Source organism: Leucoraja erinacea, chromosome 9 (assembly GCF_028641065.1).
Source record: "Leucoraja erinacea ecotype New England chromosome 9, Leri_hhj_1, whole genome shotgun sequence".
Classification (NCBI taxonomy): Eukaryota; Metazoa; Chordata; class Chondrichthyes; order Rajiformes; family Rajidae; genus Leucoraja; species Leucoraja erinaceus.
This window is the reverse complement of record NC_073385.1, coordinates 63,779,464-63,981,423: the sequence shown is the minus strand read 5'-3', so window position 1 is coordinate 63,981,423 and position 201,960 is coordinate 63,779,464. Positions and strand designations below refer to the sequence as shown.

General features: G+C 45.8%; 2 protein-coding genes across 2 annotated transcripts; both read right to left on the bottom strand.

Annotated features, from left to right (window-relative positions):
• Positions 1 to 5,839: 5,839 nt before the first annotated feature.
• On the bottom strand, positions 5,840 to 85,903 carry plekhd1 (pleckstrin homology domain containing, family D (with coiled-coil domains) member 1). The gene is made up of 13 exons (XM_055641016.1): positions 85,543 to 85,903; positions 81,015 to 81,108; positions 60,574 to 60,663; positions 57,309 to 57,385; positions 56,066 to 56,157; positions 52,234 to 52,286; positions 51,661 to 51,755; positions 49,551 to 49,644; positions 45,844 to 46,025; positions 44,734 to 44,866; positions 41,762 to 41,906; positions 39,871 to 40,023; positions 5,840 to 10,408 (listed from the first exon to the last, which is right to left on the bottom strand). Exons 1-13 carry the CDS (start codon positions 85,725 to 85,727, stop codon positions 10,257 to 10,259), a joined length of 1,545 nt encoding a protein of 514 aa, XP_055496991.1. The 5' UTR covers positions 85,728 to 85,903; the 3' UTR covers positions 5,840 to 10,256.
• Positions 85,904 to 104,042: 18,139 nt separating this feature from the next.
• Positions 104,043 to 143,813, bottom strand: slc39a9 (solute carrier family 39 member 9). The gene is made up of 7 exons (XM_055641015.1): positions 143,489 to 143,813; positions 129,663 to 129,771; positions 126,495 to 126,683; positions 119,401 to 119,469; positions 116,448 to 116,533; positions 113,153 to 113,287; positions 104,043 to 109,546 (listed from the first exon to the last, which is right to left on the bottom strand). Exons 1-7 carry the CDS (start codon positions 143,582 to 143,584, stop codon positions 109,319 to 109,321), a joined length of 912 nt encoding a protein of 303 aa, XP_055496990.1. The 5' UTR covers positions 143,585 to 143,813; the 3' UTR covers positions 104,043 to 109,318.
• Positions 143,814 to 201,960: the final 58,147 nt, after the last annotated feature.

Genomic DNA, 201,960 nt, shown 5'->3' with positions numbered 1-201,960 from the left:
GTATATTGAAGATGCATTTTGCCACTAATATGTCAATTTACCTTCAATGTAGAAGAGCTTATTTAAAACTTCTAATGTAGACTGAGAGAGAGGGGGGGAAGAGAGTGAAAGGCAGATGGGGCAGAGAACGAGATAGCGAGAGACAGGGAGAGAGGAGAGAGAGGGACAGGGAGAGAGAGACAGGGAGAGAGAGATAGAAGGGGCAGAGAGAGATGGGGAGAGAGAAGGGGGGAGAGGAACGATGGCACGTTAAAACGTACAGCCACCCCATTATGACAGCCGCCGAACCCCGCATCGCACCATTGCACCCTTCTTCACAGCGGCCCAGCGATGTCTCGGCTCTGACAGTTCGAGGGATCTAATCGGTAACTACACTAAGAGCAGCCCCGGGTCGCTGCGCTACCCGACTCGAATCTGAGGTTAAAATCTCGTGATGGGTCTGATGTGTCTCTCTCCCCATCTCTCTCTCTGCCCCTTCTCTCTCCCCCTACGTATACACATACATATGCACACATACATATGCACACATACATATGCACACATACATATGCACACATACATATGCATACATTTATATGCATATATGGAGAGGGAGAAAGGGGGGAGAGGGAGAAGGGGGGAGAGGGAGAAGGGGGGAGAGGGAGAAGGGGAGAGGGAGAAGGGGAGGGGAGAGGGAGAAGGGGAGAGGGAGAGGGGGAGAGGGAGAGGGGGGGGAAGGGGGGAAGAGGGAGAGGGAGAGTGGAACGATAGCACATTATAACGTGCAGCCGTCCCATTACGACCAAAGATTATGGAGCAGAGCCCCACTAGTATCTTTGATTGTGACTGCCGCCGCCGCCGCCGAACCCCCTGGCCCACCATTGCACCCAAAGATGATAGAGCAGAGTTATATAATCTTTGATTGCACCCTTCTTCACGGCGGGCTTGTGATCTTTGCTTATGATGTCTCGACAATTCGAGGGACATAACGGGTAACAGCCATCGCCTTCCTTCCCGGACACGAATCTGAGCTCGAAAAATCTCGTGGTCACTGGGCCTAATGTGTCCCGCCGGCCATATTTTGGAGACCAATCCCTTACAAGATCAAAACCAAAAACGTACAGAAGTGTTAAAATTATTGTCTTTATTATTGTGGTGAGTAAAGATCTATTAAAAATAAGTCTAATAACTTTCTAATGTACCGACAAGCCTAGTTTCCCAATGGCCGTTGAGGGGAGAACAGAAAATAACATTTTCACGACAGAATAGCGACTGAAAATAATAATAATATTTTCTCACCTTTGGTTTTTATTGGGGAACCTAAAGAATGACAGGTCGGGTTGTCTACATTTACGATTAGAACAATTGATAGCAGAGCAGTGAGATGAAGATTTAGATAAGGACGCCATGACAGTGTGGGGGAAACCCAATAAAATGCCCAATAAAATGGCGTCGACGATCACACACGTTATACTACGCATTTTTCGAGGAGTGGTCTATCTTGCTCCTCTATAATCTTTGATTCAAGGTATACCAGGAGTAGCAAACATATCAGATGACATCATCGTCTATGCATCAGATTCAAGATTCAGGTTCAAAACTTTATTGTCATTGTGCAGTATACAAGTACAGAGACAACGAAATGCAGTTAGCATCTCACCTAGAAGTGCGAACACAGAATAATGGTACAGTAAATATATCTATGTATATACAGTAGCAGTAGTGCAATTTCCGGGGACAGAGATCAGTCACTGGGGGAAGGAATGTCCGAGGGGAGTCCGAGATGACTGGCAATCATCAAGGTGCAGAGTTAAGTAGGGTAACAACCGCAGGGAAGAAGCTGTTCCTGAACCTGCTGGCCTGGGAATGGAGAGACCTGTAGTGCCTCCCAGATGGGAGGAGGGTAAACAATCTGTGGTTGGGGTGAGAGCAGTCCTTGGCGATGCTGAGTGCCCTTTGCAGACATCGCCTGCTCTGGACGGACTCAATGGAGGGGAGCGAGGAACCGGTGATGCGTTGGGCAGTTTTCACTACCCTCTGCAGTGCTTTCCGGTCGGAGACAGAGCAGTTGCCATACCATACTGTGATACAATTAATAAGGATGCTCTCGATGATGCAGCGGTAGAAGTTCACCAGAATCTGAGGAGACAGATGGACCTTCTTTAGTCTCCTCAGGAAGAAGAGACGCTGGTGAGCCTTCTTAATCAGTGTTGAGGTATTGTGGGTCCAAGAGAGGTCATCAGAGATGTTGACCCCCAGAAACTTGAAGCTGGAAACACGCTCCACCTCCGTCCCGTTAATATGGATGGGAAGAGCATGACAGGAGGTTGAAGCTAGTGTTGAGTAAACTTCAAGAAGCAGGACTCACCATGAATAAAGACAAGTGCAAGTTTGGCATCTCTGAGATGGATTTCATGGGACTCAGACTCGCAAGTGAAGGGCTGAACCCAGCCAAGGCTAATGTGAAAGCTGTTGTGGATGCACGTAAACCTCAGAATGCAACCGAGATGAGGAGTTTTCTGGGACTGGTCAATTACTGTGTAAAATGTATTCCAAATTTTGCTACACAGGCAGATCAGCAGAGAAACTTGACCAGGAAAGATGTACCGTTCCAGTTTGGTAATGAACAGAGACAGGCATTCAAAGCACTGAAACAGAGTCTAATGAGTGTAGAAATTGGATGTTATGATCCAGCTGCACAAACAAAAGTCATAGCAGATGCTAGTCCGGTCGGCTTGGGAGCAGTGCTAGTACAGACACATGCAGATGGACCCAGAATCATAGCATATGCCAGTCGATCTTTAACCAGCATGGAGAGAAGGTATTCTCAAACAGAGAAAGAGGCACTGGTACTAGTGTGGGCCTGTGAAAGGTTTCATGCATACTTGTACGGTATTGAATTCGAACTCGTTACAGATCACAAGCTGCTGGAAGTGATCTATTCGACAAGGTCTAAGCCATGTGCCAGAATAGAACGTTGGGTGCTTTGACTCCAACAGTACAGGTACAAAGTAGTCCATTTTGCTGGGAAAGCAAACATCGCGGACCCGCTGTCGAGACTGTTGAAGGATGAACAGCTGGAAACAACATCCACGCTAGAGATGGAAGCAGAGAACTTTGTGCGCTTCGTAGCAATTCAGTCAACGCCAGGAGCCGTGACAACGAAGGAAGTTGAAAGGGAATCAGAACATGATCCTGAACTCAAAGATATCAGAGAGCCTATTCACAGTGGGGCAATGGGATCAATGCCCTTACAAAGCATGTGTTCCCATAAAAGACGAATTTTGTGTAATTGATCAGTGTGTGCTGAGAGGTAGCAGATTGGTTATCCCGCAGGCACTACGACCAAGGATCGTGTCAGTGGCTCATGAAGGACATTTAGGCATCGTCGGTACTAAACAGAATTTGTGGAACAATTTGTGGTGGCCAGGTTGTGAGAAAGATGCCGAAAAATTTGTCGAGACCTGTCACGGATGTCAAATCACAACTAGAAACAACTCACCAGAACCAATTAGAAGTACAAAGTTGCCAACAGGACCATGGGTTGATATAACTGTGGACTTTCTTGGACCACTTCCAACAGGTGAATCAATTATGGTAGTGATAGACTACTATAGAAGGTATTCGAGTATGCAGTGATGAAGTAAACTACAGCAGAAAAGACTGTAAAGGCATTAGCAGAGATCTTCGCCAGACACGGGTTGCCTGTTACATTGTACTCTGACAATAGGCCACAGTTTGTTTCCGAGACTACATTTCTGAGGTGTTTCCAGAGGCAGCACGCTGCAATGCAGGTGGTGAGCAGATAAGGCACCTGGGTGACAACACCTTGGCTGATTTAACAGGCTCTGATGCTTTTGCGCCAGCAGGTAGACCAAAACGTGAGAGTCCCCAAGCAATACGATGATTTTGTATTATAGGTTATACTTTTGCTTAGTAATTATACAGATGAGTATGACATTTGGTTAGAGGCAAAGGAAACCTATAGGTTATTATTTGTATTAAGGGAAAAAATAATTTGTTTGTATTTGTACAAGTTTAGTTAGTACTAGACTACGTGGGACCCGTTGGGTCCCAACTTCACATGGGGTTTGTCGCCCAACGCAATATTCCACCACTCCACCAATTCCAATATGGCTGGCCAGGGGGGGGTGGGGCTTTCTGGAGCGCTAGCATGGTGTTGTGGGTGAAGGGACTGGTTTCCAGAGGGCTAGTATGGACTGTGGGCCGAATGGATTCTTGGGCTGGCAGCTCAGTCTCTGAGACCACTCACACACACACTCACACTCATTCACTCACTCACACACACACACACACAAACAAACACATATACACACACACACACTCTCACACACTCACACTCACACAGACACTCACACACACACACACACTCACAAACATATACACACTCACGTTCACTGACTCACACACCATCTATATGGCAGTAAACTTTCTTGAATACTCACACGGCTGAACACGGCCTCTCCACTTTGGGGCTTCCGCAGTCAGCGGCACTTCCGCAATCAGTGTGACCCCTGCACTTACCGGAAATTACGCAATCAGCGCGACCTCTGCACTCACAGGAAATTACGCAATCAGCGCAACTTGTATACTAAGCGGAAGTCAAGAACCAAACACAGTCAGACCTAATAAAGCATTTATTCCTTCCAAACAAAGTCGGACCTAATAAAGCATTGCAGTCTCAAGCACAGGCAGAGCAGCAGGCCAAACAACTCCTGGCATTGTCATTAAGGGCTAACAAGTCAATTATTGCAAGTACATTGCAGACTCACAGTTCAGTTGATTCACAGCTTAGAATGACAGTCGTGGCCTCTCCCACGCGATCTTGCAGAGTGACTGAGTCACGTCCAGGCATCCGGGGTTTTATAGTCCTGCACCCTCCTCACCCACGCCCCCCCCCCCCCCCCCACCCCCCCCCCCCCCCCCCCCCCCCCAACTAGGGTAGAATTTTGCCACAATCACCTGGTTTCCAAAGCTATCTGACTGTAGCTGCATCAGTTGTGTCAGCTGGAATAGGGCTGGGGAGAAACAGAATGCATTAACTGAGGGCTGGAGATGCCATTGTCAACGCCACACTCTTGAGGTGGGAAAAGTCAAAATCGGGTTAAAGGAATAGACAGATTATGTTATTGGCCCTTTCAACAAAGAGTGAGAATATTTATACTCATGCCCTATTGTTGTGTTTAATGATCATTGAAATTACTAATGGCACCATAATGATCTCATTGAACTAATCTGTATGGCCAATCCCACCCCTTCTTCCTTCTCCTTGGGCATTTCCTGGAGCAGTGCGGCTTACATGATTGAATCTTTCTCATTCACGCATCGTTGGTAAGGTCAGCATTTATTGCGTATTCCATCAGAAAGCCAAGGTGAGCAGCTTTCTTCAACGCTGCAGCCCTTCTGGTGATGCTACCCTCGACAGCGATGTCGGGGAGGATGTTCAGTGATGGCGAAGGGATATATTTCCAAGACAGGATGTTGTGCGTGTGGTATGGAGATGAGCCTGCTGCTAGTGGTGTTCCCAGGCACCTACCAGAGCCTGCTAATTCCATCTTCTCATTATCATTTAGTATGTAGAAGCTGAGCATCAGGTCTGCTGCTTTGATTGTCTCTCTCATACTAAATGGTAATTTATTGCAGATAACGATCTCATTGAACTAATCTGTATGGCCAATCCCACCCCTTCTTCCTTCTCCTTGGGCATTTCCTGGAGCAGTGCGGCTTTACATGATTGAATCTTTTCTCATTCACTGATCGTTGGTAAGGTCAGCATTTATTGCGTATCCCATCAGAAAAGCCAAGGTGAGCAGCTTTCCTTCAACGCTGCAGCCCTTCTGGTGATGCTACCCTCGACAGCGATGTCGGGGAGGATGTTCAGTGATGGTGAAGGGATATATTTCCAAGACAGGATGTTGTGCGTGTGGTATGGAGATGAGCCTGCTGCTAGTGGTGTTCCCAGGAACCTACCAGAGCCTGCTAATTCCATCTTCTCATTATCATTTAGTATGTGGAAGCTGAGCATCAGGTCTGCTGCTTTGATTGTCTCTCTCATACTAAATGGTAATTTATTGCAGATAACGGTACTGCAATGAAAAGATTTTGCATCTCTTAGTAATCTCATGGCATCTGGTTATGATGAGTAAGATTGAACTGTTTGGATCGGGAACAATGTGCACACACGGACTGGCTCATACAGAGCTTCAACGTGCTACCCTGAAACATGAGCAATGGGGAAAAAAAGACTACAATGCACTTGAGTTACTCAGTGTGTCAGGCAGGATCCCTGGAGAACATGGTTAGGTGGATTTTTGAGTTGGAGCCCTTTTTCGGACTCCACTGCTCTTATTGTTCCGTAGATGGTTCCTGACCCAAAACATCACTGATCCTTGTTCTCCAACGATGATGCCTGACCCAGTGAGTTTCTCCTGCACTTTGTGACTTTTTTTTGTAAAACAGCATCTGCAATTCCTTGTCTACATGAGCTATTGGGATGGCTTGAATCTATGACTTCTTCATTCCATTCTATGCTGTTCGTCTCCCATGAAAATGCTCATTGGTATGTGTTATCTCATTCCTCCTCCTCTTCTCTCCTTATCTGATACTCTTTTGTCTCCTTTTCACCTTTAGCCTTTGTCATTTACTTTACCCATCTGCCAATCAAAACCCCCTCTCTTGTATCCACCCTTCGCCTGCCAGATCTTGTCCCGCCCCACCTCTCTTTTCAGGCTTTCTCATTCTTACTCCTATCAGTCTGAAGAAGGACCCTGACCCGAAATGCCATCTTTCCATTCCATCCAATGCTGTCTGACCTGCTGAGTTTCTCCAGCACTTCATGTTTCCTTCTACCTTCATGATAAAATACAGCTTGCTTAGAAGAATAGAGGCATCTTGGAGTGCATGTCCAAAATGTGGACAAAATATGAAGAAAGTGTGGCAGGTGGATAAGGTGGAAGTGAAACCATACTTTTTTACATATTTATTCATTCATTTGTTCTATTTCTCCCTACATCACCATCTATATCTCTTGTTTCCCTTTCACCTGACTCTCAGTCTGAAGAAGGGTCTCAACCCAAAATGTCACCTATTCCTTTTCTCCAGAGATGCTGGCTGACCTGCTGAGTTACTCCAGCTTTTTGCGTCTATCTTCGGTTTAAACCGGCATCTATAGTTCCTACCTACACATACTTGCCTATACCAGTGGAGCCAGTGACAATGAGGGTAAAGATGTCTTGCATGAAACAGTTGAGTAAATGTACCGGTTGCAATACAAACAAAGGATATAATAGCGACAAAGTATAAGGGAGACAGAAGAGAATGTTGCCAGGACAGAGGGATTACAATTAAAGGAAGAGATTGGAGGTGTTTTCTTTGAAATAAAGGGAATGGAGGAATGATTTAATTGTGGTGTGTTATAATTGAGGCGTGTAAAATGATGAGAGGTCTATGCAGGATAAACAGAAGAGTTATTTCTTTTTGCAAAGGCCAGGGGCATGGTTTAAGTAAAATGGTTGGATTAGAAGGGAGTGGGTGTCTGGAATGCTCTGCCTGAAAGGGCAACTGAGGCAGAAAGCCCAGTGACTTTAAACCATGCCTGAATGTGGACTGGAGGAGCTGTGACCTACACGGCTATGGACCAGATTCAGGAAGTGGGATTAATTGGTCTATTTTAAGCCATGGACATGATAGGCCATGGCTTGTGTCAAAATAAGTTTCAATGTCTCTGTAATTAGATAGACTGTTATTTGGCTGAAGGGACGTAGAATGGTTGTGGTCGGATTTCGATTCGTTTGAAGCTTAGTGCAGTTTCACAGGATTGCATATCAGGATCGTTCATCGTTGTTTGTGTTAAGGAACTGGATGTAAGGAGGGCAAATGTTCGCCTACGCCTGCACTTATTGTCTATTATGGAGATGTGTAGGGCAAGTTTTTTTTACACAGAGAGTGGTGGGTGCTTGGAACTCACTGCAGGTGGTGGAAGTGGATACAATAGTTGGATTTAAGTGACGAAGTATTGTGGAGTATAGTGAGTATTGAAGATGTTGCTAGATTACGGACTGTTCTTGTCTCATCTCAGAGAATTGGGCTTACATGTGGTAAATTGCATTTACCTTAGAATTAAGTCTTTCTTTGCATGTGAACAGAGGGTATCCCGGGGAGCCGCAAGCGGGGTGGGGAGTATCCCGGAGAGCCGCAGCCCATAGCCTGGGGAACCGCCCGGAAGACCCGGCTCGCCCGCCTCGGGTCGAGGACCTATGGGAACCCACCTGGAGGGCCGGTTAGCAGATCGGCTGCGGAAGGGAGTGCATGGCCTCGGCGGTTGGAGGTCCTGCAGCTGCCTGGGGCTCAGCTGGTCCAGGCGTCGCTCAAAGAGGCCGAGCATGTGGCCTGGACACAGCCTGCAGTGGCGGAGAATACCACTTGGCCAGGCCGACCCTGCAACGCGACCAGGACAACAGATCCTTCATGGTCAGATCAAGCATCCTGCACTTACAACTGGGACTTGAAAATGATGCCAAACTGGCGATGCCCTATACTGTAATAGTGTACTACATTTGAACTGTATCTGAAATGCTTATCTAATAAGTATCTAAGTGCTTATGTGTAGTGATACATGTACTGAACTGTATACAAAAATGGATTTCACTGTACCTCGGTACATGTGACAAATAAAGTACCATATCATAATGAACCGTCAGCATTGGGCCACAAAAATATCCTAATCAGGCTTTGAAAGATCTGAGTGTTCTAGTGCACATATTAGTGTAGTGTAGTGGAAGCTGACTGTCTGCACTATATTCAGCAAGAGGTGGACGTGGCTAGGTCAGACAGTGAGTCCCTGGTGACATTTATCAGAGCCACAATGGACTCCTAGACTTCCTTCAACCTCTTGAATTGATCAGAGACAGCCCTTCCTGAATTTTGCTTCCCCAGAGTGGTCTGGTTTTCACCTTACCTAGAAATCTCTGGAGTGGGGTTTATGTTGCACTGTTCATGGATTGTAGAGAATTTATTTCTCTGTTCATTCTGATCCCATCAGCCACCACAGAGAGAGGTCTTCATCCCACAGGCAGGGGTTTTTCTATTGTTTCCTCCTCAGAAAAAACACTTGCCTCACATGTACTTCCCCAATAGATACAGAAAACCCAATGCAGATGTCTGCTATTTGTTGAGTTAGCCACTTCCTTTTCCTTTGCACTGTGCTGCTGCAGAGGTTTTAGTGCATAGAACCGTGCCAACAGGGAATGCATTCCCTGTCGCTGACAAGCTTTCAGCTGTCCCAAGCAAGACCCTGTCTCTGTAGCTGGACCGGAATTAAATTGATTCTCTGCTGCCCTCAAGCTCACAAGCCTTGATTCTGGTTCACCCAGCACCATACACATTCCAACTGGAATTCGCAAAGGTTCAGTCAATGACCCTGACACATCAATTAGGGTCATGGTAGGATTGTGCAGTGATCCAGAGAGATCAGGGAACTACAAGGAAGACTGTGAATGCAAAATAGGTGCCATGGATATTGTCCAATCTTTGTGGTTTCTTGTGCCCTTCCTACACCAGCAGTGCAGCAAATAACCGCCCCAGAAACGTTTCCAATTGTGCCACATGAATGTTTTAATTAGATGTGTGACAAAACCATGGCTGGTGACACTTCTGAGAATGTACTAGCAAATGCACGAGACACATCTCTGGAGATCCCTTCAACAGTTTTAATTATAATACCACAGTGGCTTTTAATAAGATTTGCTCCCTCACGAACAGTTTGCTCCTTTAAATTGATCACATTAATTGTTTCACTTATTAAACTGAGGGATGTTGCAAATGAAACTGGTTCTCGAGTTTGGTGGCTGGAGTTAATGGAACTCAAGATAAAAGTGCAGAGTAAATACAGACCCTCACATCCACCTAACTCTAGCCAGCCGTTGGCACTGTGATTTCAAGAGCTGTTCCTCCTTGAACTGCAATCCCACGCTCGGCATCCTGGGAGTTCTGATCAAGCGGGCTAAACCAGGGAATAGTTTACAACGTATGAAGAAATGAGTCAAGGTCCCAAAACTCCATTGGAACCCAGCTCACTAATAGACAGCAGAGATGTTGATTAAAGTAGCCTGCTGCTGGCTGCTAGTGCAGAGGTGAAACTAAAAGTCTATTGCATTGACCTACTCATGCCCACCCAGCTTTACATAGGTTGGCATTGAAAACAGCTCCTAAAATATAAGCATCACATTACAGCAAAGCAGAACTTCCTCTCACGAGCATCAGGACTTTGAGGAATCTTTGAAGGTCATGTACTTGTAGACGGTCTCGCGGAAACGGCGGTCTCTGCTCAGTTTCCTGGCTGTTTCCTTCAGCTCCTCCATTTCCTCTTCACCTTCACCTTGGGGGACAGCCAGAGAGTGGGAATTGTTCGCTGAAACAAAGCGGAAGGGTTAAGAACGTGGACATCGTTGACAAATGATGCCCCAACTTTTATACTCAATATCTTTCACAATGAAGGCAAGTGTGCCAAATGCTCTTTTCCCCATAATGTCTGAAAGTCCCCTGATCTTTCATATCCTGTAGGAGGAATATACCACTGGCATCTTGATTGCAATTAGACCAAAGATGAAAGTTACAAAAAAAAAGGTGTTACCTCATCCAGCTATCGCACTCTGCTCAGCATCCTCGCCGAAGCCTCTTGAGCCAAAGCCTCACATTTACACTCAAAACACAGCCCCTCACAAAAGGGCTTCTCCCAACGGACTTCTCCACTGTGCCTCTCAGTGACCCAAATGACCAGAAGTCAGAGTCAGAGTCAGAGTCAATTTAATTGTCATTTGGACCCCTGGAGGTCCAAACGAAATGCCGTTTCTGCAGCCAGACATAACACACAAATAGACCCTAGACACAACATAATTACATTTAACATAAACATCCATCACATAGCTGTGATGGAAGGCCAAATAAACTTATCGTCATCTATTCTCCAGAGATGCTGTGTGACCTACTGAGTTACTCCAGCTCTTTGTGCCTATCTTCGGTTGAAACCAGCGTCTGCAGTTCCTTCCTACACTACTCAGCATTACATCCCTGTTTTTATATTCTAGCCCTCTCGAAATGAATGCTAACATTGCATTTGCTTTCCTTACTACCAATTCAACTTTCAAATTAAACTTTTGGGAATCCTGCACAAGCACTCCTAAGTCATAGAAACATAGAAACAGAAAATAGGTGCAGGAGGCCATTCGGCCCTTCAAAACCAGGCACCGCTCATCACCTGGCCAATACCATACCTACGGTGAAGCATGTTGGTGGCAGAATCATTCTGGGGGGATGTTTTTCAGCGGCAGGAACTGGGAGATAACCCTAGGACAACCCTCTCTTTCTCTCTTACTTTGAGCTCACCAGCTCTCTTCTATCTAGGGGTGAGTGGCCTTCCACCTCAGCAGGGACTCAGCTCGAGCCCACGAGGCAACAGCCTCGCAGCAGCAACAATAACTTTAAGTTAGAGGACCAACGTGCATGTCTAATGAACCTTTTGTGCCTGAATAAAGTAACTGATTTGTTCACCACGTTTGGTGCCTCTACGCTCTCCCCATTTAGAAAATAGTCTAGGCCTTTATTCCTACTACCAAAATGCATTACTGCCCACTTTGCTATACTGCGTTCTATTTGCCACTTCTCTGCCCAATCTCCCAACCTGTCCAAGTCCTTCTGCAGATTCCTTGCTTGTGCACTACCTGCCCTTCCACCTATCTGCGTATCATCTTCAAATTTGGCCACAAAGCCTTCAATTCCCTCATCCAAATCATTGATGGACATCGTGACGAGTTGCAGCCCCAACACCGACCCCTGCGGACCACAATTAGTCACTGGCAGCCAACCATTGCCACTGCCAGTCAATCTTCTATCCATCTAGTAGAACATACTTCCACATCTACAGTGGATTCAGAAAGTATTCAGACCCCTTCACGTTTTCCACATTTTGTTACGTTACAGCCTTATTTTAAAATGGATTAAATTCTTCTTTTTTTTATCGCCAATTTACACACAATACCCCAGAATGAAGAAGCGAAAACAGGTGTTTAGACATTTTTGCAAAGTAATTAAAAAGAAATAACTGAAATATCACATTTACATAAGTATTCAGACCCTTTGCTATGACACTCAAAATTGAGCTTAGGTTCATCCTGTTTCCATTGATTATCCTTGAGATGTTTCTACAACTTGATTTGAGTCCACAAGTGGTAAATTAAATTGATTAGACATGATTTGGAAAGGCACACATCTATCTATATAAGGTCCCACAGATGACAGTGCATGTCGGGGCAAAAACCAAGCCATGAAGACGAAGGAATTGTCCGTAGACGTCCAAGACAGGATTGTGTCGAGACACAGATCTGGGGAAGGGTATTCAACAATTTCTGCAGCATTTCAGGTCCCAAAGAGCACAGTGGCCTCCGTGATACTTAAATGGATGAACTTTGGAACCACCAGGACTCTTCATAGAGTTGGCCGCTCGGCCAAACTGAGCAATTGGGGAGAAGGGTCTTGGTCAGGGAGGTGACCAAGAACCCGATGGTTACTCTGACAGAGCTCCAGAGTTCCTCTGTGGAGATGGGAGAAACATCCAGAAGGACAACTATATCTGCAGCACTCCACCAATTTGGCCTTTATAATAGAGTGGCACATGACAGCCCGCTTGGAGTTTACCAAAAGGCATGAGAAACAAGATTCTCTGGTTTGATGAAACCAAGATTGAACTCTTTGGCCTGAATGCCAAGTGTCACGTCTGGAGGAAACCAGGCATTGCTCCTCACCTGGCCAATACCATACCTACGGTGAAGCATGGTGGTGGCAGCATCATTTTGGGGGGATGTTTTTCAGTGGCAGGAACTGGGAGACTAGTCAAGATCGAGGGAAAGATGAACGGAGCAAAGTACAGAGAGTTCCTTGATGAAAACCTGCTCCAGAGCGTTCTGGACACAGACTGGGGTGGAGATCTGAGTCAGTCACTCTGCAAGATGGCGAGGGAAAGGCCACGACTCTCATTCTAAGCTATGAAGCAACTGAACTGTGAGTCTGCAATGTACTTGCAATAAATGATTTGTTAGCCCTTAATAACAATGTCATGAATTGTTTGGCCTGCTGCCCTGCCTGTGCTTGAAACTACAAAGATTTTATTAGGTCCGACTGTGTTTGGATGGAATAAATGCTTTATTAGGTCCAACTGTGTTTGATTCAAAAGGCCCGCCCATTTCGTGACTTTCGCTAAATGGACAGGTCGCGCTGATTGCGTAATTTCCGGTCAGTGTAGAGGTCGCGCTGATTGCATAATTTACGGTAAGTGCAGAGGTCATGCTGATTGCGGAAGTCCTGCTGACTGCGGGAAGCCCCGAAATGGAGAGGCTGCGCTCAGCCTTGTGAGTATTCAAGAAAGTTTACTCCCATATATATGGTGTGTGAGTCAGTGTGTGTGAGTGTATGTGTGTGTATCTGTTTGTGTGTGTGTGTGTGTGTGTGCGTGTGTGTGAGTGTGAGTGGCCTCAGTGACTGAGCTGCCAGCCCAAGAATCCATTCAGCCCACAATGTCCATACTAGCCAACACTTCCCATCAACCACACTGAACAATCCTAACCGTACCGTCAGCAATCATCTACTGTAGACCTTTATGCCCCTGTCCCACTTAGGAAACCTGAATGGAAACCTCTGGAGAGTTTGCGCCTCACCCAAGGTTTCCCGTGCGGTTCCCGGAGGTTGCAGGTGGTTGCCGGAGGTTGCAGGTAGTGGAAGTAGGTAGGAAGACTGACCAAAACCTCCGGCAACCTCCGGGTACCGCACGGAAAACCTTGGGTGGGGCGCAAAGTCTCCAGAGGTTTCCGTTCAGGTTTCCTAAGTGGGTCAGGGGCATTACATTACTCAAGTTGCACTAAATACGTTGACTTGCACTATTATGGTCTGGTTTACCAAGTAAAACTGATTATTTATTGTATATTTCTTGTATTGTAGCATTTATTGTGTTTTTAAAACTGCAGCTAGTAAGACTTTTACTGTTCCATTTCGGGTGCATGTGACAATTAAACACTCTTGATTCGTGTCAGTTTCAAAAACTACACTTCGAATTTCTGGAAAACTGGATTAACCATACCTCGTATCCTGACATTAACCATCTACAGTCTCACCTGCACGGTGGCACAGCGGAAGAGTTGCTGCCTTACAGCTCCAGAAACCTGGGTTCAATCCTGACTACAGGTGCTGGCTGTACAGAGTTTGTACCTTCTCCCTGTGACCTGCGTGGTTTTTCTCCGGGATCTCCAGTTTCCTCCCACACTCCAAAGACATGCAGGTTTGTAGGATGATTGGCTTCTGTAAATTGTCCCTAGTGTGTGTAGGATAGTGTTATGCCCCTGTCCCACTTAGGCGATTTTTTAAGGCGATTACAGGTGATTAGGCTGTCACCAAATGGTCGCCGGGGTGTCGCCTGTATGGTCATGAGTCGTCTCCTCAGTCGCACAAAGAATCGTAGCGTTTTTCTGGTCGCCGCTGGATTTTGAAATATTCAAAACTTTTCAGCGAGTCGGTGACAGTTAGCTTGATGCCAATGAGCGTGGCTTGACTTCTCCTGACGTAGGTGCTGTCGTAGGTTGTCGCCAGGTGACGTAGGTTGTCGCCGGTGCTGACTTTGGTGAATTCCATTGATGACTACCTACGTTGACCTACATCAACCGGCGACAGGTACCGGCGACTGAATTGTCTTACCTTGTTGTAGCTTGTCGCGGGTGGACGTAGGTTGTCGTAGGTGTGGTCCTAATAGGTGGTAGGTAGATGACCTAATGGGTCGCCGGTTGTCGGTAGCTTGCCGTCGACTAGGAAGTGTGTTGTTGTGGACACTGTCGTAGACATTGTCATAGGGGAATCCAGTCGCCGGGTTTTCGGTGACCTGCTACGCCTATGACAGTCGCCGAAAAAATCACCTAAATGGGACAGGCCCATTAGTGTGCGGAGATCGCTGGTCGGCACGGACTTGGGGAGCAGAGTTTAGTTTAGAGATACATAGGTACAGTGTGGAACTAGGCCCTTAGGCCCAAAGGGCCTAGTTCCACACTGTACCTATGTATCTCTAAACTAAACTCTGCTCCTCAAGTCCCCAACCCATGACAAAAAATGGCTTTTGCTATTGTACAACATGCTACAGGGGCCTTGTAGTCAGTCAGTCTCTCTCCCTCTCTCACTCTTACTCACACGCACACACACACACACACACATGCTACAGGGGCCTTGTAGTCAGTCAGTCTCTCTCCCTCTCTCACTCTTACTCACACGCACACACACACACAGACACACACACACACATGCTACAGGGGCCTTCCAGTCCCTTTCTCTCTCTCTCTCACACACATCCCCGCAAATGCTCCACATCACGCCTGCCCGACAACCTTTCACCTCCTTGCTAATCAATTATCTGTCCACTTTTGTTGAAATATTCAACACAAATTTGCTTCCATGCCATCCGAGTAAGTTCTAAAAACTAACCCGCAAAGTGAAAAAAATTGCCCTATTATTTTCTTGAATAGGCGAGCCTTCATTTTTTTTTATACAATGACCCCCTACTTCCAGATTCTTTCACCAGAGGAAACATCTCCTCCACACCCATTCTGTTAAAACTCCTCGGAACCAATCAAGTAATCTCTGACATGTTTAATTCCCTTGCCTGTTCCTCCCCTCTTCTCATAATCTGTTCATCTATTCTAGTTGAGTAAAATTTCTCCAAGTTTCCAAGGCATTATCCTCATGTGAAACATTAACAGTCAATAATAATGTTCCTTCGGCTTTCCTAGTTACTCTCTGTACCTGTGCACCAGCCTTTGGTAAATCATGTACTCGGACACCAGATTCATGTGTGTCTCACAGTTGTGAAACCTCTGAACACAAGGTGAGGAGAAAACTAGGATCACTGGCTATTCTCACCAACTGCTTCACATCCCTAAAGTTTCAGGTAAACCCCAGAGTTACCTAGAACAGTACAGCACAGGAAAAGGTCCTTCGGCCCATGTCAAGTCTGATGCCGTTAACGGTTTCCTCTGCCTGCATGTGATCCATTTCCCTCAATCCCTGCATATCTATGTGCCTATTGAAGAGGTTCACGTATTGTATAAACACTCAATTTAATATTTAAACGCTCAGTTTAATATTAGTACAAAAGGGCAAGGTGTGTTCATTGCCAAGTGAAGACTGGCTCCGTTGTCTGCTGCACCCCATTAGCTAACCACCCAGATCGGCGTTGATTTGTCGACCCAGATCAAAGTAGTTCACATGAGAGCTTGAGCTCGACGATCGATGGTTCGAGACCAAAGTGGCTCAGCCACAAGATGGCCCACACTATCTAGATACCTTTTAACCGCCTTATTGTATCTACCTCCATCATCACTTCTTCCAGTCACCCACCACTCTCCATTGAGGCTTTCTCCATTCATGTCCTTCAAACTTTGCCTCGCTCACCTTAAAGCTATACTTCTAGTCTTTGACATTTCCACTCTGTGAAAAAAATGACGACCGTCCACCGTGGAGTTATCGACAAGGCCAATTCCAGAGGAATCAGCATAATGTCTCAGCTGAAACTCCCAGACAGTACTTAGGATGTCCCACAGTCAAAGGTGCGGTGGTTGGGCTGGAACAACATCTATCCTGAAGAGTATAGATGTTCTCCCCTCTGGACTGCTTGGAATCTAGCCCTCAATCTCATTCCCTTCAGTTGTATTTTAGAGACTTTTGGATCAGCACATAGATATGCAGGGAATGGGGGGATATGTAATATGTGCAGGCAGATAAAAGTTGGTCTTGACATGTTCGACACAGATATTGTGGGTTGAAAGGCCTGTTCCTGTGCAGTACTGTTCTATGTTCTAATTTCCTGTCACCACGCTTGGTGTTCCTGCGTGAGTGTGGATATTACCGATCTGCTTTCCCAACCGCACTCCGATGTTGTACTGGTGTGGAGGCACACATTCCCCAGCATCCCACAATGGCCTCTCTACTGGTTGTCAGGGCAAAACCATAACTCTGACTGCCACCAACTAGACATTACACAACTTACATTTTCCTGAATGTATTGGCTTTGCTTTTCATTAAAACTACTAAGTACTTTAAAATGTTAGAGTTTTTACAATAGTTTTAGTCTTTAAATATCTTTCACAGATTTGATCATGACACATGGCGCAGCTAGTAGATTGGTTGTCTCACAGCGCCGCAGACCAGGGTTCAATCCTGACCCTGGATACTGTCTGTGTGGAGTTTGCATGTTCTCCCTGTGTCCGCGTGTGTTTCCTCTGGGTGCTCTGGTTTCCTCCCACATTCCAAAGACACATCAATTTGTAGGTTAATTGACTTCTGTAAATTGCTCCTAGAGTGTAGCCAGTGGATGTGAAAGTGGAATAACATGGAACTGGTGTGAATGAATTTAGTTTAGTTTAGCTTAGTTTGGTTTAGTTTAGAGATACAGTACGGAAGCAGGCTCTGCGGCCTACTGAGTTTGCACCGACCAGCGATCCCCGCACAATAACCCTATCCTACACACATTAGGGACAATTTTACATTTATACCAAGCCAATTAACCCTCAAACCTGAACTTCTTTGGAGTGTGGGAGGAAAACGAAGATCTCGGAGAAAACCCACGCGGTCATAGGAGAACGTATACTCCATGAAGACAAGCACCCGTAGTCAGGATCGAACCCGGGTCTCTGGCGCTGTAAGGCAATAGCCCTACAACTACGCCATCGCCGTGCCCAATGATCAATGGTTGGCGAGAACTGGGTGGGCTGAAGGGCCGGTTTCTATGCTGCATCCTTTAAACAAATTGTCAGCCAGCAAGTTGCAGGCCTAGCTTTGCAAACTATTCCCAGGTATTTTTGAGGGTGACATTATTTCGAGCCACTCGCCCCTCCCAATGGTAGCAGTGAACAGCAGAGAGCCTCCCCACTGAAAGTCTCCCTGTTAGGAGGCTGAGACTGACAAACACATTCTGCAATAAATAGATCAGCAGGTACCCTAGAGGGTAGTGGCGAGCGCTAGGGCAATGCTGGTCACAATCATATCTCAGCATTTGCTACTTTGCAACATAAAACAAACTGTACAGCACAAGAACAGGCCCTTCGGCCCACAATGTCTGTGCCAAACATGTTGCCAAGACCAACTCTTATCTGCCTGTACAAGAATGAATGATACTTTATTGTCACTTGGGTACCTATATCCATATCCCTTTATTCCCTGCATATCCATATGCCAATCCAAAAGTCTCTTAAAAGGCCCCATTGCATCTGCCTCATCCACCACTCTGGCGATGCATTCCAGGTACACACCACCCTCTATGGACAAAAATTCCACACATTGCTTTTAAACTTTGCCACTCTCAAATTAAAACTATGCCCTCTGCCATTTGATTTTTTTATCCTAAGAAACATGTTTTGACTGTTTACCCTATATATGCCTCTAATATCGTTATATACTTCTACTAGGTCCTCTCATGACGACCAGAATCCATGAGAAAACAATCTAAGAATGTCTAACCTCTCCCAGTAGCTAATACTTGCTAATCCAGTCATTATTCTTGTAAACTACCTCTGCACACTTTCCAATACTTTCTATAATGGGATGACCAAAACTGCACGCAATACTCCAAATGCGGCCCTAATGAAAGTCCTATAAAGCTGCATCATGACTTCCTGACTCTTATACTCACTGTCAACTCTACCACTCTGTCTACTTTGTTGGCACTCTCAGGGAGTTATGGCCTTGGACCCCAAAGATCAATGCTGTTAAAGGTCAAGCCATTAATTGTATATTTTCCCCTTACGTTTGACCTCACAAAATGCATCACCACACATTAAAGTCCACCTGCAATTTCTCTGCCTATTTCTGAAGCTGATCTACATCTCATTGTATACTTTGACAGCCTTCCTCACAGTTTGCGACCCCAGCAATCTTGATGTCATCTGCAAACCTCCTACCCAACCCATTGAAATCATTTAAATCTATCAAAAAAAGCAGAGGTCCCAGCACCGATTCCTGCGGGACTCCACTGATCTCAGATCTCCAGCTTGAAAATTGTCCTTCCACCAAAATCTCTGCCTTCTTTCAGTAAGCCAGTTCTCAATACATATGACCAAGTCACTGTTAATCCCTTGCATCTTAATTTTCTGGATCAGCCTACATAGGGAAACGTTATCAAATGCGTTACTAAAATCCATGTAGATAACATCTACTACCCTACCCTCATCGATCACCTTCTCACCTCCTCAAAAAACACAATTAAGTTAGTAAGATATGACCTGTCGTGTGAAAACCCCTGCTGATTGTCCCTAATAAATCTATTATTTTCCAAATGGGAGTAAATCCTATCCCAACGAATCCTCTCCAATAGCTTCCCTACCCCTGATTAGAGGTACAGGGGCCTATAATTTCCTGGATTCTCTCCACTCCCTTCTTAACTAAAGGTACAACATTGGCTACCCTTTAGTCCTCTGGGACCTTGCCTGTGGCAAGAGAAGATGCAAAAATCTCCATCAAGGCTTCCACAATTTCCTCTCTTGCCTCTCTCGATAACATGGGATAGATCCCATCAGGTATGGGGATTTATCCACCTTAATATCTTTAAAAGCCCCATAACCTTTCATAATCTCAAATTGCCCTTGCATATTAGCATTCCCCCAGTTTTATGGCCCTCCATGTGCTTCTCCATGGTGAAAACAGTATCTGTTTACTACCTTGCATAGAACCCTAGACTCCAAGTACAAATTCCCTCCTTTATCCTTGAGCAGTCTTACCTTCTCCCTGGTTACCTTCTTGTTCTTAATGTAGGTATAAAAAGCTTTAATCAGACTCACCAAAGCCATTTTGTGGCCCCTTTTAGCCCTTATGTTTCCTGTCATTATATTCCTCAAAGTCCCTGTTAGATTCCATCCTCTTAAACCTTTCAAGAGCTTCCTTTTTCTTTTCGACGCAATTTACAGTTCGCGATCATCCAAGGTTGCCTCTCTTTGCCATCCTCATCCCTCCTCCTTATTGGAACATGCGGTTTCTGAACCAACTGGCCTTTAAACAACTCCCACGTGTGAGATGTGAACTCATCCAATTAGCAACTGCTCCTAGTGAACCCTCCCAAGCTCCTGACCAATAATGTTATAGTTTGTCCTACTTCACCTTAGTACCTTCTGATAAGGTCCAGTCTTCATCCTACTAAAAACAATCCTAAAATCTTAGGAGTTGTAGTCGTTGTTCCCAAATTGTTCTTCCATTGAAATACTGGTCACCTGGCCAGGTTCATTTCCCAACAAAGGTCCAATATATTCCCTTCTTGGGTTGGACATCCATATCTGCACCTCACAAATTCTGCCCCATCTAACCCTTTGACACTGAGCATGTCCCAGTCATTATTGACTCCCATCAGTCACTCCCATCTGAGTGCTTGCACCTTTCTTATATTTGAGCTCTACCCATATTGCCTCAGCGGCCAAACCTACCACTATCTCCGAGAAGTGTGAAAACGCACACCTCCAGATTCAGGGACAGTTTCTTCCCAGTTGTTATCAGGCAACTGAACAATTCTACCACAACCAAAGAGCAGTGCTGCACTATTATTTACTTCATCGGTGACCCTCGGAGTTTCTTTGATGGGACTTCATTGGCTTTACCTTGCACTAAACGTTATTCCCTTATCCTTGCACTTAATATTATTTCCTTATCATGCACTGTAAATGGCTCGATTGTAATCATAGAAACATAGAAAATAGGTGCAGGAGTAGGCCATTCGGCCCTTCAATAAGATCATGGCTGATCATCCAACTCAGTATCCTGTACCTGCCTTCTATCCAGACCACCTGATCCCTTTAGCCACAAGGGCCACATCTAACTCCCTCTTAAATATAGCCAATGAACCGTCCTCAACTACCTTCTGTGGCAGAGAATTCCAGAGATTCACCACTCTGTGTGAAAAATGTTTTTCTCATCTCGGTCCTAAAAGATTTCCCCCTTATCCTTAAACTGTGACCCCTTGTTCTGGACTTCCCCAACATCGGGAAACATCTTCCTGCATCTAGCCTGTCCAACCCCTTAAGAATTTTGTACATTTCTATAAGATCCCCCCTCAGTCTTCTAAATTCTAGCGAGTACAAGCCGAGTCCTTCCAGTCTTTCTTTATATGATAGTCCTGACATCCCAGGAATCAGTCTGGTGAACCTTGTCTGTACTCCCTCTATGGCAAGAATGTCTTTTCTCAGATTAGGAGACCAAAACTGTACGAAATACTCCAGGTGTGGTCTCACCAAGACCCTGTACAAATGCAATAGAACCTCCCTGCTCCTATACTCAAATCCTTTTGCTATGAATGCTAACATACCATTCGCTTTCTTCACTGCCTGCTGCACCTGCATGCCTACTTCCAATGACTGGTGTACCATGACACCCAGGTCTCATTGCATCTCCCCTTTTCCTAATCGGCCACCATTCAGATAATAGTCTACTTTCCTGTTTTTGCCACCAAAGTGGATAACCTCACATTTATCCACATTATACTGCATCTGCCATGCATTTGCCCACTCACCCAGCCTATCCAAGTCACCTTGCAGCCTCCTAGCATCCTCCTCACAGCTAACACCACCCCCCAGCTTCGTGTCATCCGCAAACTTGGAGATGTTGCATTCAATTCCCTCGTCCAAATCATTAATATATATTGTAAATAGCTGGGGTCCCAGAACTGAGCCTTGCGGTACCCCACTAGTCACTGCCTGCCATTGTGAAAAGGATCCGTTTACTCCTACTCTTTGCTTCCTGTCTGCCAGCCAGTTCTCTATCCACATCAATACTGAACCCCCAATACCGTTTGCTTTAAGTTTGTATACTAATCTCTTATGTGGGACCTTGTCGCCTTCTGAAAGTCCAGATATAACACATCCACTGGTTCTCCCTTATCCACTCTAGTTACATCCTCGAAAAATTCAATAAGATTCGTCAGACATAATTTTCCTTTCATAAATCCATGCTGACTTTGCGCAATGATTTCACCACTTTCCAAATGTGCTGCTTTAATAACTGACTCTAGCAGTTTCCCCACTACCGATGTTAGACTAACTGGTCTGCAATTCCCCGTTTTCTCTCTCCCTCCCTTTTCAAAAAGTGGGGTTACATTAGCTACCCTCCAATCCTCAGGAACTACTCCAGAATATAAAGAGTTTTGAAAAATGACCACTAATGCATCCACTATTTCTGGGGCTACTTCCTTAAGTACTCTGGGATGCAGCCTATCTGGCCCTGGGGATTTATCGGCCTTTAATCCATTCAATTTACCTAACACCACTTCCCGGCTAACCTGAATTTCACTCAGTTCCTCCATCTCTTTTGACCCCCGGTCCGCTGCTATTTCCGGCAGATTATTTATGTCTTCCTTAGTGAAGACAGAACCAAAGTAGTTATTCAATTGGTCTGCCATGTCCTTGTTCCCCATGATCAATTCACCTGTTTGTGACTGCAAGGGACCTACATTTGTTTTAACTAATCTTTTTCTCTTCACATATCTATAAAAACCTTTGCAGTCAGTTTTTATGTTCCCTGCAGTTTTCTTTCATAATCTATTTTCCCTTTCCTAATTAAGCCCTTTGTCCTCCTCTGCTGGACTCTGAATTTCTCCCAGTCCTCTGGTAGGCTGCATTTTCTGGCTAGTTTTTATGCTTCATCTTTTGTTTTGATACTATCCCTGATTTCCCTTGTAATCCATGGATGCACTACCTTCCATGATTTATTTTTTTGCCAAACTGGGATGAACAATTGTTGTAGTTCATCCATGCAGTCTTTAAATGCCTTCCATTGCATATCCACCATCAACCCTTTAAGAATCAATTGCCAGTCTATCTTGGCCAATTCACGTCTCATACCCTCAAAGTTACCTTTCTTTAAGTTCAGGACCCTTGTTTCTGAATTAACAATGTCACTCTCCATCCTAATGAAGAACTCAACCATATTATGGTCACTCTTGCCCAAGGGGCCACGCACAACAAGTCTGCTAACTAACTAACTCACGTATTGTCTTTCCACTGACTGGTTAGCTCACAACAAAAGCTTTTCACTGTACCCGTGATAATTTGTGACAACACGTGACAATAAACTAAATAAAATAAAATAAAATAAAATAAATTGAAACTCGGAATGCCACCATGACCGCCCCCCCGGATTAGGAGCGCAACTCCTCCACCTCTTTTGCCTCCCTCTCCATCATCAGAGTCTGAAACATCAAAACCATGTAATGTTGAGCTGCCAGTTGTGTCCGTCTCGCAACCATATTCCCACAGCGGCCACAACATCCCCATTTGGAACTCGTCGTATTATCCCATGATCTGTGAAGTGGTCTGGAACACTTGAAGTCATGAAAGAATAGAAACTTGCATCGTCAATTAAAATCACAGTTAATATCTACATTTAACACTGAGGGAATTTGATGCATTCATGTTTTCGACAAAGAACTCATGCTCCCCAACCTGCTGTTCCTGGACTTGTGCTGGGAGGTGGAGAGTAAAACTGCTTCTGCCCACAAAACCTGGTGAACCGCATAGTAAATGCATTTGACGGGGTCTGGAGAGTTGTCGGCAAGAAAGCGTTTACACTAGGGAGTTAGTGCGAGGATGGAGATGGGGGAAAGAGAACAATGAAGGCAGCAAGTGAAATTGTCATTCTTTGTCTTGTAGTGTCTGGTTGGGACGCACATCTCAGGAGGATAGTGGGCAGGCTCCATATCTGCCACAATGAATGATGGATAGCTCCAGGTGGGAGTGGGATTGTACAGTGCTGAGAAAGAGGAAAACGTCAAACTGAATTTAAAACATTCCCATTTTATACCTCTGTTCAATAGAAACCTCCTTTATATCCACAGTCTTGCTCAACACAATTAATGAAATCATTTAAAAAATGTAAACAACACAATTAAAAAATATATTATTAGTGGTACTCTACTATTGTTTGACAATTTTAATAATTGACAAATTGTTCATAAACCCTAATACCAATATACTTTTAACATGGATGTAATGGTTGAAAGGCCTCCCATGCAGTGAATGTGTTTAATTCCACGCTTTAGGCATTAACTGCATATCAATGATGTGCATGTCTGCTGCGTGCAGGGATGTGAAGTGACAGGTTGCAAGGCAACACTGCCATCTGCTGACTGAAGGCTGGAATACAGAGAGATTGACAAATTCCCTCCGTACACCAGGCACAAGGCAGAACGAGCAACAGGAAAAAATGCCAGTGGAAATCCATTGCTGTTAAATTAAAATAAAGCCTCTCAGATTGCTGGGACAGTGAGGCCACAATGACATGCTCTCCATTGTGGGCAGTAAAATGCATTCCCGCTCGCTGGAGTCTGTCTCTCTAAATGTTTCTTGGCTAACACATCCCTATCTAAGTCAGGAATGTTTCCAATCCTTTCTCGCCGTGTGAAACCTCCAATTTCCTGGGCGCAAGGCTTGACCCTCCATCTCTCATTGGGATGGCCTGTGGATCCTCCCATGGCCACAGCAGCCGAAACAACTTCATTTCTACCCTCTTTTACTTCTTCAAAATGGATATTGGTGTGGGACCCTTCCTGGACCGCAAGGAGCTGCTACTTTGTGGAGCTTGCATTACTCTCCACTCAAGTCTACATCTCACTGTGTAAAAACACATGCAGCGGGTAACATGGTAAACATCACCTTTCAACTTTGCTTCTCCCTCCTAAAAGCCATGCCCTCTAGTCATCGATCATTTCCACCCTGGGGAAAAGATCATGACTGTGTTTAAGAATCTCCCGGTGGCTCAGCACTGCAACTCCCTCTCCCGTTCCGAATCCGACCTTTCTGTCCTGGGCCTCCTCCATGGCCAGAGTGAGCACCACCGTAAATTGGAGGAGCGGCACCTCATATTCCGCTTGGGCAGTTTGCACCCTAGTGGCATAAACATTGACTTCTCCAATTTCCAGTAGCCCTTGCTGTCTCCTCCCCTCTCAGCTCTCCCTCAGCCCTCGGGCTCCTCCTCTTCCTTTCTCCTTCCCGCCCCCCCTCCACCTTCACATCAGTCTGAAGAAGGGTTTCGTCCCAAAACGTTGCCTATTTCCTTCGCTCCATAGATGCTGCTGCACCCGCTGAGTTTTCCAGCACTTTTGTCTACAAAAGATCAAGACTGTCTATCGTATTTATGCCTCTCATATATACTTCTAGCAAGTCTCCCTTCAACCAAAATTCAACTTCGTAGACAACAACGCCTGGACCACCCATATTGAAGCAATGACCAAGAAAGCACACCAACGCCTCTGCACCAATGTTCGGCATGTCCCCTACAACCATCACCAACTTCTACAGATGCACCATAGAAAGCATTTTATCAAGCTGCATCACAGCTTGGTTTGGGAACAGCTCCATCCAAGACCGCAAGAAATTACAGCGAATTGTGGACGCAGCCCAGACCATCACACAAACCAACCCACCCTTCCATTGACTCCATTTATATCTCACGCTGCCTTGACAAGGCCAGCAGCATAATCAAGGGCAAGTCACACCCTGGCCACTCCCTCTTCTCCCCTTGAGCAAAAAGTATAGAAGTGTGAAAACGCACACCTCCAGATTCAGGGACTCTGTCCCAGCTGTTGACAGGCAACTGAATCATCCTACCGCACCCAGAGAGCAGTCCTGAACTACTATCTGCCTCATTGGTGACCCTCGGACTATCATTGATCGGACTTTGCTGGTTTTACCTTGCACTGGCGTCAAGGAAAGAGCGTTCACGTCACGGCCCTGTTTCCACCAATCTTTCCACCACCACACACAAGAAGCACAAGAAGCGACAAGCCAGACACCATTGTATGCAGATGCCGAGAAATGTGTTCAGCTCTGGCTGAACAACTTCTAATTTTGTGTGTGGACTCTATAAGAAGAAGAAGGCCTTGCACTAAACATTATTCCCTTATCATGTATCTATACATTGTAAATGGCTCGATTGTAATCATATATTGTCTTTCCGCTGACTGGATAGCACGCGATAAAAGCTTTTCACTGCACCTCGGTACACATGACAATAAACTAAACTGAAACTGAATTGTCACTTCAAAGAAACAATCCAAGTTTGTCCAACCTCCCTTATGCCTAATGGATATTGGACTTTCTAACCAACAGACCCCAGTCTGTTAGGTTAGACAAGCACACCTCTTCAACCCTCACCCTGAACACCTGCGTTCCACAGGACTGTGTGCTGAGCCCCCTCCTCTACTCCCTCTTCATCTACGACTGCACACCTGTACATGGTACTAACACCATCATCAAGTATGCAGATGATACAACGGTGATTGGCCTCATCAGCAACAATGATGAGTTGGCCTATAGGGAGGAGGTCCAGCTCCTAGCAGCATGGTGCGCTGACAACAACCTGGCCCTTAACTCCAAGAAGACCAAGGAGCTCATTGTAGACTTCAGAAAGTCTAGGGGCGGCACGCACATCCCCATCCACATTAACGGGACGGAGGTGGAACGTGTTTCCAGCTTCAGGTTTCTGGGGGTCAACATCTCCGATGACCTCTCTTGGACCCACAATACCTCAACTCTGGTCAAGAAGGCTCACCAGCGTCTCTTCTTCCTGAGGAGATTAAAGAAGGTCCATCTGTCTCCTCAGATTCTGGTGAACTTCTACCGCTGCACCATCGAGAGCATCCTTACCAACTGTATCACAGTATGGTATGGCAACTGCTCTGTCTCCGACCGGAAAGCACTGCAGAGGGTGGTGAAAATTGCCCAACGCATCACCGGTTCCTCACTCCCCTCCATTGAGTCTGTCCAAAGCAAGCGATGTCTGCGAAGGGCGCTCAGCATCGTCAAGGACTGCTCTCACCCCAACCACAGACTGTTTACCCTCCTACCATCCGGGAGGCGCTACAGGTCTCTCCGTTGCCGGACCAGCAGGTCCAGGAACAGCTTCTTCCCTGCGGCTGTTACATTACTCAACACTGTACCTCGGTGATTGCCAATCACCCCTACCACCCCCCCCCTGGACACTCCTTCCACCAGGAAAAAAAATAATTGCACTACTATGACTGTATGCACGTAAATATATTTATTTATTGCTCATATTCTATGTCGCTCTTCTAGGGAGATGCTAACTGCATTTCGTTGTCTCTGTACTGTACACTGCACAATGACAATAAAGTTTGAATCTGAATCTGAATCTGAATCTGAATCTGAATCTGAATCTAATACAGGCAGCATTCTGGTAAAACTCTTCTCCATCCTCTCCAAAGTCTCCACATCTTTCCTGGAGTGGTGTGACCAGAACCGCACACAATATCCAAATGCAGTCTAACCAAAGTCCTATAAAGCTGCAGCTTTGACTCTTACACTTAATGCCCCGACCGATGAAAGCAAGCATACCATACGCCTTCTTTATCGCTACATCTATTGTGTTGGCACTTTCAGGGAGCTTTGGACCTCTCTCACCTTTGATGCCCTGACCGTTATCTTACCAGCTGCTCGCTCTGAGGCACCTCCTCATGTCTTCCTTTCGATCATGACCCCACCATCGAATAGCTATCCTTCACCTCCATCCTGGCCATCTCTAATGGCCATGTTCATGTGATCAAGAGCGGAGCTCGCTATCAAAACATGGAGGGGACGGGGCCACAATTTTTTGGCGGCCACGCGCGCATGAGCGCACTCACACACACACACACACGCGCGAGGCTTCGGAGGCTCAATCCAGCGCTAAAAGTGGAGATTTTAAAATCGGGATCACAAAAACTTGGGGGGGGATGTCCCCCACCTCTCAAAACATGGGGGGGACGTGTCCTCTCTGCCCCCCGGGTTTTCCGCCCCTGCATGTGATAGGAGCAGAATTAGGCCATTCGGCCCATCAAGTCTACTCCGTCATTCAATCATGGCTGATCTATCTCTCCCTCGTAACACCATTCTCTTGCTTTCTCCCCACAACCACTGACGCCCATATTAATCAAGAATCTATCATTCTCTGCCTTAAAACTATCTAATAGCCTCCACAGCCTTCTGTGGCAATGAATTCCACAGATTCACCACTCTCTGACTAAATAAATTCCTCCTGATCTCCTTTCTAAAGGCTTTAATTCTGAGGGTATGCCCTCTAGTCCTAGATCCTCCCACTAGTGGAAACATCCTCTCCACATCTCTCCAAGCCTTTCACTATTTGGTAAGTTATGACCCTCCCTTGACTGGTATACCTCCAATCTCATGTTGGATCAGAGTTCACATGCCCACAAGCCCCTGCAACCACCTGGACAATGCTTTCTCTCGCCTTGTTTCCTATAAGGACCTCATTCCTTTCTTCCAATTTCTTCGCTGCCGTCACATCCTTTCTGGTGATGGTCATGTCCCCAACACTGGCTGCAATACGTCATCCATTTTCATCCTCAAACATAGACCTTCACTGGCTCTTACCATATCCTTCTTTCTAACCTCTGATGGGAGTCTTCCTGGTCATTGCTTTCCAGCCACCCATCTCCACTCTCCTGGGAACATCCACCACAGTGTCACCACCAGGCAACGTAAGCATCCCATGCCGAGGGGAATAAGCAAAAGTGTAGCTCGTTTAATTTAATACTGTACCTCCCTCCAAAGTATCCATGCTGTGAACTCGTCCACACTGTTTTCATGGTCCAATCTTTCCTGCACTGTATTAAGGGTGTGATACATCCTATGCTACATACATGGCATGGTCCTTCCCCCAATTAACGGTCATCTCCTTTATAGTGATCAATGATGTGATTTCACCTGAACTGTATTCATATTTTGTGATGGGACCCCTCTACACTGTATATCGGGAGTGATCTCCTCTACATTGTATTCATATTTTGATCTCCGTAAAATGTATTGATGGCATGGTCACTCCACAATGTATTCATGGTAGTCACAGTGTGACCTACCTGACCCTGTAGTCCCAGTGTGATCTCCCTGGCTTAGGAAGTTCAGCATGTCCCCAACAACCCTCACCAGCTTCTACAGATGCACCATAGAAAGCATTTTCTCAGGATGATGCATCACAGCTTGGTTTGGGAACAGCTCCATCCAAGCCTGCCAGATATTGCATTGTAGATGTAGCCTAGACCATCACAAAAACCAACCTCCCTTCTATTGACTCCATTTATACCTCACGGTGCTTTGGCAAGGCCAGTAGCATAATCAAGGACAAAACACAATAGGTGCAGGAGTAGGCCATTCACCCCCTCGAGCCAGCACCGACATTCAATGTGATCATGGCTGATCAAGTCAAGTCAAGTCAAGTTTATTTGTCACATACACATACGAGATGTGCATCATCCACAATCACTACCTTGTTCCTGCCCTCCCCCCATATCCCCTGACTCCGCTATCTTGAAGCGCTTTGTCTAGCTCTCTCTTGAAAGTATCCAGAAAACTGGCCTCCACAGCCCTCTGAGGCAGAGAGTTCCACAGACTCACAACTCTCTGTGTGAAAAAGTGATTCCTCATCTTCATTCTAAATAGCTTATCCCTTATTCTTAAACTGTGGCCCCTGGTTCTGGACTCCGCCAACATCGGGAACATGTTTCCAGCCTCTAGCGCATCCAAACCCTTATTAATCTTATATGTTTCTCATCCTTCTAAATTCCAGAGTATTAAAGCCCAGCCGCTCCATTCTCCCAGCATATGACAGTCCCGCCATCCTGGGAGTTAACCGTGTAACCTTGAGGACGTGTCGCACCCTGGCCACTCCATCTTCTCCCCTCTCCAATCAGGCAAAAGATACAGAATTGTGAAAAAGCACACCTCTTTGTTGTCTTTCCTCTACAACCTATTGCCTTTCATCCTCATCCCACTTTATGTCCCGAATTGCACACTTTCATGCACTGCCCACTTTTGTTCCCCGCTCCTCCACCTCCTGACTTACACTTGTTTCTCTCCGATCTTCAATCAGATCTGATACAAGATGGAACCATTAACCCTGCATCTCTCTCCACAGATGCTACTCGACCTGCTGAGTGTTCCCAGCAGCTTCCATTTCTATTTCAGATTACCAGCATCTGCCTGCAGATTTTCAGCTTTTCTTTTAGACTGGATACACCTGAAGATTTTTCTTTACAATTTGTCGACCCAATCAACCGTAGTCCCTCCGGGAATGTTTGCTAATTGAAAGCAACCACATGTGCCTCTTAATATACAAGCTTTCCACACAGATTGTTTTCTGTCACATGTCAGTGCAAACAACAATATGTATTTATATAGTGTTATCAATACGGCGTCACCTCTCTGCACTCCTTTGAGGGTTATTAAACACATAGACACAGAAGCACCAATGACCATGAAACCGGTTGAAGAAAGAGGCCTTATAGCACAGATTAAGGGCAGAAGTGTGAGCCAAGTCTTGGGCACTGGTTAAAAATCCAGCAACATCATGTGGACAATACTGGAGGATTGGAGAGACATAAAGATCTCAGCGAGTTACTTGGAGGAAGAGCGGGGAGTGGAGCCATCATTTGAACTGAAGGAGGCAGAAAGGGTTAAGGATCAGGAGAGAGGGAAAACCGACATAAAGACTTGGGGATGAGTCAGGGCGATTTGAGACACATGCCGAACAGAACAATAGAAGCAATGCAGAGACAGAGGAGATGAGAGATCAAGGTGGAGCTTATGGAACAGGACATGGAATGTCTTGCAAGCAAGTACCTGACTGCAGGGTACGGAGTGTGGAATTTGTAGCTCAGAGACCAGCCACTCCATGGGCCCGTGCAATCATCTAGTGGATTGTCCACTACTTTTTCCCTCAAGGACGAACCTAGCTTCTCCTTCAATGCCTCAACGTCCCCATACGCCGCACTCTACCCGCTTCCCGGGAGAGAAGAAGTTTGCCTGCTAGATTTACAATTGATGGACCAACCAAGCAAAACTGATGACATCTACATCAGGTCATGGAGAAAACCATCAGGTCCATGAAACATCTAATGGAAAGAGGCATTAGGGTGGAAGCCTGGACAGTTTGTGCCTGGGTTACAGTTCCAGGGAGTTAGATATTCTCTGCAAACCAAGATGCGGGACAGAGTCATGTTGAAAATGTTGTGCAAAATTTTTATTCTTCAACTGTTTCTACAATGGATCTACAGATCCCACATAGTTTGACATTAACAGCGTCCATTCTTCTTTTTACAAATAGATCAAGCCTGCTTTCTCTAATCAACGGTATAGAGCAAAGACCACAAGGATAACTCAGCGGATCAGGCAGCATCTTACAAGAACATAGATAGGTGACGTTTTGGGTCGGGATCCTTTTTCAGACTGATGGGAGGATGAAAGGGGTGGGGGGGGAAACAAAGCTGGCAAAAGGGAGGTGCAGGACAATGCCTGGCAAGTAATAGGTGGATACAAGTAAGGGGGAGTTTTAAGGCAACCGGTTGGACAAAGTCCTGAAATGTAGACAGAGGGTGTGAGACATAAGGATAGAAGAGTTGCGAATTGTGAAGCTAGAGGAATTAATGTAGGTGTAAGGGGAGGGGAGAAATAGGTGCAAGTCCAACTGGGGCACAGGGGAGAGGAGGAGGGGGGGGGGGAATAAAAAAGGTGACGGGGCAGGATGGGGGAAGAATGTATCTAAACTGTAAATGGCTGGATTGTAATCATGTCTTTCTGCTGACTGGATAGTACGCAACAAAAGCTTTTCACTGTACCACGGTACACGTGACAATAAACTAAACTGAGACTGAAGATACTTAAAATTGGAGAAAGTTCATGCCATAGGGTTTTCAGCTACCCAAGTGGACTATGAGATGCTGTTCCATCAGTTTGCTTGTGACATCCCTGTTGCAATGGAGGAGTCCCAGGACAATAAGGTCGGTATGGAAGTGGATTAAAGTGGTTAGCATTCAGATCCAATCACTGGATCTACGCTTGGATTGAGGCGGGCGAGAGAGGAGGTGTAGGGACAGATGTTACAGGGGAGAGTACTTGGGGAAGGGGTGGTTTGGGTGGGAAGCAATGAGTGAACCAAGGAATTGCAAAGGGAGAGGTCTTTACAGAAAGTGGCAAGGGATGGGAAAGATTTGACTGTTTCCCTTTCCCCTTGCACTGACATTCCTTCCTCTAGCTTCAATTCTTTTGTCTTACACCTTCAGTCTTTTCATCTCTGGCCTTCGTCCAACCATCTGCTTAGCAGAAAACCCTCCTTCGCCTGTATCCACCTATCACTTACCAGGCTTTATCCTGCACCTCTTCTCTCTCAGCTTTCTCTCCCCCGCCCCACTCCTCCCCACACGCACACAATCAGTCTGAAGAAGGGTCCCGACCCAAAACGTTACCTACCATGTTCTCCAGCGATGTTGCCTGATCTGCTGCGTTACTCGAGCATTTTATGTTAATTTTTGTAAGCCAGCATTTACAATTCTATGTTTCTGGAGCAAAGACTAACTCTTGTATTAGATACATAACATTCCTCTCTGAGAGCAGGGTAGGGGTCTCAGGTGTTGGGTCAGAGGGAATCTGTCACCTCAGACTGATGCCTGTGTGTTGGGCCAGCCACCTCAGATTGAGAAAACAATTAGGAGGGCAAACGAGAACATGGAGTGGAAGCAGCAGTCAAGGTAAAGGAAAATCCCAGCAGTTCCTACAGGTATATTATGAGAAAAAGGATAGCTAGTGAAAGAATCCCTTTAGGATCAATGTCTTTGTGTAGAGCGTCTGTTTTTACTGAGGACAATATCATGGACGTTGAGGCAGTTAGGGGTGGGCCTGCTGCTCTTTGTTATATACATTAATAGTAATTAAGGAAATGTAGTTAATATTGTTTTTTTTATTACAATGGACACCAAAATTGGTGTTTGTGGACAATGAGAAAGGATATCCAAGTTTAAAAGATTTAGATCAATTGGGAAGGTCAGCCAAGGAATGGCACATGGATTGTGTAGGAAAGAACTGCAGATGTTGGTTTGAGGAAGGCTGACACGGAAGAAGGATCTCGACCCGGAACGTCACCCATTCCTTCTCTCCAGAGATGCTGCCTGGCCCGCTGAGTTACTCCAGCATTTTGTGTCTATCTTCGAATGGCACATGAAATTTGACTCTGACTAGTGTGAGGTGTTGCACTTCAGTATGTTGTACTGTCACAGTAAATGGTAGAGCCCTGGAGAGTGTTGCAAACCAAAAAGATCTGTGAGTACAGGTGCATGGTCCCTGAAAATGGTGAGTCTGATGGACAGTGTGCTGCAGAGACATTTGGCACACTTGCCTTAATAGGGAAAGATACTGAGTACAAGTGTTGTGGAATCATGGTTCAGCTGTATGTCATTGATGAGACCACACTTGGAGTACTGTGTGCATTGCTGATCACTTAGCTATAGGGAAGGATGGCATTAAGTTGAAAAGGGTGTAGAAGGCATTCACCAGGATATTTGACACAAAATGCTGGAGTAACTCAGCGGGCCAGGCATCATCTCTGAGGAGAAGGAATGGGAGACATTTTGGGTCGAGACCCTTCTTCAGACTGAGATTCAGGGCAGAGGGAAACAAGAGATATCGACGATGATGTCGAGAAACATAGAACAAATGAATGAAAGATATCCAAAAATGTAACGATGATAAAGGAAACAGGCCTCGACGCCGAAACGTCACCTATTCTTTTTCTCCAGAGCTGCTGCGTGACCCGCTGAGTTACTCCAGCTTTTTGTGTCTATCTTCAGTTTAAACCAGCATCTGCAGTTCCTTCCTACTCATTTCACCAGGACGTTACTTGGCCTAGTGGGCTTGGGTTATAGGTTTGATAGGCTGGGAATATTTTCTTTAGAGCAAAGGAGGCTGGGTGACTATATTGAGGTGAACAAGATCACGAGGGCCATGGATAAAGTGAACGCTCACTGGCTTTTTCCCCCCCAAGGTAGAGGGTTCTAAAACTAGAGGGCATAGCCTTAAGGAAAGAAGGGACTACATGGGGCAACTTTTCCACATAGAAGGTAGTCTGTATCTGGAAGGAGCTGCAGGGGAAGTTACAGAAGAGGGTCCAATTACAACTATTAAAATACATTTGGACAATTAAAAGGATAGGAAATGTTTAGAGAACCAAATGCAGGCAAATAGGTCTAGCCCAATATACAAGCCTGTTTCCATGCTGTAAAGCTCTGACTCTATGGCTCAGACTGATGCCTGTGTTGGGGCAGGGGGAGTTAATCACCGCAGAGAGAAGCTGCCTTCACCAGTCTGGACCTTGGGGAGGTGGGTTTGCTAGCTCCGTGATGATGGGTTGGGATGCACTGAAGCCCCCAGGAGAGTCAGCAGTCAGTGGGTTTGACCAGGGGTCCGTCCCACCACAGTCACTGTCGCCGGGATGAGGGGGCAGAGGGTGGGAGAGGGTGAGGAGTGGCGATGTTGTGCTGAGGGTAGTGACGAACCTCCTCCCCCCAGCGGGTGAGCAAGCCCCAGACTGCCCCGTCCCCACCCCGTCCCCGGGCCCGCACCCCGCTAGGCCGGGCTTCAGCAGCTTCACTCCCGCCGCGTGAGGCGTGTCCGTCTTCCGCTGCCGTCTCCTGACCCCCGTCTCAGGTCTCTGCCGACTCTCCCTGTGAGTGATGCCCAACGCCGGCTGCAGGAGAGAAACAGGGCGGCTGGCAGTGACCCTCCGGCAGCTCCCAAACACCAGGGGGTGGGGATGGGGAGGGAGGGGGAGTGGGAGGGGTTGGGGAGAAGGGGTGAGGAGAGTTGGTTGTGGAGAGGGGTGGGGGAGTGGTGGTGGGGTAGGGGGAGAGTTGGGATCTGTGCCTTTCGCACTGAGGTTTTGGGAATCATTGCCATGTGGGCAAAATGCCGCAGACTGTGTGTGACTTGCCTGCTGCACTCAGCGTCAGCGGACACATCCTGGGTGTGCGCTCCCCGTCTCCCCACACCCGTCCCACCTCTCCACCAGTACTGCCCTACAGTGGGCTGGGGGCAGCTATCACCAGTGTGCTGAGCAAGAGCAGGGCTGCCCAACGTGCCACTAGTGGAGGTCGCAGCCTCCAGGTCGGGTTGGAGCCTCGAACAGAGTGGGGCCGAGGACAGAGCCGCGGGGTCTAGATGGGCTGAGGATGGGGTCGGGCTGAGGTGGACCGGCCGCCTTGCCGAGAACAAAGGGGGGCCTGGAATGGAGGGTGGGGGGACAAGAACAAAGGGGGGTCTGGTGTTGGGGAACGCCGAGAACAAATGTGGGAACGAAGAAGGGATGAGTACGTTTGTAACTTTGTCTGCAACTTTGTGCCGACTCTTTTGCGTGCTTACAAAAACAAATAATTTCACTGCAGCTAGCTGGGTACAAGTGACAATAATGTCTCATCATCTTGGAGGGACCCGCTCTTCAGCTCCAGTTCCAAGGGTTCAGAGCAGGGATCTTAAAACAGCCGGGCTACAGGAAAAAGGAAGCAGCACCAGGAGCTCGACTGCAATCTTGGGACACACAGCGGATGCAAGCTTAACACTGACACAACAGGAGACACAACACAAGGAATGAGCAGATGGAGTAGAAGGCAGAGAGACTCGAGCCTTGGCTTCAGTAGTGAAGTGGCCAGCGGGCATCTGAGGCTGGAGGAGCTGAGGGGAGGGGGTTGCAGACAAGAGCCCTGGAGATGTGAGGACAATGAGATTTAGCGCGTCTGTGTGACATTTAAAATGGAGGAGTGGAAATAAGCAGAGAGATGTTGGAGCATCAATGTAATGGAAAACATTGGACTGAACAAGACAGTCCCAAGGAGAGAGACACATGGGGTTATAACAACTCCTCTGGTTTTGCTCTGGGACATCCACAACCCATTGACAAATTTGACAAACAAGTCAATGCCGTGGTAAAAGCTAGCTTCTTCCAGCTTTGGACGATAGTTAAAATAAAATTATTCCTCCAATTTGACGACCTCGACACATTTATCTCCTCCCGCCTCGATTACAGCAACTCCCTTTACACTGGCATCAGCCAATCTTCCCTGTCCCACCTGCAACCGGTCCAAAACGCCGCAGCAAGACTCCTGAAGGGCACTCGAAAAAGGAACCACATCACCCCGAACCTGGCCTCTCTCCACTGGCTCCCTGTGCGGTTCCGAATAAATTTCAAGATCCTTCTTTATGTCTACAAAGCCCTTAACGGGCTTGCCCCCACCTACATCAAAAGTCTGCTTACCCACCACACCACCTCCAGGTCCCTCAGATCGGCCGACTTGGGGCTGCTGAATATCCCGCGGTCTAGGCATAAGCTCAGGGGCGACCGCGCCTTTGCGGTTGCAGCTCCTAGACTATGGAACAGTATCCCTCTTCCCATCAGAACTGCCCCCTCCATCGACTCCTTTAAGTTGAGACTTGAAACTCATCTTTAATCTCAAGCCTTTCTTGACGTCCTCTGAGGGAGGGCTATATGTATGTATTTATGTATGTAGTAAATCTATGAACCACTGTTGTATAATGTTAGTACCTCCACCAATGTAAAGCACTTTGGTCAACGAGAGTTGTTTTTTAAATGTGCTATAGAAATAAAAGTGACTTGACTTTGCTCAGGCCCAGAGGATGATGGAGGGGAGGAAAGTGGGTGCAAGAAGGCAGTAGATGGGTGAAGAACCGACCATGGTGTGGGTGGGATCAGAGGTGATTGTAAATGGAACATGCTTCCTGGATAAACTCAGTCACAGGGGCAACGCTAAGCGGGAAGCGGGGCAAACTTTCCCCATTGCCCCAACCCAGACGACTATTTGTGTGCTGGCCACAGAAGCAGATCTACAAGCACATATTACAATCACTCCACACTCTTAACTCTCTACTCCTACAGCAACACTTCCTACTTTAGCTAGGATCTGTACGCTGTCAATGGCTTGATTGTAATCAGTGTAGGTATGTTGCAAAACCTACCTGAATCGTCGCTGAGAATCTGCCCCAGCCCGTGTGTGTGATTTTGGCGCTGTTTAGAGGGGGCGGGTTTAAAACGCGATTTTTACTAGGCTGTTCCAATCGAAGATGTTCAGCCTAGTAAATCATTAATGAAAAATCGCTGAAAGACCCCGTCGCAAAAGGTATTATTAGTTTTATAGGCCTCGAATAATAATTATAATAGTTTTAAAATCACTCTCTCAACCCGCGACCTCTCGCAGCCCCAGGGTTTTATAAAGCAAACAATTAAAGGTATGAACCTTATTTTTACATTAAAAGGGGCTTCTTAAGACCCCTTTATACAAAGTTTACTTTAGCGGGTAGTTCATTTTGGGCTCTTTATACCCCGCAGTATTTTTCTGTGCATTTGAGTACACAAATCCAGCGCAATGTGAACCTTCTAAACCAGCGCGTTCACAGGAACCCACTAGAAAGCTGATTTAAAATGGACTTTAATTTACAGCAATTGAACACTAAATTCCTTCCATTTGACCTATAAATTGATGTAAATGAGATTTAAAAATCATGTTTTATTGTGAATTATTTGTGAATATTATTCGGACACTTAGGCTATTTAAAAATGTTAATCATTTATTAAGAAATGGATAGATGTTTAGATCTAGTAATTGAAGTTTTAAATTAGCTACAATTGGGTAACTAACTAATTATATGCTTTAATTTCAGGTCCTCCAAGTAAGATTATTTTATATTTGTTTCAGAATGGTTCAATCTATGATAACTGAAAATTTCATTCAGTTCTCTTAATTTTTAAGAAGGTTATGGCCTTTTGACTGTCCATGATCACAGCTTTTTTGTTATGTCCATAGAAAATCAATAGGGAACAAGATGCTAATTTCTGAGTATGAAAATGGCCATAACTTTTTTATTACTTGAGATATGAAAGTGAATTAGGTGTCAAATTAAACTTCTTGTTATGCTTTATCTGATGGGATAAATTGCAGACTTGATTTTTTTAAATCTCAAAATTTTGTAACATTGTTAATCAGTGTTCACGTATTGTCTTTCTGCTGACTGGTTAGCACGCAACAAAAGCTTTTCACTGTACCTCGGTACACGTGTCAATAAACTAAAGTGATACTGTGCCGGTATGGAGAGAAGGCAGGTACGGGATACTGAGTTGGATGATCAGCCATGATCATATTGAATGGCGGTGCAGGCTCGAAGGGCCGAATGGCCTACTTCTGCACCTATTTTCTATGTTTCTATGTGATAGCCTAATCGATTAAACCGGCTCTTGATATTTCTGGTGCAGCTCGTCTCACTGCAGCCTGAGCCAGGGGGTAGGAAGGTCACAGCTGCAGGAGCACCAGGGGGCCACATGCTGTCGGGTAAGCAGACATATAATTGAGGAGCACAGGGATCTAGTATCACAAATCTCTAACGCTACCAACAAAGCATGCAAGCAAAGGACCGCAGTTGACTTCTGTAATAGACACAAAATGCGTGAGTAAATGCTGGATTTAGTACATTATCTCAGAGATATTCCCACACTCCAGGCGTACAGGTTTGTAGGTCAATTGGCTTGGTGTAAATGTAAAATTGTCACTAGTGTAGGATAGAATAGTGTAAAAGTGCGGGATCACTGGTCGGCGTGGACACGGTGGGCCGAAGGGCCTGTTTCTGCGCTGTATCTCTGAACTAAACTAAATTAAACTCAGCTGGACAGGTATCATCTCTGTAGAGAAGGAATGAGTGACGTCTCTACTCAAAATATCACCCATTCCTTCTCTCCAGAGATGCTGCCTGTCCCGCTGAATTGCTCCAGCATTTTGTGTCTATCTCCGGTGTAAACCAGCATCTTCAGTTCCTTCCTACACCCGAGGCTGACTTCTAGACGGTCAGAAAGAAAAACGTACGTTAAACTTACACTGAGCCTTGGTTAGCATGCGTTTGGAGAGCCGTTCACAGCTCTGCCCTGCGCAACATGCAAGGATTACAGCAGAACTGAGGGGCAGAATCGTTAGTAGCTGAACACATGGGCTCTCCTTTCTCATAGAGAAAGGCTGAGATGGGGGGGGGGGGGGGGGGGGGGGGGGGGGGGGGCATACTGTGATGGGTTTACACAGTGATGCATCAGTCCAGGCACAGGAAATGAAATCTCTGTCAAAACATGGGGGGGGGGGAAAACAGTTTCTTGGCCGTGCGTGCGCATGCGCAAACAAACACATGCGCGCACATGCGAGGCTTCGGCTGTGGGCCCTGTGGACGGTAACATCGGGAGCTGACCTGGGTATTGACAGACTCCTAACTCCAGTAACAGCAGCTTCGTCCGCCCTGAATCATGGGGCTTGAATTGGCCTGTTCACGGGGCCTTTCATCGCCCGGCGTGGCTTCAACATCAGGAGCCTTGATGCAGCAGTTTGATTTTAAGTTGCGCCGGGCGCTGAAAGGCCCCGTAAACGGGCCGATTCAGCCCCTAGAAAGCGTCTGATAAAGTCCGGATTACAAAACATGGGGGGGGGGGGAAATCGTTTCAAAGCAGGGGGTAGGGGGGAACGTGCCCCCCCCCCCCCCAGGATTTCCGCCCCTGCAACAGTCAGATGTTATTCAGCTGGTAAACTCCTCTACTGATCCACACCGGTTCCCAGGGGAAAAGTGTGGGAACAAAAAGAATGGTCACCCCAGCAGGTAAAGGGAATAGTCGGCCTGTGAGTGCTTCCACTGTTCTCTGAGGGAACGGGGCGCGGAGATGCAAAAACAGCCACCAGGGTGCCTGCTGTTGACGTGAACAGCCAGCTAGCCGATGGGGACCATCAGCCAAAGGGGGCAGTGTATGTGTACGTGGGGAGGAGCTGGAGAGCTTCTCCTCATCTTCCCCTTCACCCAGGTGGACCACAGGAAGACGAGGGACTCAGCATCTGGTCTCCACCCATCTCTTCCCCAATCAAACACAACTGCGCATCTTTCCCTCGATATAGACTCCTCTTCCCATCGCCCTCCCGGTCCCCTCACCGTGGTGGCGGGCACTCACCGAAAGAGTTCCAGACGGCGGTGGACTTCCTCCGGCGGAACCGGCAGCTCTTTATCCGGCGAGCGGCGGCCCGCTGCACGTAGACAGAGTTCTTCATGATGATCGGCAGGTTGGCCTCGATCTCAGCCTTCCGGATGCACTCCTCAAAGAACTCTGTGGAGGACAAGCACTGAGTAACACATGGGCAGCGCATGGGGCAAGGAGTGGCTCCAGAGTTAACTCCATCACGACATCCCGTGGTACTGGAGCATCATGTATATGGGTCACGCATGGGGCAGGGAGTAGCTCCAGAGTTAACTCCCACGTCATCCGAGCTGCTGACAGTTGGCAAGTTTAGTGAATGAAGATCGTGTGGTCCCAACCCCTATGCTCATAGATCAAAGATCGTGTGGTCCCAACCCCCAACCCCTATGCTCATACATTTCTCCCACCATTTTGGTCAGCTTGTTCCTTTTCCCTCCCCCTCATCTCCCTCCTCCCCCCCCACCCCAACCCTATTAGTCGAGTCCCATATTTTGCTTTTATCCCACTTCCCCCTCCCCTGTCTCTTTCCACCCATACCCCTCCCTCTGGCCTCACGTTTCACTCACGCAAATTGGTTTGACGAACAAAGGGGTTGTACTGGTCAGGGACAACCACACTCCAAGAGAACAATGGCTTCAAGGAGCTTCTCAGTGGAGATTGAGGCTCCAAAAGGCGCTGGTCAGGCCGCATTTAGAGTATTGTGTGCAATTTTGGGCACCATGTCTGAGGAAGGATGTGCTGGCTCTGGAGCGGGTCCAGAGGAGATTTACAAGAATGTTCCCAGGAATGAGTGGATTAACATATGATGAGCGTTTGTCGGCACTGGGCCTGTACCCGCTGGAATTTAGAAGAATGAGGGGGGACCTCATTGAAACATACAGAATAGTGAAAGGATTGGATAGAGTGGAGAGGATGTTTCCACTAGTGGGAGAGTCTAGGACCAGAGATCGAAGCCTCAGAATTAAAGGACGTTCCTTTAAGAAGGAGATGAGGACGAATTTATTTAGCCAGAGGGTGGTGAATCGGTGGAATTCTTTGCCATAGAAGACTGTGGAGGCCAAGTCAATTAATATTTTTAAAGCAGGGATAGATTCTTCATTAGTACAGGTATCAGGGGTTATGGATCAACCATGATTGAATGGCGGTGTAGACTTGATGAGCCGAATGGCCTAATTCTGCTCCTATCACTTATGATCTCATGACCTTATGGAGAGATGGGAGAACAGAGGTCGGGTACGAGATGGACAAGAAGCACTATCCTTCTGAATACCACACACTTCGTACACTCACCATCTGAAGCTAGACTCACACCCAGCTTTGTGCCTCCTGACCCAGTGCCCCCTGAGTCAGTGCCCCCTGAGCCAGTTGCCCCCCGAGCCAGTTGCCCCTGAGCCAGTGCCCCCCGAGCCAGTTCCCCCAGACCTAGTGCCCCCTGACTCAGCCTGCCTAGCAGAATTGCCTCTATTTTAATTCTCTCCACGAGAATTCCCCCCTTCAGTCTGAAAAAGGGTCTTGACCCGAAACGTCACCCACTCCTTCTCTCCAGAGATGCTGCCTGTCCCACTGAGTTACTCCAGCATTTTGTGCCTGTCTCTCCCTTTGATACTTGCGCAAATTCATCCATCACACCACCCTCAAGGAACTCTGCACCCTTGGAGCCAAACCAAAAACTCTCTCCTCCGCCCGCTCCTCACTCACTGCCTGAATCTCTCCCCTTTGAAGAAGGGCCATCGGTTTGGCTGGGAGGGAGTGGGGGGGGGGTGGGGGGGGGGGGGGGGGGGGGGGGGGGTAGGGGGGGGGGGCAGCAGGGGGTTAGACCATGCCACAAACCATTTGCGTTCCCGCGGCCATCTTCCTGCTCACTTACTCCTCAGCTCGCCCACGTCTCCCTTCATCCGCTCGGTCCTCTCGACAGTGCGCTCGTTGGAGGACAGCCCTTGCTCCAGCCGCACCAAGGCCTCCTCCGCATCCTTCAGCCGGCGCTCCAGCTGCACGCGAGACTTCATCTCCTCCTGGCCCAAGAAACAAGGCCCCATTTGAGTTAGAGGGAGATGTCCCTCTTGTCTCCGGCCCCTGTGCCACTGGGTTAGTCTACAGTGTGAGGCAGGATTCATACGGTCGGGGGCATGGATAGAAAAGGTTTGGAGGATAGACACATGCTAGAGTAACTCAGCGGGACAGGCAACATCTCTGGAGACCAGGAATGGGTGACATTTCGGGTTGGGACCTTTCGTCAGACTGAGAGTCGGGGGGGAGGGTGATTAGATATATGGAAGGGTACAACGAAATTGTACTGCGTAAAAAGGACAGCGCAAGGTGTGAAAACAACAGATCAAAGCAGACGTTGTTCAAGGGAATATTAAATGGTTCATTGTTAGCTGAGCAGAAGGTGACAACGGGGCACTCAAACAGCAAGATTCATCTGGACAGTGAAGCTCCTTGGAGAACTAGGATGGGGGAGGGACAGAGAGAGAGGGAAAGCAAGGATTACTTGAAGTTAGAGAAGTCAATATTCATACCGCTGGGTTGGAAGCTGCACAAGCAAAATACAAGGTGCTTTGATAGAGATTATGGGTCAAACACAGGCAAGGGGAAAGGCTTAGATGGGCACTTGGAAAGGATGCAGAGAAGATTTACTAAGATGTTGCCAGGATTTGTGGGCTCGAGCTATAGCGAGAGGTTGGGCAGGTTAGGACTTTATTCCTAACAGCCCACCAGCCTTTGGCTGAGTCATAGTCATAGAGTGATAGAGGGTGGAAACAAGCCCGCCTGCACAACTTGCACACACCAGCCAACATGTCCCGGCTACACTGGTCCCACCTGCTTGCATTTGGCCCATATCCCAATAAACCTATCCTGTCCATGCATCTGTCCAACTGTCTCTTAAATGTTGCGATAGTCCCTGCCTTAACTACCTCCTCCAGCAGCTCATTCCATACACCTACCCTTTGCGTGAAAAAGTTACCCCCCAGGTTTCTATTAAATCTTTTCCCAACCACCTTGAAAAAATCTGCCATACTTTTCTATTTAATGTTATTTAGTTAAGTTTAGAAATACAGCGAGGAAACAGGTCCTTCGGCCCACCGAGTCTGCACTGACCAGCGATCTCTGCACACTAACACTATCCTATACACACTAGGGACAATTTACAAAGTTAACCTACAAACCTGTACGCCTTTGGAGGAATCTGGTGATCCTGGAAAAAACCCCACACAGGTCACGGGGAGAACGTCCAAATTGCACACAGACAAGCACCCGTAGTCGGGATCAAACTTAGGTCTCTGGTGCTCTAAGGCAGCAATGCTACAGCTGCGCCACCCTTAAAGCCCTGTCCCTCTGTACGAGTTCATTCAAGAGCTCTCCCTAGTTTAAAAAAAAATCAAACTCGTGATAAGCACGTAGAATGAACGTAGCGGGTACGTCGGAACTCGGAGACGTCTCTTAGTGGCTCATAACGCTAACGGCAGGTACTCGGGAAACGCGGTAAGCTCGGCAAGACTAATGAAGATTTTTCAACATGTTGAAAAATGTCCACGAGAGCCCGGAGTACCTACGAGCGGCCATTACCGTAAATCTCCGAGTTCGAATCAGGGCAAACTCTTGAATGAACTCGTACAGTGGGACAGGGCTATTAACATTCTTGACCTCCTTTGTTCACCACAGATTGTGGTTCTTTCTTTCTCCTCTATCCCTCTTTATCTTTGGGATACATTTCCACCAAGCATTGCATCAATAGCTTGATTGCCTTCCACTCTTCATCTGTTCACCTCTGCCTGTTTACCTAGACCTCTCCAGGTAACTGGGGAAGGTGAAACAAACCTTAAACCAATGACACCAAGCATCAAAGTCAATCAATGCACAAATTGATTCAATTACATCCATAAACACCTCGTCGGAATCTGCCTCTGAGCTAACCCACGGCTTTTATACCCAGTCCACTCCACCCAACACTTCCTTCCCACGGTGGGGACATAAAAAAAAGACGACGTCTAAGACAAAAACGTGGACACAAAATGCTGGGGTAACTCAGCGGGACAGACCGCATTACTGGAGAGAAGGAATGGGTGACGTTTCGGGTCGAGACCCTTCTACAGAAGAAGAACAAGAAGAAGGTTTATCAAGAAGCTTTTGTTTACATACAGACAGTGGTTGCTGTCAGGAAGGTTCTATCAGAAGAGGTGATTGGGTCAGGTACAGTCACTACATTTAAGAGACAATGTAGACAGACACTTCAATGGGCAAGGCGCAGAGGGATATGGTCCTAATGCAAGCAAATGAGATGGTATTATCTGGGCGGAGAGGATAGCAGGGTTAGTTTCCGTGTTGTATAACTGGGACTCTTCACACTGCTACATTTGCCCCTATTAAGCAGAGGTCACTGGTTTTGGATCTGAAGTGTTTTCCTGGCAAGTGCATCTGGGTGATCAGGTTTTAAAGTACCCAACCAAAGCACAGGCAGGTCCAGAGGTTGCGGGAGTCCCAGGAACAACCCCTCCTGTGATTTATCCGAAGAGTTAATTACCCATGTGATCTCAGCGCTCCACAGGTTCTGCTCAACATTAAGGAGCAGCACACTTCAGCAGCGACGTGGTCAGAAGCAGGCAACAGCCACTCACCCTACACCCCGTCCCCTCACCTCCCATGCATCACTCACCCCTCAATCCTCACCCCTCAACCCCACCTCAACCCCCGCTCCCAACCCTCACCCCCTCACACAACACTAACCCCTCATACCTCACCCACAAACACCTCAGACCATCCTCTGACTCTCACCCCCCCCCCCCCCCCCCCCATGCCCCAGGGTATGTGTCTGTTGCTGGATGTTCCCCGGCGCCTCACCCTCAGCTCGCTCTCAGTCTGCTGTTTCGCGGCGGTGAGCTCGGACAGTGAGAGCTGCAGCTCCCGGGACTGGCTGGAGTAAAATTCCCGCTCCTCCTGCAGCGCCAACGATCGCTGCTCCCTCTCCCGCAACCTGCGGACACCACGGGGGGCTTGGGGTCAGTGCCCCGTCACTCCCCCCCGGCCAACCCCACAGACCACTTACCCCCCTCTGCTGACCTCTCCCCTCTGCTGACTCTCTCCCCCTGACCTCTCCCCCCGCTGACTTCTTCCTGCTGACCTGCTGACCCCTCCCCCACTGAACTCTCTCCCCCAATTAACCCCTCCCCCCACTGACCCCTGATCATCCCCACCCACGGACAGCTACCCAGACCCATCCTCACTGACCGTCCACCTCCAACCCCCCCCTCCCCACCCACTGACTACCCATCCCCCACTGACTGTCCAGCCTGCCCATCCTCCACTGACCCTTCACCTCTGTCCATCCCCCTATCTCCACCCTCCCCATCTCCCTCCCTGTATTCCTCCCTACAATATACCCACTGGCGTTACTCCCTCCTCTACATGCACTATATAATCCCTCCCTGCAGTAAACCCTCTCGACTGTACACCCAGCCTGTGGTACACCCTTCAGTCTGCCTATGCTCCATAACTACCTTGCTCGGTGCCTTTCCTGCTGTCCACCTTGCCTATAGTATCACCTCCCAGAAATGCACCCTCCTTTCTTGCACTTTCTCCCTCCCTCCATCTCCATCTCCCTCTCTTCCACTCTCCCTCCTTTCTAACCCTCCCTCCCCCTCTCCCTCCCTCTTCCCTCTCCTTTCCTCTCTCTCCTCCCTCCCTCTTTTCCCCCCTTCCTCTCTCCCTCACCCTTGCTCTCTTCTCCCTCCTCCCTCCCCCCTCTGTCCCTCCCTCTCTCTCTCTCTCTCCCCCCTCCCCTCCTCCTCTCCCCCCTCCCTTCCTCCCTCCCTCCCTCTGTTCCTCCCTCCCTCTGTTCCTCCCTTCCCCCCTCCTCCCTTCCCCCCCTCTTCCCCCCCCCCCCCCCCCCCTCTCCCCCCTTCCCCCCCTCTCTCCTCCCCCCTCCGCTCTCTCCCTCCCTCCCTCTCTCACCTTTCTTCCGCCAGCACTTTCTCTCCCTGCAGCTTCTTCATGTCGTCCTCGATGCGCTGCAGGATGGTGCGGAAGGAGCCACTGGACTCGGACAGCTGCACGTTCTGGCTGGTCAGCTGCTGTGTCTGCTGCTCGCTGTCCTGCAGCTTCTCCAGGGTCCTCTGCTTTTCCTGCGACAGAGTCTGTAACAGCGGAGAGAAAGGCAGGTCAGTGCAGGCCGGTTTGAGACAGCTCCCGGCGACCCAGTGCCAGTGAGCAGCAGAACAAACCCTTCCCGAAGAAGGATCACGTCGCAAAACATCACCCATCCATTCTCTCCACAGATGCTGCCTGCCCCGTGCGTGACTCCAGCACTTTGTGCATGTCTTCGGAGTGAACCAGCATCTGCAGTTCCTTCCCACACTAACTCCACTTAATGTCTGTTTTGGAATGGGCATGAACCTCTAAAGAGGTTCACCTCTCTTATCAAAGTGCTGGACATACACAGTGAGTGGCTCAGGCGTGCCTTGCTGAATAGACTATCCTAAGGGGTGCAGGTACATAGTTCCCCAAAAGTGGCCACACGGGGAGACAGAGTGGCAATGAAGGCATTTGGAACATTTGCCTTCATCAGTCAGTGCATTGAATATCAGGGTTCGGACATCATATTACCACTGTACTTGAATTTGGTGAAACCGCACTTAGAGTATTGAATGCAGTTCTGGTCACCAAGATATATGATGAGGCGTAGATAGCTAGTGTTTAAGAAGGAACTGCAGCAGCAGCACCCGCCGAGTTTCTCCAGCATTTTTGTGTACCATAGGTAGCTAGAGTTTATTTCCCATGGGAAGTGTATTAAAAAAAGAGGACGTATGTTTAAGGTGAAAGGGAGAAGGTTCAAAGGGAATCTCAGGGGTAGATTTTTCACGTAAAGAGTAGCTAGTATCTGGAATGAGCTGCCAGAGGAGATGGTGGTGAAGACAGTCATAACATTTAAGAGGCATCTGAGAGGTGCTTGAATGAGCAAGGCACAGAGGAATATGGAATTATTGCAGGCAAATGGGATTAGTATAAATAGACATCGTGGTCAGCAAAGACAGAGTGGGCTGAAGGGTCTGGATCTACGGTGTAGAACTCATCGCATCCACACGTGGCAATGTTGGCATGCATCAGTGATGGTCAATGCACAGATCAGAAGGGACCACAAGGAGTTTGGGCTCCCAGGCAAAATATGGGTTGTGATCCTTGAATTTGAGAGCAGAGGCAAAAGTCACTGAAGATTTTAAATCGAATTATTTGGATACTATTTTAGTGCAGGGAAAATGGGGATTAGTATAAATAGACATCGTGGGCTGAAGGGTCTGGATCTACGGATCTACGATGTAGAACTCATCGCATCCACACGTGGCAATGTTGGTGTGCATCAGTGATCTGGTCACATGCACAGATCCCAGAAGGGTCACAGGTGGACAAAGAGTTTTTGGGCTGGGCTCCAGTCAGGGAATTGAGAATAAAATGCACACCAGCATCTGGGTTCCTTTACAGTTAAGGTAATGGCATTGTGAGGATGCACTGGTATTGCGTTCAATCGAAAGGTTGGAAAGGTGCAGATAAATTTAAGGATGTTGCCAGGACTTAAGGGTCTGAGCTATGGAGAGACATTGAGCAGGCTAGGAGTTTATTCCTTGTAGCACAGGATGCTGAAGGGTGATCTTACAGAGGTGTATAAAATCATGAGGGGAATAGATAGGGAGAATCCACAATCTTTTCCCCAGGTTAGGGGTTAGTAAAAGCTAGAGGACATAGGTTTAAAGTGGGAGTGGAAAAATATCTTCAAAACCTGAGGGAAAACCATGGAACATGCTGCCAGAGAAAGTAGTTGAGGCAGGTACAATAACAATATTTATAAGGCAGGGATATGAGGCCAACTAACTTGGATGGTCACCTTGGTCAGTGTAGGCGGGTTGTATTAAAGGGCCTGTTTTCGTGCTGTACGACTATGACTCTCTTCAGGGTTGGTACTGGGTGGTCCGATTTTGCAGAGTCATTATGGATAGATAAAGGTCTATTTTCCTGAAGAAGAGGAGGCTGACGGATGACCTGATAGTATATAATTCCGCATCTGCTCCACTGGATGAGGCAAATCCACACCAAAGGACATCTGAAATGTCCTCATTATTCAGAGTGAGTAGATTGGCTGCAATCCAGTGAATGGTGGAGCATCACCAAGGAGTGTGGACCCTTCACTGTCCACAAACTCTCAATGAGAACTTCTCACAGTCCAGAAGCAATATAATAGACTATAGACAACAGACAAGGTGCAGGAGTAGGCCTTGCGGCCCTTCGAGCTAGCACCGTCATTCAATGTGACCATGGCTGATCATCCCCAATCAGTATCCCGTTCCTGCCTTCTCCCCATATCCCCTGACTCCGCCATCTTTAAGAGCCCTATCTAGCTCTCTCTTGAAAGCATCCCGAGAACCTGCCTCCACCGCCCTCTGAGGCAGAGAATTCCACAGACTCACCACTCTCTGTGAGAAAAAGTGTTTCCTCATCTCCGTTCTAAATGGCTCACTCCTTATTCTTAAACTGTGGCCCCTGGTTCTGGACTCCCCCAACTTTGCGGGAGTCCAGAACAATGAGTGCTCTTCACAGTCTCCCCAGAACACATCATCGTCCACAAACTCTCAAGGAGAACATTAAAGCAATGCGTACAATGCACTCTTCTGCATGGATTCATATCCTAAACTCTGTTCTTAGATATCACACACTGGTAACTCTGGAACTGTGATTCTCCAAACTCTGCGCAACCAGGCCCCCTCATTGCCAGAAGATAGACACAAGATGCTGGAGTAACTCAGTGGGACAGGCAGCATCTCTGGACGAAATTGATTAGGTATGCAAGCAAAGAATTTCACTGTGCCTTCTCACATGTGACAATAAACTATAAGTAAAGGAAAGACTTTCAGGTCAATGATCTCCGAGATGATCAGTTCCATTGCGACATTAACTCTTTTTCACTCTCCACGGCCGCTGTCTGATCTGCTGGAGCCTCTCCCTGTTTTTACTTCAGATTCCGGGCATCTTCCACGATTCTCGTTTCCCATAATGACATATAATTGACCTAAGTTTGCTGCCAATGAGGGGGGACCTCATTGAAATGAACAGAATAGGGAAAGGCTTGGATAAAGTGGATGTTGTGCGGATATTTCCGCCAGTGGGAGAGTCTAGGGCGAGGTCATAGCCTCAGAATTAAAGGATATTCTTTTAGGAAGATGAGGAGGAATTTTTTTAGTCAGAGGGTGGTGAATCTGTGGAATTCGCTGTCACAGAAGACTGTGGAGGCCGACAGTGGATATATTGAAGGCAGAGACAGATAGCTTCTTGATTAGTACGGGTGTCAGGGGTTAGGAGAAGGCAGATGAATGGGGTTAAGAGGGAGAGATAGATCAGCCATGATTGAAGAGACTTGATGGGCTGAATGGCCTAATTTTGCTCCTATCACATGATGATCTTATGGTCTTTAATGCTGAATTACTCAAGCATCAAGCTGGGCATTGTGTCAGTCCTTCAAAACAGGGTTTGACGGAGTTGAGAGGCATTGAGCAGTAGGCGACACAGCACAGCCAAGGAGCCAAGAGTCAGCGCTCCTGATGTAGTCAGCATCAGCCTGGAGCCTGCTCTCAACCATCACTCATCCTTCATCTATGCCTCTTTCAAACACTCACCTCTAAATTGTTTTGCAGGGATTCTGATAGTTGGTGCAAATCTTTCTTTTCTTCCTCAATTGCCGTTAATGACTTCACCGTCACCTCCAGCTCACTGCAAACAAATAACACCCGACTCATTACCACTTCTGCATGTCCGCCAACCTTAGTAAAAGAAGTTTGCAGTGATAATAGTAATAGCAACTCAGAAAAATATTAACGGATGTACCAGAGGAATTTGAGTATTAACTAGAAAATGTGGAGTGTGGATGTCGTATAACGTGACTTTTTTGGATGAGTTACCATAGAGGTATGTATTCAATGTAGGCTTCAAGGAGCCATGCAGTCGTTTCAGTTTCAGTTTCAGTTTAGTTTATTGTCACGAGTACCAAGGTACAGTGAAAAGCTTTTGTTGCGTGTTATCCAGTCAGCAGAAAGACAATACATGATTACAATCAATCCATTTACAGTGTACAGATACATGATAAAGGGCCTGTCCCACTGTACGAGGTAATTCAAGAGTTTCCGCTGTTTCGAACTCGGAGAATTACAGTAATAGCCGCTCGTAGGTACTCGGGGCTCTCGTTGACATTTTTCAACATGTTGAAAAAACTTCACGAGTTTACCGCGTTTCCCGAGTACCTGCTGTTAGCGTTACGAGCCGTTAAGAGATGTCCTGAGCTCCGATGTACCTGCTACTTACATTCTACGTACTTACCACAAGTTTGATTTTTTTTTTAACTCGGGAGAGCTCTTGGGTAAACTCGTATAGGGGACAGAACCTTTAGGGAATAACGTTTAGTGCAAGGTAAAGCCAGCAAAGTCCAATCAAGGATAGTCCGAGGTAGACAAAAATGCTGGAGAAACTCAGTGGGTGAGGCAGCATCTATGGAACGAAGAAATAGGTGACATTTCGGGTCGAGACCTTTCTTCACAAAGTTAATCTGAGGGTCACCAATGAGGTAGATAGTAGCTCAGGACTGTTCTCTGGTTGTGGTACAATGATTCAGTTGCCTGATAACAGCTGGGAAGAAATTGCCCCTGAATCGGGAGGTGTGCTGTTTTCACATTTCTATACCTTTTGCCTGATGGGAGAGGGGCGAAGAGGGAATGTCCAGGGTGCGACCTGCCCTTGATTATGCTGCTGGCCTTACCGAGGCAGCGAGAGGTATAAATGGAACCAATAGAAGGGAGATTGTTTTGTGTGATGGTCTGGGCTGTGTCCACAATTCTCTGCAATTTCTTGTGGACCTGGATGAAGCTGTTCCCTAAACAAGCTGTGATGCATCCTGATAAAATGTCAAGACCCTCATTTGATACCATCAGCAGAAATCAAAGCTCATGTAATTAGGGACAAATTCTTGTTCTCTTTGTATTGTTACATAGTGAAAGGAGCAATAACCTGTGCACTCAGATTGGAAGGGTGTTAAATGGTGCTCCACTCATCCACTCCATGGCCTAATCTGTTCACAATGCTCTTGATCCAGACAGCATAACTGATTAATGTATGGAACATTGCACACTGAAGAGCACAACAAAGGAACAGGCCCTTCAGCCCATTCGCCTCATGATCTACACTCCCATTACATTGGTCAGTGTCAACTAGGCAGCCAATCGCACCATACACTACACTCTTTCTCAGCTTTCTCCCCACTATTCCAACCAGTCCGAGAAGGGTCCCAACCCAAAATATCCATCCATTCTCTCCGCAGATGCTTCCTGATCTGCTGGGTCCCTCCAGCACTTTGTGTATTGCCCAAGATCCCAGCATCTGCAGTTCCCTGTATCTTCAGATGGGATTAATGTCAGATTAGTGTAAATGGTCATGGAGCCAGAGGTGTATCTGGCACGTAAACAGGCCCTTTGGTCCTACATGTACATACCAAATGCCTATCTGAGCTCTTTCCATTTGCCTGTGGCATCATAGACTCCAGTCACTGATGTTTAGTCAAGGGTTAGTCTAGTCTATGAGTCTAGCCTACAGCCAGTGGTGTATGGCGGTGGGCACAGACTCTTTTGTTTAGCTGGGTGTGGAACTACCTGTCCCTGATCTAATGTGATGTGAAGGTGAGTATCAGTATCACAATCAGGTGGGCATGAGCCCCAAACAACCGGCCCGCCGCAGTTTTACCTCTTTATCTGTTCTTGCTCCAACCTCAAATCCTGCACCATTTCCTCAATCTTGTTTTTCTCCGCCTCAAGGATATGGTTTAGTCGCTGCAGCTCCTGCAATTGAATCAACATCCATGTAAACATGTACAGCCACAATGGAGATGGCCTTCAAAGCAACGCTCTCTCACTCTCACAGGCACTTCTGAACTCAATGTGGATCTTTACAAACCGGTTGAACACAGTGCTAAGTGCAAAAAACTTAAATCTTCAAGACATTGAAGCAACAGAGAATGCGTGTGTCCAAAAGTAAAACTGATGGTTAGTGGGAAAGACAGAGAAGGGAAGGAGGGAGAGAGGACAGAAGGAGGGAGAGGGATGATGGAGAGAGGGAAAGCAAGAGGAAGGGAGGGAAGGAGGAGGGAGGGGAAAAGGGAAGGAGAGGAGGGGAGAGTGAACGGAAGAAAGGAGAGAGCGGAGAGGAAGGAGGGAGGGATGAGGGAGACACACAGAAGAAGAGAAAGAGGGGAGAAGGGAATGGATAGGCAGAGTATAAAAGTGAGGGGATTAATTTTGTGATTCTTTGTTCTCTAACCTCTTTCTGCTCCCGTTGCAGACACAGTTCCTCGGTCTCCTCCATCAGCTTGTCTGTAAAGCACATCCACACAGCAGCTGTTAGTTAAATGCTGCCAGTAAGCAGTGCAAGACCAGTCTACGTCCCAGCAGTGGCCAGAGTAGGTATCAGTGGGGACGAGACTGAAGAGTGGCAAGTGTTAACGTTGGACTGTGTGAACCGTTTCATTACTGAAATTACTGTAATGGATCGGACAGGTTTGGAGGGATATGGACCAAACGCAGGCAGGTGGGACTAGTGTAGATGGGACATGTTGGCTTGTGTGGGAAAGTTGGCCCGAGGGACCTGTTTCCACATTGTATCACTCTATGACTCTACTGCACCAGAAATCCCACTTCAATCTCACCAGGGCATTTTGAACTTTTCAATTCAGTTCAGAAAAATCTGTAAATGGAATATTGGGTGTAGCTGCGGGGTTGTGGGGTTGTTGGATTGTCACTAAATGCCCAGTTCAGTTTTGTTTATTACTTTCATGTGTACCGAGGTACAGTGAAAAGCTTTTGTTGCGTGCTATCCAGTCAGCGGAAAGACAATACATGATTACAATCGAGCCATTTACAGTGTATCGGTACATGGAAAGGGAATAACGTTTAGTTCAAGGTAAAGGTTCATGAATACCTTTTTTGAGAGACCAACCCCTGTCCTTGCCCCATCTGAGAGTAACTGTTATCTCATTGACACATTCTGTAGGGAGCAAATAGAAGATCCCACCAAACCAGGAGGGTCCTGATGACTAAAGGGCCTGTCCCACGAGCATGCGACTCCATGCGGCAAACGTGACCTAAAGGGCCTGTCCCACCGGCATGCGCCTGCATGTGGCAAGTGCGACCTAACGTGGTCGCTTGAGCCGTGCGGCCTCGCGGGGCCGGTCCCACTTCGATCGCCGGAGCCGTATGGAGTTGTGCGGAGCTGGTCCCAACATCGCGCGGGGCTCCGAAAAACTGACCGTGTTCAAAAATTCTGCACGTCAACTGCCTGCCGGCCCGCAGCCACCTCGACGCTGTACGTTACATGCGAACTTCCCGCGGACTTCGCTCGAACTTCATGTCACTCACTCAACCTCCACACGGCCCCCGCTTCTGGTTTGGTTGTGCTTGCCGCATGCAGGCGCGTGCTGGTGGGACCGGCCCTTTAGGTCGCGCTTGCCGCATGGAGTCGCATGCTCGTGGGATAGGCCCTTAACTTACTGATAATTAATTAAAAGTAACAATCTGGTATTGATCCAGTCAGGCATTGAGGTGTCTGGTCACCTTGGTACGGATATAGATCAAAAGGGAAAGTGGGCTACGGAATGGCAGGTGGAATTTAACTGCTAGGGTCCTAGGGAGCGTGTTAGAGCAGAGACAACAAGAGCGCAAGTACATGGTTCCCAGAAAGTGGCAACGCAGACAGACAGGATGGTGGAGAAGGCATGTGGTATGTTTGTCTTCATTGGTCAGGGCATTGAGTACAGGAGTTGGGACATCATGGCATAACTGTACACAACGTTGGTGAGACTGCACCTGGAGTATCATGTGCAGTTCTGATCACCACTCTACAGGAAGGATGTGATTAAGTTCGAGAGGGTGCAGGCCTGGAGAGGAAATTTCCACTAGTGGGAGATTGTAGGACCAGAGGAATTAAAGGACGTTCCTTTAGGAAAGAGAATGGCGGGGACTTGAGGGCTTAAGTTACGAGGAGAGACTGGATAAGTTGGGGCTTTTTTCTGTGGGATGTTGTGGGCTGAGGGATAGTCTGATAGAGGTTTACAAAATCTCTCCCTCCTAACCCCATTCTCCTGCCTTCTTCCCATAACCCCTAACACCCGTGCTAATCAACACAGTTGAGGCAGGTACAATTACATTTATAATGGGACCAGCATAGATGGGGTATCTTGGTCAGCATGGGCTTTGGGCCAAAGGGCCTGTTTCCATGCTATATATCTCTATGACCCAGGCTCGGGGGATGACCCTCTTGTGGTAGGCAGCTCTGCACACTGCAGCACCATCAGTTCCCAATGCACATCACTTATTCCTGGATTAAATTCAGCAATAGAAATGGACCTGGAGGAGGAGTGACTGACCATAGCTGATTCTGCTGTTGGTCACCGTATCAATTCAGGAGGCCTCTGCTGCTTGTTCTAACCCACAGAGGTAATGGTGAGCAGGGGTGCAGGCGTCACAGAGGTTTTTGGCGTTGTGGGTCAGGAGGAGGATGGTTTAAGGCTGCGGCGGGTGTCGACCAGCTGGGAAGTGGAACGAGGCAATGAGATTCCAAGAGTCAAGTCAAGTCAAGAGAGTTTATTGTCATGTGTCCCAGATAGGACAATGAAATCTCAATGAAGTGTGGCATTTGCTTGGAAGATCACACACAAGGTGTGACGTACACAGGAGGTGTTTGGGCCCCAGTGACTGCTGATGAACCGAGGGTGATAAGATCATACGTGATAGGAGCAGAATTAGGCCATTCGTCCCATCAAGTCCACTCCACCATTCAATCATGGCTGATCTATCTCTCCCTTCTAACCCCATTCTCCTCCCTTCTCCCCATAGCCTCTGACACCCGTACTATTCAAGAATTTCTCCATTGATCTCCACAGCCTTTTGTGACAAAAAAATCCACAGATTCACCACCCTCTAATTAAAGAAATTTCTCCTCATCTCCTTCCTAAAAGAACGTCTCTTAATTCTGAGGCTATAACCTCTAGTCCTAGACTCTCCCACTAGTGGAAACATCCTCTCCCCATCCACTCTATCCAAGCCTTTCACTATTCTGTACGTTTCAATGAGGTCCCCCTCATTTTTCTGAACTCCAGCGAGTGCAGGCCCAGTGCCAACAAACGCTCATCATAGGTTAATCTTGGGGTACAGGTCCATATATTGCTGAAAGTGGCAGCACATTGGGACAGGGTAGTGAAGAGGCCAAGTGGGATAGTTTATTTCATCCACCGTGGTAGAAGATACACGAGCAGCGATGTCACATTACAACTTTATATAACACTTGGTTTTGGCTACAGCTGGAGTTCACTACAGAAAGAATGTAGCCAACTGGAGAGAGTGCAGGGATATTCACCAGGATGTTGCCTGGATACAAGGTATTTGGTTATGGGGAGAGATTTGATAGGCTTGTGCTTATTTCCCTAGAACTGAGGGGTGACCAGATAGAGGTATACAAGTTATGAGGGTAGGCAGTCAATCCTTTTTCCATAATGAGAATCTCGAATTAGAGGCACGGTGGTGCAGCGGTAGAGTTGCTGTCTTACAGCGCTTGCAGCGCCAGAGACCCGGGTTCGATCCCGACTACGGGTGCTGTCTGTGCGGAGTTTGTGCGTTCTCCCCGTAACCTGCGTGGGTTTTCTCCGAGACCTTCGCTTTCCTCCCACACTCCCAAGATATCCAGGTTTGTACGTTAATTGGCTTGGTGTATGTGTAAATTGTCCCTAGTGTGTGTCGGAGAGTATTAATGCGCGGGGACCTTTAGTCTGTGCGGACTCGTTGGGCCGAAGGGCCTGCTTGTGCTCGGTATCTCTGAACTAAACTAAACTAGAGGGTATACTGTAGGTGCACGGTGAAGGATCGGTTTAGAGGGGATGTGTAGAGATATTATTTCCCGCAGAGGGTGGTTGGAATCTGGAAAGAACTGAACTGATTGAGAGGGTGGTGAAGGCAGGGACCCTCACGATATTTAATGATCTAAATGAATACGCAAAGACAGTGGACCAAATGTTGGTGAACATGATGGGTGTAAATAAGTACGGTGGTCGGCATGGACACGATGGGCTGAAGGGCCTGTTTCTGTGCTGAATGACTCTGACCCAAGTACTCTTGCTTCTCCTTGGCCAGCTGCAAGCCCTGGGCTTCCAGGCTTCCGATCATCGCCTCCCCGAGTTGTGCATTCTGCCACGTTCTGTGGAGAGAAGGGGGAGTCAGTGTGAACCTTCTGCCCACTCATTCTATCCCACATCTGGCCTGCTCACCATCACACACTGCACTGGCATCTCGGTCTACCCACGGTGGACGCATCCATAAATGTATTAAATTATATAATTCGCCAAAGATAACAAGATCCTCTTACAGACAGAGACAGGTGAATGTGCAGGAAGGAAGTGCAGATGCTGGTTTAAATCGAAGTTAGACGCAAAATACTGGAGTAACTCAGCGGGACAGGCAGCATCTTTGGAGAGAAGGAATGGGCAACATTCCGGGTCTGAAGAAGGGTCTCGACCCGAAACATCACCCATTCCTTCTCTCCAGAGAAGCTGCCTGTCCCGCTGAGTTACTCCAGCATTTTGTGTCTATCTGAGACAGGAGAAATTATACAAGGGATGTGAGTGCTTGGAGGTGAAATTAAATTCATCTTTTATGTTCAGACACAGAAAACCTCTTGGACAACAGATGCAATGAAAGGCTCAGATGATTCAGCAACATTAAAATATTAGCACTGGAGAGATTAGTTAGGTGGAAAGCAATAAAATTCCCTGGGCCCGATGACCTGCATCCTGGGGCATTGACGGAAATGTCTACGGAGGTCCTGGATACAGTTGTAGCATCCAAACTTCCATGGATGCCAGAATGACTCGCACGGCAAATGTAACTCTTCTGCTTGAGTCTTTCCAAGCCTTTCCACTCGTCACTTTAATTCCATGTTTCATGTATCTTGTGTTTTTATGACTGTTGGCAGATCAATTTCCCTCCTTGGATAAATAAAGTTTGTGTCATATCGTATTGAGGGAGGAGGGAGAGGGGAAAAACAGGGAACAAGAAAGCAATAGTAATAATGAACAAGCTGGAATCAAATAGTAATGGATCGGGCTGAGTCGGCTTCTGTAAAATTGCCGTTTAAATGTAATGAATGGATACGAAAGTGGGACAACAGAGAACTAGTGTGAACGGGTGATCAATGGTCAGTGTGGACTTGGTGGGCTGAAGGGCCTGTTTCCATGCTGTATCTCTAAACTAAACTAAATCCGGCTGCAAAGATTCACTTGTTTAAATATATTTAGCTGGCCCATTTCACCAGCCTGTCCAATACATCATCGGATCTTTCAGTGCACTTACACCTTCCCGGATTCCTGCAGCATATGCAGCCAGTGCTGCTGATCAAATTCAGTCTCCGCTGCGAGTAAAATGTTCCCCTGGGAAGGAAGGACAGAGTTTGCATTAATGATACATTCATATTACCAGGTCATGCTGAAAGCAACGAGCTCCACGTGTGAGAATCAGAGCGCTGGTGAAATGTATAAATTGGACAGGGAAATAGTATGATTCATTCAAATAAAGAGGTTCGGAAGCACCAAGTGACAAATGTAGGCTGTCTGAGGTGAGAGGTAGTTCTCCAGAGAACAGGCCATCCCACCTACTTGCCCACGAGAGGGAACCTGTCTTGCAGGGGCAAGGACCACCTCAGCAAATAGGACCACCTACTGCTGTTGTCAGGGTATGGAATTACAATATCTACTGTACTAGATTTGAGTTAATGCACGGAGATGACAAAGCAGTCCCCAGATTTTCTTCCATCTTGGCCTGGGTCCCTCTGCAACATCTCATCGAAACTTACCGAATAGTGAAAGGCCTGGATAGAGTGGATGTGCAGAGGATGTTTCCACTAGTGGGAGAGTCCACGACCAGAGGTTATAAGGACGTTCCTTTAGGATGGAGATGAGGAGGAATTTATTTCGTCAGAGGGTGGTGAATCTGTGGAATTCATTGCCACAGGAGGCTGTGGAGGCCAAGTCAATGGATATTTGTAAGGCAGAGATAGATAGATTGTTGATAATACAGGCGTCCGGGTTATGGGGAGAAGGCAGGAGAATGGGGTTGAGAGGGAGAGATAGATCAGCCATGATTGAAGGACAAGAGGACATAGGTTTAAGGTGAAGGGGAAAAGATTTAATAGGAATCTGAGTACAACATTTTCACGTAAAGGATGGTGGGTGTACGGAGCAAGCTGCCAGAGGAGGTACTTGAGGCAGGGACTATCCCAACGTTTAAGAACCAATTAGACAGGTACATGGATAGGACAGGTTTAGAGGGATATTGGCCAAACGCAGGCAGGTGGGACTAGGGTAGCTGGGACATGTTGGTCGGAGTGGGCAAGCTGGGCTGAAGGGGCGGTTTCCACACTGTATCACTATGACACTAACTCCCAGTTGCAGTATTTCCTCAACACTTCCTCAACTAATCTCAGTTAAATACATTTTCAGACTTCCAAAATCTGCAGTTTGATTTTTGATTTTTATCAACCATTACTTCCAGTTTCGACATTGACAATTGGTGAGCAGCTTCCATGGATTTGTGGGATGAAGTTCCCCTCTCTCTGAATGAGGGAGCATCTCCCGACATCAGCCCTGTGTGGCTAGACTGGAACATTAAGGTCCTAGTGCCCCATTGCACAAAATAGCTTCTCAGTTCAGTTTAGTTTATTGTCACGTGTACCGAGGTACAGTGGAAAGCTTTTTGTTGCGTGCTATCCAGTCAGCTGAAAACCAAGACATGGTTATAATCGGGCCATTTACAGTGTACAGATAAGGGAATAATGTTTAGTGCAAGGTAAAGACTGCAAAGTCTGATCTAAGATAGTCCGAGGGTCACCAATGAGATAGTAGTTCAGCGCTGTTCTCTGACTGTGGTAGGATGATTCAGTTTCCTGATAACAGCTGGGAAGAAACTGTCCCTGAATCTGGAGCTGTGCGTTTTCACACTTCTATACCTTTTGCCTGATGGGAGAGGGGAGAAAAGGGAGTGGCAAGGGTGCGACCCGTCCTTGATTATGCTGCTGGCCTTGCCGAGGCAGCGCGAGGCAATGGAAGGGAGGTTGGTTTGTGTGATGGTCTGGGCTGTGTCCACAATGAACATCAACCTCATCAAATCTGTTCTTTGCAATCTTTAAGGGAGCTCAAGCAACCTGCCCACGTCAATTAATCCCCTTTAACTCCAATGTCACTCTGCAGAATTTCCGTTGCACATCTTCTAAGAAAAATAATTCTTCCTGATAGGATTGTCATTTGGGAGTGTGGTGTTGCTGGCAGGGTAGGGTGCACAATTAAGGGATGCGAGGGTGTGACAAGTAGCAGAAAGACAGTGGAGCCTTCAAAAACCCCCGCAAGCTGGGCAGTGCCAAGACCCTATTGAAAGAATTCACTCAAGTTAAGCAATTGGCTGGTATCCATTTATTGATTGCTCGTGTAATTAAATTAATATTTAGCCCAAGTTAATTTGCTCTGTGTTTCTGTCCATGCTGCAACAGAGCCCACGCAGTGCAATTTAATAAATGGATTGGGTTCACCGCATTACGTGTGCTGGGGTGAATTAGTTACATTAAACGGGGTAATCACATTCTGAAGAAGGATCTTGACCCGAAATGTTACACATTCCTTCTTTCCAGAGATGCTGCCTGTCCTGCTGAGTTACTCCAGCTTTTTGTATCTACAATCCCATTCTATAGTGGAAGCGGACCACGTTCTGGCTGTCTTGTTTAAACAGCGATGCAGCAGGCATTGTGGACACTGCAGTATCAGTCGTCAGTCAAGGGCTGGGTCCAACACCGCTCTGAACTGACATCTCCAACACCCTCCACCCACTCCCAGAGTCTCCAACCTCCACCCACTCCCAGAGTCTCCAACCCCCACCCACTTCCAGAGTCTCCAACCTCAACCACCCACTCCCAGAGTCTCCAACCTCCACCCACTCCCAGAGTCTCCAACCTCCACCCACTCCCAGAGTCTCCAACCCCCACCCACTCCCAGAGTCTCCAACCTCCACCCACTCCCAGAGTCTCCAACATCCACCCACTCCCAGAGTCTCCAACCTCCACCCACTCCCAGAGTCTCCAACCCCCACCCACTCCCAGGGTCTCCAACCTCCACCCACTCCCAGAGTCTCCAACCTCCACCCACTCCCAGAGTCTCCAATGTCCTCCACCCACTCCCAGGGTCTCCTGGTGTCTCGGATCCCGCTCCCTCCCACTCCAGAGCTCTTGGACACCTCCCTCAATCCTGGCGCCTCTACTCTCTCCCTCCCACTCCCAGTGTCTGTGACCACCATCACCCATTACTGGGGGCTCCCATTCCCACCCTCCTCGGGATCTCTCAATGCCCATCCTGACCATTCCGGGGATCTTCTCCCTGTCCCACTGAGTTACTCTAGCTTTTTGTGTCTATCTTCACTATAGAAGGAGAAGACATCAGGTAGAAGTAGACCGATGTCTGCCCGATCTTGCCCTCTTCAACGTTAAAACCACCATCTCCTGCCCTCGCCAATTCCAGTTTCATGCCTATTTCTCCAGTTAGACTCTCCCCACCCCAGTACAGACCCAAGGGCTTACGTGGAAATCATCGTGCGAAATCTTCATCACAAAGGGCATGTTGGACTCCTCCTTTGCCTCCACGATGCATCCGCCCAGCGGAATCACCCCCTGCAAAACAACGACACACAATGAGTCTGGAGAAACCTCACCCATTCCTTCTCTCCAGAGATGCCGCCCGTCTCGCTGAGTTACCCCAGCATTTTGTGTCACAGAACGAGACCTTGGTCAGGTTTCACGGACACTGGTCAGCTGCAGCTGATTCACGGATGTCCGAGTTCAACGTTAGTCACACGCTGGGCCAGGACCACCAGATGGCCAGGAGTCTGTCTGTCATGTAAACCAGAGGTCATGGCTCTATCCTCTGCACTGCCCGTGTGTGGTTGAAATTTGCACTGACCTACTGTTTATGAGCAAAGTTACAGGCAGAGACTCAGCAAAAGACTAACAAGCTCGTAATAATGGGGAAGATTAATTTTGAGAGAAGACGTGTGCGATATCAAAAGAAATAGCAGGAGCTTACACAGATATATAAATAAATCAGCTGTAGAAGGTGTGTGACCTCCGGAAAATGAGCTGGGAAATTAATTGAAAAATGGCAGATAGGCTAAATCAATTTTTATTGCATCAGACACTACGCTGTATCACTAAAACCAAAAACTGAAAACTAAAACCAGAACTAAAAGTAAAACTATAACTACATATCCATTAGGTAAAGGATGGGCTAACTTCAAATAATAATAAAATAAATCCAATCACATGGGGTAAGGTATTGGAGAGACTCACAGGGTGGATAAAATCACCTAGATCCGATAACTTGTACCCCAGGGGGGTTCAAGGAAGTGGTGGCATTGAGAGCAGACCTGTGGGGTGGAATTTTTCTTACCTCACTAAATTCCAGGAGGGTACAAGGCAGTTGGAAAACAGTCATTGAGACTTCCTTGTTTAAGAAACGAGGAAGGCTCACAAATAAGTAGGCTGGTTAGTTTTACATCTTTTGTTGGAAAGATGCAAGAGGACATCTATTTATTCCCTCATCAAAACATTCTCAAATTTGTTAAACAGGGTTTAGCAGCAAAATAGGCCCAACTCATCCATGCCAACACACTTGTCAAACTGAGGTAGTCCCACTCACCTGCACCTAGCCCTGACCCCTACAAACCTTTCCTATCGATGTACCTGTCCATGTGTCTTTAAAATGCTGTAATCATACCACTACCTCCGGCAGCTCGTTCTGTGTATGCACCACCCTCTGTGTGAAAAAGCTACCCTTCGGATCCATCTAAAATCTTTCCTTTCTCTCATTTTAAATCTAAGCTTTCTATTTCTGCCCTTGACAAATTCCTGCTGGTTTGCCTTAATGAATCAATTTTCCCCCAGCTGATGATTAATCCTGTCCTGGATCAATGTTTCGGAAAAATTTCCCAACATGGAGTTGCTGGATTATCCTTGCTCCCTTTTTTTAAACAAGTGTCACTTTGCAGTCCTTCCGCATCACCCCCCTATCAACAGGGCACTGAAATATTATCGCCAGTCCATAATGACCTCCTTCATCTCTCTAATACCATCATACTATCAATTTTTAATATATCAGATCTCAACAATCTCCTCCTTCACTGGTCCTTGTAGCACCCTCTTTCCTGGTGAAGATAGGTCAAGGTCATAAGTGATAGGGGCAGAATTAGGCCATTCAGCCCATCAAGCCTACGCCATTCAATCGTGCCTGATCCATCTCTCCCTCCTAACCCCATTGTCCTGCCTTCTCCCCATAACCCTTGACACCCGTACTAATCAAGAATCTCTCCATCTCTGTTTTAAAAATATCCATTGACATGGCCTACACAGCTTCTGCAGAATTCTACATTCAGCCTCTGACTAAAGAAACTCCTCCTAATCTTCCTAAAGGAACATCCTTAAATTCTGAGGCGATGACCTCTTGTTCTAGACTCTCCCACTAGTGGAAACATCCTCTTCACAACCACTCTATCCAAGCTTTTCACTATTCAGTAAGTTTCAATGAGATCCCCCTCGTCCTTCTAAACTCCAGTGAGTACAGGCCCAGTGCTGTCAAACACTCATCATATGTTAACACACTCATTCCTAAGATCATTCTTGTAAACCTCCTCTGGACACTCTCCAGAGCCAGCAGATCCTTTCTCAGATATGGTGCCCAAAATTGCTCACAGTACTCCAAATGCAAGCTACTCAGCTAATAGTTTAGCAGTGTGCTGAACCTTTTGGTGCAAGTTCTCTTTGTGACCTTAATGGATCTCATTCCTCCTTTTCCATCAGTGAATGATCAGCAAACTAGGTAGCACAACGGCAGGCCCCAGACACTACTAAGGTGTGGGGTAATGTGTTGCACCCTGGCCACTCCCCCTTCTGCCCTCTCCCATCAGGCAAACGATAGAGAAGTGTGAAAACGCACACCTCCAGTTTCAGGGACAGTTTCTTCCCAGCTGTTATCAGGCAACTGAATCATCCCACCTCAACCAGAGAGCAGTGCTGACCTACTATCTACCTCATTGGTGACCCTCGGACTATCTTTGATCAGACTTTATCTTGCACTGAACGTCATTCCTTTCATCATTTGTATAAAATCATGAGAGGTATAGATCGGGTAGATGTACAGTCTCTGGTGTAGGTGAATTGAGGACCAGAGGACACAGGTTCAAGATGAAGGGGAGAAGATTTAATAAGAATCTGAGGGGTATGCTTTTCACACAAAGGGTGCTGGGTGTATGGAACAAGCTGCCAGAGGAGGTCGTTGAGGCAGGGACTATCCCAATGTTTAAGAAACAGTTAGACAGGCACATGGATAGGCCAGGTTTTGAGGGATATGGACCAAACCTGGGTAGGTAGGACTAGTGTAGTTGGGAAGTTGTGGGCAAGTTGGGCCAAAGAGCCTGTTTCCACACTGTATCACATTTTGACTCCATGACTCTATGTATTTAAGAGAGAGTTAGATAGAGCTCTAGGGGCTAGTGTAGCCAAGGGATATGGGGAGAAGGCAGGCACGGATTATTGATGGGGGGCGATCAGCAATGATCACAATGAATGGCTGTGCTGGCTCAAAGGGCCAAATGGCCTCCTCCTGCACCTATTGTCTATTGTATATTTTAGTTTAGTTTAGTTCAGAGATATAGCGTGGAAACAGGCCTTCTGACCCACTGAGTCTGTGCCGACCAGCAATCCCTGCTCATTATCACTATCCTACACACTCTAGGGACAATTTATAACTTTACCAACCCAATTAGCCTCCAAACCCGTATGTCTGCCGTGTGGGAGGAAACCGGAGCTCTCGGGAAAAACCCACACAGTCACGGAAAGAGCAGACAAACTCTGTACAGACAGCCGCTAAACTCAGGATTGAATCGGGGTCTCTGGCGCTGTAAGGCAGTAACTCTACCACTGCACCACCGTGCCACCCAGTTTACACCCGGGCCATGCAGACAGCGCCTCCTAAACCCTTCACCTCTACCAGAGAGAAAGGCAAGGGCAGCACCACCATTTACAGATTCCCCTTCCAAGTTAGACACCAGCCCAAGTTGGAGATATGAGGCCACTCTTTCATCGGCACTGGGTGTAAAACCTGGAACTCCCTCCCAACAGCACTGCAGTGCACCCTCAGCAGCAGCACAAGGTGGCAGCTCACCCCCACCTCCATGCAGGCAATCCGGTATGGGCAATAACTGCTAGCCCACTGGCAATGTCTGGGCAGTGAGTGGCGGTAAAAAGCAGAGTGGCGGAGTAGACTTGATGGGCTGAATGGACTAATTCTGCACCTATCACTTACAAATTTACGATCGGGAAACTTGAGGGGCTGAACAGCCTGATCTTGTGTGTGTAGCCAGTTGTCTATCACCCACCAAGCCCACTACTGTGATTTATCACCAGCCCAGCCTGGGGCTGGAGAGATCAGCCGCATGCATCTACACTCCGCTCCTGAGCATGGTCCGCTCACCAGGTGCTGATGTCAGTCCAACAAGTGGCACCTGGTGGCCCAGCGGTAGAGTTGCTGCCTGACTGCGCTAACAGCGCCAGAGACCCATGTTCGATCCTGACTGCGGGTGCTGCCTGTACGGAATTTATACATTCTCCCTGTGACCTGCATGGGTTTTCTCTGAGATGTTTCCTTTCCTCCAAAGACGTGCAGGTTTGTAGGTTAATTGGCTTGGTAAATGTAAAAAATTCCATTAGTGTGTGTAGGATAATGTTAATGTGCGGGGTTCGCTGGACGAGGCAGTTGTTGGGCCGAAGGGCCTGTTTCCGTTCTGTATCTCTAAACTAAATAATGCTCTGCAGCACAGTGGGGGTGGGGGAAGAGGTCCTGACTGGATCTTGGAGGGGGCAGTTTCACTCCGACCAGGTAATGCACAGCTGACATCATGGGTGCTCAAGAGAACCTGGAATCTGGAGCAATCAAGCAATCTGCAGGAAGAACTCAGCAGGTTGAGCAGCATCTTTAGTTTAGTTTAGAGATTCAACGCAGAAACAGGTCCTTTGGCCCACCGAGTCCGCGCCGACCAGCAATCCCCACACATTAATACTATCCCACACACACTATGGACAATTTACAATTTTACAGAAGCCAATTAGCCGACAAACATAGACACATAGAAACATAGAAAATAGGTGCAGGTGTAGGCCATTCAGCCCTTCGAGCCAGCACCGCCATTTAATATGAACATGAATCAGTACCCCGTTCCTGCTTTCCACCCATATCTCTTGATTCCATTAGCCACAAGAGCTATATCTAACTCTCTCTTGAATACATCCAGTGAATTGGCCTCCACTGCCTTTGGAGGCAGAGAATTCCCCAGATTGAAAACTCTCTGGGTGAACAGGTTTTTCCCTCATCTCAGTCCTAATTGGTCAACCCCTTATCCTTAAACTGTGACCCCTGGTTCTGGACTCCCCCAACATCGGGAACATTTTTCCTGCATCTACCCTGTCCAATCCTCTAAAAATTTTATGTTTCTATAAGGTTCTCTCTCATCCTAAATTCCCATGAATATAAGCCCAGTCGATCCATTCTTTCATCAAAACCTGTACATCTTTGCAGTGTGGGAGGAAACCGGAGCTCCCAGAGAAAACCAACGTGGGTTACGGGGAGAACGTACAAACTCCGTACGGACGGTACCCATCATCAGAATCGAATCCGGGTCTGTGGCGCTGCACCACCCATGGGGGAGTGTGGGAGAGGGGGGAGTGGGGATATTTGGGCACCTAATGCAGAAATGTTATTCCTCTCCCCGCCACAGATTCTACTCAACACGCTGAGTTTCTCCAGCAGACTGTTTGTTGCTCCTGCTATTTTGGGACATTTGCTTTGGGTACTTTGCCTTGAATTTTCAGCATTTTAGTTTCATTTTATGTGTGCGTGGCACACAGTTACTCCCCCTGCAGTACAGCAGTTACTCCCCCTGCAGTATAGCAGTTACTCACCCTGCAGTACAGCAGTTACTCCCCCTGCAGTACAGCAGTTACTCACCCTGCAGTACAGCAGTTACTCACCCTGCAGTACAGCAGTTACTCCCCCTGCAGTACAGCAGTTACTCACCCGGCAGTACAGCAGTTACTCACCCTGCAGTACAGCAGTTACTCACCCTGCAGTACAGCAGTTACTCAGTTACCCTGCAGTACAGCAGTTACTCCCCCTGCAGTACAGCAGTTACTCACCCTGCAGTACAGCAGTTACTCCCCCTGCAGTACAGCAGTTACTCACCCTGCAGTAGAGCAGTTACTCACCCTGCAGTACAGCAGTTACTCACCCTGCAGTACAGCAGTTACTCACCCGGCAGTACAGCAGTTACGTCTCAAGGGCTGTGCTTAATGTGGGGCAGCCCTTTAGAGCTGGTGCTACTCGGGATTTTGCTCGGCATTCTCCACCACGTTGCCTACATTAATGGTGAGATCAAGAGATGACCACTAGTCTCTCCCGTCTGCTCTCCGGTCACCAATCGGCACCTCCTGCACCTTTGCTCCACACCCTCCTGGTATAGGGACTTCAGGAGAGTGGCAGCACAAAGCTGGACACCACAGTTCTGCTCCTCTGACAAGACAGAGTGCAGGAGGAGGTAGGGAACTTAGTTACACGGTGTCAGGACAATAACATCATGCTCAATGTCAACAAGACCAAGGAGCTAGTTATTGACTTCAGGAAGCAAGGTGGAGTGATGAATAGTGCTGAAGTGGAAAGGGTTGAGACCTTCAAGTTAGAGTCATAGTCCTGCAGTCATACAGCATGGAAACAGGCCCTTCAGCTATCTTGCCTACACTTGCCAACATGTCCCAGCTACACTAATCCTACCTGTTTGCGATTGGCCCATATCCTTCCAAACCCGTCCTATCCATGTGCCTATCTTAATTGTTTCTTAAAAGTTACAATAGTTCCTGCATCAACTACCTCCTCTGGAAGCTTGTTCCATACACCCACCACCCTTTGTGTGAAAAAATTACTAAAAATTCTTTCCGCCTTCACCATAAACCTATGTTTAGGTCTAGTCCTCGATTCCCCTAGTCTGGGCAAGAGACTCTGTGCATCTACCCGGTCTATTCCTCTCATGATTTTATACACCTCAATAAGATCACCCCTCATCCTCCTGCACTCCAAGGAATAGAGTCTGTGGAATTCCCAGACTCAGAGGGCGGTGGAGGCAAGTTCTCTGGATGCTTTCAAGAGAGAGCTCGATAGGGCTCTTAAAAACAGCACAGTCAGGGGATATGGGGAGAAGGCAGGAACGGGTTACTGATTAGGGATGATCAGCCATGATCATATTGAATGGCGGTGCTGGCTCGAAGGGTCAAATGGCCTACTCCTGCACCTATTGTCTATCATCTATTGAGACCCAGCCTACTCAACTTCGCCAGCTAGCTCAGATCCTCTAGTCCTGGCTACATCCTTGCAAATCTTTTCTATACCTTTTTCAGTTCCTTGACATTAATATTACCAACAGTCTGCCGTGTACCAAATACGTTCATGTGACAGTCAAGAAGACACACCAACATACTCAGCATATGGAGGAAATTCAGCATGTCTCCAATGACTCTTACAAACTTTTACAGATGCTTTGTTTTGCATGCTGTCCAAACAGATCACAAATAATGTATCTAAATACAATAAAGTCAAACCCAAGTACAATAGATAAAGCAAAGGGGAAGTTACAGGCTGCAGAATATAGTGTGTAAGAAGGAACTGCAGATGCTGGTTTAAACTGAAGGTAGACACAAAAGCTGGAGTAACTCAGCGGGGCAGGCAGCATCTCTGGAGAGAAGGAATGGGTGACGTTTCGGGTCCAGTAAAGTCACTCATTCCTTCTCTCCAGAGATGCTGCCTGTCCCGCTGAGTTACTCCAGCTTTTTGTGTCTATCTGCAGAATATAGTTCTCAGCACTGTAATGCATCAGTTCCATAGAAAGCACACTGTTGGGCGGCATCACTTCTTGGTTTGGGAACAGCTCTGCCCAAGGCCACGAGAAATTGTACACTAGTAGTAGATGTAGCCCAGTCCATCACACAGACCAGACTTCTCATCATTGACTCAGAAGGCAGTGGAGGCCAATTTTCTGGATGCTTTCAAGAGAGAGTTAGATCAAGCTCTTAAAAATAGCGGAGTCAAGAGATATGGGGAGAAGGCAGGAACGGGGTACTGATTATGGATGATCAGCCATGATCACAGTGAATGGCAGTGCAGGCACGAAGGGCTGAATGGCCTACTCCTGCACCTATTGTCTATTGACTCCATTTACACTACACCTTCCCACGAAAAAGCAGCCTACATAATCAAGGACTTGTCCCCCCCTCCCGTGGATTCCTTCTTCCCCCTGCTCCCATCGGGCAGAAGGTACAGAAGCTTGAAAGCTTCTTCCCCTCTGATATCAGGCATCTGCACAATCCTTCCATAAACTGGGGGACTGTCCGATTCACCCCGGTCCCATTGTGGACTAGATTTTGGAACTGCTGCTCTACAATGCTGAGAACTACTGTAGGTTTTACATCCTGTACCTTGCCTTTTCTCTATCTGTTGTACTGGTTACCTGCACTCCGAGATCCCTCTGCTGTACAACACTGAAATAAAATCCATCAGTCATTCCTCAGCCCACTTGCCCAGCTGATCAAGATCATGCTGCACTGCTTGAAAACTGTCTGCGATATCACCTATGTTAATATCACCTGCAAACTTGCCAATCATGCCATCTAAATCATTGATACAGGTGACAACAGCAATGGGTCCAGCACTAATCCCCAGAGGCAGGCCACTCGTCTCAGGACTCCAGTCTGAAAAACATCCACCACATCTGCTTCTTTCTTAGGCAGAAAGGAATCCCAAATCCTGCATCCCTGAATCCCATGCAATCTCACCTTGCAGAGCAGCCTACCATGTGGAACAGATGATACTGCCAATCCCCAGTTCCCCTTTCCCTGTTGCTGTTCTGTATTCCAATCACCCACATCCCTGTCCTGGCACCAGAGGTGGGGCAGGCAGGCTCTGCAGATGGAGCGGGCCATGCAGGCCATAAGGTCATAAGTGATAGGAGCAGAATTAGGCCATTCGGCCCATCATGTCTACTCCGCCGTTCAGTCATGGCTGATCTATCTCTCCTTCCTAACCCCATTCTCCTGCCTGCTCCCCATAACCCCTGACACCCATACTAATCAAGAATCTATGTAGCTCTAATACAGACAAAATACTGAAGTAACTCAGCGGGATAAGCCGCATCTCTGGCGAGAAGGGATGGGTGACATTTCGGGTTGATATTTTTCTTCTAGCTCTGCCTTAAAAATATTCATTTACTTGGCCTCCACAACATTCTGTGGCAAAGAATTTCACGGATTAAGCAGCCTGCGATTAATGAAATTTACCTCATCTTCTTCCTAAAGGAACATCCTTTAATTCGGAGGCTATAACTTCTGGTCCTAAGCTCTCCCACCAGTGGAAACATCCTCTCCACACCCACTCTATCCAAGCCTTCTCTTACTATTCGGTAAGTTTCAATGAGGTCCCCCTCATCCTTCTAAACTCCAATGTTAACCCATTCATTCCTGGGATCATTTCTTGTAAATCTGCTCCATTGGATGGACCCTCTACAGAACCAGCACATCCGTCCTCAGATATGGGGCCCAAAATTGCTCCCAATACTCCAAATGCAGCCTGACCAGCGCCTCATAAAGCCCCAGCATAACATCCATGTTTTTGTATTCTAATCCTCTTAAAATAAATGCTAGCATTGCATTGGCCTTCCTTATTACTGATTCAACTTACAAATTAACATTTTGGGAATCGTGCACCAGCACTCCCAAGTCCCCTTGCACCTCCAATTTCTGGATTCTCTCTCCATTTAGAAAATAGACTATGCCTTTATTCCAAATACCAAAATGCACGACTCCACACTTTGCTACACTATATTCCATCTACCACTTCTCTGCCCACTCTCCCAACCTGTCCAGCACTGGCTCCCTTCAGTGTCCTCGGTCCACTTACACGGTCCACTCACTCAACTATTCTTCACGGCACCAAGTTCAACCCTGCCCCACTCCACTCCGACCCCCAGTTCGACACTGGGTGGACCAACCACGTCAAGGTGGTGCCAGCCAGAGCTGGTGGCTAGGATGTGGGCTCTGCAGTCAGGTGTAAACTTTCCACGCATCAGCAATCTCATGTCCCCATGTACCAAGTCCACATCAAACCCTGTCCTGTAGGTGATCACTAGGTCCTCATTGGTGACCCTCAGACTACCCTTGATCGGACTTTGCCGGCTTTATCTTGCACAAAATGTTATTCCCTTATCATGTATCTATACACTGTAAATGGATCGACTGTAACCATGTGTTGTCTTTCCGCTGACTGGATAGCACGCAACAAAAGTTTTTCACTGTACCTCGGTACACATGACAATAAACTAAATAAACTCATCAAAGACCCACACCATCCTGGCCACACACTCATCTCCCTGCTACCTTCAGGTAGAAGGCACAGGAGCCTGAAGACTGCAACGAACAGGTTCAGGAATAGCTACTTCCACACAGCCATCAGGCTATTAAACCTGGCTCGGACAAAACTCTGAACATTATAACCCATTATCTATTATTTGCACTTTATCAGTTGTTTATTTATTCATGTGTTTTGTAGTCAATGCCTACTATGTTCTGTGTGCTGAAGCAAAGCAAGAATTTCATTGTCCTATCAGGGACACATGACAATAAACTCACTTGAACTTGAACTAAACTGTAACTGCAGCGAACAGGGAGAGGCCATCACACAGACATCTCATGCCCAGAGTATGTGAATCGAGGACCAGAGGACACAGGTTTAAGGTGAAGGGGAGAAGATTGAATAGGAATCTGAGGGGTAACTTTTTCACACAAAGGGTGGTGGTTATATGGAACAAGCTGCCAGAGGAGGTAGTTGAGGCAGGGACTATCCCAACATTTAAGAAACAATGAGACTGTTACATGGATAGGACAGGTTTGGAGGGATATGGGCCAAACGTGGGCAGGTGGGACTAGTGTAGCTGGGACATGTGGGCCCGTGTGGGCAAGTTGGGCCGTAGGGCCAGTTTCCACGGTGTATCACTCTATGATTATGACAAGGTCAAAGGGAGAATCGCTGAACCACATTTACAGCAGGGGTTTATTTATAGAAAATCAGGTTAAACAAAAAAATAATTAATAGCTTTTTATCTTTGCTGAATCAAGCAGCAGGGAAGCAGGCGAATGTTGTCTGATCATCAGTCTCCATTGCGGGGAAAGAGCACTGTGCTTTGGGTGAGGCAACCCACTGATTAATGCCATGACTCACTCATCTCACAGCAGGGCCAGCAGTGGGCCGGCCCTTGGACAGAGATAGATTATTCTGTTTGTTTGAAGAGCTGACGGCTTTTTTTTCTTCTTTGCCAGTGATGTTGAAAAGATTGAACAGTTCAAACCTCACTGAGCAGAGATAATCTGTGCATCATCAATGGATGCCCTGCAGTCAAAATCAAAACCCAGAACACTGCAGCTGCTCGAAACATGAAATCACCTTGAACCACTCCTGAGAACACTCAGCAGGTCAGGCAGCATCTTCGGAGGGAGCAGCAGAGCTCATGTGAAAAACAAAGTGCGCGAATAACTCGGTGGGTCAGGACCCTCCTTCGACCCAACACATCCTGATCCAAAATGTTGCCTTTCCACGTTCTCCACTGATGATGTCTGACCTATTGAGTTACTCCAGCACTTTGTGTTTTGCTCAAGATTCTAGCACCTGCAGTTCCTCGTGTCGCCAGAGCGAATACCTCAGGACATCCCTGAAGAGAGGGGGTGGACATGAGGGGCCGAATGGCCCTCCCCGCTTCTGTAGCCTTTCATGAGCACGGTCATTGACCTGAACCACAAACTCTGCTCCTTCACAGATGCTGCCTGACTGGCTGATCAGTTTCCGTTTTATTCACGTCCCATTGACATCCCCAGCTGGCCAGGAAGGTTTAACCTGGATGTAAAGCTGGTAATGTCCGATTAAAAATAGCAATCTGTTTTTGTTCTGTTGAACGGTCTCAGACGTGAAATGCACGCTCTGTCTCTCTCCCCATGGACGCTGCCTGACCTGCTGAGTATTTACAGCACTTCCTGTTTTTACTAATGGTGACCAGCACCTGCATTTTTTAGATTTTCAGTCTGATTTTGTATCCCCATCACGTCTCGCGCCTGAATAATGTCATTGACATATGCTCATTATACTGGACATGTGCCCTGAGCTGCAGTAGTGTAGGGTGGAAATCACCACAGGGAATGGCTGACAATTTCAGCCAATATCCAACATCACTACCACCCGTCTGCAACAAAAGCTTTACACTGTACCTCTGCACACGTGACAACAAACTAAACTAAACTAAACATGCTGGTCAACGGGAGCCAGCTCCTCACTCTTTGCCCAGGGCGAAGATAGACACAAAATACTAGAGTAACTCAGTGGGACAGGCAGCATCTCTGGAGAGAAGGAATGGGCAACATTTCAGGTCGAGACCCTTCTTCAGACAGTCAGACTTCAGACACCATTCCTTCTCTCCAGGGATGCTGCCTGTCCCACTGAGTTACTCCAGCATCTGCAGTTCCTTCCTACTCACTCCAGGGAGACTTGGTTTGTCATCTTCTCCAGCGTCTCCATGGCCTTACAATACAGACACAATATTCAGTGCGGTCCAACCAACTTTAAACTTGCTACAAAATGGAAACATCATCATTAAACCATTTCTCACCAAACTGTGTTGAGCCTCTCTCTATCTGCTGCTCACTGACTTCCTCCCAATGTTTCAGAAAGAACTGACACACAAGCCTTAAGGGATGTTTTCTTATCATGATTCCCTTATCATGTATCTATACACTGTAAAGGGTTCAATTATAATCATGTATTATCTTTCTGCTGCCTGGATAGCACACAACAAAAGCTTTTCACTGTACCTCAGTACACGTGACAATAGACTAAACTGAACTCTGCAGTACTTTTGTGCAGTTACCTAAATGGTGCAGCAGCTTCCTGCTCTGAGATGGATTTACATTTAGAATATAGAACAGTACAGCACAGGAACATAGTCGGACACTTATGTACCATCATCAATTTGAACCATCATTAGTTCAGTCTATTTTCACGTGTACCGAGGAATAACGTTTAGTGCAAGGTAAAGCCAATAAAATCCGATCACAGATAGTCCGAGGGTCACCTATGAGGTAGATAGTCGTGCAGCATTGCTCTCTGTTTGTGGTGGGATGATTCAGTTGCCTGCTAACAGTTGGGAAGAACTGATCCTGAATCTGGTTGATAAAAATGCTGGAGAAACTCAACAGGTGAAGCAGCATCAATGGGGCGAAGGAATAGGTGACGTTCGAAGAAGTGGCTCGACCTGAAACGTCACCTATTCCTTCGCTCCATAGATGCTGCCTCACCCGCTGAGTTTCTCCAGCATTTTTGTCTACCCTCAATTTATCCAGCATCTGCAGATCTTTCTTAAACACTGAATCTGGTGGTGTACGATGTCATACTTCTGTACCTTTTGGCCAATGGAAGAGGGGAGAAGAGGGAGTGGCCAGGGTGCGATGCATCTTTGATTATGCTGCCGGTCTTGCCGAGGCAGCGCGAGATATAAATGGAGTCAATAGAAGGGAAGGTTAGTTTGAGTGATGGTCTGGGCTGCGTCCACGATTTGCTGCAATTTCTTGCGGTCTTGGATGGAGCTGTTCCCAAACCAGGGTGTGATGCAATAAACAGGCCCTTCAGCCCACAATATTTGTGCTCAATAAGATGCCAGATAAAATAATCTCATCTCCCTGCACATGATCCAGACCCCTCTTTTCCCTGCATATCCATGTACCAATGTAAAAGCCTCTTAAATAACACTAATGTATCTCCCCCCACCACCAGTGGAGTGCATTCCGGGCACCCATCATCCTCTGGGTAAACTCACCTCGCCTTTAAACTCTCCCCCTCCTACCTTCATTATTGGCCCATGTCTTTGACATTTCCACCCTGGGAAAAGGGTCTGGCTGTCTACCCCATCTATGCCTCTCATAACTTTATACACTTCTATCAGGTCTGCCCTTAGCCTCCAGCACTCAGGAGAAAACAATCCCAGTCTGTCCAACCTCTCCCGATAGCTAATGGCCCCTAATTCAGGCAGCATTCACGTAAACCTCCTCAGTAATCCCCCCCAAAGCCTCCACTCCTTTCTTGTAATGCTCGATCAGAAATGCAGACAAAACTCCAAATTCCAAAGTACTTACCAAACATAGACGCAAAATGCTGGAGTAACTCAGTGGTTCAGGCAGCATCTCTGGAGGAAATAGATCAGTGACATTTTGGGTCGGGACCCTTCTTTAGACTGAAGAAGTTCTACAGCCTAACCGCAGTTTTATAAAGCTGCATCATGACTTCCTGACTCTTATACTCAATGCCTCGATCAGTGAAAGCAAGCAGACCATATGGCTTCTTTACCACTTGCGTTACCTGCTGGTGTTGCCACTTTCAGAGAGCTATATACTTGGACCCCATGATCCCTCTGTACATCAATGCAGAGCCTTGCCCTTAACTGTATACGTTCCCCTTACATGCGGCCTACCAAAGTGTCCCGTCTCAGACTTGCTTGGATTAAACTCCATCTGCCGTTTCATCTCCCATTTCTGTAGCTGATCGATAGCCCACTGTACGTTCTGACAGCCTTCCTCACAGTCCCTGACCCCAGTAGTCTTGATGTCGTCTGCAAACATAGAACGCCTTTGGAGACCTGCTGACCTCCGAAATGAAGCACTCATTAACTGCGATGAGATCAGTTCTAAAAAAACTGGGTTTTCTCTTTGGCTGTTGTGCAGGAATGGGCCGTTTCAGCATGGATAGCGAAAGATCCCCACAATGAGATAATGTCCAGGTGAAGAGTTGATTCCTGAAGCTGGTTGTAGGGTGAGTGTTAACCAGAACAGTCCCTCCTCTACTTCAATACCTCCCGCCTCCACTCCAGAGTGGAAGAGCCAGTGGGTCATGAAGCAATGGGCCAATGGTCTATATTTAAGAGGGAGTTAGATGTGGCCCTTGTGGCTAAGGGGATCAGGGTGTATGGAGAGAAGGCAGGTACGGGATACTGAGTTGGATGATCAGCCATGATCATATTGAATGGCGGTGCAGGCTCGAAGGGCCGAATGGCCTACTCCTGCACCTAATTTCTATGTTTCTATGTTTAATGGTGCTTTATCGTCACATGTGCAACACACTGTGAAATTATTTTTTTGAGTGCTCGATATAACATCCCTTCCCACCAACAGTGCCTCGGCAGGGCAGGAGAGCAGCAAGCATTCAGTCCAGGGCAGCTCGTGGTGTGGAACCCACTCCACCTCATTTGCAATGTTAACCATTTACAAAATGGGGCGGCACAGTGGTGCAGTGGTAGAGTTCCTGCCTTACAGTGCTTGCAGCGCCGGTGACCCGGGTTTGATCCCGACTACGGGTGCTGCCTGTACGGAGTTTGTACATTCTACCCGTGACCGGGTGGGTTTTCTCCGAGATCTTCCGTTTCATCCCACACAACAATGGTGGACAGGTATGTAGGTCAATTGGCTTGGTGTAACTGTAAATTGGCCCTACTGTGTATAAGATGGTGTAAATATGCGGGGATCGTTGGTCAGCGTGGACTCGGTGAGCGGAAGGGCCTGTTTTTGCACTGGATCCCTAAACTAAACTGAACTGAAATAGAAATGAACGTCTGACTTAGAGTTGGTTCCTGTGAACGTTAAACTTCATACTTGGGACTGGGTAGTTGATGTGTCGTTCTTTAAATGCACCTCTCTTGCAACCACCAGACCTGGATTTAATCAACCCAGACTGGCAGGACAACAACCAGTCTGTGTCTTTCAACAACTGAATTCTATTTGCTCAGTTGGACAAGGCTGTCAAGTAAAATGTACCCTATCACAAGAGGAAAACACTTGTAATATCCCACCACAGAGAGTGACTGATGCTCTGGGCAGCGCTTCGAGATGGCAGCATCACAACAGGAGGCTTCCCGTGGTACTGAGGTCCTCTCCTGCAGGCCATCTCCGCAGTAGAACAGTCCTCATCTCCAGAGCAGTCATTGGTGTTCATCCTACAAGCAGCACCCATCTGACACAATTGCCCAGTCATGATCCAACGTCAATAGGAAAGAGACACATTGAAAATCTGAAACTTCTGCCAAGTTGCACCAAGTCTGATGGTCATCAGGGTCTCCCGAAGGTCTGATGTGTGGAGGGCAAAGAGGAGCCTTAATACCTGCACCACGCTATTCCAGTGGCATTTGTTCAGCAGTTGCTGTTCACAGCCACTAGGGGCCAAAGCAGATGCTCTGAACTCACTGGATAATGGCCCCAGCGATGTACATCCTTCCCCCATTCACTTGCAAGTCCATAGCTCCCTGAAAGTGGCAACACAAGTTGGGGACGCCACAGTGTCACAGAGATAGAGTTGCTGCCTTACAGCGCCAGAGACCCAGGGTTTGCTCCTGACCACGGGTGCTGTCTGTACGGAGTTTGCACGTTCTCCCCAAGACTTCCGGGTGCTCCAGTTTCCTCCCACATCCCAAAGACGTGCAGGTTTGTAGGTTAATTGGCTTCTGTAAATTGTCCCCAGTGTGCTGGATAGAACTTGTGTAGGGGGTGATCGCTGGTCGGTGCGGAGTCGATGGGCAGAAGGGCCAGTTTCCACACTGTATCTCTAAATTAAACTAATGAGGTGCAAAGAAGGTGTATAGTACATTGGTCAAGGTGTTGAGTACAAGAGATCAGTTCAGATCAAAGGTACACAAAAATGCTGGAGAAAATCAGCGGGTGCAGCAGCATCTATGGAGCGAAGGAAATAGGCAACATTTCGGGCCGAAACCCTTCTTCAGACCCTATCATGGGAAGGATGGGAAGGTTTTGGAACGGGTGCAGAAGAGATTTACCGGAATTCTGCCTGGATTAGAGGATATTAGCTATAAGGTTGGATAAACTTGGATTGATTACATCTGCAACTTCAGAAGCTGGGGAGTCGTGATAGAAGTATATAAAATTATGACAGGCATAAGATAGGGTAGACAGTCAGAAAATTGTCAAAAAGGGACAATGTTTGATGGAGATGTGTGTGGCAAGATTTCTTTTCACACAGAGAGTGGCAGGCACCTGTAGCACGTTGCCAGGGGTGATGATCACAGCTTAAGGATAAGGGGGAAATCCTTTAAAACCGAGATGAAAAAAACTTTTTTCACACAGAGAGTGGTGAATCTCTGGAACTCTCTGCTACAGAGGGTAGTTGAGGCCAGTTCATTGGCTAGATTTAAGAGGGAGTTAGATGTGGCCCTTGTGGCTAAGGGGATCAGAGAGTATGGAGAGAAGGCAGGTACGGGATACTGAGTTGGATGATCAGCCATGATCATATTGAATGGCGGTGCAGGCTCGAAGGGCCGAATGGCCTACTCCTGCACCTAATTTCTATGTTTCTATGATGGAGGCAGAAATCAGAGCAACATTTAAGAGACATTTAGACAGACACATAAACTGAACTGAACCGAACTGAAATAAATTAAACACAACCAAATTAAACTGAACAGGCAGGGAATGGAGGGGTACTGATGTTATACATGCAGATGGGATGAGTTAGATCAGCAACATGGTCGGCACAGATATTAGAAACATAGAAAATAGATGCAGGAGTAGGCCATTCGGCCCTATGAGCCTGCACCACCATTCAATATGATCATGGCTGATCATCCAAATCAGTATCCCACATCTAACTCCCTCTTAAATATAGCCAATGAACTGGCCTCAACTACCTTCTGTGGCAGAGAATTCCACAGATTCACCACTCTGTGTGTGAAAAAAAAAATTCTCATCTCGGTCCTACAAGACTTCCCCCTTATCCTTAAACTGTGACCCCTTGTTCTGGACTTCCCCAAGATCGGGAACAATCTTCCTGCATCTAGCCTGTCCAACCCCTTAAGAATTTTGTAAGTTTCTATAAGATCCCCCCTCAATCTTCTAAATTCTAGCGAGTACAAGCCGAGTCTATCCAGTATTGTACTGTGTTGTTCCATGTTCTATGTTCTGTCCACCTTTGAGTCAAAATCCTCATCCACGCAGCCCACCTTGTTTTAGAACTGCCATTCAAAGCTAGTCCAGGAGCTACTGACATGCTCACACTCTCAAGATCACCAGGCAACTTGTGCAGTGCTCAATGCTACACTTTTTGCCGGGAGAAAGATTTTGGGTCAGCGCAGTATTTTTAGTCACAGCTAATAACAGAAGAAATGGTACATTTTGTAGGGCACGTCACAGGAGGCCGGCTGGCAGACATTCCAAGGTTGTTCAAATTAACAGCTTCCAACCATCGATGGTGGGACGACTGTGAGCCTCGAATGTGACGCAGACTGGAAGACTGATCTCATCTCCACTTGGAAAACCTTGCACCTTTGGTTGACCATGCTGAAGTACTGGTCCCATCGCAAATGGAATTCCAGCATCAAACACAACAGCCTCCTCCACTCCACAACAGATGCTGAGAAACACAATGACAATCACAACCGGAGAGCAAACGGAGACCTTTCAGGGTCATCCGTGCCATCCACACCGAGTGAATGCATCTTCTTATTTACTGGGATGGCAAAAAACAGCAGGGGCTTGATGTTTCAGGCAGGGTCGATCTGATTGTGAGCAACAAGCAAAGTATAGGGTGGGATTGTGAACTAGCGCCCTGTAAATGGCAGAGGGAGATCCAGCAGCCACAGACACCTACAGTCAGATATTCGGAAGTGGCGTCAGTCACGAGGACTGTTTAGGTTCCGGAATAGAATTTTAAGATAGAGGCAAAATGCTGGTGTAACTCAGCGGGACAGGCAGCATCTCTGGAGAGAAGGAATGGGTGACGCTTCGGGTTGAGACCCCTCTTCAGGCTGAGAGTCAGTGGAGAGGGAGACACAGAGATAAGGAAGGGTAAGGTGTGAAAACGAGACATCAAAGGGGATGGATATAGCAAGGAAATTGTAGAATGGATCAATGTTAGCTAGGAAAAGCTGGTAACAAAGCAAACAGAGATAAAATGTAATGTCTCAGGGGGATAGTCAGACTGGTCGGAGAACTGGTAAGGGAGCCAGGCCGGAGAGAGAGGGAAAGCAAGGGTTATTTGAAGTTAGAGAAGTCAGTGTTCATACCGCTGGGGTGTAAGCTGCCCAAGTGAAATATGTGATGCTGTTCCTCCAATTTGCGCTGGCCCCCACTCTGACAATGGAGGAGGCCCAGGACAGAAAAGTCAATGTAGGAATGGGATGGGGAGCTAAAGTGTTTAGCAAACAGGAGATCAGGTAGGTTTAGGCGGACTGATTGCAGGTGTCCAGCAAAGCTTTCAACTACTTTTAACTGGATCCCCAATTTTAAACATGTTTTGCCCAGAATAGAGCACCTTTATCTAACAGGGAAGGATGACGTTTCGGGTTGAGACCCATCTTCGACCGGAAACGTCACCCATTCCTTCTCTCCAGAGATGCTGCCTGTCCCACTGAGTTATTCCAGCATTTTGTGTCTATCTTCGATTTAAACTGGCATCTGCAGTTCTTTCCTACACCCTTATTTATCAAGTACATGACCAATTAATGATTCAGCATTACGTACATGGGTTTGCACTTGGTTCCAATATTAACTGGGATGAAATGCAGACAGTTGTCCTTTTGACAGTTGAATAGTGGAGCAGGCTTGATGCAGGTACTGAGTTGGATGATCAGCCATGATCATATTGAATGGCGGTGCAGGCTCGAAGGGCCGAATGGCCTACTCCTGCACCTATTTTCTATGTTTCTAAATGTCCTTCTCCGAGAAATGTTCCTTCTTATAGAAACTTATAAAATTCTTAAGGGGTTGGACAGGCTAGATGCAGGAAGATTGTTCCCGATGTTGGGGAAGTCCAGAACAAGGGCTTCTCCCAGTTTTGCTAGCCCTTGCTGTCTCCTCCCCTTCCTTAACCCTCGAGCTGTCTCCTCCCATCCCCCCGCCCTCGGGCTCCTCCTCCTCCTCCCTTTTTCCTTCCTTCTCCCCCCCACTCCCCATCAGTCTGAAGAAGGGTTTCGGCCAGGAACGCCGCCTATTTCCTTCGCTCCATAGATGCTACTGCACCCGCTGAGTTTCTCCAGCATTTTTGTGTACCCCAGAACAAGGGGTCACAGTTTAAGAATAAGGGGGAAATCTTTTAAGACCGAGATGAGGAAAACATTTTTCCGACAGAGAGTGGTGAATCTCTGGAATTCTCTGCCACAGAAGGTAGTTGAGGCCAGTTCATTGGCTATATTTAAGAGGGAGTTAGATGTGGCCCTTGTGGCTAAAGGGATCAGGGGGTATGGAGAGAAGGCAGGTTACAGGATACTGAGTTGGATGATCAGCCGTGATCATATTGAATGGCAGTGCAGGCTCGAAGGGCCGAATGGCCTACTCCTGCACCTATTTTCTATGTTTCTATGTTTCTATGAGGTGAGGAAAACTTTTTTACCCAGAGAGTTGTGCATCTGTGGAATTCTCTGCCACAGAAGGCAGTGGAGGCCAATTCACTGGATGTTTTCAAGAGTTAGATTTAGCTCATAGGGCCAAGGGAATCAAGGGATATGGGAAAAAAAAGCCGGAACGGGGGTACTGAGGGGGAGGAGGGGGGGGTACGGGGGGGGGGGGGAGGGGGGGGGGGGGGGGGGGGGGGGGGGGGGGGGGGGGGGGGGGGGGAGGGGGGGGGGGTAGGATCTTCCAGAGTTCAGAGTAAATAGACAATAGGTGCAGGCATAGGCCATTCTGCCCTTGGAGCCAGCACCAAAGTAGATAAGCCAAGAGTCCAGGTAAAAGTTCACCCCTCTGTACCATTTGACCCCGAGTCAAAACTACACCCACTGAGCTCTGATTGGAGCACAAGTCTTTGATATTTTCCATTACCCAGCAGATAACTGAGAATTATGACTGACCTTGGGGTGAATGTTGAAGTATTTGTTACTCTCAAAGTTTTTCCTTTCATTCTCAGCATAATAAAGCAAGAAGCTGTCCTTGACAAGGAAGAACCTGGAAAAGAGGAAGAGGTTGAGAATCAGACAAGCCTGAGGCAACACCACATTGTGTGAAGTTTAATGAAGCTGCTTCCTGCTGGGACTGAGAACAGTACCCTGTGTGCTTAATTAGATGCCATCTCGTGATGCTCGATAGATACCTCATCACATATAATGTATACAGTTAAACCTTCCCCACCACTGGAAAATCGTTAACATAATTGCAATACAGGAGCACTTCCAAAGGCTAATGTACTTGGAGGTTTTGTTGGACAACAGCAAGGCTCAAACAGTTAAAGTACGAGGACTTGTTACATAAACTGTGTTTGTATTCCCTTGAATATAGAGGATTAAGGACTGAACTGACTTAAGTTGAATGCACAGAGTCTTTCACCCAGTAGGGGAATCAAAAACTAGGAAGACATAGGTTTAAGGTGAGAGGGGTAAAATTTAATACAAAGCTGAGGAGTATCTTTTTCACTGAGGGGGGTGGGGAGTACATGGAATGGGCTGCCAGAGTGGGCAGTTGAGGCAGGTACTATAATAGCTGGGTGGCAGGGTGGTGCAGCGGTAGAGTTGCTGCCTTACAGCGCCAGAGACCCGGGATCAATCCTAACTACAGCTGCTGTCTGTACAGAGTTTGTACGTTCTCCCTGTGATCTACGTGGGTTTTCTCAAAAATCTTCAGTTTCCTCCCACACTCCAAAGACGAACAGGATTGTAGGTTAATTGGCTTGCTATAAAATGTAAAATTGTCCCTGGTAGTTGTAGGATGGTGTTACTGTGCGGGGATTGCTGGTTGGTGCAGGCTCGATGGGCCGAAGGGCCTGTTTCTGCGTTGTATCACTAAACCAAACCAAAACTAAATTGGATTTAAAAGATACTTGGACAGGTACATAGATAGGAAAGGTTTGAACGGATATGGGCCAAAGACAGGCAAACAGCAATAGTTTATATTGGGGATCTTGATTGGACTAGTTGGACCCAAAGGGCACTTTTCCATTCTGTACTCTGCGACTTTAAATGATCTACAGAGTGAAGCAATTTTCTCTTAAACAGGGAGTGGTTGATATCTGGGATGTGCTGCAAGGAGCAGAAAAGTAGACGCGTCCCATCCCCATCGCACCCCTTCCAAACAGCTTTTGGATTGGGGTTGATAGATTCCTGTTCAGCAAGGGTATTAAAAGTTACAGAACAAGCCTTGTTCTTGTAAAATAGTAGAAAGGATTCAATGGAATTAACACCCTGTTCCTGTTCCCACTAAACTGCACCAAATACCATGTTGTTACCTATTTGAGAGTCAGTGAAACCAGCAGCCATGCCCATTCCAGTTAACAAAACATAATCGGTTCCTTTAATGAAATGTTTGGCTACTTCAGTTATCTAATACTGTGTACTGCAGCATTGAACAGTGTTGCTAAGTGCTGCCTAGCATTTTAACCAGCTGATCACCTGGGCCCCACCTCCTGCTACCTATGTATTTGTTCAGAAGCTGGTGAGTTTTGTGCCCGACAGTGTGACATCATTGATGCCTAGCAGTCCCACAGAAACCTGCATTTACGTAGCACCCCGAATGTGGTGAAAGCCACAGCCGTGTCTTTAGACAGAATGTGGCACAAGCTACCGAAGGGGATACTGGAGCAGAGGAGGAAAGCAAAGTAATTGTTCAACAGCAAACAATCTGCTGGTTGAGCAGCATCTGCTGGGGGAAGGAATTGTCGACATTTCGGGTCAAGACCCTGCATCATGACTGGAGACAGGCACAAAAAGCTGGAGTAACTCAGTGGGTCAGGCAGCATCACTGGAGAAAAGGAATAGGTGACGTTTTAGGTCGAGACCTTTCTTCAGACTATGAGTTAGGGGAAAGAGAAATGAGAGATATAGACAGTGATATAGAGAGATATAGAGAAAATGAATGAAAGATATGCAAAATAGTAATGATGATAAAGCAAACAGGCCATTGTTAGTTGTGAGCTAGGTGAAAACTAGTTGCAGACAATGAGACTGTCTGTGGCTGCAGACTGTCTGTGGACTTAACACTGGAGCTCACGACCTTTTCCCTCACAGATGCTGCTCGACCCACAGAGTTTCTCCAGCATTTTGTTGGTTGCGCCAGATTCCAGCACCAGTAGTCTTTCTTGTGCCTCCGAAGTAAATGTTAAAATGTGCTTCTTATAGGAATAAGAGAGAGGTGACAGCATCTGGCAAGTGAGAGGGTGAGGGGATGGAGGGGGAAGATATGAGATGCCAGTGACAGAGCGGGTAAAATCATGGGTGGTCAAGATACAGACAGTGGCTCTGGGAGAACCATGAGCCGGAGAGACAGCAATGGCAAAGATGGCGGGCAGTGGAGGGAATACAGTGGAGTGGACAGCAGTGAGGAAGGGAGGGGAGGGTGACGGCTCTCATCAAACTGGTACACTTCTGGTCACCAGAGGAAATGGAGAGATCACCGGAGAGGTGGGGAACGGATAGGAGGGAAGGGCCATTTGTTAGGAGAAAGGGATAGATCAGCCATGATTGAACGGAGGAGCAGATTTGATGGGCCGAATGGCCTAATTCTACTCCTATCCCTAATGACCTTATTCGTCCAGTGACAGAAGGAATAACTGGAACTCCAATGGAAGCACTTTGGTTCTGCGGACACCTGCTGGAGGGGTGATGGCCGGAGCTGTGGGAAAGAGGGGCTATGATATGAGAGGGTGCTGTCCGGATGATGGCAGGTGGGGTGATAAATAGTGTGACAAGATCCAGAGTTTGTTTGGCCACAGATGGAAAGTGCCAGTGGTGGTGGCAGGGGCAGAGGGGGGTGGAGAATGACTAGGGGGACCAGGAAGAGAAGTCAGCAGTTAAGTGCCGAGGGATAAGTCAAAGCTCGGTGTTAAGGCCAGGTCACGGTGATCGCTGCAAACATCCACCACTCAATCCCCAAAATAGCCTGCAAAATACACTACATCAAGTCCCCAGGGCTTATTCCACCTCCAACAGTGAAGAGGGAGGGCAAGGGCAGCAGGTGCAGGGAACGTTGCCACCTGCAAGTCACACACCATTCTGACTGGGAAATATATCACCCGTCCTTCATAGCCACTGGCTCTGAACTGGATTGGCCCCTACAGCAGTGCTGAGAAGGTCCAAGGCAGCATCCCACCACCACCATCTCCACCAAGGGCCACCAGGGTCAACTAATACAGTGCTTCTTAAACCGGTGAATGGTTCACCCAATGGTGAATTAAATTATTTTGGGGTGAATTAGTTCATTTATGTTTTTTGCTCATGTGACAAAATAAATTATACACAAGGGAGAATAAGATAGAAACATATAAAATTATAAAAGGACTGGAAAGCTAGATGCAGGAAAAATGTTCCCAATGCTGGGCAAGTCCAGAACCAGGGGCCACAGTCTTAGAATAAAGGGGAGGCCATTTAAGACTGAGGTGAGAAAAAAACGTTTTCACCCAGAGAGTTGTGAATTTGTGGAATTCTCTGCCACAGTGGAGGCCAAATCACTTGATGGATTTAAGAGGGAGTTAGGTAGAGCTCTAGGGGCTAGTGGAATCAGGGGATGTGGGAAGAAGGCAGGCACAGGTTATTGATTTGGGAAGATCAGCCATGATCACAATGAATGGCGGTGCTGGCTCGAAGGGCTGAATGGCCTCCTCATGCACCTATTGTCTATGTTTCTAAGATGAAAATTACCAAAAAACATAAGAACATTTAGTGGAGGGTGAATTAAATTTTGTGACAAAGACTCAAGGGTGAATGACACTGAAATAGTTTAAGAATAGTGTATTAATTACTAATATACCCGGAAGGAACTGCAGACGATGGTTTACACCCAAGATAGATACAAAATGCTGGAGTAACTCAGCAGGTCCTGCTAGTGACATGCAGATCACCCCAGGGAGATTTGAAAGAATACTACACTTTGGCCATCTCTAACAAGAGCATCTAGGTCCTGCCATCACGCCACTGGTGCCAAACGCCCCCAACTCGCTCCCCCTCTGTGAGCCGGGGTCACGGTGTGCCAGCGAGGACGCTGCCGGCGCTATCTAACGGCAGATTTTGCAACTGAATGGTCTAACTGGCTAATCTGCGCCGACATGCAGAACGATAGACACAGACAGCTGGAGTAACTCAGCGGGACAGGCAGCATCTCTGGAGAGAAGGAACGGGGAGGCGTTTCGGGTCGAGACCCTTCGTCAGACTGGATTCCGGTTCTAGGGAGAGATTGAGGTGGGTGAGACCACACAGGAGCGGTATCTTGGAGACTGCCCTCCACAATCCTGGCATCAGCCGGGGTTAGATGCCCAGAGCCTCCGGCTACTCACCCTGACCCACGTCCAGCCGCCTCCAGAGCTAGATACAAGGGACTCTCGCCCTCCAGACTTGAGAGCGTGTAACTGAACGGGGAGAGGAGAGAACCAGGGCTACGAGCAGCAGCGGCATTTACCTCTTGGACCATTTGGCTGACTGCCTGCCGAACGGCCGCTTCCACAGGACGCCGTGCAGCTGGACCTTGGTGCTGATATCCAGCTTGTCCGTCTCCGAGCCCTCGCTGAAGTAGGACGGCAGGGTGGGAGCCGACTTGGAGCTGAACATCGCCCGGCGATGCTGGCGAGGGAAGGAGGGACACATCGGCAGGGGGTGGAGCAGGGCGGTCAGAGGGAGGTGTAAAGGGAAGCATAGGCGGGAGGGAGGGAGAGTGGGAGGGAACGAGGGAGGAGTGAGGGAGAGAAGGGACGGAGGGAAAGAGAAAAGGAGAAGGGATGGAGAGATAGAGGGGAGGAGAGAGAAGGAGGGAGAGACACAAAAGGGGGAGAGAGGGAGTGAGGGAGAGAGGGAGGTAGAGAGGAGAGAGAGGGGGGAGAGAGAGAGTGAGGGAGAGATAGAGAGGGGGGCGAGAGAGAGGAGAGGGAGAGGGGGAGAGAGAGGGACAGAGAGAGAGGGAGAGAGAGAGAGAGAGAGCGAGAGAGAGGGGAGAGAGAGAGATGAAGGGAGAGAGAGAGAGAGAGAGAGATGGAGAGAGGGACAGAGGGAGAGAGAGACAAAACGAGGGAGAGAAAGAGCGAAGAGAGAGAGAGGGAGATGGGGAGAGGGAGCGAGAAGGAGATGCGGGAGGGAGGGAGAGGGGGGGGGGGAGAGATGTGGGAGGGGGGAGAGGAGTGGGGGAGAGTGAGAGAGATAGAGAGGGGGAGAAGGGGGGGGGGAAGTGGGCAGATGAGCAGAGATCGGTTGGGGGCAGGAGAGTAGGGTCTGAAGAAGGGTCTCGACACAAAATGTGACCTATTCCCTTTCCCCAGCTTTGCTGTCTGTCCCGCTGAGTTACTCCAGCATCCTGTGACTACGTCCTGAAATATGATGCCCTAAATCCTCTGTTTCTTGATTCCCCATCCCCGGGTAAAAGACTTAATGTGCATTCATTAATTATTCCCCTTATGATTTTATACACCTCCAGCCTCCTGCACTCCAAACAATGAAATCCTAGCCTGCCTGACCTCTCCATTAGTGCAATCCCCCGAGTCAAGGCAACATCATTGTAAATCTTTCCAGCTTACTGGCATCACTAACATGGGATGGGGATGAAATGAAGGGAATGGGGACAGAGGGGAGGGGATGGGAATGAGGACAGATAGGTGGGAATGGAGATGGGGGAATGGGATAGTGGGAATGGGGAAGAAATGGGGAGGGAAAGGGTGAGAATGTAATAGAGATGGAGGGGAAGGGGATAGGGGAAGGGGATAGGGCTGCAGAGGGGATATGACGGAGGGTTCTGGAAATATGGGCGGAGTTGGAAAGGAACATCGGGGTTGATGGGGAGGTCAGGAAAGATGGGGAGGAGAAAGGGTTGGAAAAGGTGTAGAGCGGGAGAAAGAGGATATTGGAAAAGACTGGGGGAGGGGGGGGGGGGGGTCAGGGAAAGGGTGAGGATGAGGGAAAGGGGGGAGGGGAGATAGGGAGGATGGGGTAATTGGGAAAAGAGGAAGAAAGGGAGAGAATCTAAATGAGGTACATCGTTGAACTATTGAGTTCTCCTGCCTGTTTCTGGTGAGGGTTAAAGCAGCCACTGACTAAATAAAATGCTGGAGTAACTCTGGAGAGAAATTATGGGAGACCCTTCTTCAGAGTCTCAACCCAAAACATCACCCATTCCTTCTCTCCAGAGATGCTGCCTTTCCTGCTGAGTTACTCCAGCATTTTGTGTCTTTCTTCGGTGTAAACCAGCATCTGCAGTTCCTTCCTCCACAAGTCAAGTCATGTCAAGTCAAGTGAGTTTATTGTCATGTGTCCCTGTATAGGACAATGAAATTCTTGCTTTGCTTAGGCACACAGAACATAGTAGGCATTTACTACAAAACAGATAAATGTGTCCATATACCCTGATCTAAATATATACACACATGAATAAATAAACTGATAAAGAGCAAATAACAGAAAGTGGTTATTAATAATCAGAGTTTTGTCCGAGCCAGGTTTAATAGCCTGATGGCTGAGGGGAAGTAGCTATTCCTGAACCTGGTTGTTGCAGTCTTCAGGCTCCTGTATCTTCTACCTGAAGGTAGCAGGGAGATGAGTGTGTGGCCAGGATGGTGTGGGTCTTTGATGATACTGCCAGCTTTTTTGAGGCAGCGACTGCAATAAATCCCCTCGATGGAAGGAAGGTCAGAGCCGATGATGGACTGGGCAGTGTTTACTACTTTTTGTAGTCTTTTCCTCTCCTGGCGCTTAAATTGCCGAACCAAGCCACGATGCAACCGGTCAGCACGTTCTCTACTGTGCACCTGTAGAAGTTAGAGAGAGTCTTCCTTGACAAACTGACTCTCCGTAATCTTCTCAGGAAGTAGAGGCGCTAATGAGCTTTCTTGATAATTGCATTAGTGTTCTTGGACCAGGAAAGATCTCCAGAGATGTGCATGCCCAGAAATTTGAAGCTCTTGACCCTTTCAACCATTGACCCGTTGATATAAATGGGGCTGTGGGTCCCCCTCCTACTCCTTCCAAAGCCCACAATCAGTTCCTTGGTTTTGCTGGTGTTGAGGGCCAGGTTATTGCGCTGGCACCATATAGACAGTTGCTCGATCTCTCTTCTTTACTCTGACTCATCCCCATCAGTGATACGCCCCACAACAGTGGTGTTGTCAGCGAACTTGATGATGGAGTTCGCACTGTGATTGGCTATGCAGTCATGGGCATAGAGTGAGTACAGCAGGGGGCTGAGCACGCAGCCTTGAGGTGCTCCCGTGCTGATTGTCATCGAGGCTGACATATTTCCACCAATACGAACAGACTGTGGTCTGTGAATGAGGAAGTCGAGGATCCAATTGCAGAGGGATGCGCAGAGACCCAGTTCTGCGAGTTTGGTAACCAGTGTGGAGGGGATGATTGTGTTGAATGCCGAGCTGTAATCAATGAATAACAGCCTGACATATGAGTTTTTGTTATCCAAGTGGTCCAGAGCGGAGTGGAGGACCAGCGAGATCGCATCCACCGTTGATCTGTTGTGGCGGTAAGCGAACTGCAGTGGGTCCAGGTTTTTGTCGAGGTAGGAGTTGATTTGCTCCATGATCAGCCTCTCAAAGCACTTCATCACCACCGGCGTTAGTGCCACTGGTCGATAGTCATTGAGGCACGTCACCTTACTCTTCTTGGGCACTGGTATTATTGAAGCCATTTTAAAGCAGGTGGGAACCTCAGACCTCAGAAGTGAGAGGTTGAAAATGTCCGTAAAAACTCCAGCCAGTTGGGCTGCACAGGTTTTTAAAACACGACCGGGTATACCATCAGGTCCAGGTGCTTTTCTGGGGTTCACCCCTCTGAAGGATTTCCTGACGTCGGCCTCTGTGACTGAGACTGAAATGCCATCACAGCGAATGGGGGATCGGGAAGGCACTTCAGTATTCTCCCTATCAAAGCGTGCGTAAAACGCATTGAGCTCGTCAGGGAGTGATGATTCGCCTGACATTCGAGCTGCCTCCTGGTTTCGCCTTGTAGGAGGTGATTGCATTCAGGCCCCACTGACTAAATAAACCTGCAAACCTCCACACTGGGGCAGTGGGATGATGAGAAGCAGCTACATCCCATGAAAGGCTGGCCCCAGATTGCGTTGTCTTGTTCTGCTGCCTGCCTGCAGCTTACTGCATGGGCATCGGGCCAGAAGGGGAGGTATTGAGCCATTGCCCTTTGCACTACAGCAGCTCCAGCTGCCTGTGACTGATGCAGACCATCTGAAGCGAATGGGCTGGGGGGAGAGGCTTCCAGCAGTGCCAGTGGAGTCCATGGAGTGAAGCTGGCAGTGGAATTCATTGCCCAGAGAAGGCTGCAGTACTGGTGGGCCCAATCTACATGTTGTGGAGGACCACGCTTGGCAGGCAAGAGTCAGTTTCAATTTAGTTTAGTTTATTGTCACGTGTACGGAGTTTGTACATTCTTCCTGTGACTGCATGGGTTTTCTCCGGGTGCTCCGGTTTTCTCCAACACTCCAAAGATACGAGGGTTGTAGGTTAATTGGCCTCTGTAAATTATCCCTAGTGTGTTGGATGCAAAACTGGGATAGCTGAACTTGTGTGCAGCTGATTGTTGGTCGCCAAGGGTTCGATGGGCCGAAGGGCCTGTTTCCATGCTGTACCTCAAGATTCAAGAGAGTTTATTGTCATGTGTCCCAGATAGGACAATGAAATTCTTGCTTTGCTTCAGCACAACAGAATATAGTAGGTATATAGTGGGCACCTCTATAGTAAACAAAGTTGGGACATTCTATTACAATTACTGATGTACTGAACCGAGGTACAGTGAAAAACTTTTGTTGCTAACCAGCAGAAAGCCACACTGACAAAGGACTGGAGTCACTTACTGACTAGGGTTGAACCTGTGGGCTGCAAGCACATCAGTTAAACCAAACTAACCACCTCTGCTTTCATCCATCCCTGCATATTCATGTCCCTAAGTTTAGTTTAGTTTAGAGATACAGCGTGGAAACAGACCACTTCGGCCCACAGTCTGCATCGACCAGCGATCCCCGCACATTAACGCTATCCCACACACACAAGGGATAATTTACATTTACACAAGCCAATTAACCTACCAACCTATACGTCTTTGGAGTGTGGGAGGAAACCAAAGATCTTGGAGAAAACCCACGCAGGTCATGGGGAGAATGTACTGTACAAACTCCGTACAGACAGCACTTGTCATCAGGATCGAATCTGGGTCTCGGGCACTGTGAGGCAGCAACTCTTCCGCTACACAAGTTATTTATCAATAGTCCAACGCCATCCTGACATCAGCAGCAGGGTCGACACCAGAATCTCTTTGTAACAAAGTGGTCATAGGTCACAGAGAAGATAATATCATAGGCCAAAGGACTGCATGGATTTATGAAAGGGAACTCATATTTGACACATCAGTTAATGGGTTTTTAAGGCTGTGTGAGGGGTATCCACTGGATGTGGTGTTTGAATTTTCAAATTCTCAGTAAGGCGTTATTAAACACTTAGGATGTAGAGACAGGCCCTGCAGCCCAAATTAACCATGACGACACCCCAGTTGACAAACCAATCCAGTCTTGTTTACCTGACATTTACTTGCTTTCCAACTCTGCCTTAATATCTGGAGTAGACATCAAAAGTGTTTATTCATCAGGTGCACAGGATAGGAATTGGAACAGTTCAGCGCTGCAGATTTTCCAGACACACTACATGGAACAGAAACAATAAATACACAATACATTCAGTTAATCTAAATAAACTAGGCCATGAAAGTGCAAAAAACAAAATACACGGAGCAACCATAGTAGTTAAAAGTGGTTTGCTGCGGAGGTAGGGTGTGGTTAGGGTTGTGTAGGGTGGTTCAAGAGCCTGATGGTTGATGGAATGAAGCTGTTCTTGAACCTGGTTCTCACGGTCCAGCACCTTCTTTAAAACTGCACGGTGGCGCAGTGGTAGAGTTGCTGAGAGATCCAGGTTCGATCCCGACTACGGGTGCTGTCTGCACGAAGTTTCTACGTTCTCCCCGTGACCGCGTGGGTTTTCTCCGAGATCTTCAGTTTCCTCCTACACTCCAAAGACGTGCAGGTTTTGTAGGTTGATTGGCTTGGTATCAATGTAAAATTTGTCCCTAGTGCGTGTAGTGTTAATGTGCAGGGATCACTGGTCGGCGCCGACTCGGTGGGCTAGATGGACTGTTTCCGCGTTGTATCTCTAAACTAAACGGTAGCAGTGAGAAGAGGGCATGGCCAGTCACCAACCTGAGACCCAATAGTGTCCGAAACGCCGTTGACACCCTGCCCTTGAGTGGCCTTGTGCACTTGCTCAGTGTTTGGCTGCAGCTCTCCATCAACGACTGTGCCACCACCCAGCCTGGCTTTTATACCTAACATGATACAGGAAGAGCTTGGTCAGTGCTGATACCAGCTTGCTGCAGCCTGTTTGCAGACAGTGCCAGGGGCGAGGGGGTGGAGCTCAGTTGCATTTTCACCACAGAAGCCGTTTCAACCTGCTCCTAGTTCAAGTAGCATCACCGCAGATAGACACAAAATGCTGGAGTAACTCAGCGGGACAAGCCACATATTTGGATAGAGGGAATGGTTGACGTTTCAGGTCGTGACCCTTCTTCCGAAATGTCACCCATTCCTTCTCTCCAGAGATGCAGCCTGCCCCGCTGAGTTGCTCCAGTATTTTGTGTCTATCTTCAGTTTAAAACCAGCATCTGCAGTTCCTTCCTGCACATTGAGTTGCATCATGGTCCACTCTATTACTCTGTGGCATCCCCTCACTTTAAAATTGCTCCCTGGCGCTGGGATGACAGAAAGAGAAAAGGAGGCGCGTGTAACAGTATCCCCCTGCCTTGTTTCACTGCAAACGTGATGAACGTGGTTAGAGAGAAACCAGGGCAAAGCACGATTGGCAGAGCAAAGACTTTCAGCACTGATTATTCTCACTGTATTCATATGCAAGGTATGTGCGTATCTTGACCTTACTGCAACATGAAATATGTAACGTGCAATTTTACATATTGTTATGGCTGCTTAGTTCTTTCACAGACAGATCACATTCTCTCATCCCCCCCTAATGATCTGCATTCTATTGAAATGGGGGCGCGTGGTTAAACAGAGACCAGAGCTGGTGAGACAGTGCTTCAGACCTCTCCTCATCCTTACACCCCGCACACTGCAGGGAGTCCCCAGCTTATGATAGGGTTCTGTTCCTGAGTACAGTCCATAATCCAACTCTCTGTAAGTCAGAGATGTGCAACAGCGGAGTGGGAGAGTGAGCAGGCATGGGAAGAGCAGGCGCCAGCAGGCCTCACTGCATTACTTCAGGTACTTACCCCTGCAACCAGAGGAGATGGAACACCCATCCCTTCACCTCCATCCAGGGACCCCAGCAGCCCTTCCAGATGAGACAGAGGTTCACAAGCACCACCCCTGACCTAATCTACTGCATTCATTGCTCCCGATGAGCCCTCCTTTACATTAGCGAGGCCAAGCGTAGACTAGGAGACCGTTTCGTCAAACACTTGTGCTTAGTCCGTCAAGGGCTACTGGGTCTCCCGGATGCTAACCATTTAAACTCCTCTCCCCATTCCCATATTGACTGTCCTGGGTCTCATCCATTACCAGAGTGTGGCCACATGCAAGCAGATGGAACAGCACCTCATATTCCTCTTGGCTAGCTTGCAACCCAACAGTATGAACATTGAATTTTCCAATTTTAGGTTAAACTCTCACTCTGATGCACGCATATATTCCACTATCTCGCTCCCGTTCACGTATGAAATTGCAGCGAATTGTGGACGCAGCCCAGACCATCACATAAACCAACCTCCCTTCCATCGACTCCATTTATACCTCACGCTGCCTTAGCACCCGGGCCATTCCTTCTTCTCCCATTGGGCAAAATGTATAAGAATGTGATGACCCACACCTCCAGATTCAGGGACAGTTTCTTCCCAGCTGTTATCAGGCAACTGAACCATCTTATCACAACCAGAGATCAGTGCTGAACTACTATCTATCTCATTGGTTATCTTCGGACTATCCTTGATCGGACTTTACTGTCTTTATCTTGCACTAAACGTTATTCCCTTATCACATATCTATACACTGTAAATGGCTCGATTGTAATCATGTATTGTCTTTCCACTGACTGGTTATCACACAACAAAAGCTTTTCACTGTACCTCGGTACACGTGACAGTAATAGACTATAAATTAAATTCCTTCCCACCTTCAACCTACATCTCTCCCTCTGGCTTTGCATTTTACTCTTCTTTCACTCTTTTCTCTTCAAACTTTCTTTTGCCTCCTTATCATATCTAGCCTGGGTCATAAGGAATAGGAGTAGAATTAAGTCCATTAAGCCCGTCAAGTCTACTCCACCATTCAATCATGGCTGATCTATCTCTCCCTCCTAACCCCATTCTCCTGGGTGTGTCCGCCCTTCTGCCGATTAGAATCCCCTTCACCTGCATCCACCTTTCATGCCTTTGGCTTTATCTCTCCGCACCTCTTTTCCAGCTTACTGCAATCAGTGTGAAGAAGGGCCCAAGCTGAAATATCACCTATCCATGTCCTCCAGAGATGCTGCCTGACCCACTGAGTTACATCAGTACGACGTGTCCATAAATTGGGTGTTTATAACCCAGGGAGGAGCTGTAACTTGGCTCAGGGCTTCAATGCCTCCACTCACACTGGGCATGACACATTGAGTTTATGCAATCAATAAGCTCTCACATTCAAAAGACACAGTACCTACCGTTCACAAGTTCAGAGTGCCCATAGAGATTATACTACCAGTAAAGTGTGTTTGAGCATTAACAGTGGTACAGGGATGGTTGTTGGAATCCAGAGTGCTCAAGTGACTCGATAATGTTGTTTCTCATCGAATGCACTGTGGCATCCTGGTAGATCCCATCAGTCACATCTCCCCACTCTTTTCCCTCGCCCCTGCTACTCCCTCCCCAGTGCCTTTACAATTTTGTTCAAATCCTCGGGTTAATGCAGCTTCCACCACTCCTGTGGTCAATGAGTTCCTCATCAACACGACTCCCTGCCTGACTTGGTTTCCTCAGGTATTCCCCTTGAGCCTTCAAAACAGTCTCTCCTGCTCTTCTAATAGGAAGTCCCTCAGTTCAGCTACCACATGTAATCTAGTCATCATCTTATGTCCCTTAATCAAAATCTTCATTCAAAACCCTCCCAACTTTCCCTGGTCCAAGGGGAATGGCTCCTACTGCAACAAACAAGCTTTACTGGTGACATGGTTCATCCCTGGAACCACTTGAATAAATAATTTCTACTTTATATAATTCTTGATTTATATTATACAATATTAGATGTTAAAAAATAATTTAAAATATAACATTCCAGTGAATACCTCCCACGGCCCCTCACCTTCCTAAACTTTTGCTGTAGGATTGAGGAATCAAATTCTCTGAATTCTGTTTTGGCACTGCTGCATAATTCCCTCTGTACACTTTGCAGTCCATCGTGGCACAGCGGGAAAGCCAAAATACAAACATAAAACTCCAGGTGTTGGAAATCTGAAATAAAAGCAGTAGATATGGGAAACACTCATTAGGCCAGGCAGCATCTGTGGAGAGAGAAACATAGAGAATGTTTGAGATCCGAGACCCTTTATTAGAACTGATGAAAGAAAGGTTTTTGACTGGAAACATTGTGTCTGCTTCTCTCTCCACAGATAGAGTATCTTCTGCTTTTATTTCCAGGGAGAATATCTATTTTCCTGCTTTATAAGTGTTAATCCAGGTTGAGGTAGGATTTCACGTCTCCATTTATACCTCTCCAAAGATCACGAGAGCTTATGGAACCACTGCGTACCTTTCTGGTCTCCTGCCCATTACTTTCTGTAAATTTCTGATCCCAATGTCCATAACCTATGCCTTCCCGTCATTGTATTAACGGGTCATCGATGGTGATTCACGTTGAATGTTACAATTGGTGCTATCCTGGTTAAATTCACTTTTTGTTTTGCAATATCCTTTCACTTTCATCTAGACTTACATCCCACCTGCCTTTACTTGTCTTCACCATTCATTGCACCACTGACAGCAGGCAAACAGTAAGGGTGGCACCGTGGCGCAGCAGTAGAGCTGCTGCCTTACAGTGTTTGCAGTGCCAGAGACCTGGGTTCGATCCTGACTACGGGTGCTGTCTGTACGGATGTTGTACGTTCTCTCAAGAGTCACGAGTCAAGAGTGTTTTATTGTCATGTGTCCCAGATAGAACAATGAAATTCTTACTTGCTGCAGTGCAACAGAATATGCAAACATAGTCTGATTTGACAAACGAGAGAGAGAAAAGAACACAAACCCACTGACTCCCATGGCTATCTGGACTGCACTTCTTCCCACCCTGCTTCCTGTAAGAACTCTATCCCCTACTCCCAATTCTTCCGTCTACGTCGCATCTGCACCCAGGATGAGGTGTTCCAAACCAGGACATCGGAAATGGCATAATTCTTTAGGGAACAGGGGTTCCCCTCTTCGACTATAGATGAGGCTCTCACCAGGGTCTCCTCTAGATCCCGTAGCTTCGCTCTCACTCCCCATCCCTCCACTCGTAACAAGGGCAGAGTCCCCCTTGTTCTCACTTTCCACCCGACCAGCTGTCACATGCAACAGATAATCCTCCAACATTTTCGCCACCTCCAACGGGATCCCACCACTGGCCACATCTTCCCATCTCCTCCCCTTTTGGCTTTCCGCAGAGACCGCTACCTCCAAAACTCTCTGGTCCATTCGTCCCTTCCCACCCAAACCACCTCCTGGCACTTAACCTTGCAACCGCAGGCAATGCTACACTTGTCGCTTTACATAGAAACATAGAAACATAGAAATTAGGTGCAGGAGTAGGCCATTCGGCCCTTCGAGCCTGCACCGCCATTCAATATGATCATGGCTGATCATCCAACTCAGTATCCCGTACCTGCCTTCTCTCCATACCCCCTGATCCCCTTAGCCACAAGGGCCACATCTAATTCCCTCTTAAATATAGCCGATGAACTGGCCTCAACTACCCTCTGTGGCAGAGAGTTCCAGAGATTCACCACTCTCTGTGTGAAAAAAAGTTCTTCGCATCTCGGTTTTAAAGGATTTCCCCCTTATCCTTAAGCTGTGACCCCTTGTCCTGGACTTCCCTAACATCGGGAACAATCTTCCTGCATCTAGCCTGTCCAACCCCTTAAGAATTTTGTAAGTTTCTATAAGATCCCCTCTCAATCTCCTAAATTCTAGAGAGTATAAACCAAGTCTATCCAGTCTTTCTTCATAAGACAGTCCTGACATCCCAGGAATCAGTCAGGTGAACCGTCTCTGCACTCCCTCTATGGCAATAATGTCCTTCCTCAGATTTGGAGACCAAAACTGTACGCAATACTCCAGGTGTGATCTCACCAAGACCCTGTACAACTGCAGTAGAACCTCCCTGCTCCTATACTCAAATCCTTTTGCAATGAAAACTAACATACCATTCGCTTTCTTTACTGCCTGCTGCACCTGCATGCCTACCTTCAATGATTGGTGTACCATGACACCCAGGTCTCGCTGCATCTCCCCCTTTCCCAATCGGCCACCATTTAGATAATAGTCTGCTTTCCCGTTTTTGCCACCAAAATGGATAACCTCACATTTATCCACATTATACTGCATCTGCCAAACATTTGCCCACTCACCCAGCCTATCCAAGCCACCTTGCAGTCTCCTAGCATTCTCCTCACAGCTAACACTGCCCCCCAGCTTAGTGTCATCCGCAAACTTGGAGATATTGCCTTCAATTCCCTCATCCAGATCATTAATATATATTGTAAATAGCTGGGGTCCCAGCACTGAGCCTTGCGGTACCCCACTAGTCACTGCCTGCCATTGTGAAAAGGACCCGTTTACTCCTACTCTTTGCTTCCTGTTTGCCAGCCAGTTCTCTATCCACATCAATACTGAACCCCCAATGCCGTGTACTTTAAGTTGGTATACTAATCTCTTATGTGGGACCTTGTCGAAAGCCTTCTGGAAGTCCAGATACACCACATCCACTGGTTCTCCCCTATCCACGCTACTAGTTACATCCTCGAAAAAGTCTATAAGATTCGTCAGACATGATTTACCTTTCGTAAATCCATGCTGACTTTGTCCAATGATTTCACCACTTTCCAAATGTGCTGCTATCCCATCTTTAATAACTGACTAGCAGTTTCCCCACTACCGATGTTAGACTAACTGATCTGTAATTCCCCATTTTCTCTCTCCCCCCCTTCTTAAAAAGAGGGGGTTACGTTTGCTACCCGCCAATCTTCAGGAACTACTCCAGAATCTAAAGAGTTTTGAAAGATTATTACTAATGCATCCACTATTTCTGGAGCTACTTCCTTAAGTACTCTGGGTTGCAGCCTATCTGGCCCTGGCGATTTATCGGCCTTTAATCCATTCAATTTACCCAACGCCACTTCCCGGCTAACCTGGATTTCACTCAATTCCTCCAACTCCTTTGACCCGTGGTCCCCTGCTATTTCCGGCAAATTATTTATGTCTTCCTTAGTGAAGACGGAACCAAAGCAGTTATTCAATTGGTCCGCCATATCCTTGTTCCCCATGATCAACTCACCTGTTTCTGACTGCAAGGGACCTACATTTGTTTTAACTAATCTCTTTCTTTTCACATATCTATAAAAACATTTGCAGTCAGTTTTTATGTTCCCTGCCAGTTTTCTTTCATAATCTATTTTCCCTTTCCTAATTAAGCCCTTTGTCCTCCTCTGCTGGTCTTTGAATTTCTCCCAGTCCTCCGGTATGCTGCTTTTTCTGGCTAATTTGTACGCATCATCCTTCGGTTTGATACTATCCCTGATTTCCCTTGTTATCCATGGATGTACTACCTTCCCTGATTTATTCTTTTGCCAAACTGGGATGAACAATTTTTGTAGTTCATCCATGCAGTCTTTAAATGTCTACCATTGCATATCCACCGTCAACCCTTTTAGAATTAATTGCCAGTCAATCTTGGCCAATTCACGTCTCATACCCTCAAAGTTACCTTTCTTTAAGTTCAGAACCATTGTTTCTGAATTAACAATGTCACTCTCCATCCTAATGAAGAACTCAACCATATTATGGTCACTCTTGCCCAAGGGGGCACGTACAACAAGATTGCTAACTAACCCTTCCTCATTACTGAATACCCAGTCTAAAATAGCCTGCTCTCTCGTTGGTTCCTCTACATGTTGATTTAGATAACTATCCCGCATACATTCCAAGAAATCCTCTTCCTCAGCACCCCTGCCAATTTGATTCACCCAATCTATATGTAGATTGAAGTCACGCATTATAACTGTTTTGCCTTTGTCGCACGCATTTCTAATTTCCTGTTTGATACCATCTCCAACTTCACTACTACTGTTAGGTGGCCTGTACACAACACCCACCAGCGTTTTCTGCCCCTTAGTGTTTCTCAGCTCTACCCATACCGATTCCACATCCTCCAAACTAATGTCCTTCCTTTCCATTGCATTAATCCCCTCTCTAATCAGTAACGCTACCCCACCTCCTTTTCCTTTCTCTCTATCCCTCCTGAATATTGAATATCCCTGGATGTTCAGCTCCCAGCTTTGGTCACCCTGGAGCCATGTCTCCGTGATCCCAACTATATCATAGTCATTAATAGCTATCTGAACATTCAACTCATCCACCTTATTACGAATGCTCCTTGCATTGAGACACAAAGCCTTCAGGCTTGTTTTTACAACACTCTTACCCCTTATACAATTATGTTGAAAAGTGGCCCTTTTTGATGTTTGCCCTGGTTTTGTCTGCCTGCCAGTTTTACTTTTCACCTTGCTACCTATTTCTTCTACCCTCATTTTACACCTCTCGGTCTCTACGCTCACACATTTAAGAAACCCTTTCCCTTTAACTCCATCCTCCACTATCCCATTCAACACCCCACCCCCCTTATTCAGTTTAAAGCCACCCGTGTAGCAGTGGCAAACCTGCCTGCCAGAATGCTGGTCCCACACCTGTTAAGATGCAATCCGTCCCTTTTGTACAGTTCCCCCTTACCCCAAAACAGATCCCAGTGATCTAAGAATCTAAATCCCTGCCCCGTGCACCAGTTCCTCAGCCACACGTTCAGGTCCCGTATCTCCCTGTTCCTGCTCTCGCTAGCACGGGGAACTGGAAGCAAACCGGAGATAACAACCCTGGAGGTCCTGCTTTTCAACATTTTTCCGAGCTCTCTAAAGTCACGCTGCAGAATATTCATCCCCTTTTTTCCGACATCGTTTGTGCCGACATGCACTACCACTTCCGGATGTTCACCTTCGCCCTTGAGGATTTTCTGCACTCTGTCCGTGACATCCTGGATCCTGGCACCGGGAAGGCAGCACACCATCCTCGCATCCCGTCTGTTGCCGCAGAAACCCCTGTCCGTACCTCTCACGATGGAGTCTCCCACTACAATGGCCTTGCCTGCCTTAGGCCTTTTTGGTCCGCCGCTCACGTCTTCTGTCCCAACAGCTTCAAAGCGGGTGAACCTGTTTGCAAGAGGTACACCACCCGGGGACGTCGGCATTCCATGCTTCCCTCCCTTTCTCACTGTCTCCCACCTTCTCTCTTCCAGTACCTTAGGTGTAACAATCGTACTGTAAGACTTGTCAAGGAACGACTCCGTTTCTCGTACAAACCGGAGGTCATCCACTTGCTTCTCCAGTTCCCCAACACGGCCCTTCAGGAGCTCTACCTGGATGCACTTTTCGCATTTGTAGCAGCCAGAGGCACCAGCGGTGTCCTTGACCTCCCACATACTGCAAGCATCGCACTGAATCAGCTTGCCTGACATCTCCTTCTTTTGTCTCTACCTCTCAAGCGTATTGCGTGGTCTCCTCTCCTCAGCCTCCTCGCCGAAGACTCTCGAGCCAAAGACTCACACTTTACTCACAGGGCACTTCCCTCACAAGCCCACTCACTCACTGTCGCTCGCTAAGAGCTGTCCTGCTTAAATTGACTGATAAATTGCCTGATATACCAATTTACAAAGCAAATTCCTCATTTTTCAACTGTTTTCACCCCTCGGACTCACTTCTCTCCTCCCACTTGGGCTAGAGCCAATCAGTCGTATCTCTTGCTAATCTGCTGCTGCTGTTGTTCCTCCCAAATCTACAGCAGTTCTGAACAAAGACTGTGCGTCCTTGGCCTTTAACTGTTTTCACCCCTCTCCTCCCACTTGGGCTAGAGCCAATCAGTCGTATCTCTTGCTAATCTGCTGCTGCTGTTGTTCCTCCCAAATCTACAGCAGTTTACCTCCCCCCTTGATTCCATTCAAGGACCCAAGCAGTCTTTCCTGGTGCGGCAGAGGTTCACCTGCACCTCCTCCAACCTCATCTATTGCACCCGCTGCTCTAGGTGTCAGATGCTCTACATTGGTGAGACCAAGCGTAGGCTTGGCAATCGCTTCGCCCAACACCTCCGCACAGTTCGCATTAACCAACCTGATCTCCCGGTGGCTCAGCACTTCAACTCCCCCTCCCTTTCTGAATCCAACCTTTCTGTCCTGGGCCTCCTCCATAGCCACAGTGAGTCCCACCACAAATTGGAGCACCTCATATTTTACTTGGGTAGTTTACACCCCAGCGGTATGAACATTGACTTCTCCAATTTGAGGTAGTACTTGCTTTCTCCCTCCTTCCCCTCCCAGCTGTCACAGCCCACTGTCTCTGCCTCTGCCTTTCTTCTTCCCGACCCCACATCAGTCTGAAGAAGGGTCTTGACCCAAAACGTCACCTATACCTTTGCTCCATTGATGCTGCCTCACCCACTGAGTTTCTCCAGCATTTTTGTCTATCTTATGAGAAAAGTAAAGCTCAGTACTCACAACATACCCATATATTTATATATATTCACATACACACATACTTAAAAAACAAACAGTTCAACAATAATAATGTCTTTGTAGTTCAGAGCCTATATGAGGTTGTTGTGTTTAATAGCCTGATGGCTGTACAGAAGGTGCTGTTCCTGAACATTACGGTTTTCAGGCTCCTGTACCTTCTTCCCCATGGCAGTGGTGAAATGAGTGTGAGGTCAGATGATGCGGGTCTCTGATGATCCTGGCTGCCTTTTTGAGGCAGTGACACCGATAAATCCCTTCGATGGTGGGGAGGTCAGAGCCGGTGATGGATTGGGCAGTGTTCTCCGTGACATTGTCGGTTTTCTCCGAGAACTTCGGTTTCCACACTTCCTGACGTACAGGTCTGTAGGTTAATTGGCTTGGAAAAATTGCAAATTGGTCCGAGTGTGTGTAGGATAGTGTTTGTGTGCGGGGACTGCTGGTCGGTGCGGGCTCGGTGGGCCTGTTTCCACGTTGTATCTCTAAACTAAAATATTTAACTTCCCTTCCACCAGAGGTCAGTAGAGAGCAGCCAGAAGTGTCGGCCTGATGTAAATTACTACAGTAGTGTAGCTTCAAATCGATTTATAATCAGATTAACTGTCATTAATACAAATAAGCATTGGGAATATCCAGCAGGATGTGGGCAGGGGAGGAGTGGAGGCCATAGAGTTATAGGGATACAGTGGAAACAGGCCATTCGGCCCAACTTGCCCACACTGGCCAACATGTCCCAGCTCCACTAGTCCCACCTGCCTGCAGTTGGTCCATATCCCTCCAAACCTGTCCTATCCATGTACCTGCCTAACTGTTCCTTAAATGTTGGGATAGTCCCAGCCTCAACTACCTCCTCTGGCAGCTTGTTCCATACACCCACCATACAACTGTGTGAAAAAGTTATACCTCGGAATCCTACTAAATGTTTTTCCCTACACCTTGAACCTATGTCCTCTGGTCCTTGATTCCCCTACTCTGGGTAATAGATCTTTCCGATCTATTCCTCTCATGATTTTGTATACCTCAATAAGATCCTCCTGCACTCCATGGAATAGAGACCCAACCTACTCAACCTCTCCCTATAGCTCACACCCTGTAGTCCTGGCAACATCCTCATAAATCTTTTCTGCACCCTTTCAAGCTTGACAATATCTTTCCTATAACATGGTGCCCAGAACTGAACACAATATTCGAAATGCGGTCTCACCAACGTCTTATACAACTGCAACATGACCTCCCAACTTCTATACACATCTGAAACACCATGAAATGAAAAGCAATAGGACAAGAGCTAGAATATCGTGTCTGTATGGATAGGTACCTGATGGCCAAGTTAGAAGTAATAGCTGAAGGGCATTTAGCACTATCTCAAACCACGTAAACTGCAGTTTTGAGTGGGGTGGAATGGTTTTAAAACAATGCCACATCCCTCTCGACTTGTGCATTTAACTTGCTGGAAATACATCAAACAAGGTATAAAGCTAGAGGGTGACAGGTAAGCTACGCTGGACCTCTGGGCTCAGCGAGACAGAGCATCCATACAGAACAATATTTGTTGTGTGGTTTGTGTGCCGAGCCGTGTTGTCTTGCTATGGATGCTGTAGATGCAGTTTGTTTTATTATGTGGCAAAGCGGTAGAGTTGCTGCCTTACAGCAGCCAGAGACCTGGGTTCTATCCCAATTACGGGTGCTGTCTGTACGGAGTATGTATGTTCTCCCTGTAACCAAGTGGGCTTCTCCAGGTGCTGCGGTTTTCTCCCACATTCCAAAGACATGCGGGTTTGTAGGTTAACTGGCTTCTGTAAATTGCCTCTAGTGTGGAGTATGTGAAACTGAGATAACATAGGACTTGTGTACAGTGCTTGTAGCTGCTCAGTGCAGACTTAGTGGGCCAAAGGGCCTGTTTCCACGCTGTATCTCGAAACTAAACTAAGATGCACATTTCAAAGTTTACCTTCTATACAGGTTCAATATCCTGTTACTGATCATTAATCTTACCTCTGGTTCAAGACCTGTAACCTGCCATGACCACAGGTGCTACATCTCATTTCTTAGCAATTATCAGTAACCACGTGTACAGGTAACAAGATCCTCCCATGGTTAAGCAGCTCAGAGCTATAACACCATGATGTGCAGTTAGAGACCAAAGTGCAAAGATTGGAAGCAGCTTTGAAACAACCATGTGCGCTTTTGTTGCACTGGTCAAGCCTCATTTGGAATATTATGAGCAATGTCGGGCACCATATCTGAGGAAGGACGTGCTGGCTCGCAGGACTGGGTCCAGGGGAGGTTTACAAAAATTATCCCAGGAATGAGTAGGTTAACATATGATGAGTGTTTGACAGCACTGGGCGTATATTCGCTGGAGTTTAGAAGAATGGGGGGGGGCCTCATTGAAACGTGCAGAATAGTGAAAGGCTTGGATAGAGTGGATGTGGAGAGGATGTTTCCACTAGTGGGAGAGTCTAGGACTAGAGGTCATAGCCTCAGAATTAAAGGACGTTCTTTTTGGAAGCAGATGAGGAAGAATTTCTTTAGTCAGAGGGTGGTGAATCTGTGGAATGTTTTGCCACAGAAGGATGTGGAGCCAAAGTCGGTATATTTAAGGCAGAGATAGATACAGTAGATTCTAGATTAGTACGGATGTCAGAGGTTATAGGGCGAAGGCAGGAGAATGGGGTTAGAAGGGAGTGGTCGATAAGCCATGATTAAATGGCGGAGTAGACTTGATCAGACCGAATGGCCTAATTCTACTCTTATCCCTTCTGATCTTAAGATTGCTGTTACAGTTCATTTTCAATGTACCACCAACTGTCGCAGATTCAATAGATTATGATTCATTCACAATTTCACTGAGCAAGGTCATTTTGGTTTAACGCCCCAACTGCTTGCACTTGCAGTAACAATTATTGATTGTGTTTGCTTTGGAATTAGCCTGATCCATTAATTCCCCACTATGGGTCAATGTATTAAAACCTAGCAACAACAATTTCATCATATGAATTTACAGAAATTTGTATTTTGTACATCAGCATTCAACAATGAAATACTTGTAACAGTCACAGTGGCAATGTAGGAAACAGTTTAATCAGTGAATATTTCTGCAAACAATAAAGGGAAGTAATGGTGCGGACATAAAGATATCACCTCCTGGTTTTTCCAACTAAAATATTTCATCACTTTACATCCTCGGAACCAGGCGCAAAATGTAGCTTAAAAACACTCAAAATCACACCCATTTTCATGCGTCATATCAAGATTGATGACATTTTGTGACTACCAATAAAGCAGGACTTCCAGGGTAGTTATCTCTGGATTGCTTTAAATCTCATGTGCTAGTGAGGGTAGGAACATAAAGATAGGGCAGATGAATGTGTGGCTGAGGAGGTGCAGGGGACAGGGGTTCAGATTTCTGCACCATTGCAAACTCTTTTGGGGCAGAAGCGACCTGTACAAGAGGGATGGGTTGCACCGTAACAGGAGGGGAACCAATATCCTGGCAATCAATGGAAGTGTCTTGAGAGCAGTCAGTGTTAGTCGAGGAGGTTCTGAAGGTCCTGACACATATGAAGGTAGACAAATCTCCCAGGCCTGACCAGATGTATCCGTGGGCACAGTAGGCAGCTAGAGAAGAAATTGCATGTGCCCTGGCTGCGATTTACAAGTCGTCATTAAATATGAGCGAGTGGCCGGAAGACTGGAGGGAGGCAAATGTTGTGCCTCCATTCAAAAATGGCAACAGGGAAAATGCTGGGAACTAAAGGCCAGTGAGCTTAACATCTGTGGTCAGGAAGTCACCAGAGAGTATTCTGAGGGATAAGATATACATGCATATAGATGTTCAAGGGCGGTTTAGGGATAGTCAGCATGGTTTTGTACGAGAGATCGTGTCTCATAAATCTGATTGTTTTTTGAAGATGTGACCAAAAAGTATGATAAGGGCAGAGCTGTACATGTTGTATATACAGGTTTCAGCAAGGCATTTGACAAGGTTCGCATGGTAGACTGCTCTGGAAGTTTAGATCGCAAGTGATCCAAGAGATGGCTGAATGGATAGAACATTGGCTTCATGGAATGGTTGGTTGATGGTGGATGGTTGCTTTTCAGACTGGAGACCTGTGACTAGTGGTGCCTCAGGGTATGGTGCTGGGCCCTTTGCTATTACTCATCTATATCAATGATTTGGATGAGAACGTACTTGGCATGATTAGCAAGTTTGCAGATGACACTAAAGTGGGCGGTATTGTAGATCGCAAAGATAGTTATCAAAATTGTAGCAGGATCTTGATCGGTTGGGCAGATGGTCTGAGGAATGGTTGATGGAATTTCATACAGAGAAATGAAGTGTTGTATTTTGGGAAGTCCAACATGGGCAGGACCTACAGTGAATGACAAGGCTCTGGGGAGCGTTGTAGAGCAGAGGGATTTAGGAGAGCAGGTACATAGTTCCTTGAAAGTGGTGCCACAGGTAGATACCGTGATCAAAATGGCTTTGGGCACGGTATCTACCGTTGGCTTTCATCAGTCAGAGTATTGAGTATAAAAGTTGGGAGGTCATATTATAGCTATACAAGACTTTGGTGAGGCCATATTTAGAGTATTGTGTTCAGTTTTGGTCACCATGTCATAGGAAAGATATCAAGCTGAAAAGGGTGTAGAGATTTGAGATAACTTTGCCAGGACAAGATGGTCTAAGCTATAGGGTGAGCTTGAACAGGCTAGGGTTTTATTCCATGGAGTGCAGGAAGATGAGGGGTGACCTTATAGAGGTACAAAATCATGAGGGGAATCGATTGGGTAAATACAGTCTTTTGCCCAGAGAAGGGGAATGCGTTGCCTGCCTGGTGCCCAGGTTCAGGACATCTCATCTAACCTGCAGAGGAACTTGGAGTGGGAGGCTAAATATCCAACCGTGGTGGTCCATGTGGGTACTAATGACGCAGGTAGAACAAGGAAAGAGGTTCTGCTAAGAGAATTAGAGCAGCTAGGCACCAAATTCAAAAGCAGAATCAAAAAGGTAATAATCTCTGGATTGCTACCTGAGCTACGTGCAAATTGGCATGAGGTTGAGAAGATCAGAGAGTTGAACGTGTGGCTCAAAGACTGGCATGAAAGTGGGTTTGAATTTGTGGGACATTGGCACCAGCATTGGCGAAGGAGGGCACTGTTCAGACGGGACAGACTCAATTTGAACTCAGTTGGGTCCAGGGTCTTGGCAAACCGTATAACCAGGGCCGTACAGAGCATTAAACTAAATATTGGACGGGGTGAACAAATTGGAAATGAATGGATGAAGCTAAATGGAAGGAGAATGCAGGAGAGGTTGGGACGGAAAGCAGACGTAATAGGACAGAAGGTTTGAGAAGGGATGAAAGAGTAAGGTCAGGTAAAATCAGGACCAATATAAGATGGGCAGTGAATACCGAACTAAAGGTGTGATATTTGAATGCACGTTGCAGTTAAAAATTTGTAGGTGAGATCCCTATGGAGGTGGTAGAAGTGATGAAGGATGGTCTGCTGGATGTGGAAGCTACTGGGGTGAAAGGTGTGGAGAAAGGGATGCCTATCTCTGCATGGTTTGGGAAGGAGAGAGGACATGTGAGAAATGGGGGAATTACAATAGAGGGCTCCATCAGCTACAACAGAAATTAAGCATTGTTTCGTAAAGGACATTTCAGAAGTCCTAGAGCAGAAAGACTCATCCTGAAAACAGATGGTGCAGAGACAGAAAAACTTAAAGAGAATGGTGCCCTTACTAGAGACAGGGGTGGATGGTGTTTTTGTGCAGATAGCCATGGGAGTCTGTGGGTTTATAGTAAATATCAGTGGCTAGTTGTAATGATTGATGACTACTGGCCATTGTCGAGTTCCACTTGCTCATTTACTACAACTTTATTAACCATCCCCCAATGAAGTATATTTTACTGTACATTCAAGAAACTAGGACGGTGTTCCCATCCCATTAATCAGCCTGGTGATGCTGCCTCACTCCCTCTGTTGCAAGTTGGGTGGGAAATCCAGACTCAATCAATATCCCATATGTGTTTTCATGGGGTTCCCCCATAAATGCAGGAAGATATCTTTACTCTTGTACTCAAACTCTCTTGTGTTCCTGAATGCTTGCTGGATCTCCACGCTAAATTTTAGGGATTTGTACACAAGGGCACCCAGATGTTTCTGAACACGAACACCAGTCCATCTTCCACCATTTAAAAAAAATCTTGCTTTATGTTAAAGTGGAAGATCATGTATTTTTCCACATTACATTCCGTTCTCTGTATTTATAAGTAAATCCCTCACTGCTCTAATTTTTTTTCAACAATCTAATTTACGGTAAGTTATCGAAAGCTTCCCAAACGTACTACATTCTCTGCAAAAAAAACAAACTGGCGGGAGAACTCTTGAGTCAAGCAGCACCTGAGGAGGCATCCTGAAATGTTGATTATGTTTTGCCTGTCCAAAGTTGCTCAACCCGCTGAGTTCCGCCAAGTTTGTTTTTGCATGTCAAGCATGTCCTTCCTATAGAGTGGTGACCAGAACTGCACAAGGTCTCAATGTTTTATAAAGGTGTACCATTACCTCCATGCACATATACCTTCTTCAATTTATTGTCCCCGCCTTCTGGGATCCTTGAACTTGTGCACAGTGGGCTCTGATGAAGCCAGCTGAAACATGCTTACCAAGACACATGCTTAGAGATAGATTGTGGGACAATAAATGAAACAAAGGCCTACCAACTAAACATACTCAAAGCACAAGCTAGTGATGTCCCAATATTTAAAAAAAAACACATATGTAGGGGCATTGTTCCTAAAAGTCTTCATTAATATCTCAGTTAGACAGGCCAATAAGAGAGCTTTATTGAGATGGAACTAGATAATGGGAAACATCTAATTAAACCAGAAAGTGTTGGAAGAATAACAAAGGAAATAACATTTTTTACAGGAAGTCGTTAATCAGAACAGAGACACTTAAGGTGTTTAATTGAGTGCAAATTATAGAGTTTTTTTTAATGCTCCAAATGCTTTAATCTGGAATGCTCATTAAAAAATGGACAGCGAAGCAAATTGTATTACAGTATTTAAAACGGAACTGGACAAATATTTTGGGGAAGACTTTTGCAGAGCTAGAGGGTAACAGAGAATAGGACTGAATTCAGAACAAAGCACATAGATAAGCACTTACATGGCCAAGGCTCTGGACCAAATCCGGGTAAACTTTACTATAGATAAGTTGGCATGGACATGGTGGGCCAAAAGTCCTGATTCTGCCCTTTATGATTCTATGATTTATGAGTGAATAGCTGTTCGAACGAGCTGGAACACGAATAGACTCTTTTTCTGTGAAGCAAGATACCAACAGTGATGATTGTTGAAGACATATTTCCATTTTTATCTGAAGAGATCAGTTTAGAATGTTTTTCAGTGTAAAGAAAGGTGGGGTAAAAGTTGTACAAAACAAAGTGTGGGCACATTAAAAAAATATTTATAAATTTATCTTAAAAACAAAAAAAATTCTGCAAGATCTGTTAATGCGTACAAAGAATTGGAAAAATAAGGCCATTGTCTGTGGAATGATTTGAGCTTACGGAATAATGAATATTCAGAAGTCAGCAAAGTCATAGCAATGGCATTTCACTCCTCGTACTCCATGTATATAGGAGACCCTTTGTTATCCTATACCCATACCTATCTACCAACTAAACTATATGTTTGACCATTCAAATTAAAGATTCAGACTTTTTTTAATTTCCTTACCCCATTCACATTAACAAAGCACTTTGAACAAAAAAAATTTCCAAGATACATTAGCCTGTCAAAATCCTATCATTTAAACACTACAGACATGGAACTAGCAGGCACCAAGCACACAGGCTAACAAACTATTTAAGACTGTACATTTATGAATAAAATTCAGTAAAAATTATATTTCACATATTCATGAACCTGGTGTTAATTCCTGCGGCTTGATTAATGCCCTGGATTATCTCTAATGCAGACCAAGTTCTTTGTTAATTTAGTAAGTGCCTGTGCATCGCCCTTTACAAATAGACACTTTGATTAATTTTCTTTCTCTCATTTAAATGAAACAAGTTCAGAGATTTCAAGCTCTGTTGATAATTGAACAAGACTCACTTTTCAAAGTGGCTACATTTCCAGAATTACTTTGAACTTATTTACAACACAGCTAAATTTCACTTCATTTTTATTTCCAAACCATCACTTGGATTATCATGGGAAAAATGAAGGGACCATCTCCCAGCGCGAATAATGATGTTGCCAACCATCATGGGCGTGCTGGCCGACCCTTATTATCTGGCTTGCTGCTGGACTGCAGCTGGTTAATGCTGGTGACCCACTGACAATACCAATGGGATCAAGCACCCTAGGACAAGGGTGCAAACCTCCAGTCGACTGAGTCCCTTCCCTCCTGATTCAGTCTTGTGACTGTGGCCAGTGCCACCCACCTCCGGAAGAACGTGCACGGTGGCTACGTAGAGGAAAGTTCCTGCTGAAAACAGCATGGCGATTCCAGTGGCATTCACTTCTGAAAGAGCTTCTTTACTGCTCTGTAAGAACAAACATGGCAAAGGAATAAGCATTAGTATTATTTTGTTGGGAGTGCAGCAAACAGCGCTGTTTAATTCTGAAAACGACAACAAAAATGTCTAGCAATTTTTTTAAATTAGTTTGTTAGTTTGAGACATATCAGTACAAGAAAATAAATGACATATCATGCCATTCAGATGAGAACCATCGGATTTTGAACCAAATGTTGCATCAAACTTTCAAATTAACCAGCAAGTGAAGTTGAAGTGGGAAAGAAGCATAGCCCTGGTAACATTGGCTTTACTTGCTTTATCTTGCTCTATAAGTTATTCCCTTATCATTTATCCGTACACTGTGAATGACTCGATTGTAAGATTGCATTGTCTTTCCACTGACAATAAACTGGGGGGGGGGGGGGGGGGGGGGGGGGGGGGGGGGGGAAGTATCCTTGCATTTCTATGTGAGCTACACACCATAGGACATCCATAGGCATTTGCCATTTTGCATTTGAAACTGATCACTAATTAAAATGCTTGAATGTTTAATTGTATTCTATAACATTAGCATTTTCTATCAAATCCAAGATACCAATAACGCTCAGGGTATTCAAATATGATTTGGAAAAATTTGATGCTCCATAGGTTATAGACAATAGGTGCAGAAGTAGGCCATTCAGCCCTTCGAGCCAGCACCGCCATTCAATGTGATCATGGCTGATCATCCACAATCAGTACCCCGTTCCTGCCTTCTCCCCATATCCCCCGACTCCGCTATCTCTAAGAGCCCTATCTAGCTCTCTCCTAAAAGTATCCAGAGAACCGGCTTCCAATGCCCTCTGAGGCAGAGATGAAAGTAATTCATTTCTGCCTTATTAGAAATGAAAGTAATTTCTTCCAAACAAACTCAAAATGCTGGAGTAACTCAGCAGGACAGGCAGCATCTCTGGAGAGAAGGAATGAGGTATCGAAGAGGTAGATAGTAGTTCAGCACTGCTCTCTGGTTGTGAGGGAATCATCCTATCACAACCAGAGAGCAGTACTACTGAACTACTATCTACCTCTTTGATATCCCTCGGACTATCCTCAACCGGACTTTGCTGGCTCTACCTTGCACTAAACGTTATTCCTTTAACATGTATCTCTATACATTGTAAATGGCTCGGTAGACAAAAGTGCTGGAGAAACTCAGCAGGTGCAGCAGCATCTATGGAGCGAAGGAAATAGGCAACGTTTCGGGACAAAACCCTTCTTCAGACTGATGTGGGGGGGGGGGGGGGGGGGGGGGAAGAAGAAAGTAGAAAGGAAGAGGAGGAGCCCGAGGGCTGAGGGAGAGCTGAAAAGGGGAGGAGACAGCAAGTGCTATCGGAAATTGGAGAAGTCAATGTCTAGGGTGCAAACTGCCCAAGCGGAACATAAGGTGCTGCTCCTCTAATTTCCGGTGGTGCTCACTCTGGCCATGGAGGAGGCCCAGGACAGAAAGGTCGGATTCGGAATGGGAGGGGGAGTTGACGTGCTGAGCCACTGGGAGATCAGGTTGGTTAATGCGGACCGAGCGGAGGTGTTCGGCGAAACGATCGCCAAGCCTACGCTTGGTCTCACCGATGTAGATCAGCTGACATCTCGAGCAACGGATGCAATAGATGAGGTTGGAGGAGATACAGGTGAACCTCTGTCGCACCTGGAACGACCGCTTGGGTCCTTGAATGGAGTCGAGGGGGGAGGTAAAGCGACAAGTGTAGCATCTCTTGCGGTTGCAAGGGAAAGTGCCCAGTGAGGGAGTGGTGCGGGAGGGAAGGGAGTTAAGGAGGGAGCGGTCTTTGCGGAAAGCAGACAGGGGGGGAGATGGGAAGATGTGGCGAGTGGTGGGGTCACGTTGTAGGTGGCGAAAATGACGGAGGACTATTTGTTGTATGTGACGACTAGTGGGGTGAAACGTGAGGACTAGGGGGACTCTGCCCATGTTACGAGTGGGGGAATGGGGAGAGAGCGCAGTGTTACGGGTTATGGAAGAGACCCTGGTGAGAGCCTCATTTATGGTAGGGATGGGGAACCCCCGTTCCCCGAAGAATTAGGACATTTCCGATGCCCTGGTGTGGAACACCTTATCCTGGAAGCAGATGCGGCGTAGACGGAGGAATTGGGAATAGGGGATGGAGTCCTTACAGGAAGCAGGGTGGGAAGAAGTGTAGTCTAGATAGCCATGGGAGTCAGTGGGTTTATAGTGGATGTCGGTCAGAAGTCTATCACCTGCGATGGAGATAGTGAGGTCAAAAAATGGTAGGGAAGTGTCGGAAATGGTCCAGGTGTATTTGAGTGTCGGATAGAAGTTAGTGTTGAAGCAGATGAAGTCAGTCAGTTGTGTGTGGATGCAGAAGGTAGCACCAAAGCAATCATCGATGTAGCCGAGGTAGAGGTCGGGGATGGGGCCGTGGTACGCCTCGAACAAGGATTGTTCGATGTACCCTACAAAGAGGCAGGCATAGCTTGGGGCCCATGCGCGTGCCCATAGCTATGTTATCTTCCAAATACAAGGCGTAGCTACGGGCACGTGCATGGTCCAAAGTTTTGAGTGTTTTCACCCCATTTCAAAACATTAAATGTACGAAAACAAGATGGAGAAACGGCCTTTTAACATTGCATTGATGACCTGCCTGAAAGTCTTGAGAATTATCAACCTCAGCGTGATTGCACTTTGTTAAGTCTCAATTCACAGTAGGATTGTGAAAAGGCTTTTTGAATGCTTACCTTTATTTAAAGCCTCAAGAATCAAAATATCCCAAATTTATATGTGTGAAATACCAGCAGCCTCCCAGGCTACTCAGAATATGAAATGTTTCCCAGCAAGAGTAGTAGGGCAGAATCAGATTAAAGATATTGTCAAGCTTCATGTTACTTGGGGACTGCACTGACGTAGGCAAAAGCTTCCAGTGCTAATGCAAATATTGCATCAATTCAGCTTTCCTTGCACCACGGTGGGCGGCACAGTGGTGCAACTGGTAGAGCTGATGCCGCACAGCATCAAAGACCCGGGTAGATCCTGAGCTCGGGTGCTGTTTGTGCAGAATTTGCATGTTCTCCCTGTGGCTGCATGACTTTCCTTTCTGTGCTCCGGTTTCCTCCCACATCCCAAAGGTGTGCGGATTTGGAGGTTTGCAATGATCTGTTGTGAATGAGAGAAACCCTTCCATGAATCATATCCTGCTTCTTAATTGTTTAATAGATGATGCACCAGTAATAGTTTTGATTAAAACACCAGCCAAATGTCTGCTTGGGTTGGCTTGTTAGGCAGCATTTCCACCTCTCAGTCAGAAACAGTGTTCAGCATTACTGCATAATCTAGATCAACAACTCTGTGGAGTACAGGTGGCAGATATGACCCATCCTCGGGCAGACTTTCAGACCAAGGATCTCTATTTCTTCGAGCTGATCGTATTAAAGAAGCAAGATGTGTTCCTTGTGCTTTGACCAATAACTTCACAAACATATTTAAAGATAAATTCCACACGGAATTGATCATTCAGCTATTGATTGTGTGCAGTGTTTTGCTCACCTAACAGTCACCCCCGTGAGATTTCTTGGCGCAGTGTTTATTGTTACAAAGTGCAGTGTGAAACACATTATACCTACCTTACTCAGGCCCAGGTAAGTGATCATGGAGAGCAGTGGTGCTGCCAAAGCAAATACCAGTAGGTGTTTCCTGATTCGATTCCTTTCGAGCCCCGCATGCATAAGGAAAGAAACCAGCCCAAAAGCAGCAGGAGCCTAAAAGAGAGGAGAGGAACACAAGGATTGTAGTGCACCATTAATCAGTTTGTATATGCAGCTTCCGGTTGCATGAGATGTCCTCTGTCCAGTCCCATATCGTCAACAGCTTCTAAAGTGTTGCACTGCAGGACACTGTGGTAAAACAAACTAGGCATGTAACTGGAATGTAACATTCACTGAGAACACAGGGCCTTTGCAAAAATTGAGCAATTTATAATATTCCTAAATCCAAGTCTTGGAAAAAATTTTAAATGTGGTCCCGTTTCAGGTACTTTTTCAAAAATGAAGCTGTTGCTGCCAAGAGAAAGAATCTCTTGAGAACACCTCCACAGTATTACCCTAATAAACTAGCTTGGATAGTTTCCTCCTTGAGCATGGAAACAGGCCCCTTAGACCACTGACTTCACGCCAATCTGCGATCAATCGTTCACAGCAGGTCCACTCCTTACACACTACGGGAAATTTACAGAGACCAATTAACCTACAAACCCGCACATCTTTGGGATATGGGAGTAAGCCGGAGTACCCGGAAGAAACCCATGCGGTCACTGGGGGAACGCACAAACCCCACACAGACCAGCGAGGTCAGGATTTTACCAGAGTCTCAGGCACAGCGAGGCAGCTGATCTGTCAGCTATGCCACTGTGCTGACCCGTTTTCTTAAAAAAATCTAGGACTTCAAGACTATGACTAAGAGAGCAGACACCTCTCCACCCCCCCCCCCCCCCCCCCCTCCCTCCCCCCCCCCTCCCCTCTCATAAAGTGTAGCTCAGAACAAATTCATAGAACAGTAAAGATTCTGTACTCAAATCTCTTAAGTGAGCATTGGGCACAAAACTCCAACTGAGTTGTGACAGTGGTACTAGATTAAAAAAAAGTTTAGTAAAAAGCTGCTGCAACTTAACTTCTACAACATAATCTAATTGTTTTAAACAAACTGAAAGATAGGTGGTCAGTGTACCAGTTACTACCCATCGCCAATTGCCAAGTAGGTTGTGGTTAGATGCCTTCAAATGTGGTGGCAATTTGCAACTTTTCAGAGATCAGTTAAAAGTCAACAACTGAGGCATATATGGAGGTGAAGAGCATCACTAAACCATTTGGGATATTACAAACTGATAGATGCATAATTATGATTACTGATTCTCACCTTCATGGATTTAAAAAAAAAAAGAGACCCAAATTTCATTTCACAAAAGTAGTGACGAAGTTTTGTGCTTTGATCAAGTTTTCATACATGACCCACCCAGACCAAATGGAACCATTTACCCTGGAATGTCATACATTTTTTAACTGATGCAGATTGCAGGATATTGGAATCGGCGATGGTGAAGAACCAACAATAAACTTCCAGATCAGGGTACATGAAGTGGAACTTGTTTCCGTGCCCCCGTGTCCCTGGCCTTCTACAGGTACATGGTAGGAATTGTGAAGTATATTGAAATAATGCCAAACGAGTCTCAGGAAACTATCAGAGGGGATGAATGTTTAAAGTGTTAGCTGAGCTGTTGATGCAGCTGCTTCATTTTGGATGGCATTGAGGTCTTTAATGTATGATTGGTGGAATATTCCATCACATCCTTGACTCAAGCCTTATAGCTGACAGTATTTATACAGTTCCAATTAAATTTTTCTCTCTCACTTTAAACGCATGTCCTCTGGTTCTTGATTCCCCTACTCTGCACTTCAAGCAAATAAAGTCTTAGCCTGCCCAATCTCTTCCTGTAGCTCAGGCCCTCAAGTCCTGGTAACATCTTTGTAAATTTCCCCCGACACTCTTTCCTGCTTAATAACATCTTTCTGAAAGCAAGGTGACCAAAACTGACCAACACTTCAAATGTGGCCTCATCAACGTCTTGTACAACTGTAACGTAACATCCCAATAGATTGTTTATTCAGGCATTGTAAGTTAGAAATATATGGACGTTTAACACTCTAACATAGTTGTAGTTGTTGTTGCTGAGAGGCAGTTGCCTTGTGGGCTTGGTTGTGCTCTTGCTGCGGTGGCAGGACACTCTCATGAAGTCAGAGGAAGTAGGAGAGCAAGAGAGTGAGAGAGGGAATAATATTCTAGGAGTTATATTCTAGGCCACACCCACATATATCTCGTGACTCCTTCCCAGGGATGCCGAGGATTCGTATACCAGGAGAGGCTGAACCGCTAGGTGCCGATACAATGATAGAATCATTCTGGTTTTCACAAAATTAGAAGGTTGCAATTCTCGTAAAAAAAACGCATCTTTTTTGTTTTTAGTTTAGTTTAGTTTAGAGATGCAGCGCAGAAACAGGCCCCTCGGCCCACCGGGTCCGCGCTGCCCTGCGATCCCCACACATTAACGCTATTCTACACACACTAGGGACAATTTTTTTTTAACATTTACCAAGCCAATTAACCTACATACCTGTACGTCTTTGGAGTGTGGCAGGAAACCGGGGTACCCGGAGAAAAACCCACGCAGGTCACGGGGAGAACGTACAAACTCCGGCACTGCATTCACTATATGGCAGGAACTCTACCGCTGCACCACCGTGCCGCCAGTTCTATCCTCTCAACCTTTCACTCTTTCCCTTGCAGGAATTAACTGTATGAATATGCGTTCTACACACAACCTCTTCCACACAACAAGCTGTTTGCTCCTTTAGAAAGGAAGCCAAAATGGCGCCTGTATTTCGATTATGGTGCCATTGCAACAGGAATTCCTTACTGATATAATTTGCAATAAAGATTGCATATGATTTGCCTTCATATATCTGCCTCCTAATTTGTGATGTGTAAAAGGACACCTAACATGAACTGTTTAACCTTTTAAGAAAATATTCTGCTTTTCCATTCTACCAGAGTAGACACCGTCAAACTGCACTCTGTGATAATCCAAGTACCCTTCACTTAATTAGTTCATGTCGCTATGCTTGCTCCTTTCAGTTTAGTTCACTGGTGGAATTCTTACTACCATCTCTGGGTTAATAGTCCAGGCCATGGGCAAATACAGTAACACTGTCATTACATCCTCATCTAAACCAAGCCACTGAGATCCCAGTCCACTGAACTCAAGTATCCAGACCCCACAAGGGAAAATGAGTTCCGATCACTGAACATTTCTCAAACCTTGACATGTGGAAGGCAGTAGTAAAGGAAATCCAAGTTTTAGATACTTACTTTATGCAACATGATAGCTACAAATACAATCAACTGTACACTTGTCTGTGATGTGGAAGCTGCTGCACCCAATGCAATGCCATCCGCTGTAAGGGAAAGGAATAGATAAGGCCAAGTAGTATCAGGAAATGTGGGCAGTACAACTACTTCATACCCAATTCCTCCCTGCAATGGGCTCAACAGACAAATTAAAAGTGACCATTGTTAGTTACAACTCAAAGAAAATAAATCAACATTATTATTTTACAGATCACATTACTGGGTGGTCAACTGAATTACTGTACAAAACCATTCATAGAATATTTTGAATATCATAATCATAATAATCATACTTTATTAGCCAAGTATGTTTTGCAACATACAAAGAATTTGTTGACAGGCAAAAAGAGAAAGCTATGTGTTACAATAGCACAACAGAAATAATCTTGCATTATATAAAACTAAACTAAATATCCTAATATTCATTGCCCTTTTCATGATACACATTTGCATTCTAAGACCAAAAGGTTCTGAATTGCTGCAGCATGGATATATTTTAAAGCTTGCAGGAATAAACTGCAGATGTTGGTTTAAACCGAAGATAGACACAAAAAGCTAGAGTAACTCAGCGGGTCAGACACCATCTCTGGTGAAAAGGAATAGGTGACGTTTTGGGCCAAGACCCTTCTTCAGAGATGCTGTTTGCCCCGCTGAGTTATTCCAGCATTTTGGGTCTATCTTTTAACGCTGTGTAAGGTGTCTAAAAAAGTCTCAGTTAGCAGGGTTTGATCGATAGGAACTGAATCTGCAAATGCACGCTTCAATGCTCCCACTTAGGAAACCAATTGAAAATAAACTGGCCGTTCAGGAACAGAGCAGACAGGATGGCTTCAAAAGACAGAGTGTGCAGTACAAACATATAAAAATGATAGTTACACTAGTTATTAGGGAACTATTCTGAAATCTTGTCTATGGTGCTTAATTTCAGTTAATCCAAGGCACCACCTTAATCTAAATTTGTTTACTTTTGACAAGCTAAAACTAAAATTCAATTTGTTTGGTTTTGATTTGGAGTATTTACGGCGTGCCTTGCAAAAATCCAACTGATTTGCAGAGCCATGCACAAAAAGGCAAGCATTAATGCTCATTTTCATCTAAAGGGCCTGTCCCACTTTCACAACCTAATTCACGACCTCTGCCGGGTTTGCCCTTGACTCATACTCGCAGCATGGTCGACACGAGGTCGTAGGTAGGTTGTGATGCTAGTCGTAGGTACTCGATGCATCAAGTAGGTCGGGGCGTTTTTCTAGCATGACATAATGCTCAGCTTTCCCTTTTCACTTTCTCTAACCTCCACATCATTAGTTTCTTCCAGGTTCATAGAAACATAGAAAATAGGTGCAGGAGTAGGCCATCCGGCCCTTCGAGCCTGCACCGCCATTCAATATGATCATGGCTGATCATCCAACTCAGTATCCTGTACCTGCCTTCTCTCCATACCCCCTGATCCCTTTAGCCACAAAGGCCACATCTAACTTCCTCTTAAATATAGCAAATGAACTGGCCTCAACTACCTTCTGTGGCAGAGAATTCCACAGATTCACCACTCTCTGTGGTAAAATGTTTTTCTCATCTCGGTCCTAAAAGACTTCCCCCTTATCCGTTCAAAGTCCATTCATCTCCGTGTTCAACATACTGGGGATTCTCTGCCTTCTGGGCCAGAGAATTCAAAAGGTTGAGACACAAGAAATGGCAGATGCTAGAATTTTGAGCAAAATACAAAGTGATGGAGGAAATGGACACAAGATGTTTTGGGTTGGGACCCTTCTTCAGACTGATGGAGTGATGGGGAGAAATCTAGAAAAGTGAGGTGGTGTCTGGGCAAAGCCGGGCAACTGAGAAGTGGAGATGAGGTGGATAATTGGCAGATTAATGAAGATAACGACAAAATAATTCAAAAGGTTTACAGCCTTGAGCAAAGAGTAGCTTCCTTATTTCTCGTTTTCCATTTCTGAGGATGGACTCTACCTTTCCAGAGGTCATCTGTTGCTAGCCCTGTTTTGTCTGGCCTTCTTCATCCTTCAGTCTAAAGACGGGTTCCGAACCGAAATGTCACCTATTCCTTTTTTCCAGAGATGCTGCCTGACCCGCTGAGTTTCTCCAGAATTTTGTGTCTATTTTCAGTATAAACCATCACCAGCAGTTCCTTCCGACACACTACTCCATACTCCATAATTGACAAGCATCCTCGCACTCACCGAGGATAGTTACCACTCCGATAAAAATATTCTCTTCCTCTTAACAGATTGCTGATGATCCAATTTCTCTATTTACTCTGGATTGATCGAATGAAAGATTCAGCGTAAACAGGCCCTTTGATCCACTGAGTTCAAGCTGACTATCAATCTCCCGTACACACTAGTTTTATGTTACCTCACTTTCGCATCCACTCCAGAAACGCAAGGGGCAATTTACACATCAATTAACATATAAACCCGCATGTTTTTGGGATATGGGAGGAAAGCAAACACCTGGAGGAAACCCATACAGTCACAGGGAGAATATGCAAACTCCAGAGACAACTTGAGATGAGGATCTAACCCAGGTTTCTTGTACTGCAGCATTAGCTGCATGATAATGCCACCACCTAGAATGGTTTGGATACAAGAGGGCAGCATAGTGGCGCAGCAATAGAGTTGCTGCTTACAACGCTGGAGACCCGGCTTCCATCTCGTCTATGGGTGCTGTCTGGATGGAGTTTATACGTTCCCTTGTAACTGCCTGGGTTTCCTCCTATCTTTTGTAAATTATCCCTAGTCGGGTAGTACTAGTTTATAGGTGATGATTGGGCTGCGCGGTGAGCTGAAGGGCTCGTTTCCACGCTGTATCTCTAAACTAAAACTAAACTAAAATAGAGGCAGCTTTGAAGTGGTATTTTTTAAAGCCATTATGACGCATGATGAATGAACATTACCTGCTGCATGAACCACAAGGCCAAGTGTAGTGGTAATCTTGGTATTTGCTGTTCTTGCTGCTTCCGGATCTTAAAGGAAAACAAAAACACGAATCAACCACAGAAAACTCCTGGAAATGTAAATATACCAGTTAAATAATTCTACGTTAATTTTTAGATAAATAACTTTACATACAAGTGCATACAGCGCCCTTTATAATGATTGGGACAAAGACCCGTCATCTATTTATTTGCCTCTGTACTCCACAATTTGAGATTTGTTATAGAAAAAAAATCACATGTGGTTAAAGTGCACATTGTCAGATTTTATTAAAGCCCAAATTTATACATTTTAGTTTCACCATGTAGAAATTACAGCTGTGTTTACACATAGTCCCCCCATTTCAGTGCACCATAATGTTTGGGACACGTGGCTTCACAGGTGTTTATAATTGCTCAGGTGTGTTTAGTTGCCTCCTTAATGCAGGTAATAAGAGAGCTCTCAGCACATATTCTTTCCTCCAGTCTTTCCATCACCCTTGGAAACTTTAGTCCTCATGTTGATAAACAGCACTAAAAGTTGTGCCAATGAAAGTCAAAGAAGCAATTATGAGAATGGGAAACAAGAATAAAACTGTTAGAGACATCAGCCAAACCTTAGGCTGACCAAAATCAACTGTTTGGAATGTCTTCACAGACATTTTTAACATCTCACTCAGCCAGGCAGTAGTGCCGAATTGTCTTAAGAGTGCCACCATCGTCCCTGTACCGAAGAAACCAAACCCAGCCTGCCATAACGACTTTCGACCAGTGGCCCTAACACCCATTGTAATGAAGTGTTTTGTGCGACTAGTTATGCAGCACATCAAAAACAGTCTACCTGCCGACCTAGACCCACTGCAGTTCGCCTATAGAGCCAACCGATCCACAGAGGACGCAGTCTCAACAACACTGAACCTCGTATTGTCACATCACGATCGGAAAAACACCTATGCCAGGATCCTCTTCATAGACTTCAGCTCCGCTTTCAACACAATCATCCCGCAGCAGCTGGTGGAGAAGTTGGAGCTGTTGGGGGTTGATGCCGGCACATGTAGCTGGGTCCTGAACTTCCTGTCGCAGCGGCAGCAGACAGTCAGGGTGGGCAGTAGGACATCAAAAACCATAGCCGTGAGCACTGGCTCACCCCAAGGCTGTGTCCTAAGCCCCCTTCTGTTTAGTCTGCTGACACACGACTGTACTGCCAGACTCAATAACAACTTCATCAGCAAGTTCGCTGATGACACAACAGTAGTGGGTCTCATCAGTGACAACGATGAATCGGCGTACAGGATGGAGGTGGAGCTGCTCACAGGTTGGTGCAAATCCCACAACCTCATTCTTAACGTGGGAAAAACTAAGGAGATGGTGGTTGACTTCAGGAGGGCGGGGAAACATCACCATGCATCTCTGCACATCGACGGAGCTGATGTGGAAAGGGTCAGCAGCATGAAGTTCTTGGGACTACACCTGTCTGATGACCTGACGTCCACGGCCAACACCACAGCTCTGGTCAAGAGAGCCCAGCAGCGACTTCACCCCCTCCGAAGACTACGGAAAGCAGGCCTCCCCACCACACATCTACGGACTTTTTACAGGGGGACTGTCGAGAGCACACTGACATACGGCATCACTTCCTGGTTCGGGAGCTGCAAGGCGTACGAACGGCACCAACTGGACAGGATAGTGAAGACCGCAAGCAGGATTATTGGTGCTCCACTCCCCTTCCTGCTGGACATATACAAGAAGAGATGCATCAACAGAGCCATCTCCATCATCAAAGACCCTTACCACCCATCACATGACTTTTTCACCATCCTCCCATCTGGGAAGAGGTACAGGAGCATCAGCTGCAAAACCAGCAGGATGCTCCTCAGCTTCTTCCCACAGGCTATAAGACTGTTAAATGAACTTTCCCCCCTGCCAAGTATCGCGCACAAACCCCCCACACTGCAGCAGAGCCACTGTTGTGCCGCTGCCGGTCGGAACGGCTGTTGAATGTTATTGAATGTTATTAGAGGGTTAAATTGTTCATGACTGTATTTTAATTTTAATTGCTATTTATTTTGTAACGAAAACTGAACGGACACTGGTTGAGAAACGTTTTTTTGTTTCCTCTGAGTATGCGAATACTCAGGAAATGACAATAAAGATTTACAATTACAATTACAATTACATCATTAAGAAGGAAGGGAGCACTGGTGAACTTACTAATCGGAAAGGGACTGGCAGGCCAAGGAAGACGATGCTGATGATAGAAGAACTCTCTCTATAATAAAGAAAAATCTCCAAACACCTGTCCGACAGATCAGAAACACTCTTCAGGAGTCAGGTGTGGATTTGTCAATGACCACTGTCCGCAGAAGACTTCATAAACAGAAATACAGAGGCTACACTGCAAGATGCAAACCATTGGTAATCTGCATAAATAGGACGGCCAGGTTACAGTTTGCCAAGAAGTACTTAACAGAGCAACCACAGTTCTAGAAAAAGGTCTTGTGGACAGATGAGACGAAGATTAACTATGGCAAGAGCAAAATATGGAGGAGAGAAGGAACTGCCCAAGATCCAAAGGATACCACCACATATGTAAAATACGGTGGTGGGGGTGTTATGGCCTGGGCATGTATGGCTGCTGAAGGTATTGGCTCACCTATCTTCATTGATGATACAACTGCTGATGGTAGCATAATGAATTCTGATGTGTATGGACACATCCTATCAGCTCAAGTTCAAACAAATGCCTCAAAACACATTGGCCGGCGGTTCATTCTACAGCAAGACAATGACCCCAAACATACTGCGAAAGCAACAAAGGAGTTTTTCAAAGCTAAAAAATGGTCACTTCTTGAGTGGACAAGTCAATCACCCGATCTGAACCCAATTGAGCATGCCTTTTATATGCTGAAGAGAAAACTGAAGGGGACGAGCCCCCAAAACAAGCATAAGCTAAAGATGGCTACAATACAGGCCTGGCAGAGGGTCATGAGAAAAGACACCCAACAACTGGTGATGTCCATGAATTGCAGACTTAAAGCAGCCATTACAAGCAAAGAATATGCAACAAAATACTAAACATGACTACTTTCATTTACATGACATTGTTGTGTCCCAAACATTATGGTGCCCTGAAATGCGGGGGACTATGTGTAAACACTGCTGTAATTTCTACATGGTGAAACCAATATGTATAAAAATGGCCTTTATTAAAATGTGCACTTTAATCACATGATTTTTTTCTATTACAAATCTCAAATTGTGGAGTACAGAGGCAAAAAATTATATGATGGGTCTTTGTCCCAAACATTATGGAAGGCACTGTACATGATGGTCCTTAATACTACCATAGTCAGAGCCTCCATCAGACTTGCAGGAACAGTCCCTTCAGCCCATGATGCCAAATTAAACAAATCCCTTTAGCCACATAATCCCAATCCTCCCATTCCGTGCATATCCATGTGCCCATTTAAGAGCCTTAAATTGTCAATCATATCTGCTTCCACCACCACCTCTGGCAACGCATTCTAGCATCTACCACTCTCCGTAAACACGTTCTAGCATCTACCACTTTCCCCCACTTTAAACTTTCACTTTTCACCCTGGGAATAAGATTATGACTGTCTACGCCATCTATACCTCTCATAATTGTATATATATCTACGAGGTCCCCCCTCAGCCTCGACAGTCTAGAGCAAATCAATCCAAGTATGTCTGACCATATCTGCAACCTCACTTACCAACCCATCTACACTTTTGTTCAAGATTAATATACAAATAATTTACTCCCATATCCATTCACTCGCTGGCAGCCATAACCCTTCTTGCAATTATCCAGCAAAATGTATCCCTCCTCAACATTATGCTGTAACCCTGTTGAGGCACATGAGGGAAACTGCTTACTAACTCCCAAAGTCACTGCTAACTTTGAATAACCCTTAAACACAGTATTACTTGGGCAAGTCTTTCACCAGATTTTAACATCCCAGATTCATCTGGATTAAAAAAACAAAACAATCCAATAACTTGCATGAAAAAAAAGATGCCCTCTATTCAGGTAGCATCATGGTAACCCTCTTCTGTACCTTCTTAGCATCCTGTAATGGAGCGATCAGAACTATTCACAATATTCCAAATAAGGCCTAACCAAAGTTTTATAAAGCTGCAATATAACTTCCTGACTTATAAACACAATGCCCAACCGATCACCTTCTTTACCACCATTTACTTTTGTTGTAACTTTCAGGAAGCTATAGACTTGGCCCCAAGATCCATCTGCATATATATGGTGTTCAGGGTCCTGCCATTAACTGTATACATCGCCTTACATTCAAGCTCTCAAAGTGCAACACCTCACACAACCGGATTAAACGCCGTTTTGTCTATATATGTAACTGTAATCTAAGGGTTAAAACAGCTTAAATGGAGTTGTCTGCTATTTAAACTAGAAATACAAGTTATTCATTGCTTAGAAATACAATTAAGTTTATCCGAAAATATTTGGGCTTATTTAGAAGAACTAACAAATCATAGATCTGTCGTCAGTCTCAAGGACATCTTCTAGTAAGCAAGACAAACTTTACTTCAGAGACACCCGAGATTACTTCCACGTCCTGATATGATAACCCTGTTCCCACTACCAAGGACAATACCTAGTTTTAAAAACAAGACTTGTTGCTTGTATCAGTGAGCCACAATGAGTAGAAGGGTGTGAGACTTGATTTATTTAATCTTTTACTAGTCATTTTACTGTATTTCACTACACTTTAACAAACTTTGTAACCTTGATGTGCTCACCCACTCACGGCTGGTGGGTTGGCAGTTGACTCACGGCTATTCCTTGAAATTCCATTTCAAGCAGGGCGCAAGGCCACCAAATTAAAGTATAGTTTCCTATCACTTCAAGCAGGGTGCAAGGCCACCAAATTCAAGTGCAGTTTCATGCCACTTCAAACAGGGTGCAAAACCACCAAATTCAAATGCAGTTTCACACCACTTCAAGCAGGTTGCAAGGCCACCAAATTCAAGTGCAGTTTCAGTCAACTTCAAGCAGGTTGCAAGGCCACCAAACTCAAGTGTAGTTTCATACAATTTCAAGTAGGGTGCAAGGCCACCAAATTCACATGCAGTTTCCTACCATTTCAAGCAGGGTGCAAGGCCACCAAATTCAAGTACAGTTTCCTACCATTTCAAGCAGGGTGCTAGTCCACCAAATTCAAATGCAGTTTCATATCAATTCAGGCAGGTTGCAAGGCCACCAAAGACAGAGAGTCGTGACCTCTCCCTCCCCATCTTGCAGAGACTGAGCCATGCCCACACTTCCGGGTTTTATAGTCTCCCCTCCCCCCCTCAATAGGGCAGCAACCACTTTTCCATTTCCAAAGCAAGCGGCAAGCACTTTTTCCATTTCCAAAGCAAGCACCAATTTTCCATTTCCAAAGCAACCAACACTTTTCCATTTCCAAAGCAACTAACACTTTTGCATTTTCAAACCAAAAACAACTTTTGTATTTTCAAACTACATTTTCAAACCACATTACGGACATTCATAGTTTAGTAGACATGTATTCCTCTTCCCATTCCAAATCGGACCTTTCTGTCCTGGACCTCCTCAATTGCAAGAGTGAGTCCCATTGCAAATTGGAGGAGCTGCACCTCATATTTTGCTTGGGTAGTTTACACCCCAGCAGTATGAACATTGACCTCCAATTTCAGGTAGTCCTTACTTTCTCCCTCCTTCCCCTCCCCTTCCCAGCTCTCCCACAGCCTACTGTCTCCGCCTCTTCCTTTCTTCTTCCAGCCCCCTCACCCCCACATCAGTCTGAAGAATGGTCTCTTAGTTTATTTAAATCTTTTGTAATTTATGCATTTGATTGATGACAATATTTAGGTTTATAATTAATTTAATTTACATTGTTGCAGATGGCTTGGATTACATTCTGTATATTACTTATCCAACTTCCTACAAGTCTCAACGATGTCAGTGATGTTTCTCCTCCAGTGCTGCTGTTGACTTTCAGTCTCTCTGGTCTCATGTCTCAACCCCCAAGCTCTGGATTCCCAGTCTATTCAATGGGTGGGGTGACAAGTTTGTAGGTGACATGAAACTCAAATGCAGTTAAAAAGTCAAGACGCCAAACCAGTAAAATGGGAAGATTAGTGAGATGAGATGCCTTCCACACATAGAAACATAGAAATTAGGTGCAGGAGTAGGCCATTCGGCCCTTCGAGCCTGCACCGCCATTCAATATGATCATGGCTGATCATCCAACTCAGTATCCCGTACCTGCCTTCTCTCCATACCCTCTGATCCCCTTAGCCACACCTAACTCCCTCTTAAATATAGCCAATGAACTGGCCTCGACTACCCTCTGTGGCAGAGAGTTCCAGAGATTCACCACTCTCTGTGTGAAAAAAGTTCTTCTCATCTCGGTTTTAAAGGATTTCCCCCTTATCCTTAAGCTGTGACCCCTTGTCCTGGACTTCCCCAACATCGGGAGCAATCTTCCTGCATCTAGCCTGTCCAACCCCTTAAGAATGTTGTAAGTTTCTATAAGATCCCCTCTCAATCTCCTAAATTCTAGAGAGTATAAACCAAGTCTATCCAGTCTTTCTTCATAAGACAGTCCTGACATCCCAGGAATCAGTCAGGTGAACCGTCTCTGCACTCCCTCTATGGCAATAATGTCCTTCCTCAGATTTGGAGACCAAAACTGTATGCAATACTCCAGGTGTGGTCTCACCAAGACCCTGTACATTCCAAAACGTCTCATTCTCAACCTTTATCTGGCAGTGCACATGGACCATAACAAAACTTTAAATGCTACACTGGACTGGCTAAGATTTAAAGCCTTAGCCCAGTGCTTCTTTTTCACGACAACATTTTCTTTAAACTTTTGGGTGATCTCAACAGTCAAACTTTGAAAACCACAAGGAGCAACTCAGAAGGAGAAACGCTACTTAATGACAAGTCAGTTAAGATGAGGATATCATACATAAGCAAACTCCATTAACACTTTACATCTTCGTTTGTCGCACACAATTATTCAGAACAAACAAAGATTTTAAGTACTTCTTACCATCACTGGAGTGCATATGAGAACTCCCAATCTGATCCACAATGAGCATAAACACAAATCCAAGGACGAGCGAAACACCAATGTATGCGTGCAATGCAATGTGCTCGTGATCAGGTTTAGCCTCCTCCAGCTGTCCCACCTTTATTGTATCCTCCACTTTCCCCGCTTCGTCTGCATGGGGGTGTTTATCTAAAGAATAAAGTAAATAGATTAAATTAGCTTCACCTCCCAAGGTAGAGTCGGCAAAGTTTGATAGTCCCTTCTCTTCTGCTTAAAGCCGAATATTAAAATCTTCCAAGAAAGTGAGGATCTCAAAAGTCATTGCGTAAATCAAATGTTTTACATATTTTCATAATTTTCCAAGAACCACTCAGCACAGCAATTTTACTGAACCACGGCGAATCATTCTGTTAGTTTGCTCTACACAACAATCTAATGCAGCACAGGTAACAGCAATAAAAAAAATCCTTCTGTTGTCTTCTATTGGAGATTGTAGCAAACAAAGTATGACAGTGTATAAAATCATGAGAGGAAAAGATCGGGTAGATGCACAGTCTCTTGCCCGGAGAAGGTGATTCAAGGACCTTAAGACATAGGTTTAAGGTGAATGGGAAAAGATTTAATAAGAATCTGAGGGGAAACCTTTTCACCCAAAGGGTGGTGGGTGTATGGAACAAGTTGCCAGAGGAGGTAGTTGTGGCTGGGACTATTCCAACATTTAAGAAACAGTTAGACAGGTACATGGATAGGACAGGTTTGGAGGGATATGGACCAAACACAGGCAGGTGGAACTAGTGTAGCTGGGACATGATGGCCAGTGTGGGCAATTTGGGCCAAAGGGTCTGTTTCCACACTGTATCACTCTTTTGACTATGAGTTCAGTTATTCGATCAGAATACAAGGCAGTCCATTCCTCCAATAGAGGGAGATACAAAGAACTGTTGTTGCTGGAATTGTGAGCAAAGCAGAAAGTCAGAGTCTGAAGAAGAGTTCCAACTCGAAACGTTGCCTATCCATGGGCGGCACGGTGGTGCAGCAGTAGCGTTGCTGCCTTACAGTGACAAAGACCTGGGTTTGATCTTGATTATGGGTGCTGTCTGTATGGAGTTTGCATGTCCTTCCTGTCTCAGAGATCTTCGGTTTCCACCCACACTCAAAAACGTACAGGTTTGTAGGTTAATTGGCTTGATATAACATCTAAATTGTCCACTAGTATGTGTATGATAGTGTCAGTGTGCGGGGAACGCTGGTCGTTGCAGACTCGGTGTGCTGAAGGGTCGGTTTCCGTGCTGTATCTCTAAACTAAACGCATTCCCTCCAAAGCAGAAAGATTAGGAAAATGAGACAAAGTCCATAAATGATGCGTGGGTGGGGGGGGGGGGGGGGGGGGTGTAGTTGAGATAGATATAGAAATGAACTGCCATGGTTATTGTTTGGCTGCTGATCTATAGCCCATAATTGAAAAATCAAGGTGAATGGATAGGGATGTACCATGTGAATATGGAACAGAATATAAATTGGCAGTAAAGGTAATGGAATTTTTGATTGTCATCAGAGTTCAGGAACTAGCACCACGTAAATTGTCAAAATGTAAAGTATTAACTGAATCATGTTTGTGCCCTGGCCAAATTACCCTCTCACTCCCAATCTCACTCAATCAATCCACTTCATCTATACATGCATAGATGAGGAGAACAGCCAATACAAAAATAAAAGATCACGACCCAAAACGTCACTCATTCCTTCTCTCCAGAGATGCTACCTGTCCCGCTGAGTTACTCCAGCATTTTGTGTGTACCTTTGAATAAAAGGTATTGATGTTCTTGACTCTTATACTCATTCTCATCTGATGAAGGCAAGTATACCATATGCTTTCTTTACCACTCAATCTACTTGCAGGGTACTATGACTTGTACCACAAGATCCCTTTGTACATTGAGAATCCTGCCATTAACTGCACTGTTTTCCTTTACATTCAACCTCCCAAAGTGCAACATCTCTAACTTGTTGGATGGAATTCCATCTCACATTTCCCCACCCATATCTGTAAGTGGTCCTTATTCCACTGTATCCATCGAAGCCTTCCACGCAGTCCACAACGCCACTAATTTTTGTGGCGTCTGCACACTTACTAACGAACCCATCTGCATTTATGTCCAAATCATTTATATATATCACAAACCTCTATCTGACTATTCCGCTGACAACCTCTGGTGATGATTGCCTTATGGGCTGGCTTATTTGTCTTTTGCGAGTGCATGTTGAACCTTAGAAGTAAAGGATGAGTCGAGGTTTGTTCTGCATTAACACTCGACTCGCTGCATACTTCAGCAGAGCACTGATGTAGTTGGCCAGGGACCAAACCAACAATGCATGAAGGCCCCTCGCTTTACATTGGCCTGGGATGGTTTAAGTAGCACAAACCTATTCACTGAAGAGAGTTGGTGACCTTGAGTAAAGAGTGCTGAAAAGTGAGTGTTTTGTTTTTTGATTATGTTCCAATATTTCGAAGTTTTTTTAACTAAACCTATTATTCTTTCCTCTATTCTTTTTACTTATGTCAAGCTATAAATGTCAGAGACATTTAAAAATCAGTTGAAAGACTTTTGGCAACAAGAACACAGATATACAAAGGCTGACACAAAATGCTGGAGTAACTCAGCGGGTGAGGCAGCATCTCTGGAGAGAAGGAATGGGCGGCATTTCAGGTCGAGACCAGAAACGTCGCCCATTCCTTTTCTCCAAAGATGCCGCCTCACCCACTGAGTCACTCCAGCATTTTGTGTCTACCTTCGATTTAAACCAGCATCTGCAGTTCTTTCTTACACAAATATGCAAAGGCTATTGTGTTCGGGATTGACCGTTGAATCTAGTTGCCTCGTGACCCACTCCACTTCACAGGAGGAGTCTTGGAAATGGGGGGAACAACTTTGTTAACTCTACAATCACAAGAGATTAAAGTAAGCAGGGTGCAGGCCCGATCTAGTACAATCCTGACCAATGCTCATGACCGTTTAACCTAAACCGTTAACTACATTCTGGATTTTAATGGATCACTCACAAATACATTTAATAATCTTTACTACGCTTCATAGGCCATCCAATTATCTTTATCCTGAACCATTCCATGCTTTCAAAGTAACATCGGGTTCAAAATCTAAAACTTACCATGAAGAGCTTCCTCATAGAGGGCATGAACCCCCTCTGGAATGATGACTGCTAAGGCAGTGCCACATAGAAGGCCAGCACCAAGAACTGTCACCACCTTCAACCTTTCCTGGAGAAACACAAGCAAAACATTTCATTTTTTGGGGGTACACAAAATTGCTGGAGAAACTCAGTGGGTGCAGCAGCATCTATGGAGCGAAGAAATGTTTTTGGGGGCCTTGACAATCACAAGGATGGACTTACTAAAAGAGAAGGCATCACTACATTTGTGTTAGCAGCAAATGGTATCCTGACATCATTTCAACACAATCAATGCTCTATTAAATGTTACTCTCAGCTTTCAAGATTTATATATTTATAATGTTGTGGAATAGAAATCTTCCAAACTCTCTTTTACAGCAACCATGAGCATTCAGCTCCTGTCATTCACCGAGATTATTGCTGATCCAACTCCATATAGCGGACTTTTCCTGATATTGCTTAAATTATTGGCTTAGCAAAAATGTATTTTAAGTTAACAAATAACTTAGCTGTTTACAGTAGGTCATTGCAACCTTCAATCCTGAAAGACTATCAATATATTTCAGACTATGTTCCTGCTTGTAAATTTTCCAAACTACTGATCATCTTTCTTTTCCAAACTATTGTTCTGTTCATAGCCTCTAAAATTCTTCGCCAGAGTCATAGCTTGTATGGCCTCAGCTTTAATCTCATGATCGAAGTCCACGTATTATGCTGGTAAAACACTGCTGGACTCCTTCCCAAGGCCCCATGCCCAGAGCTACTCTCAACCCTGAAGGTTTGTCTAATCAGTGATTTGTTTTCCCTTAACTCTATGTCACCATTCCACTAAATTATGATCATTATCTGTACCTGCCCATGACATTTCAAATCAACAGGCAAAACCAATTTGTAAATGCTGAAAATCTGAAGAAAAAGCGTTAAATGCTGAAAATACTCAAATCAGCCATGCAACCTCTGTGGAGGAAAACAAAACAGAGTTGGCGTTTCAGGTTGAAGACTTTCCGTCAGTTCTGAGTCCTTATCTTTACCTTTAACTTTATTTCTATTGCCCGTGGAAGTGCATCAACCGACATGCCCCCATCTCAAGGTCCAGATGAAGATGGTTCAGATGATGGTACGAGGATGTGTCTGAGAGTGGATGTTTGACCTCTGCAGGACAGAAGGCAGTTCACCCGCTTACAACAGTACCCCCACCAACTCGGTCTGCAGCTTTGATAATAAAACTGAATTGGTTTCCAATGGGTGTTCTGCATATTCAGAAGAGGGTGGGTCAGTGAGCGTTAGGAGAGTAGAAATAGCAAAGTGGTCAGTGTCACAGGAGAGGTTGTCCAGGTGGATCGGGAATATCAAAGATGGGAGAAGGGGTTATGTGTCTGCCATTGGGGAGTCTGGCCAAATAAATGGGCATGAGGTTTAACCTAAAAAGTCCTGGTTTGCTTTTCTACAAATTCTGCCTGACTGACTGAATTATTCCAACATTTCTGTTTCAGATACTAGCACCTGCATTTCTGCATTTTTTTTTTAAAAGGACTGAATAACTAGTTAAACAACCTTTAGTGGAGGAAGGAAGGGAGGGGAGGGGGAGTGAGGTGTATGTAGAAGTCAGCTAAAATTGGAGAATTCACCGTTCATACCACTGGGTTGGAAGCTACACGTGAAATATGAAGTGCTGTTTCTCCAATGTGCAGGTGGTCTCGCTCTGGCAATGAAGGTGGCCGAGGACAGATAGGTCGGTGTGGGAATGGGAAGGGGAGTTAAAGTAGTTAGCACATGGTATCCGCAGGCCATGGTAGACCAGGAGTAAGTGTTCAGCGAAACGGTCCCCAAATCTACTCTTTGTCATGTCAATGTATAGGAGCCCACAGCCAAGTCCCTCTAACCTCATTTACTGTATCAGTGTTTCCGATGTGGTCTCCTGTACATTGGTGAGACAAAGTGCAGCCTCAATGACCGTTTCAATGAACACTTATGCTCGGTCCACCATGGCCTACTGGATTCCCCGTTTGACAACCATTTAAACTCCCCTTTCCATTCCCATTTTGGTCCTGGGCCTCCTCCATTGCCAAAGTGAGGCCACACACAAATTTGAGGAATAGCACCTCATATTTCGATTGGGCAACCCCAGCGGTATGAACGTTAAATTCTCCAATTTTAGGAAACTTTTACACAATTTGTACTCCACAATTTGAGATTTGTAATAGAAAAAAATCACATATGGTTAAAGTGCAGTCAGATATTATTAAAGGCCATTTTTATACATTTTAGTTTCACCACGTAGAAATTACAGCTGTGTTTACGCATAGTCCACCCCATTTCAGGGCACCGTAATGTTTGGGGCACATGGCTTCACAGGTGTTTGTAATTGCTTAGGTGTGTTTAAATGCCTCTTTAATGCAGGTATAAGAGAGCTCTTGGCACCTAGTCTTTCCTCCAGTCTTTCCATCACCCCTTGAAATATTTATTGCTGTTTATCAACATGAGGACCAAAGTTGTGCCAATGAAAGTCAAAGTAGCCATTATGAGACCGAGAACCAAGAATAAAGCTGTTAGAAACATCAGGCAAACCTTAGGCTTACCAAAATCAACTGTTTGGAACATCATTAACAAAAAAGAGAGCACTGGCCAGCTTACTAATTGCGAAGGGACTGCCAGGCCAAGGAAGACCTCCACAGCTGATGACAGTAGAATTCTTTCCATAATAAAGACAAATCCCCAAACACCTGTCCGACAGATTAGAAACACTCTTCAGGAGTCAGGTGTGGATTTGTCAATGACCACTGTCCACAGAAGACTTCATGAACAGAAATACAGAGTCTACACTGCAAGGTGCAAATCACTGGTTAGCTGCAAAAATAGGATGGCCAGGTTCCAGTTTGCCAAGAAGTACTTAAAAGAGCAACCACATTTCTGGAAAAAGGTATTGTGGACAGATGAGACGAAGAATAAGTTATATCAGAGTGATGGTAAGAGCAAAGTATGGACGAGAGAAGGAACTGCCCAAGATCCAAATCATACCACCTCATCTGTGAAACACGGTGGTGGGGGTGTTATGGCCTGGGCATGTATGGCTGCTGCAATTACTGGCTCGCTTATCTTCATTGATGATACAACTGCTGATGGTAGTAGCCTAATGAATTCTGAAGTGTACAGACACATCCTATCAGCTCAAGTTCAAACAAATGCCTCAAAACTCATTGGCCGGCGGTTCATTCTACAGCAAGACAAGGATCCCAAACATACTGGTAAAGCAACAAAGGAGTTTTTCAAAGCTAAAAAATTATCAATTCTTGAGTAGCCAAGTCAATCACTCTATCTGAACCCAATTGAGCAAACCTTTTATATATGCTGAAGAGAAAACTGAAGGGGACTAGCCCCCAAAACAAGCATAAGCTAAAGATGGCTGCAATACAGGCCTGGCAGAGCATCACCAGAGAAGACACCCAGCAACTGGTGATGTTCATGAATCGCAGACTTCAAGCAGTCATTGCATGCAAAAGATATGCAACCAAATACTAAAAATGACTGCTTTAATTTACATTACATTGCTGTGTCCCAAACATTATGGTGGTGTGGGGGGAGGGGGGAGAACTATGTACAAACACTGCTATAATTTATACATGGTGAAACCAAAATGTATACAAATTGCTTTTATTAAAATCTGACAATGTGCACTTTAACCACATGTGATTTTTTTTCTATTACAAATTGTGGAGTACAGAGGCAAATACATAAATGATGGGTCTTTGCCCCAAACATTATGGAGGGGACTGTATGACATGCAGTATGTGTATTTCTTTGTAATTGTAGAATGTGTAAGTGTATCCTGGTCTTATATAAGGGTGATAGTTGTGGTGTAACAAGTTTAATGATCAGCTAGGATTAGTGGAAGATAGGATGTGTTAAAGAGTGAGCTAGTTGGGTGTAGTTTCCTTTATTGAGTAGATACTGGGAGCAAAGGTGGTGAGAGCAGGTATTGATGGGAGTGGTTCTGGAGCACCAGAACCAACTGTTTAACCTTCCCGATGTGTCTTGGGCCTAACTCAATGAAACACCAGTGAAGGGAGGTGCCCACTTGATAAATCCAATAATATACTTGTATCTATATGATTCCATTTTTTTTAAAGAGTTAGTTAATATGTAGGTTGCTGTTGTTTGCATACAGAGTTATTTATTGTCCTTAGCATGAGTTGGTGTATTCAGTTTAGTTAGATAATACTTTGGCTTTGTTTTCTTAATTGTGCATTTATCCTAGAGTTATAGCACATACTTAGTGTTTTAATTGTAATTTAAACACAGAAATAAACTGCAAATGATGGAGCTGAGATAAACCCAGCAGTTATTCAACCTGCAGTAGTTCTTGTTTACTTTCTTCACAGATGTTGCCTGACCAGAAGGACATTAGCAATATTCACTTTGTCAGGTTTCCAGCATTCTTTCTGTTCTGAATGCCACAATTCCAGCATTGTTTTACACTTTCTTTTGACCTCATTCATTTCTTACGTACATCCCATAGCTCAGCTGTAGTTAACAAACCTTCACACACTCAGCAAACAGCACTACCATTTGGAGGACACTAGAAACTGCAGATGTTGGAATCCTGAGCAAGAAAACACAAGGCTGGAGGAACTAAGTGGGTCAGACAGCATCTGTGGAGGGAATGGACAGACAACTTTTTGGGCCATGACCCTTCTTCAGACCTTCTGAAAAGTGGTCCCGACCAAAAACACCATCTGTCCATCCACTCCACAGATGCTGCCTGACCCACTGAGTTTTTGCAGCCTTTTATTTTTTGCACTGCAGTAAACCCATTTACAACAGATTTTGGTTAGTGAACGGACCTGCCAACGCCATCCCGGCATGTATACTCTCCCCATCCGCAGCTTCCAACACCACACCCAGCTCGCAAGATGCACCAGCAAGCCCTTCTTCACCCATCCCCTGGTTGGTGTGGTTCTTGTTGTGGCTCACATATTAGCCCCTGGGGACAGCATTTCCTTTAGGCCGCTGCAGGGATACACTCTGTCACAGGGGGGCACTCTCTCCTCTCACCAATTGCTGTTTCTTCTGGCCTGTCAGCTGTCACTTTGTCTGCTCCTTTGCCACCATGTCCTCCTCCTCCTCCTCCTTCTCCCGCTGCTCTGTCCGCTCAGCCTCTACTTACCCTCTCTGCTACCACCGTTATCTTCTCCTCCAGAGTCAATGACATAATCCATCTTAGAGGGTGTCAGCGGCTGCGGGGGGGGGGGGGGGGGGGAAAAGGGGGGGTGGCAGCTGGTGGAAGGGGAGGAGGCCCAGCAAATGGCCAGGCGCATCTTGTCATTGGGAGCGGACTGACAGCTAGGAGCCACATCGGCCAGACGGTAGGGTTGCTGATGGCAAGGAGCTTGCTGGTGCAGACCTGCGGCATTGGTGCCTAGTTTTAAGGTGAAATGATACAAAGTGCTGGAGTAACTCAGCCGACTAAATCAGTCTGAAGAAGGGTCCCGACCACCTCTCCATATTCTCCAGAGATGCTGCGCGACCTACTGAGTTACTACACTACTGCATCCTTTAATGTATTAACCATCATCTGCAGCTCTGTTTCAACTACATACAATGATAATACCCTACTCGGTCATAGTGGACCATTGGTAATAACGGACATCACTCCCCCCTCCCCAATTGTCCATTATAACAAGGGAGACTGCATTACAATTTGTATCACCTAATGTTTATGGATCTCCACCCAATCACAGATATTCCTTTATTCTCTTCAAACCTTCCTATTTTCTGTCATTTAAAACACATTCTAGCACTTCCTAGTTCTGAAACATTTTCCCCATTTCTCTCCAGATGCCATTGATCTGCAGAGCTTTTCCAGCATTGCGTGCTTCATATCATTACTGTACCACTGGAGGTCATGTCCTCAACTGCTAAGTCATGGAATTCCTTCTCTATAACTCTCAATGCATAACGTTCTTGCCCTCCTAACCACTCCTTTGAGATCCAGATCTAGTGTATGTGGTTTACTATTAACTTTTGCTGGTAATAGTTTCATGATGAGCTATGGGGCATATTAAGGATATCAACTGTGCAAACTGTCATATTATTTAATAGTAAAAATTATTCCCTTAGAAGAGTGAAATCTGCATCTCGTAGAACAAAACATATCTAACCTGATTCAGCTGCAGAGTTAAGGCCCTGTCCCACTTTCCCGAGTTACTCACGAACTCTACTGAGTTTTCCCCTTGATTCGAACTCGGAGAATTGCGACAATAGCCGTTCGTAGGTACTCTGGGCTATTTTTTTTAAACTCATGGACATTTTTCAACATGTTGAAAAAACGTCCCGAATTACCTGATGCCCGAGTTCCTACGGCTGGCATTACAAGCCGCTACGAAACATCTACGGACTCCATTGGGCTCCTACGAGCTCGCTACCGACATTACCCGAGTTCGAATCAAGGGGAAAACTCAAGAGAGTTCGTGAGTAACTCAGGAAAGTGGGACAGGGCCTTAAGAAATAATTGTTAATATTTCTAAATCCATGAAATGGCTGGCACAATGTACTTTTTCCAGCAGACAATGCAGCATTATTCGTCAAACTGTGCAAAATAGTTGAGATGCCTTTGTATCCCAATGTAGATCTTATGATGAGTGTTCATTGCTATGGAACATGAACTGGGCAAAATTCCCTCTCTTATTCATGAATGCTGTTGTTCTGTACATTTCTGATAATTTTTTAAAGCATCAAATTCTTTCAGAAATGTCACGTGAATTTCGATTTTTGTGCAAAATAGAGAGCAGATTGAATTAAAAATTCATGTGTGTAACAAAACAAATCTTTCCATCTCAAATGGCTACATTTTGTATTTGTCAATTTTATATATTTAAAATTTGATGCAAACTCTTCCAATCATTGATTCAACAGGTTCATCGCAAACAGCCATAACATCCAGGAAGATTAAACATTTGACCACAAAGATGTTCAGAGATAGCCATTCTCAGCCAGCTCAACATTAAGTGCCTAGAAAATGCAGTTTCAAAGACTCCTACTTTTGATTACAATAGATACTTGTATGAATGAATGACCACTGAATGAAGATCATCACACTTGGCTATGAAGCCTACATTGTCAAGTGTTCTAGCACATACAGTGTCCTCCATAATGTTTGGGACAAAGACCCATCATTTATTTATTTGCTTCTGTACGGTACAATTTGAGATTTATAATAGAAAAAAAATCACGTGGTTAAAGTGCACATGTTCAGATATTTTTAAAGGGTATTTTTATACATTTTAGTTTCACCATGTAGAAATTACAGCTGTGTTTACACAGTCCCCCCATTACAGGGCACCATAATGTTTGGGACACATTGCTTCACAGGTGTTTGTAATTGCTCAGGTGTGTTTAATTGCCTCCTTAATGCAGGTATAAGAGAGGTCTCTTGTCTTTCCTCCAGTCTTTCCATCACCCCTGGAAATATTTATTGCTGTTTATCAACACGAGGACCAAAGTTGTGCCAATGAAAGTCAAAGTAGCCATTATGAGACCGAGAAACAAGAATAATGCTGTTAGAGACATCAGCTAAACCTTAGGCTTTACCAAAATCAACTGTTTGGAACATCATTAACAAAAAAGAGAGCACTGGCCAGCTTACTAATTGCAAAGGGACTGCCAGGCCAAGGAAGACCTCCACAGCTGATGACAGTAGAATTCTTTCCATAATAAAGACAAATCCCCAAACACCTGTCCGACAGATTAGAAACACTCTTCAGGAGTCAGATGTGGATTTGTCAATGACCACTGTCCGCAGAAGACTTCATGAACAGAAATACAAGAGGCTACACTGCAAGATGCAAACCACTGGTTAGCCGCAAAAATAGGATGGCCAGGTTACAGTTTGCCAAGTAGTACTTAAAAGAGCAACCACAGTTCTGGAAAAAGGTCTTGGGATGAGGAATAACTTATATCAGAGTGGTGGCAAGAGCAAAGTATGGAGGAGAGAAGGAACTGCCCAAGATCCAAAGTGTACCACCTCATCTGTGAAACACAGTGGTGGAGGTGTTATGGCCTGGGCATGTATGGCTGCTGAAGGTACTGGCTCACTTATCTTCATTGATGATACAACTGCTGATGGTAGTAGCATAATGAATTCTGTATAAATAAATGCCTCAAAACTCATTGGTCGACGGTTCATTCTACAGCAAGACAATGATCCCAAACATACTGCCAAAGTAACAAAGGAGTTTTTCAAAGCTAAAAAATGGTTGATTCTTGAGTGGCCAAGCCAATCACCTGATCTGAACCCAATTGAGCATGCCTTTTATATGCTGAAGAGAAAACTGAAGGGGACTAGCCCCCAAAGCAAGCATAAGCTAAAGATGGGTGCAATACAGGCCTGGCAGAGCATCACCAGAGAAGACAGCCAGCAACTGGTGATGTCCATGAAGCGCAGACGTCATTGCACGCAAAGGATATGCAACAAAATACTTAACATGACTGCTTTCATTTACATGACATTGCTGTGTCCCAAACATTATCGTGTCCTGAAATGGGAGGGCTATGCATAAACACTGCTGTAATTTCTATATAGTGAAACCCAAATGTATCGGCACAGGCGCAACCGGTGGAGGTGGTGGCTGGCGGGTACCTGGGCGTAAGGCTGGCTGCTCCTTCCCGGGCTCTCTCTCTCTCTCTCTCTCTACTAGCCCTGGGGCAGGTTACCTAGGCGCCACAGCCAGTGCCAGGGCAGACAACCTGGGCGCTACAGCCAGTCCCGGGCTCGCAGGCAACCTGGGCACTACAGGCAGTCCTGGGGCAGGCGACTTGGGAACTGCAGCCAGTCCCGGGACACACAGGCGATGTTGCCCAGCCCTGGACTAAACCAAACTCTTGATCTTGTCCCACCATCCTTTTCTCAAAATTTAGCAACTTAAATTAGGAGTGCGTCTTCATTGCCGGAAATACGGTAAATAAATGATGGGTCTATGTCCCAAACATTATGGAGGGCACTGTCCCCTCTCGGTGGAAAGACTACAGATTTAACTTCCAAAATTAACGATAATCAATATCAGCACGGTTGCACGGCGGTAGAGTTGCTGGAGGCCCGGGTTCTATCCCGACTGCGGGTGCTGTCTGTATGGAGTTTCTACGTTCTACCGTGACCACATGGGTTTTCTATGAGATCTTCGGTTTCCTTCCACACTCCAAAGACGTACAGGTTTGTAGGTAAATTGGCTTGGTATAAATAAAAATTGTCCCTGGTGAGTGTAGGATAGTGTTAATGAGCGGGGATCGCTGGTTGGTGCAGACTCGGTGAATCTGTTTCTGCACTGTATCTCTAAACTAAAACTGTTGCAGCTTTGAAGAGAGTTAGAATGCGAAAGCAGAGTGCCATGTTATATTTTTTAATATTAATTTGGCGCATTACCCAAGAAATGTGGTAAGAATAATGTACAAAATTTAAGAGGCCTTCATAGAGAAAATCAACACCAGGTTAGTTAAAAGATCGTAATTAACTTTTTTTAAGCCATTCACGTGGTTCATAGAAAGCGTTCTTTTCCCTGAATTTGGCTATGGGTTTAAAAAAAATCCAAAGATCTGAGCAAAGATCCAAGCTGATGGTTCAAGAAGATTACTGGACTGTGACATAGTGACAATCCCTTCCACCTCCACTCGGCAAGCACCAAAGTAAACGCAGCTCTTATAAAACAGCAGGATTGAAGATAATCTATAGATAGAAAATAGAAAATAGGTGCAGGAGCAGGCCATTCGGCCCTTCGAGCCAGTATATGTCTACATATACTGTACATCGCCAACAATATCCACATCAGTAATGCATGCTTCTGGAAACCCTATTTAGAAACTAGAATCAAACTTATGTAGAGCATGGTGAAGGCCATCCAGCCCATTGTGTACATGCCAGCCACCACAAAAAGCTAAGCAAACTAATTCCAATGCCTGTGTTTATGAAGGAACTGCAGATGCTGGAAAATCGCAGGTAGACAAAAGTGCTGTAGAAACTCAGCGGGTGCAGCAGCATCTATGGAGCGAAGGAAATAGGCAACGTTTCGGGCCGAAACCCTTCTTCAGTGTTTCCAATGCCTGCTCTTTCTAACAGCGTTCCTGACTCCCATCCTTTTCTAGGTACACAAAAATCACTTCAACTTCCCTCTGAGCCCTTGAGCTATTTGCTTAAATTTAGCAAGATAAAGATGATGCAAATTAAAAGGAAATCTGAAATATGGATATAAAATGTGGGAAACGCTCAGCAGGTCAGGCAGCGAGTTTACAGGCATATACATCATGGGGTGAAGGGTCTGAGCTGTGCTATACTGTACTATGTTCTATGTAGATGGAGAAATATTAATGTTTCACGCGAGAGGGACCCTTTATCAAAAATAAGAACAGATTATTTGTTTCAGCTGCAGATTGAGTGGACTGTATGAAAGTCCTTTTTTTATCAAAAAATACAGAACTTGGTATTAGGGTACCATGGCATTTTAGCCACTCACGTTTTCAGCCCAAAGCTTTACATTCAAATAGCTACAGTCGCCATCCCGGACGTGGCATTGACTGACAGGAGAAGAGGCCAATCTGCATGGCGCTGACTGAAGGAATCTGCGCATGCGCGTTTAAATTTTTTTAAACCTTAATAACTTTTACAACCTGCCTGCTCGCTGTCGCCGCCAGGCCGCTGGGGGGAGGGATGGAGTCGGTGTTCATCATGGTGGGCACTATGAGTTTCGTCGAGCTGGTGGAATTAAACTTGTTGCACTCGCAGCACATGAGAACACTGAGTAAGCTGGCGAAAAATCGTACCGCTATCACATACCATTTTGGCGTAAATAGAAACACCCCGCAAACCGGAAGAGCACAAGATCAGAATTTTAGTTATGTATAGATAGATAGATCGATGGATCACAATGGTGATAGCTCCAATCCAGCTGATTTTACCAATGCGCATGCAGCCATAGTTCTCAAAGTCTGTTACATTGCCAAAGGTACATAATGCCATTAATGTAACTGGCACAACCCTGATTGGATTGATCCAGGAGGGGGAGGAATCTGCCTGCAGACAGGAAGTGACACAGCTGGTGTCCTGGTGCCATCGCAACAACCTGGAGCTCAATGCTCTTAAGACAGTGGAATTGATTTTAGACTTTAGGAGAGCTCCCCCCACTCACCATCACATCTGCAGAGTCATTTAAGTTCCTTGGAACCATCATCTCCAAGGACCTTAAATGGGAGGTCACCATCAACTCTGGTCTGGTTTGGCTCAGCCACCAAGCATGATATCCAGCGCATTATTCGATCAGCTGAGAACTTTGTTGGCTACAACCTTCCCTCTATCGATGGACTGTACACTACAAAGGCCAGGAAGAGAGCGGGGTAAGATCATCTCTGACCCCTCTTACCCTGGCCACAAACTCTTTGAAACACTTGCCTCTGGAAGGCTACTCCAGACTATCAAAGCCATTACAGCCAGATATAAAATGTTTTTTTCCACGAGCAGTAGCTCTACTCAACAGCCAAAAGTCTGCAGCCTACTTTTGCTCTGGTATTTTATTTCATTTTTCACGTTTAAATTATACCATTTTATTTTTAATTGTCTACTGTATATCGTGTTGTTACTTGCAGGCAAAGCACCAAGGCAAATTCCTTGTATGTATACACATTTGGCTAATAAAATGTATTCAATTCAATTAAGGTAATATATTAAATGCAAATAAAAATCTAAACACATAGCAGGATTGATCATGATTTGGATGTCAAAAGCAACAATGGGAAATTTTGACATGGCGATGGAAGGTGAGATAAAGCTGGTAGTTTGTTCTGGGACAGAGGGTGGGCGGGAGAAGGAAAAGCCAGTATAAGTAGTGGGCAATATCTTTAAAACCATCCTGTCTCCTCTAGGCAAAAATGGTAAAGAGGTACTAGGAGAGTGTGGAAAAGAAGGGTCGAGGGAGAGGTTATCGGAGATACAGAGCTGAAGGTTAAAAGAATGGGAGGTGAGGGTGGACTGGGGCCAGCACTAGAGTCGAGAAAGACATGGTGGCTGCACGGAAAGGACATTTGGCTCTGAACAGTCCTCTTGACCAACAACTCTTTTAGTCCAAGCATTGCAAAGAACTGGCAGTTAATGAAGCGCATATCTGAGGTCAAGCAGATTTCGATCTACACAGAATGGAATGAATGATGACACTAGGTACTACATGTAGCCTTGAAGAAACCTTATCCCGGACGATTTTCAGGTAGGAGCATTCTGTTGCTCCACCTCCACTTTCATGATGACTTTAGACATTGCCTAAATGCCAAATTGCAGGATTGTGCTTCACCTTGTACAAAGTATAATCCTGTTTTATTCTGAAGAACTTGTTTGGCTAGTTAAAAGCATTTAAAAATAGATTTGCACCCCTGCCAGAAATCTCATAAATGTTCTCTTTGTTGTTTTTTATTGAATATAGAAGTTCAACATTTTAAGGAAAATTCTCATGGTTTCCTGCTGCAGTTAAATCGAGGCAGGGTCTTGACATCTCAGCTGTCACAGCAGACATCTCACATCATGAACTATTGTACATTGAAGATTTAACCATCACCCACAGGTATCACACCCAAGTTATAAAACTCAATTCTGAAGCAAATCTCAATTGACAACTATCAAGAGCCAGCTCCAGGTAATTACAAACATGGGTGCGTGCGTGTGTGTCTCTATACACTTGAATAAATAATTTAAAAAACAGCCACTTTTCTGTTTTCTTCAGCAAACGGATTTATGCGACTTACCACAGAAGCTGCATAAGCTCAGACTCAAAGAATTACTACCACTGCGATAGGAATCATTGGTTACACAACATACAAGTAGAAATACTGGAAAAACAGCGAACGCGTTGACCTGTATTCGAGAAAAACAAAGTTCTAACCCTCTTTACATGCCTCTTAGAGCAAACCTAGTATGGTGCAAACAGATAACTATAAACAGGCAGATTATGCCTTGAAAAATATTAGAAATCCCTGCTGTAACAGGTCATTGATGTGCATCAAAAGTTCCCAGCAAAATTCGAGTAAAAGGTTAGTCAGCGTAAGAGCCTGGAGGACAACTAATACAAAAGCTGGCAGTCTCCAAGGGAAATTGTCGACGACTGTTCCGCACAGTTGAAGCGGGGTGTAATTGTTTTTTAAAAGGGTGACCGGATGCACAACATTCTTTTACTTTGTGGGGAATAGGTGGGTTTGAGAAAGAGAGAGAAAGATCCCGGGCCAGCAGGCTACTGGTCACTGGGAGATGGTGGAGGTGTTGTTGATGGTGGTGGTGTTGTTGATGGTGGTGGAGTTGGTGATGGTGGAGTTGGTGATGGTGGAGTTGGTGATGGTGGAGTTGGTGATGGTCTTGTTGATGTGGTGGTAGTGGTGGTGTTGTTGGTGGTGGTGGTGTTGATGTTGTTGGTGGTGGTAGTAGTGGTGGTGTTGATGTTGTTGGTGGTGGTGGAAGTAGTGGTGGTGTTGATGTTGTTGGTGGTGGTGGTAGTAGTGGTGGTGTTGATGTTGTTGGTGGTGGTGTAGTGGTGTCGTTGATGGTGGTGGTGGTGTTGTTGGTGGTGGTGTTGTTGGTGGTGGTGGTGGTGGTGTTGTTGGTGGTGTTGTTGGTGGTGTTGATGTTTGTTGGTGGTGGTGTTACTGTTGGTGGTGGTGCTGTTGGTGGTATTGTTGTTGTTGGTGGTGGTGTTGATGTTGTTGGTGGTGGTGTTACTGTTGGTGGTGGTGTTTTTGTTGTTGGTGGTGGTACAGTACCGGTCAGCGCAGGGCTCAGGTTTGCTTACCTCGGAGAAGTTGAAGGCCAGGGGGATGGTGCCTGCCACGTAACAGCCGACCAGCATGGCGAGGGAGAGCAGGCCGATAGTGCTCAGGTCGTCCATGCTGCTCCGGCAGCGGCCCAGCGGCCGAGAGACGGGAGAGATGGCAGGGGCGGACCCACCCACGACAAACCCAGTCCCAACTAGCCCGCTGCTCCGTCAGCCACCTCAGTAGCCCAGCCGCTCGCACCCCATGCTCACTCCCCCCTTCTCTGTGCCGGAGAGGCGGCAACTGTCACCTCGGCCCGGCGGCGGCAGCAGCAGCAACGGCAGCGGCATCCGCTCACATCATATCCGGGGCGGTCGCCCCCAGCACAACACTAACGACCAAAGATCTTTACTAACGACGCCCTCCCTCGATTTTCTGTGACGACGGGTACATTTTCGCCGATTTTTCTTTTTAAGAAACGGTTTGTTTTAACGGTATTGGTGTTCGTTAGTTGAGTTCTTTTCAAACAAAACAAAATCCTTGCCCCTCACAAAGATGGCGCCGGCCGCAGTCATTGGCCTTTCAGGAGGCAGGGAGGAGCTGCAGGTCATGTGGCCCCATTCCTTCTCTCCAAAGATGCTGCCTAAAGATCTTAGATCTTTGATGCTGCCTGTCTCGCTGCGTTACTCCAGCATTTTGTGTCTATCTTCGTGTGGTGTCGCCTTCCTTAGAGTCAGCGTGGTTGTGGGAACCAGTCACTATCTCACCGTCTCCATCACAGGAGAGAGAGAGACTCGTTGTCTCATTGTCTGTAACTCATTTTCACCTGGACCACAGCTAACACTAGGGAGGTTGCACGTAAGGTCATTGGGTCAAAGGGGATGATGCACGGAGCAGCTCAATCCATCTGGAGGACATGGCATCCTCTGGCATTGACTGTTAACACACGAAACGCGTACTTTCTTACCTGTTAAAAACCGCCGAAATGGTAAATGTTTGCACTGTATATAATTGTGGAGGGTGACTCTAGTATCTTTGCTCTGAACCCGAGCATCAAGGTGTAAGCGGCCCCACTCTGGCCCCGGGGTCAGCGCTGTCCGGCCACGACTGCCCTCCGCCCCGTCTCCCCCTGTGTGCGGCCGCACTATCACGCGCTGTGGGTCGGCAGCACCCACACATGGGGCTGGGTGGAGCGGGGCTGCGGCTCCAGGCAGCAGACACACGGGGACGAAAACCCGGCAACGTCTCCATCAGCTGTAGCAAAGTTGGGGACAGTCTGGTCCCTCCGCCCACACAGTCACTGACCCCCCCCCCACTGCCCCCCCACCCCCCAGCCTTGGGAACAGATGGCCCGGGTTCCGCGAGTGTGGAACCAGTCAGCGTGGAGTCTGGATGCTGGTACAAGAGGGGCCAGCTGTACTGTCAGCCATAGTAAGTGCTTACCTGATGTTCATCTCGTGTACTCCAGAAGGCTTTGCGTGGCAACAGTACGGGTCACGGGTCGTGACCTCGACTGCCGTGCAACCTCCCCATGGCTTGTCTCCTTTATCATCGTTACTTTTTTGCATTTCATTCATTTCAAGATTTCATTCATTTGTTCTATCTCTATATCACCGCCTATGTCTCATATCCCTTTCCCCTCACTCTCAGTCTGAAGAAGGGTCTCGACTCTATACGTCACCTATTCCTTTTCTCCAAGGATGCCGTCTGACCTGCTGAGTTATTTCAGCTTTTTGGGGCTATTGACTGACGTCTATCACAAACCGACTGACTCCTACGGTGATCTGGGCTACACTTCTTCCCACCCTGCCTCTTGCAAAGACTATCCTCTGCTCCCAGTTACTCCGTCTCAGCCACATCTGCTCCCAAGATGAGGTGTTCCATACTAGGACATCCCAGATGTTCTCATTCTTTAGGGAGGAAAAAAAGTGGAGATTTCCCCCCCCCCCCACCTTCTATCACAGATGAAGCCCTCACATGTGTCTCCTCTGTATCCTGTAGTTCTGCTCATACTCCCGCTTGTCCGAATCGCAACAAGGACCGAGTTGCCCTAGTCCTCACCTTTCACCCCATCAGCCGTAACATACAACACATAATATGATCATCTATTGCCATTTTCTGTCACCTCCGATGGGATCCCACCACTAGTCACATCTTCCTATCTCCACCCCTTTCCGCAGAGACTGTTCTCTCCGCAACCCCCTGGTTAACTCATCCCTTCCCATCCAAACCATCCCCTCCCCAGGTACTTACACCTGCAACCGCAGGAGATGCAACATCTGTCCCTATACTTCCTCCCTCGACTCCATCCAGGGACCCCGACAGTCCTTTCGGGTGAGGCAGTCGGGTCATTTGTACCTCCTCCAACCTCATCTACTGCATCCGCTTCCAGGTGTGGACTCCTATATAACGGCAAGACAGAGTGCAGGCTCGGCGATCGTTTTGCTGAACACCTCCGCTCAGTCTGCCTGGGTCAGTGCGATCACGTGGTTGCTAAACGCGCTGACCCAGGCAGTCTGAAGGAGGGTCTCGACCAGAAACGTCACCCTCAGAGACATCAGAAAAGCTCAATCAATCAATCAATCAATCAAAACTTTATTGTCATTCAGAAATACATCAATAAATGCAATTCTAAACAAAATTTTGTTGCATCTGGCTCCCCGTGTAACACAAAAATAACAGAAGGATAAAATGGATAAAAAGATAAAATGGATAAAAAGATTAAAAAAATAGATAGTGGCGGCGGCCCATTACATGGCATTCAAGAGTCTGATGGCTCGTGGGAAGAAGCTGTTGCAAAACCTGGCCGTTCTGCACCTTATGCTACGATATCTTTTGCCCAAGGGCAGCGGAGTGAACAGTCCATGATGGAGATGTGTGGGGTTCTTTATAATACTGCTGGCCTTAGACAAGCAACATTTGCTCGCAATGTCCCCGATTGAGGGGAGAGAAGTCCCGATGACTTTTTCAAACTGGTATGGGTCCAGTGTGGAGGGAAGTCTGGATGTAATATGATCCCTGACCAGCCTCTCGAAGCACTTCATCATTATGGGAGTGAGTGCTACAGGGCAGTAATCGTTGAGACATGTTATTGCGGATTTTTTCGGCACTGGTATGATGGTGGCAGTCTTGAAACATGATGGGATGACAGCCTGGTTCAGCGAGGTGTTGAAGATGTCTGTAAGGACGTGTGCCAGCTGATCAGCACATTCCCTGAGCACCTGACCTGGTATGTTATCAGGGCCTGCCGCCTTCCGTGTGTTCACTCCTTTTAGGGTCCTCCGGACATCCACTATATCAAGATTGAGTGCCTGTTCATCACAGTGAGTAATACCTTTTCTCGCAGGTGTGTTGTTAAATGCCTCGAACCGTTCAAAATATTTATTAAGTTAATTGAGGAAGTTAATGTTGTCTTCACAGTGTGGTGGAGCAATCTTGTAATCCGTGATTGTTTTGATTCCCTGCACATGCGCCTGGTGTTCATGGGGTCATGAACGAAGCTCTGGATTTTTTGACCATGGGCGCGCTTTGCCAGCCTGATGACTTGGTTTAGGTTGGCTCTTGCGGATCTGAGTGCCACCAAGTCACCAGATTTAAATGCGGTATTTCGTGCTTTCAGCATTCCACGTACCTCAGTGGTCATCCAGGGTTTCTGGTTGGCCCGTATAGTGATGGTCTTGGTGACACAGACATCGTCTATGCACTTTTCCATGTAAGCAGACACAGACGCAGCATACTCCTCCAGGTTGGTGTATTTGACTGTCAGTTGCAGCCTTCTTGAACATGCTGCCTCTCCTGCTGAGTTACTCCAGCATTTTGTGTTTATCTTCGGTGAAAACCAGCATCTACAGTTCTTTCCTACAACATTCAATCTCCTGCCATTTAATGTACATTCCCTTGACTTGTTACATAGCTCCCAAATGTATTATCCTGCAACTCTGGATTAAATTTGTTTTACCACTTTTGTTTATGAACTTACCACATGATGTATACTTTCCTGAAGTCGAATGTGGTTCTCCTCTCACGTGGCCATTTATTTGTAACATCTGCTAACTTTTTATTATGCCCCATAAATTTTAATCTAAACTATTGCAGAAAACAAGGGTACAAGCTCTGTGGAACTCCCATTAACAATTGCCTCTGCATCCTACCACATTTGGATCCAATTTCCCAGGAAATGTTTAGAGGGACATTGGCCCAACAGGACTAGGTTAGATAATAATAATAATAATAATAATAATAATAATAATAATAATAATAATAATAATAATAATAATAATAATAATTTAAAAACATATATTTGTATAGCACTTTTCATACAATTGAATGCAACCCAAAGTGCTTTCCACAAAAAACACAGGTCTAAACAAAAATACAATTTAAAACAGTAAGTACAGATTTATATAAATATTTAAAATATAAAATTGAGAATGTAAAAGGACAAAAAACAAAAACACTGAGGTCAAGTACAGAGTAAAATCAGTTAAAAGCTTGATTAAAAAGATAAGTTTTTAACTGCTGTTTAAAAATGTCAACTGAGTGGACGTCTCTTATAGCCCTGGGTAGGGTATTCCACAGCTTGGGGGCGTAATTGAAAAAGGCTGCTTCACCAATTTTCTTATTGCTTCAGCATTGAGAGGCTAACAGACCAGCATCAGAAGACCTGAACGCTCGTGTAGGGGCATAGGGAAGGAGGGAGTCTGTAAAATATGCTGCTCCTAAGCCATTTAGGGGCTTTATAGACATGAAGGAGGACGTTATAGTCTATCCAGGATCTCACAGGGAGCCAAGGAAGGGAGTATAATACTGGGGTGGTATGTTCCCTTTTCTTGGTATTTGTTAAAAGCCGGGCTGCGGCATTTTGAATGAGCAGAAATTGTTAGTGGATTTTGAAGGCAGACCAGTAAATAATGCATTACAGTAATCAAGTCTGCTTGGTATGAAAGCATGTATGAGTTTTTTACAGTCATGTTGAGTTAAGAAAGGCTGTACTTTGGCAATATTTCTGAGGTGATAGAAAGCACACTTTGTTACCTTAATAATGTGAGATTTAAAATTAAGATCATTGTCAATTTTTACCCCCAGGCTTGTGACTTCTTGTTTGACATAGGTAGTCAAATTTCCCAGTTTACCAAATATCATCTCTCTCTTGGGTTTTGATCCAAGTAATAACATTTCTGTCTTGTCATCGTTGAGTTTAAGAAAGTTAGCATTCATCCATTTTTTAATGGAAACTAGGCAGGCAGTCGAAGAACTTAAGGTATTTGCATCAGTGTGTTCAACAGAGAGGTATAACTGAATGTCATCGGCATAACTTAAAAAATTTGCATTATGCTGTCCTAGCGCAGCATGTACAGGGAAATGAGTAACTGGCGAAGGCAGCTACCTTGTGCTACACCAACGGGTATATCATGCAGTTGTGACACATAGTCCCAAAGGCTAACAAAGTACTTTGTTGCACATATATATAATTGGAACCAACTTAAGGGCCTGTCCCACTTTCACGAGGTAATTCACAAATCCCCTTGATTCAAACTCGCAGATTGTTTGTAACGAGTCCGTAGAAGGCCGTAGGAGTTCGTAGATATATCGTAGCGGCTCGTTACGCCAGCCGTAGGTAAGTCGGGACGTTTTTTCCAGCCCGATAAAAAATGTCCACGAGTATAAAAATGGTCGGGATGAAAGATATTGCAACTTTTTACTCGTAAGGAGGGGATCGAAATAGTCGTGGGAATTCGTAGACATACTCGTAGGAGTTCGTGAACATAGTCGTGGAAGGTCGTAGGAGTCCGTAGATTACCACTATCTTGATTTTTTTTTGGTCCTTTAAACTCTGCAGAGGTTTTGAATTAAGTCATGAAAGTGGGACAGGCTCTTTAGTATCTGATCTGACAGGCCGACTCAGTTTTCTAGGCGATCTATAAGAATACTGTGATCTATGGTGTCAAAAGCTGCTGTGAGGTCTAAGAGGATCAGCACTGTGACTTTGTCCTCATCAGTGCTAACGCTAAGGTCACTGACTATTTTTTATCAGGGCAGTCTCAGTGCTGTTATTTGCTCTGAAACCAGATTGGACATTTTGATTCAGAAAGTGTTGTATTTGGTTTAATACCACTTTCTCCAGCACCTTGCTCATAAAGGGTAGATTTGATATGGGTCTGTAATAACTCAGTAGCCCACTGTCTAAATTTGGTTTTCATTAACAGAGGCTTTACGTCAGCGGTTTTATAAGCACCTGGGAAAATTCCAGTCTCAAGGGAGATGTTTACAATTGTAAGAACAGAACTAGATAATCTGTTAAAAACATTCTTTAAAATCTTTGTCGGAACCGCATTGAAATGACAGGTATGTGAATTTGCTCTCAGCTACAATTTTACAATGTTCTGAGGTAGAAATACTTATGAAACTGCTCATTTTTGCCTGCACCTTACTAGGTCAGCAGCAGAGGACAGTATAATCTAAAGGGATACCAGCTCTGATAGTCTGAACCTTATCTTTAAAATAATCGGCAAACAGCTCACATTTTTCAGCAGAAGCTTGGCTTAAAAAATAGTAAGATTAAATGAGAACTTACCAGTTTGAAGTTTGATCTGTATTTTATGAGGAGTTACGATGAGTGATGACGTGAAGAACTCGTCCAGCACGCATGCGCGACATATTTCAAAGCAGCGGTGTGGAATCACAGAAAGACACAGTAATTAAAATAAATATAATAAAGAAAAGGAGAGCTTAGATACCAGTTTGATCTCTATTATTGAGGGTGGGAGCGGAGGGCACGTAATCCCTCATCGCAACTCCTCATAAAATACAGATCAAACTTCAAACTGATAAGTTCTCGTTTAATCTTACTATTTTACTTCGGAGTCACGTGAGTAACTACGTGAAGATTTTAAAGCTCTGTGATTTCAAACCATGTAACAGTTCATACTTCACTCACTGCCAAAGTCATTTGAGGGAGGAAGTATGTTATCGTAATCAACCATGAATCTGTTTGTAAAAAACAATAATGGTGTTTATTAACAATAACAAAATCAAATGCTCCCCCGGGCTAAATTATATATTTGCAGATTATAATATTTTCTCTGCAAATGAAGCAGGTTCTGCCAACGGCTCATTATAAAAAGTTTGAAATGTTCTTTCCCCAGACCACCCTGCTGTAGCCAGGATATGGTCTATTGGTACATCCATTCTCTTAGCCGCTGACATGGATGCTGCCCTGGTGGAGTGAGAATTATACATGTTAGTATTTATACCAGCGGCTTTCAGCACCTGCTTGAGCCATCTTGAAATTATTTGGCTCATTACCCGGCCATAAGGTTTCTTGTGGCTGACCCATAAGGCTTTCTCTCCCTCGATGGATTTTAGTTGTGTCAATATAGTTTAGTAGGTGGGTCATGGCACATAACCGTGGTTCTGGTGGGTAGGCCCGGAATTCCATGACTGGATTTGATGTTCCTGGCCTGCTCTGTTTGACCAGCCCCTGGATAGTAAATGAGACATGGTCTGGAGTTATGATCATGTTGTCCAGTCGTAATAGGTGAAGTGACTGGACTCTTTGTGCTGACACAAGTGCCATCAGCATGACCGTCTTCAGAGCTAATTGGTCCAGGGTGAGGGACCTGGCTGGTGACCATCCCCTGAGGTATGTCAGGACCACACTGACATCCCAGATATGGGTGTACCTTGGTCTAGGGGGATTGGAGTTAAATATTCCCCTAATGAGCTTGATCACCAGCGGGTGGCATCCCATGGCCTGTTGGCCTGGTGCCTGAATTAAATAGGCAGACAGAGCACTTCTGGCTGTGTTAATGGCGCTGTAGCTGAGTCCTTCATTATGGTGAAGGCCTGCCAGGAACTCCAGTACATTGGTTACTGTTGTGGTTGAGTAAGTGGTTCCTGTATCCGAACAGTATTTCTCCCACTTCTTGATATTTGATAAGTATTGTTTCCTTGTGGATACACAGTGGGATGCTGTCATGGTATTGATGGTGTTTTCTGACAATCCCAGGCCCAGCAGAGGCCTTTTCAAAATCTGCAACCCAGGAGATTAATTATATCGTGGCATGGGTGGCTTATGCCAGATACTGGGTGGGTTAGCAATTCTGGGCTATTGGGAAAAGTCATTGGGGTCTCGACGATCATGTCGAGGAGCACTGGGAACCATGGCTGTGTAGGCCAGTCGGGTACTATCAAAATACCTGAAGCAGAGTCCATTTGTATTTTGCGTAATACCCGACTGATGAGGCAGAAGGGAGGAAATGCATAAAAGAAGAATTTTCCCCAGTCCAGCGCGAACGCATCTACCGCTGCTGCCTCAGGGTCTGGTTCCCAAGCGACATACATAGGAACCTGGTGATTTAGTCTGGATGCAAATAGATCGATATCTGGCGTGCCATATTGCTTGGTAATTTTAGCAAATACTTTGGGATTTAACATCCATTCGGTGTTATCATTGAATTTGCGTGACCTGGTGTCTGCCACTGTATTTAGCTTACCTGGCAGGTAAGTTGATGATAGCCAAATATGTCTGTCGACACACCATTGCCAGATTGTGTTGACCAATTTGTCACATGATATCGATTTTATGCCGCCCATATGGTTAATATAGGCCACCACCGTGGTATTGTCTATTTGTAACCGAACATGCAAGTGATGCATATTTGTTGAATATGCTTTTAATCCATAAAATGCACCCAACATTTCTAGATAATTTATGCCCAGTGTGAGTAGTAACGATGACTCTAAGTTAGTCCATCTACCACCTGTGCTGGATATGGAATTAGTTGCTCCCCAGCCTTGAGCACTGGCATCTGTTTTAATAATTAACGTAGGGTTAACGATGATGATAGGGCTGGAACTATGCCAAATGTTCTCTACCCACCACTGTAGCTCTGATATTGCTTCAGTGGGTAATTTCATGATCCGGTCAAAGTGACCTGCATGTCGTTTTAGTGCCTGCACTTTTGCTCTTTGTAAGTTTTGATAGTGCAGAGGTCCAAATTGTGTAGCTGGAAATGCTGCTACCATCTTTCCAATTACTCTCGCCACTTGTCGAATGGTTGGTCGATCGTTGACCATTAAATTGTTACATGTTTGTGCCAATTCTGCTGTTTTGTCTTTTGGCAAAGTTACAGACATGTGGACTGAGTTAATTGTGAAGCCCAGATAGTCCATGGTTGTGGATGGCGTCAACTTAGATTTATCTGGATGTAAGACAAATCCCAAGGTTTCAAACAATTGTTTGGTACCTGACACAGCTGATATAGCCAATTCCATGGTTTTGCCTACTATTAAGACATCATCAAGATATGCCATGACAATATGTTTTTGTTTTCTTAATATTGCCAAGGCAGGTTTTAGTATCTTGGTGAATAATCTTGGGGCTGGTGTTAAACCGTAGGCAACGCTTTAAACTGCCATAGTTGCCCCATCCAGGTAAATTTCAGGTACCTGCAATGATCCTTATGAATGGGTACTGAATAGTAAGCATCTTTAAGGTCGATGCTTGCCATGAAGTATCCTTTGGAATTCAGTTGTTTGGCAGTTACAAACGTTTCCATTTTGAAATGTATATACTTAACAAACATATTTAGTGAAGTTTTTTGGTTTTAGTGAATATATTAGAAACAAATTCCAAGGGTTCATGTTTGTTTTTTACAATGATACCCTTTGTAATTAGCCTCACCAGTTCAGCTTGTCCCTCGTTTTTCTTTAACTGAGAGGGAAAAGACCCTTGGGGTGAGTGCTGAACTGGTTGCAAGTTTTCTAGAGTAAACTCTATTATGTATCCACGAATGCTGTTGAGTATATATTTGTCATTCGTGATAGACTTCCATGCTTGCACAAACAGGTGTAATCTCCCCCCTGTTAGTATAGAACAGTGGTTCTCAAATAGGGGTACGCGTGGGGGTACGTGAAGGCACTCCAGGGGTACGTGAGATTTTAAAATATAGGCCTACATATATTTAAAAAGTAGCATCCATGCAAAAATCCTTTAAAAATAATTATTTAATAAATATTTCAGGAAAATATAAGTATAAGTTCATAAAATGAATTTTATATTCAGTAGGCTATTCAATTTCATTATCCTAAAAACCCAGAGTCTCCCCCATTCCAGGATGGTTCGACCCAACCTGTCATATGCCACCCGGCATCACCTGTCAATCACAACTCAAACGATGGAGTCGTGGTTGAAGCGTAGCAGCAATTCTTTTGAAAACACGGAGGGACAAGTGGCAAAGAAGGCCAAACCAGAGCCGGAAAAATTCCGGCTGTATCTTGAAGATTATGTTTTAATTGGATTTACGTCCACAAGTTTTTATTTTTAGCAATTTCTGCTTTTATTTAAAATTAAGTTAATGATTTCTTTTTGAGCACAGATCTTTACTATGATCCCAAAAGAGGACACTTTATGTTGATAATTATTTTTATGTGCACAAATCTTTATTTATAATTAAGTTAATTATTTCTTTCTTTTTTTTAGTTATATCTTTTTATTTCCAAATAGTTCAAGAGAGACCACTACAAATGAGCAGTGTTTTGCACATTTATGGAGTTTTAAATGGTTCATTTTATAGTTTTAAATGGTTATTTGGTTGCTGTTTTCACTACATTAGTTTGAATCACTACATTTTAGTGATGAGAAATATTTGCAATAAATTTAGTCATGGATTATCTATCTATTAATATATAAAACTCTCGTGCCATCCGACCGGCTGCTGTCCGGCTGCCTTTCTGCCTTTTGATTCGTTTCCATCGTGTGATGTCATAATGCCCAATGCTCGCAGTTGTCCAATCACAATGCCCGACGCTCGCAGATGTCCAATCGGAATGGATCAATTTACATGGACGGCTGTCGACTGCCTTTCTTCCTTTGATTCCCTGCAACTCCGAAACCAGACGCAGAATCGCCGAAATCTTTTCCATTTCGGTAGAGATTTCACTTTTCTTTCTAAGTATCCGCTCCTCATTACATTTCGTCGTGTTTAAGTACACGTTTTTAATCAAATCCTCCCCCCACCCCCCAATATTTCAAAAATAAACTGGCTTCTCACCCATAGAAGCAGCACCAGCCCCAGCCCCTGGTGAACGTTTCCATTGTGTGATGTCACAATGCCCAATGTTCACAGATGTCCAATCGGAATGGATTCATTTACATATGCCTTTGCAGGAGCCCCAGCCCATGGTGAACGTTCCATTGTGTGATGTCACAATGCCCAATGTTCACATATGTCCAATCGGAATGGATTCATTTACATATGCCTTTGCAGGAGCACAAGCACTTGGTGAACGTTCCATCGTGTGATGTCACAATGTCCAATGCTCAAAGGCATTGTTGCCATAGAGGGAGTACAGAGAAGGTTCACCAGACTGATTCCTGGGATGTCAGGACTTTCATATGAAGAAAGACTGGATAGACTCGGCTTGTACTCGCTAGATTTTAGAAGATTGAGGGAGGATCTTATAGAAACTCCTGATTACATTTTGTCGTGTTTATGTACACATTTTTAATCAAATCCTTCTCCCCCCCCCTCCTCCCCCCGCTCCCAATATTTAAAAAAAAACTGGCATCTCACCCATAGAATCAGCCCCAGCCCCAGCCCCTGGTGAACGTTCCATCGTGTGATGTCACAATGTCCAATGCTCAAAGACATTCTTGCCATAGAGGGAGTACAGAGAAGGTTCACCAGACTGATTCCTGGGATGTCAGGACTTTCATATGAAGAAAGACTAGATAGACACGGCTTGTACTCGCTAGAATTTAGAAGATTGAGGGCAGATCTTATAGAAACGTACAAAATTCTTAAGGGGTTGGATAGGCTAGATGCAGGAAGATTGTTCCAGATGTTGGGGAAGTCCAGAACAAGGGGTCACAGTTTAAAGATAAGGGGGAAATCCTTTAGGACAGAGATGAGAAAAACATTTTTCACACAGAGTGGTGAATCTCTGGAATTCTCTGCCACAGAAGGTAGTTGAGGCCAGTTCATTGGCTATATTTAAGAGGGAGTTAGATGTGGCCCTTGTGGCTAAAGGGATCAGCGGGTATGGAGAGAAGGCAGGTACAGGATACTGAGTTGGATGATCAGCCATGATCATATTGAATGGTGGTGTAGGCCCGAAGGGCCGAATGGCCCACTCCTGCACTTAATTTCTATGTTTCCCTCTCCTCACCCCACTCCCTCTCCCACCCATCCCCTCTCCTCCCCCACCCCCCCTTCCCTCTCTCCCACCACCCCCCCTTCCCCCTACCCCTCTGTCCCTCTTCCACCCACCCCCCTACCCCTCCCCCTCCTCTCCCCACTTCTTCCCCTTTCTATCCCCTTCCCCCACCCCTCTCCCTTCCCCCCCCCCCCTCTCTCCCCCCCCCCTTCCCCTCTCTCTCCCCACCCCTTCCCCTACCCCTCTGTCGATCTTCCACCACTCCCCCGTCCCTCTTCCACCACTCCCGCTACCACTCTACCTTCCCTCCCTCTCCTCCCTTCTTCCACTTCTCTCTCCCCCTTCTCTCCTCCCCCCTCCCTCTCCTCACCCCTTTCCCTCTCTCCATCCTCTCTCCCCCCACCCCCCTTCCCTCTCTACCCCCACCCCCTCCCTCTCTCTCCCCTGCCCCCCCTTCCCCTATCCCTCCCGTCCCTCCTCCATCCCTCCCCCCCTACCCCTGTCCTCCCCCCCCCTCCCCACTCTCCCTTCTCCCCCCCTTCCCCTCTCTCCCCCACCCCTCTCCCCCCCCCCTCCCCCCCCCCCCCCCCTCCTCCCTCCCCTCCCTCCCCATCCCCCCCTCCCCCACATCTCTCTCCCCATCTCTCACCCCCTACCCCGCTCTCCTTTCCCTCCCAAATCGATCCCGTTTTCCTCCTCCTCCCTCTCCCCTTCCCTCTCCTCTTCTGCCCCCCCCCCCCCCCCCCCCCGCAAACGCTGTTGGGGAAACAGACCCAACGGGTCTGCACTTGGTTAACATTTAAAATGTTCGAAATAGTTTTTTTTCAAATGTTTGAATTTTGTATGTTTATCAGTTCCAAAGTTTAATAAATCAGACACTGATGGCACAGTGCTCTGTTTTAAGTCTTTTTTTTTTCAACCAAAAATGCTTTGCGCTGGTTAGGGGGTACTTGGCTGAAAAAATATTTCACAGGGGGTACATCACTGAAAAAAGGTTGAGAACCACTGGTATAGAACCCCCACTTTTTATATGCTGGTAGGAACCAGACCCACCTACCTCCATGGTTACGGGTGTTTCTTCTGTTTCTTTGTCGGACGATGAGTCTTCTGATGTGTTGTCTGATGTGCTGCTGTTGGTTGGGGGTGGCGCATTTTCCATGGGGTCCGCTCTGGGCCTTGGCCTAAAAAAGGCTTCCGGTGGTGATGTGTGGACCCCGAGCTTTCACCAGTCCCATAGGGTTGACGTCGACTGGTGGATGCGGTGGGGTACTGCCGCTTGGGTTTAGTGGGTTTGCTCGTCCCGGGGCCTGCCCTCATGAGGCCAAATGTTTTGGACTCCTCCTCCATGTCCTTTACTTTTTTGGAGAGGTCCTTGCCGAAGAGCAGGATTTCTGGCTCTGTGATCGGCGTTTTGCACAAACCCGCGAATTTCGGGTTGAGGGCAGGTCTTATAATCTCCTTACAGAGGTTGTTAATTTCGAACTGGGTATTGCACAGCAGTGCGAGTGTATCCTGCTGATTCGTGGTCATTTCCACCCCATCCACGGAACGAGCATATGAAGTGATGGCTGACGTCAGGAACCTGAGGATCCGCTGTAGTTTGAGCTCTTGATTGCGGATGTTTGGCCCAACGTGCCCCCTGAATTGGCTATTGACAGCCGGCACATTGAGCGAGGCGCAATTCTCAGGGGCCGAATACAGCTCTAGGGCCTCATTAACTACCTGCTCTTGCAGGGGCTTGAAGTACATATAGTTAATGCTGGCCGCCAGTTTTGGCTCTAATGGCCGTCCTGCTCGTGAAGCTGCCACGTAGCGGTCTACCGCACCCAGCTGCTCTTCCTGGTCCTGTACCCCAAGCGTACTCCCGACATCTTCGGCCAGTGACCCCTCTTCTTGACCAGCCCAGCCCTGGTCACCAAAGCTGCCCTCGGATGAGGGGGAAGCGATGGCCAGTGTATTGTGAAGCACTGTGGTGGGAGTGCTTGAACTCCCTTTGCGAGACTGCTCCTCACGAAGCAAGTCTCGCTGGAGCATTTGCTCCACGAGCCGCTACATGCAGCTCAGGCGGCTGTCTCTGCCCCGCGCGGGCGGTGAGACGTCCCCTTCCGAAGAATCAGATACCAACTTTACATCCAGACCGCTGCTCAGGCTGCGCTAGCGGGACTGGGCTCAGCACAGTGTCAGGGATGGCAGACCTACTGGGTTAGTGGTCCTACTGCCTCTTGCCCCCCACTGATGGAACGCTCCTCCGTTGGAGTCGAACGGGAGGCAGACTTCTTGGCTTGTCTTGTTTTGCTCATGATCCTGGTGAGACAAAACAGAACACTTCTTTTTCGGAAAAAACGACCTCAGAATAAACTTACCTGACGGTCCATCTTTTTTAAGCTGTAGCGGGAGGGCCTGACTACCGCAGGGTCGTTGTTGCAATGCGTGAACGCTAATGTCGCGCATGCGTGCTGGACGGGTTCTTCACGTAGTCACTCACGTGACTCCGAAGTAAAATCAGGGGTTGAAGCAAGATGGACGTCTTGCTCAGTAGCATGAGTTCGGCTGAAGGACCCATTTCTGCACTGTAGGACTTTTTATGGGGTTGAACTTTATTTACTTTTACTGGTCAGTATATTTCATACTCTCGTTACTTTTCTAAGATCCTTAATCTTTTACTTTTTTAGACTACCTGCCATTTGGAACCTCATCAAAAGCCTTGCTAAAATCCAAGCAAACCACACCGTACACACTGATTATTGTGACTGTCCCTCATTAATTTGTACCTTTCCAAATGAAGTTCTATAGTGCGCCTTAAAATAGATTGCAATAATATATTGCAGTTTAACGAACAAAGTGTAACTCGCCTCTGGTTAGATGGATTATCCCTTTGTTCCTTGATTCCTCAAGTTCACTGCTGTCACCAGAGAGGGTTGAAAGATTGTAGAACAGGCCTCACTTTTCTCCCCTGCTTCTTTTGAAGTCCAGGGATAAATTCCGCATGATGCCATTAAACTGGAAAGAGTGCAGGAAAGATTTATGAGTAAATTGTCAGGTTTCAAGGGCCTGAGTTATAGAGAGAGAGGCTATCACATTATTCTTCAGAGTGTAGGAGAACAAGGGTGGGGGGGGAGGGGGTGGTATAGATAAGCTGAATGCACACAGTCATTTACCCAGGATTGGGGAATCAAGATCTGGAAGGTACAGATTTAAGGTGAGAGGGGTAAGATGTGACCTGAGGAGCAGCCGTTTTTCACACAGGGTAATGCGTAAATGGAATGAGCTGCCAGGGGAAGCGGTTGAACCAAGTACAATAACAATATTTAACAGACATTTGGATAGGTACATGGATAGGAAATGATTGGAGGGATATTGGCCCAACAGGACTAGGTTAGATGGACATCTTGCTCAGTGGCATGAGTTGGGCTGAAGGGCCCATTTCCGAGCTGTAGGACTTTTTATGGGGTTGGACTTTATTTACAATGACCTGTCAGTATATTTCATACTCTCTACTTTTCTAATTTATATTTCACTATCACACTGCACTTTCAGAAGCAGTATCCAGCAGGGAAGCATGAATTATCTGCTTAGAAGTCTAATGGCAAATATTATTAGTATGCAGAGGGTTTGGAACATCATACAAATAGTCTTTTGGGCCGTAGTGCAAGGAAATGGATGTACAAAAATAAAAAGAATCATGCCACAACGTTACAAGGGTTTAGTGAGATAACAGTTGTAGTTGACCTTCTGCCTTCATGAAGAACGTGCATGCCTTAATGGGATATGCTTGATGAATTCCAGGGATGAGAAAACTTTCCAATGAATGCAGAAACGATAAGTCTGTATTTTCTGGTCTGTTAAAGAATGTGAAGTGATCCCATTTGAAATGCATAAAATTATTGGAAGCTTGACAGAGTAGGTTTTCATACATCACAGGAACAAGTCCTTCGACCCAACTTGTCCATGCCGACCAAAATGCTCCATCAAAGTTAGTCTTGTATCCCTCTAAACCTTTCCTGTCCATGTACTTGTCCAAATGTCTTTTCAATGTTATTGTACCTGCCTTGACTACCTTCTCTGCCTTCCATGTGCCCACCACCCTCTTATTAAATCCTCTCCCCTCTCACCTTAAACCTATGCCCTCTAGTTCTTGACTCCCCTTGATCTCCCCAAATAATAATAATAATAAACTTTATTACGGACTCGAGGTCCAGACAAGGGGCAACATTACATAAAAATGCATTGAATATTAAAAAATATATATCATAAAGTACATATAAAATCTTAGTATGTCACATAAAGGCATCATAAATTATATTTAAAAAAATACAATACATGAGTTAAAAATCCATATTAAAAGAATGATCAATGTCCTACACAACAAGACAACGATACCAGTGTCTCCACAGCTGGGATTCGTAGCGTGTAGCAAACCCTTATGTTTGACAAGGCCACAATAATTACATTTTTAGTGTCATTTATCCTGCAAATGAATTTATACATGTAATTTCTTAGGATAGCTTCTAAAGTACTGACTCCTGAAGCCACAAACATATTACTGGCACTACACCATCTAGGTTTCCTTAGCAGTGTTCCCATGGCATCGTTATATGCCACCTTTAGTCTCTTTCAAACTTGTCTTTCCATAGTTCGACCACAGGTGCGCAGTGTAGAGTGGTGTGCAGTATGCTCTAAATAGCGACATCTTCACCACATCTGCACACACACCAAATTTACGCAAGAGAATATTCGCCTGTACATACAGCATGCGTCGTTTCCTATAAATATCCTCATCATCTCTCATTTGTTCTGTAATAAAATGCCCTAGATATTTTACCTTATTACAGACACTAAGATTATTGTCAGACAATTTAAAATCAGGAAATGTTAGACATTTATCCTCTTTGGTTCTACAGATCATAACAGCACTCTTACTAGCATTATATTTAATATCATGTTCCACACCATACACAGAACATATAGTAAGGAGCTGCTGGAGACCAGCGCTAGATGGACTAAAGACCACAAGATCATCTGCATACATAATATGGTTCACTAAAATATTACCAATCACACACCCAGTATTACAGGCTTTCAATTGTTTGGACAGATCATGTATATATAGGTTAAAAAGGACTGGGGACAAAATTCCCCCTTGTCTAACCCCAAATGGGGCTGAGACCCTATTGCCCCATTTTATTTGCATAATCTGGTGGGCATACCAGTAGGCCAGAATTCTCACAATGTATTTAGGCACCCATTCTTTGACTCATTTTACCAAACAGCTTTCTGTGATTAACACGGTCAAAGGCTTTGGAAGCATCAATAAAGCACATAAGGATTGAAGAGTTTTTGCCTCTATACAATTTCCTTTAGGGCATATATGCCTAAGTCAGTGCCATGTTTAGCTTTAAAGCCAAACTGGTTATCTGTGGAGTTAACAAACTAATTTATTCTATCCAGCAGAACTCTTTCTAAAACTTTTGACAATATGGTGGCTAAAGCTATGGGCCTATAATTATTTAGGCTGCCTACTTTACCAGCTTTGTCCTTGATGACCGGCACTAACAGAACAGACAACATTGAGCCTGGTAACAAGCCACGAATCATAAAGCCAGTAAAACAAATAGCAAGGAGAGGAGCTATCCTCATACTCGCATACTTAAGATGTTCAGCAGAAATATGATCCAAGCCGCTTGTTTTGTTGTTGGATAGCATGATCATGGCATGATACACCTCATGTGACATAATAACCATTGAGTCATTACTCTCAATATTGTCCACCCTATACAAGTCACTTATTCCTTTTTCTTCAAGGATCCTGCTTGACCCGCTGTTACTCCAGCATTTTGTGTATACCTTTGGTGTAAACCTTTCTACACGCTTTCTTTGGCAGCTCATTCCATATACCTACCACTGTCTGTTTGAAAAGGTTGCCCCTCAGGTTCCTATAGTTTTTTCCCCTATTACCATAAGGGTAACCTTGATTTCTCTACCCTGGCAAAAAAAAAAGACTGCATTCATCCCATCTGCTTCCCTCATGATTTTATACACATCTATACAATCACCACTTAGCCTTCTGCATTAGACAATGGACAATAGGTGCATGTGTAGCCCATTCATCCCTTCGAGCCAGCACCGCCATTCAATGTGATCATGGCTGATCATCCCCAATCAGTACCCCATTCCTGCCTTCTCCCTATATCCCTAAACCACTATCTTTAAGAGCCCTATCTAGCTCTTGAAAATATCCAGAGAACCGGCCTCCACCGCCCTCTGAGGCAGAGAATTCCACAGACACACAACTCTCTGTGTGAAAAAGTGTTTCCTCGTCTCCACTCTAAATGGCTTACCCCTTATTCTTAAATTCTTTATTCCAAGGAATGAAGTCCTCTCAAGCTATAACCTAGGCCTTTGAGTCCTGGCAACATCCTTGTAAACTTCTCAGCACTCTTTCCAATCCAATGACACCCTTCCCATAGCAGTATCACCAAAACTGAATCCAATACTTCAAAACGACACAAAGTGGTGGAGTAACTCAGCGGGTCAGGCAACATCTCTGGACAGCATGGATAGGTAACGTGTCGGGTCGTGACCTTTCTTTCGAAGGGTCCCGACACAGAACATCACCTATCCATGTTCTCCAGAGATACTGTCTAACTGGTTGAATTACTCCAGCACTCTGTGTCTTTTTTCTGATTTTGGGGAATCTGCAGAACTGGATATAATCTGGTCTGATTTCCTTCTAAACGTAAAAAAAACCATATCAAAGAAAGATTGAACTGTTACTTTTTTCTTTTCTAAAATACTTTTGTTGACACCCTTTCAAGCCCTGGTATATCTTGCATGTTTGGGTCTTTGAGCTTTAAAGAACCTTCTACAAATTTCTTCAAAGCTGCTGCCTGTACTTTTTGGGGTATTTTTCTTTTCAGGTTCTGGGGTTTCATTCTTTGCCTCTTCCAACAGCTGCAATACCAGTTCCATATGATCTTCATTGCTTAGTTCTTCAGCATGAGGTCCAAGCAAGAGAGTGACATCATCCTCACTAATCTTAAACCATGGACAATATGTTTTGCTTCACATCTTCTATCATATCGGAAAAAAACACTGAAATCACAAACAAAGTTATGGCAAAGTTTCTCTGTACACCATTCATTCTTGTGTGCTTTCCCTGAAGTACTCAATGCATGGTGGATCTTGTAGGTCTTCTGAAAGTCCCTTCTTTCAGAAAGACTTGCCTTCTGTTGCATTTGTTACTTTAATTACCGGAACAAATGTCTTATGAAGGGAGTTTACCTTTTAGATGCAATTGCCTTGATCCATTAGCGAGAAATGCTGCCTAACCTGTTGAGTTACTTCAACTTTTTGTGTGTATCTTCGGTTTAGACCAGCATCTGAAGTTCCTTCCAACACAGCTTGAGACCGCTGCTGTCTTTGGTGGGAAGTGCACAATCTTTAAATTTGGATAAAAATCAATAATGCCAGAGGTGCAATGGGCAGCACAGTGGTGCAGATGGTAGAGCTGCTGCCTCTCAGCGCCAGACACCTGGGTTCAATCATGAGCTTGGATGCTGTCTGTGTGGAGTTTGCACGTTTTCCTTGTGACCACATGGGTTTCCCCGGATGCTCCGGTTTCCTCCCACATCCTGAAGACGTGCAGGTTTGTAGGTTAATTGGCCTCTGTAAATTGTCACTGATGTGTAGAAAGTGGATGCAAAAATGGGATAACATACAGTAGAGCTAGGGTGTACAGATGAATAATGGTTGGCGTGGACACCGTGTGGTGGGATGCCTGTTTTCATGTGGCATTTCTATCGAAACTATATCTCTCCACTTTGGGGACAAAATGGTTCCAATCTTCCAACCAATCTTCAAAAAGGGCTAATGTCATCCAATCCACTTTTTTGGACTTTCAGTTGAAAGGAAATCAAGTTGAGTTTATTGTCATTTGCACCTATGATGAGGTTACAGATGCAAGATTCAGGTTTCTGTGACTCATGCCTGCAGTGAGTAGAGGGTGTGGCCTGGATGCCTTACAAATTCCACTCTGAGCCCAAGGGCTCTCCAAAAGATAAACAAGTAAAGGCGTAATGTTGCAGTTTTTTGCAGCATTTCCATCAAGGAATTGGACTGGTCTCCCTTTCTTTGCTGGTTTATGTCCTGGAATAGTAATATAGTGAACATACTTTAGTTTAGGTTAGTTTAGAGATACATCGCAGAAACAGGCCCTTTGCTCCACCGAGTTCTCGCCAACTAGCAATCTTCGCACATTAACACTATCCTACACAGACGAGGGACAATTTACATTTATGCCAAACCAATTAACCTATCTCTTTAGAGTGTGGAAGGAAATCGAAGATCTCGGAGAAAACCCACGCGATCACGGGGAGAAAGTACAAACTCCGTACAGACAGCATCCGTAGTCAGGATCGAACCTGTGTCTCTGGTGCTGTAAGCGCAGTAATGCAGCAACTCTACAGCTGAGCCACTGTGCCGCCCTACTTGCAATATAAGTACTTTCGGGCATCCATTTCCAGTTACTCCAGCGGCCATCTTCCGCCCACTCCCGCCGGGCCCACGGCTTTCTTCCCCCCCCCCCCCCCCTCCGCAGCGGATCCTCGCCTCTTGCCCCCCCCGCGGACCCTCGCCTCTCCCCTGCTGCGGACCCTCGCCTCTCCCCCCACCCCCGCGGGCCCTCTCATCCCCCCGCTGCGGGCCCTCCAACGCTGCGTGGGAAGGAGGGAGGTGAAAGGGGGGAATGTGAGAGGGGGAGGGATGGGTGGGGGAGAGAGAGATGAGGGAGGGAGAGAGAGGTGGAGGGCAGAGGGAAAGGGGATAATCTTTAGTGAGATTGCAAAATTAAGGTAGGACAGTAGGAGGAGGTGTTATACAGCTTGATAGCCACAGGGAAGAAGGATCTCCTGTAGCGTTCTGTCCTATATCTTGGTGGAATTAGGATATGCTGGAGTAACTCAGCGGGACAGGTAGCATTTCTGGAGAGAAGGATTGGGTGACGTTTTGGGTCGATACCCTTCTTCAGACTGATGGTGGAACTAGTCTGTTGCTAAAGGTACTCCTCAGGTTGACCAGTGTGTCATGGAGGGGTGAGCTGTATTGTCCAGGATGCTCTGCAGTTTGAGGAGCATTCTCCCCTCCAAGATCACCTCCCATGAATCCAACTCCGCCCCCAGGTTGGAGCCAGCCTTCATGATGAGTTTGTTAATCCTATTGTCGTCCGTGGCCTTTGCCCTGCTGCACGGCAGCGAAGAAGATGGCACTGCCCACCACCGATTACTGCAGACATTGATGGAGCGGAGCCTTCTCAAAAAGTACAGCCGGCTCTGTCCCTTCTTGTACACGGCCTCAGCGTTCCTGGATTAGTCCAGTTTTCTGTCCAGGTACACTAAAAGGCACTTGTACTCCCTGGTAAACTGCACATCCACACCATTGATGGAGGCAGGGGACAGCGGTGTTCCTCCTCCTAAAGTCCACCTATCAGTAGAATGGGAGTTTCCCAGCCAGTATTTATTTGTGATAACCTCATATTCATGATATTTTTACATTCTGATAGTTCATAGAAAGATGAGAGCTGCTCTATATATTTTCTAAAACAAAGGAAAAAACAATCTTGGGCATGTCATTAAACAAGTTGTTAGAGGAACCAGGCAGGTCTGGCAACGTTAATGGAGGAAATGGACGGCTGACGTTTTGGGTCAAAATCCACTGAGTTCCTACAACAGTTTGTTTTCCAGCCCCTTTAGACACTTGTGTGGCTCTTTTTACTGGATGTTAGATTGTGAAATACCAATGGAAAGTAAAGAAATAGGTAACATTTTGAAAACATATATATTTGTCTCCACAGAAATGACTTAAAATTTACCTAATAATGGTAGGAGAGGGGGCAGGGGGATCAAGGGAAGTTCTTGGATGTTTATACAATTTATAAGGGGGCATAGATAGGCAGAGTCTTCCCAGGGCAAGGAAATCTAGAAGCAGAGAGACCAGTTTAATGACAGAGGGGTGAAATTTAAGTGATCGCAGAGAGCACGATGCTTAATTGGAAAGAACTGCCATAAGAGGGGGTGGAGGCAGATACAATTAGAATGTTTATTAGGAGTTTTGGACAGGTACTTGGATAGGAAAGGAGTGGAGGATAATTGGTCTAATGCAAGCATATGTGACCTGCATAGACAGGCATTTTACATGGACGAGTTGAGTCATTTCCATGCTGTATCATTATATGATTATGCAAATCATAACCACCAGAGAAAAAAGTGCAAGGCAAACTCAAAATACGAAAGGCTGATGAGGCAACTTGAGAAGAATATGTATAGGAAGGAACTGCAGATGCTGGTTTATACCGAATATAGACACAAAATGCTAGAGTAACTTCTGCATCTCTGGAGAGAAGGAATGGGTGACGTTTCGGGCTGAAGAAGAGTACCCTGGGGAAAATAGGCTGTGCATTCACCCTCATAATTTTATACACCTCCATATGGTCACCCCTCAGCCTCCTGCGCTCCAAGGAATAAAGTCCCAATCTGCCCAATCTCCTCATAAATCCTCACCATCCTCATAAATCTTTTCTGCTCCCTTTCCAGCTTAATGGTTTTCTATCATCGGGTGTCCAAAACTGAACACATTATTTCAAGTGCAGCCTCACAAATGTATTGCACAACTAGAAGAAATAGATGGGAATGTTCCAGATGTGTTCATCATAATTTTCAAAAGTTGCGTGGATTTGAGATCAATACTTTGAAAAATTGTTCCCATCTCTCTTGCCACTCCCATCGCTCTTCCCATCTCTCTTGCCAAAGGCGAAAGAGAAAATATTAGATTAGATAACCTAATATTTATTGTCAAGTTTATATATCCATAATTACAGATTTGATCTGAAAGGACTGCTTAGATGTGTGTAGACTAGGTCTTACCTGACACATTTGAGAAAGTACAACAGGGAATGTCTATGTTATGGACTTCTAACGGAAATTATCTGAGCAGTGGGAGGTCGAGAAGGGATGTTTGGCAGGATAGATGGGTGGTGTCCCACAAAGATCCAAACTTGTCTATAGATATGGTGCAGGCTTGTGGTCTTCAAGATAAAATTGGATAACTACTTTATCCAAAATAATATAATCCAAAGAAAAATTTGCAAGACCCAGGAGGATAAAACTAGTCATTTGCTTTGGTAGAGAGCCAGCCCAGCTAAGATGGGATAAATGACCTCCTCCTGTGTAGTCACAAAATGCTGGAGTAACTCAGCGGGACAGGCAACATCTCTGGAGAGAAGGAATTGATGATGTTTCGGGTCAAGACCCTTCTTCAGAGTCTGAAGAAGGGTCTCGACCCGAAACATCACCCGTTCCTTCTCTCCAGAGATGTTGCCTGTCCCGCTGAGTTACTCCAGCATTTTGTGCCTACCTTCGATTTAAACCAGCACCTGCAGTTCTTTCCTACCCATTTCCTCCTGTGTAGTGATAGCCCTCTGATGCCGTGAGACCAAGACCACAACTATTTAACATATTCAGAAAAGACTGGAGTAATGAGTTAGAAATCCAAGTTTGCATAAATAGCTAATAATATAAATGGCATAGATGGAAGCATTGAATAGCAAGACTGCAGATGCTGGGAACTGAAACACAAAAAAATATACTGGCAGGACTCAGTGGGTCAGAGAGCATTTGTGGCAAGGGAAGGTATGACTGATGGTTTCAAGTCAAGACCTTGCATTAGAACTGAGCATGTTGAGGGGGCAAAGCTGGTATAAAGAAGTGAGAGGGAGTGGTGAGGCAGGGGGTAGCAGGTAGAACTACAGGAGATGAGGAGGGAGATGATGTACAAGTGGAGCCTGTTAGGGAGAGGGGAGGGATGGGGGTAGAGATAGGGATGATAGGCAAATAGAACCAATTGAGGAAGAGGATAGGCCATCCAGTGTGTGGATGATGGTTAGAACCAGGTGGAGGCAGTAAATGAACCAGGGTGATGGGACTTATTTTGGGTAAAAATGAGTATGAGAAAACCTGGGTAGATGAAGAGTGAGATACTGGTAACTGGAAAATGTAACATTCATACTGTTGGGTGCAGACTACCCAGGTGGAATATGAGGTGGCTGTTCCTCCAGTCTGTGTTGCCCCTCACCCTAGCGAGACGGCCAAGGGCAGACAGGTCAATATGGGAAGGGGAGTTGAAATGACGTAACTTGACACTTAAGATCTCAGTTGCGGACAGAACAGAGGTGCTCCACAGAACTTTTTTTCCAAAAGTAAACATGGCCTCCTGGGATGATATCCCTTCCCCTGTTTGAAGGGTTTGATATCCCTCCCCTTGTTTGAGGGGAATCCCGCCAGATTCCGGACCCAAGATTGTGGCCCTTCCTCACAGTGCCTTCTCTATACCGAGCTTCAGCGTGTCCCTTAGCACGTACTCCTGCAGTCTAGAGCAGGCCATTCGGCAAAATTCCCTGACTGGCGCCTCGCTGTTCTGGAAGCCCTACATTTCAGAAAGACTAAAGAGTATCTTTCACTGAGGTGATGGTCTTACCAGCAGCACTTGATCCATCTCTGAATGATTGCCTAGTTTGCACTCGGTCTTGCAGATATAGAGGAGGCACGTCCTGTGCACGGAATACAGTAGATGAGGTTGGAGGGAGTGCATGTTTAATACGAGGACTTTGAAAGGTCGAGTAGGCTGGGAGTAACTCTGCATATCTGACATTAATACCAGCAGTGTAGGACGGAACTGCAGATGCTGGTTTACGAAGATAGACACAAAAAGCTGGAGTAACTCAGCGGGACAGGCAGCATCTCTGGAGAGAAGGAATGGGTGACATTTTGGGTCGAAACTATTCTTCAGACTTACCAGAATACCAGCTGGCCCATATAATTTTTTTTCTCTTTTAACATAACTGTAAGAACAAACCAGACCAATTTTCCAAAATATGGTCTCCTTTCATTGAATTTCTTCAACAACATAATGGTTGAACACAAATTCAAAACCGGCGCTAGGGTCGGGTGAGCGGGCGTAGGGAAGATAGTGGGATATATCGCCACTTTTTTCACTTCTTCGTTAGTTCAGGGGTTTTTCGTTTTTCTCTTTCGTGTCTTTTTCGAAATTCTTTCTTTTCTTTTTCTTTTCTTCTTCCTTTCCCTTTTTTCCTTTTTTTCTTTATTCCAATTTAGTTATTAGTTTATAAAATGTTAAAATTGAAGCTGTACGAAAATTGTATAACCGTTGTCGATTACTTTCTCCTTGTACAATTGCTTCAAATAAAATAAATATTAAACCCCCCCCCCCCCAAAAAACCCATAACTGGAAGATATGACTGAGTGGGTTTCCAGGGTAGTTAAGAATCGGCTGCATGGAGTGGATCTGGAGTTACTTCTAGACCAGACTTGGTGAGATTTCCTTCCTGAATATTAGTGAGCCAGATGAGTTCATGTGTCAGGGTAGGGCTATTGACATCATTATTAAGAATAGTAGTTTGTTGCCAGACTTTCAGCTGAATTTAAATTCTATAGCAGTGGTTGGATTTGAGCTCTGGCATCTGGATGGTTAATTCAGATTATAGAGTCATACGGTGATACAGTGTGGAAACAGGCCCTTTGGCCCAACCTGCTCACACAGGCCAACATGTCCCAGCTACACTAGTCCCACCTGCCAGCTTTTGGTCCATATCCCTCCAAACTTTTCCTATCCAAGTACCTGTCTAACTGTTTCTTAAATTTGGGATAGTCCCTGCCACAATTACCTCCTCTGGCAGCTTATTTCATGCACCCACCACCCTTTGAGTGAAAATGTTACCCCTCAGATTCCTATTAAATCTTTTCCCCTTCACCTTAAACCTATGGCATCTGGTCCTTGATTCATCTACTCTGGGCAAGTGATTCTATGCATCTACCCAATCTATTCCTCTCATGATCTTATACACCTCTATAAGATCACCCCTCATCCTCCTGTGCTCCAAGGAATAGAGTCCCAGCCTGCTCAACCTCTGCCTAAAGCTCAGACCCTTAAGTCCTGGCAACATCCTCGTAAATCTTCTCTGTTCCCTTTCCAGCTTGACAACATCTTTCCTATAACACGGTGCCCAGAACTGAACACAATACTCTAAATGTGGGCTCACCAACGTCTTATCCGTGCAACATGACCTTCCAACTTCTATACTCAATACTTTGGCTGATGAAGGCCAATGTGCCAAGGGCCTTTTTGACCACCCAATCGAACTGCGACTCCACCTTCAGGGAGCTGTGCACCTGCACTCTTAGATCCTTCTGCTCTACAACACTACCAAGAGCCCGACCATTCACTGTGTGGGCCCTGCCCATATTAAACTTTCCAGAAAGCAACACCTCACAGTTACATTGACTGATATTACTAGTCTGAATAAGATAACCACTGCTCCACCACCACAAAGAGATATTATGAGATTTAGTAGACAGGTTAAACTGAGGGAAATTACTTTCACTCTGTGTGTGACGCCGACTTTGGATTGCACAAGTAGTCTGTCTAATTTCCTCAATGTTGAAAGGCCAGTAATTATGGAGTTGCAGAGGTCATTGACATTTCTTATATGTTTCTCGTACTTCTTTATGACCTAGAAGAAACCCACTGAGACCATGCCAGCTCTTGGAGTATTCCCGTCAGTCCCATTCCCCCATTTATCTCCCTGTAACCTACTTCCCTCCAACTCCCCCCCAACTCTCCTGTCACCCACCTGCGCAATGGGCAATGTATAGTCGTAGATGAATGTACAACCAGCGGATCATTGGGATGTGGGAGGAAATGGATTCACCATGTGGTCGCAGGGAGAGCGTACAAATTTCACAGAGATAGCTCTGGAAGTCAGCACCAAGGCCAGGCCACAGCAGCTGCACTACTTTGGAGTAGCACGGTGGCGCAGCGGTAGAGTTGCTGCTTTACAGCACTTACAGCGCCAGTGACCCAGGGTTTGTTGCATGGGTTTTCTCCGAGATCTTCGGTTTCCTCCCACACTCCAAAGACGTACAGGCTTGCAGGTTAACCAGCAAATGTAAATTGTTCGTAGTGTGTGTAGGATAGTGTTAACGTGCGGGGATCGCTGGTCGGCGCGGGCTCGGTGGTCCGAAAGGCCTGTTCCCGCACTTTATCTCTAAACTCAACTAAAACTAAACATTGATATTATAGGTACAGAAACTAATCAAAGCAAATACTGGTCTAGAGTTTATTGTCATGTGTCCCTGATAGGACAATGAAATTCTTGCTTTGCTTCTGTACAACAGAACATAGTGAGCATGACTACAGAACAAATCAGTGTGTCCATATACCATTATATAAATATATACACACATGAATAAATAGACAGTGCAAATAAACAGATAATGGGCTATTAATGTTCAGAGTTTTGTCCGAGCCGAGTTTAATAGCCTGATGGCTGTGGGGAAGATGCTGTTCCTGAACCTGGTCGTTGCAGTCTTCAGGCTCCTGTACCTTCCACCTGAAGGTAGCGGGTAGATGAGTGTGTGACCAGGATGGTGTGGATGCTTGATGATGTTGCCAGCCATTTTGAGGCAGCGACTGCGATAGATCCCCTCGATGGTAGGGAGGTCAGAGCCGATGATGGACTGGGCAATGTTTAATTCAATTCAATTCAACTTTAATGTCATCGCACAAATACAAGTATGAGTACAACGAAATGCAGTTTTGCGTCAGTCCGTAGTAGTTGTGCATAAAGAAATAAAAAAAAATAGAAGAGAGAAGATACAGAATAATCAAAAAATACAGAATAATTAAACAATGGGGACGGAGGGACCGGAGAAATCTATCGGCGGGACTCCGAGTTCAGCAATGTAATTGTATTATTGTAGAAGCTGTTCCTCATCCTACTAGCACGTGACCTGAGGCTCCTGTACCGCCTCCCTGATGAGAGGAGGGCAAACAGTCCATGGTTGGGGTGTGAGGGGTCTTTGATGATCTTCCCAGCCCGCCTCAGACACCGTTTTCAGTGGAGGGCATCCATGGCAGGGAGTGGGGCACCGATGATGTGCTGCGCGGTTTTCACCACCCGTTGTAGTGCCTTCCTGTCCGCAGCAGTGCAGCTGCTGTACCATACCGTGAAGCAGGTGGTCAGGATACTCTCTATGGTACAGCGGTAAAAGTTGGTCAGATCCGGGGGGACAGGTGGGCTTTCTTGAGCCTCCTCAGGAAGCAAAGGCGCTGCTGTGCCTTTTTGATCAGCTTGGAGGTGTTGAGGGACCAGGACAAATCCTCCGAGATATGTACTCCGAGGAATTTATAGCTGGAGACGCGCTCCACCTCAGTCCCGTTTATATGGATGGGGGTATGACTGCCTCCTCTGGTCTGCCTGAAGTCAACAATAATCTCCTTCGTCCTTTTGGAGTTGAGGACGAGGTTATTGTTGGCACACCAGGCTGTCAGGTGCTGGATCTCCTCCCTGTAGGCTGACTCATCATTGTCGCTGATCAGTCCTACTACCGTGGTATCGTCAGCAAACTTAATAATGGCGTTGGATCCGTACTTTGGGATGCAGTCGTGGGTGAAGAGGGAGTAGAGGAGAGGGCTGAGCACACACACTGAGTACTACTTTTTGTAGTCTTTTCCGCTCCAGGGCACTCAAGTTGCCGAACCAAGCCACGATGCAACCGGCCAGCATGCTCTCTACTGTGTACCTGTAGAAGTTAGAGAGAGTCCTCCATGATATACCGACTCTCCGTAATCTTCTCAGGAAGTAGAGGTGCTGATGTGCTTTCTTAATAATTGCATCAGTGTTCTTGGACCAGGAAAGATCTTCAGAGATATGCACACCCAGGAATTTGAAGCTCTTGACCCTTTGCACCGTCGACCCATTGATATAAACGGGACTGTGGGTCCCTATCCTACCCCTTCCAAAGTCCACAATCAGTTCCTTGGTTTTGTTGGTGTTGAGGGCCAGGTTATAGTGCTGGCACCATAAGGTCAGTCGGTCGATCTCTCTTCTAGACTCTGACTCGTCCCCATCAGTGATATGTCCCAAAACAGTGGTGTCATCAGCGAACTTGATGATGGAGTTCGCACTATGACCGGCTACGCAGTGCTACCGTGCTGATTGTTATCAAGGCTGATACATTTCCACCGATACGAACAGACTGTGGTCTATGAATGAGGTTGAAGTTACTGCGGACTAGAAGTTATACTGCTGGCTCAGAAAGCTTTTACCCTTTTCCTGATGTATTGAGTGGATCTGAACATTATACTTTTGGCAGGTTGTATTGGCATTGGAGGGAGTCTAATGACAATATAACAGCATGCTACCTGGTCACCAAGGGTTACATTGCACAAACCAGGGCCGTTTTATTTCCCTCCTTGAAATTTAGCTAACTTTTCAGTCTATTGGAGGAACTGATGGAAGTGATGATAGACACAAAAAAGCTGCAGTAACTCAGCGGGTCAGCAGCATCTCTGGAGAAAAGGAATAGGTGATGTTTCGAAATGAGACCCTACTTGGCATTAGTGCAACCTTAAAATTCATATATATTGGGAAGGAGTTTTTCAGACAAATGCACGTGGAAGTTTGATCTACACTTCAAGTAACTCACTGGATGCAAAGTCAATTGCTAATATAAAAACCCACATTATCAGTGTTAGTTAAAATAAGTTTCACAAAGTACAGGGGCAATGGTGCAAATGTAAGGTTACGCCCAGATTGACCATGATCCTCTTGAATGGTAGACCAGGCAGAAGACCTCTAAGCCGTCATCATGTAATATTTCTGCCTTGCAAATGTGCAGTTGCTGAACCAATGTTGGGCCACACGGTTCATTTACATCATTAGATATCACGGCGCAGAAGAAGCCCGAAGGAACAAAGGAGAACCCGGCGTGGGGGGACTGCCGTTAGAGGGAGGGGGAAGAGCAACGGGGATCCACCGTTGGAGGACCGCCGTGAAAAATAATGAACCATGGCGGACCCGCTGTGGGAGGACCATCGTGAGGTGGGGGGGGGGGGGAGGTAGAACAATGAACAATGGGGACCGCCTTGAAAAATAATGAACCATGGTGGACCCGGCGTGGGAGGGGGTGAGGGGAAAGAACAAAGGGGGAACTGGCCTCGGGGTGGAGAGGGGATTTGTAACTTTGTAAGCGACTTTTATGGTAAGCAAGCAAAGAATTTCACTGTGACTTGTCACATGTGACAATAAAGTATTCAATTCAATTAATTTGGTCCACTGTGCCCGTATTGGCTCTTTGAAAGCTCAATAACAAACTTGGTTGGAGGGAAAAAAGGTATCGGTGCATCTAATGTGTTTCATGAAACAATGGGTCCTTGTATGACAACAGATCAAATAGAGATTTTTAAACTTTACGTAAAGGTTTCATGGTAGATATAGTAAAGATATTTTCACTTGTAGAGAGTCTGAGTCAGAAGAAGGGTTTCGATCCTAAACGTCACCGATTTCTTCTCTCCAGAGATGCAGCCTGTCCCGCTGAGTTACTCCAGCAGTTTGTGTCTATCTTCTGTAAAGTGGGGTCATAAATATAAAATAGTCACTAGTATATCCTGTAATGAATGGGCTTGTACACTCTGGAGTTTAGAAGGATGAGAGGGAATCTTATTGAAACATATAAGATTATTAAGAGTTTGGACATGCTAGAGGCAGGAAACATGTTCCCAATGTTGGGTGAGTCCAGAACCAGGGGCCACAGATTAAGAATAAGGGATAAACCATGTAACCATTTAGCCATGTAACGGAGACAAGGAAACACTTTTTCTCACAGAGTGTTGTGGGTCTGTGGAATTCTCTGCCTTAGAGGGCGGTGGAGGCCGGTTCTCTGGATACTTTCAAGAGATAACTAGATAGGGCTCTTAAAGATAGCAGAGTCAGGGGATATGGGGTCAGAAGGCATGAACGGGGTACTGATTGGGGATGATCAGCCATGATCACATTGAATGGCGGTGCTGGCTCGAAGGGCCGAATGGCCTACTACTGCACCTATTATCTATTGTCTATTGAATGCTAAATAATTTGTTGGAATAAAGAAGAACTGTTTCCATTTACTCAAGGATAGTTAATAAGAGATTGAAAATCAATAACAGATCCAAATGTGAGATGGGAATAATTTTGTCAAGCAGGTTTTCTGATCTGGAGCACAGGGTGGTGCAAGGAAGTTCAGTGAGAATGCTTTCAGGGGGTTTTAAGAGATATAGGGAGGGGAATTCATTAAACAGCTTCTAACAAGCACAAAGGACCAAATAGCTGCCTGGTGGGCAAAATAATGTAGCTGTATGAAGGGCCTGTCCCACTTGGCCGTCATTTGCGTGTCACGCAGTTGGTGCGCGAAGATTTTGTACATACCAAAATCCTGGGGAGCCGCGCGCGATGGCGCGTCACTGCCTATGTCACGAAGCACCATGCGTGCGTGACGTGTAAATGATGTTGCGTAAATTACGTGCAAATGACGGCCAAGTGGGACAGGCCCTTAAGAAAGAACTGCAGATGCTGGAACAATCAAAGGTAGACAGAAAATGCTGGAGAAACTCAGCGGATGAGGCAGCTTCGATGGAGAGAAGGAATAGGCAACGTTTCGGGTCGAGAGTCTCCGCCCGAAACGTCACCTATTCCTTCTCTCCATGGATGCTGCCTCACCTGCTGAGTTTCACCAGAATTTTCTGTCTACCATAAAATAATATAGCTGCCTGGTGGGCAAAATAATTCAAATTCCTTCTTGCGTTCGACCCCTAAACATTTAGACTGCCTGGGAGATTACCCACAATACAGGAGGCAGCTTTGCTGTAACAGACAATAGTGAATATCTCAGCTTGATTACAAACACTAACCAAAGTGAGATATTTGAGTATTTGAAGTAGGCAATAATAGACCTTGGCACTGCGTTTGAGCTCAGTTGACAATGTTCATGTTGAAATATCTTCTTAGGTTTCAGTTAATGTTTGTTTAAATGGGAGAGAAATTAGCTGTTTCCCATTGATGGTTGGTGTGAACAGAATCAGTCCACCAGCTTTGTGTCGGTCTGTAATGGTATCCACAATCCACATTAGTGGTCGATTTAGGTTTAACCTTTTGATTGGGCCTAGTGACTATGCCACCTGGAGTCTGACGCTTGCTTGTTTAGGTTCATGAACCAGTTATTTTACAGTGGCTAATGAATGCTTTAGAGACACAGCATAAAAAACAGACCCTTTGGCCCACTGAGTCCACGATGACCATCAAGTTCATAAGTGATAGGAGCAGAATTAGGCCATTTGGCCCATCAAATCTACTCCGCCATTTAATCGTGGCTGATCTATATCTCACTCCTAACCCCATTCTCCTGCCTTCTCGTTGTCTCTGTACTATACACTGACAATGACAATTAAAATTGAATCTGAATCTGAATCTTCTCCCCATAACCCCTGACACCCGAACTAATCACAAACCTATCCATCTCTGCCTTAAAAATATCTGTTGACAGCCTCCACAGCCTTCTATGGCAATGAATTCCACAATAACCTGTTAACACTAATTCTATGTTATTCCACTCACTACACATGAGGTGCAATTACTTTTACTGACGCCGATTAACCAACAAACCAGCCTCTGGGATGCAGAAGAAAACTGGAGCACCTGGAGGAGATCTATGTGGTCACTTGGAAAACATGCAAACTCCACACAGACAATGCCCTGGATCGGAATTGAATCAGGATTTATGGCGCCGTGAGGCAGCAGCTCTACCAACTGCACCACTGTGAATGGAGATAAGGCAGAATCACTATGCGCTGCCCGCAGTAGCAATCTTCAGTTTGCGATGGCGTGCCATGTCAGATCCCCTTACCATTCCCACAGCAACAAGCCTTCTCCACTGCCAGGATAAGGCCTAACACAAACCAACCTCTGCATCCAACACATTGTCCTTCAACATTTCCATCACCTCCAATGTGATCCCACCACTAATCACATCTTCTTATCTCCACCCCTTTCCGCCTTCCACAACTCTGAAGAAGGGTCTCGACCCGAAACGTCTCCCATTCCTTCTCTCCAGAGATGCTGCCTGTCCTGCTGAGTTACTCCAGCTTTTTGTGTCTATCCTCGGTTCACTCATCGCTTCCCTCTCAATCCACCCCCTCTCCCGGTACTTTCCACTGCAACCGCAGGAGATGTAAGACTTGCCCTGATACCTCCACTCTCACCCCCATCCAGGAACCCCAGACGTCCTTCCAGGTGAGACAAAGACACATACACCTTTTCTAATCTCATCTACTGCATCTGCTATAGTCTGTCGATTACATGTGGCATAAGCCAGCCCTTTGATTTAATCGCTTATGACCTCTGTTGCCTTGTGTGAGTATAATCTTAAATTTGCTGCTGACATTAACAATCAGTAATGTTGCCTAAGGCATTCCGAAACATCACCTCACCATGTGGAATGACACTTTGCTGGTGCCCAGTTGCCAAAGCGGAGTTCCATAAACTGCCATCAGGTGGCGAGCACGCTCTGCCTCCTGAGGAAATGTGTAGGAAGGAACGTCACCCATTGCTTCTCTCCAGAGATGCTGCCCCGTCCTGCTGAGTTACTCCAGATTTTTGTATCTATCTGCTGAGGAAATGATGCAGATGCAAGGTATAGGGCCCATTCGTACTGTTTTCCTTAGTGCAAGCAGTAAGATCCAGTTTAAAATGTTAAATGACACAGTGGTAGCCGCAATGTTTCTGATGAGGATGAATCTGCTGTGTACATTGGATCCACAGTTGCCATTGCTCTAGATGCTCATGATGTGACATTGCAACAGTATAGTGGTGGGTCTGCAGGCATCATATTCCCCACCCAGCAAATCGCATTCTATCTGTGAGATGCTGCACAACATTGCAATGGATCATTTTTGTTTTATATGACAGCTGTTCACCGCTCCCAGTAAGATCACATTTGCAACATTTTCTCTGTAACTGAGCAGCACAGTGGTGCAGCGGGTAGACCCACTGGCTCTCAGCTTCGGCTCCTGGCCTCGTGCTTGCATGTTCTCCACGTGACCATGTGGGTTACCGAGGGGGCTCCGGTTTCATGGAATGTAGAACTACAGCACAGGAACATGCCCTTCGGTCCACAGCGTTTGTGCTGAACGTGATGGTAAGTTAAACTGATCTCATCTGTCTGTACATAATCCATATGCCCTATTCCTGCTCTTCCATGTGCCTATCGAAATGCCTCATAAACACCACTATTGTATCTGCCCCCGCCACTACCTTAACAATACGTTCCAGGCACCCACTACTCTCTGTTTAAAAAAACTTGCCCCACACATCTCCATTAAACTTTCCCCCTCTCACCCCTATAGCTATGCCCACTAGTTTTAGACATTTCCACACTGGAAAAAGGTTCTGACTCTCTACCCTATCTATTGCCTCTCATAATTTTATACACTTCTAACGTTTTCCCTCAACCTCTGACATTCCGGAGAAAACAATTCAAATCTATCCAATCTCTCCCGGTAGCTGAAACCGTCTGACCTCCATCCTCTCCAAAACCTTCACATCTTTCCTGTATTGGGGCGACCAGAAGTGCACGCAATTTCAAATGTGACCGAACCAGTCTTATATAACTGCGGGGATTGCTTGGATCGACTGAATTGTTTTCACTGGAACGTTGGAGGTTGAGGTGCAACTTGGTACGATGTGACACGATAGAACTTTATTTATTCCAGGAGGGAACTTGATCTGCCAACAGTCATAAATCACATGATACAGGAAACATGAAATTAAAGTGATGAGTGGAAATGAGGAAAGGATTGGGGATGTGCAGAGATTGGGGGGTCTACCCCACGACAAAAGGGGGAGTTGTACAGTTTGATAGCCACAGGTAAGAAGGACCTCCTGTGGCGTTTTGTGCTGCATCTTGGTGGGACCAGCCTGTTGCTGAAGGTACTCCTCAGGTTGACCAGTGTGTCATGGAGGGGGTGAGCTGCATTGTCCAAGATGCTCCACAGTTTGAGGAGCATCCTCCACTCCAAGCCCACATCCCAGAAGTATAGAAGTATATAAAATACTGAACTTGGACTCCAAGATTCCTGTACACATTAATGCTGTTAAAGGTCTTGTCATTAACTGTATACTCAAAATTAAAGTCAATTTTATTTGTCACATAGACATTACATGCAGTAAAATGAATTTGCTAGCAGCGATACTTAAAAAAACACACAATACACAATAAAATTTAACACAAACATCCACCACAGCATTCTTCACTATGATGGAAGGCAACAAATTTCAGTCAGTCCTCCTCTCTTGTTCACCCGTGGTTGGGGCCATAGACCCCCCGTAGTTGCCGCTACAGACGGCCCTCAAGGTTCAGACTCTCTCCTTATATTCAACCTCCCAAAGCATAACACCTCTCACTTGCTCGGGATAAACTACATCTGCCATTTCTCCAGCCATTTCTGCAGCTGATCTCTATCCCGCTAGCACTTAGTCATTTACAAACAGCAGAGGCCCCGGCACAGATCCTTGTGGAACTCCACTGGGCAGACGACCTGCAGCTGGAATATCTGCCTTCTACCACAACCCTTCTTATGTCTTGACATTCTTCAACTCCAAGCCCTGGATGCTTCCAGTGTGTTGCCATGCTTCAAAGGTATCAAAGGTATTTTATTAGTCACATACACACTAGGTGTAGTGAAATGCTTATTGCCATTTTGCAGCACATAAAGAAAGAACAGACATAATATTAATAAGACTTCTAGAACATAAAAAACATCCCCCCACAATGGTTCCCATTATGAGGGAAGGCACAAAGTCCAGTCCCCATCCCCAGTTCACCCATAGTCGGGCCTATTGAGGCCTCCACAGTTGTCTCTACGGAGGCCCGATGTTCCAGGCCGTTCTCGCCGGGTGGTGGTGCTCCGGCGTCGGGAGAGTCCTCTCCGCGGCTTGGGAACCCTGGAACGGCCGCTTCCGTACTGGAGGCCGCGGCTTCCGAAGCCAACAAGGCCGCGCCGGTTGGAGCTCCACTACTGGCGATCTCGTCGCGAGATCCCAGGCTCCCGGTGTAAAGTTCGGCGCCGCCGCACGCAGCTGGCCGCTCCACAGACCCGCAGCTCCGCGATGTTGTTCTCGGCGGTTCTTCAGCTCACCGGAGCTCCAGCGCGGCGACCCAGGCAAGGCATCGCCCGCTCCACGATAGCGCTCCAGCGCTGTGCCGCTGCCGAAGCCGAGGTTCTGGGCGGTCCCCGACAGGAAACGCCGCTCCAGGCCCGCTGGTAGGCCGCGAGGACGGGTCGAAGCTGCAGCCCGGAGAAAAGCTGCCTCTCCGACCAGGTAGGGACCCTGAAAAGTAGTTTCCCTCCCCCGCCCCACCCCCCACATAAAAAAGTCTAGACCTCCAAACAAAACACTTTAACTAACTAAAAATAAAAATAAAATGATGAAAAGACAGACAGCTGCTGGCTGGGCAGCCATACACAGGACAGCTCCCCCCTTCAGAGGTACACAGCTAGTAAAGTTTGGTGCACACTACTTTTATTGAAATGATTACCCTTTTTCTATCACCACACAGAATTTTCCAGCCTCGGAGGCTGCCAAGGGAGAGAATTTAATGAATTATACATCTTATACATCGGCGAGACCAAACGTAGACTGGGCGATCGTTTCGCTGAACACCTTTGCTCAGCCCGCCTGAACCTATCTGATCTTCCGGTTGCTAACCATTTTAATTCTCCTTCCCATTCCCACACAGACCTTTCTGTCCTAGGTCTCCTCCATTGTCAGAGTGAGGCTAAACGCAAATTGGAGGAATAATAACAATAAAATAAGAAAAAAACCCAATAAAATAAGAAAAATAACAATAAAGAGTACAATAAACAAACAAACAAACAATACTGCTTATGACAGACCAGATAGCGGTGGATAATTTTAAGGTAGATTATGAGTGCAGTATTGATTTTCCAGTAACCATGTTTTTAGATGTTTGGTAAATGAGGTCCAGGTTGGCAGATCCTGTATGACGCTTGGTATCGTGTTCCAGGTCTGCAACGCTCGATATGAAAACATTGACTGCCCAAAAACACTTTTCCTAAATGGGACTAGACAACCACCTCTGGAGCCTGCTCTAGTCGACCTATTGGTGTTTTTCTTTATAAAGTCCTTTAACGGAGGTGGGACTAGTCCATGGAAGATTTTGTAAACCAAAATAGAATCTGCATATTTTATTACGTTTTCCCAGCTCAGCATATCATATTTCTTCAGGATGCTATAGTGATGGTACATTCTGGGCTTTTTGTCATGAATTTTTAGGGCTTGTTTATAAGCAATTTCACCAGGCTTTAGTGTGGACTTACATGCCAGTGCCCAACTTGTTGTACAGTCGGTCATATATGGCATAATCATTGCATTTATTTATAGTTTAGCTGAATCAATAGTTAAATTATTTCTAATATATCTAAAATTGGACAAGTTAAATTTAATTATATTTACTGTTCATTTCACTTGTTGTTTGAAGCAGAGCTGTGAATCGATGGTGATTCCTAAATATTTAAACTCATGTACAATTTCAAGTTTTGTTCCATGTACAAACACATCAGGATCTACATCAGTACTTGCCTTTTTGGAGAAAAACCATACAGACAGTTTTTGACACATTAAGATGTAGATCAGAACATTGCAACCATTGGAAACATTAACCATAGCAGCTAATAGATCTTGTGCAGCTTGATGTTTGGTTTTGGCATGTACATACACGACTGCATCATCAGCATACATCTGGCAAGTTACATTTGATGGACAGCTAGTTGGTAGATCATTAATGTATAGACTGAATAATAGCGGTCCCAAGATTGAACCTTGAGGTACACCAAGAGTGTTTTCAGAAGTTGCAATTTAATGTTGCGTACTCTAACACACTGTTTTCTCTGTACCATATATGACTTAATCCATTTCATCGTGCTCAGAGAGAGGTTAAAATAAGACAATTTGGCCATCAAGATCTGATAGTTCACAGTATTGAAGGCTTTTCGTAAATAAAGAAAAACAGCTTCTAAACACAGCTTGTTTGTCCCAAACATTATGGATGGGAACTGTATCATGGGCTCCCACCTTGTTTAGCAGCCTCTCATGTGTGGCATCTTATCAAAAGCCTTCTGAAAATCTTGCTATTTACTTCTTCAATGAATTCCAAGAGATTTGGAGGCAAGATCTTCCCTTAACAAAACCAAGCTGACTTCAGCCCATTTTTATCATGTACTTCCAAGTATTCATAAACCTCGTCATTAATAATGGTCTCTAAAATCTTACCAACCAGTGAAGTCAGGCTAACCGGCCCATAATATCTCCTGTTTTGCCTCACTTCCTTCTTGAGCAGCTGAGTAATATTTGTAATTTTCCAGTCCTCTGGGACCACTCCTGATTCGAGTGATTGGTGTAAGGTCACACTAATGTCTCCACTAACTCTAAAGCCACCTCTTTCAGAATGCAGTCCAGTCCTGTTCATCCAGGTGACATCCACCTTCAGACCTTCCAGCTTCCCTTAGTAACTCCACTAACGACTGCCCTCTGATTCTCTAGAATTTCTGGCACTTTGCTGATGTATTCCGTTGTTAAGACTCACACAAAAAATATATTCAATTTGTCTGCCATTTCTTTATTCCCCATTACTACTTCTCCAGTGTCAGTTTCCAGTGGTCCAATGTCCAGTCTTGTCTCTCTTTTATTCTCTATATATCTGAATAAACATTTGGTATCCTGTTTTATATTATTGGGTAGCTTACTTTCATATTTTATCTTTTCCCCCCTTATTGCCTAATAAGGTCTTCTGTTGGTTTTTAAAAGCTCCCAATCCTCTTGCTTCTTGCTAATCTTTAAAAATATTATATGTATTTTATTTTACTTTTATGCTGGTCTTTGACTTCCTTTGTCAGCCACGGTCACCTCATACTACCCTTAGAATCTTTCTTCCTCTTTGGGATGAAAAGATCCTGCATCTTTCGAATTACCTCCAGAAACTCCTGCCATTGCTGTTCCATCGTCATTCCTGCTGGAGTCCCTTTCCAGTAAACTTTAGCCACCTCCTCCCTCATACCTCTGCAGTTCCCTTTACTCAACCGTAATACCGACACATCTGGAAACAGGCACTTCGGCCCACCTAGTCTGCGCTGACCAACGATCACCGTACACTAGTTCTACGATATCTCTGTTTTGCATCCTACACACTAGGGACAATTTACAGAAGCCAATTAAACTACAAATCTGCATATCTTTGGAGTACTGGAGCACCACATGTCACAGGGAGAACGTACAATCTCTGTAAAGACAGCAGCCATAGTCAGGATTAAACTCCGGTCTCTGGCACTGTAAGGCAGTAACTCTACCACTGCGCCACTGTGCCATCTTTCGATAGATGTGTATCCTTGGATGTTCAATCGGAATGCATCAATGCTTGGCATGGCAACTGCTCTGCTCTACATCACTAGAAATGACAAGGCGTAGTGTATGTAACCCAATCCATCGCACAAACCAGCATCTATGCCTCATATAGACTCCATCTATATTTCACGCAGCCTTGGGAAAGCAACCAATCTGTGACCAGTCATTCTCTCTTCTCCCCTCTCCCATTAAGCAGAAGATCCTAAAACTTGTAAGTACGTACTACCGATTTTATCTTCCAATTACTCGTTGCAACCCTTGCGTTTTTATCTGCACTTTGTAGCCGTGACACTGCATTCTGCTTTCTATTTCCTTGCTCTCTTTGCATTACCTGTTTTTTTTGCTCAAGTATGGTATGATCTGCCAGTGCATGTTTTTCAAATAGGCTGTAACAATGATTTTTAAAGCCAATTCATACTCGGCCAAAGTACTGGGGATGACTCCTCGTGTACAGTAACACAGAGTTGTGTTGTTAGCTTTGCCAGACTGTGCAGAATGGCACGTCAAATTAGTTCAAGCGCCATTCACAGACTTGAGAGAGCAAGGAAAAATGCGATGTAATCTGGCACACATCCAGATGGTTCTGCTCAACACTCCATGTAATTGCGACCCTGCCTTTTGAAATGGTAATTTCTTCTGTGTTCCTCATGTTTTATTCAAATTACCGTGCTCGACAAGGGAGCATTCTATTGAGGTGAGTGAATGTCTGTCTTTTAGAGCTCGCTGTGATTCTGTGCAAGGTGTTCATAAAGTGCTCTTCCTGTTTTTTCCCCAATTCAACCAAATCAGCCATTTTGCAGAAATTTAAAGGAAAACAAACTTAAAACTGAATACACATATCTCCTGTGTTTAAGAGGGAACTGCAGATGCTGGAGAATCGAAGGTTACACAAAAAAGCTGGAGAAACTCAGCGGGTGCAGCAGCATCTATGGAGCGAAGGAAATAGGCAACGTTTCGGGCCGAAACCCTTCTTCAGACTGATCGGGGGCGGGGGTGGGTGGGGACAAGAAAGGGAAAAGGAGGAGTAGCCAGAAGGCTGGGGGATGGGAGGAGACAGCAGGGGGGCTGAGGAAGGGGAGGAGACAGCAAGGACTAACAAAATTGGGAGAATTCGATGTTCATGCCCCCGGGGTGCAGACTCCCCAAACGGAATATGAGGTGCTGTTCCTCCAATTTCCGGTGCTGCTCGCTGTGGCCATGGAGGAGACCCAGGACACATATCTCCTAACTTCTTAGCCAGAGCCTTATCTCTGAGTTCAGTATGATGTGATGCGCTGACTGTGTCTGAAGCCGGACTGTGGAAGCATGATCTATGTTCTCGACATTAGGTGGCTGTGTTGCAAGTCCTCTGAGGTACACTATCTCCCTTCAAACGGTTCTGGTCCACCAGGACTGGGACTATTCTGGCAGGTACAAGGGCAGAGTCTAGGAACTGGTGCTGTCAGGAGAAATCAGTTCAGTTTGGGGTGGCACGATGGAGCAGTAGTAGAGTTGCTGCCTTACAACGCTTGCAGCGCCGGTGACCCGGGTTCAATCCCGACTACGGGTGCTGTCTGAATGGAGTTTGTATGTTCTCCCCGTGACCGCGTGGGTTTTCTCTGAGATCTTCGGTTTCTTCCTACACTCAAAGATGTACAGGTTTATAGGTTAATTGGCTTGGTGTATGTGTAAATTGTCCCTAGTGTGTGTAGGATAGCGTGAATGTGCGGGGATGACTGGTCGGCGTGGACTCAGTGGGCCGAAGGGCCTGTTTCTGTGCTGTATCTCTAAACTTAACTAAACTAGATTATTGTCATGTGTACCGAGATACAGTGAAAAGCTTTTGTTGCATGCTATCCAGTCAGCGGAAAGACAATTCATGATTACAATCAAGCCATTTACAGTGTAGAGATACATGATAAGGGAATAATGTTTAGTGATGATAGTTAAATTAAGAAATGTTGCTGTAGGAGTAGAGATTTAAGAGTGAGGAGTGATTGTAGTGTGTGATTGTACATCTCCTTCTGTGGCCAGCACACGAATAGTCACCTGAGCTGGGCACGATTTTGGAAGCCTGATGTTCTGAGAGAATTCAATTGTTTCAGCTCAGATTTTTGACTGAAGCAGTCAGTGGGCCACGGGGACATCAAGTGTGTCTCCTGCAAGGCGGATGGTAGAGTATCTGAAGCTTTCGGGCGTGTGGCTGCTCCAAGACATTCTTGGCACACTCCTGCACTCTGACTCTGTATAACTGCATGTGCGCAGAGTGTCAGTACTCACACTGACCTCCGGCAGAGCTATGGTGAATGCAGCTTCCCAGTGTGATGTCAGGATGGTCATGGTGAAGTTGGAAGTCTGGTGAAACATCAACAGCTGAGCTAACACTTCCCAGGTTCTGCTTGCCAGAGTGTAATCGTATGGAAATGCTCAGCATCTCCAGTAGTTTGTGTCTGGCCTGCATTGTGCTCTTCACGATGGGTGTAAAGCATGTCCTTTCCTTTTTCAGTTGTTCTTGCTAGGATTTGCCATCTCTGTCCAAGAACCTTGAGATACTTGTTCCATGGTGACGGTATCCAGCACACATCACCCACTAGTTCTTTTGTAGTTTGTAACCCCTGTGTCCATCTGCTGGACAGATGGTTCTCTGGTGAGCAATGCAGCAACAGTAAGGCAGTTAATGGCTGTGTTTAGCTTCTCAAACACTTGATGATTTTTTCAATCGTGAAAACTAATTTCAGTGCACTGTGTTGCACTGCTCGTTACAGCATAATCACAGAACTATTTATTTTTAAATAGCTTGCAACTCCAGCATTGAAAAGGGTCAATATGAAAAGTTCAAGTCAATATGAAAAGTTCACATCCGGATTGGTGTTGTAAACGTATCCATTAGCAAGGTATTTGCATTAAAGATGCAGAGCTGCCAGTCCCTGCTGTAACTATGCTGCACACTAGCTTCCTCCCAGCCATAACCATTTTAGCCTTTCTAACCTATTCCTTTCACCACTTCCACTTTTTGCTTATTTCACTTCCCCATAACTCCATCCATGTCATTTGCTTCCAATTTTTTCACATTTCAAATTGGAGCTGTCACAAAACATTTTGTGGTTAATCAATTCTTTATAAAGATTATAGTCTTGCATTGTCCACTAGACTCAAATCAACCTTTACATGTGAATTTTTCATATTGACTTGTGGTGCAGACCCATTTCAATGCTGGAGTTGCAAGCTATTTTAAAATAAATAGTTGTGCAATTATGCTCCACAAGCTAATAAAGTTAATATTACCAAGAACTTCTCCTGGACCACACGGATTGAAGCAACGACAAATAAACCAAACCAACGCCTCTATTTCCTTAGAAGGCATAGGAAGTTCAGCATGAACCCTACAACTATCACCAACTTCTACAGATGTCTCATAGAAAGCAATTTGATCAGGATGCATCACAGCTTGGTTTGGGAACAGCTCCATCCAAGACCACAAGAAATTGCAGTGAATTGTGGACGCAGCCCAGACCATCACACAATCCAACGTCCCTTCCATTGACTCCATTTATACCTCACACTGCCTCGGCAAGGCCAGCAGCATAATCACGGAGGAGTTGCACCCTGGCCACTCCCTCTTCTACCCTCTCCCACCCTCTCCCATCGGGTACAAGGTATAGAAGTGAAAATGCACACCTCCAGATTCAGGGACAGTTTCTCCCCAGCTGTTATTAGGCAACTGAATCATCCTACCACAACCAGAGAGCAGTCCTGAACTACTTTCTACCTCATTGGTGACTCTCGGACTATCATTGATCAGACTTTACTGGCTTTACCTTGTACTAAACATTATTCCCTTACCATGTATCTACAGTATACACTGTGAATGGCTTGATTGTAATCATGTATTGTCTTTTTGCTGACTGGATAACACACAACAAAAACTTTTCGCTGTAAATCATGTGGGAATAAATAGGGTGAATGCACAAGAGTCTTTTTCCCAGGGAAGGAAATCAAGAACTAGAGGGCATAGGTTTAAGGTGAGAGAAGTAAAATGTAACACGAACCTGAGAGGCAACTTTTTCACACAGAGGGTGGTGGGTATATAGAGCAAACTGACAGGAGATAGTTGAGGTAGATGCTATAATATTTAAAAATCACTTGGACAGGTACATGGATAGGAAAGATTTTGAGAGATATGGGTAAAACACAGGCAAATGGGTTTAGCTTGGACATGGCATCTTGGTTGGCATGGCTGAGTTAGGCCCAAGGATCTGTTTCCATGCTGTATGACCTATGAATATATTAATGATGTATACAAGGATATGGCAGCGGCCCCTGTGGTTATTGAATACGATAGAACTCTTATCCCAGGAATTAAATATTCTGCTTACAGTCATAAGACTACAAGATACATGAAACATGAAATTAGTGACGAATGGAAACTCCAGGATTGGGGATGTGCAAAGATTGGGGTGGGGGGGGGTTGGGGAGGAAGAAGGGGAGTCAATCTACCCCACGACAGAAGGGGGAGGAGTTGTACAGTTTGATTGCCACAGGGAAGCAGGATCTCCTGTGGCGTTCCGTGCAGCATCTTGTTGGAACCAGTCTGTTGCTGAAGTTGCTCCTCGGGTTGACCAGTGTGTCATGGAGGGGGTGAGCTGTATTGTCCATGCTCTGCAGTTTGAGGAGCATCCTCCCCTCCAAGACCACCTCCCATGAATCCAACTCCGCCCCCAGGACGGAGCCAGCCTTCCTGACGAGCTTGTTAATTCTATTGCCATCCGCGGCCTTCGCCCTGCTGCCATGGCACACGACTGCAAAGAAGATGGCACTGGCCACCACCGATTGGTAGAACATCTGCAGCATCTTACTGCAAATTTTGAAAGAACGGAGCCTCCTCAGAAAGTACAGATGGCTCTGTCCCTTCTTATACACGGTCTCAGTGTTCCTGGACTAGTCCGATTTACTGTCCAGTTAAACTCCAAGGTACTTATACTCCTTGGTAAACCGCACATCCACACCATTGATGGAGACAGGGTACAGGGGTGTTCCTCTCCTGCTAAAGTTCACCACTACCTCCTTAGTCTTACCACTGTATAATAGTATCCTGTAAGCTACCGTTATTAACTTCAACAGCTTGGTATTACCCCAGCGAAATGATTGCAAACTCAAGCACCACTCCAGCAAGGCTCCAGTGCTGCCGGCGCAGGTCTGCCAGGGAGATAGGATGTCAATGCAAGGCCCACCTCCACTGATTTGTACCAACAGGACCCCATTTGAAGATTCAGGAAAAAAAAGTAAGGGAATTATTTCATGTTATTTCATAACTAATTAGCCATCAAACAGCACATTCTTAAAAACCAACAACATTTTCAAATAGTCGTTTGTGAGACCTCATAAACTGTGTCCAGATGTTGCGAAAGTTGCTTTATAAATATATCTATTACGTAATTAGTTGCATGTGTTTCTTGAGTTTGCTCCTTTGCTGTAAACATTTGCTTGGCTGTTGCAAGCTCTGTGCCTGGCTCTCCCACCCTTTGCTAGCCAGCTGGATCAGTGAAATATCGCCTAAATCACCCAGTTGCCTGCTGTCTGCAATTTTTTTCTGATGTTCCTTCTACACAGTGTTTTTCCCTTAAATCATTTTGGTGTAATATATTTTCTAACCTCCCCATGAAAGAATTTTACATCTGACCACGTTGGCTTACCAGACCTCACTGGCAAACTAATTGAAGTGATTCTCACTGATGGCTGGAAGGACTTAGTGAATGAGCATGTGGCAAGAGATAATATTCACATGCAAGTTCAAAGTCATCTGAGAGAGATGTTATGTTTTCACATATGATAAGTGCCACCTCACCAAGCCTGGTGTACAGATGAAGCTAGATACACAACAATGTAAAAAAAGACACAAAGTGGGTTGGAAATGTGTACGAAGGAACTGCAGATGCTGGTTTACATCAACGCTAGGCACAAAATGCTGGAGTAACTTAGCTGGACCGACAGCATCTCCGGAGAGAAAGAATGGGTGACGTATTGGGTCGAGACCCTTCTTCAGACTGAAGAAGGGTCTCGACCCAAAACGTCACCCATTCCTTCATGCCAGAGATGCTGCCTGTCGTGCTGAGTTACTGTAGCACTTTGTGTCTGTCTTAAATGGGTTGAGGAAAGGTGAATTCAGTTTAATACAGAGAAGTGCGAGGTGTTGCATTTTGGGAAGTCAAACTAGGGCAGGACTGACACAGTGAAATGGCAGGGATCTGGGGAGTTTTGTAGAATAGAGGGAATTAGGAGTGCACGTACATAGTTCCTGGAAATATTAAATGTTCATACCCTTGGGCTGTAAGCTACCGAAGTGGAATATGAGGTGCTATTCTTCCAATTTGCCTTTGCCTTAGATGAGAGTCAGGAGAGAAAGGCCAGTATGAGAATGGGAAGGAGAGTTAAAATGGTGAGCAACTGGAACATCCAGAAGTCCTTACAACATAGTTGTCTTCACTGACAAGTAGGGCTGCCCTGGATGACGCAGGAGTACCAAGCGACTCAACTTCAAGCTCACTGTCACCACCTCTGGGTATTTAGGGCATGCAGGCTTTGTTACTGAGCAGCCTCCTGTTTCCAATGGTCCTCCAGCATTCTTCACAAAGGAATAAAAATGCCTCTTAGAGCAGTTGCTTTCACCAGATATCATTCTGAAGCCCATGTTATGCTCCAGTTCCATGGGGTAGGTGAGGACCTTTTCATTGTTTCAAGTAAGACAACAAAGTGTAGGGTGTGACTCAGGTCAGAGATCAAAAGGCCAAATAAATTAAGTATTTGATTAGTAAGGGTGTCAGGGGTTATGGGGGGAAGGCAGGAGAATGGGCTTATGAGGGGAAGCCATGATTGGATGGCGGAATAGGCTTGATGGGCCGAATGGCCTAATTCTGCTCCTATCACATGAACTTATTTAGAAGTGTTATTGAGGTGACTTTTATTGTTTGAAGGTGGTTTGAGGAAGAGAAAGCTGAGTGAAATTAGATCTTTGGGAAGAAAGACATAAAATACTGGAGTAACTCAGCGAGACAGGCAGCATCTCTGGAGAGAGGGATTGGGAGACCCTTCTTCAGACTTTGGGAAGAAGGTCAGAGATATAACGAGAGGTAATAATGCAGCTGGACTTCACACACCTCATGCATGACAGTCCAAGAAGTGTATGAATCTACGTTATGGAAAGACGGCTTTCTACCCAACAGGCTTCTGCTTATTCTTGAGTGTTGTAGCATTCAATGCTAGGAGTTGCCAAGATGAGCTTGGCAGGAAAAAGCCACTGAAATAGGTTCTGCGGAGGAGCTGTCTGTCTGCCTCTGTGATTTAAGAGGTAGGAAAATATGAACTTACTTTATTGAAAAATAAACGTTCTTGTTTTGTGTATTAAACCAAAGGTTCTCTGCTTCATAAGAATATAATCTTTGTGCCAAATTCCTCAAAGAAGATGGAGGTTGACCCGATAGACAGCACACAACAAAAGCCTTTCACTGTACCTCGATACACGTAACAATAAGCTAAACTAAACTAAACTTGGTCTACATGTCTTCCTTCATAGAACATAGAACAATTCACATGACAACAGGCCATTCATCCATATCTGCAGCACATCATCGGTGCCCCGCTCCCTGCCATGGATGCCCTCCACCGAAAACGGTGTCTGAGTCGGGCTGGGAAGATCATCAAAGACCCCTCACACCCCAACCATGGACTGTTTGCCCTCTTCCCATCAGGGAGGCGGTACAGGAGCCTCAGGTCACGTACCAGCAGGATGAGGAAAAGCTTCTATAACAACACAATCACACTGCTGAACTCGGAGTCCCGACGATAGACTTCTCTGGTCCCTCCGTCCCCCTTTGTTTAATCATTCTGTATTTCCTGATTATTCTGTATCTTCTCTCTTTCTATTTTTTTCTTGTTTTTTCTCTTTATGTACAACTACTACGGTCTGACGCAAAACTGCATTTCGTTGTACTGATACTTGTATTTGTGCGATGACATTAAAGTTGAATTGAATCTGCACCAATCGTGATGACAAGCCAAACTAATCCCATTTTGCCTACACACTGTGCATATCTTTCATTCATTGTTCTTTATCTCACTACATCATCGTCTATATCTCTCGTTCCTTATCCCTAACCAATCTAAAGAGGGTCTCGACCAGAAACATCACCCTTTCCTTCTCTTCAGAGATGCTGCCTGTCCCACTGAGTCACTCCAGCTTTTAGTGTCTATCTTTGCCCAAATCCTTCTATTCCCTGACAATCACATGTGTTTATCTTCTTCTTCTTTTTCATCTTGCGTTTGAGGCAGCAGAAGTCCTCAGCAGGGTGATGTCATCCGGTTCGACATCCAAGCTGCGGCGCTGCTGCTGTCTCTGTTTGTTGTCATTCGCCTGAATGAGGTCAGTTGACAGGGCTCACCACGGGGAGGTCGACAACATGTCTGTCTAACTACCTCTTAAATGTTGCTATCAAATCTGTTCCCACTCTTTTCCTAGCAGTGCGATCTAAACACATACTGTACCACTCGGTGTTTTAATAAGAAAAATGTTCTTGCACATCTCCTTTAAATTTCCCCCTCTCTCTTTAAACCTATCCCCTGTAGTGCAATCAACGTTCTCCAGTTCTTGTCTAATACTGTGGCAATTAGCCTCCCCCAGTTTAGCACTTACACCGAGGACCAGTCTTATGTTTCTCTGTAACTATCTTAAAACTTACAGAAATACGTTCACTGTTTTCAAAATGTTCTCCGACTGAGTCTCCAATCACCTGGCCAGACTCATTTCCCAGTACAATGTCAAGTATAGCCCCATCTCTAGTGTGGACTATCTACATACTGTTTCAAGTGCGCATTAACCAACCTGATCTCCCGGTGGCTCAGCACCAACTCCCCCTCCCATTCCGAATCCGACCTTTCTGTCCTGGGCCTCCTCCATTGCCAGAGTGAGCACCACCGGAAACTGGAGGAGCAGCACCTCATATTCCGCTTGAGCAGTCTGCATCCCAGTGGCCTGAACATTGACTTCTCCAATTTCCGGTAGCTCTTGCTGTCTCCACACCTCAATTTCAATCAATTCAATTCAATTTTTTTCAATTCAACTTTAATGTCATCGCACAAATACAAGTATCAGTACAACGAAATGCAGTTTTGCGTCAGTCCGTAGTAGTTGTACATAAAGAGGAAAAAAACAAGAAAAAAATAGAAAGAGAGAAGATACAGAATAATCAGGAAATACAGAATGATTAAACAAAGGGGGACGGAGGGACCAGAGAAATCTATCGTCGGGACTCCGAGTTCAGCAGTGTGATTGTGTTGTTATAGAAGCTTTTCCTCATCCTGCTGGTACGTGACCTGAGGCTCCTGTACCGCCTCCCTGATGGGAGGAGGGCAAACAGTCCATGGTTGGGGTGTGAGGGGTCTTTGATGATCTTCCCAGCCCGTCTCAGACACCGTTTTCGGTGGAGGGCATCCATGGCAGGGAGCGGGGCACCGATGATGTGCTGCGCGGTTTTCACCACCCGTTGTAGTGCTTTCCTGTCCACAGCAGTGCAGCTGCTGTACCATACCGTGAAGCAGGTGGTCAGGATACTCTCTATGGTACAGCGGTAAAAGTTGGTCAGGATCTGGGGGGACAGGTGGGCTTTCTTGAGTCTCCTAAGGAAGTAAAGGCGCTGCTGTGCCTTTTTGATCAGCTTGGAGGTGTTGAGGGACCAGGACAAGTCCTCTGAGATATGCACTCCGAGGAATTTATAGCTGGAGACCCGCTCCACCTCAGTCCCGTTGATATGGATGGCGGTATGACTGCCTCCTCTGGTCTGCCTGAAGTCGACAATAATCTCCTTCATCTTTTTGGAGTTGAGGATGAGGTTATTGTCGGTACACCAGGTGGTCAGGTGCTGGATCTCATCCCTGTAGGCTGACTCATCGTTGTCGCTGATCAGTCCTACTACCGTGGTATCGTCAGCAAACTTAATAATGGCGTTGGATCCGTACTTTGGGATGCAGTCGTGGGTGAAGAGGGAGTAGAGGAGAGGGCTGAGCACACAGCCCTGTGGCACTCCGGTGTTCAGTGTTATAGTGGAGGAGGTGAGGTTATTGACCCTAACAGACTGTGGTCTGTTAGTGAGGAAGTCCAGTGTCCAGTTGCAGAGGGAGGTGGAGATGCCAAGTCCACTGAGTTTGGTGATCAAGCTGGCTGGGATGACGGTGTTAAAGGCAGAGCTGAAATCAATGAACAGCAGCCTGATGTAGGAGTTGTTGTAGTCCAGGTGGGTCAGGGCAGAGTGTAGGGCCGCCGATATGGCGTCCTCTGTAGACCTGTTGGTCCGGTAGGCAAACTGATGGGGGTCCAGTGTGGGGGGGAGGCAGGCTTTGAGGTGAGCCAAGATCAGCCGCTCAAAGCACTTTGCAATGACAGGGGTGAGTGCCACTGGGCGGAAATCGTTGAGACTCCCTGTAGCTGACTGTTTGGGCACTGGCACGATGGTTGATGTCTTGAGGCAAGTGGGGACAACACCCTGGGCCAGTGAGAGATTGAAAATGTCGGCGAGGACTGGGGATAGTTGTCCAGCACATGCCCTAAGCACCCGGACAGGGATGCCATCGGGGCCGGCAGCTTTGCGCTCATTCACCTTGCTCAGTGCATCTTGTACAGCAGAGGTGGAGAGGCTGAGAGGTTGTTCATTCGGGGGTGGAGCAACTTTAATGGCTGGGGTTTTGTTGTCTCGGTCAAAGCGAGCATAGAAGTGGTTTAGCTCATCAGGCAGGGTGTCGTTGTCTGGGGGAGGGGTGTTAACTTTCTGATAATCGGCCAGGGATTTGATTCCTTGCCACATGCGCCTGGGGTCAGAGTTGTTGTGGAAATGCTCCTCAATCCGCCGTTTATGATTTAGTTTAGCAGTCCTAATTCCCATTTTCAGATTGGCCCTGGATGAGCTGTATCCCTCAGCGTCGCCAGATCTGAAAGCGGCATCGCGAGCCTTCAGTAGGAGTCTGACCTCCCTGCTCATCCACGGCTTCTGGTTAGGGAAAGTCTTTATCTCCTTGTGGGTAGTGACATTATCGGAGACCTTCTCAGCTCTCCCTCAGCCCTCTGGATCCTCCTGTTCCTTTATACCCTGAAGAAGGGTTTCGGCCTGAAACGTTGCCTATTTCCTTCGCTCCATTGATGCTGCCGCACCCGCTGAGATTCTCCAGCATTTTTGTCTACCTATTGTTTCAAGCAACTCCTGGATGCATCAAACAAACTCTGCCTCTTCAAAGCCCCTGCCATTAAGAGCGTCCCAGTCAATTATTCAACAAATTAAAATCCCACCCTACAATAATCCTGTTTTTTTCACACTCCAGGATCTTCACTTTACATTGCAATCGCATTGGCATCATTTCATAATAATCCTATTGGTTTATTTCATAATTTCCACACAGTAACAGACTAAAGCCTACTTGTTTCACAGTAACTAATTGTGGCAATTTAGAAAACAGGCTCACAGATTGCTGAAGTAACTCAGCAGGACAGGCAGCATGTCTGGAGGGAAGGAATGGGCGATGTTTCGGGTCGAGACCCTTCTTTAAACAGACCAGAATTGTCAGCCGTTCCTTCTCACCAGAGATACTGCCTGTCCCACTGAGTTACTCCAGCATTTTTTGTCTATCATCGGTGTAAATCATCATGTGGCACCATCGAGTGTGGCTGCCTCACCCTTTTTGTTATTTTTAGTGTGTCTAAAAGTATGTTTTTAAAGATTTCTAAGTCTTTTTTAAGTGGGGATGGAGGGGGTGGAATAGGGGGAACCGTTTCCCAGTCACTTCCTGGTCGAGATATGTCTTTTCTCCAAGTCGCATCTTTGTCTCCCCCTCGCAGCCTACCATCTGGATTGGCGCGGCCTTTCCTGCCAGAGACCGACCAGAGCTTCAGCAGCGGCGCAGCACTGGATTAACATCGCGGGGCGGGACGATGCCTTACCGGGGATCGCCGTGTTGGAGCTCCGGAGTGTTGGGCCTGCTGATTAACACCGTGGTGCTGTGGTTGCGGAGTATCTAGCCGTGGGCGGCGCTGACTTTAACATCGCGGAATCCTGGGATCTTCTGCCGAGGGCCGCCAGCATTGAATCTCCACCCAGCTCGGCCTGTGGACTTCAGGAGCCGCGGTCTCTGGTAAGAAGTGGACAATAGGTGCAGCAGTAGGCCATTCGGCCCTTCGAGCCAGCACCGCCATTCAATGTGATCATGGCTGATCATCCACAATCAGTATCCCGTTCCTGCCTTCTCCCCATATCCCCTGACTCCGCTATCTATAAGAGCCCTATCTAGATGTCTCTTGAAAGTATCCAGAGAACCGGCCTCCACCGTCCTCTGAGGCAGAGAATTCCACAGACTCACAACTCTCTGTATGAAAATGTGTTTCCTCGTCTCCTTTCTAAATGGCTTACTCCTTATTCTTAAATTGTGGCCCATGGTTCTTGACTCCCCCAAAATCGGGAACATGTTTCCTGCCTCTAGCGGGTCCAAACCCTTAATAACCTTATATGTTTCAATAAGATCCTCTCTTATCCTTCTAAACTTCAGAGTGTACAAGCCCAGCCGCTCCATTCTCTCAGCATATGACAGTCCAGCCATCCCGGGAATTAATCTTGTAAACGTACGCTGCACTGCCTCATTAGCAAGAATGTCCTTCCACAAATTAAGGGACCGAAGCTGCACACAATACTCCAGGTGTGGTCTCACTAGAGACTTATACAACTGCAGAAAGTCCTCTTTGCTCCTATATTCAACCCCTCTTGTTATGACGGCCAACATGCCATTCGCTTTCTTCACTGCCTGCTGTACCTGCATGCTTACTTTCATTCACTGATGAACAACCCCACAATCATGTATTGTGTTCTTTTTATTCGTGTGGCTATATGGTAACTCAAATCTCACTGTACCAATTGGTGCATGTAACAATAAATGTAACTTGAACTTGAACTTAAATTAGCATTTGCAGTTCCTTCCTACACATTAACAGGCTCAGATTTGAGATGCGGAAAATCGCTTTGATGGAGTTTTGGAAGCTAGTGAATGGAACGTATCTGCTCCTCATAAACCTTATCGTATTGCTGGAGGTCAAACATGAGTCGCATCCCTCTTGTGGAATTCTCCAAATTGCCCTTCCTCTGTGTTGTGGAGTGGAACTGCACATGAAAGTCCAAGTGTGATTCCACCAGTGTTTTATAAAGTGGGAGGATTATACCTTTCAGTTCAATATGGTGCCTGTCGCACCCCAGTGTAGCTAGGACAGTGCAGCACAGGAAAAGGCCCTTTGGACCACCATGTTTGTGCTGAACATGATGCAATTTGTTTTAATCATGTCACTGAGTACTGTTGTGACAACGGACCCAGGTGTCTTTCATTTTACATTCAGCTTGGAACTTTGATCATTGATAGAAAGCACTGTTGGTGAAATCTATCGTGTTCTTTGTTTTCAATTCTCCTTTCCCTGCAGTGACTTGGACATACCAGCCCTTCAACAAGAACTTGGGGCGGCATGGTGGCACAGCAGTAGAGTTGCTGCCTTACAGCACTTGCAGCGCCAGAGATCCGGGTTCGATCCTGACAACGGGTGCTTGTCTGTATGGAGTTTGTGCGTTCACCCCGTGACCACGTGGGTTTTCTCCAAGATCTCCAAAGACGTACAGGTTTGTTGGTTAATTGGCTAGGCATAAATGTAAATTGTCCCTAGTGTGTGTAGGATAGTGTTAGTATGCGAGGTTTGCTGGTCAGTGTGGACCTGATGGGCCAAAGGGCCTGTATCCCCACTGAATCTATGAACTAAACTAAACTAAACTGAATCAAAGAGAAAACCTCTGTGCTGCAAAGACAGCCGCAGCAAATGGAGAAAGAAACGTATAGAATATAGAGCCTTGATCCTACACTTTACAAAAGTCCTGAACAGCACAGCATTGGAATATGCCATTACTGAATTAAACAAAAACTTTGTACTGACTCACAGACACTAGATAGTGCTATCAAACACAGTTTGAATTTTCAAGTGACTTGCATTCTTTGTCATCTATGTTATGATAAGAAAGTTCATGGATGAGACCAATTGGTGGACAGGTAAGAAGGATGTCTAAGGTTACAACGGGATCTATATCAACTGGGAAAGTGAACCAAAGAATGGCAGCTGAAACTTAATTCGGTCAATTGTGAAGTGAACAATTCTGGGAAGTTAAAGCAGAGCAGGATGAGGACAGTGAATGTCAGGGTGCTGGGGAGTGTTGTGGAACAGGAGACCTAAAGGTACAAGTAGCCAGCTCCCTGAAAGTGGTAATTTAGATAGGTACGTTAATGAAGAAGGTGTACGGCATACTTGCCTTCATTATGCAGGGTATTGAGTTCAAGAGTCAGGACATCATGTTGCATCTGTATAAGGTGCTGATGATTCTGCATCGACAAAATTGTGACATTTCTAGCTGCCGTACAAGTGGTAGGATGTGATTATGCAGAAAAGATTCACCAGGAGGTTGCTGGTTCTGGAAGAGGCTGGATATGCTGGAACTACTTTCCCTGGAGTGATAGAGGCTGAGGGATGATCTGACAGAAGTTAAAAAATATATAAGGGGCAGGGATAATATGGACAGTCTTTCCTCCAATGGGGGAGCCTAACATTAAAGAACATAGGTGTAAGGTGAGAGGGAAAAGGAAATAAAGAGGCCTGAAGGGCAGTTTTTTCACACAGAGGGTGTTGGATATATGGAACAAGTTACCAGAGGAAATAGAGGAGGTGGGGACAATTGCAACATTTAACATATATTTAGATAGAACACTCTTAAATCTCTACTCCTACATCAACATTTCTTACTTGAACTATGATCTTTACCTTTACGAAACGTTATTCCCTTATGTCTCTATACACTGTGAATAGCTCGATTGTAATCATGTGCTGTCTTTCCGCTGACTGGTTAGCACGCAACAAAAGCATTTCACTGTACCTCGGTACACGTGCACCAGTGGTTCTTAACCTTTTTGGCGAATATGCGAACAAAATATTGTATGTGGTACGTACCTTCGTTAGGTTCCTAAAAATGGGCTCAACAAATGGATATGTTATGTATGACCACTTCACGTCCCCCGGTAAAGCCCCAAACGACCCCCCATGGGGTCCCGACCAACAGGTTAAGAACCACTGCAATAAACTAAACTGAAGTGAACTGAGGTACATAGATAGGAAATATGTAGAGGGATAAGGGCCAGGTTCAGGTAAGTGCGACTGGCTCAGAAAGGTACCTTGGTCAGCATGGTTGAATTGGGACAATGGGCCTGTTTCCGTGTTGTTTACTCCATGTCTATGACCATATTCGGTTCCCCCTCTGCCTTCTTTCTGAGGGAGACGATCCCAGTCTAACCAATCTCTCCTCTTAACTGAAATGCTCCATCTTGATGAATCTCATCTGCTCCCTCACCAGTGCTTCTCCCTAAAGCACGGAGATCAGAAATGTGCAGCACAACAGCTGTGACTTAACCAATGTTTTATAAAGGTCTACTAGCTCTTATATTCTTGGCTCTGGCTGAAGAAGACGATCTCATTTATTAGGAATCCTTTGATTTGTACACCAAGATCCCTATGCTCCTCAGTACTCTCTATCATTCGTTGTGTGTGTCCTAGACTCAGTATTCCTCCCAAAGTGCATCATCTTGTAGTCATTAGGATCAAGTTCTTCCTGCTATTGTTCAGCCCATTTTGCCAATTGATTAACATCACTCTGTGGCCTGAGATTACCCTCCTCACTATCAACGACCACCAACCTTTGTGTCATCCGCAAACATACTAATCAGCAGTGAGTCGAAAGGAATTGCAGATGCTGGTTTAAACACCAGATAGAAACAAAAAGCTGGAGTAACTCAGCGGGGCAGGCAGCATCTCTGGATAGAAGGAATGGGTGATGTTTCGAGTCGAGACCCTTCTTCTAATCATATCTCTTAAATCATATATCTTACATTTGCATCCAAATTATTAATTAACCGACAGCACGAGTCCTAGCCTGGATCTTTGTGGTACATCACTGGTCACAGGATTGTAATCACAACACCTATCTTTTCACCTATTCTCCATTTAATAGATTTTTTATTTCTCTTTGGATTCTCCTTAATCTTCTCTGCCTAAACTATCTTGTGTCCATTTTAGCCCTAGAGATTTACGTTTTGATTATAATCGTGTATCCCCTACTCCTCCAGGGATTCATTGATCCCAGCTGTCTATTCCTGACCCCATGCCTCCCGTTCTCTGATCAGAGCCTCCCTATTTCTTGTAGTTTGTGGTTGCCTAGTCCTGTCTGCTCTTGCCCTGTTAGGAGCGGCCATGTTGAGGTGAAGTTCCATGTTGAGATAACGTGCAACTTAAGGCTTTGACTCGAGATGCTTCGGAGATAAGGACTGATGATGATATGAGTGCTGACCTGTCAAGTCCACAGTGGAGCAGCAGGAAGCATAAAGAGGAGTTGTCGGATACACAAAGGAGGTATGCAGGACAAGCTCAAGGGCTGAGGCTCCACTAACATTGTCCTTAGCTCTGTTCCCCAGCCTGCCTCACTTGCAGTCACACCCTACACCTGACCACAGACCACGTCGGAAGCGGTTACTCTAAATGGTGGTACTGCCTCCAGAGACACAGCGTCCAGGTAATATTCCCCCGTCTCTGATGAGCCACTGCATTTGAAGCTCAGACTCCAGGTCATCAACTTTGAGTCTTTGAGTTCTTCAATCCGCCAACACTTGCCACAGATGTGGGGGCTGGTGGACCCTTGGTGGTTCCTGGTGACCTTCGATTTTCCAGGATCTGCAGTTACTTCTTGAACATAAGATAAAGGTGTTACAGCTGAGTAAAGGGGACTAAGAGGTATAAGGGAGGAGCTGGCCAAAGTTAACTGGAAAACGGACCCTATGACACGCAAACAGCAATGGCAAGAATTTCTGGGAATAATTTGGAAGGTGCAGCATCTTTTCATTCCAAAGAGGAAGAAAGATTCTAGGGTGAGAAAGAGGCGACCGTGGCTGACAGGGGAAGTCAAGGACAGTATAAAACTAAAAGAGAAGGTGTGTAACTTTGCAAAGATTAGTGGGAAGCCAGACGATTGGGAAACTTTTTACAAAAATAACAGAATGTAACTAAAAAGACAATACGGGGAGAAAATATGAAACATGAATGTAAGCTAGCCACTAATATAAAAGAGGATAGCAAAAGATCCTCAGATATTTAAAGAATAAGAAAGAGGCAAGAGTGGACATTGGAACATTGAAAATTATGCTGGAGAAGTGATAATGGGGAATAAAGAGATGGCAGAGAAATGGAGTAATTTTTTTTGCATCAGTCTTCACAGTGGAAGTCACCAGCAATGTGCCTGAAATTCAAGAGAGTCAGTGGGTGTAAGTTAGTGGAGTGGCTATTATAAGGAGAAGGTGCTTGGGATGCTTCTTCTTCTTATCGAGTCCACACACAAGATTAGAAGTTGTTCAGCCAGAGCTGAACAAACTTCTCGGCATCTGCATACAATGGTGTCTGTCGTGCGATTCTTGTGCGTGGTGGTGGAAAGATTGATGAAAACAGGGCCACGACGTGAACACTCTTTCCTTGACCGTGCTGGGAAGCTGAAAGGGCTGAAGGTCGATAAGTCACCTGGGCTGGGTGGATTGCACCCCAGGGTTCTGAAAGAGGTGGCTTTAGAGATTGTGGAGGCATTAGTTATGATCTTTCAAGAATCACCAGAGTCGGGAGGGGTTCCAGATGATTGTAAAATTGCAAATATTACTCTGATGTTCAAGAAGGGAGTGAAACAGCAGAGTGGAAACTACAGTGTAGGCCAGTTAGCCTCAACTTCAGTGGTCGGTAAAATTTGAGTCCAATATAAAGGATGAGGTTTCTATGTACTTCGAAGTTCGATAAAATAGGCCGAAGTCGACATGGTTTTGTGAAAGGGAGATCTTGCCTGACGAACCTGTTGGAATGTTTTGAGAAAATAAATAGCAGGACAGACAAACGAGTCAGTGGATGTGGTTTACCTGAATTTTCAGAAGGCCTTTCATAAGGTGTTGCTTGCAAAAGATGAGAGCCCATGGTATCTTCTTCTTGCGTATGGCGTGCACAGTCTAAAGTTGTAGGACAACTTCTTCTATTTGATCTTATTTGATTGTGCACGCCAGGTTGACTGCATTCGTCGAAACAGGGCGGACCACGTGAAGGTTGCAATCTTCCACCCCTCCATGGTATCAGAGGGCAGATATTAGCATGGATAGCAGGTTGGCTGGATGGCAGAAGGCAAAGAATGGCAATAAAGGGGGCTTTGTCTGGTTGGCTGCCAGTGACTACCGATGTTCTGCAGGGGTGCGTTCTAGGGCCGCTACTCTTCACGATGTATATCAATGATTTGGATGAGGGAATTGAAGGCTTTGTGGCCAATTTTGCAGATGGTACAAAGATAGGTGGAGGGGCAGGTAATGTAGAGAAAACTGGGGCTGTAGAAGGACTTGCACAGGTTGGGAGAGAGGGCAAAGAAGTGGCAGATGGAATACAGAACAGCAAATTGTGGAGTCATGCATTTTGGTCGTAGGAATAAAGGTGTAGACTAATTTCTAAATGGGGAGAGGATTCAGAAATCGGTTCTGCAAAGGGACTTGGGAGTGCTGGTGCAGGATTCACAAAAAGTTAATTTGCACGTGAAATTGGAAGTAAGGAAGGCAAATGCAATGCTAGCAATTATTTCGAGAGGATTAGTATATTAAAACAGGGGTGAAATGCTTAGGCTTTATAAGGCATTGGTCATTGGAGTATTGTGAGCAGTTTAGGGCCCCATATCCGAGAATGGATGTGCTGGCCTTGGAGAAGATTTTGAGGAGGTTTACGAGAATAATCCCAGGAATGAGTGGGTTAACATATGATGAGTTTGACAACACTGGGCCTGTATGCGCTGGAGTTTAGAAGGATCAGGGGGGACCTCATTGAAACTTACCGAATAGTGAAAGGCCTGG

Excerpts from the sequence above, each read along its gene's own strand:
- plekhd1 (XM_055641016.1), bottom strand. The coding sequence starts at position 85,727 with ATGTGTCCCTCCTTCCCTCGCCAGCATCGCCGGGCGATGTTCAGCTCC. Across the intron at positions 60,664-81,014 it reads ACTTCAACATTCACCCCAAG|GGGGTGATTCCGCTGGGCGG; the intron begins GTCAGTCATAAT and ends GTTGTTTTGCAG. Across the intron at positions 40,024-41,761 it reads AGACGTGGGCGAGCTGAGGA|AGTTCTTTGAGGAGTGCATC; the intron begins GTAAGTGAGCAG and ends TGTCCTCCACAG.
- slc39a9 (XM_055641015.1), bottom strand. The coding sequence starts at position 143,584 with ATGGACGACCTGAGCACTATCGGCCTGCTCTCCCTCGCCATGCTGGTC. Across the intron at positions 129,772-143,488 it reads TGGCCTTCAACTTCTCCGAG|GAAAGGTTGAAGGTGGTGAC; the intron begins GTAAGCAAACCT and ends GTGTTTCTCCAG. Across the intron at positions 109,547-113,152 it reads CTTACCTGGGCCTGAGTAAG|AGCAGTAAAGAAGCTCTTTC; the intron begins GTAGGTATAATG and ends TTGTTCTTACAG.